At 46.2% G+C, this 213,726-nt stretch overlaps 3 long non-coding RNA genes and 1 pseudogene across 5 annotated transcripts; 2 read left to right on the top strand and 2 right to left on the bottom strand.

Annotated features, from left to right (window-relative positions):
* Positions 1-3,127: 3,127 nt before the first annotated feature.
* On the bottom strand, positions 3,128-3,715 carry LOC101679298 (annotated as a pseudogene).
* Positions 3,716-45,983: 42,268 nt separating this feature from the next.
* On the top strand, positions 45,984-49,369 carry LOC101687832. Its single transcript, XR_198416.2, has 4 exons — positions 45,984-46,107; positions 46,960-47,013; positions 48,876-49,001; positions 49,280-49,369. It is a non-coding gene; the product is annotated as an uncharacterized LOC101687832 (long non-coding RNA).
* Positions 49,370-51,003: 1,634 nt separating this feature from the next.
* Positions 51,004-193,932, bottom strand: LOC106005348. Of its 2 annotated transcripts, XR_006606032.1 has the most exons (7): positions 193,799-193,932; positions 188,454-188,659; positions 147,725-147,856; positions 137,421-137,475; positions 88,854-88,995; positions 77,714-77,877; positions 51,004-51,423 (listed from the first exon to the last, which is right to left on the bottom strand). It is a non-coding gene; the product is annotated as an uncharacterized LOC106005348 (long non-coding RNA). The 2 variants fall into 2 exon arrangements; XR_001178646.2 differs by lacking the exons at positions 147,725-147,856; positions 188,454-188,659; positions 193,799-193,932 and adding an exon at positions 138,413-138,536.
* LOC106005350 lies at positions 152,455-162,379 on the top strand. 2 transcript variants are annotated; one of them, XR_006606031.1, is made up of 3 exons: positions 152,455-152,758; positions 154,680-154,789; positions 161,575-162,379. It is a non-coding gene; the product is annotated as an uncharacterized LOC106005350 (long non-coding RNA). The 2 variants fall into 2 exon arrangements; XR_001178649.2 differs by lacking the exon at positions 161,575-162,379 and having other exon boundaries at positions 154,680-154,866.
* Positions 193,933-213,726: the final 19,794 nt, after the last annotated feature.

Below are 213,726 nucleotides of genomic sequence, written 5' to 3'. Positions count from 1 at the left end.
GAAAGGGCCCCCCCCACAGGAACATCTAATGTTGGGGTCTGTTTATACTTTATCATGGACCGAACTATGTTCTTCCTCAGATTCACAGAGTAAAGCCCTAACCCCCAGCATCTCAGAAAGTGACTGTATTTGGAGATAGGACCTGCAAACCAGTAATTAAGTGAAAGTGAGGCCCTTACAGGTGGACCTAGTCCAATGGGACTGGTTTCTCTTGTAAGACAGGAGGAGACATGAGGGGTGTGTGCGTGCAGAGGAAAGGCTATGTGGGGACCAAGTGACAAGGAGGCTCTCTGCAAGTCAAGGAGAGGCGAAACCAACCCCACTGACATCATCATATGGACATCCAGCCTCCGTAATGAGACAAAACAAATGTCTGTTGTGTAAGTCACCCCATCCGTGGCATTTTGTTATAGCAGCCCGGGCACACGAATAGTACACATGTCATGAGTGTGTGCATGGCTACAGAGAGGCCACCCACAGGATAGGAGTGTTTACTCTGTGGTCTGAAAGCATGAGGTGTTTTCACGAAATGAATGCTAACGATAACCCTGTGAGGAGGGTTCGGTCATGGTGCCCCTTTTATGACTAAGGAAAGTAAGACAAAGTAGAGTCACTTGCCCTGAGCTGCACATTTGTAAAGTGTCAGGGCTAAAATTCGAATCCAGGCAGCCTGGCCTCCCAAGCCCTTGTCCCGAAGGATCTAACTGAGTTAGCTGTCATCATTCCCAACATCCCAGAGCCAGGTCACGGTGGACCCAGAACTCCAACTTCTTTGTATATCATCACAGACGGAATCCCTGGAACTCAAGAATCCTAGATGTCATTCACTGGAGGAAGGGAAGGGACCCAACTTGAAAGAGCAGAAGCTGAAATCTATGTAGGCACAGAATGAATTTGTTGGGGGAAGAGGCATGTGATAGAGAGGTCTGGGCCAAGTAAAAGGTGAGGGGAGAGGGTAATGTGGAGCCCGAATTTGGGAAGGCTAGGAGGGGGGGAATGTAGAAACCAGAGACCTTTGAAGAGCATGGGGTCCCCCACCCCCTTTTTATACCCTCTCCTCCCTCTTGCTACTTGCCCATGGATAGAGAAGTGAAGTAACTTGCCCCAGGCCACGTCACAAGGCAGGTAGCTGGCAGGTGTCCTTGAATCTCAAGTCCACTCCCCTCTTACTTCTTTGATAGCTACTCACAAGGCACCTACTACGGGCCTGGTACCGGAGGCTGACAATACCCAGGCGAAGGACACGGCAGGCCTAGCCCTGGGGAGCACACAGTCTGGAAGAAACAGATACATGTGCAGATCAGTCCCAGGGTGATGAGGACCATGGTAGACAGGTGATCGTAATCATCAGTGTTCTATCGCCTCCCGGTAGCTTCCTTCTTTCCCCAGAAGTGTATTGGGCCTGTGCTCTCTGCCTTGAGAAATCTGATAGAGTAGAAGGAAAAAAGGCCCGTTGGTCTCTGTTCCATAATTCTAAACTCTTCAAGTTCCCCTGGGGCAACCCAGGGCAGGTAGGGGGATAGATAAATATCCCAGAGAAGGAAGTGGAGGGGAGTGCTTTTTCCAGACAGGAAAACTCTTCACAGGTGCTGGGGGAGGGAAAGAAGACAAGGAGTTAATTAAGGGGAGAGAGCTGAGAGCCCGAGAGCAGAGACTCTGTTCACAAAGGGGGTCCGGGGAAGGCAGCAAGACCTCAGAACAGGTGTGCTGGTGGTAAGATCCATGCAGACAAAGCCACGGCCACCTTGCAGAGATTTAGAGACCCAACATGGAGTGAGCATTGCCTATGTGATGCCTGAACTTGGAAGGGGCCATGAAGAGAAAACCAGGGATGTCTTTAAGGCGACCTGTAATGAAGAGATGCCCCAGGACCGGGGAGACACCTCCCTTACCACAGCAACCCTCAAGAATCTAGAACATAGATTCACCACTGGAGAGAGGGATAGCACCACACTGAGGGAGACTGACTTGGGATGGGGTTCAAAATACAGATCAAGAGGGGAGAGATGAAGATAAGGAAAGACATGCCTGGCAGGCCTGAGATGCATGCCTGCCCCATCGTAGGAGAGGCGAACTGAAGTACGTGAGCACATGCTGGCCCAGGACGGGCAGGGAGAGCATCCCAGGCCCAGGGAACCGCACATGCAGTAACACTGAGGGGCAGTGGCTCATGGGCCACAAGGAAATCAATGTGTTAGAAAGGACGATGTGGAGCAGTGGAGGTGCCAGTCCAGAGAGGGAAACCCTGTCTTGATGCAGCTTACACACCGGGTACATGGGCCCGAATTCATCTTGAACATAGGCTATCGACACATTATAATCAAGGAAGCTGGAGGATTAGTACTGGGTCTTTAAAGTCTCTTTAGGAGCAATATAGATGTTGGTGACCTCTTAAAATGAGGAAGTATGCAAAAGGACAGCAAAAATGGCAAAGAACTGAAAAGAACAAGGAGAGGGTGAATGGAAGAAGAGATCTTCAACAGCAGAATCTCCTGGACTTTTTTTTCTTATTTTTTTAGAGAGTTTTATTTGACAGAAAGAGCACAAGCAGGGGAAGCGGCAGGCAGAGGGAGAGAGGGAAGCTGGCTCCCATTAAAGCAGGAAGCCCAATGCTGGGCTGGATGCCAGGGTCTGCCATCATGACCTGAGCCAAAGGTAGATGCTTAACCGACTGAGGTGTCCCCCACTTCTTTGAGAAAAATAACAGAGATTTGTTTTCCAATTTTTAAATTTATTTTTATTTATTTATTTTTTTGGAGAGAGAGAGAGAGAGTGAGTGCAAGCAGGGGAGGGGCAGGGGAAGGAGAGAAAGAATCCTAAGCAGGGTCCACACTCAGGACAGAGCCTGATGCAGGGCTTGATACCCTAAGATCATGACCTGAGCTGAAACCAAGAGTTAGATGCTTAACTGACTGAGGCACCCAGGCTCAACTCCTCCCCCTCCCCCGACATTTTAAAATTTGGACCTCCCTGCTCTCACCCCTGCCAACTGAGCTCACTTCCCACCCTTAGTCTGAACTGATGGACTCTCTCCACCAGGCATTACAGCATGCTATATCACCAGCCTCCCCAGTCAGAGGAAATAGTGTCCGGGCTGGGGCTTAACAATCTCTATCCGGACCTTCTGTTAGAGGATGAATGATGTCACACTTTCCAGATAGAGACAGTCAACCATAGTCGAGCCTGGGTGATACTCAGGGCTCTGGCCATCCTCAATTGGTCCCTCATCAAAGACCAGAAACAACTGAGGCCAGGGGTACTGGAATTCAAAGACATTCTGAGAACCTGCCCGAGAGCTGAGGTTGGCACTGGTGAGAGAGCAAATGGTGTCCCAAACACCTGAGCCAAATCTTGCATGAAAGCATGATCAGGACTCCAGATGCCTGTAAGAGGAGTAAAGGGTTCAGGTCCTTACTGAGCTCCTGGGAGCGTTCCAACACCAGGGTTACTGGTGCCGGTAGTAAGTCTTTCAGGAGCCCCTTGGGTACTTTCACATGGCAGTATCTGAAGACATTGGCCATGTGCCCCAGACAGAAGACTGGCAGCTGGGCCTGGCTGCAGCCTTGGAGGAGGTACACAGTGCCCTACTGGCCAAGCAGGTCAGGCCAAACAGTGTGCTGGTGGGGACAGCCACCACGGTGCCAGGGCACAGCTTGGCCATGGTGGCCCAAAGCACCTTGGTCCAGAGTGCATGATCCAGGCCATTGGCCCACATGGCCCAGCTCCTGGGCAAGACCCAGGCCCCCAGCGCTGCCTAAACTGACGACTGACAAAGCTCAACCCGGCTGTGGCCCTCAGCCACCTGCAAATCTCCTGGACTTAATTCATGATTGGACTTTGGGGGTGAGGCACACAGAGGAGTCAAGGATGATGCCCAGGTTTCTGACATGGGTTAATGAGTCAACCATAGTGATGTTAATAGAGCTAGAGTTACAGGAGAGGAAGCTATTTGGAGGAGGAGATAGTGAGTTGATCTGTAGATATGACGAATTTGCTATATCACTTAGGAAGCTTTTGGCTGCAAGTAACAGCAAAACAAAAGAAAAACCTATACCAACAATAATATATTAATGAATTATTGATAACATAATTGGAAGCCCCTGTCCCAGATAGGATTCAACTGGCTGGTCATGAAGGACCCAGGTGCCATTCTTCTCTTGTTGGATTTGACCTATTTCTCATGGTTACAGATGGTTGTCATGACTCTAATATTACCAAGCACAGCAATATCTAGAAGGATAAAAGAAACCATCACTCATGTGTCTATCTAAGAGAGAGAAAAGTTTTCCTAGACATTCCCAGAAATCGTCCCGTCTGGGTCACATGCCCACTCCCTAAGCAATCACGGGCTTCCACCGATTGTCAGGCAAGGATTGGCAGCTGAGGAGTCGTCCACGCACCACTCCTACTAGGTGACTGTGGCACGTGCAAACGGAGATAATGTTGGAACCAGTTGGAGAGGAGGAACGGAAGACAGATTTCGGCTGAAGATAGCACAGAGCTTGAATGAGGAAAGCTGTAGATGAGCCCCTGCGGGGACAGAGCAGAAAAGAAAAAGAAGCCAAACACAGAACTCTGGAGAATACCACTATTTAAGGCAGTCCCTGAGGAAGAAAAATTGCAGTGCTATGGTTGAGAACTTGCCTCTGGATTCCAGCAGACCTCGATGGGAAGTCCAGTTCTCCTGCTTATTAGCCATGGTCCTAACAGGTAAAGATCCCTTCATCACCCTGAGCCTTCCGTCCTCATCCATAAAATGGAACCAGGAAGTCCCACCTCCTGGGGCTGCTGCAAAGAGTTGATAAGAAAATGCCCACACAGCCTCATGTGGCCTCAGCCCACAGCAGCTCTCATGGGCACTGGTGAAGAAGAACAGCCTAGACAGTGTCTTGAGGGGTGAAGGGAAAAGCCAGAGAGTAACCAGGATGGGATGGTGTCATTGAAGGCATGGAGCGAGAGGATTTCAAGGAGGAAAGAGTGGGCAATTATGTCATCTGCTGAAAAGAGGCCGGGTCAGAAGTGGACTGCAAAATGCCCTTTGGATTTAGCAATTAGAAGGTCACTGGCACCCTTGACAAGAGCACTCTGAGTGGAGTGCTGGGGTTGGGAGCCAGGATGCAGAGGGTCAACAGTCAAGACCAGAATTTGACTTGCCTGGCTACGAACCAACATCAATGTTCTTTCGCATGATGCCAGGAGGCGCTTCGTTTGGAAAATTCCCGTTTTAAGTCATGCCTCAAAAATACTCATTTGGAGAGCCATACACAGTAGGATTCCACAATCTGTGAATGAAACGGCCCCTCTTCATCATTTTTAATTTTTTTGTGGATACGGGGAAGGTGGTTGTTTCCTTTCATTAGAAATATGTTGCGTGCTTTTGGAGGATTTGTGTTTACATTACCGTCTTATTGCTATATGGTTCTTTTTTATATAACATATTTTACAACCATAAAAACAAACAAACAAAACAAACAAAACCCAAACAACATATGTGCTTCACATTAAATTCAGAAAGTTCAAACCCCTCACTCTGTGCACGTTTTTTGAGGCAAAGTGTGGGACTAGGAAAACCCTCTGAGAAACGTGCAATTTGACAAATCCGCCTTTAAGAAATGATAGCAGTTGCTTTCGAGACCGGTTTGGTCATACGGATCGTGTTTGTCAGGGCTGTCATTAAAAGCCTAATATTTTTCCCATTGCAGAATGTCTCCAAGTGATTCAGACATGGGCAGAGGCTAAGCACAGTCAATTTCGTGACCTCCCTCGTGCTACCCACCCCCTGTCCTGGCTATCTCAACTCCCCAGTGGATGATCTCTTATCCCTAGCAACAACTGCAGCTGCTACTGTTTCTTGACTCTGGCGAGGAACGTAGGCTTAAGGCCAAGTCTACTGTCCAGGGCTCCCCATGGAAGATGCTAGAAGAGCACTACACACTCTCTCACCATCAGTGACCCAAGTTCACCATCTCGGCCGAACATCTGGATTGCAACACACAGAGTTCAGAGGTCTGGCGTGTGTGTCTGCACCTGGTCTAGCTGTTTAAACGGAGCTGACCTCAAACCAAACACCCGGCCTCAGTGCTGTTATGTACACGAAGGCTGGGATGCCAAATATAAATATTAACTTCGGCATCTTCTCCCTGCAAGACTCTGTGACTCAAGGATGCGTATTAACCATCCAACTGTGCACAAAAGCTACCGCATTCTATTCTCTGAGTACTGAACTCCTCTCCAAGGAAAGCCGATCTCCTTTCTGACCATTGTGAATGTTTGTTTGCTTGCTTTAATAATATCACAGCACCTTTCCACTGAGGGGTTCGCTGTCACCTCATCGGGTGGGGGGCACGCTGCAGATGTGCTTCCCATCCCCAGGAGAGGCTTGTGAGCAAGCACCATATGTTATTAAGACCTCTCAGAACTCATTGTCATTGCCAGGAGCACAGTCAGGGACACGAGAGGCAAAATGGGGCCATGAAGCAGACCTGGGTCCTCGATGCCCAGCAGCTCTGAGCTGTTACTCCTCTTTGAAGTCAGCTAAAGAAGATAGATGAGAGGCACGGGGGGGGGGGGGGGTGGCAGGTGTGGCTGAGAGCAGCCAGAGGCAGAACAGGTGTAGTAGTTTAAGGAAATGGTAGAGCATGACATTCCTGGGTACAGGAATGGACCTAGTTTTTCTGTTTCAAGAGAGACCTGAAGATACAAAGAGCATGATTTTTTTTTTTCTTTTTAGAGAGAGACTGTGCGTGAGTAGGGCGGGGAAGGGCAGAGGGAGAAAAGAAGAATCTTTTTTTTTCCTTTTAAAGATTTTATTTGCTTATGAGAGGGAGCAGGAGCAAGAGAGGAGGTTGGGGCAGAGGGAGAAGGAGAAGCAGGCTTCCAGCTGAGCGGAGAGCCTGATGTGGGGTTCAATTCCAGGACCCGGGGATCATGACCTGAGCCAAAGGCAGACAGTAAACAGACTGAGCCACCCAGGCCAAAGAGGGAGAGAATCTTAAGCAGACTTCATGCTGAACGCAGAGCCTGAGGCAGGGCTCCAACTCACGACCCCAAGATCATGACCTGAGCCAAAACCAGGAGTCAGACGCTTAACCAACTGAGCCACCCAAGCACCCCCCAGAGAGCATGGTTTCATTTCCATAAATGTGTATTACCAAACTGATGATAATATCCAAGGTAGTAAGTGCTGGGGGACAGAGGCGTGCACAAAATCCTATGGGGTTACGAGAAAAAAAGACCAACCTTAACTGGGATACTAATAAAAGTTTCACAGAGAAAGAAGCATTTGAATGGAATGATCAATCATTCTTTCATTTGACAAATGTTTTTTGAGCCCTGTATGTGCCGGCACCACCCTGAGCACCCCAGGGAGGACAGACAAGGTCACTTCCATCAGGGAGCTGACTCTTTCAGGAAGGTAGACCACATGCGTCGTGGGTACTGGTCCCTGGGAGTTGCCCTTTTGGAGACAACATTCTGTGGGAACAGATGAAACAATCAGACAAGTCACTTCAAAACTGTGCCATGGGGGTTATGATCAGAGAAGGACAGGAGGCTATGGGATGGTAAGAAGGGTACTTGGTACTTGGAAGAGGGGGCAGTTCTGTCCTCCAAGGACGATTTCACAGCACCTGGACACATTTTTGGTTGTGGAAACTGGGGGAGCGGGGTGCTGCTTGCATCCAGCAGGTCAGGGCCAGCGATGCTGCCAGACACCCTACAATGCCCATCCAACAAGAGACTCCAACAGTCTGCTTTTGAGAATTATCCCACAGAGAATCATCCACCCTGAAATGTCAGTAGCGCCAAGGCTGAGAAACTCTGGCTTAGCCCTAGGTCAGGGGATGCTTTGGGGAAGAAGTGCAGTTCGATTTGAGAAATGGAGGATGCTGGAAGTTCAGAGGCTGAGGAAAAGGAGTCCAGGATCTAATCAGAGTTTGAAATAATGATGAGAGAGAGTCATCCCTGGGAACTCCAGCCAAGAAGGCAGGGAAGGTGGAAAGGAGTTGGTAGGAGATAAAACACAGAATCTGTTCTGTTCCCAAAGTAACTAGACAGTCTTCTATGCTGTATGAGAAAATGCGGGCTTGGTCTGGAGGGCATGATGGCTAATACAATCTCCCCACTGCCACCTCTCACACACATCTACCCCTCTGGAAAACTTTAAATCCAGTGATGTGATTTCATTTGTTTTTAGAAAATCCTCTCTAGGGGCACCTGGGTGGTTCCGTGGGTTAAAGCCTCTGCCTTTGGCTCAGGTCATGATCTCAGGGTCCTGGGATCGAGCCCCACATCAGGCTCTATGCTCAGCGGGAAGCCTGCTTCCCCCTCTCTCTGCCTGCCTCTCTGCCTACTTGTGATCTCTGTCTGTAAAAAAAAGAAAAAAAAATAGAAAATCCACTCTAATGGCAGTGCAGATGACTGGAGAAGGGTGGGGTGGGGGGAGAGATTGGAGGCACAGAAGAGACTGCTACAAGAAAGAAATGATGACCGCAGGCCATGACAGTGAACATGGGGAAGCTGCAACAGACTCCTGAGAATAGACTTTTTATTTTTGATGATTAATTGGGTGTAGGGAAGGAAGGATTTGCTTAGGATGACTGTGAGCTTTCTAGCTAAGGGCTAGTGTGAGCAGTGTCGTGTGTGACAGGGAGGAAGTAATGTGTAGGGGACATAGTTCAGTTTACAAATATGGTGCTGATGGTCCTGTGGGGACTTCCAAGTGGACACATCATGTTCACAGGGAGAAAGGCAGATCTGGTGTGGAGGAAAGGCAGGCGCTGGAGACGTGGTTTAAGACTGAAGTCTTAAACATGGAGAAGGGACTCAGGTACAGCGCCTGGTGAAAGATGAGAAGACAAAGGGCAGAATGCCGGAGTTGAGGGGCAGAAAAAGAAGGAACCACAGAGGATGAACCAGAGACATAGGAAGGGCAGTGACACCCACTGAGGAAGGGCCTCACTTGGAAAATAAGAAAGTGGTCAGGCTGTCCAATGCAGTGGAGTTTAAGTAGGATGGGAAATTAGATGAAGCCATTGAACATGTCAATCAAGAGGTCATTGGTGACCTTTTCAAGAGCAGTTTCACTACAATAGTGAGCATGGAATTTACTTAAAAACACTCGATTACCCAAATGTAGAGGAAGAAAATGGGAAATGAATGTCTTTATATCTGGACAGAATTTGAATAGCAGACATTCTGTAGAAAAGGGGTAAATTGATTAAGCCGAAAACCAGATTAACAACAGGCCAAATAATAAGAGTTATTGTATAACAAAAACAGAAGTGTGGAGGCAAGCAGCCTCAGAGTCCACTCTGCAGCTTAGCAATGTCTTAAAGAGTCTCGACTCTTTCTACTTTTTTGCTCTGTCACTCTCATGCCGGTGACCACATGGTCACAAAATGGCAGCTGCTGTTCCAAGCTTCACATCCTTACATACATAACAGTACCTAAAGCAGGAAGGAAGATGCCAGGGACCAAATCTTCCTTTCATTGGAAGATTTTCCCTTCCGTCTTGTCCCATGCCTTCTCTTAGACCATTGAAGATGAAGGTAAACAGGACTGCCATTAAGTGGCTTGCACCCAATCGTGATTCTTGTCCTGGGGTTAGGCCCATGGCCACTTGAATAGAACTGAGATTCTGTTCACAAAGAAGGGGACCTGGCCATTGGGGTGACAACCAGTAGTGTCTGCCATAGGAAACCATCTTTTCATAGGGAGAGGGGAAATGAACCAGCGACCTTACAGAATGGGACAAGCCCTTGGGAAGCTTTGAAAAGAATGATTAGCTTTCATCGTTAATAGTCACAGCTGAGACATTATAGAGAGATCCCCCACTAACTGACCACACACTTTGAGCAGGCGTCCCATGGCTCTGGAGACCTTCTGTATCAGCGACATCAGGATATAGGTAACAACTGGGAGGGCGATGTTGGCGATGAAGTATACTTATTGAGGGTCTATTATGCGCCAGACACTTTATATTCATATTCTCAATCTGTAAAACACAGTGAGTTGGATAGATGCTACTCATATGGCCGTTGTGTAGAGGAGAAAACTAAATCATGTGGAGGTTCTGTGACTTGCCTGAAGTCCCTCAGCGGGTAGCAGCTGACCCAGGACCGCCTCACCCTGAAGTCCGTGCACATGCTGATGACCCCTTACTGCTGCCCTGGATAAAAAGAAGCCCCTGGGAGGTTTTGTCACACCCTGGAGACGGAAGCAGTCACGTGTGGGAACAGAAGCTGCAATGCCGTGAGCTTTTCCCTTTTACCAGTGTCCTGAGATTTCAGCATTTCATTTCCCCACACAACATTGCAACTAAAGCACATCCAGCCGACGGCCCATTCCCTCCAGCTTTCCACCCTCATTAACGAGCTCGCTGGTCTTAGCCTGGCACCTGTGCGACCCAGAGACCGAGGTGGGAAGGCACGCTCCCAGGCTAGGTGCAGGGCATGGGAACTAGAACTTCTTCCTGGTGGGAGCAGTGTGGATGGGACAGTTTGGGGGACTCGGATGATATTCTGAGGGCACTCATATGGAGGAAAGGGGGACCTTCCACAAACGAGGACGGAAACTCTTGGGCGCTCAACAGGTTCTCAACTGGAATTTAGGTTCATGTCTTGAGGCGAGAGAAGTAGAACTTAGGGGACTAACTTTCTCGGCTCTGTGCTCAGCATTTCAGGGGCATTATGTCCCCGAGCCTTACAGTGAGGTCATGGAGAAGAAACTTTTATCATCTCTGTTTTATAGATGAGGAAAAGGAGGCTGGGAGCATTTAAGCAATTTGCTTAGGGTTGTATAGCTAGTGAGTGGCAGAGATGAGATTGGACCCACCAAGATCCATCCCTCCACACGATCACCTGTAACCATGATGCTTTGCTCCTTGGGGATTCCTTAGGTACTGCTGTGAAGACACAGCTCCAGGAACTGAGTGAACCCAGGGCAGGAGCAGGAGGAAGGGGTTCTTGGAACCTACAATCTTTCTGTTTCTTTAAAGTCCTATTTCTGTTCCAAATACAATCCAAAGTGTGTATATTTCAGGAGGAGCTCACATACATAATTTAAATCACAGCAGCATGTTGGAAAGGCATTTTAACAGCACCACAAATAAAAGCAAAGAGGCCATAAATACTATATAACCCCTTCGTGAGGCCTATCGTGCCCTGGGGGTTGGGTGAAGGGGCCTTGTGTTTTTTTCCAAAAGAGAGAACCCTAAGGCAAGCCAGCCTTTCTCACAGTTAATACAGGCCTGCTCTAGACTGGGTCTTGACTAAGTCCTTTCACTGACCAGAATCCAGTTCCAGGCACTAATGTCAACCCCTCTATCTCTTGAAATTGCTAACAGAATTTGGATTCCTCTTGCCAGACACTAGAGCTATGATCCAGAAATGGCATTATCACAAGTCATAATCAAAGCTTAAAGCAGAGTTGTGCCTGAGTGGCTCAGCTGGTTGAGCGTCTGCATATGGCACAGGTCATGATCCCGAAGTCTTGGCATTGAGCTAAGCATCGAGCCCCACATTGGGCTCCCTGCTCATGGAGAAGTCTGCTTCTCCTTCTGCCTGCTGCTCTCCCTGCTTGTGCTCACTCTCACTCTCTCTCTCTCTCTCTCTCTCTCTCTCACTCTATCTCAAATAAATAAGTAAAATCTTAAAAAAAAAAAAAAAAAACCCACAAAGAAAAAACCTCAAAGCAGAGGGACTCCAAAGCAATAGTCTACCCATCCGACCCTCCTCTAGCCCACAGTGCACTTATAGGGTACCCTAATATGTGACTTAGAAAACTGCATCTCTCAGTCTGAGTGATACAACCTTGCGCCAGGGTACAAGACATAGTGGGTGGAGGGCAGCCTGGATTTCACTCCTCGCTCTGCAAAGCACAATAAAAAATGGCAGCACTGACCCAGGTCTGGCCTCAGATTCCCAGAATGTTTTCCAGTGTTTAAAAGCAGGAAGCTGGGGGACATGTTCTCACCCAGCTTAAAGGGAAAGAAGGAATCTGAGAACTCTTTTCTTGTTGAATTACTTAAATCCTGCAGCTCAGCTTAGAAAGACTCAATTAAGAGGAGTTGTTGGAAAACCTCAGAACCATGAAAGGCCCAAGGCCATGTTCAAAAAGCTTTCAAAAACTGTTAGCACGGAACAATTTTGTTTAGTTCACAAAATTGGCATTGACCCGGCCCACACCTCTCCCACTAGCTTCATCTCAGCCTCATTCCCAACTCCTCATAACAGAGGTAGAAGGAAAATGCAAGGCTTTGGAGTGTGGGTTCTAGATTTCGGTTTAGAATTGGTCACAGTACTTTTGAGCTGTGTGACCCTGGGCAAGTTACTTAATTTTTCTGAACTCCAATTTTCTCACAGGTTTATCACAGTGGATAAGTGGGATAGTGACATATACAGCACTTTATATTATGCTTGCCCCTTGGAAAATGGAGAATGCATAATAATTACTATTAACCCAAGCAGTGCTGGAAGAAAAAACTCAGGAGTGGTCAGCCAATGCGACACTTCCTCTCTTCTTGCCTCAGTACCCACTGAGGTAGTGACCAGTGTGATAAGAAGTATGTATGTACGACTAGAAGTGGGCATGACCAACTCTATCTTTTTTTACTTGTCGAGCATCTATCGATGAGGAATTGACCTAAGTGTGTTGGTGAAGATAAAGATGAAAAAAAAAATCCACTACCCTTAAAGAGTTTGCAGATTGGTAAGAAAAGACATTGCAAAAGGGCATCTGTTATTATCAGTTCATAAAAAACTGTGCAGGCATCTGTCATTTATCTTCTCTCTGTTCCATCCATCACCTGGAGGGGCAGCCCTTCCTGCATGTCTTATGACACCTGATTCATCCTGGGGACAGCTGCCTGGACCAGAGCTAGACACTGGACTGGACCAAGCCAGTCAAATTCTTTCCTGGGAATTTAAAACTGAGTGGCTTAGAATTCAGACTCAGGAGGAAATTAATCATGATGGTCTGTCTAATATCAAAAGCATTATAACCTCAAGGCTGCTAGAATTCTCTGCCTTGGGCACACCAGTGACTAAAAAGAGAATTTCAGAGGAAAGGAATAATGGGATGCCAGGTAGCTCTAGAAAGACATGGCAGAAAGAGACCGAGGGAGTAGTCTTCTAGGTTCCTAATGGCTTTTCAGTCCCTATGAGTCTCAGTTATACTTAACCCTGCCCCAAATGGGACTTCAAAGTCTTCTCTTCTGATAAACCCCTTTTTATCCAAGCAGTGGATGCCCCCTGGTTCCACAGAAGAGCTAAATGTGTAGGACCCACTGACTGGAGATAAGAAGCTGCCAAAGGCCACTCAGATAGGATTCTTTTAATCAAAATAACTGCCTCTTGAAAGTCTGAGTAAATTAACCGTTTGGTTTTAATCCAAACAACTGTTTGGCAATTGATCTCATTTGAACAGGTCCAGGAAAACAGGAGTATCCTCTTTTGCTCAGTACGCCAGGATGGTAAGTGATGGTGGGCCATTATGAAGAGTTCCCTGAAAAATACATACTTCTGGGGAAATAAAATTCCGAAAGTTGTGGATAAAAAAAGAAGTGCAATTAGTATTATTTTAGGCCCTTTCAGCCCTTGTGATTTTTAAAGGGAGCCAACCACTTATTTTGAGGTCTTGGGTTTCTTGAGTATGTACTTAGTGGGCTTAAGGGACACTCTGTGTCCACATCACACATTGTGTAGAAGACCGGGACAGCCTGTCAACGACCCAAACATAGTGTCCACCCAAAAGATCTTGTAAAAAAGCATAAACACAATTACTTTTATCTAAGCAACCTTTCTGAATATCCTGGGCTTGCCAGTACATTAGCAACATTACTTTGCCATCACTGAAGCCTCTAAAATTTAATTCAGGGAAGTCTATGAAAGGGGTATTGTGTTTGAGGAATACGTATAGAGCCTGTACATCAATTGGCATCTTGGGACTGCTCTGGGGCATTGAGGTCAAAGTTTAGTGATGCATGGAGTTGTCGTCCTAATGGTAAGTATTGATCAGTAGCCTCAGAAACAACCAGCACACACGCAGCCTTGCCCCAGCCAGACTCCAGCCTCCTGAGAAAGGAGTGTCTTTCCCAGAGATCCTTGAAAAACAATGCATGGAACACTCAAGCCTACAATACAGAGAGGCACTAAGATAGTGAATGACTGTTTCAGTAGGATAATTGGAAAATGATAATACCATGCACCATCTGCATAGCTATGATACCTAGGACGAAGAGACTGAAAACCAGTAAACATCATCTACACATAAATATGTACGTTTTTCTATTGCTCCCATAACAAATTACCCCAAACTTTGTAACTGAAAGTAAGACAGATTTATTATCCTACCTCTGTAGATCCTAAATCCCAGCTGGCTGAATGGGTTTCTCTGCTCTAGGTTTCACAAGGCCAAAATCAAGGTGTCAGCAGGCCTGCATTCTTTTTTGGAGACTTTGGGAGGATGAATCACTTCCAAGCTCATTTGTGTTTTGGTTGAATTCAGTTCCTTACAGATGTAGAGTTGAGGTCCCTGTTTCCTTACTGGCTGTCACCTGGGTGCTGGTCTTTACTCCTAGAGCCTGCCCACATTCATTCTCATGCTTTACTCATTGCCCACCACCCTCCATCAGTGCTGGAGTTCCTTCCAAGACTTGAAATCTCTCCAACTTCTACTTCTGCAAAATCTCTCCTCCCTTTGGCCAGAGAAAGTTCTCTGCTTTCAAGGGGTCATGTGGTTAGATTGGACCCATCTGGATCATCCAGAACAACGTATTTTAAAATTTGTAATTTTTTTTTTTTTTAAGAGAGAGAGGGAGAACATGAGCAGAGGGAAGGGTAGGGGTAGAGGAAGAACTAAAGAAAGAAGCAGACTTATTGCTGAGTGGGGAGCCCAGTGTGGGACTCCGTCCCACGATCCTGAGATCATGACCTGAGCCGAAGTCAGACTTAACCAACTGAGTCACCCATGTGCCACTAAAGTTTGTAATATTAATTGCATTTCTAGTCCCTTTTGCCATGGTACATACCATATTCACACAGTCCAGGGACATTTTAGGGGACCCGTTATTTGGCTTACCAAAATATACATACAATTTTATATCCTGAGAAACAGGATTGTAGTCAGTTCCCTGGTGAGTCTGCATGGTAATATAACTGAGCAAAATGCATCTGATGGTGGATTAGTTAGTTCTTGCTGCATAGCAAATTGATCCCAAAGTTAGCAGTATAAAACAATGAATTGTTATTATGTCACAACTTCAGTGTGTCAGAATTCAGATGCAGCTCAGCTGAGTACCCCTATCCCAAAGTCACTCATGAAGCTGTTTACAAGGGCTACAGTTCATCTGAAGTTTTAGCTGGGGCAGGCGGTGGGCGGGGAGGTGGTTAAGGATGTACTTTCAAGTTTATTTGTATGTTGGCAGGCCTCAGAAGAGTTCCCTGAGGTGTTACTAGCAGGCCTCTGCTCCTCACCTCATGGGTCAGGAGAGACTGACCTGAGTGTCAGTCTGCCTGAGTGTCTGCCTGAGTGTCCTCCCAACATGACAGCTGGGCATCAGAACGACAGTGTGGGCTGGAGGAAACTGGGAGAGGGTGTATCAAGAGAAAACAAGAGCCTCCGATGGAAGCCACAAATTTTATTTTATTTATTTATTTATTTATTTATTTATTTATTTATTTATTTATTTTGAGAGAGAGAAAGAGCACATGCCTGCTATGGGGGCTGAGGAGAAGAGGGCCATAGGGAGAGGGAGACAGAGAACCTTAAGCAGGCTCCACACCCAGTGTAGAGCCCGATGTGGGCCTCAATCTCACGACCCCGACATCATGATCTGAGTGGAAATCAAAAATCAGATGCTTAACCGATTGAGCCACCCAGGTGCCCCCACAATTGTTATTTAACCATCTGAACCATTTTTAAGTGAGCAATTGTGTAGTGCTAAATATAGTCACATTGTGCATCAGATCCCTGGAACTTTTCTGTCTTGCAAAACCGGCACTCTACACTCATTGAATAACTTCCCATTCCCCTCCACCCCTGGGAACCAGCATTCTACCTCTGTCTCTATGAATTTGACTACTCTATGTGCCTCACATAAGTGGAACCATACAGTGTTTGTCTTCTGGTGACCGGGATATTTTACTAAGTATAATGTTTTCCAGTTCATTCATGTTATTGCATGTAATAGGATTTCCTTCCTTTTCAAGGCCCCCAAAATACCCTGTAATATGCATTATACCACACTTTCTTTATTAATTCATCTGTCAGTGGGCATTTGAGTTGCTTCCACTCCTTAGCTGTTGTGAATAGCGCTGCAGTGAACACAGGTATGCATGCATCTCTTCAAGATTCTGCTTTCAATTCTTTTGGGTATATACTCAAAGGTAGGATTGTTGGGGTGCCTGGGTGGCTCAGTGGGCTAAGCCTCTGTCTTCGGCTCAAGTCATGATCTCAGGGTGCTGGGATCAAGCCCCACATTGGGCTCTCTGCTTAGCAAGAGCCTGCTTCCCCCACCCCACCCCACCCCCCGCCTTCTGCCTCTCTGCCTACTTGTGATCTCTTTGTCAAATAAATAAATAAAATCTTAAAAAAGAAAAAAAAAAGCAGGGTTGTTGGATCAGATGGTATTTCTATTTTTAATATGTGAGGACCCTCCATACTGTTTTCCATAGCAGCTGCACCACTTTACATTCCCAAAAGTGCAGATGTGTTCTGATTTCTCCACATCATCACCAACATGATACCTTTCATTGTTTTATTTTGTTTTTATTTTTATAGTGGCCATCCTGCTGGGTATAAGGTGATATCTCACTGTGGTTTTTGCTGTTTTTTTTTTTTAAGATTTTATTTATTTGACAGACAGAGACCACAAGTAGGCAGAGAGGCAGGTAGAGAGAGAGAGGGGGAAGCAGGCTCCCCGCCGAGCAGAGAGCCCGATGTGGGGCTTGATTCCAGGATCTTGGGACCTGAGCTGAATGCAGAGGCTTAAACCCACTGAACCACCCAAGTGCCCCTCACTGTGGTTTTGATTTGCATTTCTCTACTGACATCGAGTGTCTTTTCATAAGCTATTGGCCATTTGTATATATTCTTTGGATGGAATCCACAGTCTTTCAAAAACCTAATATTGAAAGTAATAGCCATCACTTTTGTTCTACTCTATTCATTAGAAGTGAGCCAACAAGCCCAATAGTAGGAGGCATCATCCTGGGGTCGGTCCATCTTAGAGGCTGCCAACCACAGAGCATCAAGCGTCCAAGCAGAAGGATGACTCTGGTCATCAGTGTTCCAAGGAGCTTCTCCTAAACTTCCCTTATGATAAGTATCACTTGGAGCATTTATTAAAATCAGATTCTTTGGTTGTTCCCCAGAGGTGCTAACTCAGTGGATCTTGGATACGGCTTGGGAATCTGCTTTTTTAAACAACTGCCTGGTTTGTTTTTTGTTTGGTTCGTTGGTTTTTGTATTTTTTTAAAGACTTTTTTTTTTTTTAATGGGGTGCCTGGGTGGCTCAGTGGGTTAAAGCCTCTGCCTTCTGCTCAGTTCATGATCTCAGGGTACTAGGATCAAGCCCCAGATTGGGCTCTCTGCTCAGTGGGAGCCTGCTTCCCTTCCTCTCTCTCTGCCTGCCTCTCTGCCTACTTGTGATCTCTGTCAAATAAACTCTTTAAAAAAAATTTTTTTTTTTTCAAGTAATCTCTACACTCAACGTGGGGCTTGAACTCACCACCCTGAGATCGAGAGTCGTGTGCTCTATCGACTGAGCCTGCCAGGTGCCCCTGTTTCTCAAAGATATAATTCACATGCCATAAAATTCACCCTTTTAAAGTATACAATTCAATGATTTTAACATATACAAAGTTATGCAATTATCACCACTTTCTGAGAACATTTCATCACCCTTAAAGAAACCCCTGTCCATTAGCGCTCACTCTGCTTTCCTCTCTCCCACCAAACCCCCGGCAAACACTGATCAACTTCCTGTCTCTATGGGTTTGACTACTCTGGACATTTCGTGTTAATGGAATTGTACATGAGATGACCTTTTGTATCTGACTTCTTTCACTTAGTATAATGTTTTCAAGGCTCATCCATGTTGTAGCATGTTCTCCATCCTTCTTTTGATGGCTGAGGATTATTGCATTTTACGGCTGCATCACATTTTATCCACCATTTGTTGATAGACTCAGGAGATTCTTATCATAAAGGAAGCCTGAGAAAAGCTGCACACTTAAGTTTTACAGTTTAGATGCCTAAGGATGCATGGAAAAAATGCAGGTTTCTGGGCCCAAACCAAATCTCCTGAATTAGAATCAGGGGAAATGCCCAGGAACCTGTATTTTTTTATTTTTTTTATTTTTATTTTTATTTTTATTTATTTATTTATTTATTTATTTATTTTTTAATGTAAGCTCTAGGTCCAGTGTGGGGTTTGAACTCACGACCCCGGGGCACCTGGGTGGCTCAGTGGGTTAAGCCTCTGCCTTCGGCTCGGGTCGTGATCCCAGGGTCCTGGGATCGAGCCCCACATCAGGCTCTCTGCTCTGCGGGGAGCTTGCTTCCTCCTCTCTCTCTGCTTGCCTCTCTGCCTACTTGTGATCTCTGTCAGATAAATTAAAAAAAAAAAAAAATCTTTGAACTCACGACCCCAAGGTCAGGAGTCACACACTCTACCCACTGAGCCAGCCAGGCACTCTGGAACCTACATTTTAAACAAGCATCCCAGAAAGATTCTTTCACACAGTGAAACTCAGACTTGGAGCAGTAGCAAGAAGAAGTAGTAGCAGGAAAAGTGAGGAAAATTATTCCCTCTAAGAACATTATTCCCTGATGCCGAGTCCAGCCATTTTCAAAGGTAATGTGGTAAGATGGCCATTAGCCATTTAGCAATATGACTGACAAAAAGACCTAAACAGGGGCGCCTGGGTGGCTCAGTGGGTTAAAGCCTCTGCCTTCTGCTCAGGTCCTGGGATCAAGCTCCGCAGGGAGTCTGCTTGCTTCTCTCTGCCTGCCTCTCTGCCTACTTGTGATCTCTGTCAAATAAATAAACAAAATCTAAAAAAAAAAAAAAAAGACCTGAACACCTGAGCAGAAGCCATATGAACAGCAAATCTTGACACACAGGTAGGAGGGGGTCAAAGGTGACACTTCTTCTTGTGCCTGTTCTGTTTTCTGTTTTGTCCTTCTGCAGACCCAGCACTCAGCCAGACCCTGCCCCCACACCAGTTTCTTCTGATATAGGAATTTAACCACCTAGGTCTGATATCATAGATTCTTAAGAGTGGAGAAGGACTTGGGAGTTTATCCTGTCCAAAGGCTCACAAACACAGCTAATTTTCCAGTCAATTTTAGGATTCTTTAAAAAATTCTGCTTTCCGGCAGCACCTGGATGGCTCAGTGAGTTAAGCGTCTTACTTGTAGTTGTGGCTCAGGCCATGCATAATCTCGGGGTCCTAACATGGAGCCCCTTTCAGGCTCCATGTCCTACATCAGTCTCCTCAACAGCACGGAGTCTGCTTGAAGATTCTGTCCCTCTGCCCCTCAACCCCACTCTCTCTTTCTCTCTTGCTCTCTCAAAGAAATCTTTTTTTTTTAAATCCTGCTTTCCACAAAAAAAAAAAAAAAAAAAAAAAAAAAGTCCTGCTTTCCAACACTGCCTCCCACTCTTCTTCCCACATACATACACACACACTCCAAAAGTTTCAACGGGTAGCTCTGGGTCCCTGAAATCTGTGGTTTTGCAAAGCCCTCCAGGTGAATCTGACAGTCAGCCAGATTCAATAACCACTGCTCCAACACCCTCGTTTTTCACAGCAGGAAACTGACCCAATATCAGACAACTCCAGGAAAGAACATTTCCTAGAACTTAGGTCTCTTAGATCCTCATCAATATCCTTTTAAACCTGTGTTGTCAAAATGTCTCATCACTGGAGTAAATACCATATAGAATTTGAGAATTCAGTATTCACACCGGGGTACAAGCTACACATAAGCTTTCAGGATTTAGGTCTGTCCTCGGCACCATGAAGGTCAGCTGACTCATGTTAAACAGCAAGAGAATGAAGGATGAATGAAATTGCCGTTACCAAGTTAATACTGTTTGGAATCACAGCCATTAATATTTCAATTTGGGGGGTATCTCCAGGTGGTTTGATCATCATTAAGATTTAGAAATTAGAAAATCTGGACTTGAGCCATATCATAAATATGGAGAAAATGCTCACTCACATTCATTTACCATAAACCTGGAAATAACAACTTTCCAGTTCAGTGGCTCTCCAATCTCACTGTGTATTAGAATCACCTGGGAGTGTTTAAAAATAAACCATGGCCCAACTCCGACCCTGAAGACCTCAAGAAATAGAGTCCAGGGCCAAGCCCAGGCTTATGTATTTTAAAAATAAAGTTCCTAAATGAAGCTCCCTCAGGTTGCCCTGATGTAAGCAGGGTGCACAACCGCTATGCTAGCCCCTTCAATGTCTAGGAAATGAGAATAATTACAAAACTTTAAGTTTCACATTATATTCCGGAGAAACATTTTCATCCTGAATGGGCTCATGAAGGAGCTCGTTCTGTGATCCTACAGGCTGGGAATTATAATCAGGAACATTTGTGCACCGGTTTATAATTTGCTAAGTGCTCTCACACACATGTCACCACCCAGTTATGATTATTTATTAAGTGTCTATCATACCTTTCCTGCTACAAGTTCAAGGTGGTGGATTCTCCTGCCCATTCTAAAAAGAGCTCCATTAATGAGGCTTTTCTTTTTAGAATTTTAAATAAGGTAAAAGGAAAAAAAAAAAAGTCAGAAAACCGGGCAGAAATCTTTTCCACTGGAAAATTGTGCCATATTAATGACGCGAGGACTCCTTGAACATGTTATGTTGAGACTGGGCTAAATTCAGCCTCAGAGGTTCATGGACCCTTGAGGTTGAAGTAATGATGAGAAAGGAAACGGGGAAAATGTGAGTTCTAAACCAGTGATTTTCAGATTCTAAATGGCATATAAATCAACTAGGGATCTTGTTAAAATGCAGATTCCTTTTCAGTAAGTCTCCAGTTGGATTTGCGATTCTGCATTTTTAACAAGCTCCCAGGTGACACCAATGCTGTTGGTCTACACATCACATTTGGAGTGGAGAAATTCTAGAATTAGGGACAGGCAGGTGGAAAGAAGTCAGGAGATTTGTCCCCCACCTCCCACTCCCCAAAGTTCTGTGATAAAGTGATCATGAGACATTAGAGAAGTCTCTAAAATCTTAGATTCCCCATTCATAAAATGGAGCCAGGAGATGGCTCTAGATCAGAGATAATAAATACTTAACCCTCATGTCCACTTTCCCAGAGGCCATGGAAAGACAGAAGATCCTGAAGGCAGAATGGACATGATTTCTAGTTCCATAGCCCAGAAAATACAGATGGTATCTTCAAGAAGCACCTAGCTAATTTAAGGTGTAACGTATTGCAAATGGTGATCCCTGTTTCTCTTTCATATGAGTCTGACTGTCACAAGAATGAGGTTCTGAGAGTTGTTCCAGGTGTGGACAATTTTTTTAAAAAAGACTTTATTTATTTGACAGAGAGAGAGAGAGATCACAAGTAGGCAGAGAGGCAGGCAGAGAGAGAGGGGGGCGGGGAGCACGCTTCCTGCTGAGCAGAGAGCCCGATGTGGGGCTTGATCCTAGGACCCTGAAATCATGACCTGAGCTGAAGGCAGAGGCTTAACCCACTGAGCCACCCAGGTGCCTGCAGGTGTGGACAAGTTTTGATAGGGAAAGAAGTTGTCATAGTGGGAGAGCCTGAAGCACCACAAGTCTTTCTGACAAGAGAGAGCCAAAAAGGAGGAAAGGAGTCCAGCAGGAGACTGGCAGAAGAACCACAGTGGGCAGGCTGAATCCACTCCCTAGTGTCCTGGTCCTTGGATTATCGTCTGGAATCCTGGTCTTCCTAGGATTTCTACTTCAGCCCCCAAACCTGGACTCAGCCAAGAAAGGACCTCTCTGACCCAGCCCATGCAGAGGAAAAAGACTCTTCTAGGGAGAGCCTGCCTACACACTCCATTAAAATAAAGGATAGTATCCTGCCAGCCTTGAGGGGTCATGCCCACTGCCGGCTTTGTGCTCCTGGGACTCCTGGATGGCCTCTCTGCCCCATCGCCTGTGGTAGTGCTCTGGTATCTCCTAATATCACAGGGAGATGGTTCTGTATCAGTGAATAGAAACACTATTCAGTGGGCGGTCATCATGGGTAGAAGTTGGCAGTGCACTCCTCATGCAAATACCTTGGGGGCTGCAGAGCTTTTAGACTTTCAAGGTGAAATGAGATTTTCTCAGAGAGAAACATGTATATTCTTAATACACAGATGATGCGCTAAAGTACTGCACTCGGAGCTTTCACTTCTGTCTCATTTAAGCCGTGCAACACTGCACGTTTAATGTTCCCATTTCACAGATGAAAACACTGAAGTTCAGAGAGGTCCCCCAAACTCCCGCAGTTCACACAGCTGAAATGTAGATGTCCCAGCATTTGATTCCCAGTTCATGAGACTCCGAGCCTGGTGCTCTCAACCCTGCCCCTCACTACCTCCTGACACTGTTCTTGAAGGGAGAATTCTTGAGAAGCTCAGATTGAGTGAGAATGATGAAGTAGAGTCAATTTCCTTCAGTCTTCCTAGTTTGGGACAAAATAAGTGCACAATACATTGGAATGCTTCTTACAGTTCATGGAAGAAAAGATGTGGACCTGGCCTTTCTGTTTCCAGGTGCTGGCGACCTCCTTTAGGGGTCCTGAGTTACAGACAGATGACATAGAGAAGGTGCCGGGACTTTGACTATCCCCTTGAGTGGGGTCTAGTTCCTTCTATATACCAAGTGCAGATGCCCTTAGCAACAATCTTGTCATATCCCCAAATTCTGTAGTCAACTCAAGCATGTTGTGAGTAGTACATCATGCCAGAGAGGGAGACAGGTGCTAGAAGGTAGAGGCATGTGAGCACAGCAAACGAGATGAGACCCCCTCTCCAGGGCTGCTCTTCTGCTTGGGGGAGGGATTGGGAAGAGAGTCACAAGTAAGACATTTCATGTGCAAGAAAAATGATGCAGAGGAATCCTGCAGTGCCCTGGGACCACACAAGGACCCCATCCCTCAGCAGAAGTCTAAGTGAATTGAATTAAACATAATCAACCTTTCCCAGCCTATTGGAACTTGAACCAAACCAGAGGGCAGGCCACTTCTGTCACCTGGAGTCATGGCCACTCTGCCTCTCATTTGAAGAAACACTCTCTACAAAGTTGTAGTAAATTCCCTGCCAAGTTGGCTAAGTGCTGCCGTGCCAAGCCCTCTCTTGGTCTGGGCAGAGAAGTACCAGGCATGTACACATATGTGCACACACATGCACACACATGCAGAGGCTGCTGGACTCATGACTTTCCCATTTCACATCCTTCCTCCCCTCTGGTGTAGCTGAGGATGGATTTCCTTCACAATTTGCCCAGCCGATGCTGTTAATGCAATGTACTCTAAAACCATTTCCTCTGTTCTTAGCGGAATACATGAGGTATTAACAGCTGTAGATTTGGGTGGGTAGAATTATGAGGAATGTGTTTTCTTTGTCATCTTTTTTTTTTTTTAAGATTATATCTATTTGAGGGAGAGAGAAAGAGAGCATGCACGCACACACAAGTGGGGAGGAGGGGCAGAGGGCCAGAGGGAGAATCAGACTCCTGCTGAGAAGGGAGCCCAACAAGGGCCTTGGTCCCAGAACCTCAGAATCATAACCTGAGCCAAAGGCAGATGCTTAACCAACTGAACCATCCAGGCACCTCTCTTTTCTTCTTCTTTTTTTAAAATTATTTTTATTTTGTAATTGTGTTCATAATAAGCATGGATCACCTGTGAAATAATTTTTTTCCAATAAAGAAAGATGAGGTCTCCTACACTACCATTGCTTTCTAATCCACATTTGCCCTGGAAAATAAGGAGCCACGTGGTGTCTTTGAGGTTCGTTGGCATAGTGTGGGATGATAAGGACATTGGACTAGGAACTACAACATACAAGTTCAGTTTCCAGCCTTCCAGAACTTTCTAACTTTGGGACACCAAGCAAGTCATTGAACTTCTCTGAGCCTTCATTTCCTCATTTGCAGCATGGAGCAGTAATAGCTCCCAGGAGATAAAAATGATGCAGTAATGTCAAGTGGGATTATCATTATAATTATTCATGTAGCTGAAAATTGGCCAATTTCGCACTCATGTAGAAAGAAGAAAAAGCAATGATTTCGGGAGTTGCAACATGGTTGGATCTCAACTGATACCAGAGTCGGGGGGTGGGGGGGAGATTTGGGAGGGTGGAAGCCAGCCTTGGATGGTCCCCTGTGATTCTCACCTCCCAGTACTCATGACTGCCTCCCATGAGTACAGCTGACCTCTATGACGAGGACATTGCAGAAATGACAGCATGTGATCCTGAGGCCGGGTTATAAAAGGTATTGTGATCCTGCCTTACTGTCTCTTGGCTCACTCATTCTGGGAAAAAGGAGAAACTAGCTGCCATGCCAAGAGGACCATCAAGGGACATCCTCGGGGTTGAGGAATGAAAGCGTCCTGCTGACAGCCAGCACCACCTTGCCAACCACGTGAGTGGGCCATCTGGGAAACCATGCCTTCATCCCTTCCGAGGGGTGCAGCCTGGGGGGGACATCTTGACGGTAACTTCCTAAGCAACCCCAGGCCACAGTCACCCAGCTAAGCCACTCCTTCTTTCCTGACCCGCAGAAACCCTGTGAGAGAATAGAAGTGTACTGTTACTTAAGCTGTTAAAGTGTCTGGAGATCTCTTTGGCAGGAGGCAACGATCAAGCCTTCAGCTGGCAGCCATCTAGGAAGGTTAAGGACCTACACGTGTGGCTTTGGGAAGAGCAATTCATTCCAAGCCTATTTAACTTCTCTTCATGATGAAGTGACCTGGGATGTGGATGGAGGGAGTGTGGGCAATAAGTGTATCTCTTTGGTCTCAGGAGAGCCTTTAATAGGATACCACACGCCACTCTCATCCACACACAGGGAGGCAGGGTCTTAGTGGTGGTTCATTGATTTGGCCCCAGGAGAATGCATGCAACAGCTAATTCAAGACTTGAAGGGGTGGTGGGGGAGTATACCAATACCAATACAAATATCAGTGATAATAGCAATACTCTTCGCTAAGACTCATATTAACACTGCTAATACCCAAGGTCCAGACACCTCCCCCTTGAAGGGCCCAAATTCTTCGAAATCCAGTAATCACTCATTCCTCTAATACACAAGGAAATGGCTTCAGCCTCCTCTGCAGTGCTTTGACAGGTCTCCTTCAAAAACTCCACAGATTTTCAGAAAGTTCTACCTTGTCTGGTCAGTGGGGACTGCAGCTTTGGTCCGTACTGTTCCCTAGTCCTTAACCCTCATCCTCTGCTCTTGAGGCCGCCAGACCCGGTCTCCCCCTCCACTGCTGTTGGAGCAGCTCACTTCCTCTGTGCCTCAAAGCATTATGAACACAAGGCTGGGCCCTAGAAGTTGGTGAATAATGAGACGGGTATTGCAGTCCTGCACAGCAGACTGACTAAAATGGAGTCTCTAACAGCTTGGTCCTGGGGATCCTTGGTGGTTGCTGTGACAGGGGCTTCCAATGTCCTGTGTGCACCCTTGCTGACCACTGCTTTCCTGAACTGCCTCCATTTTTCTCTGGATTCCTCCCCACCCCCACTCCACCATCTTCTTTCCTCCCATTACCAGTCACCCCTCGCCTCCTTCTCCCAAGATTGTCACCACCACCTCCAAAAACCTGTTACCTTTCCTGTAGACAAGCTACCTCTGTGTGTCACCCTTTCCCACCAGGTGGTAACAACATAGCTACACAGGTGGGCTGTGTCACAGGACAAGATGGCTGCCGTCGAACTCCCAGGTCTGCATGAGCTCTCCAAATCTTTCCCATCCCTGTTTTACAGGTGACAAAACTGACTTCCAGGGGGATGGGGTTTTGTGCAAGGACCCAGGGTGAACAGAAAAGATCTGGGACAATTCCCAGGCCTCTTCCAGGCAGAAGGATAACTAGGTTGGAGATCGTTAGTTGAGGGCACCTGCAGAAGCTAAATTGAGACTGCCTGAAGCTTAGGGGGAAGGAAATGTATGTAGAGTTAGTTCCTAGAGGGCTTATAAATAGGACCATTGCTCATGAGTCCTGAAAAGTCCCAGGGTCAGCCTTCCTGAGGACAGGGAAGGGGGCGGAGTCACATGCCCTCCTGAGGTCATTTCTAACTTAATGATTCAGGCAGCAAAATCCCAGTGTGGGTTCAGCTCCCCTGACTGTACTTTCATTTTGCATTACGATTTGCCACTCGAACTGATGAGAATCCAAACTGATGTCATTTCCCTCCCAAAAAGCTCTTGACCAGAAAACATCTATTTCTCCATCTAACAGGGAATTTTTTTCCCCCACCCAGTTTCTACAAAATCACATGGCAGTTTGCCTCAATATTTTCCTTCTTTTTTAAAGATAACGTTTGTCAGGGCTTCTCTTCTGGTTATAAAAGTAATGTAATGTTCACTGCAAAAGAAGATGGATGACGTAGAAAGCTAAAAGAAGAAAAAAAATTATACATAATGTCACACCCATAGAAAAACATTAAAAATTATAGTATGTTTTCTTCCTGTCTTCTCCACATGTGAATGATTTTTTTTTTTTACCATAATTGGGTCAAATGCCTTTTTTAAGACTTCTATTAAAAGTAGGAGAGGGAAGGATCTTATATTCTGGCTTTAATGAAAAATGAATTTATTAATAGCTTACGCTGATCAAATACTCACAATGATCCAGGCACTCTACAGGCGTTGTTGCCTTAACTCACAGAAGTATTTTATCTGCATTGCCTTACTGAATCTTCCTAACACCCCACTGAGGAAGATGCTAATGCCATGCCCATTTTACAGATGAGGACACGAAGGGTCAGAGAACTCAAGTCACGTGACCAAGGATAGCTAGTTCATAGCGCAGCTATGTTTTGTTTTGTTTTGGTTTTTTTTTTTTTTTTTTGGCTCTACAGCCTGGGCTGTTAACCCTTAAGAGTATATAGAGAGTTTATCTCTTTTTTAGCCATAACTGCCACAGCTGGAAAGACGATAATGAAAATGCTGGCACACTTCTCATTTAACTGGGAATACTTCAATGGAACCACAATACATTCATGGAACAAAGACCATGCTCCCTGCTGACCTTCCATAACACTTTGCTCTTAAAAGATACAGGGAGAAAGGAAATCTAAGGAAAATGTCAGAAGTTTATTAGCTAGTGCTGCTACAAGCTTACAGGGACTCTCCTATAAGTTGTTGCTATCTTGATATTTGATGGCCATCTAACATGTCCCTGGGCACGGGGGCAGCTGACAGATGCCAGGGCTCAGCACACAGGCTGTGATGTGACTGCTCGTTCTTTCTATGGTCATCCACTGAGCACCTACTGTGTTTCTCTCAGGCGCAGAGCTAGACATGGACTCCGCACGCAATCTGTATAAAACCAGCAGCCATAGGTTCAGTCTAAGTGGTGAAGTGGTATTACAATTACCTCCCAACCCTACCCCAGAGTCAGGAAATGAAACATTATTTCAAAATAAGAGCTCAAAATGTTATATTGGTTAAATAACGTAACTGTTAGGGTGCTTTGATGGCAAGCAACAGAAACTGACTCTGGCTGGTCTAGGCAAAAAAAGAGTTTCTTGGAAGGATATTGAAGAGTACTCTAGAGCAAAGGGAAGGCTAAAGACTCGGGCATGGAGCCATCAGGCACCCAGCATCTCCAGAAGGTTCTTGGCAGCAGAAAATGCTCAAAAATCTCACCCAGCTGCCTTGGCTGGAAAGAGAACACTCCAACTGTTCTCAGTTTTGGGCCTGAATCCATGATTCAGATTTTAGAGCGGGAGCCCTCATTGGCCTTGCTGGCGGTCACGTGCCAGGGAGAAGTGGGCACCTGGCTAACCACTCTGTCAGACAAAAATGGAGAGCCATTAGCTGGAGAAGACAGGCTAGAGGCTGGGCCACTGACAAACCCTATCCTTGCATTTCTTGAGAATGACGAGGGCCAAGTACAGAGGCTGCAACAACACTTATCACAACCAAACCAAACCAAACCTTTTCTTTTCTATCCATTTCTCTCACAGGTTAAAGCTACTCTACAGAATTTCTCTCTCTGGTTAAGTGCAGCCCTCCTGGATATCCAGTGCTATGTGCCCTCGTTGTGCAGCATCTCTATCACCTGGCAGCGTCTTAGAAAGGCAGAGGGTCGGGCTCCACCCCAGATCTACTGAATCAGACTTGGCGTGTTAGTAAGATCCCCACGTGGTTCCTCTGATGCAGGTTAAGTTTGGAAGTCCTCATTTATATACCTTGTTCTGCCCTCCTCTCTCCATTTCTCTATAGATCAACGCAGTTTCTCGCCCATCTGAAAGAACCCCTCCTCTTCAGCAAGAGGGAGGAGAAGGGCTGTCAATTACAAGGTTGCCTCTGGTATGGTGAGAAAGAAACGAGAACATTTGTATGCCAATAATTTTTGTCCTGTAAACAAGGACCAAGCAGACACAGTCTGTGACCTTGGAGCGCTCATGTTCTAGAGGGAGGAGCTGGCCAGGCAGTCCAAATGGATGTTGAGGGCTTCCAAGGGCCATGGCACCATTCTCGGGCTGAGCTGGCTTTGGCCCAGCCCGATCTGGTAAGGATCCCAGGGACAAAGGGACAGAATGGGAAATAATGTTTTACTGGGCTGCACCGACACATGTGGAGGTCCAGTGGTATTTGGGAGTGCCCTCTCAAATGCCACGCTGAGATATAAAACTGTGCCAGGGTACTCATGGCTGGCCTTTCTCCTACTCAAAGAGCACCGGGAGCGGCTCCCAAAGTATGCACAGAGGGGTGGGCAGGTGACTATAAAACGTTAAGTTTTGAATGTAGAGTTTTGAAAGCTCTAGAGTTCAGGTACTGTGGTGGCCTCTCATCATATTGGTCCCCACAACATACAAATAAAGCAGGCACGAGATTTCCCCCAAAGTTAGCAGTCTTCTATGAGTCATTTCACAGGAACTTGGTGGCAGCCACTTGGCTGAAAGCAGCTGCAAGGAGGAATGTCCAGGCTGAGCGGCCGCAGCCGTGGGCGTGGCTTTGAGTGTGGCTGGAGCTTGGAGAAGGCTGTGGGCGTGGTCAAAGTCCAGGGCATGGCTGAGGGTGTGGCTGGAGCCAGAAGACAAACTGTGGGCGTGGCTGTCAGTCCGAGTGGTAACCCGAGGAGATGCAGCTGACTGGCCTCATCTCACGGACCCCAGGGACTTAAAGAACTGTGCTTTTGGTCCCCCAGGGCAGGTAGAACTCTAGGCGGAACCGAGACAGAAATGAACCAAGGGCGGGGACAGGTCCTGAGGAGCCTGTCAAAAGATCTCAGAAGAGGTCCCCGTTACACACCTGGGGGTTTTCTGTGTCTGCTGGTGAGAGTGGGGTGTGGCATGCAAGAGACCTGAAACCACTTGGACTCCTTTCTGGAGGGTATGCTGGTTCAGGAAGCCTAAGCTGACAGTGTCTGTGGCAGAAAGCTTGACAGAAGCTGCCCTTCCCCTGTATCTGGCCAGCAGTATTCTTCTGCAACGCTGTCCTAAGCCCCCTCTCGCCCGTCATTCAGATCTTGAAGGCTGCGTGACGGGCCCACACCATCCCGCCCACTTCCCCATCTTCTGTCTTCTGCAGGCCTCCCAGTCTACGGAATAATCTAGTCCCTTCCACCAGGAAGAAATAAACCAAGCAACCCCCGACCCCCACGTGCTCACCAACCCTGTGGTCTCTCACCAGCTCAGGCTGTGCACAAACAGCAAAGCTTGCAACCACGTTTAGGCTCAGCTAGAACACACTGCCATGGTGTCCAATGAGTTAATGGTTGCAAAAGCTTCAGAAAAAGACACTCTCCTGCTAGTGGAGAGTATGATTTACATTTCTTTGACATTCTCCAGTTTCAAAAGCCACTTACAAATGCCAGTACTTCTAAGTTTTATTCCTGATACTTGTACCTATAAAGAAAGGAAATGCTCATAAGAAGGAAAAAAAAAAAAAAAAACCTTTAAACCATGGGACTTTAAGGGGCGCCTGGGTGGCTCAGTGGGTTAAAGCCTCTACCTTCGGCTCAGGTCATGGTCTCAGGCTCCTGGGATCAAGTCCCTCATCAGGCTCTCTGCTCAGCAGGGAGCCTGCTTCCTCCTCTCTCTGCCTGCCTCTCTGCCTACTTGTAATCTCTGCCTGTGAAATAAATAAATAAATAAATAAAATCTTTTAAAAAAAAATGGCACTTTAAGAAGGAAAAACAGAATATGCAAAAAGCAATACCAATGAAATAAGCTAATCGGTTTGTGAAGTAGCCCCAGCCACAAGCCCACACTAGGACCTCCTCATCAACACTGAGTGCTTATGCAGTGCTAGGTGCTCTTCTAAGCACTTTACCAACATTAACCCACAGGATATTGTAGAAACTCTAAGCCAGTTCTTCTAAAGTGGGAGTTAGATACCCCTGGGAATATGTGGCAATGTCTGAATACATTTTTGTTCATCATAACTTGAGGGGAGGGCATTGCTACTGGCACCTAGTGGGTCACACATCCCATGATGCTAGGACAGTCCCATGACAAGGAATTAACTGGCCCAAAATGTCGACAGTGCTGAGGTTGAAAAATCCTGCTGTTAGTGATAGGGGATCATCACTCAGCCCATTTTACAGATGAGGAAACAAGTACAGAAAGTTTCTTCCAGATCCTTAGCTTTATGATCAAACATAATTGGCAAAATGAATGCAAACCAGGGATTGAGAAAAGTTTTCCAATATTTGAGATGAACTAAGAGAGGGAGGAAATGGGAAAGCATTAGGTCTGCATCTGTCCTGTGATTTTCTTTGTCAGGGTTATGCGAATCCAGGGATCCTACAGAACTGAAACACCGAAATTGTTCACGGTCAGGGTGAGCTGTGTAAGACACTTTCAGTGAGGTCAGTGACACTGCTTTCCAAACTCATTGCTTGCCTCCCTATTTACTATTACTCTGTTTTCCAATTTCACAGCTGCACTTCTCATTCTTTTCTCAATTTGCAGCCTGTACTTGTACCTTGTTAGGTCCATTTGTGATTGCTCAGTCCAGGGGTGATGGAGGGAGGCCCCTGCCCTCCTGACCCAGAGCACTCTCACATTAGACAGTCTGCATCTATTGGGGGTCTGTGGGGGATAGGGTAGGCAGCCAGCTGTCTCCAGGTCTTTCCTGGGTAAAATCTTCTCAGAACCACCCTAAATATTAGCTGATGGCCTATCAAGGAATGAGGCTAAAAGGAATTGGAAAGAGGGTAAGATCCCCCCATATGGACTGCAATGAAAAAATACTCGTGGTGTTTGTAGTGAAAAAACCAAGTAGATGACTGCTTGGATGGCTCAGTCAGTAGAGCATGCCACTCTTGATTTTGGGGTCATGAGTTCAAGCCCCACACTGGGCATAGAGCCTACCTAAAAAGAGAAAGAAAAAAAGAAAAGAAAAGCCAAATACAAAATTGAATGTACATTGATGACAACTTTTTATAAACCTTGTCCTTTGGGATGTCCCAGTCTCTAAATGAACGTATATGACCTTTAGCAGACATAAACAGTAACTAGCAAGAAAAAATTTTTAAAGATTTTATTTATTTATTTGACAGAGAGAGAGAGAGAGATCACAGGTAGGCAGAGAGACAGACAGAGAGAAAGGGGGAAGCAGGCTCCCCGCTGAGCAGAGAGCCTGATGAGGGACTTGATCCCAGGAGCCTGAGACCATGACCTGAGCCGAAGGTAGAGGCTTTAACCCACTGAGCCACCCAGGGGCCCCACTAGCAAGAATTTTTTAAAAACCCACATAACAAGAGAAATGAATGAGGCCCACAAAAAGGCATGAACAAAAATGTTCATGGCAGCTTTTGTATGCAATAACTAAAATGGAAACGGTCCAAATGATGTGTAGAAGGCCAGATAAACTGAGGGTATGTTGCCACAACAGAATATTACAGACCAACAAGAAAGAACACCTAGCTGCCATCCAAAGCTACGTAAACAAGTATCAGACATGACATTAGGAAAAGGAAATCAGAACACAAGCAATACATGCTATAGTATCTTTACAAGAAATTCAAACATAGGCAAAATTAACCTGTGGTGATGAGTATGGACAGAAAGGGGGACAGGAAGGGGCACAGGAAGGCTGGAGAGGAATATGGGGTGTTTCCTTCCCTTCACCACTGGGAGCCACTGGGCTGCCTCTATATTTGCATATGTCACTCAACGAAACAAAAGCCCTGGAAGTAACATGAATCTGCTCTTTTAGAAGGCAGTTTAGCCACAATTTAGTCAAGTGTGCTGGTTTATTCAAACTCAAGTGTGCTGGGGCCTTGAGGCCTTACCCACCAACCCCAAACCCATCATGCCCCCCCAGAGACACTGCCAGAGGGGTTCCTATCATTACAGCTATATTGGGGATCCTATTTCACCAAGGATTTGCCTGCATATTTTAGTTTCCCACTTGAAACTCTATTTTCTTGCTGCTTCCCAGCTCTAGGGCTGAGCCAGGAAGTTCAGTGCCCTAGGGAAAAAGAAAGATCAAAGAATAAAGAGCCCATTGATCAGCATTAGTCTCCAAGCTGAGGTTCTTGACCTCTGCAGAGACAATGGCCTTGAAAGCAAGGCTTTACAGAGGAAGGGGAAAGGTATTTCTCAAGGACACAGTTCCCCTGGGGAGTTGGTCTCCACTGCTCTTGGAACAGCCTCGTGGGATGCTGGTAGCTGGGGCCCCCTTTAGTTCTGCTCCCCTTTAACCCCTCCAGGGTTCCAGATACCCTCGAGGTCACCCAGTGGACCATACCCATATTATTTTCTAGGTGTGCTACCAGAGGAGAAAGGTAGAGAAGTACCACGGCAGATCACTGAGTTTTGTCATTCCCAGACGTGCCACAGACCTATTCATGCCACACTGGGAAGATGGTGGAAACAAAAGGAAAAGCTGAAAGAGCCCCTGATAAGGACGGAGGGCTCTAGGGAGAGGAGACTTAGAATCATCCAGAAAATGAGAGGGAAGTGTGAGAACACAGAGTAAGTGGATCCCATCCCAGGGCAGAGTGCAAGGAAGTCGGCCAGCCCCTGGAGGACCTGCCTCTGGCTCTGGAGCCCTCAGCCCAGGAGTGATGGTGTGCAGGTGATAGCCGCAGTGTGAACAGGACTCTGAGGAAGATGCCTGATCCCTCTGGAGCCTGTTCAGGGCATTCAGGGGACCCAGAATTTCCCATGGGCCCACCGTGGGACCAGGGCGGTGGAGCCAGCTCTGGCCTGTAATCAGGAGCAACAAGCTACCACAGGCAAAGAATGCAAAACCAGGAGCAAATAACCTGGACTCTGGGTGCAGGCCAGGGTATGTCCTGGCCCATAGAATGCCTTTGTGCTAACTAGAAAGAGCCTCCTTCTTCCGACACACACAGCCTGGGCTCATGGCTTAGCTAGCAAACCGAGGGCTAGATTTCAGCCCCTTGGTGGGTGCGCTTGCGCAGAGGGCATAATCCCACACCCATCTGAGATGGCTCTGGTTTCAGAACTTTGCCACAAAAAAAGCTAGGAAAACCAGTAGCCTTTCCACGGTGCCCCAGGCCAGTTAGTCACTCAGATGGATCATTCTTTAAAGGAAACCTGTGAGGATCTTGGTTCCCCTTCCACTTCCTACTCATCCCCCACCTGCTCAGGCCCCATCTCCGGGGCGGGGGTGGGGGGGGTGGGGGTGGGGAATCAGCAGTGATGGGGGTGGGGAGATGAGGCTCAGTACTCTGGCTGCACTTCATCCCCTGACCAGGCAGGCCATGACAGAGCCATCTCACAGATGGTCTAAATAACCAGGCTGGCATAAAATCCTATTGCCTCCCCCTTCACTTTCCAGCTGGGTAGAGATATGCAAGGGAAAAGACTTACTACAGAAAAATAAAGAAGTTACACTTCCTTTGCGCATCCAAGCATCGGGCAAGTAAAACTGCGACCCTGCTAAGCAATATTCTCCCTCTCATTACATTTCCGGAAGAGGAGTTGGCACCTCTTACCACAGGGGGTGACTGAATGTTCTCGTTTGCCCTTGAACTACGTTGGATTTTGTTAATTCCCATCCCCATTATTACTTAGTATTCTCAGAAGTGTCTCAGCACAGACTGTAAATTCTGTGGTCACCTACTAATAAAGATACAACAGATATCAGGTCTGTCCTGCTTTCTAACCTAATGCCACAGAAGAAGGACAGACATGGTGACAGGGCTAGAGAATCCAGGCAGAAAGAATTTGCCCGGACCCTTGAGAGAGTAAATTTGGAGAGGAAAGGAGTAAGCCTTCTGCATAGATGGGTCATAAATGACCTATTGTTGCATCACATATTTACTACAAAACCTAACAGCTTCAAACCAGAAAACAATAAAGCTTAGCTTACACAGCTCTGTGGGTCAGGAATTCGAAAGTGACCTAGCTGGGTGGTTGTGGTGCAGGGTGTAACCAAGATCCAGGCCGGGGATGTTGTGGTGTGAAGGCCTGAGTGGGGATAGAAGGTCTGTTTCTATGATGGCTCACTGGCTCACTCTCCTGTGGGCAGGAGTTCCTCACCATGTGGGCAGGAGTTCCTCACCATGTGGGCATCTTCACAGCATGGCCACCATGTTGCCTCCCCCCAGAGCAAGTGTTCCAAGAAAGAGCAAAGCAGAAACTGCAATGACTTTTATAACTTCGCTTTCGAAGCCACACTCCATCTTCTCTACAATATCTCACTGATGATATAACCCAGCCCCATACAAACATGTGAATGCCAAGAGCGGAGGATCACTGAGGGCTCCCTCAGACTATGGCCACCCCACTGAGTATGCACTATGTCACAGAAGCAGAAATAGGGGGCGTATGTTCAGAAAGTTAGTGACTGGCCAGTTGTCTGGAACATGTTCTGACTTCCCACTATACTCAACATCAAACAGTCCTCTCTGGCCAAAGTCCAGCAATCCAACCTTGGAAAGTATTGATCTGCCCATATGTTCGAAGAAATGGGAATTTGCAATCCCTTTATCCACAGCTGAACTCCAGAGCAAAGCACTAAGAATATAAGAATATTTTAGTTTTGCAAAAGCACATTGTGACCCTGTATGGGAGCCGAAGATTACTACTTTGTAAAAGTCCGCTCCTGGGGAAAAAAAATACACCATTAAAAAACAATCTTTGAAAATCCATTTTTTCTTTTTTACTTATGGGCATTTTTCCCGTTTGAAAAAAAAAATGATGTACCCCTTGTGTAATTTTTAAAAGATTAAAAAGCATTAAAAAAATATGCTCTGCACAGAGCTGCAGTCATTCTCTTCCAATCCCTGACTCCTCTGAAATGAGGGAGAATGAGTTTCCAGGAGTCTGCCCTAAAGAAAGAAATACGGCTAAGGCTGAGCCAAGGGAGATCCACTAGGCTTGCTGGCTGCCTGGCTTTGGACTAGTCAGCGTTTTAAGTGGTTAAGGTAAAGCCTGAAAAGTTTGGGTTTTCGAGTCACAAATGTTTTTTTGCTTTACTCTGTGCTCCTAGTAATACAAGCTCTTTTCTAGATTTTTCTCCATTCTTAGCTAATGTGTTACATGTCTTATATCCTTGTTTTTTGTGTGTGCTTTTTTTTTTAAGATTTTATTAATCTATTTAACGGACAGAGAGAGAGCGCGCGCAAGGGCACGAACAAGGGGAGCCGCAGGCAGAGGGAGAGGGAGAAGCAGACTCCCCACAGAGCAGCAGAGCAGGGAGCCTAATGCCGGACTCAATCCCAAGGATCATGACCAGAGCCGAAGACAGTCACTTAACCGATGGAGCCACCCCGGCGCTCCCTTATATTTTTGTTTTAAAATGTTTTAAAGTGTTACTATATGAAACTGGTTTGGATGTCCTTTTAGAGAACAATCCTTCCATGCTCAACAGGTAATTATTTAACAATTATTTCTTGGTCACTCCCTCAGGAGACCATGATGCCCACAGCAGACACAGCCCCGCCCACATGGACCTTCCAATGCGGCAGGCAGGGGAAGGGAATACTGCCTTGCAATTTCCTTTAGGGAAGATGGGTCTGAAGGGAAAGCCTTTTATCTCTAAACCTCGTGGATGGGTTTTAGAGGTAACTGGAAGGAAGCCAGGATGAAGATATTAGATTAGCATAGAAACACCCACCGTCTAAGCATACCAAATAGGCACAGAATCGCTGGCATCATTTACATCTTTTCTCTCTCTATGACACCCCTCTTTTTTTCTTTCCTCTATTTCTTTTTTTCTATAATTTATTTATTTTTTTTAAAGAGTTGTTTATTTGAGAGAGAGAGATAGAATTAGAGAGAGAATGGGGGGAGGGGAGGGCAGAGGGAGAGGGAGAGAAGCAGACTCCCCGCCCAGTGCAGAAGCCAACTGACCATGGGCTTGATCTCATGACCCTGAGATCAGCACCTGAGCAGAAATCAAGAGCTGGAGACTTAACTGCCTAAGCCACCCAGGTGCTCCTTTTCTCTTTCTATTTCAAAGATGGGATATAACACTTCGAGATATTAACAATACATCCTTTTAGGGGCTCCTGGGTGGCTTAGTCGGTTAAGTAATTGCCCTTAGCTGGGGTCATGATCTGAGTCCTGGAATCGAGCCCTGTGTCTGGCTGCCTGCTCAGCGGGAAGGTTGCTTTTCCCTCTCCCCCTGCTTGTGCTCTCGCACTCTCTCTCTCTCATATAAATAAATAAAATATTAGATATTTTTTAAAAAAAGAATACATCCTTTTCCATGTTTGCTTTTTTTTTTTTTTGGATTATTTATTTTTATTTATTTGACAGACAGAGATCTCAAGCAGGCAGAGAGGCAGACAGAGAGAGAGAGGAGGAAGCAGGCTCCCTGCTGAGCAGAGAGCCCAATGCGGGGCTCAATCCCAGGATCCTGGGATCAGGACCTGAGCCGAAGGCAGAGGCTTTAACCCACTGAGCCACCCAGGTGCCCCTCCTTTTCCATGTTTTAAAAAAACCCACACATGTACTGAGTGCTCACAGGGCTGATGGCCTCACTTACATGATCTCAGTTCAGTAACACAGCAATCCCGCCTGTGGGTAAGGTCTATTTTTATTCCTATTTCAGAGATGAGGAAACCGCACCTCTCTAAGATCAGTGCCCACATTCAAGGTCACCCCGCCAGTAAATGACAGAACACGGATCCAAATTCCCGTGAGCCTGAAACTCTCGCCCACCGCTGGGATGGGGCCAGCTCTGACTTTTGGCTTTAGTTGCTTAGGGAGCCTGTTTTGACATCAGCCAGAAATGAACTTCAGTTGTAGCTCCTATGAACTGAAACGGCAAACTGAAAGAGAGGAAAGAAAACAGCTTGAGACCTGTTTCAGACCCTGCGTGAGGCGAGAAACAGAGTCAGCGGAAATGAGAAGCCAGCTGGATTCAGCAAGTCCTCCAGTAAGGGGGGCCACGCGAACCAACTTAATTGGATGATTATTTCAATTATCTAATTAAGAAAGATTACAGCTGAACAAAGACAGAGAGGGCCTCCAAGGTGATAAAAAAAGAAAAAAAAAGTTGATTAGCTGGGTTGGCCCTTGGCGGCACTGGTTGGTGGCAGGGACTCCCCATTGAAAGCTGTGGCCCTTGGGACGATTAGCCACTGAGAGCCCCTCCTCTTTCTCCCCTTCCCTCCCCAGCTGAAAGCTGTCTTCTGCCTCTCTGCTTGACACCCTGCCCAAGAAGCCAGCATTCTTCTCCCTTCCTTCTTTCCTTTTTCCTTCCCCCTCCAATTTGTTTTTATACTGGTTTAGTAAACAAAAATCACTATAGATTTCCCTGTACAGTCTAGGACAGAGGCTATAGTCTGGTTCCTCTACCATCCCCATGATGCCCTGCCTCCCACCAGGACCCCCATCCCCATGTATGGCCCATGCACTTCTAGAAAATAAATTATTCACCAATATTGAAGTCCAGGATTTCACATAAAAGTCCAGATATCTGGCTTTGTTTGAACAAACGAGATCTGATGACACTGGGTCCACCTTCTCAGAGGCCAGATTCCTCATACTTACTGCTGTGTATGGCTCGGGGCTGTCTTATCTGGGCAGCCGCCTGGCATGAGCCATCCAGGAGCCATATCCACGCAGGCTGGCGGGGTGGGGGATAGAAGGGCTCCGCCCTCTCAGACCACCCACGTGCTCTCCAGCTCCCAGGGCCGCCTCTGTTCTTGTCTCCGCGAGGGGAGGTGAAGGTCACCTGCCATTTATCATCATACCTGCTTGACCCACTTATCGGAAAGACGGAAGAGACTGTTTCCTTAGCTTGACCTTTGTCTCTCAGTTACTATCACTGGCCTGGCCGGAGTTGGTCTGGATCTCGTGATCCTTGTTTTAGGGAGCGCAGGACTTTTACTCTTTAATCTAACAAATAACGGATGAAAGACTTCCTTATGCAACCCAATAGAGCAGAGCGATTAAGAACTAGATCATGGAGTCAACCACTCTGGGCTCAAATCCTGCCTCAGTCACTTAATTCGTGTTGTCACCTTGCTTCATGTCCTGATTTCTAAATGAAGAATTTTAGAACTTGTCTAAATACCGAAAATTTCAAACTGCCTGTTTCCCTAATAGAGCTGTGAGCTTTTGTGAGGCTTCAATGGGAAGACATAATAGAGGGCCTAGCACTGTGCTTGGTAAGCCAAGCAAAGTGGGGAGTCCTAGCTCTCAGGATTGTGCATCGGTGACAACACGGACTGTGCTGTCCACCCATGGGTGTGATTCCATCCAGCCCCCATGAACTCCCTTCTAAGGTGAACGCATTACCTCCATTTTATTTTTACTTTTATTTTTTCTTAAAATGTTTTTAGAAAGAGAGAACATGTGCATTTGAGTGGGGAAGGAGGGGCAAAAGGAGAGGGAGACAGAGAATCCCAAGCAGGCCCCAGGCCCAGCACAGAGCCCAACATGGATCTCACAACCCTGAGATCATGGCCTGGGCCAAAATCAAGAGCTGGCTGCTTAACCAACCGAGCCACCCAGGCGCCCCACATTATCTCCATCTTACAGAAGTGGACACTGTCCATCAGACATTAGACTCTGTCCTTAAGGACCCAAGTGTGGTGGAAAAGAGAAGATGTGCACAAAAATACATATAAGAGGGTTAAAAGATAAAAAAAGGTAGGGGTTGGGGCACCTGGGTGGCTCAGTCATGAAGTACCTACCTTCGACTTAGGGTCCTGGGATCCAACCCGGCTTCAGGGTCCCTGCTCTGTGGGAAGCCTCCTTCTTCCTCTCCCATTCCACCCCCCAACCCCGCTTGTGTTCCCTCTCTCACTGTCTCTCACTGTATGTCAAATAAATAAACAAAATCTTTTTTAAAAATAAAAACAAAACAGGTAGGGGTGTGTAAATTGACAGAGGAGATGAGAAGAAGGAAAGATTATTTTCGCTGGGAAATAAATTTTATTAGAATAGTACTTCTCAAATTTTAATGTGTATACAAATTCCCTGGAGATTTTGTAAAGAGAAAATACAGATTCTGATCCAGGGATGCTAGAGAGGGGTCAAAATCTGGCATTGCAAACAAAGCCCGAGCTGATGCTTTCCTGCTGGTCCATGGATCACACTGTGGGAAACAAGTTAGTTGTGGCCAAGGTACTGGTACCTGTCATACTACCCCATTTCTCTAGCCACAGTGAGTGGTTCAGGCACAGGCATGGGAACCGAACTTGGCCATTAGAGTCTTTCCTGGGTATGTCCATGACTATTGGAGGAGAGAAGCCCTCTGTTTCTTTTAGGGCCATTAAGTTGGGATGAAGAAACCCTGGGTTGCTTTTAGTGGGGCTAACCGATACTGTGTAGAGAATGCATCTTTGTAGAAAGAAGGAATAGAGGGGTGCCTGGGTGGCTCAGTGGGTTAAAGTCTCTGCCTTTGGCTCAGGTCATGATCCCAGGATCCTGGGATCAAGCCCCGCACTGGGCTCTCTGCTTGGCGGGGAGACTGCTTCCTCCTCTTTCTCTGTCTACTTGTGATCTCTGTCTGTCAAATAAATAAGTAAAATCTTAAAAAAAAAAAAAAAATGGAGAGAATGGAGCCAGCAAAGAGAAGCCATGAAAGAGAAAAATAATCCTGATGATGTCATTTGACAACATGGCATGCCTAAAGCTAGTCTTTGGAGACCAATAATTCTCTTTCTCTTGCGCGCACTCTTTTTTTTTTTCCTTTATAGGTGAGCTGCATTTTTATCACTTCTAACTCAAAAAGTTTTTAGTCAACATTTGTATTAATTTAAATATTAGTATTAGTTACCTTAGTATATTAGTTATCTAGTACTGTTTAACGATCACCCCAAAATCCAATAGCTTAGGATAACAATAAATATGTAGCATCTCCCATAGTTTCTGTGAGTCAGAAATTGGAGAGGAACCCGACTACATGGTTCTGGCCTAGCATATGTCCTGTGGTTGCAGAAAAGATGTCTGCTGGGGCCACAGACATCTGAAGGCTCTGTTGGGACTAGAAAATCAGCTTTCAAGGTGGCTCAGTCTTATGGCTGGCAAGTTGGTACTGGGTCTTGGTGATAGGCCTCAGTTATTCCCCAGTAGACTTCCCCTTAAGGGTCCTTGAACCATGGCAGCTGGACTGAGAGAGATAATCAGGAAAAATTATGTTCTTTTTATGACCCAACCTCAGGAATCACATAGTGTTACTTCCTCACATTCTGTGCATGAGAAGTGAGTCACTAAGTATAGCCCATATTGAAGTGGAAGGGAATGACACCCTATCTTTCAAAGGATAAAATGTCAAAGAATTTGTAGATGTATTTGCAGACATCTTTTACATCATGACATCTGGCCTGCCACATGGTTGGTTTATTGGAGACCCAGGATCTGAATTCTTGTTCTTCCTTTGCTATCAAGGGATTGCGTGGCCCTGGGAAGGTCATTCCATATCTCTGAGTCTTGGTTTCTCACCTGGCAAATGGGGAGGTTGGATGTGACCCATTTCGCCTTAAAATCTTTCAGTGTCTATACCAAAGATCCTTAAGGCCATGCACATTGATGTCCTACCAGGAGCCTAATTATCTTTGTCTACTGCTGGGTCTCCTGTCTTCTGGAAAACAACTCTTGGAGATGAAAAAACCAAGATGTTTTTCAACTGTGAGTGTAACTTGTCTCATAACACAACCCCGAACCTCATCCAACAGGACTTATTTCTAGCAGTCACCTCATTAAACAAATCTGACCACGTAAGATCCAGAGGAACCCATGTGGTTTAGCCAAGGCCATTTGGGAATAATTACCACCACACTGTTGCTTAATGAAGTCAAGCTTCAGGTGGTGGAGATTACAGGATGGGATAAAGGATGAACAGTCGCATGACAACCCAGTTTGTGAAATATTTGGAGGGGAGGCAGACCTTACCACTGCTAATAATAACAATAATAATGGTAATGCCTCTTTAATGGAGTGATTATGGACTACAGGTACTGTGCTAAACATGCCTTTTATCTCTTTTTGCCCATAACAACCTCATGGAGAAGGAAATATTAGCACCATTTTATGGGTGAGGAAATAGACATTAAGAAGAGTAGGATGAATTGTACAAATCCACAGAGCTAACAAGGGGTGAAAATGGGATTAAGCCTGGGCCTACTGGATTTATAAGACTATGCCCTCTGTCGTTATACTTAACTGTCTTTTTCTTGTAGGTGGCCAAATAGACTCTTAACACCCAAATAAAAGTCTTAAAAGAGGTCTGATGGGGTTTTTTGGACCATTTTCAGTTTCTTTTTTTATCATAAATTTTGGCCTTCTACATTTTAAAGAAAAATTAAAATCTGAGACTTCCTCATCAGAATAAAACAATCATGAGGATCCCCCACAGTGCAGTCCTATATCTGATCAAGATAATTAAATAGACTCAGCCTTAAGTGCATCTACTTAAAATAATCAATGGGAGCCCAAGATGCTGCCATGAACTGGGTAGATGATGCCAAGGCAGTAGATGACTCTAGAAAGGAAAAGAAAATTAATCAGAAGGGTCAAGGTCAGATGGGTAGCCAAGAGGCTTACGAGGAAGGGAGGCACATGAGGGGCCAATGCTGGCAAATATCATAGAGTTCTGGATCCAGGCTGCGCTGAAGAGTCAGGAGCTTGGAGAGTAGCTGGAACCCTATTACTACCCAAGTCAGTACAGAAAACCCAGTAGAAGTTGGAATAAACAAGTCTCAGGGATCAGGGCAAGAAAAAAATCAGGTTGAAGGTTAGAAATCACGAGGGTAAGAAAATCAAGAGCAGGACAAAGCCATCAGAAGACAAAGGCACGTAGATGCCAGACACATGGACAGGAAAAACCAAGTGGCGAGGACCCTGAAGACACAGTTTAATCATTGGCAGAGAACTTGGCCACGTGACAAAGAAAAATTTCCATTTGTGTGTTAGGCTATTTGGACCAGCCATCCTTTGGGAAACAAGAAAACTTGTTGAATAAATTGAGGATCTTCCAAACATGTAAGAGTTTATTATACAGTAAGACACTACCAGAACAAAATTGAAGCCAAACAGATAAGAACCCAACAGATAAGCAGAGTACGGAAGTCACTTCTGAACCAAGAGCGTTAGTGGATTCCAGTAATTTGAACTTTTGTTTCGATGGTCTTGTGGGATAAGAGAGGCAGAAAACAAAAGGGCAGTCAAATTAGAGACCTGCTCTATAAAAACAGGGAACCCCACGGCCCTACACACCTAGGGAAGTAGTGAACAAGAAATAACCCAGGCCTCGTGGATTTGTAGCCAGGATTCTGTGTCTGGTGATCCAGGCAACCTCAAACAATATACCTGGTTTAAGGTGGCCCCCAAGCACCTGACAAATGCAGACACACATCCTCTCTGGAGGAAGACCTCAGATCACTCCTACAATGATTCTTCAGGTACATGAGCAGGAAGCAGTCAAAGATAACTGGGGATAAAAAGAAAAAAGGCACTATCTATAAGAACAAGCAGAAACAGCAGCCAGTAGAAATAGTCTTGCAAAGAGTTTACATGTTAGAATTATCAGGAATAGGTTATAAACTAGGCATGCATAATACGTTTACAGATATAAAAGATAAGTTCAAAGATATCTACATGGACAGGAAACTATCAAGTCACCCAGTAGATTTGAAAAAAAATCAAATAGAACCTCCAGAAATGGGGCACCTGGGTGGCTCAGTCAGTTAAGTGTCTGCCTTTGGCTCAGGTCGTGATCCCCACGTCCTGGGATCGAGCCCTACATTAGGCTTCCTGTTCAGTAGGGAATCTGCTTCTCTCTCTCTCTCCCACTCTGCCCTCCCCACTGCTCATTCTCCTTCTCTCAAATAAATAAATAAAATCTTAAAAAAAAAAACCCAGTAATTAAAAAAATACAAACTAATATTAAAAAAAATACAACTTTGTTTTAGAGACAAAATTATATTCCATTAAGGAAACTGCTTGGAAACAAGTCTGAGACACAGTAATCGAATGATAGGGGGTTGCAAGAAAGAAAGCACCCAATTAAATGTGGTTTAAACAATAAAGACTATTTACCATCTTCTATAACAAAAAACCCAGTGGTTGGGCTGTACCATGATTATTTCGGTAGATAAATGGGTCCCATCTAGGACCCTGCCTTTTTACATCTCCATACATAATTCTTAGTTTGTTGGCCTCTGTCTTAGACATGTCTCCTTATGATGGCAAGATAGCTGCAACAGCTCCAATCATCATGTCTCTATATTACCACATTCGAAACCAGAAATAAAAACGACTTTCCCCTGTGCCTCTCTCTTTCACCAAGGAGGAAGGACCCTCCCAGAAGCAACTCCACCAGAGTCCCCATGATGTCTAACTGGTCAGGAATAGGTCACATATTTTAGCTACAAGCAAACTGAGAAAGTGGGTTGCATTTTTAGCCTTTACAGCAGAAGGAAGATTCTGTAGCTTTGGAGAAGTAGAGGGAATGGCTACAGTGTTGATTCAAAGGAACACCGAGAAGGGGAACACGACCCCAGAGAGAGGATGATCATTCTAAAACTGATGCAGTCTCTCTCCAGGAGCACTGAACTCTCCCTGCTGTACTATTTTCCTTCCTTTGGAATCTTTGCCATACATTATCCCTTTCTCTAATCCATTCTCCTAAGATACCTGAAACCCTTTTCCTTCTGATGAAAGAAGGTCTTAAAAGCAATTCATCAAGGATTTTAAATTAGTTGTCTGCTTTACCAGCTCCCTAAGAAGCATCAAGAGGAGAGCACAGAGGAATCAGTACCCTAGTGGTATTCCCGTCACCATTGGCTTGATGAGGGGTAGAGGATAAGATAAGAAGGATTTACAGCAAGGTTAGGGAGACAACTTCTAGGGACCTTGGGAATTACCCTTCTAAACAGTCTCGGAGGTATCCAACTGGCCTAACAGAGAACTGAGGCACCACGAGGGCCATGAATCCAGGAGCTCCATTCTTGAGTCTGAACCCCATGATGCCGGAAGTTTTGAGGGGGGGACATGGCCTCCCTTGACCTCATTTTATTCATCGAGAAAAGTTGACGCAACACACATGAAAGACACTCCTGTTTTTAGTCACAAAACCAAAATCAAAATAAAAAAGTAGTAACAGTTACAAAAGAGAATTCAAAAGAAACGTAAACACATGCTGTTGGGATTCCCTCCTTACAGATCTGCTTTTGAGTGTGGCTTTATTTTCTCCCCACATTAGAAGAAAGGAGGGAGGGGAAGGGGGGCAAGGGCAGAGGCCATAGGAAGACAGGGAGCTTCTACCCACAGCTGCAGACTTTGATCATTTCCCTTCAGCACAGAAAAAAGAAAGGGTCTTTCTTCCAGCATTTACATACAAAATCCTAAGAAGAGGGTGCCAGGGTGGCTCAGTTGGTTAAGAAGCTGCCTTTGGCTCAGGTGCTGATCTCGGAGTACTGGGATGGAGTCCCGCACTGGGCTCTGTGCTCATCAGGGAGCCTGCTTCTCCCTCTCCCTCTGCCCCTCTTCCTCCCTGTGCTCTCTTTCTCTCAAATCAATCTATCAATCAATAAAATGTTCACAATCCTAAGAAGGAATCCTGCCTGTTTTATTGGCCAGGCCTGGGCCCCACTCAAGGAATATTCTAACTTCCACCATCGCTATTACCAGAAGATGTCATTCCTATGGACAGACAGAAGAAAAGAAGAAAAAGGAAAAAAAAGATGTCTGCATAGTATAATCTGCCCTATTTATAATGATTAAGAAATTGATACCCAGAGATGTTCAGCAAGTTGCCCAAAACACACAGCAAGTTAAGTGTGACAGCTAGATTCGATCTCAGAACTTTCTACCCCTGAGGCCCAGTCTCCTCCTCTGTGCCTCTGTTCATGTTTGTAATACCAAACTGTTCTCTCTGCTTTACTGTAAATGAACATTCTCTGTCATCATTACCTACTAAACTAGATCAAGAGATAACTTATTCATTTGTAGGTCACCCCCTGTTACTGGAAAACTCCTCCAACTAACGCACAATGCTCTCAGCAGGGCCTGGGAGGGGGCACGCCCAGATATGCGGCTGAGCAGTCCCTGAGAGGGGACTGCCAAGGACACTTCACACTGTGCTCCTGAGGAGAGAGGGGCAGCACAGAGAGGGAGCTGGGGAGGGGGTTTCCAACAGAGTCATAATGGTCTGGGGTTCCCACAAAGTACCCCGTTGTCCAGGAAGTTGAGAAGCGTGATAACAAACGAACTGTGAGTTTTTAACAAAGACATTCCTTGAACCTGAGAGATGATTAAATGGCCGGGGTGTGGGGTGGGCGCTGTCAGGCGGGACTCCAGTGTCATAAGCAGACAAGCTCTGCTCATTGTGCAGAAAAAAGTTCTAGAACTAGTTACTCCCACAAGGGAGGTCAGAAGCAGAAGGTACATCCCTGCCACTCCTCTGGACAAATACCTTCTTTGATGACCGCACACATCTCCAGTTCTCGAAAACAGCCCCCTGCTTGTGTTCAGTGTTCCTGGCCTTTGTCAACAAGGTCAGCTTCCGAACTGGTCCTTTCTAGAGATGACCGGGAAAATTCCAGCAAGGAGCAAAGAGTGGTAGGAGAACGGGAGAACAGGACTGGTCAAGTAGAAAGAGAATAATCCTGATTTTAGCCTATAACATCTTGTAGTTGGGTCCACACTGAGTTGAAAACAAGGGGATTGGAAGGGTTTTAGTCACCAGATTGCTCCTACTGCTCTGGGTGGATGGGAAATTTTAGCACGTCTTAACCAGGATTGAGAGCACAAGACATCCAGTAGCCTTAGAGTCACTGGTGTAAGAATGTGTGTGTGCATGTGTGTGTGTGTGCCTGTGTACGCACTTACACATGGGTGGTAGTGGGATGGAGATCAGAAGGTGGGCCAGGCTCAACTTTTCAGTAACAGTGAATAATTCCTGAGCATTTACCATAGCCAGACATCCTGTCTTCATTTGGGTTCCCCCAAAACCAAAGCCCGAGAAAAGGATCTAGGATCTTAGGATCTAGGATCTAAGTTTCTTTAAGAGATGATCTCAGGAGCTGGGGGAGGGAGCGGTGAAAGATAGCCAGGAATGGGGAAATGTTGATACAAGGTGAATTAGTAAGGTGACCCCTCCAAACCTCCTCCCAGAACTGCCTGCCCTCAGGACCGGGCTGATGGGCCATTTGTCACCCGGAGCCTGCTGCCTCTGACTGGAGACTGCTCCTGGGGGCAGATGCTTAAAGTTTCTGAGATGGTGCTGTGTGCCCTGCCCTGAGGGCAGCCGGAGCCTCGATGCGTGGTGTTGTGTCCAGCGAAAGCCGAGAGCCTAGGGATCCTCATCACAGGATGAAGAAGAACTGATTATTATTTCCATTTTACAGATGAGGAACTGGAGGCCCAGAGAGGTGGAGCTGCATGGACCACTCCGCTGGAAGGTGGCAAAGCCAGAACAGAGGATTCAGTTCATGTCATCTGCCCTTGGCTAGTGACATCTCAGGACACTTAGAATGGATCACAAAGAGGAACATTTCCTGAGCTCCTACCTTATGTCAGACAATGTGATTTCACTGCCCTTGGTGACCCACACCTTGATCCCTAGCAGACTAAGAGGACCCCAAAGCCAGGGGGTGGTCAGGCTCATTACTTGGGACAACCGGAATACTCCAGCACCTCCCTTCACCCCAAAAGGCTCCTTTCTTGGTATCAATCAAAGTCAAATCCAAAATTCCAGGGCTGAAACAGAAATCCAGCACAGCCCCCAGAGCCTAAAGACCCCCTGCAGGGAATGACAGGCAGGCACCTTTCACTTCCCTTGGTCCCCTTGTCATCTACCACGAGATGATCCCTTCTACACGCCCGTCCTTGAGCATCTGGCCTTTGTTTGCACACATCCCTTAATGAGGAGCTCACTACCTCCTTTAGCCAATCAATTTTCACATTTCCAGCTCTATCTTCTTAAAGCATTTTCTGTGACAAACTAATCCTCAAGGACTCCCTGGAGGCAAGAAACAACTGGTGGATAAATACATCTGGGAAAAGCTGTTTATGATAGTACCTTCTTAGTGATTTATACCACAGTAGTATATGCAGGGCTTTAAGAAATACAATGTTGAGATACTTGTTTAATTTTGCTGACTTGAAAATTTCTCAAGTCTGTTTCACTACAGAACACTTTCTTCAAGAATCTATAACCAGGGCAGGTAGGGGTGTAGGGACAGGGTGGGGTGTAGGGACAGGGTGGAGGGGTCCCTGGGTGGCTCATTTGGTTAAGTATCTGCCTTAAGCTCAGATCCTGATCCCAGGGTCCTGGGGCAGAGCCCCAGGTCAGGCTCCTTGCTTGGCAGAGAGCCTGCTTCTCTCTCTGCCCCTCCCCCTGCTTGTGGGGGCTCTCTGTCTCTCAGATGAATAAAGGACATCTAAAATACAACAATAACAACAGGGACACCTGGGTGGCAAGTCAGTCAGTCAACGGTCTGCCTGTGGCTCAGGCCATGATCTGAGGGTCCTGAGATTGAGGCCCCCATCGGGCTCCATGCTCCCTGCTTCTCCCTCTGCCTGCGGCTCCCCCTGCTTGTACTCTCGGTTCTCTCTCTCTGACAAATAACATCTTTAAAAAAGGGGAAAAAAAAAACAACAACAATCTACAGCCTTCCCACAGTACTCTGTATTCTGGAAGCGCTGGGTCAGCAAGCTTCTCCTGGGGGTGGAGTCTCTCTTTCCTGAGGTTCCAGTGATTCCTTCACCTGGCTGTTGCTAAGCTCTGGGGTACAGAGAACAAGCCTGCCCATCCCTCCCCCAACCACTGCAGATCTGAATAACAAAGGTTTAATTCTCCCTGAGCACTTAGGGGGTGTCAGGTGCTGGCTGAGTGCTTTCCATAGGTTACTTCACACCCTCCTTTAATGGATGGAGAAACTAACACAGCTAAGGCAGGAGAGGTGAGGCCGTGTCACACAAGTATGCGCGGCTGGAAGGCAAACCCAGCACCGCATAGGATATCTAGAGAAACACCTGGAAGAATGTCTGGCACAGGATCAGTGTTCAATCATGTTATATGTGTTGTGTTGTTGTTACTATTAATGTCATTATCTAACTGAAGAGGTAGTGCTCTTAACCATTCCTGGTGCCTTGCTGGAACCTTCTGTTCTTTGGATTAAACGTTCTTCACGTTTCCCCAAGTTCATTTGATGTTTCTTCTCCACCATTTCTGCACGCTGTACACATCAGGAAGGACTGAGCACCGAGGCCACAGAGCCTTTCTCAGCTGAAAGCAATCTTCTATTTGCTCTTTCCACAGAAGGACTATTTTCTCTGTCAAATCCTCTGAAATATGGTGGAAATAAATCCTTCAGGAAGACCAGTGAAGGAGAGCAGAGGGAACTGGAGAAAAGCCGTCCAGAAGATGATCATCTCCTAGACCAGGGTCAGCAAACTACAGACCACAGGCCAGATCTGGCCAGCCCAATGCTCTTTGTAATGAAGGTTTTGTTGGAACACAACTGTACTCGTTCATAGATGTATTACCTACAACTGCTTTTTGCACTCAACAACAGAATAGTTACGAAAGAAACCTAAAATATTTACTGTGTGGTTCTTTTTACAGACAAAGTTTGTCAACTCCTGCTTTATCTTGTGGGGAGAAGAAAGGTAGGCTGGTGAGGATTTTGATGAGCCAGGTGTCTGCCTTTTCTTACGTTCCAGATGCTCTTGGAAAAGCCAGCTGGAAGTTGCAGGGGCCCAGAATACTACAGCTTCTAAGAACTTGCAAGTAATAAAGATACAGCTCTCCACCAAGATAAGCTTTCAATCTATTCATGATGGATCAGAGACAAGATATGTGGAGTTCTCTGAAGGCCACTGTATCACTCCAAGGCTAGGTATGTTGGCTCTTGGTGGATCAAGGTATTGGCCTATGTAAAGAGAGACTAGTCAGCAAAGTGGGGTTTGGTCAGCTTTGTTCACTTGGAGAAGAGAGGTCAATGCTGACAGGACTCCATTCATGCACTGCTCCAGGTCGGGGGAGACCTCCAATGGAGGGAGTATCTCAAGTGGCAAAGCCATTTATGACATGTTGTGGACAATCTTAGCCTAATACCCTTGAACATTCAATTCACCTCAGTAACACCTTGTTTTGACTCCATCATCTTGAAGCAAACTTCCAGGTATGACTTGGCTGTTTCCCATGTAGTTCTGCCAACAGAGGGGGGATATTTCTGTGCCCCACACTTCCAGATGGATTTCAGGGTGACTAAGAATCCCCTGAAATTGTGTGCACCGTGTTGTGTGTGTTTGAGAGTGCCCCTTGTCCTGACGACGGGAACCTTCGTGGTCATAATAGTCTCAAAGGGCTCCACGAAACACAAAGGGACCTGACATTCATCTGTGTGAGCGTCTCAATGAGGGTTTCCTTCTACCTCTCAGGCAGAGGGCAGGAACTCTTTTGGTTCCACCTGCCACTGTTCCTCCAGCCTTCAGCCCTCTGCCTGGCTCATGGGACATGCTCACGACGTGTTCATCAGAGTAGGGATGAAAGTAAGGGAAGAGGAGAGGCTGGGAGGAGGGAAGAAGGCTTGACATGCAACCAGGAGTGTCCTGGTCCCTGTGATAGTTAGAATTTTCATTGTAAATTAATAAACTGACCTTCTGGTTTATGCAAGAGTCTCATGAGTGTGGGTAATAGATGTTCCCTTTTATGGACACAAATTGCTCCCAGGGTGCTGCTTACAAAACTCTATGACCAGAACCTGGACCTGGGGGAATTCACATGCTACCCTGTGGGGCTCCTTGGAGATAGGCTGCTGGCTTTTTCGCCAAACAGAAGAGGAGGGCTTTATCATTCCCGTCATGGAATCACCATGGCCCCAATGGCAAGTGCTCTCTTCCTGCAGTGTGAGAACATTTAAAGTCTGTGTCCAGGGCCTGAGCCGGTGTTGACACATGGTAGTCCTCATCTAATGTTCATTGAAAAAAATGGAGGCTGTATTATCTTGAATAACTGAAAAAATATATAGATTGTATGTCTGTTTTCATTATTAAATCTAAAAATACGATGGAATCACCCACAAGGTGCTTGTTGTAGTATGTAACTACAGCCTTTCTAAAGCAATGAGGCTAAGTAGAAGTTAAAAGAGGAATCACTGCTGCTTTTGAAGTATAGGGCCTGTTAATACACACTGGAGCCCAATATGGCCCCAACCCACCATTTTGAGGGAGGGGCTGCCCAGGCTTTGCTTGGCATAACATTGGTGGCAACAGCTTGGTAAGCAGCAGCCTCCAGTCTTAAAAAAGAACAATTTAAACTTCAGATTTAGTTGAGATTTTCCAAGTGGCTAGAGAACATCAGAATACTCTGTGAGGACTGAAAGATAGTCATGCCTGCCTTTGTTGACTTAAGTAGAGCTATATTTTATTCTCTCACTCTCTTTTTAAGGCACACACACACTCACACTCACCACACACACTCACAATCACCACACATACACATGCAAACCTTAGTTTAGATAGTGCGTAGATAGTGCTACATGTCCGGAGAAGTACTCATTATCTACTACAGCATCAAAAAAAAAAAATCATCACCCCCAAGCCTCAGAAACTTGAAGCAACAAACATGATCTCCCAATGGTTCTTCGGGTCAGGAATCCAGGAGCGGAATGGTTCTGGCTCAAGGTCTCAAGAAATCTCATGAGGGTGTGAATTGTCACCTGAATCTGCAGTCTCATGGGCTCAGTGAGGGCTGGAGGATGTTTCCACCTTGCTGTTGGCTGGCCTCAGTTCCTTGCTGGCTGGTAGCTGGATGCTCTAGTTGATGGACTACTCCATAAGGCCACTCATTGCATGGTTGCTTGCTTCCTCCGGAGCAAGAGAGGCAGGGAGAAAGAGGAAGAACAAGAGAGGTGGGAGCTTTTTATAGCCTAATATCAAAAGTGACACACCACCACTTCTCCATAGACCATTGGTCAAAGAGAACAACTGTGATAGAGTATAGGACAAAAATACACAAGAGTGTGAATATTATGTGGTGAAGATCATTGGGGGGCCAACTTGAACCTGGCTACCATAGAACATTTAAAAATACATCTACAGATTCTTTTGTATTCCCACACTTCCCCACCTTCAAAAAGTAGAAATGGATTTTTCTCCTTTTGAATAGAGCTGGACCTAGTGACTTTCTCATAACAAATAGAATGGGATGGACTAATAGCATGTGATTTCACATAGCTAAGGTCATAAAGAGCATTGTGGCATCCACCTTTCTCTCTTGGATGACTCTCTCTGGGGAAAGACAGCCTCCGTGCCATGAGAACACTCAAGAAGCTATATGGAGAGGTCCACACAAAAGGAATGGAGTCCTCTTGCCAACAGCCAGCACCAACTGACCAGGCATGTGAATAAGCCATCTAGAAAGTAGGTCCTCCAGCCCCAGTCAAGCCTTCAGATGATGACTGTGCTGGCCAAGAAAATGACTGCAACCTCCTGAGAGACCCTGGGCCAGAACCACCCAGCCAAGCTACTCCCAAACTCTTGACCTACAGATAATCTGGGATATACTAAATGTCTGTTACTGTTTTAAGCCATTAAGTTCTAGGGTAATTTGTTAGGCAGTAATAACTAATACAACATGATTATTGAATTTCAGAGATCTTAGCTGTAAACAACAGAATCCACCCCAGCTAGTTTAAACAGAAGAGGAACGTATTTAAGGAATTAGGTAGTTCACTGAATTCCTGGGAGGACTAAAGAATGAGACAAAGCCATGACCTCTCCTGTGGAGACCCTTCTGCTACCACTGCTAGCACATACCCCAGAAACTGTAGGAAAAAGGGACTGCTACTGGCAGTAAGTGGGATGTCTTCACTGTCTTGCCTCTGTAAGTGGGATGTCTTCACCACTACCCCACGTAAAGAATGGATTTTATATGTACTTACTTCCAAACCAAAGCCTGTGTAAGGGTTGGGTCAAATGTTTATACTTTATTGTGATGGGTAATTTTATGTGTCAACTTTGTTGGGTCACAGTGCCCATATATTTGGTCAACCACTACTTTGGATTTTTCTGTGAGGGTGTTTTTGGATGAGATAAACATTTAAATCAGAGGTGTCTGCTTAAATCAGATTATCCTCCATAATGTGAGGGTGGGCCTCATCTAATCAGTTGAGAGTCTGAATAGAGCAAAAGACTGACATCCCCCCAAAAAGAAACAACTCTGCCAGCAGATGGCTTTGGGACTTGAATTGCAACACTGACTCTTCCCTTATTATCCATAATCATGTGAGCCAATTCCTTAAACTCCCTCATTCTCTTCCTTCCTCACCCCCCTCTCAACAGATAGATAGATATACCAATAGATATACTGACAGATATATCTATGTTTATAGATACACCTGCATATATATAATTATTATTATCCCACTGGTTCTGTTTCTCTGGAAAACTCCGATTACCACACTTAGTTACAAAGGAGGTTCAGAAAATGAGTTTCTGGCTTAGGCATATTCAGACCCATAGGATGTGAAATTCTACAAATATAGGGAAGCCGTTCTAGTTGCTGGGTGGCCAAAAAGCCTATCAATATCTGCTGTTTTTATTATGTAAATAACCAAACACAAGCAATCTCTTCTATCAAGGTAAACTATTCCTCAATAACCATCTCTCTCCTTGATCTGCAGAGAAATACACAAGATTACAGTGTGGTGTGTCTACCTCAAGCTATTTTTTTTTAATTGTAGACTTCATTTTTCAAAATTTTTGTCCTTTTTTAATTGAATTGAATTTTTTCTTACATAGCCTCTACACTCAATGTGGGGCTTGAACTCCCAACCCTGAGCTCAAGAGTTGCATGCTTTACCAACTGAGCCAGCCAGGTGCTCCCAAGTTGTAGACTTTAAATTAATCTGTTGTAGGCATGCACCTGGTGAGATTCCAGGGAATTCTACTTATATTTAAGCCTTTGCTCTACAGACACTATAGTCTTTTTCTGTACATAACTTCTTCCTTTAATTATGTACATTTGTAAATAATGAATGACATTTCCCTCAAGAGATTTTCTAATTTTATCTGTTGATCCAAATTAAAGTCTGACCATAATTCCTTCTCTAGGGAATGGTATTGTAAGCCTGTAAGTAAAGTTATAAGCATCACAGACCCCTTGGGAGGAAGGTGGTAGTTTTTCTTGGTAAGAAAAATCCCATGAAATCTCATTAATTCAGATTCCTTAAAGTTGGAATTTGTGATTATCCAACCTTCCCTGTTTGGAGTTGGCCTTTTCATTTTCTCTGGGCAAAGCGATTAAATAAAAAATTCCAATTGCAAGGGGGAAATGTTTCAGTAGCTACAGCTTTAGAAGGCTTTAGCTCACAATTTATTTGGGTCCAAATGGAATCTGCTATAGAGAAGTAATTATTTTTTTCCTAAGTTGAAAGGAGCAATGATGACTGATTCTATCACAGAATTTTCAAGAGTTTTCTGAAAAGACTGTCATAAAATTTTGTTCCTTGCTTTAAACAGCAAAGCTGGAATCTATGTGGGACTTTGGACTCTTCTAAGAAACAGCATTCACCTAGGATTATGATTTAGGAACAATCCATGATCTAATGGAAGTATCTAAGAGAAAGGACATCCCAAAATGATTGCCAAAGCTATTCTCTAAAAAGAAACCTACTAAAGAGAAAGCAAGCAAAATTCAGACACAATAAGAGGATAATTATAAGTTCTATGGATATTTTATTTTATTTATTTTTTTTTAAGATTTTATTTATTTGATAGACAGAGAGGCAGGCAGATAGAGAGTGAGAGAAGGAAGCAGGCTCCCTGCTGAGCAGAGAGCCCGATGTGAGACTCGATCCCAGGACCCTGAGATCATGACCTGAGCCGAAGGCAGCGGCTTAACCCACTGAGCCACCCAGGCGCCCTATTTTATTTTTTAAAGATTTTAATTAATTAGTTAATTATTTTGAGAGAGAGCATACACATGTGGGGTGAGGGGAAGGGCTGAGGGAGAAGGAGAGAGAAGATCTTAAGCTGGTTCAAGTCCAGCATGCAGCTCAAGGCAGGGCTTGATCCCACAACCCTGAGACCATGACCCTAGCTGAAATCAAGAGGTGGACACTTAATCAGCTAAGCCACCCCAGTATCCCTAAAGCTTTCATTTTTAAAGTAAACTCTACACCCAGTGTTGGGCTTGAACCCACATCGCCGAGATCCAGAGTCCCACATTCTACCAACAGAGCTGGCCAGGCACTCCATAATTTCTGTATTTTAAAACTGAAATAAACATCTGTAATAATGTTGGTGAAGGTTCTGAACTTTGAGATAGATACAATTCCTTAGGCATGAAGGAGAAGCACTTTAAGAGTCCTATCTTTTTTCGTTTTGTTTTGTTTTTTTTTTGTTTTTTAAGTAAATTTTGTGCCCAACATGGGGCTCAAACTCATAACCCCGAGATCAAGAGTCACATGCTCCACCAAGTGAACCAGCCAGGTGCCCTGAGGGATCATGGGTTTTCAGTAGAAAGAGCCTCTGTACTGTAACCATGGCCTGCTGTTGCTCAGTGAATAGGTTCCACCCAAAGAAACCAGATGCGGTGTCTGGGTGGCTCAGTGGGTTAAGTCTCTGCCTTCAGCTCAGATCATGGCCTCAGGGTCCTGGGATCGAACCCCGCATCAGCAGGGAGCCTGCTTCCCCCTTCTCCCTGCCTGCCTCTCTGCCTACTTGTGATCTCTGTCTGTCAAATAAATAAATAAAATCTTAAAAAAAAAAAAAAAAAAAAGAAGACGACGACTTATTTTGGAAAAAAAAAAAATGGATCTCATAAGCTCTTAGGAGAATTAAGCAGGGTCCAGGGTGAACACAGTACCCAGGAAAAAACTTCTGAATTCATGTGCCCTTATTTCTTTATGAGCCAAACAGATGTTATCATCTTTCAGCTGCCATTACAAGAAAAATGTTGGGAAGCTCTAGAGGAAAAAAAGCCAGGCAGCCCCTTCTTTGCGGAGTAGTCCCAAGAATAGCAGCCCTTGGCAGCTACACAGAGTGACAGATCTCCAACCCCTCCTTTTACATGTTGTAGGCATGTTCCTGAGGGCCTTGTTCACTACCCTTCCACAGGCTTCTCTGTCCATAGCCTTCCAGAGCTGCAGTTTCTTAAATATTAAAAGTGATGTACACTTGCTTTTAAATGCAAACATTCTAGCAGTTAATAATTAAAAAGTGAAATCCCCTACCTCTTATCCCAGAGTGTTAACCATGTGAAGAGTTGAAGGTGGACCTTTCAGATCCTTTTCTCTATACATGGACAATCAGTGCCTTACATCTCTTCTCTATGAATCAGCCTATAAGCTCTCTCACGATCATCTATGTATTTGGTCATCTGCTGATCTATCCAAAATTTACCCACATCTGCCAGTAGTGAAGGAGGTTTATATGCCAGACAGTGATGAGTCTGAACGTGCAGCTGTAAAAACACAAGATTCTTTCTGGTGCAAGAAACAGAAAACAAGGGTGCCTGGGTGGCTCAGTCATTGGGCATCTGCCTTCGGCTCAGGTCATGATCCCAGGTTCCTGGGATCGAGTCCTGCATCGGGTTCCCTCTCAGCAGGAAGCCGGCTTCTCCCTCTCCCTCTGCTGCTCCCCTGTTTGTGTTCCCTCTCGCTGTGTCTCTCCCTGTCAAATAAATAAATTAAATCTTAAAAAAAGAAAGAAAGAAAGAAAAAACAAAATGACCAAAAAGAAAAAAAAATCTATAGGCCCCCTTGCACACAAGTTTAGGGAGCAGGTCTCACTTCACATACAGCATGATTCAGAGGCTTGAAGAGATCCCCAAAACCCTATCTCTCTCTCTCCTCTCCCTTCTCTGTCCATCCCCCACACTGGCTTTATTCTCTGGCCCCAGGGATGGGCAAGATGGCTACCCGTGGTCTGGGGGCCACGTGCCCTTCCAAGCTCAAGTCAGGTGGAAATGTGACCTAACACAAAGGCTACCACCTCTCATTGACTCTGGTCACCCTCTTGAAAAGAGTCCACCTCTGCTCCTTGTTACTCTTATATTCCCATTACCCTGTTTTATGGTTTTTTTTTTAATACTTATTATCAATTGAAATTACGCTGAGTATTTGCTACTTGTTTATTATCTGCCTCTCCCACTCCCGAAAATAGAAAATAGAAAAGCTTTCCTGGAGCAGTATCCTCACCATCTTGATCCCTGCTCAATGTCTCAACTCCTCTCAATAAATATTTCTTGAATCAGGGGCACCTGGGTGGCCCAGCTAGTTGAGGCTAGACTCTTTTTTTTTTTTTTTTAAAGATTTTTTTATTTATTTGTTTGACAGATAGAGATCACGGGTAGGCAGAGAGAGAGAGGGAGAGAGAGAGAAAGGAAGCAGGTTCCCTGCCAAGCAGAGAGCTCGATGTGGGGCTCGAACCCAGGACCCTGGAACCATGACCTGAGCCGAAGGCAGAGACTTAACCCACTGAGCCACCCAGACACCGCATCTGGTTTCTTTGGGTGGAACCTATTCACTGAGCAACAGCAGGCCATGGTTACAGTACAGAGGCTCTTTCTACTGAAAACCCATCATCAGGTCATGATCTCGGGGTCCTGGGATCAAGTCCAGCTTCAGGGTCTGTGCTCAGTGGGGAGTCTGCTGGAGAGTCCCTCTGTCTCTCTCCCTCTGTCTCCCCCCACCACTCGCACATGGGTGTGCTCTCTCTTGCTTGCTCTAGCTCTAAAATAAATAAATAAATCTTTAAAAAAATATTTGTTCAGGGGCACCTGCGTGGCTCAGTGGGCTAAAGCCTCTGCCTTCAGCTTAGGTTGTGATCCCAGGGTCTTGGGATCAAGTCCCATACTGGGCTCTCTGCTCAGCAGGGAGCCTGCTTCCTCCTCTCTCTCTGCCTGCCTCTCTGCCTACTTGTGATCTCTGTCAAATAAATAAATAAAATCTTTTAAAAAAATAAAAAAATATTTGTTCAATGAATGAGTTAGTCACTGTAGCTCCCAAACACCTGGAATGAGAATTAGGGAGAAGACAACACCCCAGAGGAATATCTATGTCCTGTTAGCAAAAGAAAGGTGATTGGGATGCATGTATTGAGTGGCAAAAACCACAGAGGTCCACTGCGTCAGCGAAGCATTCTACGTGGATTTCCCGCATGTGAGACAAGATACTGCAGTGCTATATTTGAATGTGGGGTTTGCCGCTTATTAGACGATGACCTTTCATAAGTCACTTTGCTTCTCTCAGCCTTGGATCCTACTGTAAGTAAAATAAGAAACAGACCTACCTCTTCATGTGGCCGTTAGAAATAACATATGTAAAGTGGCCAATAAGTGGTAGATTCAGTAAATTGTTGTTTTTACTCTTCTTGTGGCTCTGGTTATTTACTCCTTGTGATCCTATCTTTTTGATATTTCAGGAAAAAATCCAATGAAAACACATTTCAAAAGCCCCAAGTGTGAGGGAATGAGAGGCTGGTTAAATGGCCACTCCACTTTTTTTAAAGTGAAAGTTATCAGAAAATTTAACCCTAGCACAGTGTCCCTTGGCTCCAGGACGTTACTGGCAAGCAACGATTTGGCAGTGTGATTTTTAAAAATATCGAACAACTGGCCAAGCTGTGTGTTCACGAATCAGAATGATCCAATGGATGTCTTAGAATAGATGCTGGCCTTATGTAACATGTCCAACTGTCCTAGGATGGAGGCAGGACTAACCAGGAGTCGCTTTTGGTCAAACTGTCATTGGCATTTGGTCACACAGCTTCATGTCAGGTACAGTGAATGGCTGCTCTTCATCACCATCTGGGACGATCTCTTCCACTCAATTGATGATTGGGGTGTCACTTGGCTTTTGCGACACCATGGCTGATAGCTGCCTATCCTATTCTCCTGGGCCCTCCCATGGAAAAACCAGACATTGGGGCTTTACAGCATGCCTGCTTAGCTTGTCTGACCATACCGTCTCTCACAGAGGAGAATGCACACACTTGGGGGCTCAGTGAAGCTGAGGACTATCCAGCAACTCGGGCCAACATGCAGTACTTAAATGATGTGGGCAATGGCCACAGTCCTGGTAGGTTATTAGAAATCAAGCAAATTTTACCAAAATCAGGCTTATAAGTGCAGCATACAAATAATGAAAAGTTAGGTCACTGGTGATACCACTAATGACAGTCTGACTTTTCCTTCAGACCATTCTCTTGGCATTATTATAAAATCACTGAACTGGAAGAATCAAGTTTCTGGTTTCCCAGGAAGACCTATTCCAGAACCTTCCAACACAGAGAGCAAACTCTCAGGGCCCACCCAGAAATTGCACATCATCTCCTAATTAGTAACCACCTTCTGCTGTTATACTAATCAGGTAGCCTTAAGACTTTCCCAGTTAATTGAATTCTTTGTTGCTAAAATTTAGCTACTTTGCCTATAATTACCACTTTTCAATGACTTGAAATTTAAGTCATTTTTGGAGAATTGTAGTCAAACACACCTAGCATGGAAGTTTCCACTTAAACCATCTGTAGCTGGATAGTTCAGTGGCACTAAGAACATTCACAGTGTTGTCCAACCATCACCACCAGCAGCTCTAAAGTTTTGTCATCTTCCCACACTGAAACTCTGTCCCTATGAATCATGACTCCTCTTGCCTCCTCCCTCCAGGCCCTGGAAAGCACTGTTCTGCTTGCCATCTCTATGAATCTGATTGCTGTAGGTACCTCCTAGAAGGGAGATCACATTGTAGCTGCCCTTCTCTGACTGGCTTACTTTTCACTTAGCATCACATCCTCAAGGTTCATCCACGTCGAAGCACCTGCCAGAACTGTCTTTCTTTTTAAGGCTGAATTTGTATTCCATTGCACAGTTATACTATGTTTTATTATCCAAGGATCGCTGATAGACACTTGGGTGGCTTCAACCTTTTGGCTAGTGTGCTGCTGGAACATGGGCTAAATCAATTTTAAAGGTTGTTACTTTGGGGGTGGCTGACTGGCTCAGTCGGTGGAGCATGTGACTCTTGGTCTTGGGGTTGTGGGTTTGAGCCCCACGTTGGGTGTAGAGATTATTTTTTTTAAAAATGAAATCTTTGAAAAATAAATACAATTTTAAAAGGTTGTTATTTTTTCCCCAGACTTGTTAACTGGATTCACACCCTGAGTATTAGTTCTCACTGCTATGTTGAATGTTCACAACAAGACCCTCCCACTAGGATTTATTTATACAGGAGTTCAGAGATGTGATGGGAAGGTTATCATGCAAGACCCCAGGTGGCCTCTTTTAGGTCCCTTGAGGTGTCTCCTTGTCACAGCATATGTTTGCTTGTCCAAGTGAGCACCAGAAAGACAATCCTTACTTTTTCCTCAAACTAGAGCAACTTTCATTTTGTCAGTAGTCGGTCAACGTGAGGGAAGAGGGAAGATTTTAGAAATGGGTACCCAGTGGGTAATTTTCATTTTCTTTTTCATACTCTGGTATGTTTCACATTGTCTACAATGGTCTTGTATTACTTTCCTAATAAAACAAGAAAATATTGTTTTTCTTTTTCTGGGTTTTTAAAAATAAAATTATGCATGAATAAATCCCCTTGTAGAAGACAGCCAGCAAAACTTTTTCTATAAAGGGCCATAGAGTAAATAAATATTTGAGGTTTTGTGGCCCATGTGGTCTCTGACACAGCAATTCAACTCTGTCTTTGTAGTGTGAAAGCTTCCACAGATAAGATATAAACAAATGGGTGGGGCTGTGTTCCAATAAAACTTTATGTATCAACACTAAATTTTGAATTTCACGCAATGGGCACTTTTTCAACTAATAAAAACCATTCGCAGCTTATAAGCTATACAAAAACATTTGGATCACTGGTCATAGTTTGAGAACCCCTGCTCTAGAAGTAAAATAGCAGAGACAGGAATTGCAGTCTTTTCCAGGCCTGCTCATATGCTTGTTGGTTGGCTTTTTATATTTTATTATGGAAAATTTCAGACACATTAAAAAAGTAGAGAGAATAATCCCCAAGTATCTACCCTCCAGCTTTAACAATGACCAACTCATGTCTATACTGCCAGCTACCCACTCCCTGTTCCTTTTCATTACATGAAGCAAGTCCCAGACATAGTATTTTATCCGTAAATATTTTAGTATGCATTTCTAAAGGCAATACTTCATTTAAAAATATCCTTGTCACCCCTAAAATAAATAACAATAGGGATCCCTGGGGGATGTAGTCAGTTGAGTGCCTGACTCTTGGTTTCAGCTCAGGTCATGATCTCAGGGTTGTAGAATCAAGCCCTACCTTGAGCTCTACGCTAGGCTGGGAGTCAGCTTGGGATTGTCTCTCTTCCTCTCCCTCTATCCCTCCCCACCCGACACTCTCGCTCTTTCTCTCTCAGATGAATAAATCTTTAAAAACACAAATAAAGTAATAAAACAAAATAAAATAAATAACAATAATTTTAACTTTAAACATGCTGAAGCACAATTTCAGAAACATTTTACCTAACAAAACATCACCAACGGCATTTAGAAGTTCATTATTGCGTAGTGGTTTAAAGTCTGGAATCTAATACCAGACACTACTTAGTAGCAAGGTGGTATGGGAACAAGTACTCAACCTCTCCATGCCTCAGTTACCTTATCTGTAGAAGAAAGGATGCTGAAAGCAGGTACCGCATAACATTGCTGTGAGAGTGAGATGGACTACACATGAAAGGTTTGCTACAGTGCCTGGCACACAGTACGTGTTAGCCAGGGTCAGCAGCTACTATCAATTTCCTGCTGCTGCTTCTACTTTTTCTGGTAGGGTTCTTGTTGGAAAACACAGAAGCTCCTTGCACTAGTTCAAGAAGCAAGGGGGGTGTGTATTTGGGAGTCAGCGTTAGTCTATAGGGATCTGATAGAAACTAAAAACAGGAAACAAAGCACAACTAGCCCTATGGGGATGAACTGGAAAGTCAAAACTGGGACTATTTGGGGGCTGTACCTCCTTTCTCAGTTTCCTTTTCTCAACTCAGTCCCTCCCATTTGCTAGTCCTCGTTACTGGGCAGCTCTCTTGCATTTGCCTCATCCTTGGCCCAACATGGCCCGAAGTCCAGACTACCCTTCATATCCTCTTAGCTGTAGCTTCCACTGTGGAGGTAGTCCCTGTAGGTAGTCCCTGCTCTCTCTTGGCACTCCAATTCCCGAGAAAGAAACGATGGGCCGGCCTTTGATCGGTGGCTTACAGCTAGGTGTGAGAGGCCACAGTCATAAGAGCACATCAACTGACTATTTTTAGAGACTCTGGTAAGCAACTTCATCACTCAGGATAGACTAATGTATGCTGTAATAACAAATAAGCTTCACGGGTTGAAGGCAGAGCAGGTTATTTCTGGTCCACAAACATGTCATCAAGGGTGGGCTAGGGGTCTTGCTCTGGAGTCCACTACCTTCAACCATGGCAGAGGGGAACAAGTTTCTGGAGAAAAAAAGTCACACTGGCTCGTAAAGTTTCTGCATCAAACATGTCACTTCCACTCACATATCATTAGCCAAAGGAAGTCCCATGACTGTGCTTAAATTCAAGTGGGCAGGAAAGGACAGTCGTACTGTGTGTCAGAGGGAAGCAAGGGCCGAAGAGTTTGTGGACACCTCACGCATACCACAGTGGGGATGACACACAGTTCTCACCGGTGTCCTCTTCCTACCATCCAATCATGTGTATAAAGGCATCCAGGGAGAGCTATTCCTCCTTTAATGCAAAAGGATGCCAACACTTTCCTTCCTGGACAGAAATACCCATTCTACAGATAGCAGTCTTTTGTTGAAGCAACAACAACCCTAACTCTGTTAGCTTTCTCCCCCTGGGCTCATTTTTCATTTCTTAAATCATTGAGATTATTTGATTTGAGACCCCTCCAAGGGCCTCCCACTTTTCTTAAAAGAAACAAGTGGAAATTAGTCAGAACAGCTAGAACAGCCCTTGACCACTGCAGGGTGACTAATTGTGCACCTTTCTGAATTAGGCTGGTGTTTTCTTTGACAACTGTTGTACGGCTGACTTCAATTCTGTAGGAGTCCTCTGTGACCCCAGCTCTGTGCCCCCAGTGGAGATGTTCACTCAAATTTTCCACATCTTCTGAATAGTTTCCCCTGAACTCATCCTGTTTTTAATGTACCACCTCTCAAATATCTCTCTTCCAAGTTGCTGGTGTTTAATAGCAAGGCAAAATGTAAACTTGACAACTGAAGTTCATTCTGCTGCTTCTAGCTTAAGATGGTCTCTTTCAGGCTCAGGTTCCCTAAATGGCCTGTTTTCTCATCTTGAGAGGTTTCCACACTTCTTACTCTTCCTCAAGATGGCAAATGTCTCTCCACAGTAGATTCAACAAATTCCCTGTGACATAATACAATGGACTAGCGTTCTGGAACCCCTAGTGCAACAGCCCTGGTGAATCCTCAGTGATGAATACCAAAGGAAGGAAGTCAGGCAACGACCGCCACCCACTGTATGACTCTACAGATGGGAAGATCAAAGATGCTGCCTTGGTAGTCAAGTGAAAAAGGGATTATCTTTGGCAGGGCTCCCTGGCAAGGAGGAAGCCCAGAGAGTTGTCTAGGGTGCTGACATGGTCTGTCTTAATATGGGTGGTGAGTCCATAGGTTTCTACGTGGGGAAACGTTCATCCAGATGTACACTTAGGACCTGGGTAGTTCTCTGGTGTATGCTATATCTCAATAAAAATCAACCAACGTGGCATCTGGATATGGGAAAAAGCTTAACTAGCTCTGGGTGGTGAGGAGAGGGAGTGCTCCTCTGTGGAAATTCGCTGGTCCTTTGGTGGTGGTGGGGGGGGTGGGTGGCAGTTCTCTGTGAGTCCCTTGCAAGTATCTGCTGAGGAGGATTTGGTTCCACTTCTTGGAGTAGACCGCAGCTAAAGTCTATGACTTGGGCTCCTGCTTGTCAACCCCAGACTCCTGCTGTCTGATCGTTTCAGCCCCATCTCCCCCTCCAAGTGGGAAACCGCCAGGCCCTGAGAGAAAGTGGTGTTCTCAGCCTCATTGGCTGGCTGCCTCTCTCAGCCTTTTCTATGCCCCTGACCAGACACCCACTCCAATCCCAGCCTTCTAGAGGAGAGGTGTTCCTGCAGTGCCAAAAGGGCTTTTGTCTTACCTTCCTGTCTGATAGCAACTGCCTAGGGCAATCCTGTCTAGGGCCAGCTCCCTCCTGCTTTCCCCAGACAAGGCAGAGATGCGCTCCAGGTTAAGAAGCTGTGTTGACCTTCACCAAAGGTACACTGGCAGGCATTTAGAAAGATATAACATCCGTTACTTCTGATTTCCTTTACACAGAATCTCATTTCTTTTCATCATGTGACTTGGATGATTCAAATCAGTGTAGCTAGAATAGCATCACAGTATTTTAGCAATGAAGCGGTTCTTAATTATCATTCCAGATTCTAAGTGGGACAGTTTCTCATTGTGTGGTCTTAAGCACTGAATACATTTAGCATCTCCCCTCACCCCCAACAACACACACATCAGTGCTACTCATTAATCATTATGGCCACCAGATAGAACACACACCCCCTCCACACACACCCCCATGATTCTAAATGCCTGAAGGGAGGGTTTTAGTCTAACTTGTTTATTTTAGAGATAAGGAAAATAAAATCCCAAAGCAGAAAAATGACTTATCCAAGTCAATGACAAAGCAGGATGTAGACCCTGATCTCCTGATCTCCAGTGCCGTGAGATTTTTAGGACACCCCACTGACTTTCAGTTCAGGTTTGAGGAACTAAAACAAGGCACTGCCAGAGAACTTCTGTTTCTTGCTGAATTTCTGCTTTTCTTTCTGGCTGTGGAAGCTGCCTGTCATTTCCTCTTTCCCTCCCTTGAGGTTAGCAGACACTGTGGGACCAGAGCCCTCCGTTCTCTCCACGAGAGCAATGACGGCAACATGTGTGAGAACACGCTGGCAGACACACCCAGGGTGGACTTGCCCTTCTAGCCACACTTGCCACGCTGCTCAGTCTACACAGATACACAAACATGCAGCCGAACTCGTCCTTCACGGCCCTCTGCTGCGTTCCACCAAAGATCGATAAAAGGAGGCGAGAACACAGGGCGCCTGGGTGGCTCAGTGGATTAAAGCCTCTGCCTTTGGCTCAGGTCATGGTCCCAGGGTCCTGGGATAGAGCCCTGCATCAGGCTCTCTGCTCAGTGGGGAGCCTGCTTCCTCCTCTCTCTCTCTGCCTGCCTCTCTGCCTACCTGTGATCTCTGTCAAATGAATAAATAAACCCTTAAAAAAAAAAAAAGGAGGTGAGAATATACCTTCGACTGACTCTTTCTACCTCAGAGGCAGAAAGGACTAAATCCTAACGCCTTCTGTCACTCAGATGCAGGGAGCGAGATCCTGGCAGGTGCACAGCAAAGCAAGAAGGAAGTTTAGCAGTGTTGCTGAGAATACAGGAGTTAGAGCCATTCGTTCATTCACTCGTTCATTTTTCATTTCAGTGTTCACTGAGCTCTTGCGATGACTAGCTCCATTTTGCGCATCAGATAATACATGGGCAAACACAGCTTTCCCAACCTTGTGCATCTAACACTCTGTAGTCTTAGCTCAAATCCTGGCTCTGCTGCTTACCAGCTGTGTGACCTTGGGTGAGTTGCTTAATCTCTCTGAACCTCTACCTGTTCATCGGTATATGAAAACATGGAGAATAGGATTGTGATGACTAAGTGTAGACACTTAATCATCTGGAAGGGGCCAGCCCAGGTCCTGACATATACAGGTGCTACGTAAGTGACAGCTACTATGATTACTAAAAATTCAACATTCCATAGGAGAAATCCCTGAATCCCTATACCTATAATCTGAACATGAAATTTTGACTGAGCATTCTCCATTTTTCCCCAAATTACATATATCAACCTACTTTTTCCAAAGTTGTTTAGTTGAAGAACAGAAACCAAAAATATGTATATGCTGTATATTTATGTTTATATTTAAATTTGGATTTATATTTAAATCTATATTTGTGCTGACATTTAGAGTGTGTCTGTTTCATCTGGCCTTGTATCACAACTTCTGTATTCTAAGGTGAGGACAGCAATGACTTCTATTTGCAGCATACTTTAAAAAGAGCCTCGGGTAAAGACAAACATGACATGAACCATGAGTTTTTTAATATTCTGTTCTCTTCCCTGGGCCTCCACTCTTGACAGACACTTTACCTTATTTAGCCTCTGCTGCTTGGTCTTCAAACCTCTAAATAGATCGGTTACTTCAGGCTAGCCAAACCCTCGGAATTATTTGCCAGCAGCCCTTTGGAAACATATCCCCTTACTGTGAGCAAGAGCAGCCAAAGAGGACTGTGTGTTTGCTCTCAGCCCTCTCCCCTCTAAGCCTAGCTTCCACTGCCCAGCTTGCAGAAGCAAGGAGGGTCGAAGGAAGGAGCCCAGCTTTGAAGTCATTGCCAAGTGTACAGTCCTCGGCAAGCTACAAAGCCTGGAGAGCCTCAGTGTCCCCGTTGCTGAAGTTGGGGGCATATGTTTAATTTTGGAGAGTTATTGGCATGATTGACTAATGATTAAAACACTCATAGATGATAGTTAACAACAGATAAGACTACAGGTCATGAGATTCTATACCAGGGATTAGCTTTAAAAGCAAACTCGCTGAGGAACCTGGGTGGCTCAGTCAGTTGAGCGTCTGACTCTTGGTTTTGGCTCACGTCATGATCTCAGGGTTGTGAGATTGAACCCCACGTTGGGCCCTGCACTCAGCGGGGAGTCTGCTGGAGATTTTGTCTCTCTCTCCTTCTGCCTCTCCCCCTGCTTGTGCATCCTCTCTTTCTCTAAAAAATTCTTAAAAATAAACGAAAAGCAAACTTCCTGGGAGAAGTGGTAGGTTTTACAGTTCAGGCCAGCTCTAGACAATTTTTATAAATCCTTTACAAGAAGGAAAGGAGTAGAGAGCCCTCTCCAAGTCCTCAGGTGTAGGAAGAAGCTGGGGAACATCACGGGGTTGGCTAGCGCTCTGAGGAGAAGGTGAGAGCAGTCCTATCACAGTTGGCCTTGTCTTCCTCTGGCCCTGGCAGGGTTCCTTAAAGCCCATCCCAAACCAACAGAAAGGTATGGTTCTAACAAGCTAGCTCTCCCAGCAAAACTAAAAATGTTAGGTATGTCACCTCGCTGAATTCATGTTAGGTATGTCACCTCGCTGAATTCAATCTGCACACCTCTCACACCGTTCTCCAGATGGCCGGAAGCTAGCTGAACATACTTATGGCCCTAGGTCTCTATCCTTTGAAAAGACCTGACACAATTTTCTCTCTCAACAAGGTTCCTTGCAAGTGAACTATGTCCTAGGTGCCATTTTTGGAGCAGGAACGCCAGTGGGGAGCAAGATGGATGTACTCCTACGTCTCTGAGCTTGGATTTCTGGGAGGAGGTGAGGAAGACAACCCGTGGTACCTGTATGATAAGGGAGGTCATAATAAGCTCTATAAAGGACTCAGAGTCAGGCTCAGTGACAGTGTCAAGGGAGGCCTTCTGAGGAGGTGGTGTTTGAGGAGCAACCTGAATGAGGCGAGGGAGTGAGACACGCAGAGCTCTGGCAGAACACCCAAGCAGAGGGAATGGCAGCGTAAAAGCCAGGAGGCAGCAGCACATTATGATGACCAGCCTACACATGAGGACACTGAGGCTCCAGAAAATTAAGTAACTGCCTAAGGCCGCCTAACAGGTAAAACGAAGACCATGATCTCGAACCCGGTGGCCCATCAGTTATTTCTTTTTCTTCTTCTTCTTCTTCTTCTTCTTCTTCTTCTTCTTCTTCTTCTTCTTCTTTTTTAAGATTTTATTTATTTGGCAGACAGAGATCACAAGTAGGCAGAGAGGCAGGCAGAGAGAGGAGGAGAAGCAGGCTCCCTGCACGAGCTGAGAGCCTGATGCGGGGCTCGATCCCAGGACACTGGGATCATGACCTGAGCTGAAGGCAAGGCTTTAACCCACTGAGCCACCCAGGCAACGCCCCCGCCCCTCCAATCAGTTATTTCAGAGCTCTTAGCACTCAAGTAACCAAATTACATGAATGCAATTAACAAAGTTACTTGTTCCAGCTTTCTCCCAAACCAAGGGCTATCTATCATTGTTTGGGTAACCATTATTATTAATGGCAAATATTTATTGAATGGCTACTACATGCCAAGTGCTGTGCTAAGAATTTTACAAGTGTTCACTCATGTCCACCTATCAAGAAATCTGTATGATAGGACCTCTCGCTGACTCAGTTGGTAGAGCATGCAACTCTTGATCTCAGAGTCATGAGTTCAAGCCCCATGATGGGCTGAGAGATTGATTTTTAAAAAAAAAAAGGAAATTAAGAAAAAAAAAGGCAATTGAAAATGAAATCTATGAGCAAGTACCATTAATATCCTCATTTTACAGATGAAGAAACAAGCCTGAGGCTTTCCACTGAAACCAGGCCCCAGAAGCCTTTGTGAGGCCCAGGGTTGGGGCAAAGCTGGCAGGAAGGGAGATTGGAAAGGACAGTGTCCAGAAGAAGCACTGGGAGACATACAGACAGCATCACCAAGGCCCACTCACAAGGTTGGGCAGAGAAGTAGAAACTGGGTACAAACTTTAGAAAGGAACTAGAGACCTGAGCATCAAGCCAGCTGCGGGGAGAGAGAAACAGTGAGGCTGGGAGAGAAGTGCTGAAGGGCTAGACAATGGTGTTCAGTGGGTGTACAGCCTCACCTGGGCCCCTGAGAGCTGTCAGCTCTGCTAGTTACAGTGGGCTTTCCCTCCGTGTCACCTTGGTCTTCCCCTTCACTCTCGGAAGAAGGTCAGCCTGCTTCTTTGCAAGCAGGCTTTCAGAGGAGCAGAAGGAAAGTTACCTTTAATTCAGGAGGGCTCCAAGACGCAAAGAAAATTCAGCACATTTTAAAAGTTTTTGTGCAACGTTTGGGCTCTGAGAGTTAGACATAGCCATGAAGGACAAGGACTTTGGAGTGAGACAGACTTGGGAGTTTGGGGAAAACCCTGAGCAAGTCATAAGTTCCCTTAAAGCTTCCATTTGCTCCTCTGTAAAGGGGGTGGGGGGCTAAAAACATCTACATTAGGGGTACCTGGGTATCTCGGTAGGTTGAGCATCTGACTCTTGGTTTTAGCTCTGGTCATGATCTCCCAGTAAGGCAAATAAGCCCTGCTCCTGGCTCTGCCCTCAAAGGGGAGTCTGCTTCCCACCCTCTCCTTTTGCCCCTCCCCCTGCTCATGCACACCCTGCCTCTCTGAAATACATAAGTAAATTTGTTTTAAAAAATCTACATTAAGGGCGCCTGGGTGGCTCAATGGGTTAAGCCGCTGCCTTCGGCTCAGGTCATGATCCCAGGGTCCTGGGATCGAGCCCCACATTGGGCTGTCTGCTCTGCAGGGAGCCTGCTTCCTCTTCTCTCTCTCTCTGTCTGCCTCTCTGCCTACTTGTGATCTCTATCTGTCAAATAAATAAATAAAATCTTTAAAAAAAATAATAAAATAAAAAATAAAAAATCTACATTATAGGGTTATTAGGATAAATTAAGTAAGTTCTTAAATATCAAGTTATTGGTCTAGAGAACATACTCAACAAATGAAAGGTAGTAGTAGTATCATTACTACTACTACTACCAGTACTGTAGTTTTAAAAGCATCTTTGGCAGTTCAGTAATTTTTTCAAAACTAAATATAAATTTTATTGTACAACCTGTCATACTTCTTATTCGCTCATATAAAATGAAAACTATGTCCATACACAAACTTACCTACAGATGTTTAGAGGAGCTTTTACAATGCAGTTCATAAAAGACAAAACCTGGGACCAAACAAGATGTCCATGAGGAGGTTAATAGATAAATAACCTCTGGTACATCCTGATACTGGAACACTATTCAGCACTAAAAAGAAATGAGCCAATAAGCAATGAAAAACATGGAAGAATCTTCCATCCATATTACTAAGTGAAAAAAGCCAACCTCAAGAAGCTATATACTGTATGATTTTTAACTATATGCCATTCTGGAAAAAATGAACTATGGAGATAGTTAAAGTTAGTGTCAGCGGTAGGGGTTGGAGATCCATATGCATGGCACAGAGAACTTCCAGGGCAGTGAAAATACCTGTGTAATACTAGAGTGATGGATACATGTCCTTATATATTTGTCTAAAACCACAAAATGAACATCAAGAATGAACCCTAAGTAAATAATGGCCTTTGGGTGATTACAATGTCTTAGTGTAGGTTCACCGATTATGACAAATGAGGGATGTTGATAAAAGGAGAGGCTGTGCATGTGTTAGGGCAGTAGGTATATGAGAAGTCTATAATTTTCCTCTCAGTTACCTGTCCCCCAAATAAATAAAGTCCATTTTTTTAAAAACTCCAAAAAAAATTAAAAATGTAAAGTAAAATTAAAGTGACAAAGGTCATGGTTCATTTAAAAAAAAAAAAAAGGATGTTTTGATCTAATCTTCTCCATGAATCCATTTCTGACCATCCCAATCAGATTATTAACATACATTTCCCTTTTCAGAATTCTCATTGCATTATAACTTGGCTAGCAATTACCATTTGGGTTATACTGAAATTATTAGGAGATTTATCTATTTCCTTTACTAGAATATACTGGAAGATTCTTGCAGGACTGACAGCATAATACTCTGTTTTCTATTTTGCACAGGGATGGTGCTTTAAAAAACCCAATTGTGAAATTTAATCACGGGGATTCTAGATTTCTAGCACTGTCTGATAAGGTATTAACTAGCCACGTGTGACTATTTAAGTTTAAAATTAAATTAGTTTAAAGTTAAAAATCAGTTCCTCAGTTGCACTAGCCGCATTACAAACTCTCAATAATCACATGCCCCTAGTGGCCACCATATTGGATAGCTCAGATGTCAGATATGTCCATCACTACAGAGAGTTCTATTGAACAGTGATATTCTAGGGCATCCTTGTTCAAATTTTTCATTTAGTCCCTGAATTAAAGTTGTGTTTACAATGCTTATACTTTATTTTCAAATTAAATAAAAACATTGTCCTAAAAACTGTTTGAATTACCCAGACTTGTCTACGCCCCTACCACCCTGAAGGCGCCCCATCTCATTTGAATTATACAGATTCTACTCTCTAAATACCACTTAGCACTAAGAGAAACCAAGCTCTTCAGAGAAATGACTGATTTCAGGTCTAGAGAAAGAAATATTTAAGATAAGCTTGACCATCTACTCATATCAGAAAACAAGGAAGCTATCAAAGACTAATGGGGTCCTGCCAAAAGGATTCAGGAATCAACTCAGAGAAGATCCCAAGGGCCAACAAGAGGACCATTTGAGGATTAATAAAAATTAACCACAAAGGACTGAATCACACTGCATTTGTAAATTACAAGCTCATAAAGAACAAAACGAAAACAAACAAACAGAAAAACTTCTCTCTGTCTTCTCGGAAGATGACAGGGAAAGAATTTATTATTTTGAAAACTGGTAGGTAAAGGGGAAGAGTCAAGTCTTTACCCTGTCTTTCCTGTATGAATTGTCCCTCAGGGTAACCACAAAGAGCTGTCTGTAGAACCAATACCGGCTCGTAAATAATTAAGAATAATGAAAGAATTAGAATATCCCATTTTTCCAAATCCCTACTGAAAGAATGGATGGGGCAAATGATCATCAGTGTCTGCTAAGAGCACAGAAGGAACACCAGGCACCAGCCTTTGCTGTAGGAACACACACCTTGACAACGTCAAATTTAACCTGCGTGAGACCCCAAGACCAAGCCTCAGCATCTAGTAGCCAATCACCAGGAAATGTAGAGGATGAGGAATGCGTTCAGTGACACCAGAGAATCCAGACGCTGGGAAACTTCACTGTGTAAAGGGGAATAAAATAGATGATGTGGGAACCTGCAGATTAAAATAAATTTAAGAGACATCTGACGTAGCAACCAAATGCAACAATTAGAACTTGTTTGGATCCTGATGTAAATAAATCAGTTGAGAGCGCGCACCCACACCTGGAAGTGGGGGGCGGGGAGACGTGGAGAGAGTTAAACAATGATATTTGGTTATATTAAGGAATTATTATTATTATAACTATGTACCATGGTTATATTATAGAAGAGTTCTTATCTTTTAGAGACACATACTGAAATACACAGACAAAAATGACTCAATGCTGGGATTTACTCAAAATAATCCAGGAGGAAGACAGGAAGTTGGGGGGCGGGGATGCAAACAAGACTGGCCAGCAGTTGGTGACTGCTGTAGCTGGATTTATTATATATGTGTGAAGTTTTTCCTAATAAAAAGTTTATCTCTCTGATTTGGTCTCTGTTTTCCCCAGCTCCATCCTATAATCTTTTAAAATAAATTCTCCAGGAGGACATTTTTCTGTTCTTATTTGGCAAGTGGAGGGGCTTAGGCACAAATGTTTGGAGAGAAAAGCAGTCTCTGAACACATCAGAGGGCTGTTACATTAGAAATCTTAGCAGCAAGTTCCCTCAAATGGCAACCTCCTTACATAGCCTCACTATCTGCTGGGGTGGTCTCTCTCCAGGTGTTCTAATTCACAAGCCACATTGTGGCTTCAAGTCACATGCAAATTACATTATTCCAGAAATTTGCAGGGCAGCCTAGAGGGGTTTTGAAGTGCAGGGAGGGAGGACGTGTTTCCACCTCCTCCACCTCCCTGACCACCCTTCTGTACCTTCTCTTCTCTCCCTCCTCCTCCCTGACTTCTCTTCCTCCTCTAACAAAATGTAGAGAAACCCCTTTTTCAATGAGCATTCCTAACGCCCTTCCTCTTCCCCTTCTAACAATGATTCAGGATCAAGAGCTACAAGTTTCAACCCCCAGCTGGAAGAAGGCTTCTTCCACAAGTCGAACTCCGGGCACAAGTGAGCACTGTTTTCTAGGTATCTTTCAGAGAGGTTAAAAGACCTCGGTGGCATAGGACTAGTTTCTATTTTTTTTTTTAAAGTAGGTTCTATGTCCAGTGGGGAGCCCAACATGGGGCTTGACCCTGAGATCAAGACTTGAGCTGAGATCAAGATCTGAGCTGAGAGCAAGAGTCAGATGCTTAACCCACTGAACCACCCTGGCACCCTTTGTTTCTATCTTTGCATTTTCTTTCAGGAAGCCTGACCTTTCTTCTTGATTCTTATTCAGTAAATTATAAGCACATTCCAGACCTACTACTGTGATTATTCCCAAACTGGGGTTTTGGATCGTCTGGCACTCTTCAATTATCTATTTGCAGTCTCCCCGACTCTCTTAAGGATGGTGCGGCAGACTACTCATTGTCCCTCTCACCCCCATCCATCCTGTCCTTTCAGTGTAAAGACTGCCCAGGTAAAGACTACATTTCCCCCTTCCTCTCAATTTGGTGTGTCCATTAGACTAAGTTCTAGCCAGTGGGCTAGAAAGTGCAATGCTAATACCAATTTGGAATCTTAATCTTTAGAAAAAAAATGGCTGAGTGCTCTTGGTCCCTTCCCCCTTCCTACTGGTTGGGAGGTGAGAAATGGAGTCATAAGCAGAAGCCGTGTGTTGAGAATGAAGCCATCCTGCCAGCCCTGATTGCTACCTCTGCACTGTAACATCAGAGAGAGATTACTTAGAGCTTGTGTAAGCCTTGGGAACCCTTTGTTTGGCAGCTTCCCCTGTATCTTAACGAATATAGATGGCCATCTACACCACTGGGAACAAATTTTACTTGGACACCTCTAAACACAACGTTACTTCCAAGAACCTGAAGCAGGTCTTCCCCCATCACCTTCTTGTCCCAGTTTGACGCTTGTGAATTGATGCAGTGCAATGCAATCAATTTGATGATGGGTCTGTCCATGGCTATAAACTCAAGGATCACTTTGGGAGACAGAAATTCCTCTGCTGAGCACTCCACACCAACAGCTCTTCTTAATAATCAAATGACAAGGAGGGTTTGGAAACATCAAGGAGCACTGGGCTCTACTCTCATTTGTCCAGGTCCCTAGAGCTTGTATCTTTATGGTTCTTCCTTGGAAAGAGCATTTCCCACCAAGAGCCAACAGCCCGGCCAACCCTGGCAGACATACTCCATTACAAGTAATAATGGGACTCAAGCACTTTAGAAGCTTTTACTAATTGAGCTGCTGAATATCCCTGTGAAGTAGGTAACTATTATCATGCCCAATTACTGTCAAGAAGCTGAGCTGCCGAGACATTAAGTGGCCTGCCAGGCTCGTGCAGTGGAGTTGCAAGCAGAGTAAGTTCCCTGGTGGAGGCTGGATTTCAGCCCCAATCAAAGGACCTAGAATTGTCCAGGAGTCAGGAGACCTGCGTTCTGGTAGTGACTCTGTCATCAGCCATTAAGTAGAAGTCACTTCCAATTTCTGTGCTCAAGTGTGTGTGCATGCTTGTGTGTGTGTCCGTGTGTGTGCATTCTGAATCACCCTCTGAGCCACCCTCTGAGGTTTTCCACCACTGAAGGTGCAAGTTCAGTTTCAAAAGAATAGACATCCTCCTTCTGATTCTCCCGGGAAGAAGTTAATCCCGAGACAGGAAATGATGCCTTAAGGAGAAAACTTCCTCCTTATTGGGTGAGACTCCATGGTGAAGAAAGGCCTGTGTTCCATTAAAGTGTGGTCCCCAGGGTGCTGGGAGCCGGCCCAGGACACAGAGTGAGGTGAGGGATGGCAGGGAATTCAGTGCCCCTTTCGAGGCCAAGGCTTGGCTACTGAAGGAGGTGTCCATTGGAATACAGCTCAGCCTGGCAGTAATCACTTGAAGCCAAGTTTACGGAGGGAAGGGCGAAGACCAGGAGCCCAGAGATGAAAAATGTGAAGGATTATTCTCAGAGGTGCAAAGTGGTACCTTGCCAAATGTTCACAATCCACAGGGACACTGAGAAGAGCAAATTTCCCAGAATCAAGTCTGTGTGGGCTATGCCGTAAGAGTTTAGGGACAAGCAAGGGTGCCTGTCTGGCTCAGCTGGTAGAGTATATGGCTCTTGATCTTTGGGTCCTGAGTTTGAACACAGAGTTTATTAAAAAAAAAAAAAAAAAAAAAAAATGAACAGAGGCACCTGGTTGGCTTCATCAGTAAGCTTCTGCCTTTGGCTCAGGTCATGACCTCAAGATCCTAGGATTGAGCCCCAAATCAGCATCTCAGCATGGAGTCTGCTGGTCCCTCTCCCTCTGCTCCTCCCTCAGCCATAACCCCTGTTATGCTCACTCTTGCACACTCTCTCTCAAATAAATACATAAATACATAAATAAAATCTTTTTAAAAACCCACACAAACAAACAAATAATCTGGGGACAAAGAGAAGTCATAGGCTGCATGGCATGGGACATTCAGAGACCTCTCATGCTCCTTTCCACTGAGATGCATGAGCCAGAGTCCTGTGCTGCTGGAAATCTGGCCCAAGTCCTTGGGGGAAGTCTTACCAAGGACTTTCACCTTCACTGCGGTCCACACTGGCCCTGGGCCTTGTCCATATTGGCCCCAGCTTGTAGGTAATTAGCTGAAGTTGGGCTTAGGACAGAGGGCCTTTGTTATCAGAGGTCAGGTTAATTCTAGATGGAAAAAATGGGAGGGAGTATCTGTGGTCTCTCCCTTCTAGTCCCAGTTTTTGTTTTAAAGAAATTAAAATGAAGTAAAGTTTGGCTGATTCATTGCAGTGCACACTTCAATGAACTGTGACAAAGGTCACGGCTACCCCAATAAGGATCTAACCCCCTCGAAAGTTCTCTAGAAATGTGCCTCAAACCCTTTTCCCTATCCTTCAATAAACTACCAATATTTTGATTTCTCTCACCCTAGTTTAGTTTGTTCTAGAACTTGCTAGAAATAAAACCACACTATGTACTCCCTACCCATTTTTTTTTTTAAAGATTTTACTTATTTATTTGACAGAAATCACAAGTATGCAGAGAGAGGGAGAAGCAGGCTCCCTGCTGAGCAGAGAGCATGATGCTGGGCTTGATCCCAGGACCCTGAGATTGTGACCTGAGCCCGAGGCAGAGGCCTAACCCTCTGAGCCACGCAGGCGCCCCTCTCCCTACTCATTTTTAACATGTAAATGATATTTTCAATTATGTGCCATGCGTAAACACGTCCCGCCAAGAAGACACCATGCATGGACTCCACGGCTATGCATCTCGCCCAGCACACCTGAATGCGCAGATGCAAATCAGCAGAGCCAAAACTCCCCACCTTTGTCTTCTGGTGAGTGTCCAGGCTGACCTCTCACTTTCCTCACTCCAAAGTTCTGAAACCTCAGACCTTGCTTTGCCCTCACCTCCCACGCCTGGCCCCAGCACAAAACAATTACTATACACTAAGGTTCCTGGCATCCTGACAGGTTGTATATGGGCTACGAAAACTATCTCTAATGCAGGCATAGCATTGCTACAGCTCAAGAGCTAAAAGTATTCACTACCTGTTATCCAAGGCTCTCCCAGACACCATACTTTATGTTCCTATGCATCGTCTCATGCAATTTTTCCAACCCCCAACCCAGCATGATTTCCATTTTACAAATGAGGAAACCGAGGCCCCCAAGAAATTAGAATGGGGCTTCTAAGACTTTAATATGCGAATGATTCACCTGGCGGGGGGCATCTTGTTAAAATGCACACCCTTATGCGCTGGCCTGAGAGTGTGCACCTTGTAACAAGCTCCCAGTTGATGCCCATAGTGTTGGCTTGTGGACCATGCTTGGAGTAGCGAGCAGTGACATAACCCCTGCAAGGTCAAATCTTGGCTATGAACTCCAAGCAGCGACCACCAAAGCTGGTGCTCTTAAGAGATCCCACTTAGACGGTGACGAAGGGGAGGAGGAGAAGAAGAACAAGAAGCAGAAGGGGGGAGGAAGGGGAGGGGAAAAGAAAGAGGAGGAAGAAGGAGAACTGGGGGGAGGAAAGAGGAGGAGGAAGAAGAGGAGGGGAGGCATAAGGGGAGAGCGAGGACAGAAGGGAGGCGGAGGAAGGGGAAGGGAGAAAGAGGAGGGGGAGGAGAAAAACTGGGACAGAATTTGTTCTCAAGGAATTTAGCAAAACTCCTTGATGAGACATTTAGGCTGTAGAAAGCTATCCTGCCAGACCAGACAGGGATGGGGTAGAGAGGAGACTTTGAAGAGCCAAAGAACACTGGGGTGGGAGGGATAGGCAGACTGCAAGGTGAATCTGGGGAGGCAGGGAGGAGAGGGGAGACTATTGGGGCACAAATAGAGAAGAAGAACAGCAACTAGCCCCTGGAAGTGAGAATGATATAAAGACTTACTAGCAATTGAAAGGTGTTTGCTATGGTTTGCTATAGGCCTTTGACGTGGTCCTGACCTTCAGGAGAGTCTGTCATACCCACGCCCTTGAGCCTGAATTGGTGCAAGTTTGACTAGAGGAGAATTGGGCTAGGACAGAGCATGTATGATAGGCAAAGATGGAGAAGTCAATCTAAATGGAAAGTCAGAGCCTCAGGAGGTTAGGGGAGGGGAGTTCCCCTCTGACACTGCACCTGCCCCATGCTCCTGAAAGAAATTCTGGGTCTCTCACTATTCTTGAACCGGGCCTTCCAGCTCATATTGTTTATAATTTTAAGAGCAGTTACAAGATCTCACATCTGTTATTTTATTTATTACACACGACAATCTTGGAGGGCAAGAGGCTAGGAATCATCACTCCTTTTCTAAAGACTCAGAAATCAAGGTCAGGGAGGTGGCCACTGGAATGTTCCCAAAGTGGCACAGCTGCAAGGGGTCAGAGAGGGGCCACAGGTGTGCTTCTCAACCATCTCTGTGATTCAGAAGCACCTAGGAGTTTAAAGAGGACACACTGGCTGGATCTCCACCAGCAATCTGCTTCTGTTCATCTGCAGTCGACCGGAGCATAAGAACAGTAGCTCCCGTTATCCTTTGAGTTATGTTCCAACACCCCAGGGGATGTCCAAAACCACAGACAGTACCAAGCCCCATATCTACTATGGTTTCCCTATACATACAAACCTATGGTAGAGTTTACTGTCTCACTGTGCCTAATTTACACATTAACAACTATTAGTAAAATAGAACAATTATAACAGTAAGCTATAATAATATTTATGTGCATGTGGTCTCTCTCTCAGAGTACCTTATGGTACCGAACTCACCCTTCCTCTAGTGATGACATGAGATGATGAGGTGCCTGGGTGAGGAGATGCAGTGACGTGAATGATGGAGGCTTTGTGACATAGCTTCAAATTACTCACTGACCTTCTGATGGTCAGTTACTCACAAACCTTCTGGTTGCAGACCACAGTTGACTCTGGGGTACCTGAAGCCACAGAAAGCAAAATCTCAGGTAAGGGGGAGCTACGGTATTTTTCAAAAGATTCTCATTGATTCTAATGCTCCCTCAGGGTTCAAGCCCCTACTCTAGATGGTACACAGAAGGGGCTTCCCTCAGAGCAGCATGCACAGTAGTTACGGCTAATGTCAGCTGCTGGGAACACTTCCATCCCACAAACTCAAACCCTGTGACACAATGTTGTCAACCATGTGTTCTCAGACTCTACGGATCATTAGAATCCCTTAGAAGGCTTGTTAATACAGATTACTGGGTCTCACACCCACAGCTTCTGACCTAGAAGGTCTGGGCTGGGAACGGAGAATGTGCCTTTCAGACAAATTGCTTTTCTTGATGCTGCTATTCTGGGGATCATACTTTGAGAACCAGCTCTGCAAATTAAGGGAAGGTGACACTCAAGAAGGCAAGCTCTTTTCCATCATTCTGGGTGAAATGGCCACTCTGGGGCTCTTCCAAGGGTCTGCCAGGACAGGGGTCTAGTGTCCAGACTACATTTCACTAGGTGCACCACCTAGGAAGTGTGCTCACCAGTGGCTGACCTTCCAAGACAGAGTCCTGCATTTGATGGCTGAAGGGAGACAAAGCCTGAAAGAAAACACCCCTAGCCTAAGTGACACAGCTTAGCTCATATGATCAGAGATGACTTAAAGAAGACAGGGGTAGGTATGGGAAAGGAAATGAAAATTTATAATGGAAAAACTCTGGTGTCGAGTGTTCTGAACATGTGAATGCTCGTATAGGCTCTCATACAGATACACGTAATAACATTCTCTATATTCTTTCTACCTGGGTTAGGAAAGATGGGAATGTTCTAGAACCTTCTTGGGATTTTCTGTTCTGAGGGACAAAACCAGACACTGTCCCATTTGAAGCCATACATTGCATTATGTGCCACCTCCCACCACCTCCACCCTGACCACAGTCTAATTGCACCTACTGGCCCCAAAATGCCATCTGTAGACCTAAGGGAGACCAGCAGCCAATGAGGAGGTCCGGTGCAAGAATTCTGGCCAATATGAGGGGATGACAAGTTGGGCAGTGGCTAACTGTCCAAGTTAGAGTCTACTCTCTGGGGGATACACAGGGTCAGGGTAAGGAAGCACCAGTGGTTAGGAGGTGAGACAAAAATAGGAGGATGGCTGAGAAGTTGGGTTGCCAGGAGGACAGAGCCTTCAGAGTAGGCAGCCCTTATGAGGGGATGACAAGGTAGCTAGGTCACTAGTACTGCCCATGTTCTCAGCCATACTGATCTCTGGCCCATGAAGTTTGTTGGCTAAGTAGAGCTAATGACCTCCTCTCTCCCCACCCCACAGAGCAAAGATGGAGGTTTGGGTTTAATTCAAAGACTCTGATGGGCCACAGTCCCCAAAGGTATAACAGAGCACTGACTGAGCTCCAAAAGTCGCACACCCATAGGTGTGTTCTCTCTTTGTCTCCCCCTTCCATGCGGCTAAGCAAGAAGAGCAAGGACAACCCCTGCCATTTCTGCCTCTTCACAAGTTTGTTCTCCTCTGGGGAACTACCCTCACTCTACCTTTGGACAATTGTTCTCTCCCTCTCTCTCTCTCCTGTCATTGTGGGGGTAAGACTGGAAATTCTATGAGCCGTTTTGGTGCTATGTCCCAGGTGCCCCATGAACTCAGGTAAAAATGTTCTATAGCATAGCTCCCCAGAGCTCTGCACTGAGATGGATGGGGAGTCCCAGTTAAATATGAAGATATTTCATTCACAAGCCTTTCAGTTGCCAGTGAAAAAGAAATCCAATTCAAATTGGCGTAAAAAACAAAGGGCAGCTGTGAGGTGAGGCACATAAGGGGAGGGGAGAAAGGAAGGGAGGAGGGGACATTCCCTTCCAAAGCTTCCAGGACAGCCGCATGCAGGAACACCAGCACTCTCAACAAGACTCAGTATTTCCCCATTTGTCACCACCTCTACTTCCCTTCATTCTTGAGTGGTAAGCACCACCATCAACTCAAGGCTTACATTCTACCAGTAGAAAAAAATGGAGCCCTTCTTTTCTCTTAGATCAGGCAGGAGGCCTGTCAGATCTCCATGGACTAGGCCTACTCACAAGTCTATGACTGCATCTGTTGATGGACTGATCAGGCCTGGGTTTTGTGTCCACCTCTGGACAGAGAGTTGGCAAGGGCTGGTCCCCAAATGAACATTGGGGGCCTGTTATCAGAAGAAAGGAGAGTGAATGTTGGGAAAGCAAAACCAACAAATGCTTTCTACAGTATATTCCTGAAGTTTTGTTCTCTCCATCTTTATCTTTCCCAAGAAAAGGCAGTCCAAAGCAGGATTTGGATAGGTTGATATCTTGGCCAAAAACCATCTTTTTTATTTTTTTTTTAAAGATTTTATTTATTTATTTGACAGTAGATGGAGAGGCAGGCAGAGAGAGAGAGAGAGAGAGAGAAGCAGGCTCCCTGCTGAGCAGAGACCAGGACCCAGGACCCTGAGATCATGACCTGAGCCGAAGGCAGCGGCTTAACCCACTGAGCCCCCCAGGCGCCCCCAAAAACCATCTTCTTAATACCACCCAACACTGATAGTTCCTGCGAGCCTGGCCATGGGTTTGCTGGCATGCATTCTCTTCTAGCCTTGCTTCTTTCTATAATCTAGAACACAAGTATAAGGCTCTAACATACCCTTGCCAGTTCCATCTCTAATTTGTAAGATGACACTCCACCTCCCTGACATCTCTCCAAAGGGACTGAAGACTGTCCCCCCGCACATAGTCTCAGGGCACAAAGCACATGTGTGCTGAGGGCCCCTGGAATCTCCTCCTTACCCACTGTCTCCTGGGTAACTCCTCAGATTCCTGATAACCTTTTTTCCTTGAGCCACAGCTGGAGGACTGTAAAGCTACAGGGGAAATCTAAGATCTAAATTCCAAATAATGTCTGCCTTTCTCTTTGTGGCTGTAACATAGCTAAGAACAAAGGCAAAGTTATGGGGACTCCTTTTTGATAAATTCTTCAAGATAATGGAATTAATCATGCATATACACAAAGATATTAAATTACAAGCATATTAATTCCTCTATCACTTATAACGGAGCAGAGCTGGAGACCATTTAAATATCCAGCTTTACAGGGATCATCAAACAACTACTGGTACGTTCAGACCACCTTTCTGCAGCTATCACAGAGGAATGCTATACAACCAATAAAAATATTGTAGAAGAATATCAAATGATGTGAGGAAATAGGATATGCTGCCTAGTGAATACTGAACAAAGTCCAACTTTTAATTTTTAAAAACTGTTCTAAAAATTAAATTTAAATAAAAAAGATATTGCTATAGACTGAATTGTGTCTCTCCCCAAAATCACAAGTTGAAGCCCCAACCCCAGTGTGGACTGTATTTGGAGACTGAGTCTGCAGGAAGGTAATTAAGGTTCAGTGAGGTCATAAGAGTGGGGCCTTAATACAACAGGATTAGTTCCTTATAAGAAGAAACACCAGGGGTGCCTGGCTCAGTCAGTTAGGTGCCCAACTCTTGATTTCGGCTCAGGTCATGATCTTGGGATCATGGGATGAAGTCCCGTGTGGGATTCCATGCTGGGCCTGGAGCCTGCTTGGGATTGTCTCTTTCCCTCTCCCTCTGTCCCTCCCCCTGCCCTCTCTTTCTCTCTAAAAAAAGGAAGAAGAAGAGGAAACATCAGAAAGCTCATGTTCTCTCTCTCTGCCACATGAAGACACAGGGAGAAGGTAGCCATCTACAAGCCAGGAAGGGAGCTCTCACCAGAACCCAATCACCATGATCTTGGACTTCCAGCCTTCAGAACTGTAAGAAATAAGTGTCTGTTGTTTAAGCCCCCCAGGATATGACATTTTGTTCTGGCAGACTGAGCGACTAATACATGCATGTATATAAATGGAAGGTCATCACGTTAACAGGAATTATCTCTTTGAGTGGAATTACTGGTGACTTTCCATTTCTTCATTTTATTTTTCTATGCTTTCTAAACTTTGTTACAGTGGACATATATTATTTTTATAAATGCACAAAACACCATCTTTATGTATATTGGTGATGGTTACTTATGGGTATTACAGAATTAATACATGCTCGCTGAAAAATTGGAGGTTTTATGTACTTTTTGCTAATCTGTACTTTCTAACATTTCTTCAATACATATATATCCATTCATTTTTTAAAAAGTTATTTTCAAATAGATCTTTCCCATACACAGTAAACCATCCATAAGGGATGCCTGAGGCTCCTGTGTGTGTGTGTGTGTGTGTGTGTGTGCGCGCGCGTGTGTGTGCATGACAGAAAGAAAGATATGGAGAGGGAGACTGGATCTGAAAACCCGTATCTTGGAATTCTTTCATTCAACATGCTTCAACCAACAGCCTAGTGTGAGTCAGGCACTGAGCTATATTTTTGCTTTCCTTACTGCTGTAAGTTTTCTATTATTGTGTAACAATATTATCACAAACTCAGCAGCTTAAAACAACACACATTTGTTTTCTACTAGTTCCGGTGTGTCAGGAATCCTGGCATGGCTCAGCTGCCCTGTGTTTAGAGTCGCACCTGGTGCAGTCCAGGAGTCAGCTGGAGCTACATTCTCATTCGAGGCTCAACAGGGGAAGGACCTGCTTTCAACCTCCTTCATGTTGCTGGCAGCAGTCAGTTTCTCATGCTTTAGAACTACAATTTCAGAATCTCGCTGACTGTTGATCAGAAGCCACCCTCAGCTGCTGGAGAACACCACGTGATGTGTCCTTGCCACCAGAAGTCCCCCAGCATGGATGCTTGCTTCCTCCCAGGAAGGGATGCAGAGACTATAGCTGCATCTGTTACAGTGACTGTGTCATGTAATCATACGTTCTGTTGTTCAGAAGCGAGTTACTGGTTCTGCCCAACTTCACAGGGGCAGGGACCCACAAGGGCACAGCCACAGGTGGATCATGGGGCCATCTTAAGCATCTGTCACAAATGCTGTATCTAATTTTAGCACGTTTGATTTATTTAAAACAGTGGAGGGGCGCCTGGGTGGCTCAGTGGGTTAATCCTCTGCCTTCGGCTAGGGTCATGATCTCAGGTCCTGGGATCGAGCCCCGCATCGGGCTCTCTGCTTGGCAGGGGGCCTGCTTCCTCCTCTCTGCCTGTGTCTCTGCCTACTTGTGATCCCTGTCTGTCAAGTAAATAAATAAAATCTTAAAAAAAAAAAAAAAAAAAACAGTGGAAGATTTTTCATATTCTGTCCTATGCAATTATTTTCCAAGGCCTTTAATTCTTTCCTTATTGTATTTTTTGAGATTCTCACTCACATTCTATTGACATTACTATGTAAAATTTTTAGTGAAATACATCGACAGGAAAGGGAACAAATCATAGATGTATACAGTTTGAAGATGTATATTTACTTTCATAGGGGCACCTAGCTGACTCAGTCAGTGGAGTATGGGACTCTTGATCTCAGGGTTGGGGGAGTTAAGCCCCAGGTTACATAGAGATATTACTCAAAAATAAAAATCTTTGAAAAAATAGAAAAGAAAAAGATTTTTCAGGGGCCCCTGGGTGGCTCAGTCAGTTAAGCATCTGCCTTTGACTCAGGTCATGATCCCACAGTCCTGGGATCAAGCCCCTCATCCGGCTCCTGCTCAATGGAGAGCCCACTTCTCCCTCTCTCCGCCGCTCTGCTTACTTGTGCTCTTGCTATCTCTTTGTCAAATAAATAAATAAAATCTTAAAAAAAAAAAAAAAAAAAGACTTTTCATAATGTGGCAGCACCCACATAACCGGTATGTGGGTCAGGAAGCGGCACATTCACTGCGAAATGTGTAAGCCTGACGATTCACAAAACTGCACCCCTGGGGCTAGTAACACAATATATGTTAATAAAATAATTAATTAAAAAAAAGAAATCAGCACAATCATGGCCTTGGAAGCCTCCTCACGCTTCCTGGCAGTCCCTGAGAGCCCCGCCTCCAGGGGTGCCCGCTCTCCTGGCAGGCTACCCTCTCCTCCTCTGCTAACTTTTTCATGCCTGTCGACCCCACTTATTAAGTTATCCCAGAATAGGGATTTTTAGGCTTAGGAACAAGACCTGCTCAACCAACCAGGACTGGAAAGAACCTCTGCTACAGACCCAGCGCTGATAGAAATGATGCTTTGGCTCAAGCAGGACTGAGCCACTGGCATTTACAGGCTGATGGCATTCTCCCCACTGGAGAAATTGGAAGAGGAAAAAAAAAAAAAAAAAGGGCCATGTTGGAGGGAATCAAAGGCCGAGAGAGGAAAAGCTACAGTTGGGTGCTCCTTTGCTCCTGGAAATAAGTCTCTGCTTCCAGACTCACATGAATTACTCCCTAGGGAAGTGAAAACTTGCACACGTGATTAAGGAGCAAAGGCAAAGCTGTCCAGTAGAAATATAATGCAAGCCATATGGTATAATTTGAAGTTTTCTGGTAGCTGCCTTAAACAAGATAAGAGGACATAAGCTTTAATCACCTTAATGACTAAACATTAAATAATTGAATTTTACTACTTGTTTATTAAATATAACGAAAGTATCATTTTAACCTAAGTCAGAATAAAATTATAAGTGAGATATTAGTGAGACATTTTTGATACAATGAGATATTTCACTTCTTTTTTTTTTAAAGAAAGTCAAGGAAATTCCATGCTTGATGTTTAGTGTTTTACATGTCAATTCAGAATAGCCACATTTCAGTGCCTTACTTGCATATGTGCTTGGTGGCCTGCGGAGTTCTAAGAAGTCAGAAAGAGTTGCCAGGATATAAGGGGAAAAATGCAGATTTTTTTCAAATGCTTCTAAAGTAGGTTGCAATAATAAGACACAAACATGCATTCATTCATCAAACATTTTTTGCGTGCAGGGGACAGAAAGAAGAGCTCAAAGCTTCTGCCCTCAAGGACCTCATCATCCAGCAAGGGAGGCGGACCTGAATAGACCATTATAATGTCAGCTGGCAGTGCCATACAAAAGCACGAGGGACCAGAGAGATGGGAGATCTACCCAGGGAGGTTACTGGAAAATAGGGACCCTAATATTACCACTTATTATAATTGGCTAAGATGCCTGAAATTCTCATCATTCAATGGACTCAGTGTCATGAAAACAGCCTGGTCCAAATGCAAATAACTACCCAGGCAGGGGGAACATGTAAACGCAGGCATGTGCCCATTTACATGCATGATTTTTTTTTTGAAGCCAGGCTTATGTGTGTTATTTAGTAGAAAACAAAGCTGGACGGTGGCAGAAAGATCTAAGACTAAATGCTCAACTGGGGAACACTCAGATCCTAGAAAGCTCCAAGAGGAGACAGCTTTTACTGTTTTCCCTTTTAGGGAAAGTGCACTGAAAGCTTTAGGTATCAGGAGGAGGCAGGAGACTGCCCCGATTTCCACACCGACAAACTAGTCCAGACCAATGTCTTCCTTTCTCCTAACGTGTCCTGTCCACCTGAGTACACCTCCCTAAACAATGGACAATTGTGCTTCTGAAAATCTCTATTGAAATCGGATTGCCACACAACAAACGGCGCATGTTTCCAGGGCAGTTTTTGAGCTGGTATCATTGTTGTCTTGATTTGTCAGATGAGGACAGTGAAAGGGTCCCACACCCAGGAGGGTGGGTTTGCCTGCAGGGCTCTGGCCCTGTCCCTGCTTCCCCCACCCCACTCCAAACCCCCAGCTGGGAATCCACAGGTGAGACTGTAATGGCCCTGGTAATGGCCAGGCTGGGAGAGTTCTGGGCTGGCAGGAAGACTGGGGTGACTGGGGTAACAAAGTCTGGGGGAAGAGCAGAGGGCAAGTGAAGAAAGAAGCTTATATTTGGGCTTAGTGTTCCAGACTTTCACATCAGAGTCAAGTAAAAACTTCAGGCTCCCTCTTCCCACTCATTTCCCTTGGCCCTCACAGCCCTCCCCATGCAGACCCCAGGAACGCAGTGGGGGCTCCCAGGGCTAGAAGCCCAGGTAAGAACTACTCAGGTGCTCATTCTCCCAACTGAAATACCAATCTATTATGGTTTCTATATCTAGCAAAAGAGTGTGAAAACACGTTGGGAATTCCTGATTATCCTCATTCAAAGTATGCACAGAGAGAAGCTACAGAATTCCATGGTTAACCCTCAGCCTTGGAGTTTGAATCCCAGGAATGTCCCTCCATTGCTGATGGCCTTGGGCAGAGTCATTACTTCCCTGTTCCGCCTCAGTTGCTCCCTCTAATGTGGGATCACAGCACTATCTACTCACGGAGTGGTTGGGAAAATCCACTGAGATGATTCCTGTAGGGCGTTTAACTCAGTGCCTGGCAAGTGGGAAGGGTTTTAGAAGGGTTATCTGCTATCCATAAGAAAAAATAACACTCCAGGGGAGCCTGGGTGGCTCAGTGGGTGAAGGGTCTGACTCTTGATTTCAGCTCAAGTGCGGATCTCAGGGTGGTGAGTTGGAGCCCCGAGCGAAGCTCTGCACTGGACGTGGAGGCTTGTTTAAGATTCTCTCTCCCCCGCCCCCTCTGCTCAGCCCCTCTCTGGCCGCTGCTTGCACATGCACACACTCTCTCTCAAAATAAAAAATTAAAAAAAACACTCCATGAGACAGAAAGCAAGAAGGGACCTTGTTCTTTTGTAAAACCCTCAAGTGTATGTCCCACTGCCTTTGTTCTGGAGTATTCCAGAGGCATGGGAGGAATTCTCATGGTGGCAGTGTCATGTCAGGATGCAGAGAGTCCTCGGGAACCTAAAGGGGAGTCCTCAGATGAACCAAGGTCAAGGGGCATGAACCTGAGGGGGAGGGGCTGGAGAGGGCAGGCATATCCGCTCCCTGGCTCCTCCCATCCCACAGCTCTGGCTCTCTCCTTCTTCGTTCCCACTTTCACTCTGCTTCCCTTTCCCTTGCCCTTCCTTCCTTCTCTTTCCCCATCCTTTCTCCATTTCCAGGCCAAGAGTTCATGTCTCCTAGAATGAGCTAGATTCTCCAGGATGCCGTTAACCACACACTACAAACTTGGTGGCTTGAGACAACAGAAAGTGATTCTCTTACAGTTCTGGAACTAGAAGTCTGAAATCAAGGTGTGTCCAGAGTCCGTTCCTTCTGGACATTCTGAAGGAGAACTAGTCCCTTGTCTTTCTTGTAACTTCTAGAGGTCATTCCCTACGCCTTGGCCTGTGGACACGTCACTCCTACCTCTGCCTCCCTCTTCACATACAACCCCCACCCCTGTCTCTGTGTCAAAGTCCCTCTCCTTTCATCTCTGAGGACACTGGTCCCCCTAAACCCATGGCCACCTCATCTTTAGATATTTAACTTAGTTACATCTTCAAAGACCCTTTTTCCAAATAAAGTCCTATTCTGAGGTCCTGGGTGACGAGGTATCGAGGCCACTGTAAAAGCCACTGAACTCTTTCTCCCCCTCCCATTTTTGTATACCCACTCAACCTTATCTGTCAGCACACCTCTGCCCTCGTCTCCTTCCTTTGTCTCCCCTTCGCTTTCTCTCTCTCCATTGCCTTTTTACTTTTTAAATTATTCTTAAAAGATTTACTTATTTCTTTGAGGGAGGGGTGGGGAAGGGGCGGCGAGAGTGAGTCTTAAGCGGACACCCTTCTGAGTGCCGGGCTTAACGTGCTGTTGAATCTCACAACCCTGAGATCACAGCCGAAGCCTAAACCTAAGTGTCAGTCTTCTAACACACTGCACCACCCAGGAGCCCCTCTCCATTGTCTTTTTAAAATAGGCTTCTTGGGCAACTGGGTGGCTCAGTTAGTTAAGCAACTGCCTGCAGCTCAGGTCATGATCTTGGAGTCCTGGGATCGAGTCCCAAATCGGGCTCCCTGCTCGGCAGGGAGTCTGCTTCTCCCTCTGACCCTCCCCCTTCTCATGCTCTCTCTCGCTCTCTCTCAGATAAATAAATAAATAAATCTTAAATAAAATAAAATAAGGCTTCTCTCCAGTGCTTCTCCATCACTTAGCTTGTGATGAATTGATAGATCAGGTGCACAGCAACAACTGGTCTAGAATTTTTCATTTAAAATCCTTGGGAGGAAAGTTTTGACTGGGTCAGCCTGATCAGGTGTCCAATTAGCCGTGAGCCCAGGGGCCAGGCTGGTTGTCAGGTATTAGTCACTGGGCCGTTAGCCAGAGCACCTGCCAGTCACTGGTGTCAGCCAGAGCACCTGCCAGTCACTGGGTCCACTGTGCACGTGTCATCAGGACTCACTGCCCACTGGCAGCAGGTCATGGGGCATCCAAAAATGCTTTAAGATTCTTTTCTCTGCTTAGATTTAATAAATCCGCTCTATCTGGGCTTGTATTGAATGCCATGAGGCATAGTTTTCCAAACTTGCTTGACTGTGAGCATCATACGGGGAAGGACAGTGTTTTGATAAGAATATAGATTACCAGGCCCCTCTCTAGATTCTGCATTTTAACAAATACTCCAGGAGATTCTTACAGACAGAAAATTGTGGGAAATAGAACCATAGAGCACAGTGTCTTTCCAATGTCAAATAGTCTGACCCATTGTTCCCAGCAAATCCGCTCCCCAGTTAACACATTCCTGTGACATTCACCCAACCTAGAGAGAAAACGTGGCGGCAACACTTAATGCCAGACCTCGAAGTGGGACATGGCGTGGCTAAAAGTGTGTGTGTGTGCTTTACTGCTAACTCCTGATTTGGGCTCAGGTCATGATCTCAGAGTCAGGCTCAGTGTTCAACACACAGTCTGCTTGAGGTTCTCCCTCTCCCTCTGCCCCAACCCCCAACCTCCCCACCCCCTCTCGCTCTCTCTCTCACAGAAATAAATAATGTGGGCTTTGTTGTTGCTGCATGGACCTAAGATCACAGGCCAGTGACCCAAGGCACACGACTTCTCAAAGTCTCATGTTCACCTGTGAAGGGGGGACGATAATATTCTCATTGGTTTTTTTGTGAAGACAAAAGACTGTAATGAACATACGGTACATCTTTGGAGCACGTCCTCTGTTGAATGCATCATGTGGGCCATGTCGGAGAGCAGCCAGCGCCAAAGATCGCCTTCTCTGCTAGGGCCGGAGTTAGCCAGGTAGAGAGCACGCTCACTTGAGCAGAACTGAGATTCTCTGCGGAAGAGAGAGAACAGGGGGACAAGGAATGAATACTGGCTTAGAAGCTGACCCATGGTGTCTGCTATATCTTCTTAGGGGCATTTCCAGCAGCATCTCATTGTGTGTAATTTTTGTCATAGAAATTCTCAAATACACAACAGGAGAGAGGATGTCCAACAAGCTCCCCTCCCCCACCCCTGCATCCACTTGCCCTGCAACAACCAGCTCTTACCATTCCTGGCCCATTGTCCTTCCTTGCTAGTTACCTCCTTGCTGTCCCCACCAGAGTGTTCTAAAGGCACTGCTTCACTGTGTGTGTGTGTGTTTTAATAGACTTTGTTTTTTTAGAGTAGTTTTTTAGAGTAGTTTTAGTTTCACCCCGAAATTCAGGGGAAGGTACGGAGATTTCCCGTATAATTCCTGCCTACCATAACAGCCTCCCCGACTACCAACAACCCTCCCCCCACATACAGTCACAACTATCACAATTGCTGAGCCTTCCATGACACATTGTTATCACCCAGAATCCAGAGTTCAGGTAAGGATTCAGTCCTGATGTACATTCTACGGGTTTGGATAAATGCATACCGGCATGTAATTGTTTCTTTTCTTTTTTTTTTTTTTTTTTAAGATTTTATTTATTTATTTGTGACAGTGTGAGCACTAGTCAGGGGGGAAGGACAGAGGGAGAGGGAAAAGCAGGCTTTCTGCTTGGGGCTGGGAGCCCGACACAGGGCTCAAACCCAGGACCCTGGGATCATGACTGTGCCGAAGGCAGACACTTGACCGACTAAGCCACCTAGAGGTCCCTATTTCTCTTTTAAATACTTCAGTATTTCTGACAGAGACAGCGCCCTATTACATTGCAAACATCTGATAGGACAGATGATGTGACAGAAAGCACCAGGCACCACCTGTAAGGAAGTGTTACCACAGACACAGAGCCCAAAAGAAGCTCTAGAGTTCACAGGAGCTACAGGGAATAGAGAGGTGTGTTCAAGGTCACCACTGGATACACTCAGTTACATCTCTAACGTGGCACATTCTATGGGACAAACAACCCAGAAGTTCTTTTTTTCTTTATTTATGTATTTTTTATTTTAAAAAATTTTAAAAGTAGGCTCTATGCTCCATGTGGGGATTGAACTTATGACCCTGAGATCAAGAGTTGCTTGCTCCACTGACAGAGCCAGCTAGGCACCCCTCCACCCCTACGGTTTCTGTTTTCACCTAATGAATAGCATTAAAAAAGAGAGGGAAACTGTTAAAGATTAAAACAAACTCAAGCAAATGCAGTGCTGGGATGAAGAGAAGAATTCAGTTCTTGATTTGAAGGAGCCAATCATAAAGCTATGCTTTTGAGACGACTGGGGGCAACTGAACAGAAACTGGGTATTCGCAGATAATAGAGGATTGCCATTACTTTGGGGAGATATTAAAATGGCATGTGGTCAGTATACTGATTAAGCCCTAACTGGTATTTCTTTTGACATAAACACATAGAGATAAATTTTGGAGTGGCTGTTTCAAGACCTTGAGCCCAGTCTGAGTTTCAACAATAAACTGCTGGTTGTTGGGCCTCAGTGTTTTCATCTGTAAAATGTATAGATTAGACGGGATTTCCTCTGCAGAACCCCCCCACCCCAACTTCAACAATTTCAGCTCTAATGTCATATCTACCCTCTTCATGCTGACACCAGCCTCAGGTCTGAGACGCCCAGTAGGATGAGCTCATGGTTTAAACTAAACATGCTTCTATTTATGTGTCATAAAAATAATAATAATTATTATTATTATAGGATTATAATATATATGTATATGTAATATAATACTATTATATATTTTCATTATTTTTGGAGACAACATTATTGATTCCCATTGAGCTTGTGGGCCACTCTGAGATTCTTATCTTCCCTCACCCAGCCTGCCTCTGCTCAATCTGGATTTAGGGAATGACACTCCTCTCTATCAAATGCCTCTCTGATTCTCATCTCCCCACTTTTCTACTTCGTCAAGGTTATTTTACCTAATACGCCCTATTTATTATTTATTATTCAAAGAGCTGTGGTTGCTCTAACTCAGGACGGGTAGATCCCAGCCTGGCTCTCGTGGCCACAGACTCACAATAATAGAAATGCCTTCCCATTCCACAGAGCGGTTCAAGCTTTTAAAGCACATTTTCATGGATTATGGTCTTCTTTTACAGTCACTCTAGAGTTGACAGGATAGGCCTTCTTATTCCCATTTTACAGACTGAGTAATTAAGGTTCTGAGAAAGTGAAATGACAACTCAAGAGTCAGGAGCTTGAGTTCCAAGTCTGGGTTCTATCATTATCACTAGCGTGATCTTGGGCATGGCTTAGGCCCCACCGGGCTACAGTGGAACTGACTACACGTGGGGATTTTCTCAGGATAACCCTGGTTTATACTGAGAGCCTGTATGCTGAGCCTGTGTGATTCCCAACCCCCTGCACTCTAGAATGTGCTCCAGGAGCACCTGGGTGGCTCAATGGGTTAAGCGTCCAACTTCTGATTTCGGCTCAGGTCATGATCAGGGTCATGGGGCTGAGCTTGGCAACTGGCTCCACACTCAGGTCTGCTGGAGAGTCACTCTCTCTCTCCCTCAGCCCCTTCCCCCTCACGTGCGTGCTCTTTGAGAGGTCTCTCTCTGCTCAAATAAATAAATCTTTTTAAAAACTGTGTTCCAGTTTGGAAGATAAAATACATAGTTCTCTACCTAAAGCCCTGGAAGGTGAGGAGCATGGGCCTTACCAGTGGTTTTCAATCCTGGTTGCCTGACAGAATCACTGGGATTCTGTCCAGAATTTGCCCTAAGCCAATTATATCAGAATATTTGTCAGGATGGAGCCTGAAATCGTATTCAGTTCCAGCTCACCTGGGGGGTGGCACGGGTGGGAGGGTGGGGATGTTCTAACGTGCTACTAGAGTTGCAACCCCAGTGGGATGAGCTTACCCTGCATCGGCAGCACCAGGGAGTCCCCACGCAGAAGCTCGGGTCCCACCGGAGACCCACCGCCTGCGTCGCCACAGCCTCCCCCTGGGCATTCTCACGCATGCTCACTTTGAGCAACGCAGCAGACTGAGTGCTGGGCCCGAAACTGCCTTTAAATGACTGGGCCAGTAGTGCTCGGCAGCTGGAGCCTTACCTGGGGCCACGGCTCCCAGGCCCAGTGCTATCTCAGCAGGTCCCTGTGGTTCCCAGCCTGGTTAATGGTGAGGGCAGGAGTCTGCACCGTGATGTAGGCTGGAAGGGAGGGCTTAGGGGTAATGAAGGGGTAACACGGTAACTCACCCCCCAGAATGTGTGAGAGCAAGAGCGTCAGTGATCAGTGGACCTGACCATTTCCAGCAGCTTAAGATATGAATAAGGACACATCAGTTCTTAAAGCTCACATTATTGTTTCCAAGCTTTTCCTGTCTGATTAGCAGCATGCCCATTACCTCATTCCCTCCTTTGTCCTCTCTGTGCCCCGTTTTCAAGAACCCCTGGCCCTTATCACTCCAGAGCGATCAAACCCATGCCTAAAACCACTCTTGTCAGCCCAGGGCAGGGAGGATGGAGAAACTGACAGGTCTACGCACAGCCCAGGTGGAATGGTTTTCTCTTGTGGGTTTGATTTAGAAAATTGGTTCCGCCTGATGTGTTGTGTCTTTGGCTGCTGCTGGAAAAAGCTCTTGGTATCCGGGTGCCCACACCAGCCTCCCTGATTCTTGAGAGGGAATATCACATTTCTATGCAGTGACCCCTGGCCAGAGAGCCCTAGGGGAGAGGGGAAAATTCCAGGTTTATAGTGTGGAATCTTGAACTCAAAAAGCACCTGACGCTTCCTTTTGCCCCAAGGTGATGTCCTCTACGCGGGGCGGGGTGGGGGGGGTGTTCCTTGCTACCTTTCCTGGGAGCTGACCTCAGTTGGTACCATTGCCATGGATAGAGCACTTACTTAGTTAAGCCTCAAAAGTGTTCTCTCGTTCTCACCACAAGCTCCCTGGCCCCTTTTCTCTCTGCCTGCTTCTGCTGCTCTTGCCTCGTGCTCCTTTCAAGACACACATGCTTCTTGTCTTCTTAAACACACCAGGCACGTTCCCAACTCAGGGCCTTGGCCTTGGCCATCCTGCCCTGCACTCTCTTCCCTTACATACCTACAAAGCCAACTGCCCCCTCTTTCAAGCCTTGCTTCAAATATCATTTCAGTAAGACTTACTCTAACAATATGATGTTTGAAATGGAACCAGCACCCACACAGCCAGCCCCCTCTCGCCCTCCTGATCCTCCTTACCCATATTTATGTGTTGTAATTGTACTTACTTTCAATCACACTACATCATTTTCTTCTATTCATTCTTTATTGTCTGTCTCCCTCCAGTAGAAGGTAGGCTTCGTAGGACAAAGCCTATTTCCCCTGCATTTGCTCACTGGTATGTCCCCAGTGCCCAGAACAATGTCTGGCATATAGGAGGCCCTCAGGAAATACTTATGGAATGGATAAATATTCAAAGGCCCTGGATGTAGGTGGAATTATAGCACCCATTTCACCCATTTCACAGATAGGAAAACTGAAACCCAGAGAAGAGAAGTGACTCACTGGAGGTCATGGAGGACTCAGTTACTAGCACCAGGTCACATTGGCTTCAGAGCCAGTCCCTGGACTAGTTCAAAGGATCGCAGTACAAGCAACATACAGATACCTTGGATAGAGTCCAGGGAGGAGGAATTAAATTAAAATCTGCTTTGTTTTTAGGGGTAGAGGTGGAGATGTTGGAAGAAGAATTGTGTAAGAAGGTTTTGGCGACCTAATAGTTGGGATATGCTTTATAATTCTGCCCTTAAAAACAGGTCTGGATTATGTACCCTATGGTGCTAGACAGAAAGAAGACAAGACTACCCTAAGCCTCTAGAGACGTTGATGTAGCAACCTGTGGTTGGAAGGAGAGTATGTCCCTTAAGGTCAGTGACCAGGAACAATACCAAGACATACTGTAACAAACCACCTCCACACATGGGGGTTTATGACAACAAGCCTTTGTTACTATGCTCCTCAGCCTGTTTGTCCAAACTAGGCATGCCGAGTGATCTGGGCCAAGGTCAGTCGATCTCCTCTGGGCTCACTCAGGCAGTCTGTGTGGGGCTGCCCGAGGCAGAGTCTGTGATGGTCTCGTGCATCTGGGGGCCTGATGGTGCAGTGGAGGGGCTCTGGAGCTGGGTCTGCCATCCGGCATCAGGCCAGCTTGGGCTAGAGCACACGGCAGCGGGTCAGTTCCAAGAGAGGAATAGAAGCGTTCAAGGCCGCCTGAACTAAAGCAAAGCCAGCCCCATTCCATCAGCGGCATGTTATTAATCAGGCGGCTGCACAAGTTCAAGGGGTGTGCAAATGGGTCCTCCACAGGATGTTCTGCAAGGCAAGGGACATTGTGACAATTTCTGAAAAACAATCTATTATAGGCTGGCTTAGGTAACTGAAAGGCACTATATAGAGCAATAGGGCCAAGCAATACATAAATAAAGAGGGGGAGCAGAGGGGGTGGGAAGGAAGATGTTTATGCCAGAAAACTAGTTTATTCATTCCTTTAAAAATATTCAGCAAGCATCAGCTGCAGGTCAGGCAGGGAATGCCGCAACAGACAGACCTGGGAGCAGTCCCTCTCAGAATGACATGTCAGAGCAAGAGACAGAGAGACAAAGACCGTCAGTCATCCTTCAATTCACCATGACTGAAGCTGAGGCAGGAGAACGGTGGGGAAGCGTGGAAACTCACAGAAGAGGCACCTGACCAGTCCGGGATCAGGGGAAGGAACCAGGGATGGCCTCAGGAAAGAAACTTCGAGGAAGATTCATGGCAGTGACTGAGCCAAAGAGGGGTGGGGAAGCGAGAAGAACATTTGAGGCAGGGGAACAGGATGTGCAGAATCCCAGAGACCAGACAGGGTGTGCCTTGCTGATTGAGTGTGGCTAGACTGAAGAAAGATGGCAGCTGAGAGACAGACGGAGACTTACGCAAGAGAAACTAAGGAGTCGAGACTTTGCATGTAAAGATTTTTAATGACAAGTTTACAGGATTAGGCTGGAGTGTTAGAAACTGGCCTGTCAGTGCACAAGACAGACTTCTGGTCTGGGCTAAGGCAGTGGGTAGAGGAGCAGGGTACGGTTAAGATTTGGGAAGTCCAGTTAGGCTATTTGAGCAACACAAAATGGTGGATGGACGGATCAGAGAGAGAGATTTCAAAGGAAAAAGCTCCCAGATGGGTAACTGCCACAATGAGACAGAAAATTCTAGAATGTTGTCTGGATTTCTGGCTACAGCCGGTTAGATCGATGGCGGTACTATTTAATAAGATAGAAAAACTTGGCTAAAGGAAGTCCCCTTAATTGAGCACAAAATTTGATTCTAAGCTTCCCAGCAGCAAAGGCAAAGAGAAACCAAGATAAATAACCTCATTTTATTGTTTCCTAACAGGAAGCACAGCCATACATCATGGAAACCAAACTTCTCCATAAGCTTTATAAGGGGAATCTACCAAAGGGATCTCCATGGAAAGTACCATGAGGCAAATACAGATAAGATCTGTACAAAAGATGCAGAAATATTCTTTGCAGGCCTGTTTTGTGTATATATTGACACTGATAAGAGTCAGATATCATTATTCTTTTTTATTATTATTATTATTATTATTATTATTTTGGGGGGAGCATGGAGGGATAGAGGAAGAGAGAGAACATTAGTCAGTCTCAAACCCAGCGTGGAACCCAACATGAGGCTTGATCTCACAACCCTGAGATCATGACCTGAGCTGAAATCAAGAGTCAGACACTAAATTGACTGAGCCACCCAGGTGCCCTTGAGATCGGACATTAAGTCACACCTGTATAGAGTCACTGTGTGAAGACAGTGTAATGTCCTCCGGCTATCTCACTTGCTAAAGATCTTTGAGTTCCTGGCATTTAGAGAAGTGAGAGACTGATAACAAATGGAAGGAACGTACAAACACATTTTATTTTATAAACTTAAAATTAATAGTCCATGGCCTTAGTGTACAAATTAATGCCCCAGGATCATTTTAAAAGGAAACAATATGGAAGCCCCAATTCCAGCAAGTACCATTAACAACACAATCATCTAACTCAGAGCTTTGTTTTTAAATGTTGAAAAAATTTGGAATACCTGTGTGGCTCAGTGGGCTAAGCCGCTGCCTTTGGTTCAGGCCATGATCCCAGGATTCTGGGGTCAAGCCCTGCATCGGGGTCCTTGCTCAGTGGGGAGCCTGCTTCTCTCTCTGCCACTCTGCCTTGTTGTGCTCTATCTCTCTCTCTCTGACAAATAAATAAATAAATAAAATCTTAAAAAACAAAAAAGATTTTAAAAAAATAATAAATGTTGAAAAAATTAGAACCAACTTATTGTGGATATTTTTAATTACTTTTTTCCCCCCGGTACTAAAGTAACCCAGTTTACTAGAGAAAATCTGGGATGTTCAGAGAAGTAGAAAAAACAATTAAAATCACCTTTAATCCCAGCAAAGATGACCAACTGCTGTTAATACTGTGGTGTATTTGTCTTTTCAGTTGTTTCTGGAGGCCTATATATAAGGAAATATTTTTCTCTTTAAAAACCATAAGTGACTCTTAATCTCACAAAACAAACTGAGGGTTGCTGGGGGGAGGGGGATTGGGAGAAGGGGGTGGGATTATGGACATTGGGGAGGGTATGTGCTTTGGTGAGTGCTGTGAAGTGTGTAAACCTGGTGATTCACAGACCTGTACCCCGGGGGATAAAAATATATGTTTATAAAAAATAAAAAATTAATTAAAAATTTAAAAAAAAAAAAGTTGGGATACGGTAAGGCTGAATCAACTGTTTCATATCCTGCTTTTTCCACTCTCATTTGCCAATGACAAACAGAAGCCTTTGTTTTAAGGAGACTTAGTGTTCCAATGACCTCTCTTAATGTCTCCAGACTTATATGTCTTTTGTTGCTTGTGCAGACTTTCGTATGCTTGCTCTACTTGTCCTCACTAGCTTCCTTGAAAAAGGGAAGAAAGGTTGGTGAACTTGACTTTTTCTTGCCAACAACTTAATTGTATCATTTATAATAGAGATCTTGGGGCCTGGCATTTGAGCACAGAGAGAAAGAAATATGCTAATTCGTTGTGCTTCACAGAAAGCACAAGAATAATGAGCCACCCCAAGGCCACTCCTGAACAGGTTGTGGCCTTGCTGCCTCCTTTCCTGGGGAACATTCTCCTCCAGGAACTGTTCCACAGGGATGCAACCTCTGTTCTCCCTTCCTCTTCCCTGCCATGTCAGGATGGTAGACAGCAAAATGGGAATCGAGCGCTGAAGTCTTTCTCCTTACCCCTTAAATTGGGGCTTGGGATCTGCTTGGAGCAATGGAAGGGACAGATGTTACAGTGCATCAGTTCTGAGTCTAGGACTTAAGAGGCTTTGCAACCTCTACTCTTGCTGCTTCCTTCCGCCAACACATGGACAAGCCCAGACAGCCTGCTGGGTGATGAAAACCATACGGAGAGAGGCCCCATGCCTCCCACCCAAGACCACTATGAACCAGCAGCCCCCGATGACCACCGCTGAGCCCATTGATACCCAACTACGTCCAGCCCAGACCAGAAGAAAAGAACTAGAATTCATGACTTACAAAATTGAGAGCACACTGGGTAGTTTTGAGTTGATAAGCTTTGGAGTAGTTATACAGCAAAAGCTGACTGATGACAGTCCCTGAGCATATTTGAAATAGATTTAAGTATATCATTCTACATAAGAATCTGAGAATTCAAAGGTTATACCGATGAGACTGGCCAAACCCCACAGTGGTAGGTGCCACATCTGTCTGGACCACTGCTGTGGCTCCACATCTAGCACAGTGCTGGGCACACAGTAGGTGACACCTACATCATTATAATGGCATTTAGTGAATGCTTACTGTGTACTTGTCACTTTGCGACATGGTTTTGTGTTCATTGTATTATTTTGTGATAAAAAGAAAATGTCCCTCCCACTGCCAAAAAAATAAAAAAAAAAAGGAAAAGAAAAAGAAAGTTTATATCCTCATTGGCAGAAGAAACTTTGCAAGATATGATTGAGTTATGGATCCTGAAATGGAGATATTATCCTGTATTATCTGGCTGAGTCTAATGTCATCTCAAGGACCTTGACTGAGGGAGGCAAGAGGGTTAAGGTCAGAGAAAGGAGATTGGACTATGGAGCCAGAGGGTGGAATGAAACCCTCTTGGGATGGAGGAGGGGCCTCTAGAAGCTAGAAAAGGCAAGAAGACGGATTCTCCCCAGGAGCTGCCAGAACAGTGTGCAGATACATTGGTCTCAAACTTCATTCCTTCAGATCTCGGAGACGATAAAGGTGTGTATTTGTTTTAAGTCACTCAATGCATGGCTGTTTGTTACAGCAGCACTAGGAGATGCATACAGACTTAATCCTCACCATCCCTTATAAAGTAAGCTCTACGGTCACCATTTCCACTTGACAGATGAGGGAAACAAGACTCAGAGAGTTTAAGTGATTTGCCCTGCTCTTAAGTCACAGAACTCCATCAAACCTGTTCTTCCAAAATTTACCCTGTGGAACCTCCCAGTGGGTCAGAGAAAGAGCACTGAATATGGAATCCGGATGGGAAACACCTCTCTAAAAATGAAGATGAGATGCCTTCAAACCACCCCCTTCTTGTTCAGATTTTTCTATGATTCTAAAACATTGAATTGGCATATTTCAGTGTCAGATTCACAGCTCACAAAAGGACCAGGCAGGACTCAGAGGGGTTCAATCATGCCTAGAGAAGGAGTTGGGAGAAAACTCTGGAAATACAGGGTGTGGACCAGATCAAACTAGGACTTCTGAGAAATACAAGATTGTCACAAAGCTAGTAGATCCTGCCATAGCCCCTGAAATCCATGGAGCGAGCATTGTAGCCACCTCCCTTCCTCCTATCCCCCCAGCTCTGCGGTGTGGCAGCTCTGCTTGAAGAGAATTGAGCCAGTCCCGGCCCCTAGATGGGCCGGGACTGGCCCAACCCTTCCGTGTAATCTCAGCTCTCCTGCCACAATGATTGATTCAAGTACTGATTAGAGTGATACCCGGGACTTTTGTTCAGTGATTGGAGAAAGAAAGGCTACCTGTTTTGCATTTGTTCTCAAGAGCGTGGTATATGGGTATGGGACCTGAGACTGCTGCATGCACTTCGCTACAATGAGGAACCCAGTCTGAGGACAAAGCCAGCAGCTAAAGAAGGGCAGAGCTGACAAGGTTACTGAGAAACTGAGCCAGATCTTTGATCGAACTATTCCTAAAGTCTAACCCGCCTCTGGACTTTGAAGTTACAAAACCTGACAAACTCTTTATATGGTTTTGCTTTTTTTTTTTTTTTTTTTTTAAAGAAAGGGGGGGTGGGGGGAGGGGCAGAGAGAGAGGGAAATTCTTAAGCAGGCTCCACACCCAGTGCAGAGCCAAGTGGTGGAGAATGGGGTGGGGAGGTGGGGGTTGGATCTCATGACCTTGAGATCATGACCTGGGCAGAAATCAAGAGTGGAAGGCTTAACCAACTGAGCCACCCAGGCCCCCCACCCTTTATGGTTTTAACATAGTTGGTGTTATAAGCAAAACCATCTTGACAGACACCAATCAGTCCCTTCTAATATACCTATGTAAAAAAGCAGCAATGATACCAATTAGCTACCTGGGGGAGACATTTGGCTCTTGGGCATCTCTGTCCTCATACCTCTCACCTTCCCTTTAATCAACACCAGCTTCCCTTGTCCTTAACATCTGGTTTGAACCTACTTAGCTCATTTTGGAGACAATTTTCCTACTTTATATCAGCACATATTTCTTTCCTCTCTGTTCTACCGCTGAAGTCTATTTTTGTCTTGGGTTTCTTCATCATGAATCCCAGCTGGTCTAACTGGCCAATATTGACTCAGATCAAAACCTCTGCCTAGAACCCACATATTGGTGGTCAGAACCTCTGGGTCCAACCCATCCCTTAAAGGAGGAAGGGAAAGTCCTGACATTCTCCAAACTTCTGAGTGATGAAACAGCCCCAGGTTAGAGGATCCTGCTCAACTGTCCCAACTAAGGTGAAGTGTCACAGGCTAGAGACACGAAGTGAGGGTTCTGCCTCTCTGTTCATCACAGGCAGAGAGTAGGCTGGATCAGACTTGGGCTGCTTATGGGAACCATCCTCATCTAGGGAACAAACCAGGGATGGAAGAATAAAGAAATCTGGGTTCTAGTCCAGCCACCTCACTGGCTGGTGAGATCTCAGCCAGTTTGCTTACCTTTTCTAAGCCTCTTTTTCCTTATCTATAAAATGGGTTTAAACTAGATCCATGTAGGAATCTCGGGGTGGGGGGGCAGAGTTTTCTCTTGGGGATTTCTATTGCTTTCATTATACTCTTAAAGGAGTATAGAACACCAAATTTAAGAACTACAGGCCTAGATCATCTTAAAGGTTTTTTTCCATTGCTGGCAGTCTGTGATTCTAGATGAGTTACTACAGTGCAGGACTGCAGTCCTGCCCAAGTACATACCGTGTAAATCGTATAAGTCAAGGTGTTAAGGACATGGGGAGCTGGGATTGATTACAGGGAAGGTGATTTTTTTTTTCAATTGCATAAAAAGTTCATAGTTGTATTTAAATTCAGATTGCATATATCCCCATATATAAGAATTCTTAACACACTGACATGGAGAACCATGGAGGTAGACTTGAAGTAGAAACAAAGAGAAATTCTCCATGCTGACATTTGGGTGCTCAAATGACTGTCCTTCAAAAGAACTATTACCTAGACCCCCCAAAACAAAACTTAGAACACCGTAAAATAAGGTTTGTATCATTCCGGGGGTATCCAAAGTGCTGGGGGAACAGAGCCCAAGCCCCAACACTCATGGAGGGGATGTGGGGAAGCTGAGAAGAGTTGTAGAGCAGGGGATACAAGGGCATGGAAGGACACCCTTGGCAGAGAGGAGTATGAGCAAATGCATGCAGGCATGGATTTTGAGGGACTGGGGGGACAGGGAAACATCTGGTGTGTAAAGAAGCAAAATGCTGGAAGATATGAGCTGGGGGAAAGGACTGGGGCTGAGTATTTCAGGTTTTGTGAGCATCAATAAGGGCTTAAACCTGCAGGGAGGCAGGGCAAAGGTTATGTACACACAGGTAGGACATCAAACAAAACTCCTCTGGGCAAACACAGTTCGGGGCCTCCCGCAAGGACCTCGGCCTTCCTGAGTCTCAGATGGCTGCCCACAGAGTCTGGCTGGCTCTGACTGGAGCATTAGCTGGTGATCCTGGTGTTCACCTCACTAAGTGAAAGGCGGAGCCCTGGGAAAAATCAGTGGAGAACATCTTTTTACTCACATGATCGTCCTGTGTTGTTGCATCACAGATAATCCCCAAACTTGGAGGATTCGAACATAACACCCTTGTTAGCTCAGTCTCCATGGGTCAGGACCCTGAGAGCAGCTTAGCTAAGTGCCCCAGCTCAGGTCGCTGATGAGGTCACATTCAAAGCGTCAGCTGGGGCTGCTGTCATCTGAAGGCTAGACTGGGGCCTCCTGATGGCTCACTCACATGGCTTCGGGCAGCAAGCCTCAGTTTCTCTCCACGGGGGCCTCTCTGTCAGGCTGTTCTTATGACCTGGCAGCTGGCTCCCTTCAAAGCAGTGAGGCAAGAGAGTAAGGAGGAGGCCTTATGCCACTATCCCCTCATCTTAGATGTCATGTCCTTGCACATTGCTTCACGTTCTATTTATGATAAGTCAGTCTCTGAGTCTGGCTCACACTTAGGGGGTGGGGATTAAGCTCCAACTTTGCAAGGGAGGAATATTAAAGAATACTGGACATAAGGGCGCTTGGGTGGTTCAGTTGGTTAAGCGTCTGACTCGATACATGATCTCAGGGTCATGGGATTGAGCTCTGTGTCAGGTTCCACGCTCAGTGGGGAGTCCACTAGAGGTTATCTCTCTCTCTCTCCCTCTGTCCCTCCCCCCAACTCTTGTGTGCTCGCTCTCTCTCTCTAATAAATAAATCTTTAAAAAAAAAACTCATACATATTTTAAAACCACCATAACTGAATAGCAATTTTTAAGAATGTTTCTAGTTGTTCCAGGTAGAAACAATATCTCTAGATAAATGGTTCTCAGATTCTGATGTGCTTACAGATCATCTGGAGGTGCTTGCTAAAAGTAAAGATTTCTGTATTCACCTCCAAGATACTCCATATTAGGAGGTCCAGAGTGAGCCCAGAAACTGGCATTTTTAGGTAAGTCCTACAGGATACTCTAACAGAGGTTACTGAGGTCCAGGAATCTGCATTTGACAAGTCCCTAAAGTTATTCAGATGCTGGTGAGGTGTCATATCCTGCCACTGGAATTGGTAATAACTGCCTACTGGAATGGCAGGATCAGAAATTCCAATACAATTGGGAATAACCGTGTGAATAGTCTGGTCAAGGGCTAAAAGCAGGCAGGGAGGTGCACTCAGGCACAGCTCCTGAGACATATACCCGTGACAGGCAGAGTTCAGCAATCGCAGCTCGTTCCTCACTCTCTTGGATGGAGTCCCGGGGAGCTTCTTGACCCAGCACTGCAGACAGCCACCTCCCATCATTCCAAGACTAGAAGCCTATTTGCCATACTTGATCTACAGCCACAGGTCCGGGAATCTGCTTAGTTCAGACGCATAACACTGATTTGGAAAATCTTGGCAAGAAAAAGATCTCTCCAGCATGCTCAGAGAAAGCGCTGAGCCCAGCTATTATCTAGTCCATAATTGAACCGGGATGATGGGATGGGAGGGGGGATGGGAGGGGGGCAGGGCGGGAGAGGCACTTGACCAGCACTTGGCCCTGGGAACCTGTGGTCTGATTCAAAGGTTGGAACTCTTCAGTAAGGGGCTCCGCACAGAGGCACATGCTGCTTCCCCCTTGATGAGGAGCGGGGTTGAGGAGGTGGCCCTGGGGGTGGCCCTTTGTTCAGCACTGTCTGCTTCTTCACCCGTGCTTTCAGGAAACTTGCCAGGAGCCCCTCAAGCTTCCAGCCATTGTCTGGGCCCCTCTTGCCCTCTTTATATGGGATGGTTTATGTCTGCTCCTCAGCCCTGGGAGGGAGCCTACACAAGCGCTGCTCAGCAGCTGTCAGGCCTTTCTGTTTTAAGCTGGGACACTATTGTCTCTCTCTTTAGTTCCCATAAGGAGCCGTGACCCAGGTGGCTACAGAAGCGCAGCTCAGCGCGGAACAGGGCAAAGAGCAGACGGAGCCATCACACAGCATGAGAAGCAGGTGAGGGGACTGCCGCCCCATCATTAGTACCGACAACAAAGCCGGGGCGTTGCGTCCTCCTGCTCTCACAGCGCCTCCTGCAATCCAGCAAGTTCACCTCCACCGCGCCTCGCTGACCTCCCCGAGGGTGGGCGTGGCCTCCACCGCTGGGACACAGGCCCTCAGAGGCGTTCCCCCACAGGTGGCCTTGCGGGCTGGGTTTTTACCCAAGCTTCGGATCCACCAACGCTTGGAGGTGAGGCTTGACATGGCGTTAGCTTGAACCCGGGAAACTTCCCCCAAACCTTGCTCCCCTCTGCTAAACTGTTCCTAAGGCAATTTTAACTAGGTGATTCCCGCCCCACCCGCCCCCGACACACACACTTAATCATGTTCCTTGTTTAGAAAAAAAAATATGAGAAAATAGAGCTATGGAAAAAAATTCATCTTACATCCAAAGATAACAATTGTTATTCTGAAATATTCCTTGTAGACTTTCTTTCTCTCTGCATGTATGCGTATGTGTATGTGTGTCAGCAACGCTACTGACATTTTGTGTCAGATAATTCTTTGTTGTGGGCTCAATGCTGTGCATTATAGGGTGCTTAGCAGTCTCCCTGGTCTCTACACTGTAGATAACCAAACATATCTCCAGACATTGCCAGATGTCCCCCCGAGGCACATGTCACCCTCAGTGTAAAATCACTGATTACATACACACACACACTGCAATGATTGCAAATTCTGCTTTTTCTTCTTCCTTTTTTGACTATGCCATGAACTCCTTCCATATCAACTGTTAAGAAATCCACAGCAATATCTGCAACAGTGGGCAGGGCTTGAGCTGGCTCACAGGTGACATAATCTATATTACCCATCCCCCATCATATACAAAACTGCAATGATCCCACACAGCCCGAGACAGAAGTTGGTTTTTAAATTTAAGATGTCACAAACGTCTTTGCGCATCACAGCTGTGGGATATTGACCAAAATATTCTACCCCCTAACCTCCATTTCATTGGTAGAATGGGGACATGCTGTTGAGAATGAGTTACCAGAAGAGACGCCTGTGCCCCCCGTCCCCCCGCCCCCCCCCCGCGGGGCCAGAGCTGTAGGTAAAATCCTTTATTACGTCCACTATGTCCTGGTTTTTAAATGGCTTGTAGTGGCCGTCCTTCACATGGAGACACCGTACATTATTAAATTTGTCCCTATTGGTGGACTTTTAGGTGGTTTCCTAATTTGCAAGAGCGTAAATGACCCTGCCATTAGTCTTGGGAAACCAGTGAAAGAGAATATGCTAAGCCATCTGTCCTAACCAGGAAGCTGCAAAGCGAAACACATCCTTCTTTTCCTGGCCTGGTTTTAGAAACATTTCTAAAACCTATTGTTGTACCCCTTCAGGGCGTGACAGATCTGGTCCCTAGTCAAGGTGCTAACTCCAGGCTCCTAGTAAACCCAGGATACCTTTTCCCTGCTTTTATGTCAAGCCTAAGGCTCCTTCTTCCTACCTTGAGATACCCCAGGGTTGTATTCAAACACCTGAGAGATTCCTCTTCTTTTTTTTTCTTTTTTTAAGATTTTATCAATTTATTTATATGAGAGAGAAACAGCATGAGCAGGCAGGCGGAGGTGCAGAGGGAGGAGAGAAACCCAAACAGACTCCCTGCCAAGCGTAGAGCCCAACACAGGGTTCAATCCCACAACCCTGAGATAAAAGCCTGAGCCAAAATCAAGAGTCAGAGGCACAACCCACTGAGCCACCCAGATGTCCCTATTCTTTTCTATTTGTTTTTATGTGAGGACGGTGCAATATTTTGATGTATACAGTGTGTGTGTGTGTGTGTGTGTGTGTGTGAAAACTTAGTTGCACAGTTTACAGAGGAATAGTAAAATGAATAGCCCTTTATCTACCACCCAGACCAAGAAACAGAACATTCGATACCCAGAAGCACCCCCACACATGCCTGTCTTTCCTGCAGGGAGCTTTCCAGAAGAGGGTGGAGCAGAAGGGGTGGGTCCACTGGGAACAGTGAAGTCAGCAAACCAGATCCCACCCTGAATGCCATTCTGCCCCTGCTTGCTGTTTGAGGTTGAGGCCTTGGGCACATTACTTAACTCTGAGAGCTTCGGTTTCTGGTCTTTGAAGTGGAAGATTGTTATGTAGATTAAATGAGATGCTTCTTTTGATAAACCCCTCAGTCTGGTGTCTGGCACCAAGCAGGTGCCAAAGCCCAGAAGCTCTTGTTTTTGTTATGGTGAGAGATTTGAACAGGGAATTCAGAAACAGGCTCCCAGGCTAGGCCAGCCCTTTGTCCTATGATTCAAGTCTTGGGCCCCAGCTTCCTCAGGTGGGAAGGAAAGAGGGCACACTTACTAGAAACTCGAACTTCCTTTCTCTCCAGCTCCAGCCCTTTGTAATTCTACCAATTATTAAGCTAAGGAGAAAGGGCTTTGTCTAAGCAGGAACTTAGTATAAGGACTGAGCAAACAGTGCCCTTAGCTGGACCCTAGAAAAAGATACTGTTCCAAGGTCAGTTGCATGGCCAGACGATGTCATCCTCTGGTTAATAATGATAATATTTTAAACACTTATCCTGGGGACCCTGGATATGGGTCATTTATTTCACAGAAGACAACGCTATCTGACAGATTCTATTATTTGATTCCCACTTTTCAGATGTGGAAACTGAAGGCTCAGAGAGCTTGCATGGACTGTCCACAGTCATATAGGGCATGACCTTTTGATTGGCAAGCCTGTGCTCTAACCAGCCTGTCTCAGAGTTCAAGGTGTACCTAAATCACGTAGGGATCTTGTTAACAAGGCTGATTGTGACTGTGCAGGTCTGGGGGCTGGGGTCGATGCTCTGCATTTCTAACACACTTCCATCAGCGCTCCTGCTCTCGGTCTTCTCACCATCTTTCGGTAAATGAGGCTAAACCTCCATGCCCCCCCACCAAGTTCTGGAGCCAGGTGGAGAAAGGGCCTGGGGCCTTCGGACTCCTTGCTTTTCTGTTCTTGTTTTTAATTTTAAATATTTTTATTTATTTGTTTGTTTGCTTGCTTACTTATTTTAAAGAGAGTGCATGAGAACGGGGGAGGGTAGGGGCAGAGAGAGAGGAAGAAAGAGAATCTTCATGCAGACTCCCTACTGAGCAAGGATATCATGACCTGAGTGGAAACCCACAAGTCAGACACTTAGCCCACTGAGCCCCTTGGGGGCCCCCAGACTCCTAGGTTTCAATGAGCACAAACATCATCATCTGGAATCTGCATCCACGTGGTTACTTGCAAAGACAGGTGAGAAACAGAAGAGACTTTGGTGGTACACACGTGGCTAGTTCAAATGATGAGGGAGCAGGAGGCTGGCTGAGGACAAAGCAAAAGCTGGCGCCTTGCACCCCCTCTTCACCCTTTCCCCTCCATATGTGTAGCATCCCTCAGGCAGCCCTGACTGCCATGAACAATAAGCAAATAGTTAACTTGCAGAGCTCACAATCCTGCTAGACAGGAGTCTCCCTTGGCTTACAAATGTCCTAAATCTCACTAACAAAGACGACTGGTAGCAGGATTGTGACACCCCACCAAAAAGTCTCCCAACTATCTTAATGTTAATGGCTGGTCTAGAGACAACATTGATCCAGCAGCAAGGGCAAGGCCTCCGGCAGGCCTGGAACATCCTGGCACCTTGTAGGCTCTCTTTAGCATATGAAAACTCTACTGAAACCTCCCTTCCCCTCACCTTCCCCCAACCGCAGGGTATATAACATGCCTACCCTCACAACCCGGGGCAGCCGCATCTCCACCTGCCCACGGGCCCTGTCCCCATGCTCTAATAAATCACCTTTTGCACCAACGATGTCTTAAGAATTCTTTCTTTAGTCGTCGGCTCCGAACCTCCTCACCCCACCGAACCTTAGGTTCTGGGACTTCATCACAAAGTCAAAGCAGAACAAAACTGTGATTAATTGAATGAAGTGCAGGGTCTTGTCCTCAGTCTCTCGCAGCCGGGCACCTGCCCATCCCCACGATCCAGGCACAGAGCGTGTCCTCTGGGAACAGAAGCAGATTCCCAGGACACAGGCCACTGCACAAGTCCACTCCCAAGGAGCTCTGCTTCCGTTTCCGCACTGTGCCAGGACCTGCCTGCCCCAGTATGCTAACAGGCCACCTCCTTTCTATCCAAGTGAGACTGGGATATAATCATCTTAATTTTTTTTTTAAGATTTCTATTTATTTGACACAGAGACAGAGAAAGCACAAGCAGGGGGAGCAGCAGGCAGAGGGAGAAGCAGATCCCCCACTGAACAGGGAGCCTGTTGCAGGGCTCCATCCCAGGACCCTGGAACTATGACCTGAGCAGAAGGCAGATGCTTAGCCAACTGAGCCATCCAGGCACCCCTACAGTCATCTTTTTAAATGTTAAATATTGTTTTAAATATTTACTCTCTAAAATATTCATTATTCTAAAATATTTTAAAATCTTGATTATCTGTTCCCACACCCTCCATTCCTACCCTCCTCAGGACATCACATAGTGGGTGTCCGTAAATTTGGGATAACCAGAAGACTGACTGGTGGGGCACAGCTTTCATTTGAGGTTTACTTCCCTACCCTCTCCCAGAGAGTAAGTACCTCGAGGGCAAGGATTCTACCTTGCTTCTCGGAGTCTCCCTTAGAACACTGTCAGGTGCCTGAGAAACACAGGACTCTGGCTAACATAGCCATTACATATGCAGAAATCATGGAGCTAGTGACTGTGCATGTGATCTTCTCGTGGCATCCCTGCCTTCTCCTGCTCCCCAGCAGTTTCCCTCTCTGCTTGCACCCCTGTCTTCTGTAGCCTCTGGGTCTTCTGACGGCTGTTGGTTTTCTCAGTGCTGGAGTTCAGATGGTGAACATGCCTCTCCTTTCATAGGATGTGTTTATCTTTCTGCAGTGGCTGACGTTGTCTCTCCCATCATAACCTTGGCTGTCATTCACACATCAGCTAGGAACTTGTCTGCGCTCTCACTCCCCTCGGCTTCGTGGCTCACCTTTCCTGAAGTCACCTGGCTTTCAGAGGCAGAGGGGCTCTCAGGTGTCGTGGAGGTGTGCCAGCGGCCAGGAAACAACACTGGGGGGGTAGAGACTCCGAAAGGAAGAGTCTAGAAGCCTGGGAAGGTCTTGCTATAGATCCAGTGATAACATCTGTCTGTCCCCAGGTCTCTCTCCATTCTGAGTCCCTGGAGCCTTCCTCTTCTCTCTTCCAGACACAATTTCTTTCCAGTCCCAGGGAGAAGGACAACACATTGGAAATCTCCCTGCAATCGAAAACGGCAACACGATTTTGCAAAATTTCAGCTCAGAGCAGCATCCAGTCCTCATTATTGCTGTAAATAGTGGCGGTGATGCAGGGAGGAGGACTCATTCATTGACACCCAGAGAGAGGCTATTTTTATTACATCCCAAGACAAGAAAAATTGGGGCTCCACACACTGCTCCCGACTGCTTCTGACAGACCCAAAGAGAAACGTTTCCTGTTGACTAGAAGAAGTTTCGAGTTTCTCCCGCTGGCAGTGTTTACTTTTTCCAGGCTTCTGTTAAAAATCTCTGCTTTGTATGGCTCCCTGCTGAGGACAGGGACTGGCGACAGGAACTCACAGCTGCTTTTTGACCACAAGCCTGCGTGAGGGACCTAGGCCCCCACCCTCTACAGATTCCGATCAAGGGATGACATCGATTTTGGTTGCTGCTGAGGGTCTCAGCTTCAGCCTCTCGGTTATAACCAGCAAGTTGGGGGCGGGGGGAGGTGGGGACAGGTTTACATCGAGACTATCACAAAAAGGCAGACATTCTTACAATCAGGGGTAGCATCCAGAATAAAACATTCTTTTCCCCAGCAGACCATCCCCTGGTGCATAAAAACAGACACTTGGAAGCCTTTCTTGCTCTGGACTCCCCTTCCTCCCAGGGCTCTCTGCTCCCAGCCCTGCCAGGTCCCCCACCAGGCTCCCAGGGTCCTGGCTTCAGCCTGAAGTAGTAGCAGCAGCTCTGTCCTTTTGAGCCCTTGGAGGGAAAACAGCTCCAAGGACAGATGTGCCTTTCTTTAACAAAACTGAGGGGTGTGTTACTCTACGGACACAGACTCTGCGGTCTCCTGCCCTGGAAAATTGTATCAGTGCAGAATGGAACCAGGGAGACAGAACCCTTCCTCTTTCCCAACACCACTGAGGCTGCTTCTGGAATATTCAATGCAACAGACAGCGGAAGAGTCGGAAGTCGGGGAAGGGAACAGGATGCAGCTTGCCCGAGGAACAGTGCCAGGGTGGGGGGCAAGGGGGGGGGGCTTGTGTCACACCAGCCCCGATGGAAGAGGGGGGCAAAGGTATGTAGCAGAACATCTGTCCGAAGAGTGTATAAGCCAGCAAGGTTAGGGCAGGAAACACTCTCACATCTGCCACATGGTTTGCTGGTTTTCCGAAATGAAACGTTGGGAGGGGACGTGGCTCTCTCCTGGTGAGGTTATCACCCCAGGGAGGCACGACGTGGTCCCTGTGTCTTACTTTGGGTTTTCCCAAAAGTAGATCCTGAGATGAAGTTTCAAGTGCAAATTGTTCAGTTGGGGGTGATCATGGGGGAAGCAAGATGAGGGGAGGAGGCCAATAAAAAGAACATCAGTGTGTCAAACATTACCGGGGAACACTGGAGCTATGCAGAATGTCCCAGAAGAGCACTGGGGTCTATCTACAGTAGGGCAGGTCCCAGGCTGTGGGCGGCCCCGTGGGTGTGGGCAGGGAAGGCTGTGGCAGCCCACGAAAGGCTCCCCCCAGGAGTCAGCATTTGGGCTGGGCATGGCCCTGCAGGGGAAGCCCTGGCTTCTCCTCTTCCACCATCCAACACTCGGTCATTCAACCTCAGGGCCGGGCCCTGTGCTAGGCACTGGGGAAAGAATCTTCATTAAGACAGGTATAATCCTGGCTCCCACAGGAGAAGTGGGGGAGACAAATAAAAACTGAGTCTACAGAAATTGACAAGAGTGGGGAAATGACAATTCACCCATTCATCTAGTTCTCAAATTTTTACTAAGCACCTACCATATGGTGGTCCTAATTCTTAATATGGGGATGAAGTAAAAATTATGAGCCCTCAAACAATTCTTTTTTGTTGTTGTTTTTAGGAATTTTTAAATCATTATTATTAAGGAAAAAAGTCCTTCCTGCTCCAGATGGATGATGAGGCATTGAAATCTAGCTGCAGGCACACTTAATGAATGAGCCCACGATTTACATTTGGTTAGAGAAGCCCTGTCCCCTAACACTCCCTGCGCCCAGGGTATTAACTCAGTCTGTACTGACCCTGAGGAATGACCTTCACTAAACCGCAGGCCCTGGAAAGAAACACAGCAGAAGGACACACTCTGGCTCCATTCCTGAGACCGCCCCCGGGGGGGCGTGGCACCTGCAGAACCCTCAAGGCCCCAGAGGGAGGAGGGTACCCGGGTCCACCTGCAGGAACCCCTCCCTCCATTTCTGCCCAGCCACTTCAGGCACTCTGAAACGTTGCCTCCTTAGCATGCAAAAAATAAATAAATAAATAAAAATAAGGAGATATCACTACAATCTGGCTCAACGCCCTCCTTAACACCAAACGGATTATTTGTACGAGATTCATCATTTAACTGATGTTGGCAGAATGTTGTGTGATCTCAGCATCAAACGCTGGTTTTCGGTCACAGCATCTGTCCATCAGGAAACAAAGGCAGACACCCTTGTGGTACACATTGCAGACATCAAACCCTGGGCTTTGGGCTGTTAGAAAACAGCAACAACAAAAACAAAGAGTGGCAGAAGGTACAGCATTGAGGATTGCAAACCTACTTAATCCAGGCTGGCTTTTTCCCCAACGTGATGAGGAGTAAATCCCTTTCTTTTGGTCATGCCTTCATTGCGTTCCTGCAATTCGGATTGGGGGTGGGCAAGATCTAGCAATTTTAAAAAGAGTCTCCGGGAAAGCCATCCCTCTGGGTCAAGCGGTGGGCTCTGCCTGTGCCAGGTGGGGGGTGGGGAGTGGGGGGTGGTGGCCAGAGGAGCAGCGGTGGGCTGTCAGCTCAGCCCCACCCTTTACCGGGCCAGCTCAGCACAGCCCACACCCAACATTGTTTTGGGCTCAATGGTCTGGAAGCTTCTTTTCCCTTCCTTTTGCAAATGATTTGCCTTGAGTTCTGCGGGCTCTACATCTATCTGTGCAGGCTGGGCACCGATCCTCAGGGCCACTGGACAAAGCGGGGCCAGGACCTGTCACCTGAACCGGCTGCCAGCAGCAGCCCCCAGCTGTCCCTCACCTCCCTGCAACCTCTAAGCACAGCAGACTTGGGAGCCTCCGGAAATGCATATATGCTCCTGGGGGCTTCCCGGCCCAAAGCCTCCAGCATTTCCTGTGCTCCTGGGATGAAGCCCTTACTCCCTGGCACAGCCTCAGGCACGAACCCCCACCCCCACCCCAGTCCCCAAGCTCTAGCTCCCAGCCTCATCTCTCCCTTTCTCCACCTCTGCACTCAGGCAAACCCAACTCCCTGCTCTGCCCAGAAGACACCGCGACATCCGCAAACGCCCTCCCCTCTCCTGGGGAAAGGACTTCTCCCTTCCAGTCTCTCTCACCACTCTAAACCCCTCTTTCCATTGAACCCATTTTTCCTCTTCTTTCGAGACTTGGCTTAGATGCTGCTTCCTCCCGCCAGCCTTCCCAGAGCCCTTAGGCTTGGGTGAGATGCTCCCCCCACCGACACCAGCTACCTGATCACAACCTTGCCCCACAAGTAGGGCAAGCCTGTTCCTCTGTCCACCCTCTATTCGACAGGCTCTCTGTCTTATTTTTAACCGGTACTGTTTCACAGAGCTCCTGGTGGGGAACGCAGGCTAGATAAAGCGTGCAGGGTAACAGGGTGAGTGAAGAAACAGACACTATGCGTTCAGTCCGCCGCTGAAATGGGGCTCCACACCAACGCTGTGCGGAGTGCGCTCGGCCCCGTGGTCACAAGTTCGCAACAAATTCAGTATAGAAATGGAGAGTAAATGTTCAGAAACCTTTACAACAATTTGACCATTCTCATGCCTGCCCAGTCAGATAATAAAACAGTCAGGCATGTATTTTGTATGCCTTTAATATGTATATTCCTATATACAGTTTTTCCTATTTTATGAAAGTATTGGTCTGAAACGGATTAGAAATTAAAAAAAATTCGTCCTTTACACGAATATTTTGAGAAGTGTTGTTCTACACCTTTCCTGGGATGACAACATGGGAAGTGGGGAAGGGGGCAAGTACTGTGGGGTGTGAGTGTGTGGGTGTTGCTTGTGGGATGGGGGAACAATAGAAATGGTAAGGACTAGAAGATAAACCTGCCTGAATATGAGTTTGCGGGGAACACTTTCCCATATGATACCATCAAAGAAAGTTTCTCAGAATTCAACAGCTCAGACAATAAACAGCTCATAGAATAGTCGACTGAACCCTGAGCCCCAAAAGGGAAAATAAATTGCAGCTATTAAGATCATCCTATTTGCCTAACTGACCCAGACAGCCCCATGTCAGGGGACTCACACCATCCAATTGTGTCCCTCCCCCCACTCCCAGTCATGATTTTTACATTTGTTTCCTCACTTTCCCCAAATCTGGCTTCCATTAGAGAACTATTTTGCAAATTAACCTCTGTGCCCTCACAAGTAAAGAATGCAGGAGATCTCCACCAACTACTTTCTCCTCTTTTGAACACACCATGTGCATTTAAAAGGAGACAGAGATTTCCAGGACAAAAGTGGTAGCGAAGGCATCATTTAGGTAACTGTTCTTTGAAAATCTGCACAAAGTTTCTGTAATGAGAGGCACTGCTTTGCTCCCCAAGTGGCCCCTCACGGTGCCATCCGGAGGCCAGCATTTAATGGATGCTAAGGAATTTCACATTAAATTACCTTCCAAGTGCTGAGCAAGTAGAAAAATGATGTCCGTGGAGCCAAGGGGCTACGTGATTGGGGACCCAGGTAACGGATGAACTTTATCTGTGTTCGTGAGGAGAGAGGGAATGAGTCACCGGTGGCCCCAGCGCCACGGAGTTATCATTCTCCACGCTTGTTAAGAAAAAGGTCAGAACGCAGGGTAGTCATCACGCATTCGAGGCTCACATTCAGTCTCCCCAGAAACGCTTTACTTAGCCATGGCCTCCAGAATCAGACACATTGGGTTAAACACATGTTAGTAGAAAAGTTCAGGGCCTGAAGTGTAATTTCAGAAACTCCAAACCAAGTTTCCAACTCAGGCATTTAGGTAAAAGGACCCAGACCGTGAGCTTAGAATTGGAAGAAATTTTATTCCCTACTGGCTGCTGTTCCCAGTCCTATATCCACACAGGGTCTGTCCAAGTCTGGGTGTAGCCATGAGACCTGATTTGACCAATGGGACAGGAGCAAGTGTGACCTAGCTGAAGATCTGAAAAGTGCATGTGACTTGGCACTTGCTCTCTTCTGCTGCTCTTTGGAACCCCGAGGCTAGCCCCATGTGAACAAACCCAGGCTAGCCCATGGGAGGATATGAGGCCTTGGAGAGCAGAGATGACCCATTCCAGCCCAAGGTCCTTCAAGACCAACTCGTCTGAGTTCTGCCATCTAAGCAAGTGAGGCCATGCTAGCCCCAGCATTTGTCAGGGAGCGCAGACAAGACGAACCACCCAACTGACTCACAGAATCATACAAGATAACAGCTCTTTTGTTGTTTTAAGCCAGTAAGGTACTTTGTTACATAGCAACAGCTAACTGAGACTCGCTCACTCATTCATTCATTCATTCATTTGTCCATTTGTTCAGTTAACAAATACTTGTTGAGCGCCTCCTATGGGGTCACTGTGTTGGCCACAAAGGCAAGTGAGCTTCGGCCATGAGCCCTTTGAAACGAAGGATGTAGTTTGTCTCAGTATCTTGGGCCTAATGTAGTCTGGCTTATAGGATGTACTCAAAGACTTTGTCTTATAAATACATGACTTGGAGTAAATCCCAGGGGGAGAATTATAGACCTCAAACTTTAAAAGCACATAGTGCTTGACTCAGCAGTTACACTTCAGAGAATTTAAGGAAATATTTTCCAACGTGTGCAAAAATTTAATCACAAAAATGTCCCATCATAGCCTTGTTTACAGTAGTTTCATTTGATTTGGATGAAAACACATCGGTTGCAATTGTGGTTCCATCTCTGACAATTTGACTGGAAAGAATATCACCCAATCACAGGTCTGGATAACTTTGATTCACAGTAAGGTGGCTTTATGACCTCACTGTATCTTTAGACACATAATATTTTAATATTTTTCAGAAATATTAGGGTTTTATTTTTTTTCTACTTTTTAAAACTTCACATTTCCTTTCAGCCAATTAATCATGCTTCCAGGCTGCTAATAAGACGAAGGAGAAAACAAGTTCTGTGTCGCTCAGTTATGAGTTAAATGGCTACACAAGCATAAAAGGAATGTTTGTCATTGTATGTAATATGGTAGCGATATGGTAGATCCATGCCTCTGTTTACATCAGAAATGGTCAGGGTTCTCCAGAGAAACAGAAGAGGGGGAAAGGAGACAGGGGGAGAGAGAGGGTTTTAAGGGGTCGGTTCACATGTTTTGAGGGGGCTGCCAAGTCTGAAATCTGTACAGCAGACTGGCGGAACTGAAGCAAAGCTTCTTTGTTAGTCTCAAGGCAGCATTCCTTCCCTTCCAGGAATATCCAGTTTTTGCTCTTACAGCTTTCAACTGATTGGATAAGGCCCACCCAACTCCTTAAAGTCAACTCCTTATAGATACGAATCACAGCTACAGAATACCTTCACACCTTCCCAGAAGCATCTAGACTGTTTGACCAAACACCAGGGCTTCATACCCTAACCAAGTCATCATATCAAGCATAATAACCATCACTGTCATGGGGTAAGTGGAAAAAAAAATTCAAGTTACAAAATAGAATAATTTAGGCATACTTTTAGAAAAAAATAATAACATATGTATACAGAAAAGAAATCAGGAAAGGTATACACAAATGTGTTAACAACGGTTGTCTCGAGGAGGGTTGGATAATTGCTGGTCTCTTTTTTCCTTGTCTGTTTTTTTGTTTGTTTTGCCTGTAAAGAGAAGGCTCTGCTATTGAAGGACAAGTACATAAAAGAAACACTGAATTAATGAATCTTGCTAATGCCTTATAGCCAAAGCCCACCAGAAATACACCTGTTGTTGAAGAAACTGGGTTTACCCTTGCAGTGAGGAAAAACATTCACCATGTGTGTTAGAAAGAAACTAGTGTGGGGTCTGGACTTCAGATGGGTAATTTGGGGGAAGTTGTGAAGGAAGCAGGCTCACGAAGAGAGTAGGAGAATTCTACAATGGGGCATGACAGTAAATCCTACCTATATGAAAGGCAAAGTAAAGCTATAATGGATAAAGCATCAGCAGTCACTCCTGTCGGATGAGAGAGGGAGATGTTCGGCATTTTGTGTGTTGCACAGTGACCATGTTTTCTGGTCGACTTTATTATGGTCATAGAGTGACCCTGTCTGATGTCGGTGTTCTGTGTGTCCAAAAGGAGAACAATGTAGCCTAGCTGTGAATGTTCCTGGATGTCAGAAGTTGCATTTTTTCCTTTCTCAACCCAGATAGGGAAGAGAGTAGGAGCTTTATTTGCATTTATTTGAAAGGCGCTTTATTTTTAGCAACTGATTCTTTCTCTGTTTGTTTAACCATGTTTTCCTGAAAGTTTTTATTTAGCAAAGTGAGCCAAGGCTAATTTTTCGATCACTGGTGTATACGTCATAAACCTTGAGGGCTCTCTACAAGGCATGCAATGACAAACACTTAAATTGTCTCCAGCATGCAGGTGATGGTCGCTTATGTTGTTTCCTTCTTAATCTCATCCCAAACAGAGCATCCCTGATTGGAAATATGGAGACATTTAAAAGTAGAAAAGTATGAAACAAACAAAAACTTCACATTAAAAGAAAAAGTACAGAGAGAAATTGCTGAGAGATGCATGAAAATCTGCAAAATCATTCCAGGCAAAATTTCCCCTTGGCACACAAAAATCTCTTCTTTGCATAAACAGAATGACTAAAACTTTTCATTATCAATGAATTCAACATCCTAACTGTGCTGGCAGCTTAATGAATTTACTTTGGGCCAAATTGCTTCCGACCAAATTGTCTGCTCTGATGTGTAACGGGAAAATATCCGAGATAACCTGAAACGTCCGACCAGAAGGGGAATCAAGAACGCTACATAAATCATGGCTCGTCAGAATGAGTGCCACGTGTGCATTTAAAGCAGCATAAATACCCACTGATCTTGAAAGGAGGAAATGAATCTTTGTAAACATTAAGGAAAGAATTACAGGTATAAGTAGGTTCAACATAGTTGACCATGCAGCCAACTGCAGGACTTTGACCAAAAGGGATAGATACTCTCTTCTCTTAAAAAAGGTTTCTTAAAAAAAGGTTTCTACTGTATTCAGCTCATCAAACCGAATATTTCCTCTTAGGCTGCTTATTGCAGAACCTAAGTATCAAGGGGAAAGCAAATCCACTTAGTGGCAAAAGGGTAAGGGCAACTCCAAGGACATACCACCCAGTCAAGTCTGCAGGAAGAAGAGGCTGAAGCGTCAACTTCCGTCAACCCAGGAATAAAGTGCTTTCTCCAGAAGAAAGATTTCCTCTCCAAAGAGGCCATGAGGCCCTTCTCCTCTTGGACTTTGTCTTACAAACATTGTTTCAAATAGCTTTATTGAGGTGTAACAGACATACAGTAAACCACACATCAGATGAGTTCTGATATTTTGGTATTCTGTGCAACTCTAACTACAGTCAAGACAAAGAACAGACCTGCTCCCTCCAAAAGTTTGCTTATGCCCTTTAAAAAAGATTTTATATATTTATTTGACAGACAGAGATCACAAGTAGTCAGAGAGGCAGGCAGAGAGAGGGAGGAAGCAGGCTCCGCCCTAAGCAAAGAGCCCGACGCAGGACTCAATCTCAGGACCCTGAGACCATGACCTGAGCTGAAGGCAGAGGCTTTAACCCACAGAGCCACCCAGGTGCCCCTGCTTACGCCCTTTTATTCTCTCCTTTCCACCCTTTCAGGCAACCACATCTGTTCCCCATCACTATAGATTAGTTTGCTTTCTCTAGAATTCTATGCTCTTGCCACTGTCAGCGATTCATTCCTTTTGATTGCTGAGTAGTATTCCATTGTGGGGATGGATCACATTTTATTTATGCATGCACTGGCTGATGGACACATGGATTATTTCCTGTTTGGGCCTATTAGATGCAAAGCTGCTAGGGGCACCTGGGGGGCTCAGTCTGTTTAACATCTGACTCGATTCCGGCTCAGGTCATGATCTCAGGGTTATGAGATCAAGCCCCCCATCGGGCTCTGCACTTAGCAGGGTGTCTGCTTTAGATTCTCGCCCTCTGCTCTTTCCCCCACTCACAAGTGTGGGTGTTCTCTCTCTCTCTTTCTTTCTCTCTCAAAATTCTTTTAAAAAGCAGCAAAGCTGCTATGAACATTCAAGTGCTGGTCTCTGTATGGACATACACTGTCCTTTCCCATGGGTGAACATCTAGGGATGGCTGGGTCAGGCAGTGTGTTTAACTTCTTAAGAAACTGCCAAATTGCAGGGGGTGGGGTTCTGACTTCATTTTGAACCCAGGTGGAAGTCCTTAGGAGGACTGCCTTAGACGTAAGCATCTGAAGAGCAGAGCTAGGTAAATACAAGGGATACAATGACGAGGGCAGAACCAGCAGAGGTCCACAGGGAAGTGGGGAGGGCCTGTCTGACCAGACAGCGGTGGGCCCGCGTCCAGGCCATGCACCCGGGAGCCCAGCCTGTGAGCCATCGTGGAAGCCGAGGGGCACGAGAATTCTAACGAGTGGCTGTGACAATGCAGTGACAATGCAGTTTTGCTGGTGTCAATAAATATTTGTGGAATGAATAAATGCATGTCAGGGGAGGTGAATGGGAAAGAGACACAGGGCTCGGGTTCTGAAGACAGAGACCAAAGAGCCCGTGAGAGAGAGGAGTGTATGCAAGGCTGCCACTCACTGTCATTTTACAAAGTGCCTCGAATCGGGAGGGCGGTGCCTTTCAATGCTGGGAAAATGACATCCCCAAGGCTTGCATTTGCAATCCTGCCAAACATATTGCTGTCTTTTAAGTCTCATAGTTAAAGAGGTATTTGAGGTCTCTAGAGCATGTAACCAGTGGGTTATCTGATGGGAAGCCATGACGGGATGTAACACAAAATAAGCCAAATAAAGAGGTGACTCGACAGACTCTCTTCTCATGCCGCCCCCCTTCCTGGCCCACCTTCCAGACCCTCTGCACCCTGCAGTCATTCTTCCCTGCCTCTCCCCTTAACTGGAATCGCTGGCTCTGGGGTCCTTGCCGGCTTGTTAGTGACTCAGTCAGATAGCCTTTCTCGGGTCTGCTTCTCCTGGGCTCGGAGCCACATTCGGTCCTGCCACCCAGCCCTTCCTGGCTTTCTGTCTCTCCAAGGCCTGCAGGCCTCAATCCTCCCATGGGGCTCCAGAAGCACAAGCCCACGCGCTGGGAAGCCAGACTCTGAGGTGGAGAGGTTGGGGGAGTGCTCTCTCTCTGCAGCAGCACTCCTGGAACGGAGGAGAAGGAAGCAGGATTAGGCCAACAGAGAAGTGAAGGTGCAGTTCAGTCTCCGCAAAGACCTCAGCCAGCCCCACAGGGAGCTGGGGGGCACAGACCTTCAGAGCCTCAAATTGGAGCAGAAGAGCCAGATCCTTAGGGTCTCTGTAGATCAACCACTGGATGGGGGCGGCCCCTGGCAGCAGGCGAGGGCTCGGGTGAGCAGTGTTCTTTAGCCAGAAGCCATTCTGACAGCAATCCCAGCAGTGGGAGAACCAAGTCTTCTCTACCAGGAGGTGGGGGGGGGGTGGGCAAGGGGTTGTGGGTGATACAGAACAGCTTTCCCTGTACCTATCTTCTCTCTGACTGCTGCTTCCTGGTCATGGTTGACCCCTTACTCCCGGCCTATGGCCTCCTGCTCTTCTCTGTTGCCAAATCCCTTTTAGTTGTTTTGTTTTTGTTTTTTAAGATTTTATTTATTTATTTGACAGAGAGAAACCACAAGTAGACGGAGAGGCAGGCAGAGAGAGAGAGAGGGAAGCAGGCTCCCTGCTGAGCAGAAAGCCCGATGCGGGACTCGATCCCAGGACCCTGAGATCATGACCTGAGCCGAAGGCAGCAGCTTAACCCACTGAGCCACCCAGGCGCCCCTGTTTTGTTTGGTTTTTTTTAAGATTTTATTTATTCACTTGAGAGAGAAAGAGCAAGCAAGCCTGAATAGGGGGAGCAGCAGAGGGAGAGGGAGAAGCAGGTTTCCCACTGAGCAGGGAGCCCTACATGGGACTTGATCCCTGATCCCTGATCCCAGGACCCCGGGATTAGGACCTGATCCGAAAGCAGTCACTTAACCAACTGAGCCACCCAGCTGCCCAGCCAAGCACCTTTTTGTAAATCACTACCAAGGAGAACCAACCAAGAACACTAGCTAACATTTATTGGGTGCTTGCTATCCTAGATAATAGGCGCTGTGCTCACTACTGCCCATGTATGATCCCATTTAAGTTCTCTGAAACCCAATGTTTTCAGCGATATTTTTTTTAAATTATCTATTTATTTATTTGACAGATCAGAAGTAGGCAGAGAGGCAGGCAGAGAGAGAGTTGGGGAAGCAAGCTCCCTTCTGAGCAGAGAGCCCAATGTGGGGCTTGATCCCAAGACTCTGGGATCATGACCTGAGCCGAAGGCAGAGGCTTTAACCCACTGAGCCACCCAGGTGCCCCTTTTCAGCGATATTTAAACCTCATCTTATCGCCAAGAAAAATGCCAGAAGTCTTCCTACAAGAATTGTTTCTGCCATGTCACCTCCTGGATCAAACACCTCTGACAGCTCCCACTTATGGTCGGAATAAAAGCCCAGTGTCCTAAGCCAGCATCCAGCCCTGCACTACTTGCCCCGAGTCTCCTTTTTCACAATGTTTCCTTCACTCCTGCCAAAGGCTCCCTTTGCTTGTGCCTTAACCTAGCCTGCCCCAGCCTGTTTCTAGACTTGCTCAGCTGAGCCGCCTGACTAAGCCTATCTATTCATTCTTCCTTCTTCCACTTATTCATCTGCTCGTTTGCTACAGGCTTAATATATGTGAGGCTGTGTGCTAGGTGCTGGGGACACAGTGCTGACCAGACCTGACCTGTCTGTCCCTTTGGAGCCTCAGACTCTAAGGAAAAACACAGACATTATTCAAATATTTGACAAAACTTTTCCCAGTGCTAAGAAGGAGACTCCAGGCATTTTGAAAGCTTAAAAAACATCCATGAGAACAGTACTGAGCTCCCTCCAGGAGCTGGCGACCCTTGGAAGGCCATGGATAGGAGTGCTGATATCAACGGCCCTCTGTCTTCATACCCCACTTTCTTCGTGGGGCTCTACCTAAGCATTCCTGCCTTTTGGGTCCTCCATGTCCTCCTCCCAGCATTCTTCCTACAAACCATCATCTCTCCCAGATCAATTGGAAGAGGCTTGTTAACAATAGTTATTTATCTGAGGGCTCAGTCTGTCTCAAGTTCACCATATGCATGAGCGCGCTGCTCACTAATTACAACACCCCCCATGATAACCTTGTTTCTTCTCATTATTGCCGCCCCCCCCACCCCGCCCCGTCTCAGCTGATCCTGAGCAGGGATCAGGTATAAGTAGTTTATTTGGGAACTGAAAGAAATCAGGCAGGTTGGTGGGGAAGGCAGTCCGTAAAAGGAGCGGTATCAAGCAAGTTAACCTCCTGGGAAACCGGAGCTTAATCCTGCTGGGGACATTCTGGGCAATGGTGTGGAATGCACACACCTCGGAGTCGTCATACCCATGGGGGCAGGGAGTCAGTGGACTTGCTCCCCAGTTCCCATCAGACGTGGGCTGGTTGAGAGGTGGGTGTGAAGGTGGGGTCAGCATTAATTCCTGGGCACTTCTGGCCTCTGCAGGGCAGATGATATAGGCATGAGCAGCCAGAGGAAGCCCTCAGATGAAGAAACACAAGCAGTGGGGGCATGAGGTGGGTTCATTGCTCCCATATTACAGACAAGAAGAGTGAGGCCTGGGGAAACTGGTCCAAGGGCACATGGCTAGGAGATGTCGTGCCGTGATTTTCTGGAGTCCTTCTGGCTCTAAAGCAACATACCAGGCCCCTTGAGAGGCATTATCTCATCTTATCCTTCAGTACCCCTTCTAGTCCTTTGCACAAGGCTAAGAACCCACTGGCGATTCCCCAACCACTTCCTGGCTGATGAGCCTTAGCGATGAGAAGCTTATTAGAACCACAGAGCAACAAGCTCTTAAATGTGCCTCTCTGCTTCATAAAGGCTGGTTTTGTCCCCGGTTTCTGAATCAGCTCACGTGCTTCTCAGATCCTTTTTTGTCCCATCATCTCTTCCACTCTGTTGTCTGCAAAAGGGGAAACTGAGGGATGCTACTGTGGATGGCTCCCTTTCATGAAGTGAGAGCCAAAGCCAAGGTTGCCCATCCTGGCCTCCGTCAAAATCCAAATGCCCCACCAATCCTTGTTTTCCCTCCATGAAATTCCCCTAACTCGATTAAAGAAAAAAAAAATCAATCAATTTACATGGTAACAGAAAAGGACAGGGTCATGTATAAAATATTCCCCCATCTGTACTGGAGGGCACGGCTTACACGCTTCAAGAGCACAGTCAAAAGCTCTGGGGATTTGTTTTTCTTTCCCTGACCCGAGGACTCTGATCTCTCACTTAACCTCTGACCTCTTCAATTCAGATAACCAGGGAACTGGCAGCTGGGGCTAGAGGAGCGCCCCCAATGCCACCCCGCGCCATCCAGTCTCCGTCTGGCCTGGGAGCTGGAACAAAGGGAAGCAGTGCTCCCCCTGCCCCCGCCCAGCACTTCAGAGCCCCGCCCCCAAGGACGGCAACCAGCCCTGTAAGGACCCTGGCCTGTAACCACTTCCCTGCCAGGCCCCCCACCTGGCAGCACAGGGGGCCGCCTCATTACAGCTAATGCCGTTTAGAGCCTGCTTTGTGCAGCAGGAAAAATAATAAACAACATGAACCCTGGCTTTGACTCCATTTTAAAAACTCAAGCTAAAACAGGCTTCAACGAAGATCCATGACCTACGCCCACCACCCCCATCAGCCTTTTCTCTCTCTTTTTTTTTTTTTCCTTTCTCAGGCTTCATTTAAAACAAGCCCAGAGCCTGGATTTTTAACAGCAGCTACTTAGAGGTGGGTATGAGCCACTTGTTTGAAATTGAATCAGCCGTTTTTATTAAACCATATATTTTCATTCTTGCCAGCGAAGCTGGGAGAGGACTTTGGAGGCTCTCTGGTGTTCTCTCTGGTGCATTTTTACTGACAGGAGTGCTGCCCTCCCCCCGCCCCCTTCCCCACACCGTGATCCCACTCCATTGCAGCTCCAGAAATGAAACATCGGAAAGTCTCCTACCCCCAAAACTCACTTGTAAATCAGAAACCCACTCCCCGGCCCCTACCTCCCAGCTTGTTTCCAGTCCTGTGTCTGCTACCAGAGGGACCTGCTGGTGAGCAGCTCAGCAGTGACCACCACGGGCATGCCCCCGAGCTAGATGACTCCTTTAGCTCTGCTTTGGCAAGAGGCTTGTTGCTGCCTGTTGGACAGGTAGACATTTCTTTTAGCGACAGACATTTCTTTGGAGCCTACAGTTCCTATATACTTGTGGTGGGCCTTTTATGCATTCTCCTATCTTCTTAGAACAGTGCCTGGCACACAAGGACAGACGTCCCTACATGTCATTCGTATTCATGCCAACATTTACCAGGGGCTCCTACTGTGTGCCAGGAACTGGAGACAAATAAATGAGACCTAGCCCCTACCTTCACGGAAATCATGCTCTTAGAATGTGGTTTTCTACCCAGCCAACACACTGGAATCACCAAGAGAGCTTTTAAGAAAAGCTGATGCTGGGCCCGCCCCCAGTGATTCCAATTTAATTGGTCTGCATTCTTTCCGATGCTTGATCAGGGCTGAGCACCAGGGCTCTCCAGGGAAGGGCATACAGCAAACAGCTATGCCCCAGGGTGAAGAGGGCAGGAGCAGGGGGTTGTGTATACAAGGGTCTAACTATGACTGGAGTGAGGAAAGCTCTCGGGAGGAACTGAGACTAAAAACAAGTTAGTATGGGCCAGGCAAAGATGTTAGGAAAAGAGAAAGGGGAAGAATATTCTAGGAGACGGGAACAGCTCGGGTAAATGCCCAGACTGAAGATGAGAATCGCCAGTAGACTTTCTAGGAATTTCACGTAGCTGGAGTTTTGGGGGAGAGAAGCCATAGGGGATGGGGGAGACTAAGCTGGAGGGTCAGTGCCCAGGGACTGGAAGGGTCCGTCATCACTTAAGGGGTTAGAACTTGCACAAGGTCAATGGGGAGCACAGAAGGAAAATTCTTAGCTTTACATTTTGGAAAGCTCCGTGGCTATAGACTGGGTTGGAGGGCAGCCAGACTGGAATCCAGATGAGAAATAACCGTGGCTGGAACTAGGGGGGTATTGGTCCAACTTAGGTAGGGAGCACACCTGGAGAGACGGTGTGGGAAGGTGTCAGAGTTGCCCCACCTAAGGACCAAAGAAGCTGGGGTATATGCCACTAACTCCTGGCATTGGTCTGAGGCTGCTCCTCTGGGGGTTAACTCACCAGCATTCCGGCTTGCCCTGTCCCTGCTCTCAAGAATGTTCCGGCCAAAGAAAGCTCCCTGGCAGAGAGTGCCAGGTGCAAGCTATAGGAAGCCATCCGTGCATGTGAGAACACTGAGTGCCAACAGAACCGGGGAGAGCTGCCACAGAGCTGTGAGGAGGTCTTTACCCACAGAGATAGGGAACAAAAGATTGAAGCCAATGACTCCTGGGAGAGGCTGGTGAGTGTGGGATGATGGGTGGGGATGGTGATGAGGAGGCAAAGGGAGCAAAGGAAATAACCTCCCAGATGCTGGTGGAGAGCATGAGCCATTAGAAGGGAAGCTTAAAACTCAGAATAAGAGCAGCACAGCTGCAGGCAGGGGCCCACCAACACCCCTCGAAGTGTCCATGCAGGGCAGAATCAGGGAATTCTGGTTGTTCAAGCTCCCTGGACCCTTGGGTTTCCAGGAGGGAAGGTTGTATTATTTGTAGCAGGCTCACGAAGAAGCTTAATGGGCTATTCTGAACCAGCTTTAATTCTGGGTCATTCCCCCAGCCCCAATCTCATGCCTCCTCTCTCCTCTCCCCAGGATATCATCCCCGACATCATCCTTGGTCCATTTCTCTTCCCTGTCCAATTTCTCAAGCCCCATCAAATCAGCTGCTCTGTTGTTTATGAATTCATTCAGGGCAAGGAAAAGAAATCCATTCAGACAAACTCAAGTCCAGAGGCTAAATTATTGGAAGGAAGAGAGCTGGGGAAGGAACCAAGGGCAGGAAATGCAGTCAGCCTCCCTGCCAGTTCAGAAGCAGGGACTGTGAAGAGCCCCCAGGAGGACAAAGAAGGCTTTTCTCATTTTTCTCTGAGGCCTCGTGGTCTCTTGCCTTTTCTTCTCTCTATCCATCTGTTCTGTCTCTCTCTTGGTCTTATTCCTTTCTTCTCTCTCTCTGAGATTTCTGTTTAGGTGAGCACAAGGCCACTCTGACCTGGCATCATTGGCTTTAGTTTAAGCCAATATAAATGGCCTTCAGTCTTTGTCTCAATTCCTAATTCTCAGAAGAGAGTAATCCGATTGGTAAATAATAGAAGACCCAACTCAAACTGGCTTTAGGACAAAACCAAATTTGTGGGCTCTGGTATAAAGGTAGATGTAGGTTTCAGGCATAGTTTGGTCCAAGGGCTCAAGCTCTTTCATTGGGAACTCTTGACTTTTAGCCCTATTTTGTTTTGTGTGGGTTTCATACTCAAACAAGCTCCCTCTAAGTTTAGATCCTCCAGTTTGGCAGTCTCAGTAGAAAGAGGACTTCTTTCTGCCAGAAATTCCAATCAGATTCCTAGGATTGACTCTCCTGGAGCCGGCCAAGATCATAATTTCATCATGAAACCAGTCACTGGCCAGCAAATGGCTGGCCAGACCTAGTAACATGAGAACTCTGGGACCAAAAAGATTAAAAGTGGGAGAAGGATGTTTCCCCGGAGGTAACTGGCATCAGAAGAAGGAAGTGTGGATATGAAAGATGGTGTGGATATGGAGGAAGGAAGTGTGGATATGAAGAGGCAAAAGTTAAAAACCAACATGGCCATGAGGGTGATGCCAAGCCTTCTGCCTACTCCTGAGAGCTCTGAGAAGTTTCCTTATGATGATGTGAGAACCAAAGCAGTCACCGAGCCCTCCTGTCAGTTTTATCTGAGCAATCTCTCTGAAATCTGCCTCTGCCTCTCCAAGCCCTAGGGACCAGACAGTGCTGACCTCTACCGCATAGCCACTGACCACTATCATTGTTAAATATCGCATTATTGCTGAATCTGCTAGTAAGTATCCACTGGCCTGACTCTTCCCAACCCAGGTCACCCAGGCCCCCCTCCTGGAATCCCCAGACTGCGGCTGTCTAGCCAATCAAGAGTTAATGATGAACACAGCAGCACAGGAGGGGCACCAAGACATTGCTCCAGCCCCTTCTGATTAGCTGATCTCATAACCTATCAGCTGTCCCATTGCTCTGGGGCCAAGAGTTAAATATTTCATACTGATTCTAGCGATAGTGTCCTATCTGTTCTCCCTCTTTCCACTCTGTCCCTCATACCCCATAGTCCATCCTTCACATAGCTGCCAAAGAGCATCCTAAACCCTGAGTTGAGCTTCTCACAGGCCTCCTTTCATTCTCCCCAGTGGCAAATCCAAACTCCATACAGGTTTTAACCCCCCCCCTTGGGATCTGGTTGAAACGAACTTTTTCCAGGCTTAGGCCCTCCCACCCCATCCCTGCTCCCACTCAACATGCTTTCCTGATGCGAGTGCTTCTCCATGCCCCTCTGCCCTCATCGGAAGGCAGCTTTCCTCCATCTGATACATTTTACACAAGTATTTACAGCAATCCCACAACGTATCCCACATGGGGTTGGAATAGGAGATGACAACGAAACTCAGCCATGGGAGTCACTTGACCCCAACTTGAGGAGCTCCCTGGAGGAAGATTCCTGAAGGATGAGTAGGAAGCCCGGGAATGAACTCAAGGAAGCTGCCCTGATACACTGTGATTCCGAGGAAATCAGTCTCAAGCACACACACCCCCACCCTTTACTGAGTACCTTCCACCTGCAGGCATGGGAAACATGGGCCCCCAAGCTTGATCTCACACGGTCCTCAACTACAACCTGTTTCTGTAAGAGTACCTGTTCCATGCCCATCATGAGGCGATGGCAGGACCTAAGAGGACTAAGAGGAAGAACCTGGCTTCCCTACCAACTTTCAGGAGCAGCAGGTGGGTCCTCTCAGGGAGCCATTGGCCACAGGAAGGCTGCAGCTGATACACAGGTAAATACGGTAATTCTTTCCACCTCCCAGCCACAGCAGTGGGGATATGAATTGATTGTCAGAAGCTGTTTAAGGGCCTGTGATTGAGGAGATGATCTGAGATAAGCTGCTCCAGTGAAATAAAGGCCTACAGCTGCCTGCTTTCACGTCAGCCAGCCGCTGTGCTTTTCTCAAAGGCTGCTCTGTGCTTGACACCCACTCCCACCCACCCCACCCCCAGGAGGCAGGGAGTGGAGCACTCTTGCACACTTTGGGAGGAGGAAGACCCTATCTGGTGACAGATGACATACTGAGGACTGAACCTGAGGGTGTAGGAAAGTGCAATAGGGGCTGGGTATGTCAGTTTCCTTTTCTTTGTGGGCGGGTCTGGATTATGAATCAGAATTTCCTGGGAATCTCAGCACTGGAAGGAAGGAGGGATCAGGGAGACTCAGCCCTGCCCCAAGCCAGAGCATGTGAATTTCCCAACATCACGTGGAACATTTCAGATGCAAGGAATCAGTCCTTGCATCTGAAATGCCCATCCATCCATCCACCCACCCACTCTTCACTCAGCACATACAAAATGCATAAAAGCTTGGGCTTTGGCCATTGACAGATGCCTTCACTGGGTTTGGTCACTTACTAGCTATGACCTCAGGCAATTCACCCAACCTCTGTGAGACTTTGGATATTAATGCCAACCTCCCAAGACTATTTGAGGATTACTGAGATCATGCCCACCAGGGACCTAGCCTGGTGCCGGACATATACAAGGGAGCAGCTAAGACAGTGTGCCAGGGAGTAAAGTGCGTGCTACGGGAATTTCAAAACAAAATCACAGAGCTTTTTGAGGAGCTCCCGGTTTAGGACACAAATAACTATGCCATAAAGGAGAGGGCATTAATGTTATAAGAAGCACAGAAGAACTGGCATGGCAAGAGATTTCTTCCCATTGAAAGAAGGAAGACAAGGGAATTGGGAGTGACATTTGAGCTGAATCTCAAAGGACAGGAAGGAGAAAGGGTCATTTTGGGAGGAGGGGAAGGGGCAAACAAAGCCATAATCTTAGAACCTTGCTCCTCAAAGTAGGGTTCAGGAACAAGCATCCCCTGGGAGCTTGTTTGAAATGCAGACTCTTGGGGCCACCTAGAACCCTTTGAACAACGAGGAGGGGCAGGTGCACATGGGTCTGAGGTGCTCAGGGCTGCTGATGATCTATGATCTCTGTGACATGCACTTCTGGCCAAGTAAGGAAGGAAGGAGGGATGACCTCCCTGCATGCTTGGGCCATTGACAAGAGCATTGTGCCAGGTCTCTGGCTGGGGCATGCTCGCAGAACCAGGAGTGAGGGGAGCAGAGCCTCAGAGGCACCGGAGGGTAGCTGTTTAAGGGCCAGAATGTTCAGGACAGAATGTTCTCTGAAGCTGCGTTTGAGCCTGTTGGCTTAGGGGACTGAGGTACAGTCTTGGCCTTTCACCCGCCCACTCTTTTATTCCACAGGCATTTTGGAGGAACTTTTATGGGCCAAACGCCATGCCAAGCTCTGCCTAGGAATGGTGTTAGCTCTCGGCATGTCGCCTCCCCTTTCGGCCCTCACTTTCTCCATGTGTCAAGTCCAGATCATTGTGTCTTCTTACCTCAAGTCGCCTCCACGGCAAACATTTCCGTTTCCCACTCCCTTGCTATCCCGGTACTTCCCTCTTTCCTCCTCACCCCTCCTCCGCTCCTCTTCTCTCTGGTTGCCTTCTCTCCAGCAGAGAAAATCCTCCAGCCCTAGCTGTCTTAGACCACGTTCCCAGAAGCAGCCAGCGAAAATGAAGATTCCTGTGAATGGGACTTACGAGGAAGTGGGGGGTGGGAGCTGGGACTGGGGACAAAGAAGCTCCATCCTGCAAGGAGCAGCTCAGTCCTGGTGGGGATGGCCAGGGCTAGGGAGCAAGGTGGGCCAGAAGCTTCCAGGCACTTTCAGCCCAAGCGGGCTCCAGCAGCCTGAGGACAGCCCGTGAGTTCCACAAGGGCTCTGGGGCAGGCTGCAGGGCAATGAGGCCATGGGACTTGGGGTGCAGGAGAACCGCAAAGAAATCATTGACCAGAGCCACTCCACTCTGTAAATAAGTACAGGCCAGGCTGAACTGAGGTTCTTAGGAGATAATAACGGTAATAATGTGAGGCTGAAATGTTCCCTTTATTAAGTGCTTGCTTTGTGCCAAGCCCTACCCTACCCAGTAACTACACAGTACCTCATGTCGTTGATGGGACAACTCTCTGGGGGCTTCTCAACTCTCCTAACTCCCACCCCACCCCCAGCCCACACAACTGCCACTGTACCTATGATCTTTCCAACTGTAAACAAAACAATTAACATGTATGACGACCATAGAAGCTTATGAGGAAACCAGAATGGAGAACAGTCTTCAGGCGAGCCAGAGCCCTTGAGAAATCTTCACCCCACCCACCCTACAGACCTCCACTCACTGCCAGGGCTTTGATAATTATCTGGAAGGCAGAATGATCTGACTTCCCAAAAACTTGCACTCAGATTTTCCATCGGTCCTTTAATGGGCCTGGAAAATTCTGTACAGCATTGTAGATACACAAAATCACATAGGCTAAATTTTATGGCGATTTAAGTCATTTTGCAAGGGTATTTTGGACTATACATCAATTCCAGCTGACTGCAGAATCCAACCCTGTGTTAAAGGGTAGGTCCGTGACATAGTCAGTATCTCATTGCAAAGACAAGAGAGCCTCGGCTCAGAGAGGGGAGACAACCCGCTCAGGGTTACACAGCTCATCGGGGAGGATTGTGAACTGGGGTACCAAGACTCCGTTCCTGATGGCAGGGCCACGCTGTGCCTGATACAGAAGAAAGAGGGCTGCTCGGTGCTTTATGGAAACCGCAAGTGGCCTGATCACTCTGGACAGCGCTCTGAGCAGCCCTTGGCTCTGCCCCTCCTTGGCTCCACAGAGAGGAGATAATCCCTCATCCATCCTTTACCCAGCCTCCTGCGGTCCCTATTGGCAGCAGCTGCCTGACACTGTCTCTGAAAGATGCTTAAGACTCTGCCAACCCAGTGTTTAATGCATGCAAAGCCTTTTCCAAAGAAGTCACTTAAAAAGATTACAGAGGACAGGATTGCCCCTCCCGCCTGCAGCTTAGGGAGACTCTGCAGCTGGCCTGGAGCTAAGCTAAGGAAGCCGAGTCTTTAGTAGCCTGAAAATAAAGTGAGCCTTCATTTGAGAAATCACTCAGGATACCAGCTGCAAGGGTTCAGTTCACTGATTCATTCACCAGCTATTTGATGCACATCTCCCCAGTGTGCGTGCTGCGCCGGGCCTGGGGATAGACTAGGAACGTGGCCGCTCCCCTCCTGCAGCTTACGTTCTAGGGGAAAGTGCCCGCTCTGTCAGGAATCCCAACTTCCTGTTATGTGTCTCCTCGGGGTGTGGATCCTCTGCCCTGCTCTCCCCTGGAGAATAGCTCAGATGCCTCTTCACTCCCCTGGCACTTTGGGGAAGCATGCAAGGTTTGGTCAGGCCCTGGGAAGGCCCCCTGTCCTGCTGTCCTGCTGGAAGAAGCAGGAGGAGAGGGGAAGGCATACAATGCGCATGCAGAGAAAGGGGAAGAAAGACAAATAGTTGCATGTGAAAGGAAGGGAAGGGAGAGGGAAAGTCTCAGGATGATGGCTCTTGTGGCCAACTTCCCGATGGAAACTGGACATGGGGCTGAAAGGGACTGGCTACCCTCTCTCTTCTGCCAGATCACTCCAGGTTCTGATCATACCAAGAAAGAAAGAGAGGGTTGATGGACAGGAAGAGATTGCAAAGAAACATAACCTAACCTTGCAGTGCCATTCCCCAAGGTCACGAGTCTACTCAGATTTTTTTTTTTTTTAATCTGACACCATTAACAGTTCTGGTCACATGCGCCAGTGCCCTAAGCCAAGGGTTAATAACCTCCAGCCTGTGGGATGAATCTTGCCTGCTGTCTGATTTTGTAAATAAAGTTTTATTGGAACAAAGCTCCATGCTCACCTTTGTATCATCTAAGGCAGCTTCTATCCTGCAGTGGCAGGCTTGATCAGTCGTGACAGTGACTGAGTGGCCCGCAAAGCCTAAAATATTTACTAGCTGGCTGTTTACAGAAAAAGTCTGCCAACCCCTGGGTGTTATTTCTAGGATCTCCAGCCTTCAGAGTTCTAAAATTGCTTATCAATTCTTCAGCACTTCCTTTAAATTCACTCATCCAATATTTATTAAAGCCTACAGTATGAGAATATTCTCTTTTGGTTGTGAGTGATGGAAAATTCAGCTCAGGTGGGCTTAAGCCAAAAAGGGAGGAGGGGAGAGGATTATTATCTCCTACAGCTGGAAAGTCCAAGGATTGTAACATAAGCAGAGCTGAGCCCAGAAGCTCAAACAACAGCAGCATGCTATGGTGGCTAGAAGTGACTTGTTTCTAAACACCGGAACACAGCAAAGGCTATAGGATGTCACTTCCATGATTAGGTTACAAGAGACTCTACCCTCTGTCCTGCTAGTAGATGCTACTGTCTTTTTCCTTGCACACTCTGATGATGCAGACTGCCCTACGGGAGAGCGTATTTCCTTCTTCATGTGGCAAGAAACTGAGGGCAGCCTTTGGCCAACAGTAAGCAAGGAACTGAGTCCCTCATCAAACAGCCCTCAAGGGAACGGAGTTCTGCCAATAGCTGTGTGAGCTTGGAAGCACAGCCTGTCCCAGTGGAGCCTTCCATTGACCCCAGCTCTGGCTGACACCTTGCCTACAGCCGGGTAAAGGAGCATGAGGCAAAGGACCCAGGGAGAACATGCCCAGATCCCCGATCCATTGAAACCCTACGGTAACAATGGTGTGTTGTTTTAGGCCAAGTCTGGGGTGATTTGTTACACAGCAACAGATAGCTCATGAATTCCCTAATTACCCAGGGAGGCTGCAACAGTAGTATTTAGTGTGGTATCTTGCCATTACCAATGCATTGGGGTTATCTGTAAAGGAGGAGGAGGAAGCATGTTTTTGGCCAAGTAGCATTGTCTTCTAGAAGCCATGGAAGTATTCCTGAGAGGATAAGCTGAAGTCTTGGATCAGGGCTGTGACTGAAGCAATGACAGGCAGGAAATGGATTCCTGACCCCTTACTTCTTTTAGAACTGGCTCTCAGGAGCAACTGCTTCATACCAACTGGCAAGATCCCCTCAGCCCCTCAGACATGACCTGGTTCTCACACAGAGCTCCTGAACAGGAGCTTAAATCAGAAACACAGGTGTAAAAGAGAAATAGACTGGGGACACAAAGCCACTGGCTCGTTCAAAAATCCCACATTTCCTCTTTTCCCACCCTCTCCATCTCCTCTCTTGGAGGATCCGGTGGCAAAGTGACATCTATTTCCTGGACAGCACTGAATGTCTGTGATTCCAGATGCGGAAATGAAACTTAGCCTGGAAGGCCTCTGCGGGAATGAAAAGAAACCCAGGTCCCTTTAAATGGTAGAGATCTGGGGGTCTAGACATGAACTTTACGGTTAAAAATCCAGCTAGCCCAACCCTTCTGAGTCTTCACTGGGGGAGTTTGGAAAATGCATAATTTTAAGTGAGGCTGAATTTATGAGCATTGTAGTTATAGCAACAGACATTCAGCTTCTAGGAGGCGGGTCCATGAGACTGTTAGGTAACCATCAACTTCGTAGCAGAAAATGCAGGAACACCACGGCTGCTAAAAAAATATATAATAGGACCCAGAGAAAAGGGAAATGACAGGCCAGGGGGAGAAAAATGAAGGGTAGAAAGGCCTTTTCAGAGAAGAACTTGATGAATCTTTTTGTGAAAGAGAGGAGCTCACTGCAGCCGGCTCAGGCAAGTAGGAAGAAACCCATCAGACAAAAGAGCAGACGAAACTATGGATGCAGCCCTCAGGGCCTGCCAACCGAGGATTAGGAAACAACAGAAAACACATGGATGGTGGTGGGAAGCACTGCCCGGGATCATCCGACCAGAGCAGGCAAGAAGGAAGGCACAGGCCCCATTCTCGGGGGTGCTTCCCTCCCTGTGGCTGCCATGCAGACCTCTGGTTTCCCTGATTCTGAGTTGGCCCCTATTGTCCCAGTGAACATTTTCCTTCTGGGGTAGGGCAAGTCAAGGACTCGTGTCCCCCAAACTTCAGAAAGCACCGCTCCCTGCCGTATGAGCCTTGTCTGCACACTGGCATGGGACTGGAATTTCACAGTGCTGTTAGGATGGACAGAACAGCATTTAAAGTTAGGCAAGAGTGTTTTGCCCTGGCCCCAATGTTAAAGGGCGTCTCTGGCCTGCTGCCTCCCTCCCCAGAGTCCCCGGGAACGAGGGGATATGCCCATCTGGGTCCCATGGCCCTGCTCCTTCTCGTCCCCACTCTGGGTATCCAGGATTCCAAAATGTCCTGCCCCGTGGCCCCGACCCTCTTTCCAGGATGAGAGCACATCCCTTCCCTTCTTCCTTATTGGAAGACCAAAACTGCCAAGCAACAAGGATTCCCCAAGCCTGAGTTGACTTTGGGGCAACTGGGAGTGAGCTGCAAGAGTGCAAGCAAGCAAGCGAGGGTGGGAGAGTCTCTTCAACCACCCAGGATGGGGCCAGGGGTGAGAGAAGGCCAGTGGGCAGGGTGGTAGGGAGTGGTTCTCCCCAGATTCCATATTCTGCCACAAAACACCAAGGATCCTGAGAAATCTAAATTCAGTCCTGGTGCTACAGAGATCGGGAAGGTATTAATTGTCAAGGTTGGAGGGTAGCATGTATTTTACATAACATTTTGCTGGTGAGATTTACAATTTTAGAATGCTCAAAGATAATGTATGCAGGCCCCTCTTCCTACTCTTGCTCCAGGATCCACAGTATGAGGGGCCCACACCCTGAATGCAGAGCTTCTGGTTCTGTTCTCCTCTGCTTAGCCACTATCATCCTGGCAGGAGAAGGAAGAGCCGTTGCAAGTGTCAATCCCTTTCCTACAGCAAGACCAGATACGGAAGGGTATTTTTGCAAACTATAACAAAACAAAAAAGCCACTGGCCCCTTGGCTGGAGTGCAGCAGGCCGGCGTCCTCCCAGCCATCCCGCACTGCCCGACACATGAGGGCTACAGAGTCATTTTTTTTGCTTCTGACACGTGCCCTGTGCCCTCTCCTCCACTGACATCAGCCAGGGGCCCAGGCTTTTGCAAAGGAGTTTCCCACACAACCCCCGCCCCCGGCCTTCCCGAGCTGGCCCATGCAGCTGATGCAAAAAGCAGTCTCTTGTCTCAGCCTAGACCCTAGCAGGAAAAATCAATAGCAATTTGGCCCCTGGCCAGCCTCCTATTTACTCGGGAGAAGCCAGTCTTATTTGCCATTCACCAAATGAAGGCAGAGGGCGGGAGCCTTCAGACAGGAGGCAGCCCCAAATCCTTTCCCTGCATGATACTGGCAAGGCCTGATTTACAACTTCGGGAGTTGCTCGGGCCTCAGGTGCCCCCATCGGGCTGGGTCTCCCGCCCAAGGTAGGGATAACCGAGAAACAGCAGTATGTGTTTAGCTGTTAGTGGGTGTAGCCATGCCCCCCGCTTGAGCTGGAGCCCTGTCTGAGCGTGCTTGGTAAATTGATGGCTTGGGCCTCTACAAGTCTAGTTGCTTTTGAGCTCTGAGAGCCTCGGGGAGATGGCCCATCAGAAGGGACAACAGAGCTGGGAGCCTTAAGTCTGGTCTCAGAACAAAGCTTTGATTGTTCAGAAGGGCACGGAGACCAGGAGGTCTTGTAGTTTTCACATTCCAGCCCAAGGTCCCATGGGCTTGGGTCAGTCCTGGGACAGGAGGGAGGAGGGGGAAAAGGTTGTTGGCGTAAGGCGTTTCGGAGGCGAAAGTATTTTTAAGACTCTTCTCAAACCTACTTCCCTAGGAAGAAACAAATGAAGAACATTTAGTTGGTGCTGACACTGTATCAGGCACTCAACTGAGAAGCAGTCCCATTTCCTCAGTTAACTTTTACTACTCCAGCCTTGCGAAACAGTACTTCTTTCGTCAGCGACATTTTACGGAGGAGGAAACCAAGGCACAAAGAGTGTCACCCAGTTAGGAGAAAGGTCAAACCAGGGTTTGAACCTGGGCAGTCTGGCTACAGCCTCTGGCCCTTAGCCGCTGAGCCCTATAGATCTGACTTGTCAGCTCTTAGATCTGATCAGATCAAGTTTACAGTCCAGGGGGTTTACAGGAGATCACTAGAGCAGGTCATGATTATAATTCCTATCTTTGTTTCCTTTCACGTAGCAAGGATGCAAAAAATATCAGACCTGGGGGGAGGGGTGCCTGGGTGGCTCAGTCAGTGAAGTGGCTGGCTCATGATTTCTGCTCAAGTCATGATCCCGGGGTCCTGGGATTGAACACCATGTCAGGCTCCATGCTCAGCCAGGAGGATGTTTGAGGATTCTCTCTATCCCTTTCCCTCTGCCCCTCCCCGCTCCTGCTCTTTAAAATAAACAACTTGATCTTTCTTTAAAAAAAATAAATAAATAAATAAAATCCATCAGTCTTGGTCCCAGCAAGTAGTGAGGGAATTAAAAGGGGTGGGAACCCACCAGTTGTTCTGGTTTGAAACCCAAACAGTGTTTCCCGCCCCCCATTCATGTCCACCAAAACCTCAGACTGTGAAGTTACTTGGAAATGGGGTCTCTGCAGATATAATTAGTTAACGTGAGCTCACACTGGATTGGGGTGGGCGGGACATACAGTAACCGGTGGGCCTGTAAGAGAGGAGAAGACTTACTCAGCGGTATGCACAGGCGAGAAGACCAAGACAGAGAGGGATGGGAGTGGTGTGGTTATAAGCCAAGGAATGCCAAGGACTGCTGGAAACTCCAGAGACTGGGAGGAGACAAGGACACAGGGAAGTATTGTCCCCTAGAGCCTTCCGAGAAGGTGTGGCCCCGCTGAAACCTTGATTTCCTATTCCTATGAGGTCTCCAGAACTCGGATAGAACAAAATTTCTGTTGTTTTAAGCCACTTAGTGTGTGGTCTTTTTTTTTTTTTTTTTTTTTTTAAATAGCAGCTCTAAGAAACTACTACACTGGTTTCGAAAAAAGTGTTCCACGTGGTTCTAGGACACATGAGCTGCTAGAATTGTCGGTGTTATAGTTTAGGATGCTAGCCCCAGCTACCAAAAAGCATGACTTTGCTTCCCATTGGCCATTATTCTTTGCACAAATATCTCTCTTAGAGCATGAAGAGCCATCAATTTCTGGCTGCCTTGTATCCATTTTTCATTCCAGCCACACCAGGATTTCTCTGGAAGAGATTATTGGCTCCTTGATGTAGGGAAATTCCTGACAACCAAGTCCCACTACAAAAGTCAAAGGGACAGACTTCCCTCTCCCTATTCTAGTGTGGCCAGAGAAGAGGCCCACTGTGTCAGCTCAGACAACTGGATTTTCTCTTCTGAATTATTGCATAATTGGAATCTATCAAAATATCCATCTACATAAGACTGGAAGCTAAACTGTGTTATTCATACGACGGCATACAATACAGAAATGAGAATAATAAACTATAACTATACTCATTACTATAAACATATACCACAAACGTAATTTGTGAGTAAAAGAAATTTGACTTTTAAAAGTCTATACTCTATGGTTTCTATTCAGATCAAGTTCATAAACTGGCAACATGAATGTCTAGTGTCAGAATTCTGGAGAGGGGCTGTACATGGGCAGAGGATAACCTTACTCACAAGGGAAGTCTGTGACTCCAGAAAGGTTCTGGTTCTTGATCTCAGTCCTGGTTACATGGCAGGGTCATTTTATTAAAAGTTCTGGAGCCGAACACTTATGATTTGTGTACCTTGCTATATGCATGCAACATTTCATTAAAGATTACCCCAAAAACGTTCTCTTCACACTCCCACTTCCTTTCGGCCGTTTGAGGACAGTGGAAAACACAGGAGCTTCGGTTCTTGGGAGAACATCAGCAAACCAGACAGAAGGAGTGAGAACGTCCTCTATTCACCAGGAGGACAACGTAATGGTACCTTGTCTTCCAAAGGTGACCAGGAAAAGAAGCCCAGAGCAGAGGACACAGAATGGCTTATGCTATGAAGTACTGACTGGCCATATTCACGCACACAGGCATATGGTGATTTCTATGAATGCTCATCAGGAGGAGATTCTGTAAGAAGTCAGGGTCCCGCCTTATAAGTGGGGGACAGAGCTAACAGAACCCTGGTACCTGTCACTAGTGCTGGTCTGGCAGCTCAAGGCAGACATGAGCATCAGAGATCTTTGGCAATGCCATTCCACATAAGTTAAAAGATAAAGATAACAAAAAAAAAAACGTTTAGTCCCAACAAAACCCACAGCTTCCAATGGGCCAATCCCTGCGGGTAAGGAGGTATCTAATGTTTTCATGCATATTAATTTGATGCATTTGATTCAGCTGGGAGACAGCTATGCAAGGTGGAGACAAGGTCCCTTCATTAAGTGGCAGGGTAGCATGTTAATTTAAAGAACACATATACTGAAACTCTACAGACCTGCGTTCAAATTATGACTCTATTACTTACTAGTTATGTGGTCTTGAACTTGGCTCTTAATTTTCTTAGGTCTCAATTTCTTCATCTGGAAAATGGGAAACAATAACATTATTTACCCCATCGGATGGCTGTGAATATTAAACAAGATTGTGCATACAAAGTACTCAGTGGCGTGTCCGACACATATAAAAAGACTCCCTAAATAATAGCTGTTGCTTGTATCTTTTTTATTATTGATAATCTTATCATTTCTTCTAATGAGAAACTACAGAACACGGAGAATGGTACTATTTGTCTTTTATAAACTTCAGAATGGATTCTGCTAAATACAGTTCTCTGAGATGGATATTTTGGACATGGTTTTATTCTCACGCAACTCTTCAGAGCTAATGAAGATAAAATTTCACACATGCCTGGGACACAGCACGTCGAAATACTGGCCACCTAGCCCTACTGGCTCACATCTGCTGGACCTGAATTTCTTTCTATTAGGAACTCCTCTGGGCATTACTCCCTGGAGGAAACAGGGAGGGGAAGGGCATGACCCTTTTTTCCCATAGGTGTCATCTGTGATAAGAGCAGAATGAAGACCTCTAATTGATTCCTACTTTGGAGGCTTCAGGATGCAATGGAAAAGTGATTAAGGACACCGTGGAGGAGATGTATGGGGTCAAATTGGCCTTTCTCCTAAAAACACGTAACATCTGGCAAATCTGGCATCTGTTTTGTAATACAATCTCTAAGAGAAGAGACTCTATCAAGAAAGGACAACTGAATGTTTCAACCAACCGTGTGACCTCATTTAGTCTGGAGATTCTTTTTCTCTTTGCTCACATCCCTCACTCAAATGACCCATTTCCGAAGAATATCCAGAAGATGTAATGACGCAGATATAATACACTCCCTAGATTTCTTAGATGCAGCATTTCTCACTTCGCGCTCTGCAGATGTAACTCTGCAAAATGCTTTCTGAAAACGGGGTTCTAGGATGAAATAAGTGCGAAGACGTTAAACGCTATTACCGAGAACATTTCGTGGTCGTCTCTCCCACGCTGGTTCTCCGCTTTTCCATTGCTGCCTGGGGACCGACCAAAGAGCCTGCCTAGACGGTCATTCCTCCTTCCAAAATGGAGCTTGTGGCCTGGGCCTCAGCCAATCAGCAAGGCATATTTCCCTGGTAATAGTGATTGGGTCAGAGGCGGGCACGTGACACAGTTAGACCCAATGATACACAATAAGGGTTCTGCTAGGCCTGCTGGGAAATGGCAAATGCTCTTTCCCATTGGCTTGTGGGGTGAGGTGTGATACAGGAACTATGGCAGCCCTCTTCCGGTCAGGAAGCCTGCACAGAAGCAGCAAAATGAAAAAAACAAAAACAAAACAAAAAACGACAACAACAACAAAAAACGAAGGAAAAGCATGTAGCACCTATGAAAAGGCCCTCCTCAGCTCTGCTGGGACGAGGACAGTGGACTGGTGGCCCAGCCATTGCAGTCGGAATCTGCCATCGCCTCTCTTCCGATGGCTGAGGTGGCTGCTCTCCGCCGATGGCTGGCGTGTCTCGGCACTAGCACAGGCCCGTTTCTGTGAGAGGCCCATTGCCACGTCACCGTGCTAGGGAGGATGAAGAATGCTGCGTGTCTCCCGCGCAACCTCCTTCAACCCGGCTTGAAACCTTGCGTTTTTATCCTAGAGACGGTGCGGACAGCTAGGAATCTCGGCCTTTGTTATCTGGTGCTTCCAAACGTTGAGGGCACTAGTCTGGACCTAACCACAGAAGACTCCGCCTTCTGCTTCCCACTCTGCCTACATCTAAATCCTCCGGGGCAGTCTTTCTTTTCAGAGCCCCTTCTTCCCCATTCCCCGTGCTACTACCCAAGTTCAAAGGTTCTATTTCATTCCTGTTGTAAAAATGGTCTCTTGCCTCATCCCTTCTGTAACAAATTCATCCTCATTAAGCGACCAGATGAAGTTGCTTAAACACCACTCTGTACACTTTTCTTCCCATTTAAGACACTGACTCTGGGGGGGAAACAACCTCTTCGATCTTGAGGGCCCTGCAGTCTCTTCCTGGTCCGGCATTTCTAACCCACTGAAGCTCATTCTCACCACGATCTGGCAAACGGGCTATTTCTCTTCACCAACACACTGCTTCTCCCTGGCTTCTCTTTTCCTATCTAGTCCCTATTATTCACCCCACCAGCTTTCTCCCTCTTGACCTTCCCCTGGGCTGTTGTCTTTTGAAGACAACATGACTATGTCAAGTCATGGGTGCTGGGCAGTGGATTGCAAAGACACAGCACAGTGGGGGCCTGGGATCCTAAGAGAACCCAGGAAAGGTAAATTGTTGAGCCTCATGGTCATTGGAATGGACTTTGAGATTTGGCCAAGCAGGATGGTTTATTGGTTCAACTGTGGATTCTGAAGTCCAGCAGTTTGGATTTGAGGATAAAGATAAAACAGAATCTATAGGGTTATTGGAAGGCTAAATGCCATGATTGATATATATATATAATATAAAACAGAATCTATAGGGTTATTGGAAGGCTAAATGCCATGGCATTTATATATATCATGGCATTTAGCCTTCCAATAACCCTATAGATTCTGTTTTATCTTTATCCTCAAATATATATATATATATATATATATATATATATATATATATATATATATCATGGCATTTAGCCTGGTGCCTGGAAAATGGGAGGTGCTCAGTGAAGGCAGGTGGGTTTTGTGTTTGAAGTTTGAAGTTCATCTGGGAACCAGATCACCGAGCCCTACCCACAGTGTGAGTTGATGAATCCTTATTCCTTATCACCATTTCCACTACTTATTGACTCCATCTCCATTTCTCTGTGTCTTCTCTAGGTTCTCCTCTGTCTACCTGTTGATTCCTTCCTTATATTCCTGCTTCAAATCTTTTGGCTCAGCCACTGCTCATGGTAGCACCTCTTGGACAGCATTTCCTCCCCCCTAAGCAGCTCCTATTGGCTGTCCTTGGTCAAGAGTGACCTCTGGACCAATCAGCCATGGCACACAGGAGAGGGGCCTATGGTACATGCACTGCACTGCCCCTTTCCAGGGTGGAGAGGATGGGGAAGGAGTATGTGGGCATAGATTGAGCCCCTATGTATGCGTGGTGTCACATGTCCCCTCTGCACTTCTACTTCCTAAAGCACAGATGGGAGGAAAGGAACCCTGTCTAAGCTCTACCCTATACCAGATTCTGTGCATTTACACATAACCCTCACCCATTCAGGGATGGGGGCCTGGGGGCCATTCCTCCATTTAAAAAAATGCTAAGGGGCACCTGGGTGGCTCAGTTGGTTAAGCATCTGACTTTGGCTCAGGTTGTGATCCCAGGGTCTTGGGATCAGGCCCTGCATCGGGTTCCCTACTTGGCGGAGGGGTGTGGGGGAGGCTGCTTCTCCCTCTCCCTATGCTGTTTTCCCTGCTTGTTCTCTCTCTGTCAAATAAAAAAAAATCTTTAAAAAATTAATTAATTAATTAAAAATGCTAAAAGTTGTACTTTATAACTGCATTGGTATAAAGATGAATAAAATCTGAGCTGGATTCATTATTATATATTTAATATTATTTATTATTCTGTTCTATTTTTGCACAAAAAAAAAAAAAACAAAAACATGAAAGTTGCAGCATTATCACGGGCCCCTAACAGTTTCGAGGCCCTAGGTACTGCATCTACGGGGCCTAATGGAGAGGTCGACCTTGCACCCACTACATAAATAGAGTCCCGTCACTGGGCTAATTGTCTAGCACAAGCACCACATCATTCCTCAAAAAAGCAATGGAAATTTCTGAGGATCTTCCCTCCAGTAATTTCAGGGAACCAGGATTAAAAGGATTCTTTCTTTGTTCCTTTTACACCAGGACTTGGGAGGAGAAGACAGAGGCACCGGACATGCTAGTTGAAAGGGCTATGCCTACGCAAAGACCAAACTCAGCTTATTTCAGTTTCTGAGAACAACGAGAGGTGGTACACGTCTCAGGGCTCCCTTTTCGGACAGGTCCCTTTGGGAGGCAGTGCAAGGCTCTGGTTAGACAGCAGCCCCTGGAGTGTTCGGACTCCAGCCTGGGTCCTTCCTAGTCGCGAAGCTTTGGGCAAGCTACCCTCACTCCACCTCAACTTCTATGAATGTAAAATGCTCCCAGAGTGCAGGATTTTTATGAGGATTAAAAGGAAAAACTCATTTGTAGCATAGTGAGATCTCAAGAAATATTAGCTATTCATTACGATTAGTGGCTGCCAGAGACCGAGAGGCTATCTGCACACGAGGGCAAGGAGTGACCTGGTCCGTTAGCCATGTCAGCCAATGACAGCTTATTTATTCTGTATCTGCTACCCCAAGAGCAGGCTCGGGGTGAAACCAGCAGACCACGACAAGGACGACATTCACAAGAGCCTGCCTTTCCGGAGTGTATCCTGTAGATAGGTCCTGGGCTGCCTACCTGACTCATGCTATTTCGTTTCATTCTCCCAACCAACGGTGAGGTAGACATTACTGGTCCCATTTCACAGCAGATGTGACGGCAGAGGGGAAGAAGCAGCTGTGGGGACTGTCCTCCCTTTGGCTCTTCTCTTTCTAGCTGGAGGGGGAGGTGGAAGTGGACATACGTGAGAGACAGCCTGGACCTCAGGGAAAACCCGGCTTGGTGTTAAATTAATTCACACATTTCCCAACTCTGTGGGTAGGTACTTTGTGGATGCATCACCAATCCAAGGAGAGTGGTTCCCAGCTGCTGCTAAAATAGAATCTAGGACTTCCTGGGCGCATCACATTTCTCAGACTTGGCAACAGCGGCTGCAGAGCTGTGAACAGAGCTTAACCCTTTCCCCTCTTTCTGTGAGCCAATGGGGCCAATGAGTGCTCACTTTCACCCAGCTTTTGGAGTGGTTTTTGCCACAGCTGCCAAGGATAAGAGCAGCAGCCGTGGAGAGATTTCTATAGGATGTTCACATCTCCACCTCTCAAAACTTCCTGCAAAGCATGTGGGGTAGCATTTAGAAGCCCTTGCCCTGGATCTCTGAGTCCAGCCCCCACCCACCTCTCACAGCTCAGCCCCCAGCTCTCTCTCGTTCTCTGTTGATATTTAGCTGCTCCTAATTCCTCAGTAGACCATTCCGTTTTTCCATTCTGGTTTTCCAGACACACCTCTCTGTGGGATGGTCCTCCTCCCCAGCTAGCCATCTGCTTTTCAACGCCCTGCTCTCAGGTGCCCTTTCTACCAGATACTCTTCTCTTCCAGAAATCCACGGTTGCATAATAAACCACTCTCAAACTTAGCAGTTCAAGGCAACAATTTAGTATTATTGTTCATGGTTACACAAGGTGCTGTGGGTTACCCGAGCTCAGCCGAGTGGTCTCGATTGGGGTCCTTTATCCGGTGGCAGCCAGATGACCAGGGCTGGGGCTCTCTGAAGGTTCAGCTGTGCTGGGCACCCAAGATGGCTCCTTCATGCACCTTCCCATTGCTTGGCTGAGACGGCTGCTTGGTGGGTATCTTTCTGTTTTCTTGTGAGGCCTTCACAGGGTTGGTTGGGATCCCTCATAGCACATGGTCTCAGCATACTCAGACTTCTTACATGATAGCTGGTCTCTCCCAGAGTATGTGTTCATGAGAACAAGGCAGAAGTTAGGTTTTTTATGTCCAAGCCTCAGAAGTCACACAGGGTCACTTCCACTAACTTTTAGTGCTTACACCGGGCAGCCCAAATTTAATACACAGAAGGCCTACGCAAGGGTGTGTTTGCTGATCCATGAGGGTCACTAGGAAGCCATCTTGAAAACTGGCTACCACTTTCCTGTCTCCCCCCTTCTCTGTGCTCCCTGGGATCCACGTATGCCCCCTAGCTCAGCACCTCTGTCGTGGCACTATGCATGCTTTCTTTTTTTGTTTCCCCACTCCACTATGAGTACCTCTGGTTGGTTGGTTTTGAGCCTTTGGTGCCTGGTTTAGTCGCTGGCTCTCATGGAACACAGATTCATCCATGAACAGTGCTGTGATCTGGAGCTCCGCCTGCCTCCAGTCTTCTCCAGGCTCCAATCAAATGGTGCTCTCAGCTCCCAACTGAAGACGGCTCCCCTGAAATCCAGCCCCAGTCCAGTCCAGTTGCTGTCCAGACAACACAGAACCAAGCATTTCCTTTTTTCCTTCTTTGACAACAAATTAGTTCAGTTCCTGAAAAAGACACCAACTGGCAGCCCCGCAAACTGAGGAACATATGTCTTCCTCCAGAGGGGCCCCTGTGCACCAAGAAGCATGGGCAGATTCTGAAGATGCTAGTTGAGTGTGGGCACGCATGGATACCCGGCTGCGGACTTCACCTCCTGGGGAACAATCCTGCCCCTATAGGAAGAGCTAAGTGGGGAGGATATTTCCTCAAAAAATCACCTTCTGGCACAATCCAATAATTTGACAACCTGCCTGGTTTCAAGCTTCAGTTCGGCTTAAGTTCTTCCGTCTTTACTGGATCTGGGGTAGACTGGTGTGGGAAGAAGAGTGAAGAGAAAGTCTATCTTGATAGTGGAGACCAAGGGAAGGATTATGGGATGAATTAGGAGAGAAGAGAAGTGAGGGAAAAAAAAATGTCTCCCTTCAACAGGCTATTAGGGAAATGCTAGCTAGCTCCTGCCCTTAGAAACCATACTCACTCACCTTTCTCCAAATCATGGCCCAATCTTCTTCTTTGCTAACAATAACAAATACAACAGGAGCTGTTAATCAGCAGTGTTTACTATAGGCCAGGCACTGTGCTAAGCACTTTTTGCATCTTACCCCTTCGAATCCACTCCCCTTCTGGGAGATTGTTGTCTCACCTATCCCTCCCTTCCCCCCTCCTCAAATGTACACAGGAAATTAAGAGATCTTCAGAGAGATGGAGGAATTGAGCAGAGATCAAAGGCTTGTAAGTGGCAGAACCAATTTCTTTTGCTGGTCTGTCTGCCTCCGAAGCCTTGAAGCTCAAAAATTGGTCTGACAGTATCAACATCACCTGAGAACTTACTGGAAATGCCAATTCTCAGGCCCCATGTACGTCATGGATCAGAATTTGCCTTTGAACATGACCAGGTGATTCTTTCACATTGGAGTTTGAGTGGTCTCAACCTCTGACCTGCAGAAGGTAGCAGTCCTGAGACCATTGTTTTGGCACACCAGCATCAGCTGAGCCTCGACTGGGTAGTGCCTGTTACCCAGCACATGTTAGCAAAAGCAGATGTGACCAGCTATCTCCAAATGGGGCCTGAAAATACAACAAACCCCAGGTTACTACTATCAGCCATTGTTATTGGGATGGCTCTTTCTGTATCCTCTCAAGATAACGTAGAAAGAAAAAAAAAAAAGATAACGTAGAAAGAAACTCTCTTTTTTTTCCTTTTCAATTATTTTTCTAATAATATATAATTTACATGCAGCAAAGTGCTCAAATCTTAGTTATGTAACCACCACCCAGATGAAGATAGCCAACATTTCCAGGACCCTAGACAGCTCCCTTTCCAATCAACACCTTCCTTAATATTCACTCTTCTGAAGACTATCCTCCTAAATTCACTTCACCTAACTTTGCACTTCAAATAAATAGAATGATGCAGAATGTTTTCTTTTGTGGCTGTCAGCCATGAGGTTATTGTGTTATCTCAACATTTCGTTCCTTGTGATTGCTCAGTACTAGATACCAGTTTGTGTGTCCTAGGGTTAATGAACATATGATTGTTTTTTGTTTTTTACTATTATTAAAGATGCTGTGACCATTTTTGTACATGTGTTCAGGTGGACATATGCACTCATATTCTCTGAGATAAATGCACAAGCATTGAATTGCTTTATTCAGCATACAGTAGGCTTTATTAGTTGCTGTCAAATAGTTGTCCAAAGTGGCTGTACCAGTTTTTACTTCCACCAAAAGCAAGGGAGAGTGAGGACTTCTCTTTAGTTCTAGGCGCATAGCTAGCCAGGATTCCATTATTCTGTACTGAGTTGTTCTCTTTTGAAAAAGGGAAGGAGAGATTTGCTCCTAATTTCCTATCTAAGAGATGATGGCCTTCCACATCATCCAAAATCAATAGATTGCTCATGCGTGTTTGTCTGACGTCAGATATCAGAGGCAAGCCTTTTTATGGCACACAAGAAAAGACACTTGATCCCAACAAGCTGCGACAATTGAAACTTTATAGCTTCTGCTCACATTAGAAAAAGGTCCCATAGATATAATCAACCTTTACAAACATATGGGGCAAATTTCAGGGCAGTATATGGGGAATTCAGGTCACAACTCACATTAATGATAACCTGAAATAATAGCAGCTACGTAGATAACTCCTGCACGGCAAGCAGAAACTACACCCCTGAGGTCTTCTCCACATCAGAGGCCATATATTAACACACACACTTCCCCTCTGGGATCCTCCAGTTTACTAGAAAGAGCCAACACTTGGGTCTCAGAAATAAGGGCTCGGGGTACAAAGTCCATGCTAATTGTTCGCTGAACCTCAACCAGCCATTTAGCCTGTCCATGCCTCAGTGCCCTTTCTAATAAAATGAGCAGCCCAACCTCCAGACCTCTCTTTCCCCTCCCTCTGAGCCAATACTTTCTTTTTTCCCACTCATTTAGAGAATCTTTTTATTTTGAGATCATTTTAACCCTACAAAAGAATTGCAAGAATAGAAGACACTCCTTTACCCTGTTTTCCTAGGTTCCATGGTTAATATTTTGCCATTTTTTTTCATTGTAGACACCAAGTGCCATTACTCCTAACACTTCAGCGCCAATTAAGAGAAAATGGGATTTTATCTAATATCAATGAAACACTATTATTTCATGTACAGCCCCCATTCAAATTTCACCAATTGTCTGAATAGTCTGTTGTAGCGTTCCTGCTTCTCCCCACTCAGGGCTGGTTTGGGCTCATGGGTTGCATTTAGCTGTCATTGTTGTATAGTCTGTTTTCATCAGAAACTGTTTGAGCCTTTCTTTTTCTTTCATAGTAGTGTCATTTTGAAGACTGCAGACCACTAGTTCCACAGAATGCCCTTGGACTTGTCCCTCTACTCTCTTGCCACCCTGACTTGCACGTCTAGAGAATGCCCTTCAACTTATCAGACTGCACTCTTGCCGCACTCAGACTTGCACATCCAGAGAATGCCCTTGGACTTGTCCCTCTACTCTTCTTGCCACACTCAGATTTGCACATCTCCCCAGAAATGATGTTTTCTTTCTACCAGGCTTTCATCTGAGCTAGCCCTTCCACCTGGAAGACCCTTTCTTTTTTCTCTTTCTCATGGGAAATCCCCATTCAACCTTCTCGAGACCTCTCCTAATGCCCCCTAAGGCATGGACAGAAGCTCCCTCCATGGGCTCCCATAGCCCCCCAGGTGTAGCTCTTCTGATCATCTACCAAACTGTACTGTGCTGTGTGTGATGAGGAATCACTGACCACCACCCTAGTCGGGACTTTCCCATCTGCCCAGGTCAGGCGCCCCCTAACAAGTACGGGCATGAAAGCTTTGCACACTAGCTCTTCACCACCGTATCACCCACTTTATGCCGAGGGCTCCTCTTTGACTCGGGGTTAACCTGGCACATGCTCAGACAGAGCTCTCTTGGTTCTGTCAGAGGGGCCTGGCCAGCCAGTACTGGGGAAGCCGTCTGTAGGTTGGAACAATGCTGCAGATAATGGCGCATCAACTGGGGTATATGTGATAATGACAAAAATAAGAGCAGGAGTTTTAATAGCAGGCATGTAGCACTTACTCTGTGCTATGTCTAAATTATTTACCGATAATAAATCATTTACTGCTAGGAGGTAGATATTTTGGTAATGTGCTAGAGGTGACTTGCACTGGTTCACTAGAGCCAATTGTTAAATATTTATGAATTTCACCATCTGGTGTTTAAACCATTGATCGCTTGCAATTGACCACTGTGGGAGTATTTATCCCACAGAAATCAGCAAATGCTAAAAATTATGGCTTTGATGAGGGGGATGTGGAGGGGAGGAGAGCTGATTGACCAGCACACTGGATATTGTTATTAACCCCATTTTATAAATGAGGAAACTAAGGCATAGAAAAATCATTTACCTTCCTGGAGGTCACATGGTATGTTCGCTGTCTACTGCTGCATGACAAATTGTCCCCAAACCTGCGGCTTAACGCAACAATAAATGTGTATTATTTCTTACAGTTTCTGTGGGTTGGGAGTTCAAACAGGGCCTGGTAAGGATAGGTGTCTCTGCTCCATGCTGTCTGGGACCTCAGACGTTAGCGTAGAACGCCGTGGCCTGGAATAATTTAAAGGCTTGTTCACGTACGTGTCTGGCAATTAATGCTAGCGGCTGCCTGGAGCCTGGTGAGAGTTGTCAGATGGAATGTCCGGATGCAGCCTCTGCACATGTCCTCAACCTCCTTATAACATGGTGGCTGGGTTCCAAGGGCAAGTGTCCCTAGAGAGAGAGAGATTACCAGGTGGAACTTAGACCCTTCTTATGATTTATCCTTAGAAGTCACACAGCATTCCCTCTGCCTACTACTTTGGTCAGGGCAGTCACAAGTCTCTGTCTGTGTCCAAGGAGAGGGAGTAGAACCACCCTTCTCAGTAAAAGTGACAGTCACATTGTGGGAAGAGCCCGAGGCATTGGCGGGGAGTGGGGGTTGCTGCCATTTTTGGAAGATATAGTCTGACATAGTAAGGGATAAAGCTGAGATGTGACTTAATAGTCAGGCTCCGGAGTTCATGCTTATAACCAACCGGCTACACTTGCTCCAGAGAAGGGGAGCAGTTGGCTGGAGAGGAGAGCAGGCTCACAGAGCACTGAGTATGGGACCAGAGCTCCATCTCTTATCTACCCAGTCCTATTCAAACCCTTTTCATGGACATCCAGTCCGTTCTAACACCTCCCTTTTTTGCACATCCTAATCCTGTTTTGTTCCCAGTAGATCTTGGGAGCCATTAAAACCAGTGCCAAAATCCTTAGTTACCAGAAAGCTGCCCCTGCTCTCCCTCCTTACACCACTCTGGCATTGAGGTGACATCCTTGCCTGCACTCGGTCATGAGTAGACTCCTGAAGGATGGCTAAACAGGCCAAATTTTTCTAAAGAATTTGTAGTAAAGAAAAAGAAGAACATAAAGTTGTGGTTTCCTGAGGGCAAATTGAATAAATGTGTTCTAAACTTTTTTTCCTCACTAGACTCTTTGGGTCTTACTTACTCACCCTGTTGCCTCAGGACCTGCCAGGAAGTGGGCGCTTTACTTATTTTACGAGTATATTGATAAAAAGAGCAAATGGGTTTTGAAGGGCTGCTCTGTGCCAGGTAATGTCCGAAATGCTTTATAAGTATGGGCTCCTTTAATCCTCACAAAAACGCCGTAAAGCAGGATCAGAATAATCTCCATTTTACAGGTGGGAAAATAGACATCAAGAATATTTGTCCAAAATCACAGAGCTAGTAACTGATAGAGTCAACCATAGCACGCTTCTTGACAAAAGGTAGCAAAACAAGGAGGGAGGGAGGGAGTGGTAGGAGAGACGGAAAGACGGGAATATAATTTTTATGCCAGATCAAGGCACTGCCCTAATGAAATGCGAATGTTGTTATTTGGAATATCACTCAAAACTTCCTACCACAGTGCCTGAAATTCCCGCTTTTTACATTCTGTCTTTGGATTAAGTTCCCTAGATTATAAGTAAACTTCAACAAAGATAGCATCAAGACATGGCAGTTGGTTAAGCGGCTGCCTTTGGCTCAGGTCATGATCCAGCATCCTGGGATCGAGTCCCACATTGGGCTCCTTGCTTGGCGGGGAGCCTGCTTCTCCCTCTGCCTCTGCCTGCCACTCTGTCTGCCTGTGCTCACTCTCTCTGACAAATAAAGAAATAAAATCTTAAAAAAAAAAGACATGGCAAGCTCTTGTGTAAGTGAGTACATTCTACTTTTCACCCTGGCAGTGTTCTGAGACTTTGGACCATCAAAATGGCAAGTATGGGGAGATGGAAGGGAAAACATCCATCCCTTGATCAAAGTTAAGATTATGAACAATGCTTTGCGGTGGGGTTGGGGGGTTAGGGGGTGGTGGAGAAGAAGCCCTAAGCTCTCTGCTTAGATGGGGTAGCACCTCAGGGGACAGCCCAATAACAAAACATTCTTCCCAGGGAGGCTTAAAAGAAAAGGTAGAGCTCTTGGAGCAGGGTAAAGAGAATCCCCAAACTCTTTGGCTATGGTCAGAGTTCAGACAGGGCCTCCTGCTTCCAGACGAAGGCTGAGGGGCAGAGGCTGCTAAGATTTATTGATAAGAGAAGCCTAGAGAGGAGATCGCAGACTTGTTAAGAGAGGATTAACTCAGGACAAAGTAACAAGAGAAAAAACAAGGATTACGCATCAGTGACAAGTGGGCCTTGGCGGAAGTCTCAAGAAAATTGGGCAGCAAAAGAATGAGAAACATGGGGGCCAAAGGTTGAGTTGCCAAAGCCAGAAGCCACAGCCAAACTAGCCTCAGAGAATCCACAGAGCCTGACCTCTGGTTACCCCACGTCAGACAAGAGACTTGTTCCTGAAAAGTGGTATGCAAGTCAAACACTGGCAAAGGGAGGCATGTTACAAACCCGAAGGGAGTGAATCACTTCATTGGTGTGGGTTCTCTGAGAAGCAGCTCCAAGACGAGGATTTAAGTGCAAGTGGTTTATTGGGAGCTGAAGGGGAAATGAGCAAGGATGTGGAGATATGAGACAGGCAGGACAGGCAGTTAACAAAGGGTGAGTTATCCGTCAGCAACCACGGGAGGCAACTGAAGCTTAATCCCATAGGCATTTTTGCAGGTGCTAGAGGCCTACAAAACCACACTCCTAGAAGCCCAACAAAAGGGGATTATATAAACAAATGACAGGCTATGCTTTCAACAGAAAGCCATGGAGAAAGAGAGAGAGAATTTAAAAGTGATTATTTACAAGTAATTTTTCACACCAAACAAAACTCTTACTTGTCTGCTCTTTCTCAGATTTTTCCAGAATGCAAACAGGTTACTTGCTGAACAAAAATGACGGACACTCCCGGGGAAGGAAAAAGCGCAGCTCCTAAAAGTTAGAGGAGAATTTGCCAGATAAAAGAATTCTAAGGCAAATCCTCCTGAAAAACAAAAAGCTCCCTCCAGTAAGGTCAGCACAGTTTCCCAGTTTATGTGTGGTACAGAAACACAGCTTGAGGAAGGGTGGGGTATTTCCATTCAGGTAGTTGGCTTCCAGGCAGCGCCACCTCTCTCTGTTACCTGAGAAAGCCAGAAAATTGCTGGGTTTGACAGTCACACAACTCCTGAGTCCAAGCTGTTCTCCTGGCTACCTGCGTCATCTCAAGATGGGGCACTACCACTCTGTGCACCCCCTAGTCTAGGTGTGGCCTCCAAAGAGTCAGTCTGGTGTCCGTCTTGCCCTACCTTTTCCATCAGGACTGCAGTCCAGGGCCTGGCATGGCAAGCTGGAGTATGTCTCACCAAGGCCTAATTGAGTGGAAGCTGAGTGATTGTGACAGATCTTATCGGGCAGGGCCAGCCTGACGGGTAGCCTGCTCAGTGTCACCGTGGGACAGACTCTTCTCCCTGAGAAAATTACAAAGTTACATGCCCCATGGGAGTGTGGGAAAATCCCACCATCTGGGGCCATTGAGTGCCTTCCTGTTGGATGGTGGCCATGGTGGTTTTGAATATTCCTGTACAGTCTGGGGTGGGGGGGCTCGAATCATCTGAGGATCATGATGGGTGAGGTGAGGTTGGGGGATGCGTTACCCTTCTGTGAGCTCCAGACACAAAGACCCTGAACTCCAGACATAGCAGGAAAGCAGGCCCGGTGCCTCTTGGCCCTTCTCCCACCAACCTAATGGGTCTCTTCCTTCATCCAGGCACCAACCTCCTTGCTCCTTGATTCCCCCTCCCCTCCTCAAGTGGCCAGTCCCACCCATCCCCTACTTCTCAAACATATATATTATATCTCCCTCCTCTTCAAAACTTTCCATCAAAGTGCACCTTTTCTCAGTGCCTAGATTCAGCCTCATAGTCACAGAAGATAAAGATCTAATCAACCAAGTCATACTGAGTATTAATGAGTAAGAACACCTAATTTATTAGGCCAAGGGAACAAATCCTCAACAGCTAAGTTTTACCATTAGGTAGCAGGTCAGTAAGCAGAGATTTGTTTTGTTTTGTTTAATGCCTCCCTAGGAAAAAAAAAAAAAATCCCAAACTAGATCACTTAGCAATGGGGAACTGGGTTCTCAAAGTAAAAAGAAACACTGCCAACCAGAATCTCACAGATGCATAGCCTACTGGAACTTTAAGGAAATTCGGAGACTACATCATCATCATCATCATCATCATCATCATCACAATAACAATAGTAAACATGTATTGAGTAAATTTTATGCTGTACCAATTATGTTATCTGATTCAATGCATACAAAGATCTTGGGAAGCACATGTGGTGATTCTCATTCCCATTTAACAAATGAAGAAATTGGAGAGGTAAGTAATTTTCTTAAGGCTATAGTGCAACTAAGGAAGCTGAACCCTGAAAGTCTGGCTTCAGGCTCTAGACTCTTACGCATTACTGTCTTCCACCTACTCTTCAAACTGAGATTGTATGGGATTGGAGGTGAGAAGAATGATGAGTGAATGGCCAAGTCCAGACTCTCCCTCCTTCTTGGCACAACTTCTCTTTCATCAGAAAGCAGGAAGTACAATTCTATGAGTCATAGAGGGCACGGGGATACAGCAGAGATCCTGACAGTTACTTCTAACTACCTGGTATTTAAATGTCTTTTCACCTTGACAGCTTTTGTTCAAGTGAAATGTTACTTGGACATCCAATATAACCTGCAGATAAAAGTGAGTTACTCTGGTTGAAGTTGGGAGGAACAGCCCAAACTTGAGTCTTGACCTTCCGTTGGCTCCTGAGGCTCTTCTACGGAAGGCTGACAACTTGAAAAGCACGTTTTGAAAATCATTTCCTGCTATAGATTGCGAAAGTGGCCAAAACTCTTTGTAGCGCTTTCCATCAAGAGGTGGAGTCCATTTCTCCACTCCTAGCGTTGGAGCTAGACTTGCTTTCAGCAGTGGAATGCTGTAGAAGTAATGTCATCTAAGTCCAGGCCTCAAGAGACTTTATACTCTCCTGTACTCATTCTTGGAGTCCTACTACCGTGCAAGCAAGTTCAGACTGGCCTGCTGGAAGAAAGAGCGCATTGGCCTCAGTCATCCCAGCCAAAGCCATCATAGTCATCCCAATCAAGCCAGCTGACCAGCTGACCATTCCGACCTGAGAGCAGCCAAGCCCACCCCAGCCCAGGGGACCAAGCAGTTGAGGTAAGCCCGAAATGCTGACTTACAAATCTGTGAGCTAAATAAATGGTCTTGTTTTAAGCTCCTAAATTTTGGAGTGGTTTGTTGGGCAAGAACAACTAACTGATACAGTTCCCTATAGAAAAATGTCAAAATGATACCATGACCTTCCTCTCAGGTCTCAAAACATGGTGAAATGGCATAGTAAGGAGTCCCTCCCCAGAGCATGCCCTAGCTGCACCAGTCTACCTGTGCCTTTGGATGTGGTAGGCTGAGGAGATGAATGTCCCCAACTGCCCTAACTTCAAACAGAATTATAATCACGGAGAGGAAAAACAAAAAAACAAAAACCAAAAACCACTCCATTACTTGGCCCCAGCAGGGCTAAACTTCCATCTAGAGAATTCTGTTCAGAATTCACCTGTGTGGAAAAGAGAATGTTCCTGTTCCCCAAAGGTGCCTCCAGGCTCATGGCATTCTCAAAGCCTGGGGCGGGGGAATAAGTGGCAGAGAGAAGGAGAGAAAGTCTTAAAGGTTAAATCTAGCACATTAAAGTTGCTCAGAAAATGCCAAAAAAAAAAAAAAAAAAAAAAGTAAATGAAAATTTTCAGCCACAGTGGGAGAGTTCCAAGCCCAAGGCCCCAGGTTGATCTTTCAGGCTGTCGGGCACACTGCAAAGCTGTCTCCATTTATTTACTTCTAATTGAAAGCTGGCGTGCTGAGGGTTCTGCCACCCAGGCATGAAGTGTAGCCATCCGTGAAAGATCTCCCAAGACCTCTCCCTTTGCAGAGCATCCTTCATGTGCTTAAAAGGGAAAATGTCACGGGGACACTAAATTAAAACTCAGTTTTGTCTTTGAAAAATAGATTCAATCCTCAGTAGGGTGTGGCTGGAGAGATACCAGCATTAGCATAATTTCTTAGGGCACTTTATAGGTCAATCAGGAAAAAAAGGATATTCAGAAGTCTGCCAGGAAAAAGAAAAAAAAGGTCTCATGGGGGCCACACATGTTAATTCTCACAGATCAACACTCTTGGGACTCACAGTTCACAATGGGTGGTTTTCTCTGGGAGATTTTACCTCTTACAGGGTGGTTTCGACAGAGTTGATCAGATGGTGGTAAATACCATAAAGAAAAAAACAAGTTGACGTGCTTTCAAGATTGTTAGCCACATACAGTTTCATTAGCTCGCTCCCTCACTCCCTTCGTTTATTCTGTAAATGCTTATTGGGTCCCCGAGGGGTACAGGGGACGGTTTTGGCTACTAGACATACAACTGAATGAGATAACCCCCCTCAAAACCTGCCGTCTACCAGGAAGGAGAGACAGGCAAACAAGTTAAGACGGTTCTCCATTTACATAAGGGCTCCCTCTGGAAAACCTTCTGTGAGTCAGTTTTGGACATCAGCCAGAATCGTTCATAACTCTGGACCCATTCAGCAGGTATCCACGCAGTGGCAGCGGAGACTTCTGAGTACACACAGGGCTGCCTCCTTTGGCTCCTGCCTTTCTTCTTAGGCAAACTTTACCATCAGCATGTAGAGGTGATGAATGTGGGCACTGGATTCAGGCAGACCTCTGGCTATTGGCTCAGTCTGACATTGGTGTGATCTTGGGCAAGATGCCTGACTCTCAAACCTGTTTCCTCATTGGTAAAATGAAGACAAAAGCAGTACCATAGCAGAGAATGCCTACCTTATGTCATTCTTCCCTTCTTTCTTAATAACAGAGTCTTGGAATTACTGAGGGCCACAGTGAACCCAGCTTAAAGACTATGTTGACCAGCTTCCCTTGTAGCTAGGTGTGGCCAGGAGAGTAATCTCTGGACCATGAGATACAAAGGGGTGGAATTTCTGGGAAGGCACTGGCTGCAAAGCATGTTTATACAGTAAGCTGGCACTTTAAAAAAATCTGTTGAATTTCTTCATTTTTTTCTATGTCAGGAATATAGACATAATGGCAGGAGATACAGCAACCATACTGGATCATGAGGTAATCTTGAAGATGAAACCCGTGGAGAAAAACAGAAGCAGCTTGAGACTCTGATGATCATGTAACTACTATTAAGCCTATGGCTGCCAAATTACAGGCTTTTTGTGTGTGAGAGAAAAATTGTGTCTTTTAAAATAACTGTTATTTCTGGTCTCTTACTAAGAAACTGAAGGCAATCCCTAATACAAGTAGCTATGAGTGTTATAATGGGAATTGAATGAAACCATTCGTGTAGAGCGGTGAGCCCAGTGTCTCACCCACAGTGAACTCAGAAGAGTTCACAGTGAAGAGTTCACACTGTCATTATACACTTAAGAAATATTTATATCGTCTTGGTTAGCTCAGGTTGCTATAACAAAATACTAGACTGGGTGATTTATACAACAGCATTAATTTTTTTATGGTGCCGGTGCCTGAAAATTCCAAGTTCAAGGTGCTGAGCAATTTGATTTCTGGAAAAAGTCTTCTTCCTGCTTGCAGATGGCTAACTTCTTGCTGTGGCTTCACATGGTAGAGAAAAGGAGAGAGTTCTGGTCTCTGCTCCTCTTCTTAAAAGGACACCAATCCTCTCATGAGGGCCCCACTCTCATGGCATCATCTAAAACTAATGATCTTCTAAAGACCTCATGTCCAATACCATCACATTGGGGCTTATCAATCCCTTGGACATCATTCATAACACATATGGACATAAGTTCATAACACACATGATTCCCAGCAGAAGCTTTAATTATACTTGTTTTGCTTAAATTAGATTAGCATGAATAGGAAACTTATTGGATTATAGCTAAGAATCCTGAGGTTATGATAAAAGGAAGTCAGGATCCTGGGTAAATAAAAGTTCAGTGTGATGACTGGGGATTCGAGATTGTATCCATAAGTCATTCTTCCTAGTAGCACTTAGATAGATGGGAGGGCCCACCATTCATCAAAGCCACTACTAATTCATGAGAGTAAAACCACATCATCTGATTAAAGAAAGAAGAACTCAAATAATGAAATCAATGGTCAAACCACACATCCATCTTGTGTTTCCCTCTTTGCTTCATAGATGACCAAAGCAATAGGAGGAGACCTTAAGGAGTACTTGCCTTGTGCCAGGCTCTGTTATAGGTCTTGCCTTACAGTGAGTCAGTCAGGGCCAACAAAAACAGAGTGCACATTCAAAATGGGAATTTTGAGAGCTCAATAGAGAGGCCATTTGCAAAGCTGTGGACAAGATGTAGAGCAACCACAGAGAGAGTGCAGCACCTGGGTGTCAGTAACAATGTGGCTGTCACCCCCACCCACAAGCCTAAAGCCATAAAGACACAGAGCAGTTACCAGATCCCATAGAGAGGGCAAACAGCCAAAGGCCAGGGCCTTTAATGGCAGGATAAAGCCAGCTCACAATGACCCTACAGAAATGAACCTGATCTCTGTCCTCTCCTGCTCCAACTTCATGTTTTTCATGGGCTGAAACCTTTCAGAAACTCGAAAGCAGTGTCACCCATGACCATTCAGGTCAGCCTCTCAGACACAGCAGAATGGAAAAAGGTGGAGAGTGAATCTAGGGGGGCCATGGCCTTATTCTTTTCATCTTCCACAACCACCTTATGAGGTAGACATTATCAATACCTCCATTTTACAGAAGAGGAAACTGAGACCGAGAAAGAGAGAGGGAGATATTGAAACCATTTATGTAGTTAAAACATGTAATTTTATAAAGATGTACAACTTGGATTCCCTAGAATGAGACAGAAAACTCCTATTACTGAAGCTACTCAAAATAAGGTATTTCTATTAAATGTACACAACTCTACATCAGAACCTAATAGCCCACACCCTTATGAGATGCATACCATGATTATTTCTATTTTACTTTGAAGAAGCAGAGGCTTAATGAGGCTAATTAAATCAGATAACCTCTAAGATCCTCTGAAATCAAAATAGTCTTTAATTCAGTGATTTTAAAGCATTGCTTTTGACTCAGAAAAGTATAAGAAGTCCCCACTTACAGATCAAAAAGGAAGAAATAAAATTGTCCCTATTTTCAGAAGACATGATGGGCTACATAGAAAATCTTAAGGAATCTAGAAAAACCTCCTACAACTAATAAATGAGTTCAGCAACTTTGCAGGATAAAAGATAAACATACAAAATCAATTATATTTCTATATACCAGCAATGAGCACATGTAAACCAAAATAAAAAATACAATATAATTTGTAATCACTAAAAAAAAAAGGAATACGTATAGATCTAACCAAAGATACAAAACTTTTTTTAAAAAAAGATTTTATTTATTTATTTGCGAGAGAGAAAGATTGAGAGTACAAGCTGGGTAAGGCAAAGAGAGAAGCAGACTCCCTGTTGAGCAGAGAGCCTGAAGTGGGACTTGATCTCAGGACTCTGAGATCATAACCTGAGCCAAAGGCAGATGCTTACCTCACTGAGCCACCTAGGCATCCCCATGCATAGAACTTGTGTGTGAAAACTATGAAACACTGAAGAAAGAAATCAAAGAACATTTACATAAATGGAGAGACATACCATGTTCATGGATGGGATGACTCAACAGAGCAAAAATATCAATTCTCTCCAAAAGGATACACAGGGTTAATGCAACCTCTATCAAAATCTCAGCAAGACTTTTTAAAGACAAGAGCAAGCTTATTTTAAAATTGATATGGAAAGGCAAAGAAACTAGAAAGCTACATCAATTTGGAAAAATAATACAGTGGGAGGAATCACTTGGTTGTATGACTCATTATATAGTTACAGTAATCAATACTATGTGCTTCATTGGAGGGACATACCCATAGATCAATGGAATAAAACAGAATTCAGAAATAGACCGACACAGGTATGGCTAACTGATTTTTCACAGAGGTACTAGAGCAATTCACTGGAGAAAGAAGTCTTTACAAATGCAGCTGGGGTAATTGCATACCAATAGGCGGAAAAAAAAAAAAAAGACCTTGACCTATAACCTGTATCTCACACCTTTCATGAACTCATAAATGATCAAGTAAAACTCTGAAACTATTAGGAAAAAACAGGAGAAAATCTTCAGGACTTAAGGCTTAGAGAAGAGTTCTTAAACTTGAGATAAAAAGCACAATTCAGGGGCACCTGGGTGGCTCAGCGGGTTAAGCCGCTGCCTTTGGCTCAGGTCATGAACTCAGAGTCCTGGGATCGAGCCCCGCGTCGGGCTCTCTGCTCAGCGGAGAGACTGCTTCTCTGCCTGCCTCTCTGCCTGCTTGTGATCTCTCTCAATAAATCTCTCTCAAATTAAGAAAAAAAAAAAAAAAGCACAATTCATAAAAGAAAAATCAATGAACTGGGCTTCACAAATTTCAAAACTTTTGGTTTGGGAAAGACATTGTGAAGAGGATGAAAAAAACAAACCACAGACTAGAGGGAAATATAAGCCACATTTTAAACAAAAAAAACTTCTATCTAGAATATATTAAAGAATTTTCAAAAATCAACAATAAAAGAATAAATAAGCCAATTAAAAAATGGGCCAAGGACATGAAGAGAAATTTCACTGGAGAGGATATATGGATGTCAAATAAACACATGAAAGGATGTTCAATATAAGTAGCCATTAGGGAAATGAAAATTAAGACCACAGTAAGACATCACTACACACCTATCAGGATGGCTAAAATAAAAATAGAATGACACCAGTTGTTGACAAGGTTGTAAAGAAACCAGAACTTGCATACAGTGCTGTTGGGAATATAAAATAGCAGAGACACTCTTGAAATGTTTGGTGGTTTCTTCTAAAATTGAGTGTGTAACTACCACACAATCCAACAATTATGCTCTTTGTGGCTGATCTCAAGAGAAATAAAAATTTATGTCCACAGAAAAGCCTGTAGAAGTTCCATTCATAATTATAGCAGCTTTATTCCTAATAACCAAAACTGGAAACAATTAAAATCTCTGCTAATAGGTGAGCAGTGAAACAAATTGTGTGATATCCATACCTTGGAATTCTACTCAGCAACAAAACAGAACAAACTACTGACACATTAAACAATTTGGATGGATCTCAAGGGCACTGTGTTAAGTGAATAGAGGCAGTTTCAAAAGGTTATATAAAATATACTTCCATTGATATATAACATTCTTGAAATGATGAAATTGTAGAGATGAAGATAGATTAATGGTTTGCCAGGAAGGGATAGCAGGGAGGAGGGAATATGTGACTAAAAAGGTAGTATATGGTAGCAGAACGATCTCTGATGGAACAGTTTTACTGGAATCTGCACATGAGAAAATGGCTTAGAAGTGTACATACCCATTGCACCAATGTCAGTTTCCTGGTATTGATGTTATACTGTAGTTATATTTTAAAAAAAGGAAGTCTTCACCATCAACAACAGAAATCTGTGCTGAATTTATGAAACTCTTTCCAATGAAATGTACTCCTGCAGTAAGTTTTTCCATTTGGAGACACTGAAGTGGTTTAAAATTAGGGAGAAGAGCACAGATAATCTAAAATCAGAGGCCACCATATTGTACTTTCCCAATTGCACTCCTGGCCATCATGCCCCACATTCCTTTTTTCATCCCTTCTCTGTAACCCAAAACTTTTTCGGTGGGAAAAAACAAAAGCCTTCCCTGAAACCATGACTTTTCAAGTATTGTTGGCCACTGTATTAGTTGGAATTCTGTTGGAACAAACTAGAAGAAATGCAACTCAAAGTGGCTGAAGTTAAAAAGGAAATCTATTGGCTCATGACCTATGCTAAGGCTGGCTTCAGGTATTAATTGATTCAGGGCCCAGAGGATGTCACAAGGAACCAGCTTCCCTCTATCTTGACTCTACTCCTTGTGGGCCCCATTTTAAGCTCCATTTGACTGCAAAGTGACTATCAGCAACCACCTGGACGACACCCTTCCCACAGCAAATCCAGCAGAAAAGCAGAATTCCACTTCAGTAATTCTACTGAATATTCTAGAATCGAGTCTTATGGGCCCTGACTGGCATGCCAAGGATCCTATGATCACTATGACCAAGGGAATGTAGTGTTCCAATCAGCCAGGGTGGGTTGGCCCCTCCTACAACATGTGGACAGAGGCTGGATAAAAGAAAAGACCCACAGAAATATCAGGACTGCTGCTCAAAGAAGGGGGTTAGGACACAGGGAAGAACAGCCTCTGTCCACCATAGTCATCAATACCATTGCCAGAAAGATTAACATAGGCATTTTGGGACATGTATGTAACCTGCTCCCTCCACCTCCCCCAGCAGTCTCCTCCCACCCCAGCCTTCCTTCTAACTTGGGGAAGGGGTGCAAATGTAGAATGCATGCCTCTCAACACAATCACCTTCAGATTGTCCCTCAATTCCTGGAGAATGCCTTTCCATGTCTTCAGTTTGAGTTGGAATGTCACCTTCTCCATGAAGCCACCCATCTCTAATGAAATCCCCACTCCCCCAGCTACCCCATGAATAAAATTCTCATCCTCTGTGGACTCACAGTACTTTGTACATGCATTATCTCCATTAAAGGGTTTTTTCATGTTTCAAGGTTATTTATTTACACAACAGTCCCTCATATTGTACATTTACACATGTACACGCACTTACACCTAACCAGATCAGAAGCTGAGAGCAGATACTTGTTTTGTTCATTTTGAGTCCCTAACATACTGTTTAACATGTGGAATGGCATTCCGAAATGTTAGATGGATGGATGGTTGGATGGATGTTTGGATGGATGGATGGATGGATGGATGGATGGATGGGTAAATGAATAGATGAAAGGCTTCTATAGCTCTTGACCATCAAATACAAGTACCAGCACTCATGTGGACATTTAGTCCACAATAGCATTTAGCAAACTCCTATTGTTATACAGCAGACACAAACAAATTGTTGAAAATAAAATTAAATTAGTAAAGGGAGAAGCAATCATATGTATATTATGCTTGTTTTAAAATAGAAGAAGTTTGACATAAATACAACAGGCATAGTTTATGGATTCTCATGAGGAAGTAACACCGTCAGTTAGGGAAAAGCACACCCAGAAGGGCTAGGAAGCCACAGCAATGTCTGGAAAAATATGTGCTGGGTTCACTCCCTTGAACACAAATGCCCAGCACTGCCCAAGGGCATAACCTTGAGTTGTGAAAGGGCAACTGAGAGAAGAACTTGAAAAGACAGAAAGCCCAGGGCTTGAGTCTTAACTCTGCCCCTTACAATGGAATCTGTCAGGTGATTCAACTATCGGGGCCTCCATATTCTCACCTGTAAATTGGGGATGATTACCCCCTGAGCTGTCTAGGTGGCTCAAGCCTTAACCTCCTTGCTGTCTCTGACTCCTCCCTTTCCTCCACGTGCAATCCATCAGCAAGCCTACCAGTGAAAGATTTCCAGAATCCAAGCACATCTCTCCCTGCTGTCACTTTGGTCTGAGCCACCATTAACTATGACAAGTGCCCTTGGGATCCAGTTGCTGAGGTGACTTTAGTGAGCAGTGGAGCCCAGGTGCAAACAGTTGTCTGTTGGCACCTGCATTTGGGAGGGGAGGGAGACACACACCGTGAGATCTGCCGTAGCTTCCTTGCTTCCTTAGCCCTGTCTTGGCCCTCCCAATGTCTTCTTCATCCAGAACCCAGGGTGATGGTATAACACAGAATCAAGGCCTGGCTTCTGCTGCGCAAGCTCCAGAGGCTTCCACCATGGCCCAGGAAGCCTTCAGTGCCTGGCCCATCTCCCTCTCACCCCCAGTCTCTGCCCCGAGCATTCCATGACTCCCGCATGCTGGCCCTCAGTCTGCTCCCTAGGGGTGCAAACGGGTTCACACTTTGGAACTAAACTCTTGTTCTTCCCTCTGTATCTTGCAGCTTGATCCCCGGTGTCCCTCAGCTCTCAGCTCAGTGAAGCCTTCCCTTAAGGGAAGGGAAGGGAATGACAGCACTGGTGTCATTTTCTCACCTGAGTTTGATTTTCTTCATGACGCTGATACTACCTGGAAACTTCGTTTGCTTAACTGCGCGTTAACTAGAATGTATGCACCACGAATGCAGGGATATAATTGTCTTAATCACAGATGTGTCTCCAGACCCTAGAATAGAGCCTGACACATAAAAAGTGTTCAATAAATATTTGATAGATAAAAGAAGGAAGGAAAGAAGAGGGGACGGGAGGAAAGAGGGAGAAAGGGAACATCCCTCTTATAATCCTGCAAAGCGTGATTATAAAGACCCAATTAGAAAATTCTCATAAACCCCTTAGCGCGCGCGCACACACACACACACACACACATGGGAAAAGAAATCAAAAGAAGTCTCCTCACTTTCCCTGGATTCACCTGGCTTCTGAAGAGAGTATTCGAGCCCTCTGACTAAGCAACAACCCCCTTTGGCTTCCCTGGAACTAATGCTTGAACCTAGTTCAGACCCCCGGGGTTTGGAGTTCATTTTCTTTTGGCAAACTGTCGCCTTTTCTTTTCTCAGGGAAAAAATAAAATACAAAAAGACACTCACATAACATCTTGGAGATCAAATGGCTCTTGGAAAACTGCATTTTGATGAGTGAGGGAATCAAAACCATATGGATTAAATTCTCCTTAGATCTCCTAGGGGAGGATGGGGGCCAGGAGCAGGGTAAGGGTAGGGATGGCTGGGAAATTCAGCATCGATTTTTCTGAACACAGAGCTGGTTCATGAAGGATGGTCTGAGATGTCCTTCAAAGCGGTTTGTTGACCACATGCCAGCTGACTTGGAAGAGAAGGAAATATAAAAGTTTTTTTTTTCAATACTCCTGTTTCTTTTCTTCTGATATCCACGCCCCTCCCCTGGCCCCACAATGGAGCTGATGTTAGGGTCTTGTCAGTGACCAGGAAAGAGTAGTGGCTGGACACGAAGTTTGTATAATTTCTCCCAGAAACCAACCTCTCAGTCTTTCCCTGAGGCAAGAGTCAGAAATAGCTGTTGAAGCCAAATATTTGTAATCAGGTACTTAGATGAGTGTCGTTCCTTTTTTTCTTTTCTTTTCTTTTTTTAATGGTTGTATTTCTATCTGCATTTTGCTGATCTGGGCAAGTTGCAGAAGCCAGGCTAAGAGCCGGCACACAGCATGATTCACACTGTCATTTGCTGGGAGAGCAAATCAAGAGCGGCAAGCGCTTTCCAACATTTTTACTTTAATCGTTGAGAAACCTCAAAAGCAGTTTCCTCTGTTCTTCTCCTAATCTCCTGAAAGCAGGTAATGCTGCTGACCACCATGCTGGGCAACGCACTGGTGGAGCATTTACACAGCACTCTTCTGACTTCCTCCTCTCTGGCCACATCTAGAGACGCGCTACTCTTGTTGTCATTTTACAAAGAGAGGAGACAGGGCAGAGAGGGGAAGCAATGGACCCGAGATCACACAGCTCCCACGTAATCGGCAGAGCTGGGACTGGAATCTAGGGTCTGCCCATGCCAGAGCCTGCATCCCTGACCGTCATTTCCCTCCAAATACCCTGCACTTTTGCAATTTGTGCCCTTGCTTTCGTTGTTCCATTTATCTGAAAAAGCCTCTCTTGCTCTTCCTACCCTTTCTCCTGGCAACCTGGCAAAAATCTACCCCACCCTCCACGCTATGGCTCCTGTATCCATGGAGTCCTTTGGGAAACTCCCAGATTGCTTGGGACTTCTTCCACCTCTGACCTCCAGGACACTTGGTGCCCTCTGGAGCTGGCCAGCCCATTCTGCGTCACAAATTCAGCCGGGCGTGATGGTCAGGCACTTTGGCTTTAGACGATGAGACACACCTGCCCTTGCTCCTCTGCTGGGACACTTGAATGGATGAACCACTCCAACATGAAGATTCCTCGTCTGAGGAAAAAGGCAGTGAGCTGGTGGGAGCAAGCCACGTGGTCATCGATGCAGGGCACAGCGCAAGCCTGCGATTCATGTCAGCTGCTGTGTTCTAGTTCCTCTGCTGCCTGTTGGAGGTCTCCCACCTGACTGCAAATTTCTCCAAGGAAATGTAATAGTCACTGATTTAGGCAGTGATTGCATTAGGCATTTCACTAACTTGAGTTTCAAGAAGAAGAGAGGAGAGAGGGGCAGGTGGGATCAGCAGACAGAAAGATGGCTCAGAGGGAATAAGGGAGCCGATGCAGACTGAGCCCTTGTCCTGTGCCAGGGTTTCCAGAACCAACTCATTTCCTCCCCACAACCACCCTGGGAAGTCAGTACTGTTATTATCCTCATTTTACAGATGAGGCAACAGAGGCTCCAGGGGATTCAGGGACTTGCCCAGAGCCATGGATTTGGTAATGCAGAGTCAGGATTTGAATCCCAGTCTTCTGAGTCCAGAGTCTAAGGACTTACCAGCTAAACTAGGTTGCCCCTAAAGAGGGAATTTTATAGCTTTCAAATGGCAATTAAACAGAAAGGCTGGAAGTATCCAGTCTTGATTGGTGGGTATTGAACAGGCACAAATGTTGGGTACGAGTTTACCAACATTTTGCTGGGAATTCAACTGGTGGGTGTAAAGCCACGTGGGCTTTGTGGTTGCAGAGACTGGATAACAAAACAGATAAAACTTTGGCTGAGGAGAAGATACAGGTGGGATCCATGTATATATTTTGTCAAGCTTTACCTCATTTCATGGTTTTTTGTTGTTATTGTTATTTGTTTGTTTGTTTGTTTGTTTGAAAGACTTGATTTGACACATACATCAAGGTGAGGTTTAGCAAAGAAATTCAAGACTGGAGAAAACTTGAGGGATCAGTATGATGGTGAAACATCTAAATTAGTCCTAAAAAGGTAGGGGATCAAGGAAGGCTTCCAAGAGGAAGGGACAGAAAGGCTGAGACTAGGAGGGTGAGTCAGAGTTGGCTTCATGAGGAACACCCCATGGAAAGGTTCATTCAGTATTCATTTTCAAATCCTTCTTCCTCCTGTCCTCCACAATGGAGGCTTGAAGAGCTAGAAGCTTCCTGGCCTCCCTTGAAGCCAGAAGGGTCTACATGACAAATTCAGCCAATGCATCTCTAACAGAGGTCTGCTGGAGGTTCTTCTGGGGAAAAAAAGTTTTAGTTTTCTCATGAGTGAGACAGAAAAGGCTGGTTTAGCCCTTTCCCATTCTTCCTGCCTTGAATGTGGGTGTAATGCCTGGAGCTGCAGTAGCCACCTTATGACCATGAGGCAACAGGGTGGAGATAAAGGGAAAGTAAATGGCATAGAGCCAGCCCTGCCATCATCAGGCTGCTGCAGCATGCTAGGGACTGCCTACCTCCACGTTTCCTCTTATGTGACCCAAATATGAGCCACTATTTGAAACCCTCTAAGTCTAATTTTTTTCACTGCTTACAATTAAAACCATTTCTAACTCATCTACTAGACAAAGTAGAAAAATAATTCCAAAAATGATGAAGTGTTCAAGGTGGAGGGTCTAGTGTGTGCAAAAACTTGGAGGAGAGGAAGACGATAGTATATTTGAAGATGAGAGGTTCAATGTAAATGAAGTATATGTTGTTGGTGCTGGGTGTTGAATGCTGAGGACTGAGTGCTGGCTGTGGTGAGAATGACTCTGGGGAATCACACAAGGGCTACTACACATGCTGGGCCTTTTACAGATTGTAAGTTTAGACTTTGGACATTATCCATAACAATGGGGCATCATGGAGAGCCTTGCGTGTGTGGGCAGCTAAGATAAAGTCATGTTCCAAAAACACCCTTCTGAAAATAAATAAATAAATAAATAAGACCCTTCTGGTCTGAGTTCATTCATTCAGTAAATACTTTATAAGCATGGGAAAGTAAAATGGTAGAACCACTTTGGAAAATTATTTTGAATATCTCCTGAAACTAAATATTGCTACTCTACACCCCAGCTATCCCACAGCTAAGTACATATCCAAGAGGAATGAAGGCACATACCCACCAGAGGATCACTCCAAGTATGTCCATAACAGCTTTACCCATAATAGCCAGAAGCAGGGAACAACCCAAATGCCCAAGCAGGCGAGAAGACCTGATTTGCTGGCATCCTCATGCAATGGAAAACTACTTAGCAGTAAAGAAGAAGAATGAATTGTTACCACACACAACCACATGAAAAATCAGACCCCCAATGATGGGCAAAAGAAGTCTACAGAAGAGAATAAACAGTTGTGTTAGTCTGAGTCCTCCAAGGAGATGCCAAGGGTAAATGTCCAAGAGATGATTAAGGCAAACATTCCTGAGAGAAAATAGGGAGGTCCTGGGAAAGGTTGGGAACCATTAGACTGTGATGAAGGTCTGCTCCTTGTAAGGGAGAAGAAAGAAGGAAGGAAGAGGGTGAGGAAGGGACCATGTGGTTCTAAGGAAACTCAGCCAGGCTGGTGGGGAGTCTTTGAGCCCAAACTGCCGGTCAGAGGATTTCCCCATCTCCCAGAAACCACCATGCCCAACTGTTTCTACCATACCCAATCAGAGGAAGGAGCAGCCAGCAAGAAGTGTGTTCTCCCACAGAGGAGGTGAGATATTTCAGAGCCCAGCAGAATTGGCTGTAGGTCAATGCCCACAGTCAAAGTTCTGACAGATGCATTTTCCTGACAGAACAAGGGAAATCCATGTTCAGTGATAAAAGAACAGTGGTTACTTCCAGAATGAGTAGGGTTGGGACTATGAGAGAAAGGGCATGAGGAAGTCTTCTGGGCTGGCTAGAAATGTTCACTGTCTTGATGAGGGATGGTGATTGTGGAGTGAAGACCTTTTAAGATACCTCCTAAGGTTGTGCACTTTGTAGAAAAAATAATAAGTTTGTACTGAGCAAATGGTATCAAATGCTAGGCTCACCCCTGGGCACACGGAGGTGACTAGAGCAGACAGGGATCCTGCCCCCGAAGGGCACACAGCGGGAAGCATGGTCTGGAACAGCAGCCCCGCAGTGTCTCCACTGAGGTGAGCCTAGGGCTCACAAGCCTGCCTATGGATGGTCAAGTCCAAGAAGCATTTTGCCAAAAACTCTTGAAAAGAGAGAGTAAAGCAAAATGATAGACTTTGCAAGAAGTAGAAGGGTAGATATAAAAGCAAGTCAGGAACCATTGGAACTGCTTGCAAAGAAAAATAGTTTTGGAGAGATCAGATACAGAAAAATTCGGTGTGATGGTTCACCGCTGGGACCTCTGGGAGCCCTGAGCCCTGGGAACTGCATCTCTCCGGGAGTCAAGCTCATCGCTCTGTACCCAGCAATCAGTTTCCCTTGCTTTATAGGATCCACTGGGAAATTATGACTGATATTTTCCAAAGCCCAAAAAGCGTTTCACACCTTTGCGAGGGCTGCTGGGAGGCAGGTAAAAGAACGCAGGCTCTAGAGGGAAGCGGTGCCAATTAGGGCCACTTAGGACTAGATTGACCTGTCTGTCTTGGGCAGCGACGCAAAATAGAACTCACCCTGTTCTGGATAACTGAGGATTTCTCCTGTGACTTCATTGGCTCACTGTAAGTTTTCTATAGAAAAGTGCTGGTATCGATCATCTCTTAGGGAAATTTTTTATTTTTCCATCCCAAATGACTTTTGTGTTTTTCCGAGGCTTCTAGTATCAGTCCTCAATTTCTAAATTTCTAACCATTTTCAACTTTAGATGGTGATGTTGACTGTCAGGCTTTAAAACAAAACATGCAAATATATATATATATATATATATATATATATATACACACACATACATATATATATGTATATATACACACACACACATACAAACATGCATACATGTATTTCAGATCATCATGCCCTCAAAATGTGAGTTCCCCACAGCTTTCCAGAAGGGAGAACTATGAATAGAACATTTTACACTTGTCTAACTTTTCCTAGGCTTTTTTTTTTAACTGTCCTATCTTCTCAGTCTGTGATAAACGCAAAAAAAAAAAAAAGGTATCTCTCCAATAATTTACTGTGTTGAGATGGCAGCATAATTGAGTTACCCAAGTTAAGCACTTCAGGAAAATTTCTATCAGGTGTCATCATGTTCTCTGGCCTAAGCTTTATTTAAACTCACTGGATCAATCTGAATCAATTTGACATGTACACACTTCAGGGCATGGTTAGTTTCAAATCAATTAAGCTCCTTATGACTTTATGATTAAGAGCCCAAGGTTATAAAACATTAATATAAAAATCACAAATATAAAGTGAAAAGTAAAACCTCCACCTAACATTTCATAAAAATCACCAGAATCATTAGGTAAGCTTCATTAAACAAACAAGGTAAGAGTAATTAGGTGGTAAATTGAGTACAGTGGTTTCCAAAGGTTCTAATTGAGATGGGCCGAACAGTTTAATAAAAATAAGGAAGCCAGGGTCAAGTGCAGCCTGTGGTAGAATGAGGATCTGAAAACAACTCCTCAGTGGTCTGGGGGCCCTTGCAGCAGGAGCACAGAGCTCCTTGGAAAAGCAGAAGAACCTTCTGGTTCTTCCCTGACCTTCGCTGGGCTGCCCTGCACCACTGGAAGCGAGATAAGGCCCTCCTCTTGCCTGGAGCCAGCAGGCAGCCACGTGAAAGCATTTTAAGGATCACAACGTAATGTGATTCCTACCTTCTAGAGTTACTTGGAATTTTTCTCTCCTAGTTTTGGAGCTTAGGGACAGGAAGTAAAGAGAAGGGACTCAATAAGATTTTCCACTAAAATAATGAGGACTTCCAGGTCCCTTGATAAATTTGATCATTCTCATTTATCCCAACAATTCCCATGAGGAGAAGGAGGGGTTCCCTTAATGCTCACTGTATTAGACACTGAAGCCCAGAAAAGTTAGGTAACTTCTCCCACAGTCACACAGCAAGGAAGGGGAAGAATCCAAGTCCGGGTCATTCAGAAAGATGGGTTCTTCACGCCTGCAGGGTGACGAGGCCTCTGGCATTCACTTATTCGACACGTATCGACGGGGGGCCTTTGCCTCATCTGCACCAACTGTTGCAAGGCTAAAGCTCAAGGGAAACCCAAACAGCCAGGCTCCCAAAAAGTCCAGGGCAGAGTCTATTGAAAAGCGAATAAATAAACTGATAGAGTAAGAGACATAAGGTTGTGCAGTGTTCAAAGTGTACTTTGAGAGTGACTGGTGGCATCTTTCATTGCAAGGGCAACCCTTACAAGAGTGCCTATGAGCTGAGATTTGAACAGGAAGAAGGCGCCCACTCTCCTGAATTTAAGGACACTCAGTGCCAAGAGGAAAAATGGGTGCAGAGACCCCAAAGAATTAATAGGACCCCCACAGCTGCCTCCACAAGTCCTTTATTTTCCTCCCCCCTTATCTCTGGGCACCTTGTGACTCACTTTGACCAGAAGAATGTGGTGTAGAGACAGTGTTCTGGTTCTGAGCCCAAGATTCTGGCAATTTCCTCTTTCACCTCCTGGACCTCTGACCCAAAATGTAAAGGGACACAGCTACATTGCCAGAGAGACCATGCAGAGAGAAATAGGCACGAGGCTGGCCCCCAGCTAAGTAGCCAGTCCTGTGAGAGAAGGTCTGCAGCCCCAGCAGAGCTCCCAGCCAAATGCAGCTACATAAGCAACGGCAAATGATGTTTCAGTAGGACAGGGATGGGCCTCCCAGATGAACCCCCAGCTAAGCCACAAAACCATGAGAAACCCATGGGTGCTTTTGCAAGTCCCCATACTTCAGGATGCTTTATTGGGCAGGAACAGATCATTAAAGAAGCCAGTGTGGCTGGAGTTAAGTAGAGCAAAGGGCAGTGGTTAGAGTGTGAAGCTGGACAGTGTTCTCACCAAAAGTTAGATCTGGGGGGGACCCGTGAGTCAGGGTGAGCAGGTGGGATGTCACTCATGTGATCGGGAGCCACTGGAAGGCTTAAGGGGCATATCATGATCTGATGATTTACATATTTTTAAAGCCTATCCTGACCATTGTGTGGTTGGTGAATCTTGGGATCGAGAGAGTAAGAGAAGAAGTGAGGAGACATCAGGTAGGTGGCTACTGTGGGAATGCAGGCAGACTGAACCCAGGTGGTAGCAGTGGAAATTCAGTGAACTGATTCATGTCATGTTTTGGCGATAGAGTCAAAAGGACATGGTGCTAGATGGAGCGTGGTGGGACTGGCTGGCTGGGAATAACTCTGCGATCTTTGGTTTGAAGAACTCGGCTGATGGTACACAGTTCTCCAAGTGTGCTTCCAGGGGCGCTGACATTTAGCAATGAGGAAGGAGGGGATTCCAGAGGCAAAGGACAAGCCAGTGAGGTGGGAAGAAAACCCAGAGTCTGTAAGGGTCATAGAGACCAGGGGAATACTGTTGTTAAGGACAAGAGGGAATCAAATGAAGTCAAAGCAGATAAGGAGAGAGATGATTGTTGGTTCCATGAAGTTTTCTGGTGACCCATTAAGTCACTGGTATCCCAGGAAGGAAACATCCAGAAGGATTATACATTTCATAAGAATAGCAATTTGTCCTCACACTTCCCTAACCAGTGCCATGATAATATTTAACCCCTTAAATCTTCTTTGGTCAACCCAGGGATGGAAAGAGAATACAAGAATTCTAAATTGACTGACTTTAAACTTGAAAAGAGGGAATTTTCCCACAGATGTCATCAAGAAGAATGAAGGCTCAAAATGGAGTATACAGAAATGAGTTACAAGAATGTGGAACAAAAAAAAAAAAAAAAGAATGTGGAACAAAAATACAAAGTAAGTTAGATTTTATGTGCATCTTTAATACATGGTTCAAAAATAGTGTACCTGCTACATCAGTATCCAGACTCTCCTGGAAAAAAGATCAGCCTTGGCTTTAGTTGGGTCTATGGCAATGGTGCTCGACCAGGAGTGGGTGATTCCTCTCCACTATCTAGAGACATCTGGGCTTACAATTGGGAAGTGCTACTGGCCTCCAGTGAGTAGAGGTCAGGGAAACTGCTAACCATCCTACAGTACACAGGACACACTCCACAACACAGAATCATCTGGCTCTAAATGTCAATAGTACCAATGTGTAGAAACCCTGGCTTATAGGTGGTCCCAATTGTAGAGAAAGAAAGTAACCTATCATAAGGCACCAGGAGTTGGAATTCCCTCCTCATCCAGCTAACCACCTCCACCCTGCTTCATCCTGTTGACCAGACTGTGGAGTTAAGGAGGCCACGGGTGTTGGTTCAGCCTCTTTCTGGTCATTAACGTGTGTTTCCTTTGGGACCACAGCCCATACCACAAAAACAGACGTCTCATCCAACACAAGAAGAGGCTGAGACCATATTTCCAGTACCACTTTTAAAATGATTGAGAAAGAACTATTTTTATTGGTAGCACTACCTGTCATGTAACAAGATCGTATTCATGGTTAGTGGAATTTTTCCTGTTGTTCTGAAATGTCTGCTAAGGACAAAGGATATTAATGCCCATCTTCTAAGTGCTGAGATCTGATCTTTGAGAGTCAAAATGAACAGCCACCTCAGAGCTGTCCTTGGAGTAATTCTCAGGAAAATCTCCACCACCACCACCATTACCTCTACCATTGTCAGCTCCACCATCACCTCCATCACTTCTATCATCATCACCTCCAACACCACCACCTTAATCACCCCCTTCATCACCTCCATCCCCATCACCTCCATCACTTTCACCATCACCTTCATCACCTCCAACACTTTCATCACCACCTTTGTCGCCACTTTCATCATCTCCATCTCCATCACCTTCATCACCATCACCTCCAATATCATCTTCATCACCATCACCTCCAACATCATCTTCATCAACTCCAACCCCATCTCCTCCATCACTTTCACCATCATCTTTATCACCTTCAACACCTTCATCACCACCTTCATTGCCACCTTCATCACCTCCATCTACATCACCTTCATCACCATCACCTCCAATATCACCTTCATCACCTCCATCCCCATCACCTCCACCAACACCTCCACCATCACATTCATCACCTCTAACACCTCCATCACCATCTTCATAACCTCCATCACCAACCTCATCACTTCTATCACCATCACCTTCATCATCTCTATCATGACCTTCATCACCTTCATCACCATCACCTCCACCATCATCTTTATCACCTCCAACACCTCCATCACTACCTTTATAACCTCCATCACCATCACCTTCGTCACCTCTGTCAATGCCACCACCATTACCACTACCACTGCCGTGGAGAGAGGAAGTCATTTTTTGGGACAGTACAGGATTTTTGAAGAGAGGCCCTTTCCTTTTCTTTTCTTCTCCTTAGTGAGGAGTTGTGTTCCCACCTCCAGAGCCAGGAAAGGGAGGTCCAGAGAGAAGATCTCCTGGTGACTGCAGGTATCTGCAGGCAAAAGAGATTAGAATTCCATTTGCTAACTGGCGGGTCTGCTGGCATTCCTTTGTGTGACCAGAAAGAGGATGATAGAATTGGAGTAAGATGGCATAGCGGAAACCACCAGAAAAGAAGGGGGTCAGGAACATGCTGCTCTAAGTCCCTAGTTCTTGAGAAGTACAGAGGTTGGATATCATACACCCCCCAGAGGCCCTGAAGTTTGCCAAGGAAGACAGAGGAGAAAGGATTCTTTACCATGGAGAACAAGAGGTCCCCATGCAGAGTATGATGGTGGGGTCAGCTAGAAGCTGTGGCCAGATCCAGGAAGGGACCAACAGCATGTAGGGGAGACTGGGAAATAGGTTCCTTGCCAGGCCCACTGGACAAAGCCCACAGAGCTGGGGGAATGGCAGCACTGGGCAACTGGGGAGAAGTCTGTAAGTTCACCAGGTCCAGGGAAGAGGCATAGACGGTGCTTCCTCTCCTTCCTGCTGCCCCTCCCCCTATACAAGCCAATCAGGGTGGGGGTGGTGAGGGCAAAGGTAAACATCCTCCCTTTCCCTCCAGACCCTCAGAATCACAGTTCAAGCCTGACCCAGGGCCAGATCAGGAAAAAGGCATTCAATCCAAAAGGAGATTGATGTTTTAAAATGTACAGGACAGTGCCCAAAAAAACTAAAGTGATGGTTTTAGTAAAGGAACCAGTAAATTATAGAATTCAGCTGAACTTCTAAGGATGTGTTTCCTGTCAGAAAATGTCAGGTAGCCGGGTTAGGGGCAATGATTAGAAACAATAAAGTCATTTCTCATCTCTCCCGCCATTGAATGGAGACACTTGAAAACATAGGTTACACAGTAGTGAGGAGTGGCCCTATGTCAGGTACTGACCTGAGCCTCGTCCTCACACCACCCTGTCGGGTGGGCATGGTCAGAGCCATTATTGCTCTCATCTCTGTTCTGTTGTTGAGAAATTGAGGCTCACACCACGGCCACATAGCAACCAAATGACAAAGTTAAGGCTCAAACCTAGGGTAGTGTGACTTGGAAATCTCCTATTTTAACCCTGCTTCCTTCAGGATGCCTTACTTAATCACAATAGCGGAAACCAGAGCACAGTGATGCATGTGAAATTGTAGGCTGCCATCGAAAGACTATTTTTCCTTTTTTTTTTTTTTTTTTTTTTTTGACCACTAAAATTAATTTCTTTGTCAGGCCCCCCATCCTGGAGGTGGCAGAAACAAGAGCCCTCTTTTTAGGAATTTCTCTACTCTGCCCCAGCTGACCACCAGGGCTGGAGGCCCTCAGGAGAACCAAGGCATGAGAGGCAGGTGTGGTTACAACCTCCTCGAGGCTTAAATACCTCTTTCCCTGCTCTCCCTGGTACCCTGAGTCTCTCTCAGCTTCTTTCTACCTAAACTCCCCCATGGGCCGTCTCTACCTAACTGATGTCCACACTAAGTTGGGCATGGAACCCTGGGGTCTTCCTTCATCTGTCCAGGGAATGGCTAGCAACCAACCTCTGGAGTCAGATTAGTTATGTGACTCTGCTTTGTGCCTCAGTTTCCCTAACTGTCAAGTTAATGGTCTCACAGGAATGTTAGAGGATTAGAAAAGAAGACATTTGTAGGATGCTTAGAATAGTGGCTGACACATCGTAAACGCGCGACTGAAGTTAACTGTCATTGAGGTAGGAGGGAAGAAAACACTGACTCTCACTGAGCGATCTTTGTCTTATCCCTGCACAGTGACTTTAAGATAACTTTATCCCTGGACAGTAAAATTCAACATGCTGAAACTTTAACCCTTTCATTCCCTGGATTCTGTAGGTCCTTTCTTTCCCGAGACAATAAAACTGAATGGTCTGGCTTCACAGATTGGAGAGTTTGGGGGGTGGGGTGTAGTTTAACATCTCAAAAGTCCATGCTGCCCGGTCATAGGTGGACAGTTCTGTTTAAGATCCTCTGAGCTGTCCTGTCCTCACCCCACAATTTCCACCGCCTCCCCCCGCCACGTCTCACCACCCCTCACGCCCCTCACTACCACCACCTTCACTGTCTATAGGGTAGAATTCTCTGGCCTATCACTCCCATACAACAACTGACACAGTTTATCTTGCAGTCACACCCATGCGTAGGATCTTTGTCATTATCTTTGGAAAAAATAAAAACGAAGCAGAACCAGCTCTCAGCTACCACCCTCTGCCTTCTAACAAAATTGTGTATACTCACAAATTCGTTCATAATTGTGACACTTGGGTTTTCCATTCCACAGAGGCGTGGAAATAGATTAGAATGGAGTTCTGCCATGTATATCTCTTAGCCATATGTCTAACATGTAAACATATTGCCCCTGTAATAAAATCTGCTAAAAAAATCTTTTTTGCATTATGGAAAACTTCAAACATATATGAAAGTGGACCCAACAGGACCACCAATGCCCAGGCACTCGTGTTTCTCAACTCACGGCCGAGCAAGCCTCAGTGATCCTATCATTTCATCTGTACATATCACTGCATTTCTCAAAATGGGTAACATAGGACTGTTATTGCAACTTTGGGAAAAAGTAATGATTCCTTAATATCATCAAAAAGCCAATCAGTGTTCAATTTTTTTTTTTTTTTTTCCTAGCAGCATCCAGTTTGATACATCAGGGATGGTATGGTATTTGCACCTTGCAAATTGTTTTAGGAAACAGCCTGAGCCTGTCCGGATAAATAATTCCCTCCCTCCCTCTTCTTCACAGACAGGAACGTCATAGCCAAACCCACAGCCGGTTTTGCCAAGAACTCCAAAAAGGCGATCACGTGTCGAATAACCATGGAGACACGGTTACAAAAGGAACACTTATTCCTTGCTCCCTTGTTCAGACAGAGCAATCTAGAAGCTGCTGAGCATGGAGGGAGGGGGCAAACGCTGCCTGTGGCAGCATGCACCTAACAGTGTGCTGCTAGGCCGCCCCCCGGGGCGGGGGCAGGTCAGGAGCACCTGCAAGGCCTCATCTAGCCCCTGTCAGTACTGGGGACTAACGCACTCCTGGGGGAGTTGGGCACACCACAGCTCTGGAAGAATTAGATTCTCCAGATTTTCCTTGTTAGTTTCTTCCAGTGGTTCAGCAGAATCCAGCAGAGAACTCATCTGAGGTATTATTATTATTATTATTATTATTATATTTCATCTGGTTCCAATGCTGGTTAGTTCCATGTTAAGCCTTGTAATACTCACCTAAGGGTAGTTCCAAGCCTGGTCCCTCGAAGTGACTGCATTGTTAGGTGTGTGGCCTATAATGGTTTTTCTTTAGACCCCTTATATAAATCAAGGGGCCAGTAAATCAAGAATGAAGTGATCCTATTATTATTATTTTTTTAAAATATATGCATGGATGGGGCACCTGGGTGGCTCAGTGGGTTAAGCCGCTGCCTTCTGCTCAGGTCATGATCCCAGGGTTCTGGGATCAAGCCCCACATCAGGCTCTCTGCTCAGCAGGGAGCCTGCTTCCCCCACCCTCCCACCCCCTGCCTGCCTCTCTGCCTACTTATGATCTTTCCCTCTCTGTCAAATGAATAAATGAAATCTTAAAAAAAAAAAATATATATATATATATATATATATGGAAATCGCCTCATAACAGAAGCTCTGCCCATTTCCAGGCATTCCTGCTTCTGTGTCTTCAGCCCTTTGCAGGGCTATGGGAGGTGGGCAGGCCTGGAGTCAGAGTGCACCCCCAGGATCAACCAGTGAGGGACACATATCAGTGGAGAAAAGCCCCCCAGGTGCGATAACTCTGAGGGCTGTACTCCCCAGAGGTCCCAAACAGGCCGGAGCCCCAGCTGTCCACAGAGCTAACCTATTCATTACCAGCTGCTCTTCCTGGCCCATCCCGTTTCCTCCATCGTCCATCCATGCTTGCTGGCATTACCTCCCACTATAGGGTGACCAGTTCTTTCATCCTGGGAACCCCCCCTAGTCCCAGATAAACCAGGACAGTTGGATATGTTAACCACCCCCCCCACCCCCACCCCCGCCCCACCAAAAACCATTTGCACTCAAATCCTAGTCCCAGGGCTGGCTTTGGGAGTACCTGAACCCAAAGCAATCCATACAGACAGAAGAGTCTGGAATGGTGTGCCTCTTATCTGGGTGTTCTTTGTGAATAGAGCCCTCCAGGGCTGGGCAGTGCTGAGTTCCTTAGATATGGGGGTGGGGGGGATTTTTGACATTGGGTTTTTCACCAAACCTGTATTTGGTGTTTTTACAAAGAACACATATCATTTGTCTACATTTTTAAAAATACATAATAAAAACTTGCTTTTTTAAAAATAATTAGCAAATGTTTGCCTTAGAATTTTTTTTAATTTAATTTATTTATTTGACAGAGAGAGAGAGAGAGATCACAAGTAGGCAGAGAGGCAGGGGGAAGCAGGCGCCTCGCTGAGCAGAGAGCCCGATGTGAGGTTCGATCCCAGGACCCTGAGATCATGACCCGAGCTGAAGGCAGTGGCTTAACCCACTGAGCCACCCAGGTGCCCCTGTCTTAGAATTTTTAAGGAGTCATTTTCATTTAAGTTTTTTCAAAGAAGGAAAAAAACCCAGATTTTTAAAGAGTGTTTTATGATGACTTAGGGCAGTGGTTTTCACATTTTTTAAGCCCCCAGATCTTTTTGTGATGCAATCCTATAAGGCTCCTCCAGTTACAACCAGACACAAGTGGAGCTGTGGGGACTAACACAGGGCTCTGGTGCTAGAGCCCTGCTCAGTTGCTCCCTCTGGTCCCCCAACCCCTCCCCCACCTCATGTAACCACTAAGCACTTCCTAAGAACCCTGAGGTTTTTGTTGGACCCCAGACAGTGAAAACCACTATCGTAGGGGATTATTTAATGGCATGACAAAATATCACTAGCTTTTTACTTTAAAACATGTTATAACATAAGGGGCGCCCGGGTGGCTCAGTCATTCAAGCATCCGACTTTTGGTTTCAGCTCAGGTGGATCTCGAGGGTCATGAGATCGGAGCCCTGCATTGGGCTCTGTGCTCAGTGGGATTCTGTCAGCGAGAATCTGCTTGAAGATTCTCTCCCTCTGTCCCTTTCCCCACTAGCTCTCTTTCTCTCTCTAAAATTTAAACAATAATAATAATTTTTTTTAAAAAAAACATGTTATAATATGAGAAAGGCAGATCAAAAAACAGCACACACAGGCGACCTTGAGTTTGTGGGGGGGAAAATAACACCTGTATTCATATACATTTAGAAAAGACTGGAAGGATGTACACCAAAGATATCCATGGGGATTCATCTTCCAGGGACTGGATCCCCAGGATCTTTTCACGTTTTATCCTGTGCCAATGCTATATTACCTCCATTTTCCACAGTGCGTAGGAATTATTTTTTAGGCAAATGGAGGCACAACACATGGTTTTAAGGAGGGGAGGAAAGTAGAAAATATGATTCCAAAGTCACAGGCAGACAAGGGGAGCATTGGACTAGATTTTCATTATTCTTAGACACTGATCTGAAGAGCAGGGCCTTATTCCGGGTTAGAGGGTTTAGCCAGTGAAGACTAAATAATGCAAGTTATGGCCTGTCAATTCCATGCTCAGCAAAGTCTTTGAAGTTTCTGATAATGATACATGAGCACTACCTATAAAATAAGCAAAACAAGGGGTAACTTCTCCTGTCCCATTGCAATAGAATGGTTCAAGCTGTGAAGTAGGCAAGGCCTCCCACAAATGCAGGTGCAGTCAAGTCAGACACATGGCCAAGGAGCCTTTGAAAGGAGACTGAAACTTTGCCAAACCTGAGGTTATAGTAGAGAATTAATGGTTAAGTGTGTATTTCCCCACCTGGCTGCCCATCAGAGTCACCCAGGAAGCTTCATAAAATTGGGTTCCTGGGGGTGGGGGGCACCTGGGTGGCTCAGTCAAGTTAAGCATCTGCTTTGGCTCAGGTCATGGTCTCAGGGTCGTGGGATGGAGCCCCCTATCAGGCTCTCTGCTCAGTGGGGCGTCTGCTTCTCTCTTCCTCTCCTTCTGTCCCTCCCCACTGCACATGCTCTCTATCTCAAATAAAGAAATAAAATCTTTTTTAAAAAATTGGGTTCCTGGGGCACCTGGGTGGTTCAGTGGGTTAAACACCAACTCTCAATTTCCACTCATGGTCTCTGGGTTGGTAGATCAAGCCCGGGGCTGGGCTCTGTGCTGAGTGTGGAGCGTGCTAGGGATTCTCTCCCTCTCCCTCTGCCTCTCCCCGCTCAAAAGAATAGGGCTCCTGGCCCCACCCACAGATCTCCTCGTATCTCCTGAACCATACTTAGGACCTGCATTTTTAAGACACACCAGGGGATTCTCATGGGATGCCTCCATGAAGTTCATCATCACAGCTAGGTTGTGTGTTCTAGGAAACTTGTATGCCTGTTGGCTGCTATAACCTCTTCTCTGTATGCACGACCCCTGATTCTCTAACCATCCAGGGAGGCAACATTTATCAAAAGCTCACTCTGTGCCTAACATTTTGCTAAGAGGTTTCAAGTCCATTTACCTTAAGTACAACCAACCCAAAGTATACTTCTATCCGTTTTGTCAATGAGGAAGCAGATTCAGTGGGGTTAAGAAGCTTCTTGCCCAAGATCATTTAGAAAGGAAGAGAGGCAGCATTGCAATCCTGGTCTGAGGCCCAAATGCTAGCTCATCTCAATCAGCTAAGCCACTTCTAGAAAGTTCCACAGCTTTTTCTTCCTTGTCCTGGGAGGAAAATGGCACCAGAATTCCCCACTCAACTTCCTCATCTCCTATCCTCTACCTGCTCCTCCATTGGTCTACACATGCATGCATGTGCGCAGGCACACACACACACACATACACACACACATACCCTCTCTTAAGTTTTACCTGCGTCTAAAACAGTACCAGAATTCTACCCCCAGGACAATCTATACAGAGGTTTATTCTCACAATTCTCCAACTTCTTGTTATAACATGTCTTTCCTAAGCTACAGGAAACCAGTGTTCCTTGATTCCATTATAATTCTCTTACTTATTTTGAGAGCAATCTTTGCAAACCATCCTAAGCAATTTGGCTGTTCAAGTTAGAGGTGTTTGATGGTGATGTCCCCATCCTCCACTAGTCAGAAGTCCACAGAGGCTACAGATTTCCTCCCGACTTCCTAATTAAATGGGGTGAAGCAAGCAGAGCCCATCTCAGCCCAAATTCCACCAAAAAGGGAACAGTGATTAACAAGCAGACACATACACAGCCCTTTGAGCCATTCTGTGAGCCTGGGGACATCTCAGGGAGCTGTCCTTTGAGACACTTCAACAGCCTCCTACATGAAAAGTTCATTTGAGGCAGATGTGACAATACTGTCAGTGCAGCATTTAGCTAACCTACTCAGGCATGTGATAAAATCAACCTTTTAACATCCAGACACTGGACTGGTTGGACATCCGAACTCGGTGCTTTTCCAAGAGAACAAGCAACTGGTCTTGCTAGATTCATTTGCAAAGCTCAGGCAGAGCAGACGCACCGTGGAACATTTCCAGCCATCTACCTTTCCAGCATACCATTATTTTCATCAATGAAAGACCATTTTAGAAATCCATTATGCTAATTAACACACCCGTGGGTGCAGAGCTAAGACAGATAATTGGAGCACTTAAGGTAACTTCCTCTGGAGTGTGGGACTGTGATCTTTCAAATGTTAGCTAACTGCCCCTACAGTGTGAATGGAAGCTAACACGCACATGGACACACATATATATACATGCATGTGCGTGCACACTCGAGCACAGGTAACATATTATCTATGCTTCGGCTTTAGAAATAAATCATGGACAACAGATCAGCCTAATAACCACCACTGAATAAGAACTCACTGTATGCCAGGGACTGTGCTAAATGTTTGACCAGAGAGAAAACTGATCTCATGTAATCATCACTGAGGAAATTGAGGCCCCAGGAAACCCAACTAGAAAGGATGAGCCGGACTTACACTCTGGCTCACTTGACAGCTATAAATCTTAACCACTCCAGGAGACTGGTTGCCTGTAAGTTCTTCCAGGCCTCCTGGGAATTCTTCAGTCATCATCAACAATAATTTTTCATTCTTGGCTCAAAATATTGAACAATAAATAAAATCCCAATCCCTGGGAAATACTCCACAGCATGACTTCCGAGCATAATTGGTTCTGAAGCAGGCTTGGGAACTCCTCTGGGGTGATAACTGTGTTCTACCCAGAAATGTGCAGGGCAGCCGGCCCTGACAGCTCCCAAGGCCAAGGGTGGCCAGAGTTTGAATCCCACCCCTGGCCTTTTCCTGGTAGGCCTCAGCATGGAAGCCTCCTCTTCTGCTGCCCTCCTCTTACTGTCTGTTTGAATACAGGTGCCGCAGGGGTGGGGCCCTGACGCTGAGTGGGAGGGGAGCCAGGCACAGCCCAGGGGCACCCTCCCTGCCAGCAGCTATAATAAATCTGGGAGCCGCCAGGGCTGAGTTAAGACAGCACACTGGGAGTGGTGAGGCACGGTCCAAGGCTGGAGCCTTCATACAAAGAGAGTTGAAAGAATTTGCTGATGGATCCACACAGGGTCTCCGAGAAGAGAGGAGTCGAAACAGACTTTAAGATTTGGAGCCTGAGCCAAGAAGAAGCCAGTTGTTGTCAACCAGATGAGGAAGATGGAGAAGAGCAGGTGGGAATGGGTAGACCTGTGGGGTTTGAGAAGCCTGTTAAGGATCCCAGGTGTACTGGTTTTCTATTCCTGTATAACAAATTACCACAAACTGAGCAGCTTGGAACAACCCCATCAGCGGACAGTTCTGTAGGTCACGGTCCAGGGGCACTCGCTGGGTTTGCTGCTCAGCCTGTCGGAAAGCTGAAGTCAGGGTGCCCACAGGACTGAGCCTTTGTCTGAGGCTCTGAGGAAGAATCCACCTGCAAGCTCATGTTCGTCGTTGGGAGAATTCAACTCCTTGCCATCATGGGCCTGAAGTCCCTGGCTCTTTGCTGAATGTGGGCTGATGGCCACTCTTAACTTCTAGAAGCTGCCGTCATTCCTTGCCACCGGATTCCCTCCATCTTCAAGCCAGACAGGGAGGGTCAAACCCTCCAGCCTGGAACCTCTCACGTGCTCTTCTGAGCCAGAGAAAACTTTGCCTTTAAAGGGCTCTCACCAGAGAGCCAGGATCAGACCGCCAGGATCATCTCCTTTTCTCTAGGCCAACTGTATTGTGCGCCACCGTCTAATCATGGCGGTGCGGTCCGTTACAGTCCCAGGGATCCTGTGAGGAGTGCACACCAGTGGGGGTGGGGGAAGAAGATCATGGGGGCTTTTCTAGAATCTTGCCTGCCATCCAAATGGAAATGAGGAGACAGTCTCCTCCAGAAACTTCCAAGGCCGCAGGATAGAGCAGGATGGGGAGGGGATGAGCCCATCTGGATCTCTTTAGCCTCTGGAACTTGAAGCCCTCGGGAAAGAAGGCCTGGCTCTTTGGAGGGCCCCACAGAGCCGTGTCCCAGAGCCCCACCACGGGCTTGCCCTGCCAATCCTCCTGCACAGGGCCTGAGGCATCTTGGCTGCAATGTCCCCGTGTCTGGCAGGTGAGTCAACATTTGGCTTCTCTCCTGGGCTTTCTTGGAAAGGGCTAAGTTCCAGGTTGGCAGCTGTGCTGGCTGGGAAGGAGGAAAGAGAAAAGCCAAGTTCTGGGGGCCTTGCTGCCAGGCAGGACACCTGGGCCTTCTCCCCCTCAGCCACCGCAAATGATGGGAGGAAATTTCACTGTCACTGCAGGGAAGCCGGAGTGACAACCAGGCAGGGTGTAAAACTCTCCGGCCTTGTCAGCACAACAGTGACCTAGCCTCTCAATTTCACCATCCATAAAATGGGGATGGTCGTTACTAGCTACCCCATAGGGGTTTGTGACAGTTAAACAGCAGGGTATCTCTAAATCATCTACCACAGTGGCGGGCATGTGGGAAGTATGGACAAAAACACACAAGGAATACTATTAACTGAAGGGTAAAGGATTGGTAGAGAGAAGCTGTTCAACCAAGAGATTAAAAGGAGGAAGGGAGCAGATAAAGCGGTCAGGGGGACAGCCAACCCCCTTGATAAGAAACTTTCACAATATTGAAGTGCAAGTTAGTTGTGTCTATAAAGACCTATGAATATACAAAGGACAACTGCTAACGCCCAAGGCAGGATGGATTTTGACTGAGCCGGGTGGTAAATCTGGATAGGATGTTCCCAAGGTTCCTGGGTAGCCAGATAGGGCTTCTGCTTCCCGTAGAAATTCAGGAGGGAAGAGAGGGACAAGCAAAGCACAGACTACTATGCTGGTATGCTGCATGCCACCTTTGGTCGCCAGTAACAGAAATCCACCCACGCTTAGGGGGTGGGATAACATTCGAGGCATTAACTGTGGGTTCACCCAACTCTTCTCTGTACGCAACAGATTTCCCTGCTGCATCCTGAGGACTTCATTCCCTCCCTCCACCCCTCAAATCCAAACTGAGTTGCTTACTCCAGGAGGAAACAAAGCAAAGTGAAACCCCTTATTCTCACGGCAGCACCATGGGAAGATGAAGATCACAGCCTCCATCAGCTTTGCTCCAAAGAGCTGGGAGTTCCTTGAGTTGACATCAAGGCATTTCTCTTACCTGACAAAGACCACCAAACCCTATGAATCATCCAGTTTGCAAGGATCTGTCCCAGGGACAACACCCTTTCCCCAACCAATGGCCAGGACAAAAGCCTCCCAGGACAGAGAGGGCCCCAGAGCCCTCCACATCCATTGAAAGCAGACAGGGGCATAAAAATCGGTCTCACCCCGACCAAGGTGGATAAGCTGGGAATCCCTGCTGAGTGGGAACTTTGAATGCTCATGCTAAAACTGCAATAGGCAGTCCTGTGGACAGAAACCCAACAACAAGAAACGAAGGAAGCCAGGCCCTGCCACTGCTTGGGTGTCAGCTTCTTCCCCCTTTGCCTTTACAGGCTGGTGTGCTCTCGTCCTGCCTTCTTAAGAAACTGCTCATGGCTTTAGAGTCCCTCAACCCAGCTCTGCACAATCTCTTACTAGCTAACTGGAGTTGTGTGTCTCTAGTTCACATGTTTAAAGGGCAGAAGCTGGCTTGAGTCTATGGATTAATACTGGTTCACTTTACCCAGGATCCAACTAGAGGTAAGGGGTGGGTGTGGCAGTCACATGGTATAGACATGGCTGCTTAGACACCCCCCCCTTTCTTCCAGTGGGGTTGAGCAACTACATACTCAGAGGAGAGACAGGGCATGTCAGGTTCCCAGAATGTACCCACCACAAATCACCCTCAGCCTAATCCAGATTTCACAAGTTCCCTCTGATAGATCATTACAAAGTTCTCAAAATCTAATCTGTTCCAGAACATTCTCAGACCAGGAGGGAACGAATGCATTTTTGTATGTTCCCTTTCTTCCGGAATCAAATTTTCGGTATTTATTTGGAAAATAGCTATACAGAAATCCCATTCTGCAAAACCAAGTCTCTTGTAGTTAATTAAATGATGATCTCCCACTTTTCTTTTCACCAGGTCTGTTGTCGTAGGTGGGCTTGTTTAATGTGGGGTACACCCATACATGCCAGGGTATTTTCCTGGCAACAAGATGTCATGGAAGAAGCCAGTTAATGACAGGAGAGTTCATGGCCTTGTCCAGGTTAATAGTGGAGCCAAGTGCCACTTGCTGAGCCTTCAACTTTTCATTAACTCAAATCCTGGTTGTAACTTTCTGCTAGGGCCCGGAGTTCTGAGTTTCCTTAATCCACCAGATAGAAGCCACACAACAGCAGAGACTGTAAATACTCTGTCGGGGCATGAAGAATAACAACAATAAGACATTCATATTAGGAGAGGAGATTCATTCATCACGGTTTGTTTACCCTCTCAACAACCCAGTAGATTTGCTGTTGCTGTCTCTGGGGAAGCAGCTGGTGCAAGGAAATCAGATTGCAGAGAAAAGAATGTGAGCTTTGCAGTCATACGGGCTTCATTTCAAATCCTGGCCAAGGCCCTTCACTTCTTGGCGGGGACAAACCTGTACGGCGGCTCTGATTGGCCAGCGCCCCTGCTCTGACCCTCATTAGAGAGCCTGAATGTCAACCTGCTTCTCTGGTCCTCAGTTTGTCATCCGCAAAATGGGGGAATAATAATACTGATTTCATAGGATAGTTGTGAAGGTTACTTGAGATCACATATGTGAAAGCCCCTTGTATCTGGTAGGGGCTGATTATGTTTGCTTCTTTTATATTATAATAGACTTTTTCCTTGTAGGGCTAATTTTCTATTAAGGTTTCAGAGAGGTTTCTTCTACTAAGGTTTCATGACTGACCAAGGCAAAACAAAGAGAGCTCATGAGGAAAGCCAGACTTTTCTCATTCTTGTAGAGAAAAAATTTCTCTCAGGGAGCTCCTACCTCAGGCTTGAAACCCATCCTCTTTTCCAGACCCTTCCCTCATTGTGGCAGAGGCTTCTCCCTGTTCCCTAATATCAGCCCTTCCCTAATTCTATGATAACACAAATTCTCACAAACACGCCAAGTTGAAACTGAACATATGGCCAATGAGAGAGAAAGACAGAGAGAGACAACATTTCTTAAATTTTAGATCTGTTGTCCACATTTCTAAAATCTCACCAATGGGATAAGAGAGGAAGTGAACTGTGCACTTACCAAGACTGACTGAGCTTCTCTTTTCCCTTCTGTTCTAGCTGGAATGTGAATAAGGAGCTGGGTCACTGGCTTTTGACCACAAAGATGAAGATAACATGCTGAGCAACAAGATAGAAGGAACCTGGGTCCCTGACATGCAACACAGCTGACCTGGACCACCCACCTACCTCCAGACTGTTGCATGAGAAAGAAACACACTTCTGTCTGGTTCCAAACCCCCTACGGGAGGAAGCGGGGGTGGGGAGGAGTCTCTTACTATATCAATCTACCCCCTAATATATCTACCTTACCTTCTCAGAATTCATCTTCACAGCTTGCCTTGAGCAAGAACCGACAGGAGCCAAGATCTGATGTACCTCTAGGACAGACCAGACTTCATAATCTGGCCACTGGTAAACCAGATTCAGCCACAAGTATGCTTTGGTTGATCCCATAGTGTATTTTTTTAAATTTTAGATCTGTTGTCCACATTTCTAAAATTGAGAAGTTTCGCCTAAACATCTAAACATTCAGCTTTTCCTGAGAAATCGGAAGGTCTGGCAACCCTGGGCCACATTCTTGCTTGGAAAAATCCAGCTGCCAGCCTGCTTCGGTTCATCATGGTCCATGCCTGTCACAGACATTGTTGTGCCCTTGGGTCTTGCCAGGTTGGGGGCCAATGACCTGACTTCCAAGACCTAGAACCTTTGTCCCTTTGCCTGTCCCTTTCTCTGATCTCCTGGAGCCTGCCTAGCCCAAGAGGCTAGAAAGTGAAAGCACTACCACCCCCAGAAGGCCCCAAGCAACAATGGATGGGAATTGATATGTAAATATCACAGCTCCCTATTCCTCAGGTCGGATACCTGGATGACACCTGTTACACTGGCCTCCAGAGTTTGCATCCCAGCTGTCCAGAGTGGAACTCACTCCATTATGCAGCTTTTATCAGCAGGCTGCTTTCCCTTCCCTGTCCTGGTTCCCAGGTCCCGCCCAACATTTCCCAGGATCACTTTCACAATAAACTACCTGCACTCAGCTCCTCCTCTCAGAATCTGCATCTGGGGCAGCCGAAGTCACCAGCTCCTTTAGTCTTCCACGCAATAGTAAGCCTTTATCAACATGCACTATCATTTTTCTTCTGGCAAAGAAATGTCTAACTGTATTTGAGCTTTATTAAAAGTGAAAAGAAAAGGAAAGATAGTTCTGGAAGACAGTGTGTTTCAGAAAAACATAGGTGAGTGTCTATTTTTGTGAGAGTAAAGAATATTCCTTCATGTTTAACATGCAAATACTGGCCTGCTTAGTTCACTGACGTTATCTGCCCGACCCTCAGCCGTTCATGTTTGTGATCCCTGGTTTACAGCACTGAGAACTCTTGTTAAAATTCAGGAGTCATTAGCCACTGACTTTGAATGAGGCCCTGAGATGAACTAAGCAGCCACGTGGGAGCATACTGAGGGAAGAGGCAGGGAGACCCAGAATTGTAAGGACCACGGTTTGGAGGAAGGGCCAAAGGAAACTGTGGCACTTGGGCCAGGCAAAGAGGGCCCAACATGGCATCAGGGTAGGGGGCCAGAAGACAGCTGAAACCTCTTCCCCAATCCTGTGAAAATCCCTTCCCCCATAACATCCAAGGGGCTCTGTGTCCACACACCGTCCACCAGAGCTCAGCTCTCTTTATTCCAACACAACTTCTGGGTATGTCTCTCCTGACTTTGCAGGAATTCCTGGGAGGTGGAAGCTATAGGTATTCTCTCTTTATCCCCCAGTGCCCAACAGAGGGCTTGCCTTCCTGTGGGTGCCTAATCAATGTTTTGTTTTAAATTTCTGTGGACAAGCTTGACCCTAGAGAGAGCAATCAGAATTGCTATGTAAGCCAGGGGGCGCTGTGATTCAATGCTCATTTCTCAGCTGGGGAGCTGAAAAGGTTTTTTGGCTACCCTGCAGTGATAAAGAATGAACTAGAGGGCCCATACTTTTTAAAGCCAGGAACATGGGCTTTTTGGAAAACTAGCTGTCTCTTACCTAGTTTACAATCTAGAGGTTTAAGAATGTGGGTTCTAGAGTCAGACTGTCCAGGTTCATATCCCAGTTCTATTACTTACTAGCTGTGTGACCTTGGGCAAGTCACTGAACCTCTCTGTTTCTCCTTAAACGATGGGAATTAAAGGAACTAATGCACGTAGAGGGTTTTGGAATATCCCTGCACAGAGAAGCACTTAAAATCTGTTAGCTCTTATTGGCTCGGACTAGGGACAACAGGATCCTGGTTGAAAAGAAAGCCGGGGCAGGAGGCGTGCCTGGGTGGCCCAGTGGGTTAAAGCATCTGCTTTCAGCTCAGGTCATGGTCCCAGGGTCCTGGGATCGAGCCCCACATCAGGCTCTCTGCTCAGCATGGAGCCTGCTTCTCCCCCCACTCCTCTCTGCCTGCCTCTCTGTCTACTTGTGAGCTCTCTCTGTCAAATAAACAAATAAAATCTTTTAAAAAAAAAAGAAAAAGAAAAAGAAAAAAAGAAAGAAAAGAAAGCCAGGGTAGAAAATTATCTAGAAGGATATGTGAGTTCTAACATTCAAAGCCCCAGAGCTAGACATTAGGCACAAAGAACACATATTCCAGAGCAGGGCCTCTGGCCTTTCCTGTGTTGGCATCCATGGAAATGATGGTCCCTTTGCAGAATACTGGTTTTTAAATGCACAAAATAAAATACATAGGATTATGGAGAAAACCAGTTATATGGCTATCAAAATATTGAACAAATCTGTGATATAGTGATACTGGTGCTACTTTATTAACACATTAAAAAACAAGATCCAGCAGCAGATCTAATTACTACTGTAATTTTTAAATAGAAATGAACACAAAATGTCATTTTCAGATCTCTATGACACCTGTAATGTGATATGGAAAGATCACTGATTTCAATGTATCACCAAGTCAGAGGCATGACCAATATAATTTTGAACAGAAAGAAATGCTGACTTCCATTTCTAGATTAGTAAATATAAAAAATAAGGCTTTTTCTCGCCTAAGGTAAGAACCTCTTTCCCAGGCAGAGCCAGAAAGAGCAAGCCCAGGAGTGCATCCAGGCTTCTCTCTACCTTGTACAAACAGACATAGGAGATCCAAGCTGGACTGTGACTTCTGGAGGTGGGGTGGAGGGAGTGTGTCTCCATCACGTCAAGGGAGGAACGTTCCAGGCGAGTAGCTTATAGAGACTAAGAGGGTACTTGCAAGGGGAGCTGGGGGCCTCACTTCCTGGTTGGACTGCCATGAACAGAAGGAATTTCAGACCTATTCAAGTAGGGCCAGGAGAGAACTAGAGACAATGAGACAGAAAAAGGGTGCAGCCAACCCTCCCACCACTAAGGGGGATGAGCCAGGGAATCTCCTGTGAAGAGGACCCCACAGGCTTGAGTCTCAACCAGGAAGGAGGCCCAAAGCAAGACCCCAGAAGCCAGTGGCTAGGGATGGAAGAGGGGTTCCTACTGAAGGGAAAGTAGGAGAAGGTCAAGCGAGAGTGGTTTTCTTTTTTTTTTTCTTTTTAAAGATTTTATTTATTTATTTGACAGAGAGAGATCACAAGTAGGCAGAGAGGCAGGCAGAGAGAGAGAGAGGGAAGCAGGCCCCCTGCTGAGCAGAGAGCCCAATGTGGGGCTCGATCCCAGGACTCTGAGATCATGACCTGAGCTGAAGGCAATGGCTTAACCCACTGAGCCACCCAGGCGCCCAAGAGTGGTTTTCTGATGCTGGTGAACGGCGCATTGATGAGAGGCTCCCCATATCCCACTCTGCCCACAAACACACAAACGCACCTCAAAAAAGTCTCAAATGGAGTCATTTGGAGCTCACCGTGCAGGCAGGCAAACCAGTGTTGGCTGAGAGAAGACAAATGTGTTTCTTTTCTCCAGTCCCTTTTCCCTGTCCCAGCACACAGACCCCAGGGAGTATCTTTCACAGAGTCTTCTGGGTGAAGGCTGTCGCAGGGCCGGCCACCGTGTCAGCGATGCTCCCGAGTTGCCTGATGAGAGAGGAGGGGGAGGAGGTGAAGGGATCCTTTGGGCAGACCAAGCTCTCTCTCCCCTTCAGACCCCCTCAGGCTGAGCCAAACCAGGGCAGGGCAGCAGGGAGGAAAGGAGACTAGAAATTTAAGCTGGACCTTTCCAAAGAGAGCAGAGGCTTATGGGATCCATCCAGGGTGTCATTAAGGGACATGGGAAGAAGTCAGATCAGTTGAAGAAAAATTGTCAAATTCATGTTTATGCTTCATCATCTTCAGACTCGGCAGGACATGGAGTACTGGACCTTTCATCAATTTTGCAATTTGGCCCCCACCCAAATGCTGTCAGGTGCCCTGGGACTCATGGGGAGAGAGGTTCCTTCATCTCCTCTGAAAACATCAACACTTTCCTCTCCAGAGCCAGATCCCCAAATTCAATGGAGATCCCCAGAGATGGAAACACTGTTAGAACTGCCTGGCTGAACGGCCTTCCCTACCCGGGTCCCAGCCATCCCCCTGCGAGGGCAGCAGCTGGCTGGAGTCTGCCCTGATCACGGCGATCAGGGCCTTCCAAGGAAGATGGAGGAATGAAGGAGTCCACACTTCAAGAGACACTCCCAACCCCAGGAGTTGAGGTCACAGGCACAGAAAGAAGTTCAGGGAAGTACATTTTTCCAGAGATAACCCTCCAATGGGGGCTGGGAGGGGTGCAGCCAGTCTCCCCTCCCTCTTGTGGGACGATGCAAAGGAACATTCCTCGTCTACAGTTCCCCTGTGCGGTACCCAGTAGGTCACGAGAAAATAAAGCATATTCTCTTCTCCCTTCCCTATCGCATTCCCCCTCCTTCCTGCTTCCTGGATCACTTCCCAAATAAACTATTGCAACCATGCCTTCATCTCAGGACCAGTTTTTGGAGGGACCCCAACTAAGACAGTCATCCTCCCTCTAGCTGGACAAAAAAAAAAAAAAAAAAATCAGGCTTCCTTCAAGGGTTTCCCCCCCCACACACACACACACCTGCAAGGTTTTAGGGCTGAGAAAATGCAAGTCATGGGAAATAAGCCAAGGAGTGGGGGTGGAGAAGAATCGTGGCAGGTGAGGAACATCATTTGGAAATTATAAAATTAAGTAGCTTTAAAAAGAGCAGAAACCTGCTTGGGAAATCACCGAAAGAGCACACATTGAAATATGTGCTCAAGACAGTGGAGAATCTGTCAACTGACAAGAGACAGCTTTGGGAAGAAAGCGAACCAGAGCGGGGTGTCAGGCAGACAGATTGGTCCAATTAAGGACGGAGAGGCTAGGGAGGCGGAGTGAGTTATCGCGTGCCCTGTGGGGGGTCTAGGAAAGCTATTCCCAGCAGGATAGATGGGCCCTGAGAGGAGGCCGGCGAGAGTCTCTGGAGTGTCCCTGTGCTCTGTCCCCAGCGCCGGGAGACCCAGGGATGAGGAGGGACGAGAGGCTGTGTCTCTATGGCCTTGGAGGCTGGACTGCTGGTCGCTCCTGATTCTCTGGAATAAAAGGGGGACAGGGCGGGTGTCTCTGCAGGAAGCCTCCCCTTGGAGATGCGTTCATTCAGCAAGTGTTCACGGGGTTGGCTGTCTACAGTCAGGACTGCAGCATGTTAGGGACGGCACTCCTGCCCCAGGAGCACTGTGGTCCTTCCTGAGAAGCTAGCATCAAATACATCCGCTAACACCCACTACATGGTGGGGGCTAGTCATCCTTATTTAATTCTTACAGCCACCTGTGAGGTAGGAACAACATGATCGTTGTGTCAGAGACGAGGAAACAGAGACACAGAAAGGGTAGGAAAATGAGGTGACAATACTGGTAAGGAGTGGGACCAGAACTCAAACCCAGACAGTCTAGCTCAAAAGTCAGCACTCTGACCCACCACAATTTATTCTCCCTTCTACTTAAAGATCTGACAAGTTCTGCAGGCAGGACCAGCTACAGAATGTGCAGGACCCAGAGCAAAGTGAGAATGCACAGCCCTGGCTGGTGGGGGGGGGGGAGTGGATCTCCTCTTCCCATGGTGCTCCAACACAGAGCAGATGGGTGAGCCCTGAGGAATTACAACCTCCTTGGTACCTAGGTCAGAAATCGGTGACAGGCCCCCACTGAGAGGCCTGCTAACTGTGCCGGGGTTCTGCCAGCCCAGCCCTGAGAGAGCCGCCTCCTTGCCCAGCCCTGTGATGCCGTGGGGCAGGCACTGACTCTAACCCTCCCTTCCCATGGGCCCAGTCCCCCTGGGACAGGGAGGGTAGCAGCAGAATAGGGCTTCCCTCCCAGGACTCTGCCAATGCAAGCCAGTTGCTCTCCTGAGCCCCATGACCTGGGTACCCTGGGGACACAGTTTCTGGGCAGGGCAGAGAAGCCGGCAACCAAAAGCTCACCGTAAGAAGGCAGGAGAGAGACACTCTTGTGAGCTGAGACACCAAGCCGCGGGCACATGCTCTCTTGTCCCATCAAATTTCACTTACAAAACACATCTTCAAACACAAAATTATTAAGAATTTCAAGACATGAAACCCTAAGCGTAAGGTCCTTCTTAACAAGCGGCCCAGTGTGGCTGCTTGGGCAACAGCCATGGGGCTGTCCCTACCTGCAGTTGTGAAAAATGGAAAACAGTTGGACTTTACACAGTTTTCCATACTCACTTCAGCACGAACCCCTTTGCCCCATGGTGCTAGTGTCCCAGGGACCTCCCTCTTAGAAATGCTATATCAGCTCATTCAAACCTTGTAATAGTCACGTGACTCACAGAGAAACATCACCACGTTTCCCAGAAGGAGAAACTGAGGCATAGAAAGGAAAGTGTTTTGCTTGAAGTATGATAGGCATTGGTAGAGCTGGCAGGTATTATGGTGAGTAAGGGGCAGCGCTGACTCTCAGACCCCAATATCCGGCCTCTGGATCCTGTGCTCTATCCCTGCAATGCACCAAACTTCCCAACCCTCCAAGATGCTTTACACATCCTTGTTTGTCACTCAGGGGAAGGCCATAACACTGGCAGATAGCCAACCTGAAGCCAGTATTTATTAGGAAATCTCCAGACGTGCCAGGAAATTACAGACCAGCAAATTAGTTTAGTCATTTCACTAGTTTAAGGAGCTCTTTGCAAGCTCTGAAAAAAAAAAAAAAAGTTCTTTCAAACACAGGTTATTGGAAGGAGTGTTTTTGGTGCCTTGAAGATACCATGTTATCTTGTGCATCCAAAGGCCTCCTTGAGGAAGACAATTCCCATGAGGCTAAGAAGAAACATTAGTGACACTTAAAAATACCACCAGAGCCTTCAAGATGGCCCCCAATGACCCCAGCCTTCCAGTATTCACAACTTCGTGTGCCCTCTCCCACACTGCATACAGCTGAACTGTATAATCAACAGAATGTTGCAGAAATGATGTTCATGGTTTCAAAGATGAGGTCAAATGAATGTTGCTTCCATCTTCCTCCTTCTTGGGCCACCCACTCTAGGGGAAGCTGGGGACTGTATCATAAGGACACTCAAGCAACTCTGTGCAGAGGTTCATGTAGCCAGGAGCTAAAGTCTTCCTCCAACAGCCATGTGAGTATGCCATCTTGTAAGAGGCTCCTCTAGCCCCACTCAAGCCTTCAGATGACGGCAGCCTGGGGCCAGTGTTCTCACTTCTGCTTCATGAGCAGAAGCACCCAGCAAAGCTGTTCCTGCATCCCTCATCCCCAGAAGCCAGTAGATAATAAATCTCTGCTTGCTTTTAGCCAGGAAGTTTGGGTTGATCACACAGCGATAGGTAACTAATACACTTCATTATAAAGATGACGGGAAACCAGCTGGTCTGAAGTAGAAGGGGAATGGTCTAAACACAGTCACATCTTCCAGGTCATTGTGTTCTCTTGTTGCTGCCACTGTCACTTTAAGAAAGCCCAAGGCACAAAGGAGTCAGCAATTTTGGGGGAGAAGGGGAGGTCGGGAAGAGGAACTCAGGTCATTATCTGAGGCTTTCACATAGGGTTGCTAAAGCGGCACATAGCATTTTGTGGGGCAGTATGAAACCACACACCAGAGGGAGAAGCAGGATACACTCTAGTTATGTATCTTACAGCTATGAATTATTATCCAAACAAAACCCCTGGCTAGTGATGACTGAGCACTCTGCATGCTAGGCCCTTTAGTTTTGCTTTACGTTCTTTAGCTAAAACACTCACGAAAACGCAGTGACACGGCGCCTTGGTCATAACACATCCACTGTGAGTGACAAAACCCAACTCAAACTGGCTTAAGCCAGAATGGGCACTGATGGGCTCATTAACTGGGAAGTGCAAAGGGTGTCCAGGCTTCATGAGCTGTGGCATCCAGAGTGTGAAAGTCCTTCCTTTCTCTCTCTCTCATTCTCTTCCCTCACTTATTCTCTCTCTCTCTCTTCCTCTCCCTCCCCTACTCATTTCCCTGATTTTCTTCCCAGGAAAAGTGGACAAGCCTATGCTCTTATAGCTCATTATTTTATTTTATTTTATTTTATTTTATTTTATTTTATTTGGAGGGGTTTTTATAAATAGAGAGAGGCAGGGCTGGAGAGAGAGGGGGAGAGAGAGAGGGAATCTTAAGCAGGCTCCACACCCAGTGCAGAACTCGGATGTGGGGCTTGATCTCACAACCCTGAAATCATACCTGAGCCCAAACCTAGAGTTGGATGCTTACCCAAATGAGCCACCCAGGCACCTCATCTTATAGCTTATAATCTAAAACCAAGAGAGACCCTCTGTTCCCAACAGCCCCAGATCAGATCCCCTGGTAGGTCTCTGATAGGCCCTACTTGGGCTACACCCTTAGACCAATGCCTGGGGACAGGGAGATAGGGCACCCTGATTGGTTGGGTATGGATCATGTATCCAAAGGGTAAATGGGGCACAGTGATTACCAGTGCCACCAGAACCACATGCAATGTTAATTTCCTAATTAACATGAAAAAGGGATGATAGGCAGACAAAACCAACACATTTATTACTATTATTACCCTTGTTTTACAGAAGAGGAAACAGTCTCCATAAAGATGTAAACCTGTCCAGGGTCTCATAGCTGATAAACAGCAAAGCCAGATCTGGCTGACTCCAGGTCCAAAGTTCTTAGCTGTGTTCCTTCCACCTTCCTCATCGGATAGGGTCCTGTGACTCACCAGGAGGTCTGCAGGCAGAATAATCTCCCTTTGGGGAAGGCAGACCAGTTATTCGACTCCAGTCCAAGCCCCGGGACACTAATGTTGTGTCTGGCCTAACCTGCTTCTTCCCCGCTTACTGAGATCACCTAAGACTAGAGAAGGCTCACCCAAAGAATCTGTCCCGAGCTTGACTACACCAGCAGCCAAAGCCATTATGACATCTCTGCCTCCAGATGGAACTCTTCAATAACAGCACCTTGCTTTTGGAGCTAAGACCCAAACTCTCACCTCAGATAAGAGCTGTGAACATCTGACCACTGCTGACCCCTGGCTCATTTATTCCACTCTCTGTCCCAGCCACACTAACTCTTGTCAAATTTTGTGAAAGTGACATAGAATGTTTTCTCTCACTTGCTTCCTCTCACCCCAGGACATTTGTATATTCCGTTCTCTTTACCGGCATTTGTATTCCTTTATCTCTGCCCAGAGAATTCATCCTTCCAATCAGCTCCTCAAGGAAGCTTCCACACCTCCATGATCAGGGTCACTCCATCCACTTGGATCCCCATGGAAATTCAGAACTTTCACTGAAACTATGAGAATACATTCATTTGTGATCTATGGTGAAAATCTGCCTCTCACACTAGACTGTAAACACATCAGAGCAGGGATAATGTCCTTTTTTTCTATTTACTATAAACAGCTCTTAGCCCAGGGCTTGATGTGGATAGACCCTCAAAATATAATCATTAAATAAGTGGTAGAAAGGAAGGAAGGGAGGGAGGGAGGGAGAGAGGAAGGAAGAAAGAGGAGGAGGAGGGAGGGCGGAAGACAGGGAGGGACTCGCCATGCCTCAAATTAGAGCTCATGGAGTAAATCACGAGTATTTCCAAGATGTTGATTAAACTCTTAAACTAGGATGAACGCGAAGAACATGAAACTATTACAAGCATTAGAGGATTTATTGGCTGAGCCTGGCTGCTTCTCAGTGTTATTCCCTTCGTTCACATTTCACTGAAGCCCCAGGGTGAACGCTGTTGGGGGAGGGGGCAAGGGGATGAAAAGGAACAAGAAGGATGGAAAGAAGGAAAGAGAGAAGGAGGATGGAGGGAGGAAGAGAGAAAGCCGTAAGAGGAGGTGGGCGGGAGAAGGAGAAAGGGAGAGGAAGCAGGAGGGCAAAGAGACGGAGCCGGAGGAGGAAAGTAGAGTGAGTCAGAGGGAGGCAAGAAAGGAGGGAGGAGCGGGAAACCCACCTAAGCCTGAGAATTCCAAATGAGCAGGGCTGGGAAATGATGCCCGGTGGTTCTGGCAAGCGCTGAGCTGTGACACGCAAGCCCCGCCCTCCAGGAGATGCCATGCTACGGGCCCATGCCAACAGCGAGCCCTCTAACTGGAGGCTGGACAGAAAACGTGATCCACGCAACTGAAGCCTTTAGGTAGGAAGCTTACTCAGAAGCAAAAAAAAAAAGAAAGAAAAGAAAAGAAAAAAAAAATAAGGAAACCGAGATCACAGCTGATATGGGGAGGGAGGAGGAAAAACAAAGAATGTGTCACTTCCTCTCGCCGTGGGTGACCCATGGAGTCCCCTCGTTGCCTCTGAGACTTCTGGACCTCTGTTTTCCCTTCAGGTGGTGGTGACTGGATGAAGGGATGTTTATTGCTAACACAGCAAAACCTGGTCCAGCGGCCAGGAATCGCGCTAGCATGACTAATTCATGTTCTGAACAAATGAACACGAGTTTGTACCGGTGGAGTGGTTGTTGCGCACAGCGGGGTGGTGGGGCCAGAGGGAGGAGGATCTGGAATCGGGCACTGGCTGTCAGCAAGTCACTGGAGGCACAGACACTGGACACCGGGGATCCCTGCAAACGCCCCGTCTCCCAGCGTGGGCTCTGGGAGCTTCTCCTATGAACGATAATAAGCACGTGTGTTGCCTCTGGGCGGTGAGAGAGGGCCTGCCTTTGGCACAGCATCTGTGCACCCCAGGTACTGTTTTTGAGCAAGGATGGGTGTGCAAAAAGGTAAGAATACAAGTTGAAACAATGAGCGGGCTGACAGTGAAAAGGAGGGGAGGATTCCTAAGGTGGGGGCATCTTGGTGAGTGAAATGTCCAGTGAAATGCCTGAGAAAATCAAGTAAACTTCCTCCACCAATCCCACCCTGAGGCCCCATGTCTTGGCAGTTGCTCCTCTTGGGATGGCTCATTCAGTACTGGAATTCATACAGCCTTTCTGACAAGAGAGAAAGAAAGAGAGAAAGAGAGAAAGAGAAAGAAAGAAAGAAAGAAAGAAAGAAAGAAAGAAAGAAAGAAAAAGAAAGAGAGAAAGGGGGAGCTAGAGAAAGGAAGAGAGGGAGGGAGAGAGGGAGGAAGAAAGGAGGGAGAGAATTTGCTGGCTCAGGTAACTGAAAAATCCAAGGATTAAGTGTCTTCAGGCAAGGCTGGATCCAGGAGTTCAAGAATTGTCATTAGAACTGTTTTTCTCCCTGTCCCTGATTTGGTTTCCTAGGTGCAGGCAGGCTATCTCTATGTGAAAGCCACCCCTGCCTAAAGAGTGCCTCTCCTTCCCAATAGTTTCCAAAAATCCTCAGTCCTGAGTCTTATTGATTGGGCTTGGGACAGGTGCCACCGGTGGAACCAACAAAAAGGGTTCAGCCCGCCCCAGACTGGGATGCTATTAGCCAAATGCTGATAAATGGCTCTTGTGCAGACAAAAACAACAGATGTGACCACAGAACTGTGTTGATGGCTGAAAAATGAGAACGCCCCTCCCCCAAGAATTTAAATACAAATGCTGGTTGCTAGGGAGGGATGCAGAAGATAGCCCACACATAGGTTATTTTCTGGGACAGAGAGAGCGGAGTGGGAAAGGTCCCTCCTGGCTGCTCTTGGGGAGTTTATTGGACAAATCTATTCCAGTGTTTCCAGAATTACCAGACCTGGAAGGAGGCAAGTCAAGACTTCACTAGAACGCTATTCATTCATGCTTTGAATTCATCACGTTCACCTCTTTATCCCTCGACTCTGTCATCTGGCTTCTTCCTGTCTCTCTCAGGGGAGCTGTCCTTGTGAGGGCTGCCAATGACTTTTCTTTTGTTCAGTCCTGTGGACAATGTTGCTCCTTTCCTTCTGTCATTTCTCAGATCACTGGGTACCACTGACTGCCTCCCTCTTTGAAAACTGCTTTCTCCATGGCTCTCTGCCCCTCTGTTGTGCTCATTCTCCCACTGAGAGCCCATGCAATTCCGCTGGCTTCGGTTTACATCTCTCCCTCAGTCCCCAGGCCAGATACAGAGCTCAGACCACTCTGCTGAGTTTTGGTTTTGTGAATTCAAGTGCCTCCTGGAACCTTCACTCAGGCAATCACCCTGGAGTCTTGGACTCATCATGCCCCAAATACTGAACTCCTCACAGTGCCCTCCCCACCCCAAGGCTACTTCTTCCCTAGGGTTTCTTGGCTTGGGGCCCAGTACTGCCAGCCAACACACTTGACTAACCCAGAGACCAAGAATTGGCCCAGCCTCTCTCTCACATCCATTTCATCATTTGGGCCTCCTTAGAAACACCCCTATTTCTCACCATCCCCACTATAGCTCTGACCCCCATCATCTCATGTCTGGATTTCTGCCAACCATGCCCCAGCGAGCCTCCCACCTCGTTCCACTCCAATCCATCACCCATTGTGCAGACATGCCCTTCTAAGCACAAATTTTGTTGGGCTGCTTCCTACTGATTTTAATGGATTAGTCAGACTCCTTGGGGTGGCCCTGAAGGCTTGGTTACAACCCAGGCCCTGCTTGCCCCTCTAGCTTCACTCACCTCTAGCCATTATTTCCTCAAACTCTACACACCTGCCACACCGAATGATTGTCTCCAATTCGCATAGACTGTTCCCTCTGCCTGGAGTGCCCTTCCTCCTGCCTCTTCACTCAGCTTCCTTTTGTTCATCCTCTAGTTCTCCTCTTACAACCATCACTCCCCCCAGCACAATTTCTCTGCCCTCTCCAAGACTTGGTTAAATGCCTCTTCCATGTGTCAACCATGAATGAATGAATCAATCAATCAATCAATCAACTCTCTAGAGAAGATGATGGAGGTATTCAAGGTCTTTTTTTTTTTTTTTTTTTAAGATTTTCTTTATCCATTTGACAGAGAGAGAGAGAGAGCGAGCGAGCACAACCATGGGGAGAAGCGGGCAGAGGGATAGGGAGAAGCAGGCTCCCCACGCAGCAGGCAGCCCGATGCAGGGCTCGATCCCAGGATGACCCAAGCTGAAGCCAGACACCAATCTGACTAAGCCACCCAGGTGTCCCTAGTATTCAAGTTCTCAATGACAAGGAAAGGTCACAAAAGTATAAAGGAAATCTATGAGTCTATTTTTAGCCAAAAAATACTTTCTTTTTGACACGTATTTTCCAAACAAAAATGTGCTAAGTTCTTACCCTGAGTCAGCTGCAGCTGTGCTGGACACTAAGGCCTATTAGCAAACAAGACAGACACATATCTTGCCCTTTAGGAAATTATAATCTGGCAGAAAAGATAGAAACTAAATAAACAATTCAGCAAAACTTAATGGGAACTAGGTCTAAGCCCCTTGTAGCAGAGTGAATTCTCCAAAGGTGGACGCACGAATATATATACACAATTCAGTATGTTCTCTCACGATGTAACTGACACTCCTCCATTGAAATATGGGGTCTACCATCCTTCCTCTTCAAACCAGCTGGACTTCGTAAAAGCTTTGGCCAACAGAACTTTGGGCGAGTAATACAGTGTGACTTTCAGTCTATAACAAGTGATACAATTTCCACTAATTCATCAATCTATGGATCTCTCTCCCCATTCCCTCATCTTCCTCTCTCAACTCTTCCTTTGGAACCCAGCCCGCCATGCTTGTTAAGAAGCCCAGACCACATGGAGAGACCCCACATGGACATTCCAGCCAGCAGCAGGTCTCAGCCAACAGACAGCAAGAACCTCTGCTCATGTGAATGAACTCAAGACTTTAGATGAACACAGTCTCAAGCCTTTGGCGCTTCCAGCTGAGTGCCTAGACACCACGGAGCAGAAAGAAGCCATCCTCATTGTGTTCTATCAAATTCCCAATCCACAGACTAGGAGCATAGTGAGGGATTGCTTTATGCCACTAGGTTTCAGAGCAATTTTTTCTGCAGCCATGGCAACTATATTACTTGCAGTAAAGAATACTGAGCTAGAAATAAAAAGAGGGTAAAATACACCACCATTTCTATCTTTTAATAGCTATTGACTCTCACTGGCTGTGTGATCTTGGGCATGTCATTTTCCATCTCTGGGCTCTTGGTCTTTCCATGTATAAAGTCAGAGGATGGCGCTGGAGGATTTCTAACACCCTAGGAAGCTTGAAAACTCTACTAACGGAGATGCATTTATGGGATGACCCAATCAAAACCATGTCAACTGATACGGCAAGAGGTGAACTCTTTAATTGAAATCCCTGATTTTGTTTAAAAATCTTTCTAGAGGGTGAACTCAACTCAAGCCATTAGAAAAACAAAAGGAGTCCTCTCATGTATAATTCATGAAAGAAGAGTGGGTATGACCCAGCAGGTCATTTGGAATAAAAATGCCATAAAAATAAAATATGTTATCCCTCCCCTTCTGCCTCCCTCATCCCTTACACTAGCTAATGGAGGGGAAAGAGTGAATTAAACTGGAGTTCAGGTCAAAGGTTTAGTTGATTCATTCCAGAATGGTCATTCCCTCCAGCGGCTCCCTTAACAGACAGACACTGCAGATGTTGGGGCAGGGTTTGTCCCCGCCCCAGGCCCCTTGTCCTGAGTGATAAGGCCTCTCCTCCTTCCCTGGGGGAGATGACCTCACCTTCTAATGGACTGCCCAATTAGGAAGCACACGAGATGGTTTAGAAGACACCCTGTCTGCTTCAAAAGCGTTGGGGAAATTCCCCAAGGGGCCAACCTGTTTCCCAGAGCAAAGGGAAAAAAAAGTAGACAGCCTGTAATTAGTATAATAACCTGTTCGGATTCCACCTGCCTGCGATTTCCCCAGCTTGTTCATCCATTCATGTATTCATTCACTCAGGCAACAAATATTTACAGAGCAGCTGGGATGTGCAAGCCCCGGAGATACTACAGGTCCCCCAGAAGGAGCTAACGATTTGTGTGCAAGCGATTGATTAAGGAACCGCTCCCAGGGGGCATCTGTGGGGAGATGAGGGAGGGTAGGACAGGGAAGAAGAAGATGCCAAGTGAAGGTTGATGTCAAACAAGTCCAAGGCTTGGCTTGATCCTGCAGGGAACTCTGGAGTGAAAAGTACACCTCAGAATTTGTTCCAGGTCAAACCCAAGGAGCTGGGCTTTCGCACCTGTGCATCTGTTCTTGGTATGGGTTACTCCCCCTAGGAACCAAAATCGAAGGGAATCTGGTGCTCTACATGTGCAGGCAAAGCGGCTCCAAGAGCCTGTGGACAGTCCTTCAGAAGAAGTCACAGGTGCAGGCCAGTAGAAAGGAAACATCACAGAAGCCAAGAGCAACATTTTCCACTCTGCCATCCCCAGTACATCACAGCAATATCTCACCTCATGGTTGCAAAATGGCTGTAGCAGCCCCGAACTTCCCACCTGCTCCCAACAATATCCAAAGGCAAAACAGGTGGGAAAGAAACTCATCCCCTACAGATGTGACTTGTCAGAGGAAGGAAGATTTCTCCCGGAAGCCTCCAACTTGGCATCATGTCCTATTTGCCAGAAGTGGATCAGTGCACACTTCTAAACCAATCGCTGCCAAGAAGACAGGATTACTGTAAATGGTTATCTGGATTGAGGAGGAGTCATTTTTCCTGAGCATCTTTCCCACCTGCTTGATAACTGATGAGTTTCTGTTAGCAAGGAAGAAGAAGGAATGGCTTTGGGGTGGACGATGAGCTGTGTGTGTGATGCTAGCCAGTCAATACGAAGCTCTCTGGACGACAGTGACTGGTTCACAGGCGGGCATATCACTCAAGCCAAGCCTATCCGAGTTAATCCTAAGAATACTGCTTTGGTTACCAGGAAGGGGTGCTTACTCCTGAAAACATCCTAGGCCAGAGTTGTGACAGCTGTCTTAGCATCATGAGGAGCCTGAAAATAAAACTATCCCAAAGAGGAAAATGAAGTGGAATAGAGAGATTGAGAGATCAAATATGGCAGAATCTGTGAATCCAGGCTTTCCCAAAGCCAGCTCTAAACTTGGGCAGAAAAAAAAAATGTCATCTTTTGCTTAATCCAGGTTAGGTTGGGTCTTCTTCTTCTACTTTTTTTTTTTTTAAGATTTTATTAATTTATTTGACAGAGAGAGATCACAAGTAGGCAGAGAGGCAGAGGGGAAGAAGGCTCCCCACTGAGCAGAGAGCCCAATGTGGGCTTTGATCCCAGGACCCTGAGATCATGACCTGAGCCCAAGGTAGAGGCTTACCCACTGAGCCATCCAGGCACCCACGGGTTGGGTCTTCTGTCCTCTGCAACCAAAAGATTCTCAAGTGATAAAAGTGGTGAACAAGGAAGACCCACCCTCTGCCCTCATGGAGTTCAAAGTCAAATGGGGGAGGCAGGTGCTGAACAAAAATTACAAGTAAAATCTGGGTTAAAAAGGTCAGGTGCAGAGGACTGGCAGACCACATGAGATGGAGGGACCAGTCTGGTCTAGAGTCAAAGGAGCCCCCCTGGGGTGGTGTGGTTCCAACTGAGATGGGAAAGGAAATGGCTATGTTTTCCAAGTGGACTCCTCCACTACCCCTCGACTTCCCAGACAGAGCAGGCAGAGGGCACTCGCTCGGGGAGCTCGCAGATTTCCTTTCCTCTGACACACCCCTCACTCTTTCAGCCATTCTTTCAGTTCACTAATTTGTTCAAAAGCTGCCAAGAACAATCAGGGTCTTTTGGTTTTTTGGTTGTTGTTGTTTGCTTTTTTTTTTTCCCCCTGTACTCCTGTAAAAGCCTTTAGTTCTGGAGAAACACTGACTTCTTTCGTGTTTAAGAGGGTTTTCTTTTTAATTCCTTTACTCCCTGTGTAAATTGGAGCAGCTGAGTCAGGTCTTGAGGTAGGGGAGGGATATAGAGAATTCTCAGCCCGGTACAGATCATCAGTGCAGCGGGGAGATGCTGTATGTCGGGGAAACCTTCCAGGAAATGTAGAACTAACACCTCCTCAGGGAGAAAAAGCTACTCTTTGCTGTCTTCTGATCCAGCCCAGAAATGTTTGTCCTCCGGCATCATTCACTGACTCAGAAGGAAGAAAACCTCTAGGTTCAAATGTCCCAGTGGTACTGTTTCTTCTTAGCTGTGTGGTCACAAACAAGGCTCTGAGTCTCAGCTCCCTAACCTATGAAATGAGAATAATAAAATCTGACAAATTTTAATAACGTCTGCCTGAGCGAATGACCTCAGAGGGCTCAGGGGAGACCCAGAGGTGATCCAGTCAGCGAAAATGTCAACAGGCACGTTCCATCAAGTCCTGACCTGCGGTGGCACACCTTTTCTCAACAGTAGCCCTCGGGCCCGTTCTCCAGCCCCAAGCAAAGGCACTGACTCTCCTCACGCTCTCTGTGTGCTGACCCCACTGCCTGTGCCCTGATCTTGCGTCCAGCGCTGCAGCTGCCATCACAGGCACCGGGTGAATGTGGCAAAGCGGAAGGGCCATTGCTGTGGTTCGCCACCTCAGGTTGGGGAGACTTGCCTTTCGGGGTGATCATTTCCACTGCTTGAAGCTGATTTGTTCCTTTGGGAGCAACTTCACCTTGATTCCAAAATGGAGGAGCCTTGGGCAGATCCTTGGTGCTTCACCAGCCACTTTGTAATATATGCGAACTGCATCCAAAGGCCAGCTCCATTCACAGGATGTGAGTGGGGCCTCTGGAACTGTGTTATTGGGCTTAGGGCTGATACTAGAACACAGCCACTCTGCCACGTTTTACAGCCACCGTTTGAGCCAGTGGGTATTTTAACACATCAGGACAACCTCAAAGAGCCACACTAGGTTGGTCTTTGAAAGTAGGAGTCAGGAAACCAAGTCTGAGGGCCCACGGGCAATCTTGGCCTCCACTCTCCAGCCATCCCTGGCTTTCCAGATGGCGTTTCCAAGGTTATGTCAGAGTCCCCATAGAGAGGGAGGGCATCCAGGTGGGCCCTGCCTACCAGCCCCCTCCACATCCTAACTCCAGGGAGGGCAGTCTAGCTCCTCAACATTTAAGAGGTGGAATTCTAAATAAGGATGTGTTTGGAAGAGAGGAAGTGGGGTGGTTGTTAAAGCTCGTCTACCTTTCATGTTTGATGACTCTCCCATAGCCAAGAACCTGTGACTGGCATTTTTGTTGTAATGGCTTCAAGGAGAGAAAGTCCTTTCACAGCTGACATAGGGTAAATGGATCAGCTGTTTCTTAATCCTAAACAATGCAGGTGGTTCTGAGGTAAAAGACTCTTTAGAGTGGGGTGCCTGGGTGGTGCAGGTGGTTAATCGCCCCACTCCTGGTTTCAGCTCAGGCTGTGATCTCAGGATGGTGAGGTCGAGGCCCGAGTTGGGCTTTGCGCTCAGTACTCATCAGGGAGTCTGCTTAAGATTCCCTCCCTCTCCCTCTGCCCCACCCACTCTCATTCTCTCTCTCTCCCAAATAAATAAATAAATCTTTAACATAAAAAGATACTTCAGAGCAGTGTTACACACTTTAGTGTGTACCCATATCCTTTGGTAGCTTATTAAAAATCCAGATTCCTGAAGTCCCACACTCCTAGGGTAGTAACTTTGAGTTGGGGCCTGGGGACAAGAACAGGGCCTGGTGTCCCTTCTGCCACCAGCAGCTTTGTAACTGAGACCACACCCATTAATTCTGTGCCTCAGCCTTCTCATCAGGGAAGTGGATATAATTGTGTACATACCATAGGGTTTGTGAGGATGAAATGAGTTAGTGAGTATGAAGCAAGCACCTAGAACAGTGGCCAGCACATGATACGTGTTCAATCAATGAGACCTATTATAAATATCACAGTGGAGTCCAGGAAGCCCTGGGGGACAGACAAGCAGCCCTAAGTGATTCTGAAGCAGGAGATCCACAGGCCACAGCTAGAGGACCAGAGATCTACCAACATGTGGACCAGCCTTCCTCACCTGCAGGCCACTCCTTTCCATTTGGTAAATAAGGAATAAAACACTTGTGTGCCACCATGCCATGTGTGTGTCCGAAGATGCTGCAGCTATCTGGCCCTCAGATGGAAATAGCTTGGTATTCCAATTCGATGTGTAAAACATGCTCATTACCCACCCCCCGAATCAGAAAGATCGGGGATGGAAAGAAAAAAAAAAAACACAAAACTATAAATAATCTCCAAACCCAGAGAAAATCTAGTAATGTGTTGTTCCTATGCCTAAACACACACACACACACACACACACACACACACACACACGGCTTTTTTGCCCCTTTTACCATAATCACCATTTTCTCTTTAATAATGTGACAGGAGCATCTTGCCATGTGAATAAACATCGCCCTGCAACATTCATTTTAATGCTACTCAGTGTTCCAAAGTATAACCATAATGTGATCTAGCCAAGCCCTAATCGTCAGACGTTCAGGTTATTTCCTTTCTTGCAGGCTGATGATCAACGGCTACAGGAAGATTCCAGCTGCCCGTCTCTGTGGGGTCCTGTGCTTTTCTCTCAGTGACAATGACCACAGGGAGGGGGGCTGTGTCAGCCTCCCCTGCAGGGCTGAATCTCAGAGACCAAATGGCACAGAGTTTATCCTCCCAAGTCCGCTCCACGGGCTTCACATCCCCCTCATTAGCTCATTAACTGCCAAAGGCCTCAGTCTTCTGTCTGTACAATGGGGACCCTGAGCAGGGTCTGAGGAAATGTGTGAAGTCCCAGCAGGGGGCCTGGCATCTGGTAGGGCTCAGTCACTTCCCAGGCACTTACAAAATATTTAGTGAACAGAAATGTCACTAAATATTGCTATACGTTATTCAAAAACTTAGGGTAAATTCCTAAGGCTGGAAGGGCTACACTTTTTTTTTTTTTTTAAGATTTTATTTATTTATTTGACAGAGAGAAATCACAAGCAGACGGAGAGGCAGGCAGAGAGAGAGAGAAGGAGGAAGCAGGTTCCCCACTGAGCAGAGAGCCCGATGTGGGACTCGATCCCAGGACCCTGAGATCATGACCCGAGCCAAAGGCAGCGGCTTAACGCACTAAGCCACCCAGGCGCCCCAGGGCTACACTTTTTAAAGACTTAATTCGTACTATCGCATTGGCCTCCAGAAATGCCATACCACCCACAAGATGGGAGAATTCTGGTTTCTCTTGGCCCTCACAAACACAGTTAGGCACTCTCTGAGCTAATCGGTCTCGCCTTTGGTAGGGAGGGCCTGGAACTGTCAAAGCTATTCCCTGAGGCCACAAGGGTGAGGCCTCTGGAGTCTCATCTCTGTAAGGAAGAGCTGGATGACCGGTGTCCCGTGGGGGCAGGAAAGCCTCCACCCTCTCTCAGTCTGTGACCAAGCCACATTAACCTTGCCTGGACACTGGAGTCACATCTGCCCAAGTGTAGAAGCGGAATATTCAGGCATCTCTACCCTGGACCCTGCAGGCCACCCCCGCTCCCAGGTTGGCTCTCTCTCTCGGGGCATCTGGAACAGAGCAAGGATTGTGGTCAAGCCTTGATGCTTCCTCGGGTCTCCCGGCGCTGCAGCCCAGGCCTCCTTCCATGGCCTTCTTCCTCCCTCAGCTGGGACCAGCTGCTCTGTTTTTCAGCCGCCAAAGGCTAATTCCAGGATTACACTTTCTAAGTTGATGAAATGTAATATCCACGGGTGTAAAAGCTTTAGACTTGCTCCCAGCAATGAAGCATGGGGCATTTCTCCAGGGGCTGAAGATCGCGTTTAGGACATGGTAAGCATGGTCTCCATTGCTAAACCCTTTCAAGACACACGGTCCTGTGAAAGTGAGGGAAAATTCTGGCCGAGAGGGATGAACTTTATTACGACATGTTCTTGGTTCCTGAGGAATTGGAGAATCTGCTCTGGGTCACGTTTTCTAAAAGTGTGGAGAAAAGGCAGGGAGGAAATTTCTTCCAGGTGGTATGACTTTCTCTCCCAAAAGTTTTACCCTCAGAGAACATTTAGGAAAGGGGATTTGAAGAACACAGAAAGAAAATGAGCATTTTCAAAAGAGGGAGCTATTTTTCATTTTCTGCAGGGACTTGACACCTATCATGAAACAACTTCAACCCACAGAAAGACCTTGTTTAAAGCTGTTTTTTAAAAATTTCTTCCTCTGCTGAAGAACAATGACATTTTTCCCCAGATTGTGAAAACAAACAAACAATAAACAACAAAAAACAACAACAAAAACCACAGGCATTCAGAGAGATCGAAGATAAAGAGATTGCTAGTAACAAAAATAACAATAATGACAGCCATTGTTCATTTTTAGGTAATTCCTATCCTTTTCACCTTCATGAAGTCTCTGTAGAGCTAAGATGAAGGCTGTGTTATCCATATTTTATAGATAAGGAAACCGAGATTAAGAGGCAAAACAGTTTGATCAACGTTGGCTATTGTGTTCCTAACCTTTTATAAAAGTCTACATTTTAAAAAGCATACATTATAAAGGTACACATTACCCGCTGGATCGATTTTGCCAGATGAACACATCCATGGGACCAACAGCTCAACCGCAGATCTCAAGACACAGACCATCCTGATCAGCGCCCCGGGAGCTCCTGTCCTGTCCCTGCCACTCACTAACCCCCAAAGGCAACCATGGCTCAGACTCACACCATAAACTAGTTTTGCCTGTTCTTAAATGCTCATAAATGGGATCCTGCGGGACTTACTGCTCTGTCCATAACTTGTGCCCCGCAACACTGCACCTGCAGGATTCGCCCAGGTTGCTGCATGTGTTTCCAGTGTGTTCAGGCTAGTCACAGCATAGTACTCTGGAGTGGCTCTCTGTTGTGGAACTGAGCCTCTGGCTGGTTGCCAGCTGGCAGCTCTTACAAATGGTGCGGCTAGGAACATTCCGGAGTGTATCTTCTGGTGCATGGGCATGGGCACGTATCCATTTCTGCTTTCCAAAGTGTCTAGACCCATTGACACTCCCACCGCCGAGTAGGGATGTTCAATGTGCTTTACTGCCTCAGTGAGACCGGGGATTGGCTCTCGTTTTTGTTCTAGACATTCTGCTGGGTGGATGTCAGATAACTTTTAGGGACAGGGGCAGAGCATCAGACCCAAACATGTCTAGAACCATGCCTAGCCTAGAGCTGGGCACTTGGAGGGTGCTGAAGGGATAGCTGTTGAATTAAGGAATGACCCCAAAATGCTAGTGGTGGATTTTTTTTAAGAAGTTTTTAAAAAGATTTTATTTCTTTATTTTTATGAGAAAGGGAGAGTGTGAGCCCGAGTACAAGCAGGGACAGAGGGAGAAGGAGACACAGGCTCTCCACTGAACAGGGAGCCCAACGAAAGGCTCAGCTGGATCCCAGGACCCTGAGGTCATGACCTGAGCCAAAGGCAGACACTTAACTGACTGAGCCGCCCTGGCGCCCTTGTGGTCTTTTTCCAACAGTATTCTGCTGCTGCCTCTCCCTCAGGCCCTGCCTTCTCTGAAACTACCCAGCAAAACAGCCTGACAGAACACCTTCCTAGAGATTTAGTCAGTAGTAAAAGGAGGCCAAGGCAGGTTGTGAGTTGCCTCAGGAGGACTCAGGCACAGTCTCGGGGATAGGGTCCCAGGTCACAGAGCCAGACAAACATCCTAGGTCCTCACCTATAGCCAGAAGTCAGCAGCAACAGTTTCCCTCCAAGAACAGTCCCTGGAGGAAAGATAGAAAGAAAACCAAGAAGGCAACTGTGCCGACAGCACAGCACGGGCCCCGACAGCATGGGCACTAACACATCGGGGTGGGGGAGGGGGCTGAGTTCTGTGAGCTAAGGATATGAGAAGGGTCTCTTCATTCCCTAGCAAATGACATGGGTTCATTAGGGCAACTCTCTCAGAGGAGACCAAATAAATGACAGTTCCAATTTTAAATACCTTCCTGAGAACAGGATTAAGTATGATTATGACAGTTCTATTTATTGGGAAAAATAGACAGCTGCCCAGGACCACTGCCCTCAAATGCACGTAGGCTGAGCTCTTTCCCTTGGCCACTGCTGTGTTGTCCCGCTGGCAATGTCTGGGAAGGGAACAGTACCAGAGAAAGCATTTGTGAGTGTTTACTAGATCCTAGACCCTGCCCCAAGCCCCTTGCCAGAGTTGCCTCAGTGAACATTGGCTAAGCTCCTACAGGGCAGGGATGTTCCTGTCCGCATTTGAAGTCGAGGGCATGGAAGCTTGGGGAGGTGATAGCTGAAGATCAAACTGCTGGTTATCAAGTGATGAAGGAGGGACGTGAACCCCGATGCTCCAGCTATCCGCTTCTGTGTAACAAATTACCCCCAAAATGTAACAGCTTAAAACAACCACCATGCGGGCAGGGCATTGCTCCATGCAGTGTGGACTGGGGTCACTTTGGGTATCTAGCTGGGTTCTGAGATGGTTTATCTCGCACTGGTGCCTTGGCAGGGAGGGAGGCTGGGCGGCTCAGTGAGGACTGTCACCGGAGGGAAGAGGTGTGCTGCCACCTGCAAAGCCATCTCAGGGTAACAGTGCTCTAACAGGGCAGCTCTGGGCTCCACATGGAAGCTGCCTGAGCCCACAGCGGGCACAGCATTGCTTCAAGCCTGTCAGAGAGCCTAGTCAGACGCAGGGCAGGGACAAAGATGTGACCTCTCAGGGGGAGGAATATCATAGAGTTTCTTCTACCATATTTTTGTCTTTGTTGGGTTCCAGAGCCCTGAGCCATATCCATGAGCATATGCTGTTTTACTGGTTATTGTTGGCTGTTTCCTTTGTGTGTGGCATTTTACTCACTTCCTAAAAGAGAGAAAAAGAGGAAGGAGGAGGAGAAGAAGAAGGAGGGGGGGAGGGGGAGGAAAAAGAAGATGGAAGAGGAGAAGAAGAAGGGAGGGGAGAGAAGAAAGAGGGGGGTGGAAGAGGAGGAACAAAGAGGAGGAGAAGAGGCAGAGGGGGAGGAGAGGAAGGAGGAGGAGGAAGGAAGGCAGGGAAGAGGTAAGTACAGAAGAAGCCACAGGAAGGGAAGTTATGATACAAGCATTTCCTTCATTCTATAGATGAAGAAACTGAAGGTCAAAGAAGTGTCTTGTCCAAGGTCACAAGGCTCATGAAGGTGAAAGCCAGGATTTGAAGAACCCCTTTTTTCCCTCCTTCACACTTTCTTTCTTCTGGGCACATGAATGCTCCCCTCTGGCAAGCCTGCAGCCGTACATTTCCCAGTTCCTAAATATAGCCCTTGACCCTTCACTTCTGACTGAAGAAACCCCGGTTTCCAGAAGAGGCTGCCCTGAACGGGGCGTTAACAGAGTGGCCTTCCCTCCATGGCCGCTCTGGTTTGTTCAAGGGGAGACGAAGTCATCACAGGGATCAGCCCCGATGGCAGAGAGGACTTTCCTCCATCTGTCCACCCTTCAAGCCCAATCCCTCCGAGCTGCTTCAGGAAGATTCCAGAACTACAGATGCCATCCAGAGACAAAAAATGCATGTATCCAGATGGATCTCCAGCACCGTGGGCCACTTTAAGGATGTGCATGTGGGACCCAGAAAACTGCTGACAAATCCAGGGAGCTGCCTGGGCGAGATCTCTCATCCTTCACACACTGACATAACACAGGAGCCTCCGTGACGCTCAGACGCTGTTTATTGCTATAATATGTCAGCGTGGGTAACAGAAAGCAGGCAAGGAAGGCTTAATTACAAAAAGGAATCTTTTCAAGACACTTTAATTCCCTCATTTTTTTTTTTGGTCCTGACATGAGCTCACACATATACACAAAAATGTGAATCTAGTTTAATTTAGGGCTCTCAAAATTATTGTTAATGGGATTTCTTAATACCCCTTGGTTTGATCATAGAATTCCAAAAATTTCTGGCTGAGATTTTGTTTTACTGGAAGCAATGTAGCAAGGAGGTTGAACGTGGGGGTTCTAGAGACATCCTGTCTGCCTTCGCGTCCTACCCCACCCCTCAGGGCTGGGTAACTCAGGCTCATCCTCAGTTAAATCAGGTCTAGAAAGGGAGAGAAAAGCAGAACCTCCCTCCTGGGGCTGCTATGAAGTTACAAGAGGCAAATATGAAAACAGCTTAATATAATACCTGGTACTTATCTATTTAGTGTTCATCTTTATCAAATCTTTATCAAATATTAGATATTTCCATATTGTTATTAAGAGTTCAAACATCTAAGGAGTCACATACACTATGTGGACAGGTGTATATCTAGGTGTAAAATGACCAGGTATATATATCCCTGCCCATCACTCTTAAACACGTGAATTATTATAAGAGTAATTTGTTTATTCTAGAAGAAATTTTAATATAGAATAGTAGAAGGGAAAAAATATCCATACCTATTTTCTAAGGACCTACAGGAAAACATTTTTCAACATTTTGGCCAATGTACTTCTAGGACTGTTTAGTGCACATAAATATATTTAATTCTTTTTTTCCTAAAGTACTTGCTTTCTGGTAAGTTGCTGTACTTACTGGTGATATATCATAAATACAGTCACATGTCATCCCTAGACAAGATCCCATGAAATCTCTGTGCAGTTTTCCATGTCCTGAATATACTGCTGTTCATTTAACTGATACCCTGCTGTTGGACATGTTGGTTACTTTCATTATTTTTGCAATATTAAAAACAACACTGAAATGAACATTCTTGAAATATTATGCACTTCCATGGTCTATTTCCTTTGGATAAACTCCTAGAAATAGAATTTCTAGGTCAAAAGTTCTACACATTTTTAAGGATTTATGTAGGACCATTGCATCCTCCAGAAAAGGTACACCACTCCCCACAGTGGTGAACGGATAGTTCTTTCCCTGTATTTGCCACCGCTGAGCATTCCTTGTTCAATTCTTCCAATAATTTTTTATTGAGCACCTACTGTTTTCCAAGCACTGCCCAAAATTACTAAAACAAATATTTTTCTCCCTATGTTCCATCTTCACAGATTTCATATATGTGCCTCTGAGGATCTGGTTTCAGTGTGGCCCCTTTCTCTCTCTACTTGCCTGCCAGAGAAATGGGTTGTCTGGCAAGTGGAGCAGGGTTGGAGACAGAGCTTCAGTCTCTGGGAATGTGAAGAGCCCATTCTTCTATCCTTCCGTCAGGAACCCACCAGTTCTAACACCTCTTACTTACTACCGCTCTTGTGTCTTCTGTGCCTCGGTCTGCTCTTTGAATCTAAGCTTTCCCCCTAAATGTGAGGCAAGAACTTACAACCCAGACAGGAAGAGGTTTCAATGCAAACAGCGACTCCAGTGGATGAGTCGTGATAACCTGGCTCTCTGAGTGAGGATGCTGAGGTTTCAGATCATTTGAAAGAATGCTGTGATCAATTAGTGATGTCTGCCGCAGACATAGAAACAGAAAAATGGTATGTATGCCTATCAATTCTGTTATTTACTCCATTTCCGGGCTTTGGCTGTCCTTAGGTGAGATCCTGCTGAATTCATGTGCCCTCTTCCTGTACTTCTGTTATCTTCTGCTCCTTTCTTCTTCACATTCTCCCTAGTTCCTAGTTCACTTTCTCTTTCTTTGTTTCATATTTCACATACATTACTCGTCTCTGTAAATAGTTTCCTACAGACGACATCCTCGTTGTACTTAGCTTGCCAAGAGAGCTCTCTACTGCTCTCTCTCACTCCTTTGGTCTCTCTTTCTTCTTCTGCTTCTCTGTTCTACGGATCCTCCAAGTTTACCTCTGTGTTACCAGAAGCTGTTGGTGGTAAAAAGTACATCCCAGGCCAACAGTATATAATTGACAGACTGACCACAGGAGGGATCAGTTTCCCTCAGGAAGCCCACTGTTTGGGAAGGAGGGGACGGGGCCCTGAGAGAGGCATTAGAAGCCACCTCACAGGAAACCAAGCACATCATGTATGCTGCCTTGTTCACAACAAAGCACTGCCCAACTACCTTACAAGTTCCCAGAGACTGGTAAAATGTCGTAGAATCAACTCCATGCTGCCCCAGGCCTGTAGCTAGCACTGAAACACAGGCTGATGGGGTTAACAGTCTCTTGGCATAGTATTACAGTATTACATGTCCCATAAATAGGATCCCCTTACGGAGCTCTAACTATGGATCAGACATGCTGAAAGGTCTGCACGCATTATCTTATTGACTCTTCACATTAATCGGGAAGGTGGTTCCCAGCATTATCCCTATTTTACAGATGAGAAAACTGAGGCTCGGGAGTCTAAGTAACTTACCCAAATCGCTCTGCCAGGGAACTGAGGGGCCTCGAACTGGGTCTGTGCAGCTCCACATCATCTATTAATCAATCCTGTATACACTGATACCTGGGTGGGGTGTGGGAGGGGAGCAGGGGATAGATGTCCCACCTATCCGTTCCAGTGCCCCAGAGAACTTGGAAATGAGGAAGACAGAATCACTGTCCGGGAGTTAAACCACATAGTCATCCCAAACAACATCAGATCAGCAAACTGCAAGGTGTTTCTAAAGGATACTATCACATCTAAGTCTGTAGGAATGAAAGTATTTGCATATTTCAAGAAAAATTTAAAGAAAAGGAAATTGTGTCTCTTTGAAGGAAGCTTAGCTGCCACTAGTGGAAGCCTTCAAAAAGAGGATTTGAAAAAAAAGAGGATTTAAAGGACGCTCATCCAAGCACCATCCAGGGGAGGGGTGGGTACACCGAGTCTGCTCGGCCCAGTGGCATACCCTGGTAGGCTACTCGTTCACTAGCCCTCTATTCACAGAGCACCGGCTATGGGCCAGCCGCGGAGCTGAGCCCTGTCTGGCACTCACGGAGCTGAGGTCCTCCTCAGGGGGCAGCTTTGCTGTGAACTAATGAAGTCTGAGCAGGGGGACCCTCCAAGATTCGCCACATGCGTTAGTGTGACCACACGATTTTGTGAAATGTGCCAGTGTAAAACACGGCAACAGCCATCAGGGAAGGCCACCATCTCCACTTCGATTTCCTCTCTGTACTGAACATGAACATTCCCATCTGTGCCGACTTGGTTTGGTTCCCCGGGAAGCAAATCCCGGGACAAGGATGAAGGCACACTTGGGTTCCCTGGGAGGGACAGGAAACTGTGGCCGGCAAGTGGGAAGGGAGACCAGCGAGGGCAGTTGGCCAACACAGGCCAGCGCCCTGGGTGAGCACCTGGAGCTTAATTCTATGGGGGCCTTTGTGGGGACGGGGTGATTTAAAATATAGGTTTTATTATTATTTAGGTATGGAAAGGACAGCAGATCAGTGGACGACTGCCATTAAAAAGACAGCTTGTCACCCATGGTTCACAAGAGGACAGGGCATGTCACGTTGTGATGGGCCATAGGAGGAAGCTCCGTTTCCAAGTAGGAAGCAGAGGATGGGGGGAGTGTGGACAGCCTTTACTGTGGTTTCTGCAGGAAAGAAAGGGGGAGGGAAGGTTTTTATTGTTTTTTTTTTTTTCTTTTTAAGATTTTATTTATTTATTTGACAGACAGAGATCACAGGTAGGCCGAGAGGCAGGCAGAGAGAGAGGAAGGGAAGTAGGCTCCCCGCCGAGCAGAGAGCCTGAGGCGGGGCTGGATCCCAGGGTCCTTGGATCATGACCTGAGCTAAAGGCAGAGGCTTTAACCCATTGAGCTACCCAGTTGCCCCAAGAAAGGGAGAGGGAAGTTGAGCAGGCTTCTGCTGGGCCGGTTTGAACAATCCCAAAGGGCTCTAGGACATAGGGTTGTCCCTGGTTGTCCATACCTGGCCCTCAGAGGGTGAGGGCACATGGAGAGTGGACAGTGGCCTGGAGTTTCAGAACCCAATAAAGGAGGTGGTGG

This window comes from Mustela putorius, unplaced genomic scaffold (genome assembly GCF_011764305.1).
Source record: "Mustela putorius furo isolate JIRA1106 unplaced genomic scaffold, ASM1176430v1.1 tig00000095_pilon_pilon_pilon, whole genome shotgun sequence".
NCBI classification, from domain to species: Eukaryota; Metazoa; Chordata; class Mammalia; order Carnivora; family Mustelidae; genus Mustela; species Mustela putorius.
This window is presented reverse-complemented; position numbering and strand designations above follow the sequence as displayed.